Raw genomic sequence first — 288,358 nt, 5'->3', positions numbered from 1 at the left:
TTGCAAGGCATGAAGAGGAAACCAAAGCATTCCTCTCTCCCCTGAGAGAAGGATTAGCTCTAAAGATTTTTAAACTAGCTCTCAGAAGGTTCTCTGGATCATTACTGCTCACAAGTGCATCTAATCACTCAGTAGATAATGAGGTTATTTGAATGAAGATGACTACAACACTATGCTTGTGGGTACGATTGGCCTAGAATAGGAGAAATTTTAAAAATTAACCTTAAACTTAAAATATTTTACAATATCACTTCAAAATGATTTTCTGTATCTAAAATCCTTATTTATTTATTTATCTATTTATTTATTTATTTTTTGGAACAGGGTCTCACTCTGTCACCCAGGCTGGAGTACAGTGGTACGGTCTCGGCTCACTGCAACCTCTGCCTCCTGGGTTCAAGTGATTCTCCTGCCTCAGCCTCCTGAGTAGCTTCGATTACAGGCATGTGCCACCACACCCAGCTAATTTTTGTATTTTTAGTAGAGACAGGGTTTCACCATGTCAGCCAGGCTGGTCTTGAACTCTGACCTCTAATGATCCACCCGCCTCAGCCTCCGAAAGTGCTGGGATTACAGATGTGAGCCACTAGGCCCAGCCTAAAATCCATAATGAAATAATGTTCAGGTGCCCCCTCGCCTGTGGTGCACACAGTTCATTGAAGCTGGGGTCTGTACTTGTGCTCGTGCTTGTGGGAGCAGGGGTTTTGAGTAGACTCCTAGAAACAAAATATCACCTGCTGTGTTGGGTTTTGCTGGAGGCTGCATACACCCCTTCCAAATGGAATTGGGCAGCCCTCTCATATGATGAAGTTATTTCTTCCTCTGTCCCCCGTACATGAGTGTCTTGTGTTGCAATTACCCCCTGCAGGAATGATACTAAAATATTATCAACCAAAAAGACAAATGCATTGGCCAATCAGAATGGACATAGTGCTTGCTGGAGAAGCATCCTGGGGTCTCTCTTCTATGCCAGTTATTACCCATTTCGTAGGGAGATCTGGGGGCTCCAGAGGAGGGACTAGGTGACAAGGTGTTTCTCAGGGGCTCAGGGGCTCCTACGGGGTTCAAATTTGTACAAGTTGAATAATGTTGTGGTTTTGTTTTTTGTTTTGAGACAGGGTCTCACTTTGTTGCCCAGGCTGGAGTGCAGTGGTGTGAACACTGTTCACTGCAGCCTTGACCTCCTGGGCTCAAGCGATCCTCCTGCCTCAGCCTCTTGAGTAGCTGGGACTATAGGTGTGCACCACTATGCGTAATTTTTGATTTTTTGATTTTTCTGTAGAGACAGGGTTTTGCCAATACCTGGGTTTAAGCGATCCACCCACCTCTGCCTCCTGAAGTGCTGGGATTACAGGTGATTAATGTTTTAATGTCTGTCTTCCCCACCAGACCATGAGCAGCTTGAGGGTATGAGCTCTATTTTAGTAGTCTTTAGTATCTCTACTATCTAACACAACGTCAGTCCCTAGTAGGCACTTAGTAAATATTTACTGTGCAAAATGGAAATATCCCTGTTTAAACATTTGGTGTTTGTTGGGGACTCTGCCTTAAGCTAGATACTGCCCTAGACAATTTGGGGGATGTAAACAGAATTAAGAGTTGGCATTTATCTTTGATGAGTTTTCAGTCTAGTTAGCGGACTCTAGTAGAAACTGTCTTGTTCATCTTGGTTGCCCAGTGCCTGATGCAGTGCCTGGCACATAGCAAGCACTCAGTAAACATTTGTTGTAAATTCACGTGTCTGGGCTAGAAGGGTTGCTTCAGACTGGTCATTCTTTGTCTACCCCTCCAAATCTGCCAGCCCAGCAAACTCAGCTCCACAGAATTACTCCCAGTGATCCAGCAAACTATTACGGTTAGCCAGGAACAAAAGCCACTAGGAAAATAATGCATCACTTTTCATCTGGATGTTTCCAAAGGAACTGAAGTATTGAAGTCACAGTTGTCCCAATCAGATCATCTTTTCAAAGGAATTACAGGGTTGTGAGCCAACAGTAACCACATACACCTTTGCAGTAATCAGAACCAGCGTTCTCAATGCTGAAAGCAAAATCAAGTAAACAAGGTTGTGTTGTGGACTTCCTTGACCCAGACTTTCAGGAAGGAGCTGACACACTGCCCAGACTCGCGCTCACCCACATCGCTCAGAAGCCAAACAAACTCGAGAAGCTCGTGTTTTCCCAGCTGTATGATGCACTCACTTCACCAAGTGACTGGCCAGAAAACAAGAAAAAGAAAAAAGAAAAATCCCTCGTTCAGACCAGTCAGGAGAAGAATTGCTTCAGCTGGCCTTTGCTTTTTATTTTCATGAATTATCAAGAAATCTAAAAATGGAGAAAGTTAGATCTATGACTTTTAGTCACTTAAAAGGAAACAAAATATTATTTTTTCTTTTAGAGAGCTGATCGTGTTATTACGCGCCTTCAAACTTCAGTGGCTTTCTATCTTATAATCTTCAAACCCCTTGGTATCACTTCCAGGTCTTTCATAACTTGTTTAAAACAATCTTTCTAGCCACATCTGCCTCCTTTCCTCCTTTCCTCCACATCTGCTCAAGAACTGAAAGCTGTTCTTGAACTTTGCCAGGCTCCTGTGGTCTTAAATACTGCATGTGCTTTCTTCCCTACATGCTTTTTTGTTCATGCTATTCCTTTTGCTTGGAATACCCTTCCTTGTCTTGATCACTAGGAGAACTACAACTCATCCTTCAAGACGAGTTCAAATGGCACTGTTACTCATCCCAACAGCAGATTTAGCTTCTCCTTCATCTGTCTCCTCTTAGGACTACTTTGTATGTACCTCTCACTGCACTTGCTCTCTATATCATTCATCCACTCATTCAACAACATTCATTGTCTTTGTACTTTGTACCAGATACTATGTGAGGTGTTGAGGATCCAAGTGTAGAAGTCCCTATCTAGTAGGGCATGCAGACAAGTAAATTGATGGTTATGAGACAGAATTGTGTTTTTGGTAAAGGTAAGCACAGGTTGCTTTGGAAAATCCGAGGAGGATCACATACGCCAGTCTGATTGGAGGGAGAGAATCCAAAGGGCTTCTTGGAGGAGATGACACCGGAACAGTGTAAAGAACAAGGGGTTTTTGTGTCCATTCTTGGCAGAGCACTCCTGGAGAAAAGAGTTAATCATAGCTCATATCAAATCAAGTCGTTTATTCTATACACGTTCATTGAACTCTTTGCTAGGAGACAAACACTCCCAGGAGCAGCTTAGGAACTAGGCAGAAGCAGTCAGGAGTGAGAGAAGTGGATAAGAAAAATATGAGAGGAAATCAATGATGAGTCTCAGGTTTCTAGTTTAGGTGAATGGGTGGTAGTGGATTAGGGCTGGCACGTGCAGTTGGGCAGGTTGTGGACTCACAGATGCAGAAGGAGAGGCAAGTTCAATGAAGAAGAGCCTTACGCTTGATCCCACAGTACCACCACTTAATATATGATGTTGGAATGGACCACAATTGACACAATTGTTTTGTTTTATTAAAAGCAAGCCTTGGCTAGGCGCAGTGGCTGACGCCTATAATCCCAGAACTTTGGGAGGCCAAGGCAGGTGGATCATTTGAGGTCAGGAGTTTGAGACCAGCGTGGTCAACATGGTGAGACCCTGTCACTACTAAAAATACAAGAATTAGTCAGACGTGGTGGTGCTCACCTGTAATCCCAGCTACTTAGGAGGCTGAGGTTGGAGAATTACTTGAACCTGGGAGGCAGAGGTCCAGTGAGCAGAGATCATGCCATTGCAATCCAGCCTGGGTGCCAAAGTTTAAAACAAAAACAAAAACAAAAAAAAAAAAAACAAAGGCAAGCCTATTCTTTCTTGAGTGAACCAAAAAATCCACTTTCCTGCTATATTCACTTGGCTCCTTAATTTTCACACATAAAAAATCTCTACTGTGAATCACTCATGTCTTCTCCACATCCCTCTGCCTTTAGACCATTTTGACACGTCTGCCAGAGATTTTAGGATTTCCTGCTTAAATGAAGCTTGGAAACTAGGTATAAAACTGAATACTCAGTTATTAATATTGTTAATAATGAGGTTATTAGTATAATAGTATTAAAAACATCCATTATTATTAAATTCATAACCAAAAATTGCCTTTAGTTTTTAGAATTATTTCAAGCTACAATTTGATCATCTCATAATAGGGGTAATGCCTTTTTTTTTTGAGATGGGGTCTTGCTCTGTCTCCAAGGCTGGAGTGCAGTGGCATGATCTCTGCTCACTGCAACATCTGCCTCTCAGGTTCAAGCAATTCTCCTGCCTCAGCCTCCAGAGTAGCTGAGATTACAGGCGTGTACCAGCACACCCCCGCTAATTTTTGTATTTTCAGTAGAGACGGGTTTCACCATATTGGCCAGGCTGGTCTCTAAATCCTGACCTCAAGTGATCTACCCACCTGGGCCTCCCCAAGTGCTGAGATTACAGGCATAAGCAACAGCGTCCAGCCCAATAATGCCATTTTAACCCCAAATTTTATTTTCCTTTTATTGTATTTTTTTCTTTTATATAGTGGAAGAAATCTCAGCAGGAATTTTGATCACCAAAGATCCTTTACTAAAGCTAATCCTTTCAAAATAATTGAAATACATCCTTATGTACCCTCAATAATTTCCTCCTCAAAATTTGGCTCTTTCTAAAACATGCCTTGGGTTGCCATTTGACTTCCTGTTACATTTAGACAAAAACATAAATCTTTTAGTAAATATACTGCTTTAAGATGTATCCAGGCCTCTCAAAATCAGCTCTTTATTATTCTTGATTGCTATTCTTTGCCTTTTCCATCTCTTTCTAGAACTGCAGGGCCCCAACATATGTATCTCACAAAAATAGAAAATATAGTCTACAAAAGACAGCTGGGGTGGAAAATGTAGCGATCATCCCTTTGTCATTGCCTATTTTTTCTCTTCAGCCTCACTGGCAACATATTTAATTTGCTTTTTATTATGAGCCCTATCCTCTTTTTTTTTTCTGTATTTTGTTCTTCAAATGTACTTCTCTTTGAAGCTGTTTGTTATGGACTGTATTTTCTTTTTTAAAAACATTTCAACTTTTATTTTAGATCGGGGGTACATGTGCAGGTTTGTTACATGGTTATATTACATGGTTCTGAGATTTGGGGTGTGATTGACCCCATCACCCAGATAGTGAGCATGGTACCCAATAGGTAGTTTTTCAACCCTTGACCTTCTCTCTCCCTTCCCCCATAGTAGTTCCCAGTGTCTATTGTTGCCATCTTTATGTCCATGAATACCCAGTGTTTAACTCCCACTTATAAGTGAGAACATGCAGTATTTGGTTTTCTATCCTTGCATTAATTTGCTTAGAATAATGGCCTCTAGCAGCATCTATGTTGCTGCAAAGAATATGATTTCATTCTTTTTTATGGCTGCGTGTATTATCTTCTTATTCACACAGTTTAGATGAAATCTGATTAATAGATTAATAACATTGAATTCCAAACATCTACCTTGTGATTGAGAGAGGTTTGTCTTTGCATGGCCTGTGTGTAAAGGTTTGCCAGGTACATGTGTAATACGCAAGGTAGTGTTATAACCAGCCTTTTAAAGAACAAATGATTATTGGTAGAAGCATTATTTCCACAATACCATTCTTGATTACTTGACATTTTTATCTGTTCATGAAAATAGATCCTCTAAGGCACTTATCTCCAAATCTTTGCCTGTATACTCTTCCATAAAATTTAAAAATGATATACCCTCATCCATTTTTTAACTTAAATATCTAAAAAATTTTGTGATAAATTGAGATCATTGCAAAGGAGATAATTTCTTTTTTTTCACTTATTTATCTTTATTATTATACTCTAAGTTCTATGGTATATGTGCACAACGTGCAGGTTTGTTACATATGTATACATGTGCCATGTTGGTGTGCTGCACCCGTTAACTCGTCATATACATTAGGTATATCTCCTAATGCTATCCCTCCCGCCTCCCGCCACCCCACGACAGGCCCCACCGCAACAGGTGTGTGATGTTCCCCACCCTGTGTCCAAGTGTTCTTATTGTTCAATTCCCACCTGTGAGTGAGAACATGCGGTGTCTGGTTTTCTGTCCTTGCGATAGTTTGCTCAGAATGATGGTTTCCAGCTGCATCCACGTCCCTACAAAGGACATGAACTCATCTTTTTCTTATGGTTGCATAGTATTCCATGGTGCATATGTGCCACATTTTCTTAATCCAGTTATCACTGATGGACATTTGGGTTGGTTCCAAGTGTTTGCTAATGTGAATAGTGCCACAGTAAACATACGTGTGCATGTATCTTTATAGCAGCATGATTTATACTCCTTTGGGTATATGCCCAGTATTGGGATGGCTGGGTCAAATGGTATTTCTAGTTCTAGATCCTTGAGGAATCGCCACACTGTCTCCCACAATGATTGAACTAGTTTACAGTCCCACCAACAGTGTAAAAGCATTTCTATTTCTCCACATCCTCTCCAGCACCTGTTGTTTCCTGACTTTTTAATGATCACCATTCTAACTGGTGTGAGATGGTATCTCATTGTGGTTTCGATTTGCATTTCTTTGATGGCAAGTGATGATGAGTATTTTTTCAGGTATCTGTTGGCTGCATAAATGTCTTCTTTTGAGAAGTGTCCATTCATATACTTTGCCCAATTTTGATGTGGTTGTTTGATTTTTTTTCTTGTAAATTTGTTTAAGTTCTTTGTAGATTCTGGATATTTGCCTTTTGTCAGATGGGTAGATTGTAAAAATGTTCTCCCATTTTGTATGTTGCCTGCTCACTCTGATGGTAGTTTCTTTTGCTGTGCAGAAGCTCTTTAGTTTAATTAGATCCCATTTGTCAATTTTGGCTTTTGTTGCCATCGCTTTTGGTGTTTTAGTCATGAAGTCCTTGCCCATGCCTATGTCCTGAATGGTATTGCCTAGGTTTTCTTCTAGGGTTTTTATGGTTTTAGGTCTAACATTTAAGTCTTTAATCCATCCTGAATTAATTTTTGTATATGGTGTAAGGAAGGGATCCAGTTTCAGCTTTCTACATATGGCTAGCCAGTTTTCCCAGCACCATTTATTAAATAGGGAATCCTTTCCCCATTTCGTGTTTTTGTCAGGTTTGTCAAAGATCAGATGGTTGTAGATGTGTGGTATTATTTGTGAGGGCTCTATTCTGTTCCATTGGTCTATATCTCTGTTTTGGTACCTGTACCATGCTATTTTGGTTACTGTAGCCATGAAGTATAGTTTGAAGTCAGGTAGCGTGATGCCTCCAGCTTTGTTCTTTTGGCTTAGGATTGTCTTGGCAATGCAGGCTCTTTTTTGGTTCCATATGAATTTTAAAGTAGTTTTTTCCAATTCTGTGAAGAAAGTCATTGGTAGCTTGATAGGGATGGCATTGAATCTATAAATAACCTTGGGCAGTATGGCCATTTTCACGATATTGATTATTCCTATCCATGAGCATGGTATGTTCTTCCATTTGTTAGTGTCCTCTTTGATTTCACTGAGCAGTGGTTTGTAGTTCTACTTGAAGAGGTCCTTCACATCCCTTGTAAGTTGGATTCCTAGGTATTTTATTCTCTTTGTAGCAATTGTGAATGGGAGTTTACTCATGATTTGACTCTCTGTTTGTCTGTTATTGGTGTATAGGAATGCTTGTGATTTTTGCACATTGCTTTTGTATCCTGAGACTTTGCTGAAGTTGCTTATCAGCTTAAGGAGATTTTGGGCTGAGACGATGGGGTTTTCTAAATATATAATCATGTCATCTGCAAACAGGGACAATTTGACTTCCTCTTTTCCTAATTGAATACCCTTTATTTCTTTCTCTTGCTTGATTGCCCTGGCCAGAACTTCCAACACTATGTTGAATAAGAGTGGTGAGAGAGGGTATCCGTGTCTTGTGTCAGTTTTCAAAGGGAATGCTTCCAGTTTTTGCCCATTCAGCATGATATTAGCTGTGGATTTGTCATAAATAGTTCTTATTATTTTGAGATATGTCCCATCAATACCTAGTTTATTGAGAATTTTTAGCATGAAAGGCTGTTGAATTAAGGAGGTAACTTCTGACATATTATAAATAGTACCATTTAAAAATAAAGCTCTTATATTACTCTCTTGGCCAGGCACGGTGGCTCATGCCTGTAATCCCAGCACTTTGGGAGGCCAAGGTGGGGGGACCATTTGAGGTCAGGAGTTTGAGACCAGCTTGGCCAGTATGGCAAAACTACGTCTCTACTAAAAATACAAAAATTAGCCAGGCATGGTGGTCTTTGCCTGTAATCCCAGCTACTTGGGAGGCTGAAGCAGGAGAATTGCTTGAACCCAGGAGGCGGAGGTTGCAGTGAACTGAGATCACACCACTGCACTCTAGCCTGGGTGGCACAATGAGACTCTGTCTCAAAAAATTAAAAAAAATAAATAAATAAAGCTCTTACATTACTCTTTTAAATGTCGAAGAATTCTGAATACCACAGCAATTTGACACCAGCTATAGTGATTTGATATCCATCATCTAGTTAAAATTATATAAACAAGCTCTTTAATATACATTTTCATCCTTTTTCTCCATTTCACTTCTACACAGAAGTTCATTCTAAAATAATAATGTTCAAAAACCTTTTATTTATCATTCTATTATACTTTTCTACTTCTACAACAAAACAAAAAATATATATAAGTTAAATGCTGCAAGTGTTTTAAATTTTTTCCGAATTTAGTTATGATTAGCACAGAATTAACTAATACAACAGAGAAATATTATAAATTTTTATGCATAATTATTAAACAAAAAAAGTTTTTATTAGAATTACATTTATTGATAAGCTGAGTAGCACTTTTCCTCAACTGCTTCTTGTATCCATGAATGAATTATTTATTGTTAGAATGAGACAGGGTGTAGTATCCATTCTATTTCTATTTGTTATTTTTACAGATGGAAACGTTGAAAACCTGTTTTCACATAAGTAAGTAGGTAGGAATGGATTTCATAGCATTGACACTTAAGTTTAAACTATTTCATAGATATAAGACAAAGATCACATAGTCATTTACCACAAAGATGTTTTAAATGATCTATCAGCTGACAATTCAGTTATGATGTCCTTCAATTCTGTTGAAAGCAAAGAATTGAAAACCACATGACTTGCAAATAGATTTATTTCTCAGTCATTAGAATCGAGTTAAATACTGATATTTGGAAGTGTCCTTTTTTTTCTTTTTCTTTCTGAGACAGGGCACCACTCTGTCACCCATGTTGGAGCGCAGTGGCACCATCACAGCTCAGTGCAACCTCTGCCTCCCAGGCTCAAGCCATCCTTACACCTCAGCCTCTCAAGTAGCTGGGACTACAGGCGCGTGCCACCGTGCCCAGCTAATTTTTGTAATTTTTGTGGAGACGGGGTTTTGCCATATTCCCCAGGCTGGTCTTGAACTCCTAGATTCAAGGGATCTGCCTACCTCAGCCCCCCAAAGTGCTGCGATTACAGACATGAGCCACCATACCCAGCCTGGAGTTGTCCTTTTGTAGCACAGAGATTTCTCCACCTTGGAGCAATGCCCCAGGGTAAGTCTGGTCAGCAGTCAGGTGTGATCTTCTTTTGTAAGGTGGGAGAATGAACCTAATGAGGGAACAGGAAGGAGAGGAGGACCAGAAGAAAGAGTCCTCACACATACTAATTTTTGGAAAGTGTACTTATCATAGTTCAGGATCTGTAATTGATTCTTTAAAATCCTTTGGAAAGTCCTCAAACAGTATACCAATTCAAAAACCACTGTTACAAAGATTTCTGCCGAGTATCGTCATTTATTAACTTTTTTTTATTTATTTTTTTCTCAGAAGACCTATTAATATCTGAAAGAACCAACATTCTTGGAATACTCCCTGGGAAATGCTACTTTAAAGATTTGATTAATAAATCTTAATTGGCTCCCCAATTAGATCATAAAATCTACAGCTGTGAGCCAGAGGTTGTTGAAGTTGTAGGAGAACATATATGATGATGATGATGACAATATTGATAGCTATTACTGATTACGTTAGTTTCGTATAGCAAAGACCAACCCTAACAAACACAAGTGAATACCAGCAATGAGGTACTTGTCTCACGCAACAATAAAGTCCTGGCCAGGTAGCCCTGGAGTAAAACAGTAGCTCAACAAGGTCATCAAGCACCCAGCTCTTTCTCTCCTGCCACTTCATCAACCTTAGCCGTGAACCTTGTGCTTGTTGCCTCATGACATCAAGAGGGCTGCTCTACCTCCAGCCTCATAGTTAAGTTCCAGGCAAGAAGAGAGAGGGGGGCAGAGAGAGAGAAAGGAGCAAGGACTTGTGGCTTAGAAGCTTTGCCTTTTTATTTGGGAAAGTCAAGGGCAGGTACTTACATCTCACTGGCCATAGCTGAGTTTTGTGGCCACCCCCAGCTGCAGGGAAGCTGGGAGTTTGGGTATTTCCTCTTCAACACTTTCTAGTAGAGGAAAGCAAAGAAGAAGGTGTTTGAGAAGGGATTTTGAATGAACCAGTTTACAGGATCTGTCACATCCTTCTATTCTGAGCCAGACATTTTACACATATTACATTTATTATAACAATCCTATGTGATAGGTTTCTTATCCCCATTTTCCAGACAAGGAAATGAAAACTCACTGAGGTAAAGTAACCTCACAAGGTACCATAACTGATTTGTGTGAAAAAACTGGGATTGAAACAGTTCTTCTGACACTAAAGTCTGTGCTTTCCATCTCTGACCACCGCATGGGCTGTTTTGCTCTACATCCTGATACATTCCATGTCCTTCATAGCGCAAGACCTAGAAAGTTCTATGGGAGTGCAGAGACTCCCAAAGCCTGTGCCAAGAGCAGAGGAGTGGGGTGGGCAGAAGAGAATAAGAAAGACTCCCTCTGCCCCTCTTCCCCTCCCCCACATAACTTAATCTTGACAAGAGCGGGTCACAGGAGGGAAGGGCAGGGAAGGAAGCAGCACCTCTCTGCTGGGAACAGGCCACTGGGGCTCCTTTTCTGACCCTGGACTTTTAAGTCACCTGGACTCTGCAGGCCTCAGTCTCTCCACCTTGCTCTTCAGAGTGTATTGCCATAATTTAAGACAAATTCCCAGGACCTATGCTTGGGAGACTGCAGAATTGTGGTCTTGTGGGAAGTGAGTGTGATCTCTCCTGAGGCAGCGTCCCCATGCTCCAGAAGCTGTACCTTAGAATCCACCTGGCGTGAGACACCTTTACGGCCCCTCCCCTCCCCTCCAAGCCCACCATGGACTCAGAGATAAATTCACTTCAGGGGCTCTGGGCTGTTGTGACCTAACAAGTCATGACAGATGAAGCAAGGGAGCCCCAGAAACTCCACGTGAGGGCACAGACCTCCAAAACTTTCTGGAATTCAACTGCTTCTCACAACTGTTAGTCTGGTCCAAGCCAGCATTGTCTTCCACTTAGATGACTGCAATGGCCTTCTATTGGTTCTCCCTGCAGCCACTTTGCCCTATAGCCTGTCTGCCACAGAGCATCCAGGGTGATCATATGAATGCCTCAGAAAGGCCGTGATGTCCTCTGCCTTAACCCAATAGCAGCTCCCTTTTTCTTTCAAAATAAAAGCCAAAGTTTTGACAAAGGCCTTCTAAGGCCATACCCAATCTGCATGCTGTTCCTCACCTTCCCTGCCCCTCCCCCCATACCTTTCTAATCTCACTTTCTACCTTCTTCACCCTCTAAGACATCTTCCTGCCTCAGGGCCTTTGCACAGATTACTCTTTCTGTTGAGATCATTCTTCTCTCAGAGATCCAAATGGCTCTCTCATCTCCTTGAAGGCTTTGCTCAAAATGCCACCTTCTCATTGAGGCCACACCAACTACCCTGATTTAAAAATTCCACCCCCTCCACTTCTTCCCCCAACACGACCAATCCTCCTTACCCTCCTCTGCTTTTTCCATGGCACTCATCCCTTTCTAATACAGTATGTAACTGATTTATTTATTTAGCCTATACACTGCTTCCTGCCATGTGGCAGAGACAGTAACACTCACCAAATATTCCATGTGCTTCCTCACATTTGCTAGTTTTTTTTGTTGTAGGCGAGGCCATGTGATTAGTCCTGAGAGAAAGCATTGTGAGTCACTTCCAAGCTGCAGTACTGACAAGCCCATGGGAAGTTCTTTGGTCTCACTTTCCTCTGCCATCACAACTAAGGAACCTCAGATGAAACCTCTTGGGCCCCTGAGTCACTGCCTGGAAGACAATTGCCTTGTAGAATCACAATGGATTTTGTGCAAAAGAGAAATAAATAAAGAATTGTTTTGTTAAGCCACTGATACTCTGCCCTTATTAATACAGTATAACTTAGACTTCCCTGACAAATAGACCCCATTAGAATATAGGGTCCATGAGACCAGGATTGTTGTCTGTTTTGTTCTCTGATATATTTTGAACACCTGGATCAGTGCCTGGCACATAATAATCCCTCAGTAGATTTGTTGAATAAATGAATAGACTCCTGGACACAGGCCAGCATCCCTGACCCAGTCCAGTTTCTAGCTTCCTCTGGTGTGTAACAAATTCCCAGGACCTATACTTGAAAGCTCCTTATGAGTAGGGAATAAATTGCAATCGTCTTGTATTGTGCCCAGTTTCATAAGGCCTTGTCCGTTGTTACTATTCAGTAAATATGGACTGACTGACTGATAGAAATAATTCAGTGCTAGCCCAACTCTCTCCTGCGGTCATCAGGTGGAAAGCTCTCAGCAGGAGAAGGAAGATGGCCAGTTCTAGTTCACATACTCCTACAGTTTCAGCACAGAATATTGCTTCACCAAGTAAACTAAGGCTGTTTTGCCTGATCTCCTTCAGTGCCTCACTCTCTGGCCTAAAATCTGGCCTCTCTCTGTACCTGTGCTCACGCCTTCACTGCCCTCATCCTGTTCAAGGGCAGTCCTTGTGACTAAGCAGGGTACACTATTCTTTCCAGATTTCTACCTCCCATTCATACCTCAGGCCAATATTTTCTGATCTCTGACACTGCAGTTGTACTGAGCTTCCTCTTGGTGATGGCACCCAGGACCTCCTGATTGCCAAATGCAGTGGGACTTTTTTTTTTTTTTTTTTTTTTTTTGTGTGTGTGTGATGCACTGGAGACCTTCAGCTAATCTCCTTGTCGCCTGCTACTACTTTGGCTCCCATGGCACCATCCTTTCCAGGTTCTGCTTACATCTCCTTGGCCATTCCTGTGCCTCCATGGGCTCTTTTTCCTCTGCTCATTCCTTCAGAGTCCTCCAGGACGCTGTCCTCAGCTCACTGCTATGGGCACTTGACACAATTTCCTCATGGTTTCAACAACCTCCTGGATACTGATGATTGTCAAATCTTTGTCTCCAGTCCCAGTCTCTCTCCAGAACTTGAGATGATTTACGTATCTGCCACCTGGACAGACCCACCTGGAGGTCCCATGACTTGGGTGTCTTTTATGCACCCTCTCTTATCCTCTTGGCCTAATTTCTGAGTCCATTAGTGGCTCTGGCAAGTGGTTCTACCCTGGCTTTGACTCAGTTTACACTGACAGTAACTTTTTTCAACAATTGGCTTGACCACGCTTTGTGCCTTAGGGCTTCTCGGATGCCCCTGGATACCTAGTCATTCTGGTTGCCTGTGGACATGGCTAACACCTGGGCATGTGCAACCCAGGTTGGGGGTGGGGATTGGGGATAACACTTCTTGGGGCATCTGGATTACTGAAGTATAAGAATCAGTGGATAACTGCTTCTCCCTCTTATCTCTCAGGTGGACAGTCCTAAAATGCAGCATAAATGCTTCTTGGAGGCCCCAGGGGCCCAGCATCAGTGTCCTGTGGCAGTGACCAATATGATACACATCCATTACTGGATTTCCATTTTTCCATTTTTCTTTATCCCACCCTCCCTGATCCCTCTCTCTGTTCTTGGGATCACTTCCCAGATAAATGACCCATGCATAAACCTTTGTCCCAGGTCTTCCTTTGAGGGAATTAAGGCTAAAATATCCTTTAGACCCCTCTATCTCAATATGTCTAAAGCAGGACTCTTGGTCTTGCCCTTAATCCAACTCTTCTTCTACTCTTACCCCAATCAGTCATCAAAGCTAAAAACTAGAGACTCACCTTTTCCCTCTTTCTCATCTCAATTTCAAGTCAATCCTGAATCTGCCCCTCCACTCCTTTCCTAAGACCGCCTCACCTAAGCTGCTGCCTCCCCTCAGTTCTCTCTGCCTCTCCTCCAATCCTCTCAAATCCATCCTACACCCAATCGCCAGTGTAAAATATCTCAAGCGCAAATTTTTGCCACAGCATCCTTGACTTAAGCCCCTTCAAAGGCTCTTTGGTAGGATAAAACCAAGCACCTTGTTATGACATGGGGCCTCCTGGGACCTGCCCTTTGCCTAACTCTTCAGAATCATGGCTGAACTGCTTATGCTTTCCAGCACCATTCCCATTGTGCACTCACCAGAGAGGAAGAAAATACTTATTTTGAAGAGACCTTTTATTTTGTCTGCTGCAGAGCATCCCAACAGCATAGCTGCCATGAAGACAATGTTGGAAGAGCTGTTCTCTAGACTTTTACATTCACAGGGCCTTTCTGGAGTCATAGCTTCACAATACACAGATGACAGGACAGTCAGGATGAGGGTTGGAGAAAGTACTGGAGGTACAGTCAGCACACCTGGGTTCCAGGCCTGCTGTGACACTGGCTAGCTGTGAGACTGTGGGTACATTTCCTGGCTTCTGTATTCACAAAGTGGGAAAATGCCATCTAATTGCCACAGGGTGTGTGATGAGCACATAAAAGTAATAATGATGATGATGATGGTGATGGCTAACATTTATTGAGCACTTACCAGCAAGGCAATGGCAATGAAGAAGGTACCTGGTAAGCAGGTCATAGCTCTGCTGCTAACTTAGTAATGTTTTCTCAGTAAGTCATTTCCTGTGTCTTGACTTCAGTCTCACCCTGCAAGCAGTCGAGTTGAACTAGTTCAGGGCTTTTGACTGGGAGGTCACTAATATCTTTGATAAGATAAAGTTCTGAGTTTATGAGCAGCTAGCACACTGAGCTATTGCTTGTCCTAAAGTGGGCTGAGCATACATCCATTTTTAGCTCTGACATGCTCGTTGGGATGCACACAGTGTGTTGAAGGTGACCTCACCAGCCCTTACATCAGCCTCCTTCCCCTGTGAAAAGAAATGATTGTGTCCTGAGCAAGAAAGTTAGAGATGCTGAATCTCTTGCATTTTTTTTTTTTTTTTTTTTGTTCAGCACACAGTAACAATGAGGGTAATTCTGCCAAAAAAACAACTTTTCTTGGCATGCATTGTGCTGTTCAAATCCTTGGAATTTATTGCCACATCACTGCCAACTTGGACAAATTCTTATCAGAGCCCAGTCAAATCCAAGGACAACTCAAGGCCTGCCATCTCTCTGCATGATGTCCAAGCTTCTTGTGTGGCCTCCTCACCCACCGTGGATTCTGCACACCTTCCTGAGGGCCTGGTAACAAGGAAGATGGACACTGGTACTCTGATCCTTCACCACTCAGCTCTAAAATGATGCCTTTGCTATAACTTTAGGGTTTTGTTTTGTTTGTTCATTTGTTTCCTCCCATCCTTCAATGCCTTATTATTTCCCTGTGTGAAGTGAAAATGTGATGGAGTAAATATATTGACTATTTTCTCTGTTCTGTTACTACCAAAGTCGCACTCCCCATTTTGACTCATTTCTTTTCATATTTGATTATTTTCTGACTAGTTTCTGATCATATTTACATGATTTTCAATAACCTGATGCTTCCTACATAATTGAGGTGGTCAGAATAAAAATCCCAAAGTGCGCGTGAATTGGAAGACATTTATCCAGCCATGGTGAGGGGAGTGAAACTGCATCCATGCCAAAGAAGATACAAACTGGGCAGAGTGATTGTCCCTTTATTTCTCCGAAAGCCAGGGGTTTGTATAAGAGCATTCCTGGGTGGGCTTTCCTGACGGGGAGAGCTAAGGGCAGAGAATCTAGGATAACACTTGGCCTTCATCCATTCCATGACACCTTACACCTTTGGCATCTATTTGGCTGTTGGTAGGATGGGGGAAATATGAGATGAAGAAAGAGGAGATTTGCCACCTCTGACTTCCCCTCATGACTCCCAGGTCACATTAGCACTAACACTAGTTATATTTTAAAGTGACTTATTTGTTTATGTCACAAATAATGATTGAGCACACCCTGTGTATATACCAGGCTCTGTACTAGACACTGGAGACACAATGCAAAGCAGCCATACTCCCAGCTCTGTGGAGTACTCACGATGTAGTGCATGCAAAAAGACAATCAGATGTGGAAAGTGTCCAATGAGTTCTGTAGAAGATGACTCATTAGATCTCTTATTTACAGCATTGTGGCTGGTATAATTAAATTATTTGAGCAATTATTTGTTAGTGTTGGTCTTCCATTTTCAACTAAAAATCCCATAAGGACTGTAAGTCCTAGCATAATGCCTAGCCTGTGAGGAAGAGCTCAATAAACATTTATGAAGAAGGAAAGAAGAGGAGAGGAGGGAAGAAAGGATGGAGGGAAGGAGAAGGGATGAAATAGAAAGAAAAGAAAGAGAAATCAGTTGTAGTGGTTCACCCCTGCAATCCCAGTGACTTGGGAGGCTGAGACAGGAGGATTGCTTGAGCCTAGGAGTTTGAGGTTGCAATGAGCCATGATTGCATCACTGCACTCCGGTTTGAGTAACAGAGTGAGACCCTGTGGAGAAAGAAAGAAAGGCAGGAAGAAAGTAAGAAATAAAGGAAAGAAAGAATGAGAAAGAAAACTAAAGAATGAAAGAATGAAAGAGAGAGAAAGAAAGGAAAGAAAAAAGAGAAAGAAAGAAAGGAAAGAAAGAAAGAGAGAGAGAGAAAGAAAGAAGGAAGGAAAGAAAGAAAGAGGAAAGAAAGAAAGAAAGAAGGAAAGAAAGAAAGAAAGAAAGAAAGACAGACAGACAGACAGGAGAGGAGAGGGAAGGGAAGGAGAGGAAAGGAGAAAGGTCGATTAGTGTCCTGGAAGAAGGGTGAAAGGACACTGTGAATAAACTCTGGGCATGTAGAGGGAAGCTGGGTGCCGAGAAGGCAAGGAAATGAATCTAAGTGAGAGGAGGTCAAGGCGGCAGGCACTAGGTGTATAGGAAGGAAGTGGATGTTTCATCTGGGAAAATTCCATGGCAGAAAAAAGGCAGGTGGCTGTGCAGAGCTTGGGGACTTGTCATAAAGTTCACCTTCTGTCTGGCTGGGAGGTGTCCTGACTGCAGAGAGCCACACCTCTGGCTGCACCTGGGAATCCCTGACCTAGGGCTGATGCTGTGCCAGGTGGGGCAGAGAACTCTGGACTCTGGACTCAAGCAGACCTGATTTGCCTCTAGCCTGTGCCGTCAATAACCTAAAGTTAGGTTTCTCTAAAGAGCTGTTGAGGTGATGAGCTGTGCTGGAAGAACCTGGCCAATGCCTTCTGGTGGAGGCAGGCCTGGGCTCTCTTCATAAAGATGCGTTTTGTTTTAGCTAATTGATCCCCATGAACCATTGTTCTGGTTTACTGTTTCTCATCCTTAGCTATATTTGCACTATAATTACACCTTTCTCACTATTTCTTAGAAGCCTTCTATTTCAAATGGAACTGTGGTCTTACCTATAAAAACCACATTTCCCAAACACGGATTGTGATTGATAGTCACAAGGGCACTTATAGGGAAAACTCTGGAAAAATGAACAGCACTGCTGGAGGGTATAATATGTGCACGGCCTTGTGCTGAGTGCTTGCATTGCAATATTCCATCCAGTCTTTGCAGCAGCCCTGTGGGGCAGGGGCTATTGTTATCCCCAGTTGACAGGGAAGGAAATGAGACCCAAGCAGGCTTCAGTCACCTCTCTGCAGTCTCTCAACCACACATGGTGGAAACAGGACCCACAAGCAGGGCTGACTCTCTCCGTCAGGCCTAGACACTCCAGCCCCAAGCCAGGCCAAGGTGATGCAGGCCCCAATGGCAACGAGCTGCGGTTTTAGAAGAAAAGTGGACAAACAGTTTCTATCCTAATTGTTACATCTATTTTTAAAGTTTTTTTCTTTTATCTTGATAAGTGATGGTCATTTTTCATATACTATAAGTATGTAAAGTTTTATTTAATTAAGTTTGAAAGTGAACTTTTAAAAGAGAAGTGTTCTGTAATGGTGTAGTGGATATATGGATACGGGGAGAGTGAAAACGAACACAGGTGATGATCTGGGGAAACTCAGGCCACTCTCAGGGCTGATTTTGATCTTTGCTGTTGGACTCTGTGACACTGTCAGTCTGCCAACCCTCATGGGACATGCCACTGGGGTTTGTTGCATCTTACTGGGCTTTGCCTAATTGGTGTTGCCTGTGTGAGTCTGTCTCATCTCTTGGGTCATGGCCGTGCCCTATGTTGACAGAATAAATATCAGAAACTAGGTAAAAGGTGATTTGGCAAATATCAGGAAACGAAATGTCTTCAGCTACAATTGGCTCAGGACACACAAGGGCTTGCTGGGAAGCGACACAAAAGATGAGGATCCCCTCTGTCCTCTGCACAGGACCTGTGGCAAGTCAGGAGAGGCATGTACACACAGAAAGAGGGTCTCTGCAGGGAAAAGGCTGTTGTGTTTACCAGGAGGCTGCAGCCTCAGAGATTTCCTGCTGTCACAGTGAAGGCGACCTGCTTCAGGCCTGTGTAACTATCATTCTGACCTTTACTCTTTCTGCAGGCATGAAGCCTTATACTTTCTAGGTACTCATTAAAATTGTTCTGAATTCACTCCCCTTGCCACTGCACTTGGGAGAGAACATTCTACGTAGAGGACCACAGTTAGAGTTGACTAGGCACCCAGCTCTGTTCCTCCACTACTGAAAACTAGATATGCAGCAATCTACTTTCTAATGATTACTGGGAGTTTCTTTTGCATGACGCAGTTCTCCCAGGACCACTCCCTGAGTGAATGGATAATCAGGTCCCAGACCTGCAAGGCTTTATCCAGTTCTTGGATAAAACTATATAAACCTATCTCCTAAAGTATCCCTGCTACCTCCTCACTCCCTACCCACCCCATAGCTGACGAGGTGGAAAAACAATTTTTGTGCAGTCCACTCAAAAGCAAAAGTCCTCTTATGTTAAAGAGTGTTAAGTCGTAAGATTTAACAACAGGTCAATAATGCCAAATAACTTGGCTTATTGATATGAAAGTTGTGTGCCCCTTGTGTTTGTGTTCAAGGTAAGGAAAAGTTAATAGTCTGAGCAAATATTTTTGAGCAGATAATTTCTGCTGCTTTAACAAACAATATGTTTAAGGATGGGGGCTTTAGAATGACACTAATTGGGCCAGGCATGGTGGCTCATGCCTGTAATTCCAACATTTTGGGAGGCCAAGGTGGGAGCATTGCTTGAGCCCAGGAGTTCAAGACCAGCCTGGGCAACATAGTGAGAACTCATATCTAAAATAAAATATTGGCACACACCTGTGGTCTCAGCTGCTTGGGACGCCGAGGAGGGAGGATATCTGGAGTCTAGGAGTTTGAGGCTACAGTGAGCTATGACTGCATCACTGCACTACAGCCTGGGCAACAGAGCAAGAACCTGTCTCAAGAAAAGAATCACACTAATTTTAGTTCAAGTTTCTGCTCTGCCAATTAGCTGTGGCAATTTGGGCAAGTTACTTTCCCTCTCTGAATCTGTTTCTTTATCTGGACATGGGAACACTGTCTCTGGGGTCTCATGGAGCAGAGATTCTGTTAGGCTCACTCTGGTAATGAGGTTTTGATAAGGCCTGATGAGGGTAGGCATCCAATGAAACTGAGAGTAGGAACCATTCTGAGGAGCAGGGCAGTCTCTTTCAGAGACTGGAACTGGGCCCCAGGGCAGGAATGTGTGGATCTTTACTCTAGTGCTCACCACCTATGTGGCTATTAATACCACTCTCCAAGTGTTGACCTACCCTTGGTCTGCTTCTCTTTCCTTCATGAAGTAGTTTCTCTCCCTCACTGCAGGTATCCTTTCTCTCCCTCACAGCTTCTGCTTACTCATGTCCATGACTTACTCATGCCCTCCATGCACTCAAGCTCGTCATGGCCTCTCTGGCTTCTTATCTTTCAACTTCAGTTTCTACGGTGAAATAGAGGAAACTAGATTTCCTCTATTTTCTCAACTTGAACTTTCTAAAAGCAAGAATTAATGAGAATAAAGCCTTTTGTTTTTTGATACCCTATGAACTGCTGGCTAGCCAATGGTTGCAATTGGGCCCAGGGCACATCCCTGATGCAGTCAGAGGTGTGTGTGTGTGTGTGCACTAGTGTGTGTGTATGTTTGAGGACAATCATATTGGGCAAATGAAAGCCACTAAGGGCAACCTGTTTGTTGAGTGCAGGTGATTGATGTGTAGTAGCCAAAAAAAAAAAAAAAAAAAAAACAGTCTCCTAAGGTTGTAGTGAAGGTGAAGATGCAACAAGACAAAACTTGTAGAGGACCTAGCACAGAGCTAGGACACATAGGAAGTGCTAAAAAATAAAATAGCTGCTATGTTATTCATCTTCTTATTATGCAATTGTTGTTATTATTATTCTAATCTACAATGAGTGCAGACTTGGTTCCAAAGGCACAGGGTAATTTTCAGGCTGCTAATAGAAGATGCACTAGGAAATTATTTTCTTCACACAACTAGGTCAACTTCACTAAAGACAGGCAGAGAGACGGGAAATAGAACCTCTCTATGTACAACATCAAGGAATTAAAAAAAAGGTCCTCAGAGCAAACAAACATTAAGAGTTCCTCTTTAAGTTACCCTTTAAAACCACAAATACGATCCTGTGAGCCTACCTGACTCTTTTAAGGACTTCTCTTTTTTCTTAAATAAAGGCACAAATTCTTCATAAGACCTTACATATTCTGCACTCTCTCTCTCACCGTGTGCGCCACAGACACACACAGACACACACACACACACACACACACACACATCCCAGCTTCCTTCTGCACCACAAATACCTTGCTTGGGGACCTGCAGTCACGTTGACCCACTGGCACTTCTGGGACACTGGCACACCTTGTTCGTGTTGTACACAGGGCTCGACATGGCGCTGTTCAGCCTAGGACACTCTTCTCCGCCCTTCCCCAGCCCTTTTCTTAGTTAATGTCCACTCACCCTTTGTCTCTGTTCAAACAGCAGAGAAGTTTTCCCTTGCGCATGTTCTTTTATGTAAGATACACACTCACAGAATCAAATGCATTTTCTTCAGCCCATTATTTTACCGTAATTTGTGTCTGCTTCTCTGACCAGACTGTCAACCTACAGTCCCAAGACGTTTCAGGCACTTGGTAAATATCTTTTGATTAAATGAATCAGTGATGGTTTTGCTACCAAATGCAACTGCCTATCTCAGAAGCTAAGACAACACTGGAAGGTAAAAACATTCAATATTACACCATTGTTAAAAGTTAAAAACACACATGCAAAGTTCACCAAATTTGACTCTGTTCTATGCTCAAAGGAAATTACAACACATTTTTAAAAACTGTTATTTTACAGGCCACATTCATTAGCCAGAATGCAATAAATTTAGAAATTAACAGGGAGCCAAAAAAAATCTATATTCTTTAACTACAAAAACACACTTCTAAAGACCTCTTGGTTTAAAGAGGAAAGTAAACCACTTAGAACTAGACCACAGTGAAAGTAGCACACACCAAAACTAATGGAATACAGCCAAAGCAATTTTCAGAAAAAAACTCTAGTCTTACATTTATTTATTAGAAATATGAAAAAGATTGAAAAGCAAAACAAAATAAAGCCAAGTAAATAGCAAGAAATAAATTAATATGGAAGCAGAAATTAATGAAACAGGAAAAAAACTCAGCAAAATTAATCAATAAAACCACAGATTTGCTTTATTTTAAGGTAAAAATTATTTGGCTAGAATAGTTAATAAAAAGAGAAACCAATATTGCCTATTGCTTAATAGACAATATCAGGCATGAAAAGGGATTTGTACAGATATAAAAGATCACTTAAAAGGAGCATTATGCACAATTTTATAACAAGGAATTTGAGACCCAGATGAAAAGGATTTTCTAAGAAAATTCAAATAACCAAACTTTGGGAAGAATAGAAAACATTAATAAACCATTACAGAAACTGAACTATTAGTTAAATGTGTACCTCCTTCTAGTCCATGGAAGGGCATCAGGCTCAAAAGGCTTATAGGCATGTTCTCCTAAAATATAGATCAACAAATAGTATGTTCATGACCTTACATGTATAGAAGGCCTCCTTAAGTCATAAAAACAAAGAAAAAGGTGAACAAATTTGACACATCAAAACTAAAATCTTATCTGTGACAAAAGACATCATTAACAAAAGTTATGGTCTAGGAGAAAATATTTGCATTTGCAGATATATTTGTGTATGTGTATATATACATACATACACATATGTGCATACATACACATACATAATGCAAACACATATAACAGGCAAAAGAATGGTATCCTGGTGTTATTGACTGAATTGTGTTCTCTCTTGAATTCATGTGTTGAAGCACAAACCCCCAATGTGATTATATTTAGAGACAGGGCTTTTAAGAGGTAATTAAGGTTAAATGAGATCATAAGTGTTGGATCCTAATCCAATAGGACTGGTAGCCTTTTTAAAAAAAATTCATTTTTTGTAGAAATGGTGTATCCCTATGTTGCCCAGGCTGGTCTCAAACTCCTGGGCTCAAGCAATACTCCCTCTTTGGCCTCTCAAAATGCTGGGATTACAGGTGTGAGCTACCATGTTCATGCAACCTGATGGCCTTCTAAGAAGAGGAAGAGAGCTTCTCTCTTTCTCTCTCTCTCTGTCTCCCTCCCTCCCTCCTTGCACACACTAAGGAGAGGCCCTATGAGAACACAGCAAGAAGGCATTGTCTGCAACCCAAGTGACAAACCCTCACCAGACACTAACCCTTCTGGCATCTTGATTTTTGATTTCTAGCCTCCAGAACTGTGAGAAATTTTTGTTGTCTAGCTACCCAGTCTATAGTATTTTGTTATGGCAGCCCAGGCTGACTAAGACACCTGGATATATCAACCTATAAGAAGAAGAAGAAGAAAAGACAAAAAAAAAAAAAAAAAAAAAAAAAAAAAAAAAAAAAACCAAACAAACCTGATTTTAAAAAGTCAAAGATACGAACAGGATATTCACAGGATGGTTATGGTCAATAAACATAAGAAAAAATGCTTAGCAATACTAAAATACCTTTTTAACAACCATCAGATTGACAAACTCTGTAAACAATTTGCTAATCTCCAGAATTAGCAAGTGTGAGGAGTGATAGAATGTAAACTGGTAACAGTGACTTTCGAGGTAAATATGGGACTATTTTAAAATATAAAAATGTATGTAACCTAAAATCCCACAATTTTACTTCTCTATATCTATTCCTGGAAAGCAACAGACACATACAATATGCTCACCAAGGCATTATTTCTGAAAGCAAAAGCTTTGAAAGAATGAGGGGCTGGCACTGGCAGCGTGGTCAGACAGAGAGAGGCTGGACCCAGAGAGGCTAAGAGGAGAGCCATGGAGAATGCCAGTGGGTTACTGTATCAGGGTAGGGTTGCCCCAGAGAGAGGGCTCAGCATTGACTGCCTGGGTTAGGATAGCCAGGGAGCCACAGCCAGGCCACAGAGCAGCCATGGCACCCACAAAAGCTAAGCTGAGACTGAATGAGGCAAGAGCAGCACCCTGTCGCCTAAACTCAGAGAGGAAATGACTAGTTACCAGCCTTGGACTTCAGGTTCTCATGCCTGTAGAACAAGCAGCAAGCAGGCAGACAAGGGACATCACCCTGAAAACCAGAGAAGGGACAGGGTCCAAGGATTCTAGCTCTTCCATCTGTCCAGTAAGCAGCAATAGCCATGCCAGCCCCCTTAGACCCAGGAACCATCACAGGGAGGAAACCAGGAGGAAGAAAGGCTGTCAGAGAGACACAGCATCTTATCCAAGAGACATGGTACACCATCTAAAAGGAACTGTTTAAATGATCATGTTAGACTACTCTTTAAATCAGGCTGACTCTTGAGCAGATTTTATTTCCTCCCACTCCCCAGGGTGTGATTTGGTGAGGAAAACCGAATCAGCAAAGAAAGATCATTTTTGTTTGCATATCTTAATTATGAGGTGAGTGCATTATGTCATCCTAATAACCTCTGCTTTTTATTTTTCTTTCATGGAAGAAATTTCAAAGTTCAAAGAGAGAAGGCATTAATATTTCTCAAGATGCAAAATATGATTTTATAAAAACAAATTGCAGAAAGCTGTAGGATTTCAAAAGTGGATCCCAAAGACGGTCATGCCCTTTTAGTCCAAGAGCCACACTTCAAAAAGGAAGTGGGGCACAGGCACAAAGGCTGGAAAACCCTGAGGATTCCTGGGAAGCCAGCCCTGGCTTATGGCGGGGAGGGTAGGTATTCTTATATTGATTGCAATACTCTTTGTGGTGATGATTAGCAGTGTGTCGATCTTACTGAATAGAGAAAGAGGGGAGAATTTCAAAATGAACTTGAAAAACATCAACCTTGGAATAAAATAGAAATAATAATATAATAAGAATAATTTGAATCACGATTAGTGCACATCTTACATGCATTATTACATTTTATCTTCACTGTAACCTTACAAAGATAGCTATTATTATTATCTCCCATTTTACAGATGGGGAAACCGAGGCTTAGAGATGGGTTGTCTGCAAATATGGCCATGAATTCCTCCATCCCAGTATGCAAATGCCCCTCTTCCCACTGAGTGTTGGAGTCTATTTCCCCTCCTGTTGAGCTTTGGCTGGCCTGTGGTGGCTTTCAACAAAAGAATGAATTGGAAGGGATGACATGCTTGTTCTGGCTTACATCTTAAGAACACTGGCAACTTCCATTTCTGCTCTCTTTGAAGCCAGTTGCCATGTCAGGAAGTCTGAATAACCTGTTAAGAGAGAAAGGCCACATGGACAAAGGCCACATGGAGAAAAGGATCCAATTTTTTATAAGAGACTAAGAAGGAAGAGGGAAAGACCCAGGCAGCCCCCAGCAATTTCAGCTACGCAAGACATGAAGTGTCAGACATGTGAGTGAGGCCTTCTTGGTCATTGGAACCCTAGCCAAGCTCACTGATGAACGCAGCCATGTGAGTGACCCCAGCTGACACAATGTGGAATACAAGAATCGACCCAGTACACCCACAGAATTCTAGTAAATAATAAAATAGCCATTGATCAGGCCACTACATTTGGGAGTGTTTCATTATGCAGCAATAAATATCCGAAACAAGAGATTAGAAGCTTGCCCATGGTCATACAACTGGTAAGTGGTAGAGCCAGGCCTTGAGGCCAGGTATTTCTGACCTCAGTGTCCAGGCTCTTAACAGCTGCATGGCCAAAGACTGTAAGTCATTAAAGACATGGAAATTATTAGCAGAGGTCTACTAAATCACGGGATATGAGAGCTGAGGAAAGAACAAGGATGAGAAGAAGGAACACACTGAGAGTGGAGATGAGCTTCCAGGAGCTTGAAACAAACCTTTTATTCCTATATTTATTGAGCATCTATAATGCTTGAGGCAATTTTGTAGGGGCTTTGAAAGATTCAGGGGTGAATCCCATAGGGTAAGTGATCTCAGGAAGATAGCAATCTAATTAGGGAAAACAAAAATGAATAAAAATCATACCATATAAAGTAAAAGGTAGAGCTGCTATGGAACACAGTTGAACAGTTTCTCAAAAAAATTTTGCCTTTAAAAGGAATGGGAAAAGCTGCAATTACTTTTGCTCCAACCTAATATTATATGATCCAGCAATTCTCCTTTGAGCAAAAGAGTTGCTTAAACAAGTATCTCTACATTCATTTTCATAGCAGCATTATTCACAATAGCCAAAAAAGGTGCCAGTAACCCAAAGTCCATGGACAGATGAGTGGACAAACAATACGTTGTATGTGTAGACAATGGAACATTATCGAGTCTTTAAAAGGAAATTTCAGACACATGGGTGAACCTCGAGAACATTATCCTAAGGGAAATAAGTCAGTCACAAAGGACAAATCCTGTATGGTTCCACTTATAAAAAGTACCTAGAGTAGTCAAATTCATAGAGAGAGAAAATAGAATCGCAGTTGCCAGGGGCTGGGAGGAGCGGGGAACGAGGAGTTAGTGTTTAAATGGTACTGACTTGCGGTTCAGGCAGATGAAGGAGTTCTGGAGATGGATGGTGGTGATAGTTGTACAACAATGTGAATACACTTAATGCCACTTAGCTGTACGCTTAAAAATATGTATATTTTACCACGATAAAAAGCAATTGATTTTTAATTTTTTTTTTTTTTTTTTTTTTTTTTTTTTTTTTTTTTGAGACAGAGTTTCACTCTTGTTGCCTGGGCTGGAGTGCAGTGGCGCGATCTTGGCTCACTGCAACCTCCACCTCCTGGGTTCAAGTGATTCTCCTGCCTCAACCTCCTAAGTAGCTGGGATTACAGGTGTCTGTCACCACGCCTGGCTAATTTTTTTGTATTTTTAGTAGAAAGGGGTTTCACCGTGTTGGCCAGGCTGGTCACAAACTCCTGACCTCAGGTGATCCACCCACCTCGGCCTTGTAAAAAGTGCTGGGATTACAGGTGTCAGCCACCGCACCCGGCCTAGATTTTTAATTACATATAAAACACATGCTAGACAAGGCAGAGAGTTGTGAAGAGAAGAAAGTCAGGTAGAAAACAGTAGTGAGGGCTCATCACAGGCTCATCACGGCCTAGGCACTGAACTAGACTTCACACATTCTTCGCTTCATCCAGGCTTCTCAATAACCCAGAAAAGTCAATGGTATTACCCCAGGTGATACAGGAAGTAAGTTTATGGATTTAATTGTCCACACAATGTGTCATAGACAGTTACAAATTGGTTCAAAAGTTTTAGATAAAGTCAAGTGTGATAAATCCAGAATCAGTTATTTAAGAAACTATAGAAATGAGGAGTGAGGGAGGCTAGGTATTTTTAAAAAATTCAAACTAATTCCACAGAGGAAAATAATGACTCTGCACCAATTTTCTTTTAAAAGTTTGTTATGGCTGGGCTCAGTGGCTCATGCCTGTAATCCCAGCATTTTGGGATGCCAAGGCAGGAGGATAGCTTGACACTGGGAGTTCAAGTTCAACCTGGGCAACATGGCAAGACTCCCTCACTAAAATAATAATAATAAATAAAATGAATAAAAATTAAAAGTTTGTTTTTCCATATTTCAGAAGTAGTGAACAATTAAACATTTTAAAACTATAGAATATAAATAGGAAAATAAAGCGATATATAACCTCATCCCCAGAGGTAAATTGCTAATATTTTGGTATATATCCTTCTAATCTTTTCTCTGCATATGTGTATAGATATTTTTTCCAAACTGAAAAACACATGTAATGTGTATTTTTGTATCCTGACTTTTAAATCTCTGCATATAAGGGAAATATTTTCTGACATTACTAAATATTCTTTAAAACATGATTTGTAATGATTTGCTATCATAAGGTCAGGCCCAAATTTTACTAAACCACTCTTACTTAGAGAGTTTTCTTTTCTCTCTTAAATAACACTGCAATGAAATCAATATACATACACCTTTAACCATAATCCCTGATTATTTCCTTAGAGAGGATTCCTAGAATCACACCAAGTGTTTTGGTGTCACTGCCAGAGACAAAAAATTGGTCTAGAGAGATCTCGTTTTTGAACCAGAATGGTGAGTATACTTATGTAAACACGCATCTTTGGGTTATGCTCTTAAAAATTATCTGTGCCTCTTTTTGTCTATGATAGTTCAGATAAATAAACATATAACTTATTTATAGGTCAGCTACATAAGTAATTGTTATATAGTATAGACCAATAAATCAGCATGTATTGTTTTTCTTGGCATATCATATTGCCTGACACATAGCAGGTATCCAATACATATTTGGTGAATGAATGTCATTGAATGAAATCCTGCAAAAATAAAGGCACTTTCAGCTTGAACATGAGGACCAAAAATTGGAAATGTGAAATTGCAGTGCTTTCACTTCAGTGGATGATTCACAGGCCCAGCTGGTTTCGTGCATGTTTTATGAAGAGCAGTGCAAAGCGCAGTTCTGTAATTATTGCAATCTGGGGGAATGGTCTCAGCGGGTTTAGAGCAAATCTTTTGGTGTAGGGTCTAACAAAGCAACTGCTCTCTGAGCCAGGGGACTGCTGGGTTTCTCTGGTGAGCAGCGTGGGTGGCCACTGGTTCTCGGCTTTCCTCCCATTGTGCTCAGACAGCCTATGTTTCTCTTGTCTGCTCTGTGTCACTAGAGCCCTGGGGATAGCAAGAAATCTGTCCAGAAGTGTAAAACCATCCTTTTTATGAAACGAGAACTTGCAGAACAAGAACATTCAATGAGCTGACTGGCGATCTCAGAAAAGACACCCAGCAATGGCAAAATATAAAACAAAAGAGTCATCTGAGATTTGGCATCCTAAATCACTTACTTCTCTCTATCAAAGGGAGTTCCATTTTCTATAAGCTGCGGCCTTTACACACCCTTAACACAGATGTTTCTCCCTCTCCTCAGAGTTTGTAAAACTCACTCCATGAGGAGAGTTTCTGTCCTGCAGGTGAGTATAAGAATGTGACCAGGAAGCACAATATGGGATACAGAAAGCCACAAGGAATGGTGGAAAGGAAGATGACATGGAGAGAAAGGGAACCTGGGACTCAGTCTTGAGTCTTTTTGAGTGACCTTGGTCAAGTCACCAAAGAGTTCATTCAACAAACGTTTGAGTGCTCAGTATATACTCCAGCAGTGCTGAAATATAACAAAAGCCACACATGTAATTTAGAATTTTCTAATAGCCACCTTGAAACACAGTAAAAAGAAATAGGTAAAATTAATTTAAATAGTATATTTTCTTTAACCCAGTATATTTGAAATATTGTCATTTCATGATATAGTCAATATAAGAAATTATTTAAGAGATTTATTTATATAGTTTTTACCACACTACATCTTTAAAATGCAGTATATGTTTTATACTTATGACAGCTCTCAACTCAAATACTACATTTTCATCGGAAATAGTCAAGCTCTTTTAGGTTTCACACAGCTTACAATTGAGAAAGGAGATTCCCATACATGAATTATTCCAAGCATGCTTAAAAGTTTTTCAATAACAAAATCAGACTTAAAATTAAAACTAAAATACAATGAAAAATTCATTTCCTCCATCTCATTAACCACATTTCAAGTACTCAGTAGCCATATGTGGCTAGTGGTTACTATACTGGATCACTCAGTTCTATAGCCCATTGAACCCTGCCCTCTAGATTTCAATCCAATGGGGAATTAAGACCAAAAAAATCTAGTGACTACAATATAAGAAGCCTTTTTTATCTAAAACTTATCTGGATGTGTCTAAAGACTTACCTATTCTTATCTTGAGACCAGAGGTCTGTAGGTTAATTTTTAGCCAGTTTAGTTCAAAGGAGTCATAAAAATGGTACCTAGCTTAAAACATTTTAAAAACTTAACACATAAAGGTATGCCAATTCATCAATCTTATGTGACGTGACCAAGGGATTTTCTCTGAATAAGAATTTACTGATGAAATTTTGAGTTGCCTTCCTGGCATGTGTCAGATCCATTGTGCAGGAGCAATAATTTTCAATAGGGGAAAAATTCCAAGTTGTAAATGAAGGCCAAGGTCAAGGGCTGGCTACAGCCAGTGGAGAAGCCACATGGGCAGGGGTCATTAATGGTAAATGTGGCAAACACCGTTCACTGTCTACTCATCCACCATCCTCACTTTCTTCTCTGCCAAACAGAAGTCTGCTTTTATTCAGTTAGCAAATGGGGATCCCTTGATCTCATCAAAACTGTGCACAGTCTATCCAGCCCAGGGAAGAATCACGATTGAATTAAACTTTGCCAGTAATCGCCTAGGGGTAGGCATATGAGTTAGTTCTGGCCAGTGAGATTTCAGGGTAAATCTTTTGACAAAGACTTTCTCCCTAAGTGGAGAGAGTTCACAAGGAGAACATGTTTGGTCCTTGCCCCTTTCTTTATGTTTGAAATGCAGCTCTGTGAGGAGTTGCAGCTGCAATCTTAGGCCCATGGGGCCGTTAGCCTAAGACTACTGGACACAGCTTTTCTAAAGTTTGTTGTACATAATGAGAATTCAGTAAGTCATCACTAAGCATGAGAATTTGTCTTCCTTTACAGTTTTATTGACTTACCCAGGTCGCTTTGAGGCCCATTTCTTCCATAAACCCTCTGTGATCCCTCCAGCCTGCAAGGGTACTCCCTCTGCGGACCCATAGTACTTACTTAATTGATAATCATATACTATCTGGAAACACTCTTCATTTCTTTATCCTAACTTGACTTTTTATGTGTCTAACCATGTTGAGGGCAGACCCCATGTGTTCTTCTTTGTATCTTCCATGGCATCTAGCACCATCCAGTACTGGGCTGCTGTTCAAAAATATCTATAAAAGAAGTCAGTGAAAGAATGAAAGAGTAAAGACAGACATCCTCACTCTCTTGATCATGGAGCGGTATTTACCTTTTTTTTTTTTTTTTTTTTTTTTTTTGAGACGGAGTCTCGCTCTGTCGCCTGGGTTGGAGTGTAATGGCCGGATCTCAGCTCACTGCAAGCTCCGCCTCCCGGGTTTACGCCATTCTCCTGCCTCAGCCTCCCAAGTAGCTGGGACTACAGGCGCCCGCCAACTCACCCGGCTAGTTTTTTGTATTTTTTAGTAGAGACGGAGTTTCGCCATGTTAGCTAGGTTGGTCTCGATCTCCTGACCTCGTGATCCACCCGTCTCGGCCTCCCAAAGTGCTGGGATTACAGGCTTGAGCCACCGCGCCCGGCCGGTATTTACCTTAAATAGCACTTAAGCCAGTTGCAAATTGATGGTCTAGGTTACAATTATTACATTGCATAGATTCTTAGGTTCTACTTCAATATTTGATCCAATGTTTATCCCTTTTTAAAATTTTGGATTAAATTACCAATTTTGGATTCATGGTATTCTTAACCACTTTATTGATGCTCTAGTTTTTTTCCCCTATATTTATTTTACTCAGATTGCAAAGAACTCATTCTAAATATCTTTCCCCTCCTTCCTTGAAAATTCTCCCTTCTTACATTTCTGCCACCTAGGGACAAATGTACTTCAAATATTCCTTGGAACTCTGTTCTACTATCCTCTCCACTTCCCAAATGTGATAGTCTCTGAAGGCCTGGACAGAGAGGGAAGGCCTGACCACAGTGCCTATAGTTGGTTAGTTCAAAATGGAACCAAAGCTAGAGTGTGGCAGCCAAGAATTGCAGCAGCCTAAGTCCCCAGGGCATGCTGACGTACAAACATGGGAAGCCAAGGGCCTACGCCAGTTTCTAGAGGCAAACAGAAGGGATCAAAGGTCAGCAGCTCTGCAGAAGCTGGAACAAAGTAGAAGCCAACTAGAAATGCAGCAAAAAACATCCCAGGCAGTTCCAAGAAGAGCTTTGGAAGGGCCTCACTCTCCATTATCAATCAGAAGCCACATGGCACACAGAAGTGTTTCCTCTGCACGCACAAAGGGAAGAACGAGAGAATGCTTCCTCATACATCTTCTTTTCCCAGGCTCACATCTTTTGTAGTTAAGTTTGTCTGGCTATTTTATTTATTAAACAAAGTTAATTCCCTCCATATCCTCTGAGGACTGGGCTGCTCCAGAGTCAGCTGGCCCCTTGCCTGGCTGCCTGCACATTTGCAACTGAAGGACACTGTCAGTTTGGACACGTCAAGGATGCCAGTAGGATGGTGGTTTCCCTAGGCTGCTTGCCTGCTGGAGAGCCTCTAACATGCCTGCAAGGAGGAGAAAACAGAGAGAGAGATAAAGGCAATAAAATGTGGACAGCAAAATGCTAGTGTAAGAGGCTACTTAGAAAAATAAACAGATCTGTATCTAGTCCTAGAACAGCAGCAATGTCCAGAGGGCAGCCAAAAGCCCAGTGAAGCAAGTAAAAGATAACAGACCGCAAGCAGCAGGCAGCAACTGACAGATTTCTCAGAGCAGGCAGGAGGTAGTCTGAGCAATTATACAGGGTAAAGCTGAGACCCACAAAGCAATGAAAAGAGATGGAACAATGCCAAAAAAGGCTTGGGGATAAAAGGAGCATCATGGGGAAATAGGAACAAAGCTTCATGTGAGCCATTAGATACCAGATAAAGAAAGTTCCAGATCGATAAGACATATTGGGTCATCTAAGAGGAAGAGAGGACGATGGGAATGGATTTTTCAGGACAAGTGTTTTAAAAACCTTGTTTTATTTAAAAAAAAAATAAAGATGAGCTCAAAATGAGATCACTGGGGACTGTCACTTCAGTCCACAGCTGCCATAGTGCAGGAGGGAGGGCAAGGACTTCTAGAAGTGCAAAGTCACCCCACTGACTCATTGAGGGGACTCCCTGAGGTGTTAGACATCTGTTACTGGTGGCCCTGGATTGGGCTGCTGGCTGCAGTGTAAGGGAACAATGTGGCAGGACAAAGGGAGAATTCTGGTTTCTGAATGCAGCAAGGAAGATCTTGATCTATAAGGAAAGTGGCCAGTGGCTAGGAAGACAGTCCATCCAGGGATAGAGAGGCTCATGGCAAGGGCAGGCTCAGGGGAGGCAATTTGATTGATTTGATGGAACACTTAATGTTATCTATGTAGGTGACAGTGACTCTCCTTGTTTTTACCAGGAAATTTCTATGAGGGCATGGGTTTGTTTAGGTATGCAATACTCAGCACTCATTTGGCACTTAGCCTCCCTCTCCTCCCTTAACCTTCTGCCACATCCTCTGGCCCATTTCCAAACCTGGATCATTTCCATGATCCCTTTTTCCCTTGTCGTGGGGCCCTGAGCCCTGGCCTATCACATGTCCACTATGAGGCCTGAACAGCCCAGGGCCTGCTAATGATTTTTTGCCCATTTCTAAGCCCACTTGCCATAAACTTTTTTAAGTGTCTGCTCTCAAGTGAGCTGGATTTTAATAAAAAGGAGTTCCTTCTATTTCCACCCCCTCTCCTCCAGCACACAAATGCCCCTGGGTCCTTTACTTGTCTTTAAACTTTGATCACCTCTCCTCCCATTATCTCCCAGTTGAATCCCTTTCAGCAAAAGGTGTCAATCTTCTCTTTCTCTTACCCCTGCTCTGGTCAGCAGATGACATCATCTCAGCTTCAGGTATTACATAATCTGACCTTTTCTCCTCTTCATAGTCCTCTGTTTCTCCCCTCTCTTCCTCATGCCTGCCTCCTCCAAGCCTTGCACTGTCGCATAGTCCCCCAAATCCCTCATCATCCCCTTGACTCTCTTCTCCTAGACACAAAAGAGAGGTTTTCCGCTTTAGCTGTGTTTTAGATCACCTGAAGAGCCTTTAAAAAGTATTGAAATCCAAAAAGGATTGAAAAGAGGATCTTGGGGAAATATTTGTCCGTCTGTGTTCACAAGAGCATTATTCACAATAGCCAAAAGATGGAAGCAACCCCAGTGTCCACAATGAATGGACCAACAAAATATGGTACGCCCATACCATGAATATTATTCAGCCTTAAAAGGACAGGAAATTCTGACACATAGTACAACATCGATGAATCTGAGGATGTTATGTTAAGGGAAATAAACTAGTCACAAAAGTACAAATACTGTATGATGCCACTTATGGCAGGTAGCTAGAGTAGTCCAATTCAGAAGCTGAAAGTAGAATGGTGGTTGCCAAGGGTTGTTGGGGAGGGGAGAATGGGGAGTTATTGTTTAATGGGTACAGTTTCAGTTTTGCAACATAAAAAATGTTCTGTGGAGGATAGCGGTGATGTTTGCATAATGTGAGTGTACTTAAGAACTCCACACTTAAAAATAGTTAAAATTAAAAACTAGCCATGTGTGGGGGCACACGCCTGTGGTCCCAGCTTGGGGAACTGAGGCAGTATGATTGCTTGAGCCCAGGAGGTTGAGGCTGCAGTGAGCCATGATCATGCCACTGTACTCCAGCCTGGATAACAGAGCCAGACCACCTCAAAAAAAAAAAAAAAAAGCTAGAATGGTAAATTTTATGTTGTATGTATTTTACAATTTTAAGTAAGTAAATAAGTTTCTTTTAGGTATGGATGCCTGTTCTCCACTCCAGATCCCTTAAATCATAATCTCCAGAGTGGTGAATGTTTTCTATTCATCCAATTGACAGTGACTCTATGCCACGCCCTGTGCTGGGGGTTGGGGGTACAGACACGAAGCACACAGCATCCCCTTGTTGAAGAGTTCACAGCCTAGGGAAGAGAGCAAACACTTTGCATACAGTTGGCAAGATGAGTGATGAGAGAGGAGTTCTCACCCTGGGATCAGAGGCTGGTGGGTGGACAACACCTAAGGATTCCTGGAGGCAGCATTGTTACCTCCACTTCCTGGCAATCCCTCCTGTTTTCCCTCACTCCTTGCAATCTTGCAATCTGTCTGTTAAAATATTTGACTGGTTTAAATGCTCCACCCCATCCCCATGTATATATTAACCTTTATGTGGGTTTATAATGCGTTCCTAATTGCAAAACACTGTGGTGGCATATTCCACGTGGCAGAGATAATGCTATGGGTTTGCCCACTCTTGTGTTATTTTCCTCTTTCCTGGGCACGCAGGCACAGATATTTTCTCCACCCTCCCTCTTAGATTGAGGTTATGTGCCTAGATTTTGACCAATGACGTGTGAGGAGAAGGGATGCAGGCCACTGCTAGGTCAGACCCTTAAAAATCCCCCATCCCCTGTCCTCTCCTCCCCTTCTTTGGCATCAATGCAAACTCTTGCTTTATAAGGACAAGCCTTGAGTTAGAAAAGGGTCTCATGACCAGAACTGATCTTGCTGTGAGTGAAAAACAAACTTTTATTAGGTTAAACCACCTGAGAGTTTAGGGTTTTCTGTTGCAGCTGCTGGCTTTAAACACCCTAATAAGTTCTCCATCTCTGTTCCTTCATTCAATCATAACTTTATTTATGCTTTTTCAAATGTTTAGCCCTGATTGTCTTCCTGGCATGTAGCTGTGGGTATTCTCATTACCCTTATTTTCTCTTCAGAATCCAACTGTGAATTGCCCTCCTGAAATGTGCTCGAAGTCTCGGCCACAGGGCTTCCACTGATTTCCCCTTCCTCCATGATGTGCGGCATTCTCCTCTTTTCCTCACTTGTGAAACAAAGGTATTTCCCAATAGTTTTACTCTGGGTTTCTCTCCCTCTCTAACACTACTGTGTCGGTTGAAGGAGGATCAGGAGGAGGTGGGGAGAGCCTCACACAGCGGGAGGATCCCTTGAAGCCAGGAGTTCGAGACCCATCTGAGCAACATAGTAAGAACTCATCTCTAAAATTATTAGCCAGGCTTGGTGGCGCACCTGGAATGCCACCTGTAGGAGAGAGGAAAGGAGGACTGGCTAGGAAGAGTGCCAGGTTGCTGTGCACCTCTGAGAAAGTGTGGGCCAGGCTGCTGAGCTCCTGAGCAGAGTGCTTGTCAGAGGACTCCCATGTTGAGCAGGAATGACCTGGCTCTAGTACCTTTGCCATGCTCTGACGTTGGCTGGGAGCAGCCTTGGAGAGTGTCACCTCAGTAGGAATGCTGCAGTTGAACCCCAAAAGGGCAGCAGCTACAGGCTGTCAACTACTACACTCCTCCCATTCTGGTTCTCTCTAAGGAGATCTGGGGGTGTACTCCCAGGCTGCCACATGTGTCCACTTGCCCTGCTTCTCTGTTGCACTTCTCCTGTGGGAGGCTCATTAGTTCCAGCGTATCTACTAACACTTGATATCCTGGGAGAGTTAAGTGTGAGATTCAGACCATGAGTAAGAGCGTACTTTGCATACGTGGCTCACTTCAATCTTTGCTTTCTCTGTGAAGCCATCCTCCCCTCACCCACCCATTCCATAACACTTGTGTGCCCACTACCATCTCTGCACTTGCCAAATTCTGGGTTTTGAAAAATATAAACCCCACTTTCCCCAATGATTTGTGAGCATATTTGTAAAATATGTAAACAAGTAAGTTGTGGTGGCCTGCACCTGTAGTCCCAACTACTGGGGAGGCTGAGGTGGGGAGATCCCTTGAACTCAGGAGTTTGAGGATTTGGTGAGCAATATTTACACCGCTGCACTTCAGCCTGGGTGACAGAGCAGACCCTGTCTCTAAATAAATAAATAAATAAATAAATAAATAAATAAATAAAAATTTAAAAAATGAAAAAAAAAGGAGGTCAGGCACGCTGGCTCATGCTTGTAATCCCAGCACTTTGGGAGGCTGAGACGAGGTGATCACTTGGGGTCAGGCAGGAGTTTGAGATCGGCCTGGCCAACATGGTGAAACCCCATCTCTACTAAAAATACAAAAATCTGTGGGGTGTGGTGGCGCATGCCTGTAATCCCAGCTACTTGTGAGGTTGAGGCAGGAGAATCGCTTGAACCCAGGAGGTGGAAGTTGCAGTGAGCCAAGATCGCACCACTGTGCTCAAGCCTGAGCGACAGAGTGAGACTCTGTATGAAAAAAAAAAAAGTAAACATATTTATCTTTGCATCCTTATAGCCTGATACTATGTGAGACATACAGTAGGAGCTCAACTGAATTGTTTGTTGAATACATTTCAGTATTAGAAATAATTACTGGGCTTACCATGGAAAGTGTGGAAAACTGAATCAGCTGAGAGCAGCGGAGTTGCTTTCAAGTCCTAGCTCCAGTGTTTAGAAGTTCTGTGAACTTGGGCAAGTTACTTAACATCTTTGACTCTCATTGTCTTGTCCATGAAAAAGGAAGTGACCTCAATGAAGTCCCCACTCTGAAGCAGGCATTTCACACATAACTCACGTAATAGGAGTGACCTGTCCATCCCAGTGATAAAGCTATTGTGAGGATCAGCAAAACGTCAGATGGGAAAGCATCAGGCAAATGCTAAAGCTCTGTAAGGATGTAAGATAGGACATTTTTACCACCTCTGTACACACAAATCCCAAATCTTCATTTCTAGCTCAGCCTACGTCCTGAGTTCCAGGCTGGAACCCCAGATCAAAGCAAATGTCTTATTCTAGTATTTACTTCTTGCCACATCAGACCCTCACTCATTCTTTTGGGCCCCATCTTATGCTATTTCCCTATAAGACAGACCCTCTGCAGGGTTCAAAAAGGCCTAATTCTGTGAGCAAGCCTGCACCTGCCCAGACTCTGAGATTTTGCTCACAATTGGTCTCTGTTTTGGGGAAATGTCATCTCTCTCTCTGCCTGCAGAAATCTTGCTATATTTAAAAGCCAAATTCAGATCCTACCCCTACCAAAGTGCTGTCTCATTATTCTCACTCCTACAACAGCCACCAATAGTACTATTAATACCACTACAATTACTAACATCTAGTTAAAAGATTGCCTGGGTTTGGATTCCTTAATTCTACCATTTACTAGTTGTCTGACCTTGAGCAAATCGATTAACCTATGTGCATTTTAGTTTCCTCATCTGTAAAATAGGCATAAAAACCCTCCCATCTCACAGGGGTATTATGATGACCAAATGAAATAATACAGATAATATGTACTACAATGGTTTCTATTTGATAGGTGACAAAATGACTGTCTGCATCTCGAATGGAGCACTTAATTAACAAGATATCTCCATGTGACAGCGTTAATTTTGTTAAGCTTTAACTACGGTTGGTTACTATGCTAGTCATTTTACCTGTATTATCTCATTCATGTCTTACCATGATCTAAGTCCCTACTTTTTTTAAAAAAAGAAAACCGGCCAGGTGTGGTGGCTCATATCTGTAATGCTAGCACTTTGGGAGGCCAAGGCAGGAGGATCACTTGAGCTCAGGCATTTGAGACCAGCCTGGGCAACATAATGAGACCTCATCTCTATTTTTTAAAAAATGAATAAATAAAAATAAAAATAAAAAACAAGAAAACCGAGGCACAGAAAGTAAAGCAATTCGCTCAAGGTCATGAATCTAGTTAGTTTCTACAAACTTCAAATTTAACTCCAAATTCTGTACATTGATACTACACCACACTGTCTCTTTATTATATGTATGTCTTAACAACCAGATTGTTGATGGCAGGGCCTGTCTGCACTTCTTGCTACTTGAGCCTGTCTCTCAAGCACCACAATAACTATTTGATAAATACATTTTCATTGATTGATTAGTTCATGCCACATTTATTAAGTATCTCAGTGGCAGGCAGGCAGAAAGGTAAAGCACAAGTTCTATCTATGTAGGAAATACTATTATAGTATATTATATATTATAGTATGTATACACACATATGTATAACATATGTTATAGTACAGGATATCACAGAGAGTGGAAGCACAATAAAATGACCAATCAATTGATCAATTCAGTACACATCAAATAGCACCATGTACATATATGCCCAAAACAAAAACTACCCGAGAAAACACTGCTTAGCGATAGCCTACCTAGAAATATTAAATTAGCCAGCAAAACTTGCAGGTCTCCTGCAAGAAGGGTGAAGTCCTTTCTTACCCTTCTTGAATTGCAAAATGCTCTAAACAGATCTCCAGCAATGTTTTCGATGACCGATCCAGGGTAAGGAGACTGCCAGGAAGACAGCTGCCTCCTCTGCTGACTCTTACTCATTACCTACTGACAGAGCACTTCTCCACTCCAGACCACAGCCACAGGAGTAAATAACCCTCAATCAACAGAGGCATTGAGTTTAGCTGAAGTGGGCACACTAGGTGGAAGGAAGGGGTGTTATTTACCTGGCACTAAGCATGCATTCTATGATGGGATCCTCACTGTACTCTCCTGATGGTCATTTCAAACACTTTCCTCAAACCTCCTACTCCTCCCCACTTCTACTGATGGCTTCAACTATACTTTATTGAGAAAATTAAAATCTTTAGAAGAAAATTGCTTCATGTTCCCACCACTGAGTTCCTAAGTTTAACTGCATCTGGGTCCATTTTCTCCTTCTTCCCGCTTGTTACCATGCAGAAAGGGACCCTCCCACCAGCAAAGGCTGATCCCTTCATTTGTTCTAGAAGCCATCCTCTCTTCTCCTAGGGACTTTGCTCCTTTTTGGTTCCCTTTTTCTTCCATCATTATTCTCTCTCTCCCCCCCCCCCCCCTCTCTTTCTCTCTCTATCTCTCTCCCTGTCTGTCTAGTAAGTCATTCTTATTGGCATAACATGGTCTAGCACCTCCTATATTTAAAAACCAACAAAGCCTTAGCATCACATTCTTTCTTAGCTGCTACCTTGATTTTCTAAGGTTGTCTACATGTGTCCATATTTCTTCTCCCCATTTGCTCATTTCTCCCTATTATTTTACTTTTTAATTGAACACACAGAAAAACTACATAACCATCACCAATATTCAAGGTTCTTACAGGCATCCCTCAGATTCCATCTCTCTACATCCCCTCCAAAGGTAACCACTATCCTAAATTTTGTGTTTTTTTTATCACTCCCTTGATTTTTTTCTTAATCAGATTTGCTATCAAATAACTTATATGCAGTAAATTCACATAATTTAAAAGTACATGCTGGGCATGGTGGCAGATGTCTATAGTCCCAGCTACTTGGGAGGCTGAGGTGTTTGAAGTCATCTGGGGCAACATAGTGAGACCCCATTTCTAAAAAAATACGATGCAATGAATTTTGCTAGATATATGCCATCATGTAATCACCACCATAGTCATAATCCAGAACATTTCTTTCATCCCAAAAAATTTTCTCTTGCTTCTTTGCAGGTCAATTTTCTTTTTTCTTTCTTTCTTTTTTTTTTTTTTTTTTGAGATGGAGTCTCGCTCTGTCACCCAGGCTGGAGTGCAGTGGCATGATCTTGGCTCACTGCAAGCTCCGCCTCCTGGGTTCACACCATTCTCCTGCCTCAGCCTACAAAGTAGCCAGGACTACAGGCACCCGCCACCACGCAGCTGGGACTACAGGCACCCACCACCACGCCCGGCTAATTTTTTGTAGTTTTAGTAGAGACTGGGTTTCACCGTGTTAGCCAGGATGGTCTCGATCTCCTGACCTTGTTATCCGCTTGCCTTGGCCTCCCAAAGTGCTGGGATTACAGGAGTGAGCCACCGCGCCCTCCGCAAGTCAATTTTTATCCGTATCCTTGACCACTAGCAAACACTAATTTCTGCAACTAGTGTCTTACCTTTTTTAGGATTTTATATAAACAGAATCATATAGTATGTAGTCTTTTGTGTTTGACCTCCTTCAGTTAGCATAATGCTTTTGAGATTCATCTATGCTATTGTATGTAGTAATAGTTCATTCCTTGTGCTGAATACTATTACACTATATGGATACACTGCAATGTGTTTATCCATTTGCAGTTGAGAGACATTTGGGTTGTTTGCAGTTTTAGGTTATCACGACTAATGCTGCTTTGACTATTCAAGTACAGGTCTTTATGTGAACATATGTTTTCATGTCTCTTGGGTAAATACCCAGGGATGGGATTGCTGGGTTGTTTGGAAAGTGTATGTTTCACTTTATAAGAAATTATCAAGCTTTTTCCAAAGTGGTTGCACCATTTTTACATCTCCACCAGCAGTGTATGAGAGTTCGGGGTGCTCCTCACTCATCAACATTTAGTATGATCAGTTTTCTTCTTTTTTTTTTTTTTTTAAACTTTAGCCATCTTAGTTAGTATATAGTGATATCTCATTGTGGTTTTAATTTGCATTACTCTACTAACTAATAATGTCGAACATCTTTTTATGTGTTTGTCATCCATATATTTTCTTTGATAAAGTGTCTTTTCATATCTTTTGCTCATTTTTAAAATTAGATTTTTGTCTTCTTGTTATTAAGTTGTAAGAGTTCTTTATATATTCTAGATACAAGTATTTTATCAAATATTTGTTTTGCAAAGTTTTCTCCCAGTCTGTGGTTTGCCTTTCCATTTTCTTAACAATGTCTTTCAAAGAACAAATGTTTTAAAATTTTAAAATACTATTTTTAAATATTTTTAAGTGTTACCAATTTTTTCTTTTATGACTTTTTGTATCCCATCTTAAAAATCTTTGCCTATTTCAAAGTTATTGCAATAATCTGCTAAATTGTTTTTCCTGTAAGTTTAATAGTTTTAGCTCTTATATTTAGGTCTATGATGCATTTCAAGCGAATTTTTGTGTAGGGGATAAATTAAGAGCCTATTGCTTTCACACCATTTATTGAAAAGACTATTATTTCCCCATTGAAATACCTTGGCACTTATGTCGAAAATCAATTGACCATATATGAGCGGGCCCATTTCTGTATCTCTATTCTTTTCAGTTAATCTTTATGTGTTTCTTTATGACAATACCATACCATTTGTAGAGTAAGTCTTGGAGTCATGTAGAGTAAGTTTGTTTTACCTTTTCAAAATTATTTGACTATTTTAGGTCCTTTGCATTTCCATCTGAATAAGCTTGTCAATTTCCACAAAAAAAAAAAAAAAAAAAAAGAAAGAAATTCTGCTTGGAGACTCTACTTTCTATAATAGTGGCATGGAGAAGAGGTAGAGAAGTTTCTTTCCACAGCAAACAAGTATAAAACTGGACAAAATTATTAACAACAACCATTTTGGAGCACTGGTAAATGACCAAAGTCAAGTAACAATTTTAGAAGTTTCACTCATGAAAATTTCACCACACCAAATAAGAAGACTGAGTTTGTGGTCTCCGTTGTTCTGGACACGGCACAGGAGGCATTCCTATGCAAATATCCATGTTGAATAGCAGGAACCTACAGTTTTAATGGCTGGAGGTGGTTGTCTTGTTTTGAGAAGGGTGGCAGAACACCTAATATGGAAGAATTTTGTTAACAGACCTGAGAGAGCCATAGAAAGGCTGATATCATAAAATCTCCACATATCTCTGGATAAATGCTAAGCTATGTGTGCATCCTAAAGAGCCCAGTTAAAATTAAAAGTCTGAAGAGACTTGAGAATCTGCCGTACCTTTAAATGTGCTCCTTGTCCAGGCGCAGTGGCTCGTGCCTGTAATCCCACACTTTGGGAGGCCAAGGCGGGGAGATCACCTGAGGTCAGGAGTTCGAGACCAGCCTGACCAACATGGAGAAACCCCATCTCTACTAAAAAGACAAAATTAACCAGACGTGATGGTGCATGCCTGTAATCCCAGCTACTCGGGCAGCTAAGGCAGGAGAATTGCTTGAACCCGGGAGGCGGAGATTGCTGTGAGCCATCGCACTCTAGCCTGGGCAACAAGAGCAAAATTCCATCTCAAAAAAATAAAAAATAAAAAATAATAATAAATAATAAAAATTTTTAAAAAGTGCTCTTCAATTGATATACTCAGATGGCGGAAAGTGAAAGTCTTACTGGCTTGAGGTGTCTTAGCATAGCCTCCACCCAAAGTATTTGCTTAAGAAGAATAAAAAGAATCCAAAATTACTGAACATGTTATTTACAATTCTACTTTTAACCTCCATCCCCAATATAGAGAAATAGAAAAGTATGACCCCTACTCAAGATATGAAAACCAGTCAGTAAAAACTAATTCCAGGCTGGGTACAGTGGCTCAAACTTGTAATCCCAGGGCTTTAGAAGGCTGATGTAGGGGGACTCCTTAAGGCCAGGAGTTCATAAACACCCTGGGCAACAGAGTGAGACCTCATCTCTACCAAATATATATATATTTGGGCACGGTGGTACATGTTCTAGTAGTTCTATCTACTCAGGAGACTGAGGTGGGAGAATCTCTTCAGTGCAAGAGTTTGATGTTAGAGTGAGCTTGATTATGCCACTGCACTCCAGCCTGGGCAGCAGCGTGAGATTCTATCCCCCACACTGCACCCACATCCCCCACCCAAAAAAAAAACAAAACTGATTCCAAATGTCCTTTGATGTTGCAGCTAGCAAAAAATATTTCAAAGCAGCTGTTATAAATATGTCTTAGGAATTAAAAAATGCATGTGTTCAAATAATTAAGGGAAAATATGCTAATGATGAGTGAACAAATAGGAAATCTCACAAGAGAAACAAATTTGTTTAAAAAAAGATTCTAATGGAAATGCTAGAGCTGAAAAGTACTCTATTGAAATGAAATTTTTTAGATGAGCTCAACAGAAGATTTGATCTGTCAGAAGAAAGTGAGCTTAAAGATAGATTCACAGAAATTACACATCTGAAGAATATAGAAAAGATGGAAGAAAAATGAACAGGATCTCAGACACCTGTATGAGATCACTTGAAACAGTCTATCCTACATGAAACTGAAATCCCAGAAGGAGAGGAAAGCAAAAGAAGCAAAAAAATGTATTTGAATGAATAAAGGCTGAACATAATACAATTAATGGTTGACTTCTTCTTGAAAACAGTGGAAGCTAGAAAACATTGGAACGACATATTCAGGTGCAAAAAAAAAAAAAAAACAACAAAAAAAACCACAACTGTCAACCAAGAATTCTATATCCAGATTATTCTTGAGGATTGAAGACAAAATAAAGACAATTTCAAATAAACAAAAATGAAGGAAACTTATTGCTAGCATATCTGTACCTACAAGAAATGCTAAAAGAGGCCGGGCGTGGTGGCTCAAGCCTGTAATCCCAGCACTTTGGGAGGTGGAGACGGGTGGATCATGAGGTCAGGAGATCGAGACCATCCTGCATAACACGGTGAAACCCCTTCTCTACTAAAAATACAAAAAACTAGCCGGGCGAGGTGGCGGGCTCCTGTAGTCCCTGCTACTCCGGAGGCTGAGGCAGGAGAATGGCCTAAACCCGGGAGGCGGAGCTTGCAGTGAGCTGAGATCCGGCCACTGCACTCCAGCCTGGGCGACAGAGCAAGACTCCGTCTCAAAAAAAAAAAAAAAAAAAAAAAAGAAATGCTAAAAGAAATGCATTAGGCTAAAAGAAAATGACACCAGATGGCAACTCAGAGACTCAAGAGGAAGTATAAAGCACTGGAATTGGTACATATTTGCACAGATATAAAAGATTTTACTGATTTATATATTTTCTCTTTTTATTCTCTTAATTTATTTGAAAGACATGAGTCTTTAAAGCAAACTTTATAACACTGTACTCGAAGGTTCACAACATGTATAGATGTAATATGTATGACAATAATAACACAAAAGACAGAAATGCTGCTATAACTATACTGGCAATAAGTTTCTGTATTTTATCATTATTTATTGTTAGACTGGTATAAGTTAAAGATGCATATTGTATCTTTTTTTTTTTTTGAGATGGAGTCTTGCTCTGTCACCAGGCTGGAGTGCAATGGTGTGATCTTGGCTCACTGCAACCTCCACCTCCCAGGTTTAAGCAATTCCCCTGCCTCAGCCTCCCTAGTAGCCAGGACTACAGGTGCATGCCACCATGCCTGGCTAATATTTTGTATTTTAGTAGAGACAGGGTTCACCATGTTGGCCAGGATGGTCTCGATCTCGTGACTTCATGATCCGCCCGCCTCAGCCTCCCAAAGTGCTGGGATTACAGGCATAAGCCACCGTGCCCAGCCTATCTTTTTATTTTTATTACATATGAGCTATCGCTATGTTGCCCAGGCTGGAGTGCAATGGCTATTTACAGGCACAATCCTGCTGCTAATCAGCATCAGACCTTTGACTTGCTCTATTTTCAACTTGGGCTGATTCATCCCTCCGTAGATAACCTGGTGGTTCCCTCCTTCTAGGAAGTTCCCATATTGATGCCAAGCTTAGTACAGACACCTGATCAACATAGCACACTACAGCCCCAAATTTCTGGGCTTAAACAATCCTCCCATCTCAACCTTCCAAGTAGCTAGGATTACAGGTGCATGCCACCACACCCAGTCTCATATGGTATTTTTAGAGGAATTACTAAAAAATAAAGCGAATAAATATAGCTATCAAGTCAGAAGAGGAATTAAAATAGAATAAAAGAATAAATTTTTCATTATTCAGCTCCCACTATAAGTGAGAACACATGGTATTTAGTTTTCTGTTGCTGGGTGAGTTTGCTGAGGATAATGGCTTCCAGCTCCATCCATGTCCCTGCAAAGGACATGATCTCAATCCTTTTCATGGCTGCATAGTATTCCATGTTGTATATGTACTATATTTTCTCTATCCAGTCTATCATTGACTGGCATTTGGGTTGATTCCATGTCTTTGTTATTGTGAATAGTGCTGCAATGAACATACATGTGCACACAGAGAGGGGAACAACACACACTGAGCCTGTTGGGAGGTGCAGTGTGGGGAGGGAGAGCATTAGGAAAAATAGCTAATGCATGCTGGGCTTAATACTTAGGTGACGGGTTAATAGGTGCAGCACACCACCATGGCACATGTTTACCTGTGTAACAAACCTGCATGTTCTGCACGTGTACCCCAGAATCGAAAATTAAATAAATAAATTTTTAGCACAAAAAAGAGTAAAGGAGGAACACAGGAGCAACAAGAACAAAAAGATGAGGTGAATAGAAAAACATAGCAAAATGGCCTAACTTTTCTAGCACTTGATGGTTATATTTACTGTGAATATTTACTAAATATTCTAATCAAAAGTCTGATATTGTCAGACTGGATAAAAAAGCAAGATTCAATATTTGGTTTTTACTTGAGATGTGCTTTAAATTCAAAGTCACAAATCTCATCCAGTGAATTTCTTACTTTGAATAATATTTAGATGTTCCATTTGGGTCTTTTTCACATTTTCAAATTCTCTTCTCATTATGGCTATGTTTTCTTCTACCTTTTGAACATATGGAATTGTTTTAATATTCTTACGCACTAGTTTCATCATTGATATCATTTTTGCATCAGTTTCTATGGATTGGTTTTTTTCTATGTTTTGGGATATTATTTTCCTGCTTCTTTGCATACCTCATGGTTATTTATTTTTTTCTCAGATACTGGGCCTTGTGAATTTATGTTGCTGGTGGCTAGATTTTCTTACATTCTTTTAATGTTGTACTTCTTTTTTTCTGGTATGCAGTTATTTGGATAACAGTTGGATCCTTTTAAGCTTGCTTTTAAGCTTTGTGGTTTTGGGTCCACAGCAGCCTCTAGTAAGGTTTTACGCTGACTATTAAGATGTTTTACTTCTTAGTTTCCTACTGATGCGCCATATATCATGAGACCTGTTCACTCTGACTTGTGGAAGCAAGAACATTTCCCAGTGCTATATGAGGTCCAGGAATTGTTCTGCCTACTCCCTTCTGGTAGATCTTTCCCTGACCTCAGGTTATTCTCTCTCACTCCCATTTATGCCTAGTGTTCCATTATTGGAACGCTAAGCATGTGGGAGTTATTTATATCCTACTGCTCAATGTCATCGTCAAGGTCTGATTTTTCAAATTCAAAAAATTGCAACCTCAGGTATAAGTGAGTTAAGTAGATCACTCTGCAGATCCCTGGAGCTCTCCTGTATAGTTCCTTCCTCTACAGTACTCTGCTCTGTAAATTGTGGCTGCCTTGTTCTCCCCTAACACCAATCTGCTTTCTTCATTACCACTGGATTTTGTTTGGGGTTTAACTCCCTTCAAGGGGTAAGCTGGTGCAATTACAGAGCTCACCTGGTTTGTTTTCCTTCACTTACACACTATAGTCCTGCTCTGCTTATTGTCCAGTTTCCAAAAAAACATTGTTTCATGTATTTTTCTAGTCATCAAGTTGTTAAGGCAGAAGAGTAAATTTGCTCTCTGTTCTAACATGTTGGCTAGAAGCAGGAGTTTCAGTTCTTTTGCTTTTTAAAAATACTTTTATAATATTTTAAAATTTGGGGTATTTGAAGATTATTTTAAATGCACAGTAAATAATACTGTAAGTTGGGGTTGTTTTTTGATAATTTTTCTCCATTCAAAGTAGTATTTATTTATTTTTCTACAAATTTCTCCTTTAATGAGGGCTTGTTCATTTTGTAGGGAAAATGTCTCAAACATCAGGCTGTTCACAAAAATAACCCACAATATCAACTTTATAAAACAATCTTAAGACTGATTTTTTTTTTAGAGGATGCATTTGACATGCCAACTCTCATTCACAAAAATACACTGCTACATTTGTGCTGCACTGCCCCACACAGCACACTTATGTGGGATATAACCCACATACTTCTAACTCAAAGCCGCCCTCCAGTGCTACTGAACTAAATGAGATTGCCTTTGCAACTAGGGAAGGGAAGGGAAGCAACCACTGAACTCATGTATGAATGAAAAGAACTGTACTCCTGCATAACAAGAGATTATTTTGGAGACAGTTGATAAAAACCATACATCCTTTTTATCAATCAGTCATAAAGAGGTATCAAAATTAAAAGCAAAAATTACAGGGTAAGACTTAACAAAACTACTAGGAGCCTCAAAGGAAGTGATAATGAGACTAGGCTCAGAGCAATATGAATTAATGAACATGGGAAGGACAAGGATGGGGAGAACAGTGAGCATGTGCTGAAGATACTAAGGGAGAGGATCAGGTGAGGAATTTGATCTTAAACAGCCGCCTAGGTAAAGAGATAATGGGATAGGATTTCTAAACCCCATCATGTGCTTAAGAGTCGTTTTCAGACAGGTGTGGTGGCTCACACCTGTAATTCAGCACTTTGGGAGGCCCAGGTGGGTAGATCACCTGAGGTCAGGAGTTCGAGACCAGCCTGGCCAACATGGCAAAAACCCATCTCTACTAAAAAACAAAATACAAAAATTAGCTAGGCATGGTGGCACACGTCTGTAATCCCAGCTACTTGGGAGGCTGAGGCAACAGAATTGCCTGAACCTGGGAGGAGGAGTTTGCAGTGAGCCGACATTGCACCACTGCACTCCAACCTGGGTGACAGAGCAAGACTCTGCCTCAAAAAAAAAAAAAAAAAAAAAGTCATTTCCGCCATTGGCGCTGTCTCTGTCATCCTCCCCTTTCTCAGCCTCTTTTTCATCATCCTTGATTATCTGCAGTGGTCACCCCCACATTCAGTATCATCGTCATTCAGCAGGTCCTTCTCCTCAGCAGAGTCATCTGCAGCCCCTCAGACTCCTTCTTCACGTTAGTCTCATCTTACTTCATGGAGCTGCTGCTCTGCCCGTCATCTGACTTCACATTCTTCAACTCTACTCCTTGTTGACTCTCCTCCTTTTCAAATTTCTGCAGATTTTCCAGTAGAGAATCCACTTTTTGTTTTATCTGGGTCAATTCCTTCTTATAGCCTGAAGGTCATCTCCTTTCAATTTGGAAGATCCCCACTGCCCACTCTTAGAATTGAAACCACTTTTGCCCCTTTGTGAGGTGTTTCCTGATACACGCTGGCATTTTGAGGGCACTACAGCCCAAGCACTAGGAGGAGGAGAAGCATGTGCTGGATCACTGTGCATCCTGTCATAATAATCCCTTTGAAAGTCACAGACCAAGTCAAAAGAGGAGCCGTACATCTCCGCTGCAGATCATCTCATGCCAGCTTTTCCTCAGTTCACTTTCAGCTCTGCAGCCAGATTAGTATCTAAAACTTGGCTGGCAATCATTCTGCATTCCCTCCTACCACAGCAGCCTGGGTATTTCTCTCATGAACATAGTGAATGGAGGCAAAGCCCTTATGAACAGAGCCACCCACAATTTTGCCATACTTTGAAAAGATTGCTTCCACATCAGAATTCCTGACCACAAGCGTGTTGAGATTCCCAACGAATACTCTGGGGTTCATGGAGTGAGGATCTCACTTGTTGGTTACATTGCTAGCCATTGTGTTTGATGGGAAGTTTTCTCACAAAGCCAAAAACAGGAGTGGGAAGGGAGATTCTGTGTCTCCAACTCCAGGGTTCCATGTGGAGAAGTCAATTGCTGCTTGAGGTCAACAACATGGCCACAATCACTCAGTATTCATCTCAAAGTATTACTTATAAGATTCATCTTCGTTGGTCTAACTACAATTCATTCATTTCACTGCTGTATAATCTTCCATTGTGCAAATATACCAAAACTTACTTATCCTTTATTTTGTCCATGTTTGGATTATTTTAATTTTGTGTTATCATGAACAAAGAATAGTGCTATTAGGAGTATTTTATGTATGTCTCCTAGTAGGCATATGTAAGAATTTCTCTAGGTTATATGCCATGAGTGAAATTACTGGGTTTTAGGGTAGACAATGTCCATTTTTTAGCATAATGCCCCCCCCGCCCTGCCCCACCCCTCCGCTTTTCATTTTTCAATCTACTAGGCTAATTTTACTTTCTCAACCTCTTCCTTTACTAGCTCAGGACCTGTGCACAAACAATTTCCTCTACTTGAAACACTTTTCTCACTTGCCATTTACAAGGCTTGTCTTTTGCATTCTTTAGATATCAGCCTAATATCATATCCACAGAGAGGCCTTCTCTGCTTACCCACCTGAAAGCAGATTGCCTCACTTTATTCTTCATCATAGCACCCAGTTCATTTACAGCTTCTGTCTCTCACCAGGCTATTAGGCTTAGGAGTATAGGAACAATGGTTATCTTGTTGAACATTGTTTATCTAGTGCCTAGCTCAATGCCTGGGATGCAGTAGGCATTTAAGAATATGTTTTCTGGATGAATGAATACATAAGCGAACTAATAAAAGACATTATTATCTTCACTTTACAAATAAGGATATTGAGGTTCAGGAAGGGTTGTATAACACAGTGACATGATACAGATAGTAGCTGAAGAAGCCAGGATTTGAATATAGGGTCTGTTTTTCAAGGCTTTGGATAGCATAATTAAAGTAACAGAACTTTTCAATAGTTATAAAGATGATCTCTCTGTTAGTTTCTGGAACCCCTTCAACATCTTGTGTTCCAGGACTTTGGGGAATTTCTTAAGCAGAAACTAACTAGAATTCATCCTTAGGCTATTGGGCATCTCTTATTGTAGCATGCTAAACATAGGTATTTTATAGACTGTTGCCATATTACAGTAGGGTTTCTATGCAAGATGGAGAAGGGGAACACTTGGATATATTCCACAAATTAAACTTGAACTATTCCACAGACTTAGTATCAATCTTATCTGTGCCTTAAACATAAATTAGAATGAGTTTCATGAGTTCCTTGAGTATAGAAACCATGTCCTTACATCTTGGTGTCCCAGATGTCTAGCAGAGTGTCTAGCTTATAGTGGGGACTCAACACCTATCAGATGAGTGAAAAGTAGCAGAAGCTGGATTATGAGGGGTGACACCGTTTCACCTTAAAGATAAAATAATGCAAATGAGATTATATGCACATGTATTTTATGTAATATATAAAATATATACATAGATATATGAATGAAATAAAATGAGATAATAGCATATTCTGAAGACTATTTCAGAAATGAGCATTATAAGTTATAGAAAAATTAAGTTACACAACAAACTAGAATATCCTGGGCATGAAGAGTATTAAAGTCATGGAATTATTGGTAAAATTCTCCTATAAAGTAGAAATAAATACAACCAGCTACTACACACACACACATACACACAAACACACACTCCAAAAAGAATTCCAGCAAATGCAATTGTGGTAGAGAAATGAAAGCACAACTAAAATCTAAGTGATAGTATGTACCATTATGTTAGTTGTTATTATAGAAGGCTATGTGGCATCATCGCTAAAGACAGGGGGATGAGCATCAAACCTCGGTTCAAACCCAGCTCTGTCATTTAGTACCATAAGAACGTGGCAAATTATAACTCTGAGCTTCTGTTTTCTCAGCTGTAAAGTAAGGACGGTAACACCTACTTCATACGTTTACCAGGAAGATCAAATGAGACAATAGGAATGTTTAAAATTGTCGTTGGCACAGGTTAGGTGCTCAGGAAATGAGTGTATTACTATTGTCATCATTTTCATCATCAGTATCATCATCGTATTGGCAATTTGAGCAACACATTCTAATGGTCATCTCATGAAACTAGAGATCTATCATGTCTGTGACAGTACAGAAAGTTTTTATTCTATGTACTTGCCATTGCCTCCTTTTTCTACTCAAACAATAGACCATTGTAAAGTACTTGGCCAACTGGATTGATCTGTTGTGGTAACAGTTAATGCCAGATACACTGGAAATATAAATATTAATCCTATTCCAGGGGAGGAATACTAAGTCTTCATGATTATGGAGCCTAGAAGCTCTTGATCAACAATTAAAACAAACAAACAAACACAAAGGTTTGAGAGTGGGAGAATTACTCTCTTGCGCAGTAGAGGATAGACCTGCAGTTGAATCCTTGAAGCCAGATATCTTTCTGAGCAGCAGTTTCTTGATTTATAAATTGGGAATATACTCACCTGTTAAGGTTTCTGTGAGGACTAAATCGTATAATCTCTGCTAAATTACCTAACAGAGCACCCAGGACAAAGTGATACTAAAAAATAAAAAACTAAACAACAACAACAACAACAACAAAAACAATGGTCTACCCTTTCCTTCCCAAACTTTTTGAGTGTTCTAAAGACTTGGTAAATGGAAACTAAAAAATCCTTTTTGAGAATAAGAGGCAGCTGGATGACAGTGGGAGATCTTGTTGGAGGACTTAGAAAGCTTCCTGTTTTTACAAAAGCATGAATTAAGAGAACAATAAATAATGGAGCAGCAAAGGAAGAGGAATTAATGAGTGCCCTCTCTTTGATTTTTCCTTGATTTCTACATCTTGTCTTCCTAACATACCTTCTTCTTAGGGTTGCATTGTAGCCTCGATGCTTTTAGAACAAAATGTTCAGGTAACACAACTATACAAATTAAGAATTGACTGTCAGAAGTAATGATAAAGATATCATACTGGCATACATCTTTATTGGTTATGCATTTTTGTAAGGACTAATAAGTTTTGTGAAGCTTCATTTTTTTTCTTTCAACTCACAATTATTAAGGATCAACTATCTATTAGGAACTGTGCTAGATGTTAGTAATACAGAAAAAAACACTGTCAGTTCAAGTTGTTTGCATTCCAAATTCTTTCCTGTTACTTCCAACTCCACAAATGTGACTGCAAGAAAGAATTTTTACACAAAGACAAAACTCTTTCATCCTGATGTATGACCATTGTTAGCCTTTTATAATGACAGGAAGTCACAGGGGAATAATGCCAGAATGCTACAAAGACAAAGCAGATAGACCCATAAAGAAGAGGGAAGTAATTAATCGATGGAGAATAAATTTTTAGTTTCAGAATCTCCAGTGATTCTTTTAATTATTTCTAGTAATTATCTGAAAAATCTGTTTTTAGTCTTTTTATTTATAAAAATTAAATCAGAAATATTAATTACTTCAGTTTTGGTTTTGGTACATAATAAGAACACAAGGCTGGGCGTGGTGGTTCATGCCTATAATCCCAGCACTTTGGGAGGCCAAGGTGGGTGGATCACTTGTGGTCAGGAGTTCAAGACCAGCCTGGCCAACATAGTGAAACCCCATCTCTACTAAAAATACAAACAAATTAACTGGGTGTGGTGATGCATGCCTGTAATCCCAGCTACTTTGGAGGCTGAGGTAGGAGAATTGCTTGAACCCAGGAGGTGAAGGTTGCAGCAGTGAGCTGAGATCATGCCACTGCACTCCATCCTGGGCACAGAGTGAGACTTCATTTCAAAAAAAAAAAAAGAGAGAGAGAGAGAGAACTAAACTAAAGTGTTATTTGACTTGAGTATCTTGAGATACAAATTTTCTTACACATTGTTTACTAATCTCATGCATAGATCCCATTGAATTTTCTTACATTAAAATTCTCTTTGTTCCCTCTTTTGTAGTTATTTTAAATTAACTTTTCCTCACTGTATTGTTTGCATTGTTTCATGCTACCCTAAGTCCCTTTGGAATCAAGGAAAAATAAACAGAAATCTATGCCTTTGGCCATTACACTAAATGTGTTGAGGAATCAACCTTGCTTTGTGCGTTCTTTCAGAAGCATAGATTCTCACAAATTCTTTTATCAGTAACAGTTAAAAGATAATGATGGTGATAACAAATGCCAAATTTATGGGGTTTCAATTTATTTTCTTAATAAGGATAAGTCTGGTTATTTATTTGCAATAGTAGCCCACATTTCAGAGCACTTTCCACCTAGTTACAAATAAAAGATTTATTAGTAATATTTACGAAAATATATTAATATATTTATATCTAAAAAACATTGCAATTCATTTATTCCACTGATTTTCTCACTATACGTAACCAGCAGGAGGGTTAAAGGTTCAAAAAGCCCCCTGGAAGTCTTCCTTTTGGGATAGCTCCAGCGCATAGCATGAAACAATATAGCTGCATAAATTATTAACAACACTTTAATCCTCCGATTAAAACTGCAGTGTGAAGCAGACTGTTTTCCTATGTAAGCCACACCACGGGAGCATGTTAAGCACCTTTAGATGTTATTCTAATTCTTCCAGCACTTAGCACAGAGCCTCTGAGCATGATAGGCTCCATTATACATGGTTTATTTGCTGGGTTCAGATCATTTGAATGCTATTTGATACACTAAATCATTAATAGGTAAAGTGGGATTCATAGTCAGTTCAATTCAACAAACATTTATGGAGCACCTACTATGTAATATGATCACATCACTCCCATGCTTAAAATCTTTCAGTAATTCCCTATAGCTTTCAGGATAAAATCCAAGCTTCTTAATACAGAATAAGAGACCCTACCTAATCCATCATAATGGCAGATATATGACATACAGGCTCCCACTCCTTTCTTCTGCTCCCACAACAAAGGGAATCAATGTATCCCATCACTATTTCCCGCTGAGACTGGCCATAGCTTCAGAATCCTTCACAACACAATGTTCTAGACAACCACCACCAACAGACCAGAGTGAAAATCTATTTGCTAGTCCTTTCTGATGATCTAGCATTCCAGAACTTCACCAAACACCATTTGCTCCAGTCACATAGAATGACATGTAGTTCCCTAAACATGCAAGACTTTTCACACTTATGTACCTTTGCATATATTCTCTCTCCCTAGAATAATCTTCCTCCTTTTCCACGTTTAGGTAGCTCCCACTCATCCTGCATAATTCAGATGAAGCTTTAACTTCTCAGTCTGATCCCAATATCTTTCTTCTGTGCTCTTGAAGTACTTGGCACTTAGCATTTTTTTTACTGGACCATGATTATTAGTGGTTCATCCTGTTCCTTGACTAAAGTTAAATTCTTTAAGAGTAAAGGATATGTCTTATTTTACCTTGTATCTCAGGAAGCCATCACAGAGCCTGGCATACAGTAGGTATTTAATAAATGTCTAAGAATAAATGTTCTAGTCACTCTACTAGGTTCCAGGAACACCAAAAAGAATAATGCATAAGAACAGGTAACATTTATTCAACATTTATTATGAGCCAAGCACTGCTCTAAGCATTTTACATGTATTATCTTATTCAAACCTCACAACACCCACCCTTCAAGGTAGATTCTGTGCTTGGAAGGACTATAATAGATGTATGTTCAGTATAAAGTGGTAGCACAGAAGAGAGAGTGATTAATATGGTAGGAGATGGAGGGACAAATGATCAGGGAAGCTTTCACTTAAGAAGTGGTATTTGCCAGGTGCGGTGGCTCAAGCCTGTATTCCCAGCACTTTGGGAGGCCAAGGCAGGCAGATCACGAGGTCAGGAGTTTGAGACCATCCTGGCTAACACAGTGAAACACTGTCTCTACCAAAAATACAAAAAAATTAGCTGGGTGTGGTGGTAAGCACCTGTAGTCCCAGCTACTCGGGAGGCCGAAGCAAGAGAATGGCATCAACCCAGGAGGCAGAGCTTGTAGTGAGCTGAGATAGGCCACTGCACTCCAACCTGGGCAACAGAGCAAGACTCTGTCTCAGAAAACAACAACAACAACAAAAAAGAAGTGGTATTCAAATTAGGTTTGGAAGACAAAGAAGAGCACAGGAAATGGAGTGAAGGGAAAGACAGACTAGGCAGACAGAGGAGTGAAACAACACACATAGGAGTGAACCAATATGATGTTTGGCCAGCAGGACCCAGTGCAAAATGAAGATGTAGGGAGAGGGAACATATGCAAAAGCATCTAAGTAGATGGGGTCCCACTGTGTTGACCAGGCTGTTCTCAAAATCCTGGTCTTAAGCAATCCTTCCATCTCAGCATTCCACAGTGCTGGGATTACAGGCATGAGCCATTGCGCCTGGCCAGCATGAAGACATGGTTTCTTTCATGCAAGAATTAGTTCAAAATAGTTATAGCAGAGCATTAAATGAAACGGATCCCTTCTAAACTCAGTGCCCTGTCAAACAGCATAGGTTGCACACCCATGAAGCCAGACCTGCTGGGTAGCATAAATGCTTCAGTAGTGCTGGAACAAGAAGTACATGGAGAATAAGTACTTTATGAGGCAGGAAGTGACACCAGTGACATCAGCAAAGGCCAGATGCTATGCTATGCTAAATGGCCTGGACTTTGTCCCATAGTTAACAAGAAGCCATAGAAGGGATCTCAGCATTGATGCAACCTGATTGCATTAATTTGTAAAAGGATACTCCTGGCAGCCTTATGGAAAGTAGACTGGAAGGTGAGAGAGGAAAACAAGGGAACAGTATGGTAGCAGTGGCCATCATGTGGGCCAGAGAGGCTCAAGCCTTGACCTTGGTCTTTTCAGTGGGGATATCCAAGAAAAGCAGTCTGAGAAATAAATAGAAGGTATAGCTTGCCGGCATTGATACTCAAGGTGCACATGAGGGAAAAGGAATAAATGAAAGGCGGAACCAAGGGTGTGGCATTCAGGAGAAAACTTTACCATTTTGCTTCAGCCTGCCAGACCAATTTAAAGTAGTGCATGATATAATTATTCAGCATCATTTATGTCAGTGACATTCCTAGCCTAGAGAAGGCTAATGCACAAACAGCAAGGAATGAAGCCGTTGTGCAGATTTCCATTTCTGTAACTTCTATAAGCAAAGATGCACATGAAGAGTCTATTTATTTTTTTCTTGATCTATTTCCAAAGAACAGAGGCTTTGGGTCACTTGAGTTTTTCCTATGAAATAAAAAGAGATGATCCTTACACCCTTCCGATGGAATTTCTCAATTACCCAGCTATTCCCAAAGCTTCTTGAGTTCTCTTTGGTTTACTTGCACGATTTGAATGTGATCTCCAATATAATAAGGATAAAATTAAATAACACGTTAGTTCTTTGGAAGTTCAAACACCAATATTGGCTTCATTTACACAAAAACAGCAAACACCTACGTCCTTGGAGGCTGACAGTAGTTCACACAACTAAATTACCTGTTCTTAACCCTCTAATGGTACATTTTTCTGTTCAGTTGTTGAAGATTCAGTCCATTTGCGGAAAGTGTCCTAATCATGCTAACTTCCCTTTCACCTCTTTGCTCATAAAACTTAGGGAACTAGAATACCAACATACACAAATTTAAATAGTCAAAGTATTGATCTACTTATAACTCATAATCCCCTTCATTAAATAACAATTTTTAAAAATGGGAACATAGTAGATTATTTTTCTGGTTTCAGGAATAACTGACACCTTTCAAACTTTTCTTTACTGTTCTAATTGTTCCTAAAGAAAACAGCAGTCATTTAACAAAATGCTAACAATGGGGTAGCTTGATGTGGCTGAAAGATCATGAGCTTTCAAATCAGTTGGTTTGATTTGAAACCAACTGATTTGATTTGAGAGGGAAAAGTTGGTACAGGTGTGGACAAGTTATTGAACTTCTCTCACCTTCAGTTATCCTGGGTGTAAATTGGGATTTTTATCTACATTGTAAGGTTAACAGAGGACTGAGTGAGCTCAAGGTTGTCCCCAAGCAGATCTTCAATAAAGTCAGGTTCCTGGGTAGCCTGTGCGTGTCTTTGGTAAGCAAAATTAAATGATGCTTAATACCTTTATAACTTTTCCCTCAATTTTAATTGGTTGGTTGGCTTCTGAGGGTGAGTTTCTTCCCTTTGGGTATAACCAAGTGGGAAGATCCTTCATGATCTCAGCTTCAGAACATGAAGTTCCTAAGCTGAAATCAGCTCTCCCAGGGTCAGACCCTGAGATGGCAACACCAGCATTGGGAAATTCAGAATCTTCTTCTTACAAAACAAGTGGGGAGCTCTTACATTTCCTTCTTTCCACAAAATGCTTTTAGCGCTCATATTTAGTTCTTCAGTAATTTCCTCAGAAGTCTCTCCCGATCTCCCTGACCTCCTCACTTGATCATATCCCCTGCTATAAACTCTCATAGCAACCTGTAATTGTTTCTTTGTAGAACTTACCACAATTATAATTGAGCAATTAATTCTGAAATTAGTTGTTTCAAGTACATCTCAATGTTAATTATACTGGAAATCTGTCTTGTTCAATACTGTAGACCTAGTACCTGGTGCACTCCCTCGCACCTACTAGGTGCTTAACAACTATGTATAACAAAATGAATGAATGGATGCTGGGCCCTTGTTAACCAATTTGCATAAACATATATATTATTCATACACATAATGATTTGGGTTACTTTGCTTGAGTCACATGTGTAGTCTTCAAACTAAGGATTAATCTTCATATACAAGGACATTTGTGATTGGTAATCAGTGCAGAGACTTATTGAATTGCTTTGATCACAGTGGGAATGGATTTGTGCAGATCCAGGTACACTCCCCCTTAATAATTATTGTGTCCAATGGTATACACTTACAATTTGGTGAGACAAATGAAACTGGGCAAGTAAGAGGGGAACAGAGCTGAGAGAAACGCCTCTCAAATGCAATGAGGTGGTACCATTAAGCTTGTCTATAAAAGCTGAGTATACTTGAGAGTGATTTCCTGAGTCTAGAACTCTCAGCAATGCAGCCAAGCAGTGGGTGATGGGGAAAAGCAACTAATCCTGAGAAACTGCCATGTGGAAGACACTGAATCCACTGACATTGATGTATCTCCCAATTACAGTTGAAGCAAAGGAGGCTGATAAATGTTAAGTAAACTTTTCAAGGTCACAGAGCTGGGATTCAAAATAAAGGCAACTTAATATGTAGAAAGTACAAAAAAATACTGGAAAAGGGCAAGGTAAAGAATATAGGGAAATAGAGAGCAATAGGATAGGTCTAACTGGTACAGGCATAAGGGCAGCCTCCTTTGCCAAGAAACTACAATTGTAACAACTGGCTCTGTGACCCATCCTTATCCCCCTAATATCCATTCCATTCCTCTTAAAAGGCAAACATGCCAGGTATGTAAGGGTTTGGGAGGTGGGAAAAAGGCATCTCCACCTTAGAGCCACAGTGATCAGTAATCACCTTAGTAGGGATGAGTTATCAGATACCGGAAAAGGACATGAGGGTTGGTGGAATAAAGAGAGGAACATGGGCAAGAGGAAGAAAAGGTAATCAGAAGAACAGGTGATGGGCACCAAATAAAAATCCTTTCAAGTCACCATTTTGCCCTGCACCAGCATTGTAAATCATTACCTTTGCCCCAAGGTATGCAATGGATACATTACAGATCCATAATTTGAACCATGGCCAACAGATGTCTGACCCTCACTATGGTTGATCCATAATCTTGGCCTCTATTGCATAATGATCTGCAAGAAAAAAAATTAAATGGTTCTATCATTAACCAAGTTGCTTATTCCAGGATCTGAAGTCACTTTTGATACCTCTACTCATTTATTTATCACAGCCAATCATTTGCCAAGGCTCAGTTCTACTTCTGAATATGCTTGCAGGTTCACCACGTGCCTTCCTCTTTAATCTCTCACAGTGCCATTCTATCTGTCTCTAATACACTTTTAATACAGTATCAGTCTTCCACAGAGATACAATTGTCCATGAGGTTAGGAACCATGTCTATCATTTTACCATCATATCTCTCGGGCTTAGCACAATCCATGGCACACAGTAGGAGCTTAACAAACATTTACTGGAAGAGTAAATAAATATTTGCTGACTGAGTAACTGAATAAATAATACCCTTTTAATCAGTCCACAAATATTTAGTGAGTCAGTACCCTCTGCCAGGCAATGTGTAAGGCACTTAGGATACAGTGAACAAGATAAACATAGTGCCTGACCTTTTAGAGCTTATAGTCTAGTACACTTTTCACCTTTTCTATTGGAATGAAATAACAGATCTAAGCTCTTATAAAATCTTACCTGATTATCCGGCTCTTCTCTGAGTTTTCTTGAGCTACATAATTTAACCCTTAAATGCTCTGTGCTAAGCTCTCTATTATTTTTCTCATCTCCTCAGCAAAAAGGTAAGGTCCTTGAAGGCAGATAACTGTTTCAATCTTTGTGTGTATGTGTCCTATCTTAGTCTACACAGAAGCTTCTTTTAAGAGACTGAAAGAATGGAACTCTCTGAAGTAATGTAAACTTTATATATCTTGATAGGGGATATCACTAATAGGGTTATGTCCTGTTGGGCTTTATATCTTGATTGGGTTACACAAGAATATACATTTATCAAAACTCATCAGATTGTACATTTATGATCTGTGTGTTTCACTGAAGATAAATGTTACCTCAATTAAAAATATATTTAAAGTAACATACACTTATTATATAAAACATCACCAAATAAAAGTAGGCAAAAATTAGAAAATAAAAATCACCAGTAATCTCATCACTCAAAGAGGAACACAGGCTAGATGCAGTGGCTCATGCCTGTAATCCCAGCACTTTGGGAGGCCAAGGTGGGAGGATTGCTCGAATCCAGGAGTTTGAGACCAGCCTGGGCAACATAATGAGACCCCATCTCTAAAAAACATAATTAGCTAAGTGTATGCCTATAGTCTCAGCTACTCAGGAGGCTGAGGTAGGAGGATTGCTTGATCCTGGGAGGTCAAGGTTGCAGTATGAGCTCATACACATCATGACTGGGCCACTGCACTCCAGCCTGGGTGATAGAGAAAGATCGTGTCGAAAAAGAAAAGAAGGAAGCAAGGAAGGAGAGAAAGAAAGAAAGGAAGGAAGGATGGAAGGAAGGAAGAAAGGAAGGAAGGAAGGAGAATAAAAAGGAACACTGCTTAAATTTTGAGGTATATCCATCCACATTTTTTTTTGCACACACGTACACACACACTATGGATTCATATAGAGTGTAGTGCCTTCTAATTTCTTCATAAACATATATTGAGAACATACATAAAATGTTCTTTATAATTACCTCTTGAAGGATTAATTTGCTAAACTGCATAAAAATCAGAATCCTAAATTTGTTTCCAAAACCTCTGGATCATACGATATTCCATCATCATTACCATCAACACTTGTTGAATATCAAATGTCATCCCTAAAGAGTTTTCTTGACAAAGAATGATCTTTTGCTAATGTTGCTAAATCTTAACTGCTAGGTGATCACTAACAGTAAATTTTTCAGCTGGTACCAGATTTATGATCAGCTTCAACTAACATTCTAGTGTTCTTAGTGACTAAGTACAACAAGCATCACCTCAGAATTTATTCTTCTATTCCCCTCACATTACTAAGCTGTTATAAGATCCAATTTATGGAAAGCTGCTATTATATTCATTGTTTAATTTGAGTAGATTCTAATTTAATACAGGGACCCACATAATTGTACGGCTAGACTGTTGTGATCTACATCCTCATAAAATTTACCACAATATGAGCTCATACACGCAAATCTCACATTTATATCAGCAGTTCAAACCACATCAAACTTAAGACATAATATTTGAAGTCAGCAAAGCCACAGCCCACCTCTAACACTTCCTAAAAAATCCATTGCTAAATCCAGTTCACCAAGAAGATGGCATATGGGTAAATATTCTAGTGAGTCCTTTGCTGGTTTCCTGATGGTGCTACACAGACTCAGACAGAAGGAGAATTACTTGCAACTACCCAGAAAATGAGAATAGCAAGGACCAAAAGCAAAGATTTGTGAGAAAGGGAAATGTCTTTTGCTTCACACTTTTTGGCAAATGATAAAAGGCAGCTTTAGTGACAGCAGCCAGATGGAGATCAAATGACAACTGTGAGTTCATAATGGTCTCCAGCATTCTGGCAAGCACAGGGGCAGTAGGGGAAGTGGGAGGGGTCAGCTTTCCTGGTACTACAAGTCAGTCTGGTGCACATCAGTGTTATCTGACGTCAGCTAAAACCAGTTCTGAGGCACTACATCGGGACCAGCTGTTATATACTGAAAGCACCCCGGCCTGCCTCTGTGCACTCCCTGAACTCCTCCTGCCTATAACATTTACAGGGCGCTACCAGTTAATTTATGTTCCCTACACCAGGGAGGATCCAGATGTCGAGGCTGTAGTTGCTGATTTGAAAGGAGCTCACAAATACAGGAAGCTCTCAGAGGATAAAAGAAAACATAAGAGCATTTTAGAGTGAACTTGAGAAACTCATTGTTCTGTATTAAAAACACACACACACAAGAAGGGTTTGAATAACATCAAGCCTGTTCCTTAGCATGCACAGAAACACGATTCACGTTACCAAAACTGCCTAAAAAGGCTAGTTGTGGTGGCTCACACCTGTAATCCTAGCACTGTGGGAGGCCGAGATGGGTGGATTACTTGAGGCCAGGAGTTCAAGACCAGCCTGGTCAACATGGTGAAATCCTGTCTTCACTGAAAATACAAAAATTAGCCAGGCATGGTGGCTCGGGCCTGTAGTCTTAGCTACTCTGGAGGCTGAGGCACGAGAATCACTTCAGCCCGGGAGGCAGAGGTTGCAGTGAACCAAGGTTGCAGCGAGCCAAGTTCATGCCACTGCAATCTAGTCTGGGCAACAGAGCAAGCCCCTATCTCAAATAAATAAGGAAACAAAAACAAAAAACAGCCTAAAGATCTAAAATGCACTGACAGGGGAACCTCAGTTCATCTGTAGTTAGAAAGGGAACATGTATATGGGATCTACCTGTGACTTGCATCAAAATTCAGGGGAATTTTCACAGCAGTAGGTGAGGACCAGGAAGTCCAGTCAGCACTTTTGCCATTAGCAATGATGCCTCAAGTGTTAGAGAAAATGGAAATAAATACAATATTTTACTTAGATGAAGGAATTAAGAACAAAGAAAACTAGAAAGGACATTGGAAAATGGGTGCCATCTGATTAATATTCATGACGTCCTGCTACATGCTGTGTACTCTAAGTGCTGTGCGTATTTTGCCTCATTTGATTTTCATAATAAATTTAAGAGATAGCTTTTGTCAGAAAAGAGGCAAAAGAGCTTAGGTGGCTTGCCCAAGCCTGATTCCAGAGTCTGCATTCTGAACACTACACTCTGATGCCACGTGAACTACAGCTGTTCTAGAGGAGCATAATATGTGGTTAAGAATGTGAGATTCGCAGTCCCACAGATGTGCATTTGCATCTTGCCTTGGCCATTTAGCTATGGGTCTTTTGAGTTAGTAACTAGTTTAACCTCTCCAGTAGGCTACAGTTTACTTAGCAATAAAATGAAGATAATAGTATCTATCTCATAGATTGTTGTGAGGGCTTAGTGACATCATGTAAATAACAATTTTGCCATACTGCTAAGCATGATAAGCATTTAGCAAATTAGTATTTTTTCTTCTTTTTATATTTTAAAAATTTATTTTAATTTTTTTAGAGATGGAGGTCTCACAGTGTTGCCCAGGCTGGTCTTGAACTCCTGGTTTATATGATGTCATGGTCTCAAGTGATCCTCCCTCCTCAGCCCCCTGAGTAGCTGAGATTATAGTCGCGAGCCACCATCGCAGCACAAATTAATATTCTTATTAATAAATAAGGTCTAGGGGAGGATCACTTGAGCCTGGGAGGTGGAGGCTGCAGTGAACCGAGATTGCGCCACTGCACTCCAGCCTGGGAGACAGAGCAAGACCCTCCTAAAACAAACAAAAACAAATAAACAAACAAAAATAAGGTATAGTGGGGGTAGGGGAGGAAGTGTCTTTAAAGGAGCTGGCAGGCCTTGAATCTATTACAGTGTTGAGGACAGCATAACTTCTGATTTTTCTAAACATCTCTGGAAGCCAACTCACTGCTGCACACGGGTTTCATGAGAAAATCTTCTAAAGGAATGCACATAGGTTGAAGTTTTGACATCTCTGATTTTTGGAAATTATGCTGAGTGTCTTTTCATTAATTTAAACTTGGAGAAGAATGAAGGGAAATGCTCACATCATAGGTGACAACCTGAGAAAAAGTAAATTGCAGAGCACTGTAAAAACCCAGTGTTTAAGGACTCCTCATAGCTAGAACCAAATAAATTAGGATTTCCACTGTGGTTAGATTTAAGGCAAATACAGCTTTAGGATCACAGATGGACTTGTTTTGATAGTTTACATCAAAGATATAAATCCAAACTTATAAAATGGAGTAGAGGGTCCAGTTGCTAGGGATAATTAGGGACACGCCAAATTAACCAAACTTAATTCAGATGGTCATTAAACAATAACCCCACCTGGTTTTTAGTCGTTTTACCATCTGTTGCAGCTCCTTCTTCTCAGATGGGAGAGGTCGCGCTAACTCCCAGGTGCGACCTGTTTATTAAGACGCAGTGCCAAATCATACTCCATAGCATTTGGTGATCAGACAATAAATTCAGGTTAATAAGGCAAGTTGTAACGTAACTTCAACCGACCTATGGAAATAGATGGAAATGTTTGAAAATCGATATCAAAGCAGAGGAGCATGAATGTTTTTTAAATTCTTTAGGCATATTATCTCGTGATTGAATTTTTAAGGCCCAGAAAAATAATATTTTTGTGGTAAGGCAAGGTATTTGAGATTTTTCAGTGACTGTGGAAAAATATAGAGTAATTATAGAATAACAAAATTATTAAGTAAAAAACGTTAGAGCTGGAAGGGTCTTAGAGAACAAGATATCTCCCATTATGATGAGTATGCATGTCTCAGGGGCTATGGGGTGTATTGCAGGAGGGGAGTGAGGGGAAGCCTAAACTTGCCAATCCCTGCCCTTCACCCCCACTGCCATCCGGCTACTGCAGCCACAACACTTCCACTTTTATCTATCTATATGTGGGGATTATGCCTACTATGGATTTTGGGGAAAGGGAGTTCCTTTCAAAATTAAAAAGAGTTCACAAATATTTGTCAAATGAGGAAACTGAGGAATGGAGAAGGTAAACAACCTGCTAAAGATTATATCATTCAAGCCACATTCTCAGAGGGACATCAAATGAGATTTATTATTGTTGACTATGTCTGAAAAGTAGCCACATAGTTCTTAATTTTACAGCTTCATTTCAAAACTTCCCTAAATATAGACCAGATATACAATATAAACAAATAAGCTTATAAACGGGCCTTCTTGTATTTGATGGCGATGCTTTCCTAAAATAGGGAGGATGGCTTGCCAAGAGGGAGTCTCCAGCTGAGAAAGCAAAATCTCTGACACATTTCTGCTTAGTGGACAACGATACTAATAAGATTCCCCCCTCCTATATCTTAAGGGAATGAGCTGGAACATATGGCAAAAATCCGTACAGGTCAACAACAGAATGTTAAACACAATCCATCACTTTGCCACAAACTGATACGGTCCGCAAAGCACAGAAGTGTTCATAATGGATAGCCAGATAGCAGACCATTCACTGCATTCTTTGGTTACTGAAAATGAGGCTACTTTGGACCTTTACAGTACAAAGTCACATGGGAGCCAGAAAGACTACTGTCACACAAACATGGCCGTGGCCCACATCTAAGACCAGCTGTACAGAAATGAGCACTCCAAAAGACCATGTCCTAGACCCTCTTCAAAACATCACAGTCTTACAGAGTTTGATCCTAAATGATCTTGTTTTAATATTTAATATCTTCCAGACTCTGAGACTGACATTTTATTGCCAAAGTACATGAGGATCAAACCAAAATATAAGAATGCATATTATTCACAGAGCAAAAAAAAATCTTATAAGCAATTTCAAAGAATAAGTTTTACTGGCAGAAATTTCCAGTTAATCAGGATTAAATGCTTTCAAGCACTAAAGCCAGAGAGAGAGGTAGAAGTTCAAATAGTAGTAAAGAATGCTCTTATTCTCTTTTATTTCCTTTTCTTTTGTTCTCAGTCTCCTAAATATTACTTTATTTCCTTAATTTCATCTCCAAATTTTTGCATTTTGCTTCTGCAACATAACCCATCTTTGCTTTTAAATCTCCCACTTCAAAACTCACCTTCATAAAACCTTTCAAAGTTGTTTTCCTCATCATTATAATCTCTTTATGCTACATTGAAAGAACAAGACTTGAAGCTTGGCAATTAAGCACCTTTTAATCTATTGGGTTTTATATGTGTATACAGTACAGGTCAAAATCCTTAGCTTACAAAATGGGTCAGTTTATAACCCATGAAAAAATTGTAAGAAAAACAGTTGGATGGGGGTGGAGGGACTATGAGAATAATATGAATGCAGATAAGGGTGCATAACCCTCTGTAACTAAAACAATACAGGCAGTTTTCTGATGTCTTGGAGGATTGAAAGAAAAAGCAGCAAAACAGTATTTGATTAAGACATCTCCCTTTCTAATATACAAAAAAGACCACAAAGTGTATAACTCTTATGCTCTAATTCATCAATTATATATTAAAATCTGTGTACCTTATTCATTTAATAATATCTGATTTAACAAATATTTATTAAGGGTTCACTCTATATAAGGCACTGTTCTAGTCACTTAGAGACCAATCAGTGAACAAAACAAAATTCTACTCCGTATTTTTGGATAGTGGAGTGGGTAGGAGGAGAGTCAGATAACAAACAATATATATAAGTAAAATATATATGTTTGAAGGTGATTGTGACATGATCTTTTAAAAAAACAGGGTTTAAGAGATTAGTAGTGCCAGGGAAGTAGAGGTATTGTAACTCAACTAGAGTGAGCAGGGCATGGCTCATTAGGAAGGGGGCTGGAAGGCAATGAGCAGTGTGGTATCAGGAGAAAAAACATTCCACACTTGTGGCCAGTACAAAGGCCCTGAGGCAAAAGGGAGTTCAATATGGCTAGAGAGAAATGAGCATGGGGGAACAGTATAAGATAAGATTGCTGTAGGGATCAGATTTTTATAACAGCTTTATTGATATAATTCACATTATGTACACACCCTAAATATTTTATTCAATGGGTTTTACTATATTAACTGAGTTGTACAATTGTCACCACTATCAATATTAGGACATTTTCATCATGGGCACAGATTTTATATGGTATTTTAAGCCATAGTAAGGACTTGGGGTTTTTCTCTGAGTAAAAAGAAAAGCCACTGATAACTTTGGGTTAAAGAATTGATTGGGATCTGACTTACTATTTACAGGATCCCTTTGGCTGCTGGAGGTGAAGGGAGGAAGGGCAAAAGCAGGGGGAGACCAGTTGTTATATTTTTCCAGGCGGGAGATGATGCTGGTGGTAGTGGTGATGAGAAATAGTTGAATTATTTTACATTTTGAAGTGGGGCCTATAGGATTTGCCGATGGACTGGATGTGGTTGTGAGAAAAACGAAACAAGAATGACACCAAGGTTTGGGGGCCTGAACAGTGGGAAGAATGGAGTTGCCATTGACCTATTGTAGGCACAGATTTGGCCAGACAATCAGGAGAGCAACAATTGTCATTTTAAGTTTAAGATGCTTACTATATATTGATGTAGATATGATGAATAAGCGCTGAGGTTCAGAAGAGATGACTGACCAGGTTTGAAATATGTTTGGAAGTCATCAGCATATAAATAATTAAGGCCATGAGACCAGATGAGGTCACCAAGAGAGTGAGTACAGAGAAGAGGTATAAGCATGAGCTGTTATGAAGTTAGGAAGAAGAAAACTTTGCAATGAAGTTGATGGGTGAATAGAATTATCTTTTTTACTTCAAAGAGAGAAAACTCACAAATCAGCTGGGAGTAGTGGCTCACACCTGTAATCCTAGTACTTTGGGAGGCCAAGGTGGGAGGATTGCTTAAGCCCAGGAGTTTGAGACCAGCCTGGGCAACAAAGCAAGACCCCATCTCTTTGAAAAATTTAAAAATTAGGCTGGTGTGATGGCATGCGCCTATAGTCCCAGCTACTCAGGAGGCTGAGGTAGGAAGATCGCTTGAGCCTGGGAGTTCAAGGCTGCAGTGAGCTATGACGGTACCACTGCACTGTAGTCTGGATGACAGAGGGTGACCTTGTCTCAAAAAAGAAAAGAAAAAAGCAAACTCACAAATCTGTTCAAGGTGCAAAAACAACCTACCAGTGGCCAATCAACAACTCAGACCGCCTGCTTCCCTCACCAGTGATTAGCCTACAAAGCAGAAACTCTCAGAACATTCCTCCCGTGATAGAAGCCTTCTGATACACACTTACCAACAGAGAGGTGGGGGATTGGGGGGGGGGTGCTGATCTTGAAGAATGTTCTAGTTAGTCTCTTCATCTGACTGCTCCACTGGCTGGGCCTTGATTGACTGGTGAAACGTGAGCAGCTGGTGGCAGCACAAGACGGCCAGCCCAAAGCTCAAATCAACACCATGATTACTACCATGATTCTTAACAGCTGAAGAGAATTTCCAGAGGGTAAGGATTTATTGAACACACAATAAAGATGGCATTAAGAATATTATACTAGTTTTTTTTTTTTTTTTTTGAATCGGAGTTTCATTCTTGTCACCCAGGCTGGAGTGCAATGGCACCATCTCAGCTCACTGCAACCTCCACCTCCGGATTCAAGTGATTCTCCTGCCTCAGCCTCCCAAGTAGCTAAGATTACAGGTGCCCGCCACCACACCTGGCTAATTTTTGTGTTTTGAGTAGAGATGGGGTTTCACCATGTTTGTTTGTTTGTTTGTTTGTTTTTGAGATGGAGTCTCGCTCTGTTGCCCGGGCTGGAGTGCAGTGGCCGGATCTCAGCTCACTGCAAGCTCCGCCTCCCAGGTTTAGGCCATTCTCCTGCCTCAGCCTCCCGAGTAGCTGGGACTACAGGCGCCCGCCACCTCGCCCGGCTAGTTTTTTGTATTTTTTTAGTAGAGACGGGGTTTCACAGTGTTAGCCAGGATGGTCTCGATCTCCTGACCTCGTGATCCGCCCGTCTTGGCCTCCCAAAGTGCTGGGATTACAGGCTTGAGCCACCGCGCCGGTTTCACCATGTTGGCCAGACTGGTCTCGAATTCCTGACCTCAGGTGATCCACCCACCTTGGCCTCCCAAAGTGGTGGGATTACAAGTGTGAGCCACCACACCCGGCCCCAATTAATTTTTGTATTTTTAGTAGCGGTGGGGTTTCACCACGTTGGCCAGGCTGGTTTTGAACTCCTGACCTCAAGTGATCCGACCTCCTCAGCCTCTGAAAGTGCTGGGATTACAGGCGTGAGCTATTGCACTTGGCCAGGAACCTTATGATTTTTAGCAAGAAAAAATAATACAGTACAAATCTAAGTAGGTGGAAAATATATCCGTCACAGTCGAACTGATCTCCTTTAATGTGGACAATGATCGGTCTAATGTTGAAATAACAAGCATTATATTTCTTTCAGATGTTAAAGCATTGATTGTTTTTTGAAAGAAAGAAAGAATAATTCTGCATTATGGAACCAGTAGTAGGAATGTATGTAGGATAAGCATGACTAAAATATCAAAAAGATCTTTAATATGCAAAGCAGGTAGCAGTGCTAAAGTAATTGAACAATTCTTGAGTATATATTTTCATATGATTTCCAAATATAATTATTTGGCATCTTTACAAACATTACTACAAGGGCATTCTACTCCTGTGTACTTGCAGTTCTCAGAGTTACCTGTAGTGGCTGTTAAAATGACATCACATATTGGAGTTATCACACTGATTATAAAGAAATATATATATATAAATACTTATATAGGAAAATTTCTCTGATTTACCATTGACTACCAGTGTCCTCCAGGACTAATAAACAGTTGTGATAAATCATCTCTGGCCATTCTAATGTATAACTACAATCTAACTGTGTAGCTAAATGCAGTTTTTACTTCCAGCCATGAGGCCCAACTTTGAAGATAATCACTGAGAAAACATTCTAGGTATACTCAGCAATCAGGCAAAATGATGTAACATATTTGAGTCAGAAAGTATGACAAATGAATATTTTTGCATACTGGAAGCCCAAGCTTATCTCAGAGAAAATCCCCAAAATACTTGGGCAAATAACTTTCTGATGAAGTCAAATATAGCATTCAGTACAATTTTTGAGTGCAGGACTAAGCCTATAATAAAAAGTAACCATTTGATATCACATTTTTACTGGATATAGTTGACTTGGGTGGGGCACTTTAGGACTGTGGTTCATTTGAATTGGTGTAAACAATACACGGGTTCTACTGTCCTAGCCTCCATTCAGATGAATGAAGTCATGGGACTTTCAGCATAGTTAGCTGATGACAGTGCATAGTATTTTGTCCCAAAATCCAGTTCAAGTGTGGACATACCAATTAGAGCCTAAGCTCTTTAAAGGCAAAGGACCAGGAATTGTACAGTTCTTGGTATAGAGGAGGACAGGAAAAAGTGTTTTTGAACTAACGTTAAATGTGGAATATGTGGGAAGTCATGCAATGCACAGGACTGCAGGATTCTGATATCTTATTTAACTCTCAGATTCTATTCAACTCAATAAATCTTGACTGTGCAGGTATTGTGCTAGGAGCTGAGGACACCAAACTGATGAAGTCCTTGCGGTCAAGAAACTCACATGATTCCCTAATTCTTTGTCAGCTTGCTGTGATCATATTTTCTTCCCAAGAACCTCTAAGAAATGCCTAGTGGATAGAACCTTGGAGTTCCAGAGAACATATTAACAATCGTCAAATGATGACTCAGGTTAGATTGTGTAATTCAGGTTTTGTCTGCAAAACTGAAAATGCTTTGGTAACCTACCTAAATTTCAATGTTGAGGAATTCTTTAAGAAACACGTCAAATGTGGAGATTTAAGGCACAGACACGAGATACATAAGCGTTCTTGGGTGAATTATGCACTGACTATCACCATTTCTTTACTCAAAGGTTGTCCCTGGCTGACAATGCAGTTAAAAAATGAGTGCAAAATGACAACTCAAATACATGAACCAGAAAAACCTATCACTTTTGTTTTCTACCAAATTAAGATCAAGAGATCTGGAGAATATTTTGTCTAGAGTGATAAAAACATAAGGGTGCAAAATTCCCAGGTACCTTTGCAAAAATTACTTCTGTGACCTCTGGCTGTACAGCAACCTTAATAATGCAAGCACTGTTTCGAATGCAAGCATGTAGGAACCATTTTCACCACTTTTGATGACTTCAGTAGGTTTAAGAAATGTTTTTGCATTTATTGCATAAACCATAAAACAAAGGAAGAGACTTTTGAACTACTCAGTGAGAGTCTATATATTAAAGTTTGTTTTTCAAAATGTGTAACTACCATTTGCAGGTTTAAAGGTCTGCTTTCCACCTGCAAGTTGCCATTATCTCAAAGGTGAAATTTTAGCATATGACTAAAAACTTCCTATAGTTACGGCTTCATGATTCAGCATCTAACATCAATAATTCACAGTGAGATCATAGGAGGCTCTCTGAGGAAGGTAGTGACATACATACGTTAGGAAAGGAAGCTTAGGGCATATCAAGAGCATTTTGAATTTAGACTTGTGGGTTGTGTAGGTGTCAGATGGTTGTCTCTCGACTGGTGGGCGTCCAGAAGGATCCTTGTTTGGGCAAGGCTCTTTGAGAAAGGAGAATCTGGGTTGCCAGGGATTCCCACATGTGGTCACCAGCTCCCCACGCAGACCAGCTCACGATTTCCCAGTTACAGCGGGCAGGTGGGAAATCGTTCTGCATTCTGTGGAAAAGATTCCAACTTGGTTCCCTGCCATCCCTGAATACAAACGGGTTGGTTTTCCTTTTCTGAGCTTCCAACCCTTGCAGCTTTCCAAAAATAAATCAAACCAGCCATCAGGGCACCGAAATAATACTACTGCTAATAAGCAGCTTCGCCTAGACTTAGATAAACAACACTTCTGAGGTAAACTTTGCCCCGGAGGTCTGGAGACACTTTTTTAATGTAAACTGCTTACTAATAATTACTAGACTTCGGTGCATTAACCCTGGAAATAGATTTTAATAGCTACCCCTTAAAACAAAAGGCATGAAACGATAATAAGAAAAAAGTGCCGCGACTATTATAGAAAAACACTTGGCAGCCTGCTTCAGCCCAAGCTGAGGCCACCTCCCGCCTCTGCTGAAGCCCTCCACTCCCAATGGTCCCCGCCAACCGGATAAGAGAGCGCGCGGGACCCGCCTTCCCCACTCTGCACCGCCCCCGTCCCCGCCCCCGCCCCCTCGGCTCGCCTCCCGCGTGGCTCCTCCCTTTTCCGCTCCTCTCAACCTGACTCCAGGAGCCGGGGTCAAATTGCCGGAGCAGGCTGATTTGCATAGCCCAATGGCCAAGAGGATGCAAATGAAGCGGAAGGTGGTTGGCTGAGGGTTGGCAGGATAACTCCTACGAGCGGGGCCCTTTGTCCTCCAGTGGCTGGTAGGCAGTGGCTGGGAGGCAGCTGCCCAATTAGTGTCGTGCGGCCGGTGGCGAGGCGAGGGCCGGAGAGCGAGCGAGCGAGCAAGCGGGGCGGGAGGGGTGGCCGGAGCTGCGGCGGCTGGCACAGGAGGAGGAGCCCGGGCGGGCGTGGGGCGGCCGGACAGCGCCGGGGCCTGAGCTCCCGGCGCGGCGCCTGTGAGTGAGTGCAGAAAGCAGGCGCTGGCGCGCTCGCCGTGGCAGGAGCAGCCCGCACGCCGCGCTCTCTCCGTGGGCGACCTGCAGTTTGCAATATGACTTTGGAGGAATTCTCGGCTGGAGAGCAGAAGACCGAAAGGTAAGTCGGCCTGCGGACTCTTCCGGCCCGAACTTCTCTCATCTACCCCGCGCTCCCGGGTGCAGGCGGGCTGTGGAAGGTTTGCAGGGGAGGAAGCAGAAAAGTTTGCACAGGGCACCTCCCGCCCTTCCTCCCTCGGGACTCTCCGTGTAGCGTCCGCGGACTGAAGGAGCATGCCCCGCAACCCGAACAAAACCCGCCGGGGCCTTTGCAAAGGGCAGTAGTGGCCATCGCTGCCCGTGCGGCTCCCGGGGCTGGCAGCCTGTGGCAGGGGCACTCTCGGGACTTCTCACGGGACGCCCGGTCCTTGGGCGTGCACGGGTCATGGGGGGTGACGCGGCCGCGGGAGCGCGGGGTTTTCGGAGAGCCCAGGTGCGCGGTGGTGCTTGCATTCGAGAGGGAGGGGCGTGGTGCCCGGCAATGGGGGCGACGATGGGCCCGAGGGCACCGGGGCTGACGGGACCCCTCGCCCTTGCCCGCGTGTAGGATGGATAAGGTGGGGGATGCCCTGGAGGAAGTGCTCAGCAAAGCCCTGAGTCAGCGGACGATCACTGTCGGGGTGTACGAAGCGGCCAAACTGCTCAACGTGTAAGTGGGGCCCTTGCGCGTCTCCCGTGGCACCCCTTCCCGCCCTAGCCCGGGAGGTCGCCTTGGCTGGGCGCCCCTCGCCCGGCCGCGCCACTTCCTGTCGCTTTTCTTCTGCCCCCGCGGCTGCCTGTCCCGGAGGGGAGGGGGCGAGCGGGCCGGGCGGCGACCCCCGGGGAGCCGGGCAGGGGTTGAGGGCGCCAGCGCTTCTGCGCTCACTGGCCCCGTCCGCTGCCCCCAGCGACCCCGATAACGTGGTGTTGTGCCTGCTGGCGGCGGACGAGGACGACGACAGAGATGTGGCTCTGCAGATCCACTTCACCCTGATCCAGGCGTTCTGCTGCGAGAACGACATCAACATCCTGCGCGTCAGCAACCCGGGCCGGCTGGCGGAGCTCCTGCTCTTGGAGACCGACGCTGGCCCCGCGGCGAGCGAGGGCGCGGAGCAGCCCCCGGACCTGCACTGCGTGCTGGTGACGGTAAGGGGCAGGGGGACTGCAGCCTGCGGGGTAGAGCCCCGGAAGGACGGGAGTCAGGGCTGGGTCGCCTGATTGTGGATCTGGGGTAGGTTTGGGTCAGGAGGGTGGCTGCCTTTGCCCCACGAGAGTGTGGCTGGACTTTCAGCCGAGATGTACTAGTTTCATCATCAGGATTTTCTGTGGTACAGAACATGTCTAAGCATGCTGGGGACTGCCAGCAGCGGAAGAGATCCCTGTGAGTCAGCAGTCAGCCCAGCTACTCCCTACCTACATCTGCACTGCCTCCCGTGACTAATTCCTTTAGCAGGGCAGATTAGATAAAGCCAAATGAATTCCTGGCTCACCCCTCATTAAGGAGTCAGCTTCATTCTCTGCCAGTCAGAGCTAAAAATAGAAATTGTGTAGGAGACAAACCTTGTTAATTCCCTAGAAATACATTAAGAGGATAGAGTGGAATTTTTTTCTCTGCAATCTTGGATTTTTTTTTAATGGGCCCCCTTTTTTTTTTCTCTTCTGATAAAAACCTTTGGTAGAGTAGGGAAGTTATGTTTTCAGGGATAAATGTGCTACTTTTGTCTTCTAAATTTTGCTCTTTTTTGACTGGTCTAGTCAAGTGACAGCCGGATTATTTTGCAACTCCTTAAAATTACTACTCTGTCTCTTGGGAGTAAAGTTGATGGCAATTCCAGTTAACTGCTGTGCAGCTCTCATCTCATTGTGCACACAGCATGGAAATCTTTCTCAAAACTGTTTCACTCAGGTCAGGGTAACAAGTTTGGTAGAGCAAACCCGTGAATGATACTCTCATGCAAAACTGAACAGATATGCAAACATATGTATGTGGTTCAGCTTGGGTTGCATGGGTTCAGACTTTGCAATGTGTAGTTTAATAGGTAATTACCCTTAACGATTTTGCACGGAACCCAACTACTTTGAAGAAACTTTAATTTTTCGTGCTTCTAATTTGTCTCCATGTCACATAGCCAAAATATAGAATGTTCAAGTGTCTTCTCCTCAAAAGTGTAATTACTAGCAAATACCGATTTTTTAAAAATAAGTTTATTTTTCTAAATTTGTTTCCAGAATCCACATTCATCTCAATGGAAGGATCCTGCCTTAAGTCAACTAATTTGTTTTTGCCGGGAAAGTCGCTACATGGATCAGTGGGTTCCGGTGATTAATCTCCCTGAACGGTGATGGCATCTGAATGAAAATAACTGAACCAAATTGCACTGAAGTTTTTGAAATACCTTTGTAGTTACTCAAGCAGTTACTCCCTACACTGATGCAAGGATTACAGAAACTGATGTCAAGGGGCTGAGTGAGTTCAACTACATGTTCTGGGGGCCCGGAGATAGATGACTTTGCAGATGGAAAGAGGTGAAAATGAAGAAGGAAGCTGTGTTGAAACAGAAAAATAAGTCAAAAGGAACAAAAATTACAAAGAACCATGCAGGAAGGAAAACTATGTATTAATTTAGAATGGTTGAGTTACATTAAAATGAACCAAATATGTTAAAGTTTAAAAGTGCAGCCATAGTTTGGGTATTTTTGGTTTATATGCCCTCAAGTAAAAGAAAAGCCTAAAGGGTTAATCATATTTGAAAACCATATTTTATTGTATTTTGATGAGATATTAAATTCTCAAAGTTTTATTATAAATTCTACTAAGTTATTTTATGACATGAAAAGTTATTTATGCTATAAATTTTTTGAAACACAATACCTACAATAAACTGGTATGAATAATTGCATCATTTCTTATTGTGTGCTCTTGTTTCTTTTAACTTGTACTTTTTAAAACACATTTTACTGACTCTCTGCTCTATAGCAGGTCTATAGTCAGAAAGCACGTGACTTAAAGGAGTTGGAGTTAGGAAAAGGATGGTTAGAGATTCAGCTTGCAAAATTTGAATAATTAAAAATCAATGGGCCGGGCGCGGTGGCTCAAGCCTGTAATCCCAGCACTTTGGGAGGCCGAGACGGGCGGATCACGAGGTCAGGAGATCGAGACCATCCTGGCTAACATGGTGAAACCCCGTCTCTACTAAAAAATACAAAAAACTAGCTGGGCGAGGTGGCGGTCGCCTGTAGTCCCAGCTACTCGGGAGGCTGAGGCAGGAGAATGGCATAAACCTGGGAGGCAGAGCTTGCAGTGAGCTGAGATCCGGCCACTGCACTCCAGCCTGGGTGACAGAGCGAGACTCCGTCTCAAAAAAAAAAAAAAAAAAAAAATCAATGATAGTAGTGCCAAAATAAGATTATACATAAAAGGTTGAGGAGGCAGAGAGGACAGAGTGACCAAAGCTACGTACCAGTTTTTACTGAAGAGAGATCATTTTATGTTGGTCTTAGTTTTATTTCCCTAGTTACAGAGGGCAAAGGATATTGCCAGCAGCTGCACTAGTTTGTGCAAAGGTGTGGAGGCCTGAAATATCACAACCAGGTCAGTAAAAACAGAGTGATTCTGTGTGTGCCTCTGGTGTAGAAAGATAAGGGAGCGAGCGACAGGGCTGAGAAAGAAGGTGGGGATTAGGCCCAGGCTGTGAAGGGCATTCCGTGTCACCCTTATGCATTTGGGTTTCCTTCTGTAAACTTCGGGCAGATAGCAGAGCCCTTGAAGGAAGTGGCATGATCAGTGTTCTAGGAAAGTAACACCAGGATCTGTGAAAGATGATAATTGGGATGAGCAGCTGTAGGTGACAAGGCCAATTAGGAAGTGACTAAGAATCCAAGGCTGTGCATTTTGCAGAACCAGTTTTACAGAGCAAACAGGGAAGTGGCCAGGCAACGATTTTGGTGCCCCCAGTCTCTTCCTAAAGCTTTGTGCTTTCCAGCTGACCATTTCTATGGTTCTGAGGGGTCCTGCTTAAATTATATTAGATGGAATAGATGGCAGAGAAGAAAAGCAAAAGAAAAGGCTTCAGTAGAACAATCATTTTTAGTTGGAACAGTCACTTGATAATTAACTCCAACAACCTTGTAGACATAGACCAAAGAAAGCAAAAATGCTTATGGAGGCAAGGCCTAGCCTTGCTTTAGTCCACAGAAATTTTCTTGTCCTATTTCTCAAACCATCCCCTTATGGCTCTCCTGCCATCTGTCTTTCATCCTAGTCATGACTACATACAATCAGGAAAAAGGGTAGGAAAAACCCACTAACAGCAACAAAAAGCTCCAAGTTTCTGCATATATTATGAATACATAGGTCCATGAGCCCTTCACCTTGTAAATGACTCTCTTTTCCCACATCTGCTAGAAAAGTGGGCTTTTAGGCCTCGTTTAGGCTTCTTGTATCTTTTCACAAGTGACTGTTTTTCTACATCTGCTAGAAATGGGGGTTTTTAGGCTTATGTAGGCTTCTTGTATCTTTAAAATCCAATGCCCACTCCAAAACATAACTGGTATTTAATATTTGTTTCTTATATTACCAAAAGATTGAGAGCAGTGAGTTTTAAATAGCAAAGTGTTTTGCCTTCCCATTAAAGTAAGGTTTTTTCAGCCCCTTTTCACAATAATTTGGTAAAAACCCTTTTGCTGGGATGAATGAATTACACTTGGTACACAGAGTGGATAAAGCTGCTTCGCTTAGTGGAACACACACAGTAGCAGCTGGCCTTGATTAGTCCTTCTTCATCCTGTTTTACTCATGTAAAATGGAGATAAGATTACCTATCTTGCAGACTTGTGGCCTCTTCTACAACTCTGCAACCTCCCTCAAGGCAGGTAATATCTGCTTCATTATTGTAGCCTGGTATTTGACACAAGTGCCAGCAAATAGTAGGTGCTGAATTAATATTTACTGAATAAATGAATGATTAAAAATAATGAACACAAATTACCTGGCACATGATAGATGCTCAATGGAGTGTGGCTATTACTAAAATCCAGGTGATAGCAATAGGAAAACTGAAGGCATCAGAGAGATCTGTGTTATGACATGTACATCTATATAACTATGTTTTTCAAAAGGAGTTTTTGAGCTTTATTCTAAATTCACAATGCTTAGATATCTGTAATAGTACTTATACATTCTTCAGCTTGTTTTGAGGAAAATCTCAACAATTACTGCAATGCTGTCTGGTTTCTTCAAACTTTTTAAACTCTTGTTTTTCTTTCCTGATTGAGCATAACAGAAAGTTAACACAGCATTGAAAAACCCAATCATGAAACAGTTAATTTTAAACAAGTATAAAATTACCTGGATGGCTTCTATCTCGAATTGATGCCAATATTCTTCAGTTGTTGCCTTAAAAACCATTAAATCTACTTATTGCAAGCTATGTTACAACAAGAACAAAAATCCCCTCATCTACCTAAGGTGTATCGAACGTTGAAAAGTGGAAAATACCTATTTTTTCCACTGGCAACTTCGCCTCAGTGTCATAAATAGCATTACTTCCTCCTTTCCACACTTAACCTAGGCTCTTAGCAAGTTAAACTTTTATAATGAAAGTAGCTAATCTCCTATAATACATACCTTAGTTCCCAAATAAAGAAAAAAGGGTCATTTTTAGGAAAGAATTATTTGTATACTGTCAGTTGAAAATATTTCCAAAGCATGTTTTGAGATGAGTTACTGGAGCCTTTGTGAAATAATTTCTTAATTCTCAATTACATAGGTTGAATTTTATTTTTTGATATATAGTAAAAGACTGAAATTTGAGAGATAGGTTTTCTTCAAATGAACAAAACTCAGTGGCATGATTTGACACCAAGCAAGTATCCCTCAAAGAAGTGAATACTTTTTTTCTTTTTAACAATACTTTGATAAACGTAAGAACCTCTGTGAAACGGTTTTGTTCATAAAAACCACCAAGAAATATTAAGTGAGTGCTTACTGTGGGCAAGGGACTATATGCTGGTTATATTGAAGTCTAAAAAAAAAAAAAAAAAAAAAAAAAAATCAGACACACACTTTGGCCTCAAGGACTTTGTATTACTACATGAATACAAAGCAGAAAATTACCAGCAACATAAGAAAGGCCCAGAGAACTGTTCCAGAAGTTCAAAGGATAGAAATCTCCAGAAGGCATACAGGAATGGAGAAAAAGGTTGTAAACTCTGTTCATAAGCTAGCATCGTATTTTGCAAACAGCACAAAAATGTGATCGATTGACTGACTGAATGTCGAATATAATTCTGCTATGTGCTACAAAGAATACAAAGATGGAGCCTATTAGAGCATTTGTCCTTAAGTTGACAATCTATAAGGAAATCATTAAGCACATTAAAGATAAGCATGTTCATTTCAATCATGCTGTTTACTGAATGCATATCATTTTCCGGGCACTGTGTTAGGTTCCAAGGCCACAAAGGTGAAAAAGCAGCTGTCTTTAAGGATGTGTACAATTTAGTAGGGATACCTGATACCTGTAATACTAGGTGATAAGTGATAATGAGGTATATTCAAGACCTAAGTGTTCCTGGGGCCAGGGAATGTTTGCCAGGTTCAGTGAGACCTGCAAGATGAAGAGATCTGCCAGGTGAATGTGAAGGGCGTTTACTCCAGGAGGAAGAGCAATAGCTCAGGAAAGTACACGCTGAAGGCGTGTTTGGAGCTAGCTTTAGGGGGACAGCAACAGTCATACAAGACTTATTACATCCTGAGCTCTGATCTAAGCATTTTATAGACAGGAACTCATGAGCATTCTCAACAACCCTGTGGGAGTAGGTGCTATTATTAGCCCTATTTTGAAAGTGAAAATACTGATACACAGAGATCTTAATTTGCCCAGAATCATATTGTAAGTGGCAAGACCAGGATGCAAACATGTCCTCCAGTGATGGGTGATGGAGTAGCAAAGATGGTAGAAACCGGAGCATGATTTTCCTGCAGGCCAAGCTTCTTTTCTACTAGATGATAGAAAGCCATTAAAATTAATTGGCAAAAACTAAGAGAAGAGACAGATGCTGGCACCACCAAGAGACAGACAACAAAAAGATGATGCTATAGCTTACAAAGTCCTAATGTGAGGGTGGAAACTGGTAACCAAAAGAAATTTAGACAATGTTTAAAAATTTTAAAAAATCAGTTGTAAACATTTAAAAATGGGAAAATTTCTTAGCAAAATCCAGACTTCTATTGTCTCTTGAAAATTTGCTATATTGGCAACAGTGGGTCCACACTCCGCATGGCGGCAATTGGCTGGAGCCGAGAGGAGGCCCCTCCCTTTTAGTCTCAGATTTCCAGTTTGCCACAGACCTCACCCCTCCCTGTTATGGCTCTAGTTTGCTGGACTCATGTAAGCTTCCCTCCCTAATCCTATTAGGCATGTGAGGTCCACCCTTCGCCCCCACCCCACCGACTCAGACTGGGGCTTAGAATCTTCCTGTGTAAAATGAAGTATTTTACACTATCGGAATTTCTCAAACTGTTTGGATGATAATAAGGCCCTGGGGTGCTTGTTAAAAATATAACTTTCAAGACGTATTCCCAGAAGCTTTAGATTAAGTGGGGCTGGAATAAGGCTCAGAATTTATTTTTCCTGATTCAAGCCCCAGAAAAAGAAAACATTATATATATATATGTGTGTGTGTGTATATATATATATGTTTTTAACAAGTAATTCAGGTAATTCTTATAAGGGAAGTTTGAGAAACAATGAATGGTCTCTCGGAGCTCTGTTTACAAATCTCAGGGATTAGGGAGGGAGAAGCTTCTACATAATCAGTTTCCAGTTTCCCTTGATGTTAGCCCACCAAAAGGATGCATATTTCTCTGCAAAGATTGCAGGGATTCCCAGGAAGAGGTGTACCAGAATGATTTGCTACCTGGAGACAGAGAATGTACAAGTTAACTCAGGTGATCACTGCAAAGAAGATAGAAGAGTCTGCAAACAGAATGGTTCTTACCTCTCGAACTGACAGATCAACACACCTGTTATGTGCTAGACATGGCGCTAGGCACTTGGAAGACGAGGGAGAAGCTGACAAGCACGATTAAAATCTGTTATTGTTACACAATGAGTACTTCTCAGTATCAGGCACACAGTAGGTGCTGAGAAGTAAGTGGGGTTTCCTGTTTTAGTTTTTCTTTTTTCTTTTTTTTTGAGACCGAGTCTCGCTCTGTTGCCCAGGCTGGAGTGCAGTGGCACGATCTTGGCTCACTGCAACCTCTGCCTCCCGGGTTCAAGCAGTTCTTCTGCCTCAGCCTCCCTAGTAGCTGGGATTACAGGTGTGTGCCACCACACCCGGCTAATTTTTTATATTTTTGGTAGAGCCAGGGTTTCATCATGTTGGCCAGGCTGGTCTTGGACTCCTGACCTGGTGATCCTCCCGCCTCAGCCTCCCAAAGTGCTGGGATTACAGGTGTGAACCACTGCGCCTGGCCACTTCCATTTTTCTTACAACTACTAGTACTTTCTGCCTTTCATGGATTTTCACATTTATTAATGCATTTGATTCTCTGCTAAAGCAACTGAGGCTCAGAGAAATCAAGAGACACCTCCAAGATCCCATGGAAGTGGAAGAATCAGAATTTTCCTGTGAACTCAGTCCTCTTGATGCTAGGTCAGTCTCTCAAAGAGGCCAACCAGACAGCAGAGATTAGGCTGGGGAAGAATGAAACTAATTGAATCGAATCTTTTACTTATCCAATAAGTGGGGCAGAGCTTTGGGAAAGCTAAAGGACACACAAAACAGGCAGGTGAGAATTCTAAGAATTATCTTCTTTCATCTGAGAACTGAGAAAGTTCTAAGCATCATTGGAAAGGTGACCTTTGTGTCCCTGTATGCTTTTATGCTAATATCTTTTCTAGCATTGTCTGAGAAAGAATTTATAAGAAAAGCAGCAAACTTTCTTAGTATCATCACTTAACACATGATTATATCACCATGTTGTAATCATCTTACCATCAAAGAAATAAGCACTCAGCAAGAAATGGGTCATCTCAAGAAGTCTTCTGATTTGATTTTGCGTCTTTATATAACTGTGAAGGACAGGGCTGGTGAAAGATAAGAACAAGAGTACAGCAGTTAAGACAGTGGCCGCCACTCCAGGCCGCTGTCTTAATACCAGCCTGTAATTCCAGCACTTTGGGAAGCCTAGCTGGGAGGCTTGTTTGAGGCTAGGAGTTTGAGATCAGCTTGGGCAACATAGCAAGACCCTATTTTTATAAGAAAGAAAAGAATAAGAAAAATGAAGAAAAAAGACAGTGGACTCTTAGAGGCAGAAAGACTTGAGCTTGAATCTTGGATCCTAGCTAGAACTTGGGAAAGTTAGTGTAACTTCTCTAAGCCTCAGTTACATCTCTTGTAAAATGGGGGAAATAAACAAGGCTTATATCATTGGGTTATGGTGAAAAGGAAAGGAAACAATGCATAGGAAGAACCTAGCTCAGTTCCTAGAAGCAGTCAATATATGTAAGCTTATAATAATTGCATCTTCCATGAACTGGCGATTTTCTATGCATGTTTATATTCCATTAATATTTAATTGTTCTGTTTGCAAATTAGTTATACAAGTAAAAAAGAAACCATCCAGTAAACTACATGGCCCAACATAACTGAATTCGGCAAGACACCATCCAATTAAATTATGTTAATTTTTACTAATCTAGTTTCCCCTCTCCGTTTCCATTAACTCAATTTAGTTCTTTATCTCTCATTTAGGTTATCAGAACAGTTTCTGTTCAAAATCAAGGTTGTGAGAACGTAAGTACTGGGTATCAAGTACTGTGCTAGAGCTTGCTCCATAAAGATGATTATGACACAGTTTCTACCTGCAGTTTACTGTAGGAACTATAGGAAGCTGACAGACACAGATAATTTTCAAGCCAGAGTGGTGTCATGGCAAGCATGGGTATGCACAATGTGTGTGTGTGTGTGTGTGTGTGTGTGTGTGTGTGTGTAGGGGGTGATCAGGAAGCCTTCCAGGAGAAGGTGATGCTTGATGTGAGTCTTAAAGTACATTTAGGAGCTCATTGGGGTGAGGGGTATGGCATGTGTGGGGCTCTGTGGTGTTTGTTAGGGGATTAAGTATTTAAGGAAGGGAGTGGAGAAAGGCAGGCTGAAGAGGTAGACAGAAACAGATCACAGAGGAGGTAAATAGCGGGTGGGGTTGGAGGAGAGTGATACGGATTTGGAATGGAAAGGAGTTGAAGAACTAATAAAAGAATAGTGAATATCACCCCCCACTCCCCACTCCCCACAGAAATTAGAAACACATCCTCCAGCTTTTCTTCACTAGTTTATTATCCTTGTTCATTCTAACTATCTTCATGTCAAGACCCTGCTTAAAAATCTCTTACCAACTACCCTTCTCCCCCATATAATTGAATACAAACTCTTGGCCTGTGATTATTTGACCCAACCTTCCTTCCCAGCGTTGTCCACATTCTCCTTCCCATACTTCTGTTGCAAAGATCTCTGCTACTCTGACACTCCAGGCTTCCTCAGATCCTGGGGCTTTTGCACACACTCTTTTTCACTGCTGAGAATATCCTTTCCCTATTCTTTACCAACAAACTCCTACTCGTTCTTCAAAGTCCAACTAATGTATTATCTCTTCTTTTAAATCTTTTCTGACTCATTCAGGCAGAACAATTTCTTATGATAGCATTTACCATATTGCATAGCAATTTATCTGTTTATTTCCTACTGCCCACGCCCCTCTTACCCCCACTCCCACTATCCTTGTCTTTTCTGGGTTTATCCTAGGACATACCTACCACAGTGCTAGTAGGAGCTCAACAAATAGATACATTTCTCTTTGTTCTGTTTCTATAAACCAAATGCACTGCCATTCATATTTAATGTTTGAATGGACTATTTTTCTTTTTGTAGTTACGTTTTATGAACTCATAAGGTGCTACTGACACTTTAAGTTTGTTGAAGAAGTTTGCTCACTTAATTCTGTTAGTGGTAGGCTGTCAATATTCAAAATGCTCTTCTATAATTCATTTTTCCTTAAAATTCTTTACAGACCTGTTGATGAGCCAGTAGCTGAAGTGTCAGGAGGTGATTCTTTAAATATATTTTTAATACCTATAATTATACACAACCAACCCACATGCCCTCCTCTGACTCCATACGCTAGACTTTGGTTCTTCTCCTTATTTTCAGTTCAAGGAGGAAAATGTAAAATGTCTTGGGGTGGAGATGGCAAGAGGGTTGATCTCCTCTCAGATTTACAGATTTATATAAAATTTAAAGCTAGAGGAAATGTTAAAAATTACCTAGCCTATATCTTTTTTTAAAAAGTGAATGGGGAAACAGAATCAGAGGTCATAAGTGTCCTAAAGTTGCATAGTGAATGAATAGTAATCAGTCCAGAGCACGCATTTGCTGATTCCAAGATACGTATTCTTTCTCTTACGTCACACTGGCTACCCTGAAAAATGGTTTTCTGAAACCATATCCAATATACTTTTGGATCTCTCCAGGCTTCTATTTCCTAGTATGTAAAGTAGGAATAATAAGAGTAGCTGTTTCCTGGATTTGTTGTGAGAATTACATGAATTAACAGATGCAGGCCAGGTGCGGTGGCTCACGCTTGTAATCCCAGCACTTTGGGAGGCCAAGGCGGGTGGATCACCTGAGGTCAGGAGTTCGAGACCAGCCTGGCCAACATGGTGAAACCCCATCTCTACTAAAAATACAAAAATTAGCTGGGCATGGTGGTGCATGTCTGTAATCCTAGCTACTTGGGGGGCTTAGGAGAAGAATCACTTGAACCTGGGACGCAGAGGTTGCAGTGAGCCAAGATCTTGCCACTGCACTCCAGGCTGGGCAACAGAGGAAGATTCTGTCTCAAAACAAAAACAAAAAACAACAACCCCCTCCAAAAAAATAATAAATAAACAGATGCAAGATGCTAAGAACAGTACCTAGTCATAGTAAACGCCTGAAATACAGCACTGTTTATTCTTAAGGCCCAGGGTATTACACCCATGATTAGTAAAGGACCTATTTATTTACCTTACCTTTTATTTAACCTTTTATTTATTTAATCTAACAATTACCAAAGTTACTGTTTTTGTTTGTTTGTTTTTTCCCTTATTCAAACCATGCTACAAATGTTAAGATAGTCCATGGGCTGTAGAATCTGCCTAGGTGTATGTACTTAGGACCCGTCCTTTTATGTTGTAGGATCTAGCACAATTTTAACTTCTCTGAGCCTCAGTTTCCTCATCTGTAAGATGGGCTTAAATCACATCTACTTTCCTTTAAAGAGTCCTTTAAATGGGAGAACACATGCACAATGCCCAGCCTAGTGTCTGGAGTTCAGTGTTCCTCATTGCCTTGCACAGATGTCTACAAATGTTGACAGATGTTGCATGGCCAATGTTGAAATGCTACATCACCAAGGTCGGATCTAAAATGTTTATTTAGAACAAAGCACTTCTAGGGTATTGGCCATGGGAAAATGTTTCAAGGTTAAAAGTAGAAATGTGAACCTTGTCTGCTTTACATAGGTGATTCTTTGTTTTTTTTTTTTTTTTTTTTTTTTTTTTTCTTGAGAACAGTGGTTCTGTCACCGGGCTGGAATGCAGTGGTGAAATCTCGGCTCACTGCAAGCTCCGCCTTCCAGGTTCACGCCATTCTCCTGCCTCAGCTTCTCTAGTAGCTGGGACTACAGGCGCCCGCCACCATGCCCAGCTAATTTTTTGAATTTTTTAGTCGAGATGGGGTTTCACCGTGTTAGCCAGGATGGTCTTGATCTCCTGACCTCATGATCCACCTGCCTCGGCCTCCCAGAGTGCTGGGATTACAGGCGTGAGCCACCGCGCCCGGCCTACATGAGTGATTCTTGGAGTTGATTCCCAAAGGGGATGCTTGGCTTTTTACTTGCTTGTATTGTAGGGCTTCATGACAATTTTTTCCATATCCAGATCAAAGGTATGCTATTATATACTTACATTAAAAAATATATGTTGGCTTACTTTTTATTTAAATCTATTTTAGAAGGAAACTTTCTATCACAACTTGTGCTAGTTCTGGTTTTCCTAATACATATAAAACTACACAATTAATAAAATGTTAAAAAATTAACATGTGCACTACCTAAATCTGACAGGCCAACTTTTAATTAAGGTCAGTGACATTAGTGACCAAGTCTGTCAGTGCCTGGCTTAGAGGAGGTAGCACTGCTCACAGTTGTTCAGGGAGTGACTCCTTTAGGCTTGCCCCAGTACACAAATTTATGGATCCACAGTGCCCTTGTGACATCACATATTTGGCGAATGTCTTCTGTTAAGACCATATGTAAGTTCTTTTAGCGGATGATGCCCTCCTATTCCTGAGCAGGGTGTGTGTGTGGAGGGGTTGGAGGTGGTTGGCTCTAGAGATCAGAAGTAGCAATGTGGGGCCAGGGAGCAGTGACTCACACCTGTAATCCCAGCACTTTGGGAGGCTGAGGAGGGTGGATCTCCTGAGGTTAGGGGTTTGAGACCAGTCTCGCTAACACAGTGAAACCCCGTCTCTACTAAAAATACAAAACAAATTAGGCGGGCGTTGTGGCATATATGCCTGTAATCACAGCTACTTGGGAGACTGAGGCAGGAGAATTGTTTGAATCTGGGAGGGGGAGGTTGCAGTGAGCCAAGATCGCACTACTGCACTCCAGCTTGGGTGACAGAGCGGGACTCCGTTTCAAAAAAAAATAAAAACAAAAATAAGGCCGGGCGCGGTGACTCACGCCTGTAATCCCAGCACTTTGGGAGGCTGAGACGGGGTATCATGAGGTCAGGAGATAGAGACCATCCTGGCTAACACGGTGAAACCCCGTCTCTACTAAAAAAATACAAAAATTAGCCGGGTGCGGTGGTGGGTGCCTGTAGTCCCAGCTACTTGGGAGGCTGAGGCAGGAGAATGGCGTGAACCCGGGAGGCGGAGCTTGCAGTGAGTGGAGATCGCGCCACTGCATTCCAGCCTGGGCGACAGAGTGAGACTCTGTCTCAAAAAAATAAATAAATAAATAAATAAAAATAAAAATAAAAACTATCATTGTGCACACAGATGTCTCAGCTGCAAATTTCTTGGACTTACCTGATATCTTCCCATTATGGATGTCAACCATTCCAATTAATTGCTTTCATCATTCAGTAGATTGTCTAGGAGGATTTAAGGGGTATAGGAATGCTTCATATGTAAAATTAATTCTCAGTGATGCCTAAACTTTACTATGAACTTCCATTTCTTTGTACTAAATATCACTCTCTCCAGAGTTGTATTTGACAGTGCCAGTGGTCATCTACTGACCAATATATTAAGTTATTTGCACATGACAATAAATTTACTGGGACTGCATTTTCCTTCAGGGCAGAAAAATTTTTTGAAAAAAATGGGCAATTGAGGTGAGGGTTCCTTAGACTAACTGCACATTTACCCAGGGTTGGCCTAGAGTCAAACAACCTTCATGGATTTAAATGATTCAGATAAGGAGAAAGTAATTAGAGTAACAGAGGGCTCATCTGAAGGCAAAGGTTATTTGCTACTCACAGTGGTAAAGCGGTACAGCAGCAAGTATGGCCATGCTCTGAAAACAAGCACAAGGCTCTAGCCACGCCAGGTTGTACAAAGACAGCTAGAACTGACAGTGGGACCAGGCTCCACAGACACGGTCAGAGTTTTAAGCCGAGAGATTATAAACCTGGCATATGGAGTGAGGGACAAATACTCAAAAAACGGTTGCCTAGCACCAAATAAGCAGTATAGAGCCCCAAATAAAAAGGTTTAGAGGGAATATCCATGTGTTTATGTGTAACTGACCCTCCTGCCAGGGAAAACCTGATCATGGCACATATCCAGAAGAGGTGGAAAGCCCCGTGACATGCATCTCCACTCTGAGTTCCAATCACTATCCGCAGGCCTGGGTTTCTTGTCCATGTTAACCAAGTATACATCTCACCTGCCTCTTCCAGCTTCATTACTTTCCCTCCTCCCACCTTTTAAAAACTCACCCCTTCCCAATCCCATCCATCATCCCCAACTCTCCTCCACTGAGAATTACAAGAACTTGGCAATTTGGTCAGAAGCGGTAAAAAGTGCTTCTCAGTTGTTATTTTTCAAAACCAATGTATCTTAAATCCTTCAGTCTTTTACTAGAAAGGGCCCAGGGACTGTCTTTTGCCCCTACCTTTCTTGTAAGTGTGGAGTGCTGGCTCTCAGAAGCAGGGGCCATCTCTGTAGCATTCCTGGTTCATAGCCTGGGGCTTGATGGCTGCCTCCTGCCCTTGTTCTTTGATTTTGCCCTCCCCTCATCTCTGTGGGAATCCCAGCCCTGGGGGAAGGAGCAGAAGAGGGGGCAGGGCACTTTCAGCAAACACATGGTGAATATAAGTCACCACCAATCTAATGACCTTTCCATTTGTTATCAGTTTCCATGGCCACAGCTGGTCTCAGGATGGGAAACAGCCCTCCACAGGTCAGAGTTATTACCTCACTCCTTAACAGCCTCTCTAGCCCCCTTGTTGGTTTCAGGATAGGCAAGCAGGATGGGAGGGCAGGATCGGGGGCCATCTGCACACTGGCTTCCAGTCTTCTTTTCTCCTCCTCTCATCTCCTCCCAGGACCTCAATTCCAGCGCATACTGTTCCTCTCTCACTCAGCCCAAACATCACCACCCTTGGAAGCCTTTTCAGAGGGAGGTCTTTGTCAATGTGGAGCTAGTCCCTCTTTCCTCTGGGCTCTCATGGCACTCTGCGATCACCTGAGTTATGGCACTTGCCACATGATACTATGATTAGTTTACATATCTGTCATACCCACCCTCCTTGCTCAGACTGTGACCTTCTCATGGGCTGGTGTGTGTCTTATTCATTTGGGTGTCATGGGAGCCTGACTCTCAGCAGCTTGCTCCCAGGAGGTGCTCAGAAAATGTTAACTGAGTGAAGGAAGGGAAAGGGGAAGAGAAATGGTATTTTATTCATTTATTGAGCAAAACACAGGTAGGATGCTACAATGAGGCACTGACGCAGTAAAGAAAGCAATGGTGCTTTTAATGAAACTTCTTTCAAATCTGTGAACATGTTAGCTGTGAAGTAAATCCTTTCATTCTTTCCATAGGACGTATTTCCAAACAATGATCACAGTGTTATGGTTAATAAGATGCTGGACAGATGAGCAGCCAAAGAATATTATATAACAACAAAATCTCATCAATGATATATCAAATGCAAATTTACTGAGACATCAAGAGAATATGTGTTTGTAATTACATGGCTAAAAACAAGACACTATTACAGTAACCAAGTCCATAAAACTAGAAAAAAAGCACTGTATAACAAAAAGGCCTTTTAGAAGCTATTAAATGAACAAACATCATAGATAAACTAATTTTATATCTGAAGCAGCTTATAGCACCAACACGTTGGCAGGACCAGCAGAGGGGTGGGGGTCTTTGGACCAAGGCATCTGGGAACTGGAAGGGCTCTCAGCCATCATCTCCTGCAGCCCCTTGTTTTACACATGGAGAAACAGAGGCTCAGAGAGATGAAGCGCCTTGTCCAAGGTCACACAGCACAGGACAGACTGGGAAATGATCCAGGGCTATGATCCAGGCCACTGACTTCAGGTAAGTGCTCTATTTTAACACACAGATACAAGATTCTATTTGATGTGATGTATTTTTTTTCCCCATTAACAGGTCTACCATAAAAGAAAGCAATACAACCCATAATGTCCTCTGGTATTGTATTTATTTCACTGAGAAATGACTGGCATGTACTATAATCATTCTGGGGGCCTGTATAGATCTTACATCAAAATTCAGAGGAATTAGTCAGATAACACTATTTTAGTTAGAAACTGGTTAAGAAGGTGGCATCTGAAGAGAGTATTTGGCACATCCTCCACTATGTAAGCTACCCTATGCCTCAAAATTACTAAATCATTGGTATAAAGTTTTGGTTTTTTTCCTGATAAAGATTAGTAAAAGTACAAAAACAGTCTAAATAGAGAAAAAGCAAATCAGGTCTTTCCTTTAAAAGGTAAGTATGGCACTTTTCATTTCAATAAGGTAAGTGATTTTAAAAACCTGACATTTTTTAGAAGGAAAAAAAAAACTAGCTATGACCCATCACTTGTGAACCATCTGATATATAAAATATTTCCCTTATTTAAAAAGTGTTTCTGTAAAATACTTCAGAGTCATGCAATCTTGCCAAGGTCCTGAGGCCTCAAGTGGACAGATTTATGATGAACTAATGAAGATGCAAGAATGAAAAAAAGAAAGAGATCACTGCTAACAGAAGCAGCATTAAGGACAAAGTATACTGAATATATTGAAATAGCTTCATGGAAATGAAGCCAAGAAGTTGCATGTATATACGTGAGAAAGTATATCATTACAGTGGTAGTTGGAAAAAATAACGAACACTGGGCATTTGTCTATCATTAACATAAACCAACTGCTGCAGACAGTTAAACTGTGGCTTTGTAAGGAGAATAAAGCCTGATAAATAAAAGTGACTTCTGCATATCATATATACGTATACATATATTTTCTCACACAGACGTCTAGTTATAAGTAATCAACATTTAGCTACAATTTTCCCCCTCTTGGGTCCAGCATCAAAAGATTTGATATTCATGAACATGTCCTACACCTGGTTAGGAAGTTACATATTTATACTCATAGCCTTTATTGTATCTGACCAGGGCAACTAAAATGAAATCTCCTGGGACCTCAAGTCCATTTCTTACCACTATAAGCATATTAACAGATATATATCAAAACATACTTGTTTACCGTTAGGTAAAAGAGCATGTTTCAGTACTAAATAATAAACTATGCCTGCTACCAATAACGTGCACATAATGGTATAATAAAAGTAATTTTTCATGAAAATATTTTGAAAGAAGCTACATTATAAATATTTAAAGAAACGTTAAAAATCAGAGTGAAAATCAGATTAGTGTTCTGAAACTGAGTAGAAAAATAGACTTATAAAAAAAGAATGTCTCATTAAGTGAAGCATTAAATGTGAAGTTGTCTTTTTAGTGTAAATTTCCAATCTCACCCTTTGAGAGGTAAAATCTTTCTGTCTCCTAAACAGGTAACTATAATTGATTTGGGAACTGGGCATATTGCAGAACGAAAAAGCAGATGACACAAGGCTAAGGGCAGTGCCGTGATTTTCACATGGCCTCAGAAAAGTGAGGGCCATTCACAAGGCTGAAGAGATAGCAACTTGGAGAAATACTGAATAAATGTGGGCAGTTTAAAAACAGTAATGCATTTTGTTCACCCTAAATGAGCTAATACTCAAAGCCCAGACATTAGATTTTAAAAGGGGTTTGCTTTCCAGGACAGATTGTACAAAATTTGGGAAAATCATTGTAAATAATTGCTTCTTGGGGTTGATTCCTTTTTGAGAGGAAGTTTTTAACCTTTCCTTAGTAGTTACTTTTAACGAACTAAAGACGAATTAAAATATCAAAGGCCATGTGTATGATTTGAGTGCGAAGTGACCCTCTCTTCTACTCTGATAAAGTCAAGATACCTTATTGGCCATAGGAGATTCCTCCTTTTGGGGCTACCCCCACACCCGGAAATTCCAAGGGTGTGAGGGCTGTATTTGGGCCCAGACGAAAATCAAGGAACTCCATACCCAGTTGCTGAAGCCCTTGGGCCCAAGGAGTGTACCACTGAATCCAAGGCTCTCTTGGGTAGCCTATATGCCTCTCGGATGGTGTGTGAACAAGGTAGGGATAAAACTGCAGATATCTGAAAAGAGCTTAAGCATCCTGACAACTTTGCTTTTTTTTTTTTTTTAATTTTTTTTTTTCTCACTATGTTCCACACACCTGCGGCTGGGGAAGGTAGTATTACCTCTGCAAACAGATGCTCTGGTAAGATAGGAAAGACACAGGGAAGGCAGAGAGAGCAAGACAGAGGGCTCAATCACAAAGCTGGGACAAGGAGAGCAGCTGGTTTTCACACATTCCTGCTCCTCTCTCAGCTGGGCTCATGTTCACTCCGTTTCATTCCAATCATCAGGGTGGAGATTTCAGAGGTGCCTATCCCTAATCCAGTAGAGAACATGAGCCCTGGGAGCACAGCTACATGGGGTCCTCCCAAGGGTCTCCTCCCCTTTTCAACTCAGCATCATTGAAGCCCAAAAGGGTCCTTGTAAATTAATGTCTCATATTATTGAATGACTGTCAGTTTAGCTTGGTGCAGTTTATTGTAGCCTAAGAGGTCCAGCAAGATTTCAAGAGAGGAGAGATGACTGCATTACTTGATTACAATGAATACAATCTTTAGGATACTCTTTACTTTTTGTACAATAACGATATGAAAGGAATTTTTTTATTCTACCTATACACAGCTCAAAGTAAAGGTATAATTTCTGGAACTGAGAAACTGATGGTATGGAAAGAGGGATGTTTTCATAAGAAAATAGCTTTGATAAGTGTATACACAAAGGCATATATATACACAAAACATCCCTCTCCCTTATATACTATACAGGCTGGCACACGCCTTATAAAGAATATGATATAAAGGCTTTAGGATTTCAATTAATTTTGGCATTTTAATTTGACAGGTGCTTAGGTAATTTAGGTCCTGACATATCAGAATCCATTGTATATCTAAAGTATATAATTATGTAAAAAGGCCCAGATCAACTTTCCTTAAACAGTAACCCAACATAAAGCCATAGTTACCAAGTGGAAAATAAGATTGTTATTCTGTATTAAATCAGTAAAGGGTATTTTAAGAGAAAGGACAACTTGGAAAATAGAGACTTCAGAGTCCGTTATTCCAAGGTGAGAACATTTTAGTTATTAGCAGTGGTTACCAAATAAGCTGAAGGTAAATCTCTTCAAGGAGCTGCTCATAATTTGCTTTGTTGAGAAGAGGCGAGGAGCTGTTTCTCTATTCCACTATAAGATGATGCAAGTTTTTTTATCCTTGAAAGGGTTTTCTGAAGTTGGTATTCCTATCAGCAAAGGGTCACTCCTGGCATGTTCCTCACAGTAGGACATGAGGTCCGCTGATGCCTTCGAAACCTAGCATGGAGATAAATCAAACAAACAAGGAAGAAAACATTTTACGTGCACACTTTCAGAGTGTATTTGAATGCTAGGCTATTGAATGGAAGACTGATTTGAACAAGATCATCAGAGTCTCAAAGCATCACTCTCAGATACTTGTCAGGTAAAAAAAGGAAATGGTGCCTTTAAAATGGTGCAATTTGGCAGGTAAGGTCTTTCTTAACCAGGCAACTTAACAATGATCAAAGTGGTGCCATGTATCCCTTCAGGAGAGTGCTGAGGACACGCCACCAGCTAATGAGCTAGCATTCCTGTCCAACATTTACCTGGAGTCCAGTCAGCAAACGATCACACCTAAAGTGAGGGTGATTCTGCAAAATAAGTGGCCTGGATTTTTCAAAAATGGACTGTGTGTTAGGTATTCTTATTAGATAATCCTGAACTGCAAATAACTTTCGAGGGTTTAAAGACATTATATATGTTTTGTGTGTATGTGTGTATAGACAGAAGGAGGGAGAGAGAGAGTGCAAGCAAGTACATGTGGTCAAATGTTAATAACTGGTGCATCCTGGTAAAGAGTTTATAAACGTTTGTTGTTACAACTCTTCTGCAGGTTTGAAATGTCTCCAAATAAAAAGTTAGGGGTCAGGTGAGAAAAAGCATATGTGAATCAAGGGAAGGTTGTATCTTAATTTCTACCTCCCCCTCAGCAAAAAAAACAAAAAACAAAAAACAAAAAAAAAACAAAAAACAAAAAAACAGATTGGAATGCAGAACAGACTTTAAGAACTGAACGATGGGCTTGGAGCCAAAACTCTGGAGCCAAGTTGTGGAGCTTTAAGATTTACTGTTAGAGATTGGGCTTGCGGAAGTAAAAAGAGAGACGAAACCAGCATAGGCAGAGGCAGTACCTTACTCCGGCATGAATTAAACACGGAAAATATCATGCCCTGTTTCAGAAGTCTGGGAGGGAGATCCTACAGAATAGGATCTCTTTGCCCTAAGCAAAGAGCAATGAGCAGCTGAGCCCTGTCTAGGACAGCCCAGATAGCCTCATGCTGGAAAGACAGGTGACTATCTCCAGGCCCAGAGGAATGGATCAGGTGACTGCTTCAGTTTCTTTCTTTTTTTTTTGAGATGAAGTTTCGTTCTTGTTGCCCAGCTCACCACAACCTCCACCTCCCAGATTCAAGCGATTCTCCTGTCTCAGTCTTCTGAGTAGCTGGGATTATAGGCATGCGTGCTCCACCATGCCTGGCTAATTTTGTAGTTTCAGTAGAGACAGGGGTTTCTCCGCGTTGGTCAGGCTGGTCTTGAATTCCCAACGTCAGGTGATCTGCCTACCTCGGCCTCCCAAAGTGTTGGCATTACAGACATGAGCCACCGCGCCCAGCCCACTGCTTCAGTTTCAAGGAAGAACTAGTCATAACATTCCAGGGCACTCACTGCCTAGTTCTCTCTTGGGATTCAGGGGAAAAGACTTCGAAGTCAGGTGATCTAAGAAATGCATTCCAGTTTCTCTATGCGATCTCAACTAAAGCTGGCATTATTACTCTGGGCACAGAAAGTGGTCACTGAGGGCCAAACACATTTAAAAGCTTCATTTCCCTAAAAAGGAAACCTAGACTGTTGACTTGTTATGCGAAGCTGCCTCAGCTGCACTGATAACTCTAGAACACTACAATTCCAGAGGAATGACGAGGGTGTTGATGAAGTCTACTTGGAACCCGTGTCCCACTTTAGAACACAGGGATCAGCGGACTTGACCGTGTTCATTCAGGGGAGACAGGTCCTCAGGAAATCCTGTCTCCGAGTTTTACAAACAGAGAGGCTAACGCAGACACTTTTGAAGTGAGGCTCATGCTAGATAGGAAAATGAAAGTTAAGATTTTGAGACTCTCAGCCTGTTCTGGAAAAATCCTGGAAGCAAGTGAATGAAATGGTATTATCTTCTCTGACAAGTGGTCCAGCCTCTCAGGAGCAGGGGGAACTGAGTAGAAAGCACACGTTATCCAGTCAGGGCTTCTTACCTTTATTCTTTCAATGGAGGCTTCTAATCTTAACTGCTGCACAGTTCTCCTTGCCTGGGCTATATTGTTGGTACTTGCTGTTTTGCTGGACATCTTCAATTATTGTTTTTACCTGAAATCTGAGGAGAATTTTTTTTTAAAGTAACAGGCATCTTTAAGTCATTTAAACATTCGTAATAATATGTTCCACTTCAAGGGAAATAGATGGATTTTCCCAGTCATCGCAGCTCCTTGGAGGTAATTACTAAAATGCCCCTTAGAAATTTGAGTGGTGACCTAGGTATCTAAGTTTGTCATCCATTTGAGCACCTACATACATCTTTAGTTTGCAGAAACCCACACTAGCAGTTTAATCGATGCACCCCAACATATAACATAAAGCTAGACTTTTCTAGGATTTCCTAAGAGGAAACAAATACACAAACACTTGTAGTAGTTAGGGCACCTGTGGCAAAAGTGAGCATTTGCTATGGGAGGCACATTACACATCAGTTTAATATTACTGCTACCAACTTTCACAGAAGGTTTGATTTCTTTTTTTTTTGGGCTCTTGCACCCAACTATTAGGCTGATCAAAGTCCTGGCAACAGAAAAGGAGAAGAGAGCTCCTCTAGAGAACTTTGAAAAAAGGGCGCTTATTTTTAGGTACTGTCATGATGTGGAATCGTTTTGAAAGTGTTAGGCACATAAGGAAGTCTTTATTCATGAAAGAGTGAAACCTTTCAGTGGAGACTCTCCGTGATAGATACACAGTAAATGTCAAATGGGATATGAGTAGCGTACAGTCTGAAATAATTAATGAAACTTTATTATTGCCTCCTTTGACCTCTCCCTGGTCTCATCATGATGGTCTGGGCACTTGCTAATCCTGTTACTCCATCATATGTTCGTGGATTGATTCTCCTCTCTAGCCTGGGTTGTTGGCCTCTAGGCTGCCCTGCTGCCCTCTCTCCTTAGCCACCTGGTATAAAGCAATGGAAACATCCTGGCCCTTGCTTTACAAACTGGTTGTCCAATAGCACACTGCAAGAGGAAGGCAGGCTGGGGGAAAAGTGCTGCCTGGTGCCCTGACCTATATGGCTAAGTTCATTCTCATCAGGGTGGCAACTGGAGGAAAATGCAGGGCTGGCAGGCCTGGCAGCAGTGTGGCAGTTTTATGACTCACGGGAGCAGGTGGACAGTAGGTGTGCCTCCCCGGCGCTATGTGAGGGCTCAGCAAAGTCTTAGGGCTCCACGGCGCCAGCAGCAAACTCAGGCTGACTCAACCTTTTGGAAAGGCTGCAGCTGAAAAATGTAATTCTGCCATAAAGGCTGAGACCAGACAAAGCTGCAAAAAAACACTAGCAACCCAGACTCCTGGGCATCCATCATGTGGGCATCACGGTGCTCCACAATGAGTTCTACCAGACTTAGAATATTCCCAAAGGCCAAGTTCCAGGACTTGGGTAGGGCTTGTAGCCTCTGTGGTCAGAGGAACTTTTGGGTCAAATGCACAAATAAAATTGCGCTTTTAACTGCATGCAGAATTTTGATTCAGCCTAATAAGCAACCTTCATATTCCAAAGGATTTTTAGGGGGATTCACTTTACCGTTGCACATCAAGTATTTTGCATAGGACCAAGACATTCCACAAACTGCAGCTGCTAGTATTTTTATCCTTGGGGGTCACATACAGCACAGTGAATTGCAATTCCCTGTTTACCTGTTTGTTCTGCACCTCCCCAACAACTGGTCAATGAGCCTCAAGGGTTCTGATTGAGAGGGTCTGGGTGGGGCTATGGGCACCAGCCCTTTTTAGAGTCCCTGGGCAATTTGCGCCACTAGTGTCAGAGCCGAATGCAAAGACTAGTGACAGCCATCACAGGATTTCCCTAGGAATAAGGAAGCTCTAGCAGTACAGAAAACTGGGAGGATGAAGCATGTGGCAGGGCAGGGTGGCCTTGCCTTGTGCTAAGGCTTGGGCAAGCTCATTTCAGCACACTCCCAGAGTAGCTACCTTTTCCTCAGATTCCTCAGTTATCCCTGCCCCACCCAAAAGAGAGGCCTATGGTCTCTTAGATTCTGCTCACACCCAGCGGCCTGGCCTAACCCCTTTCTGTGCTCCCAGGCCAGCACTTACTAACAGAGCCTCTGAAATGCAACTGAGGAAGTGGGCAACCTCACCCTGAACAGTGTGCAGTGCTCTGACTCACAGCAAGTTGGACATATATATATATTTTGTTCCCTGCAGCAAGTTAAACTGGGTTCTCCTTCCAGCTGGCGCTGGTTCTGAGGCCCCCAGACTCCAGAATGCGAACATGACACCCTTTCTCAGTGACCTGTGGTTTCCATGTTGCACCCTAAGGACTTTCTAAATGTTCCCTTTGCATAAGGATAAGGTCAAACATTCTCTTCTTCCCAATCTCCAGGGCATAAAGTTTCCAAGGCCTAAGCAAGTTTTCCGGTAACTGCAGAACAGTTCACACATATCAGGACTGGACCAGTAATTGCTCTCACCCGGCATGGCCATTGGCAAGCAGTCCACAGTCAGACTCTATTAATATTTATAAAATGCTCGGGTAGGTCCCTCTAAAGTTGGCGAGACACTCAGCATTTAGTACATGAAGGTCTTTCTTACTTCCTGACTATATTATAGTCAAGATTAAAAACAGCCAGCAATTCATGATTCACGCTTGCCAGCTCAGGCTTCTAGCAGCTTTCCCGCATTCTGATATCTGTGTTCAGACCTGCTTGTTCAGAGGGCTTTCTCCAACCTTGTCACTCAGAGGCTCCCTGCTCCCTTCCAATGGGGTATTCCTGCTGGTCCCAGGCAAAGTCCATACAACACATTTTTAATTGAGTGCTACTGCTACTAGGTACAGTATATTGAGAATAAATGGCTAGGACAGGCACAGAGCTCCTGCCCTCACAGAGGCAACATTAAACAAGCCATCAGAGACCTCCTTCTGCTTCAGGCGTAGTAGCCCCTCCTCCTACTTTGCTACCCCTCTCAGGCTCCTAACTCGAATACAATTTCTCTTCTCAAAGTCTCTTCCCATCTGCTGGTACAAACATGGGATAGCCTCACCCATAATACAAATTAAAGTTTAGGAGACAGGTAATTTTTACACCTTCATAGATTTATTAAACACAAACAACTTTCTATGAATATCATATAGCAATTGTTTTGGGAAGTCGATTAAATGGGGGTAACCGTGATTGTAGGGGAATAAAAAATGACTTCCCTCCACTTTTCTCAGTTCTATGGCTGGGCTGCAAATTAACCTGACATATAAACAGATTGACAGGAGGAAAACTGTATTTAATTATGAATGTACACATGGGAGTGCCACAAATATGAGACTCAAAGTGGTCAGATGATGAAAGCTCACATAGGATCCTGAGATACAGAAAAGAATGGGGGTTCAGGGTTTCTGGGGGGTGGTGGCGACATGAATTACGGGAGGTAAGGGGAAGAAATAAATGGTGAATAAAGGTGGTTTTGTCAAGCACACAAAAATTCTCCGTTAATACAAGTTGTCTCACAGCAGCCCTTGGAAAAAGAGGTAACAGTCTGTCTGGGTGTGATGTCACCTCCAGCCTCCCTTCTTGGGATCTGAGTTAATCCTTTTCAGTTGATAAGATTTCCGGGAGAAGATTCGTGACAACTGAGTTCCTTTTGGAGGATCTGTCTTTAGGCCGATAAGGAGAGCTCAGAGAATACCTCTGCCTACATCTGCTGTTCCCCAAGTGTCCTCAGTTCAAAGTAATCAGCACACCAAAGTGTTATGTTTTGGGTGGCATTTCCTGAACTCCTTCATGGTCATTCTTAGAAAAAGCTGTACACTGGGCCAGTGGAAAGGAAGATAATTTCTGATCATAACATTCTTCCTATGGAGAAAGCAGATCAAAATTAAACCGTTTCAAGTTAAGGAGCCTCTGGTTCGCTGAGTTGCCACATGGCTGCACAAAGAGGGCCACTGTGTGACCCCTGAGAGGCAGAGGTGTTTACAGGAGCTGGAGGTCTAGCCAAGGACTTTCTTCTGACTTGCAGCTGCTCTGCAGCTCCTCAACAGTTGGGTTGTGCAGAACAAGACAGAAAGGCTGGGGAAACAAACATCTCCAAATATCTCTGTGCCTTTGGAGGGTTTTCTTTGGTCTTCCCTCAATGGTGAGGATGTCTGGCTGTTTCCTCTACTAAGTAGATAAAAAGGTTGCTTTATTCTTACACCGAGAATAGCTTCCAAGGTAAACAATACCTGATATTTGTATGGAACCTATGAGCACACACATTGCTTGCATATGCATTATTCCATGAAGCCTCACTATAATCCTGAAAGGTATCTTATTAGATGAGGCAATCAAAGTTAGAAAATCTTGCTTCAAAAGTTAACCCAGGCTGGGCGTGATGGATGATGCCTGTAATCCCAGCACTTTGGGAGGCCGAGGTGGGAGAATGCTTGAGTCCAGGAATTTGAGACCAGCCTGGGCAACATAGTAAAAACTTGTGTCTACAAATAATAACACAAATATTTGCCAGGAGTGGTGGCACATATCTGTAGTCCCAGCTACTCAGGAGGCAGAAGTGGGAGAATAGAATCTCTTGAGCCCAGGAGGTTGAGGCTGCAGTGAGCTGTGATCATACCATTGCACCCCAGCCTGGGCAACAGAGTGAGATCCCCATTAAAAAAAAAAAGTTCACCTAGTTGGTAAGCCTTTTCACTCCAGAAGCCACCCTTCCCACTGTACCAAGGAAAGGATTAATTCCAATTAGTTTGATTCATACACACTCAGGGCATCACTGAATGCTCCACCATGTGTTTTTTTTTCTTCCTCTTTTTTTGAGATGGAGTCAGGCACCTGCCACCACACCCGGCTAATTTTTGTATTTTTAGTAGAGATGGGGTTTTACCATGTTGACCAGGCTGGTCTCAAACTCCTGACCTCTGGTGATCTGCCCGCCTTGGCCTCCCAAAGTGCTGGGATTACAGGCGTGAATCACCACGCCCGGCCCACCATGTGGTTCTTAATCAGGGGTGACTGACACGTGGTGGCCTAAAGTAGGGGGCTTGCTGATTGCCTTATGTTTGTGTAACACCTCCCTTCTCATGTATGCAAGCTAAACAAGAACATTCTCGCTCCTAGACAAGGACGGAAGTTAGCATCTGCAGATCCTGAGCCACCAAATATTCTATCCCACCCAGAAGGGCCAAAGTCTGTGCATGCCTGTGCAGACTGTCAGTCTGGTAACACTCTGGCTATCGCTTCTGCAGCCTTGCTTTAATTTTTGCATATGGGTAACAGATTTGAATAAACACATGTAGTATCTAGCTATTCAAATACTTCGCATTGGTTTTAATGCTGTGGTTCATCTGAATTCTCAGGTTCCTAGAAATTCCTAGGAACATGATGGTCCATTAGGGAAATAGGGTATTTTCATCTTTGTCAAGAGGGGCCTGAAGCAGGGAGAGCAGGGTGGGGATGGAAAGAGTGTCACAGAGCACACTCTGGGAGGAAGGCACCAGGAAGGCCCAGCGTCTGAATCACAAGTCATTATGGCCTGGCCAGTAATTGAATCACTGGAGTGAAGCCAACTTTCATGAGCAAACACACCCCTGTGGCTGTAATAAAAGAGCAGGCTAAAAGAAAAGAAAAGAAAAAAAAAAAGTCACTGGCTTCCACTTACTCTCTGGTCTTGCCTTCAACTTTCAATGTCTTTCTCTAGTTCTTCATTTGCCTCTTCTTCTATAAAAGAGGGACTACAATGCAGACCTCATAGCGTTGTCAGGGAAGAAACAGAAGCACCTTCCCTTGCACATACAAATGTTTACTAAATGCCGGCCCCTAGGCTCACTAACAAGATGAAAAACATGTGCTTGGTGGGAACTGAGAAAGATTCAGGAAGCAACAGCAGAATTTCAAGGTAATGTGACCAGGTAGCAACAACTTTCTAATGTGGCCTTAGTGAGAAGGCTGAGTTAGGCTCTTAAGAATAGTTCCTCTATTTTCATGAGCACTTCTTATTTATATCAAAGCCTGCAGGCTAAATCCAGGCTGCAGATGTGTTTGGTTGGGCCCCACACAGTGTTAACTCAATTGTGTGTATGTGTTCTAACTTTAAATTGAATGTCAACATTTGAAAAATGGAGAGATTTCACTTTAAAAGGAAGATTTCTGAAAAATCAGAAAATCCTATAAAACTGTGCTGGATCTGAGCAGCAGCTGCCCCTTCAAGCACTTGCTGGTGCGCCTGCCAGGCCCTCTATTTGAACTGTGGCACTGCCTTTACACTATGCCTTGGATATTTTAGTTCCAGGGACACATTCAGGGATTTGCCGGGGGCATCTGGGCTCACTCCCGTCCTGCCACTTCCCAGATCTAAGGCCTTGGGAGAGGACTGATAATCTATTTAAGCCTCAGCTTTCTCATTGGAAAAATGGGGTAACAATACTTTTCTATCTCAAAGAACTGTTAAAGAGCATCAGATAAAATAAGTATGTGAATGTAATAAATACAAAGGATACTTGGTTTCTGAGTGTTTAGTACCTGCATCCTCTTATACACTGTGTGAAGTACACCCAGCACTTTGCATTCCTCAGTGGACTGCAGCCAGGCAGCAGTTCCATCCTCCTCCTAGCATGCCTCACTGGACTGCGGGGCTGGAAAGTGGAAAACTACAACTTCCAGTGTGATGGGCCGAATTGTATCCCCCAAAAGTTATATGTTGAAATCCTAACCCCCAGTAATTCAGAACATGACTGTACTCGGAGACAGGGTCTTTAAGGAGGTAATCAATTTAAAATGAGGTCACAGACACATGAAAAAATGCTCATCATCACTAGCCATCAGAGAAATGCAAATCAAAACCACAATGAGATACCATCTCACACCACTTAGAATGGCGATCATTAAAAAGTCAGGAAACAACAGGTGCTGGAGAGGATGTAGAGAAATAGTAACACTTTTACACTGTTGGTGGGACTGTAAACTAGTTCAACCATTGTGGAAAACAGTGTGGCGATTCCTCCAGGACCTAGAACTAGAAATACCATATGACCCAGCCATCTCATTACTGGGTATATACCCAAAGGAGTATAAATCATGCTGCTATAAAGACACATGCACATGTATGTTTATTGCAGCACTATTCACAATAGCAAAGACTTGGAACCAACCCAAATGTCCATCAATGACAGACTGGATTAAGAAAATGTGGCACATATACACCATGGAACACTATGCAGCCATAAAAAAGGATTAGTTCATGTCCTTTGTAGGGACAGGGATGCAGCTGGAAACCATCATTCTCAGCAAACTATCGCAAGAACAGAAAACCAAACACCACATGTTCTCACTCATAGGTGGGAAATGAACAATGAGAACACTTGGACACAAGAAGGGGAACATCACACATCAGGGCCTGTTGTGGGGTGGGGGGAGGGGGGAGAGATAGCATTAGGAGATATACCCAATGTAAATGACGAGTTAATGGGTGCAGCACACCAACATGGCACATGTATACATATGTAGCAAACCTGCACGTTGTGCACATGTACCCTAGAACATAAAGTATAATAATAATAAAAAAAATGAGGTCATAAGTGAACCTTAATCCAAAATGATTTGCATCCTTGTGAGAAGGAGAAATTTGGACATAGATGGGGACAGAGAGAAGACCATGTGAATGGAGAGGGATAGAACAACCTATTTTTTTTTGTTGAGACGGAGTTTCGTTCTTGTCACCCAGGCTGGAGTGCAGTGGCGTGATCTCAGCTCACTGCAACCTCTGCCTTCCGGTTTCAAGCGATTCTCCTGCCTTAGCCTCCTGAGTAGCTGGGATTACAGATGTCTGCCACCAGGCCCAGCTTATTTTTGTAGTTTTAGTAGAGACGGGGTTTCACCATGTTGGCCAGGTTGGTCTTGAACTCCTGACCTCATGATCCACCTGCTTCAGCCTCTCAAAGTGTTGGGATTACAGGCGTGAGCCACCACGCCTGGCCTCAACCATCTATTAATGAAAGCCAAGAGTGAGGCCTCGGAAGAGGCCAACCCTGCCAATGTCTTGATCTCAGACTTCTAGCTTCCAGAAATGTGAGAAAATTCATTTCTGTTGTTTAAGCCCCTGGTCTGTGGCAGTTTGTTATGGCATTCCTAGCACACTATCACACCCAGGTTATCTTGATGTTAGGGCTCCAGATGACACAGTCTCTGCCAATTCAATGCATTTAGGAGAGATCTGGCAGGTAGAAGTGAGGAGGCCAGTTTCTTGATGCTTGGGTTATTTCTGCTGACAAGCAGGGTGGTGGGCAAGCTGCTTAGGGAAAGTGGAGGCATCACAGTGTCCAGTCACTAGCAACACAGGACTGAGAAGCTGCATGGCTGCAGCAGCTTCTTGAGTCTCTACTCCCCACTGGGCACCTGTGGGCAGTTGTGCAGTGGTGTCTGGGAGTTGTTCCTGGGGACAGTATCATGGGCCTGCTCCTCCAATAGGTGATTATGCAAGCACCTAATTCTCTGTATTGAAGCTCACTCTGCTAACTCTGCCAAGACCACCTTCTGTTTGCTGTAACTGAACCTTGGCTGATTCACAATTGTTAATCTGTTGCTTTGTAAACTGCAAATAACGTATAAATATCAGCTATTATTTGGATTATTACCACGCCATCATTGCTGGACATCCCAAACTCTAAAACTTGAAGTGAGGAAGGAGTTAAGACATAAAATTCTTTCTCTTTCTCTTTCTCTAGCAGAGAACCAATCAAAGTTGCAGGTTATGAGGCCAGGGTGCTTGAACCTGTGGTCAGCTGCAAGTGCTGCCCTGGTCTAGCATAGTTATGAGAGCAAAGAGCAAAAGAGAACATGTTGCTGGCTTACAGGCAAGGCAAATGAGAGGGAGAGATGAGGAGGGGCTGCACATGAGGAGAGGTGCAAAATGTGATTTGGGGTTGGGGAGACAGAGTGTCTAGAGTTTTACAAAGAGAAGTTTATATAGGTTCAGAATCAGCAGAATGAGAAAGAATGAGAACACCTCTCTCTGAAAACCTCAACAGAGCTCATTCTGTAAAAGCAGCAGACTTTCAGATTTGGAAATCCTTTTGAGGTCCCTATCTGGTGCCTTTCATTAGTTGATTTTATCTGCCATCCAGGGTACATGCCCCTGAATAATAACAATAAAGATAATAAGTTATAATGATTAATTCTGACAATTACCACCATTTACTGAGTGCTGAGTCTGTGCCAGGTAAGTAAATTCCATGCAGCATTGCATTTAAGTCTGTCAACAACTCTAAGAGATGAATCCTTCTATCATTTCTGTTTGACAGATGAAGTAGAGAGGCTAAAAAATTCTTGCCCAAGATCACACAGATTTACATGGCAGAGTTGGGACTCGGGGCTACCTGGCTCTCAAGATCATGGTCTTACTCACCACCCTTTGCTGCCTGCCTCTGAACAAGAATACAAGGAAGGGGTTGGGAGAAAGGAGGCAAGTATCAGCCAGAAGCACTGAATAAAGAAGACATGGCCTCCATTCAGGGGTTGCTGTTCATTCAGACAGGTTTTCCCTGTAGCAATGTCAGTAAGAAGTGTGAAGCTAAGTGGCTTTGCCAGAAGACCTAAGCGAAGGAGAATCAATTGTTCTTATTTATAAGAACGACTGCCCCAGATTCTACATAGGGCTATTGCTAAAGACACAAGATGATTCTCCCGTGCCCAAGAGAAGCTGGCAAGGATCCATGAGAATGAGCCAATCCTCAGCAATAAATCCAGAGAGTGAGCTGCAGAGCCTGGGCAGCGAGTTCCTCACTTCACTGTGTGTCTAGAACACCTGGGGTGCTTGTTTAAGAAAATCTGATTCAGTAGGGCTGGGGAAGGGCCCACAGATCCGTATTCAAAGGCATCCTAGATGATTCTGATATAGGTCCTCTGAAGAAATGGCTTATAGTATGATCAGAGTCTCCGTCTCTTGATCCTCCCCATGTTTATTTCTTCCTGGGGATTAAAAAATGTCAATTTAAAAGGACACTACTCTGCCGGGCACGGTGGCTCATGCCTGTAGTCCCAGCACTTTGGGAGGCCGAGGCAGGCAGATCACTTGAGGTCAGGAGTTGAGACATGCCTGCCCAACATGGCCAAACCCTGTCTCTACTAAAAATAGAAAAATCAGCCAGGCGTGGTGGTGCATGCCTGTAGTCCCAGCTACTCGGGAGGCCAAGGCAGGAGAATCCCTTGAACCTGAGAGGCGGAGGTTGCAGTGACCCAAGATTGCAACACTGCACTCTGGCCTGGGCGACAGAGTGAGACCCTGTCTCGAAAAAAAAAAAGACACTACTTTTTTTCTGTGCTTAACTTTTCAAAGCTCTGAATACGTAAAAATTATAACTTCTTTTAATGACCTTAACCTACAGGATTAAGTGTTCTTCAGATTGAAATTTTGCTTACCATTTAACATACTTCTTTGCTACAAAAGCCTGAATCTGTAATAGCCATTGCTTTCTGAAAAGCATCTCCTCCCTGGCATCAGTGATGCTAGACTCCTGTTCCTGCCCTGTCCAGGGATATTCCTTTGGCACAGCTCTCGATCCTTCTCCTGAGTAGGTCTTCTCAGGGGCTGGAATTCTAGCAGAGTGATCATGGGCTTTTAGAGCCAGACAAATTCAAACCCCGGCTCATCACTCACTACGCCAAGTTGCTTTACTTCTCTGGGCCTCATTCGCTCATTTGTAAAATGGGAAGGAATAACAATAGTACCTACCTCAAAGAGTTGTTACCAGGATGAACTGAGAGAGTGCATATGAGTTACTCAGCACGTGCCTGACACGCACTGGTCCTCAGGAAAGGCAGATGATGCTCTCTCCACCCTATGACTTCCGCTATGACCAACCCACTTCACATGCAGCCCCCATCCTTCACCTGAATTCCAGTGGGTAAATACAGCCTGTTTGATTTTACGCTTGAATGGTCCACAGTTGCTTCAAACACAACACAGGTAAAACCCGATGAAACACCACTGTCTACCCCCAACCTGACCACCACTGTCCTGGTCACAGAGGCCTCCTTCTGCTTCTGCCCTCCTTCTAACTCCTCAGACCATCTTTGTCCTATAAAAATGTGAGGCACATATGTGATTTAAAATTCTTTAGTAGCCACATTAAAAAAAAAAGTGAAAATAATTTTAATATATTTAGCCCAATATGAAAAAACCTAAACCTGCACATTATGCACATGTACCCTAGAACTTAAAGTATAATAAAAAAAAAAAAAAAAAAAAAAAAAAAAAAAGAAAAAACCTGACATGTAATCATTGTAAATATTATTGAAATTTTTTTTGTACTATGCCTGTGAGACCTGATAAATATTCTATACTTGCAGCACATCTCAATTTGGACATGATAGTGGCTGCCTTATTAGACAGTGTGACCTGAAACTCTGGACTCTGAAAATCTTGAATTCTCCACTTTGACAACTCCGCCACCCATTTTAACTTTCCCCATTCTCCTGTCTTCTATTTTACCTGAGTCTTGGCTCTCTGCAGCTCAGGTCAGGGCTACTGTCTGAGCCCTGTACCAGCACTCTTGCCCCTAATCCTTCTTCAATCTGATCCACCCTGACCACTATTCTCAGATAGAGTACCCCTTCAGCTTGGTCCTCTCTGGCTTTCCCAGGACCCCCAGGAAAAGTCCAAAGGGCTTGGTTTCATACTCAAGATCCTCTCTAATGTGTTTGCCACCATAATAAAAATCCTAATCATAAAGCAGCTAATTTCTACACAGAGCTTACTATATGCCCATCAATGTCAATACATTACCCTATTGAATCCTCAAATGGCCCTGAGGTAGGCTCTAGTTTCATGCCCATTTTACAAATGAAGAAACTGAGGCACAGTGAGGTTAAATATGTGTCTTGTGTCAAACAGCTAGCAAGCTGCTTGGTTGGGATTTGAGACCAGGCAGGCTGATTCCAAAGGCCCGGCGCAGAACCTCTATTGCCATACTGTCATAGTGTCCGGGGAGTGTCACCCCATTTCCTGGCTTCGTGGGCTGTGTTTAAAGTCTCACCTGCGAGCCTCCACTCAAATTCTCTGTCTTCTTCTCTTGACCTATTTAAATTCTCCTTTTGTAGGCCCTAGTTCACATCACCTCTTCCAAGGAAGGTCTGTCTCCCTTTTTGCTTTTGTTTATAGTAATTAATTCCCTTCATGAATTCCTGCTACATGCTTACATCTTATGGGTTCAAGGACTCCTGAGGGTGGGTCATGAATGCAAAAGGTAGGCAGGGGGAGTTGTGCACTAATGCCCTAGAACTGTATGCAAAATTTGTTGTGTGTGCTTATGTTTTGCTTTTTTTTTTGTTTTCCGGAGGATAAGACTTATAGCTACCGTCAAGCTTTCAAAAAGGTCTATCACACTATTTATTTCAATGGTTAATTGTACGTTATTTAGTGCCTACTATGTATCGATATTGTCTTTCTACTGTTGGCTCGGTAATAATAGAGCAACTACACTTATTCATTACTATGTGCCAGCTACTGTGTCAAGTACTCTATGCAGATATTAGTTCATTTGATATTTTCTGCAACTATAGGAGGTTGGGGTTTATCATACCTATTGAGACCAAAAGCTCAGGACAGTTACATAATTTGTCCAAGATCATCCAGCTATTACATGGCAGAAAGAGGACTTCAACCCAGATATCTGACTTTAAAACCATGCCCTAATCAGGCAGCTGAGTTATCCCATGCCATCTTCTCTCTCATATTGACTAATGTGGAGAATGAGGCCTCAATTAAAACTGGATTAGATTAAGACATGCAATGTAGCAACCAACACATCAGCCAGCCTGAGTCTTGCACCCTGGGTGTTTGCGTGCCCAGTGTTTGTTTTCTTAGCAACAGGATACACCATGCTGCTCCTTCCTACAAGTATCCCGCAAAATACTGACTGTTCTGAGCCCACAGACGCTCACTTGTTTGGTGGCCTACACAACTCTGAGAAGCCTGGGTGGAGCTTCTGACGTTTCCATGCACTTGATTAGGGCCAGTTGCTGGTGCTCTGAACTTTCACCTCCAGCATGAGATAGCCACTCGAGTGGCACCAAGATTCCAAGGGACTATGCACCCTAATCCTGTGCCCCAAATAAGTTTTCAGCTGGTGAAGGCGGGCCCGTGGGGAGTAGCCCTCAGATGCAGACCCATAAAGGAGTGGAACTTGGCCCCTTCTCTGCTCTGCTGGACCAGAATCCAGTAACACACAGACGTGTGTTTACAGTCAACACTAAGAACGATGTTTACAAATGAGTTTTACTCTCTACCTAGTATAGCAAGACGGGCTGACAAAAGATTTGCTGATATCTGCATGGCTGGCTTAGGAGAGTCAGATATCTCATGTGCTTCTCCATAAATGAATGGACAAATTCAGCAATTATTTAATATTGAAAAAAAAAGCTAACATTCAGAGTACTTTTTCTGTGCCAGGCACTGTGTTAAGGGCTTTAGGTAAAGTTATTTTATTTACTCTTCACAACATCCCTGATAAAGGCATTACTATTATTCATTAACTAGTTTTCAAATTTTAAAAGAATATATGCATGAGCAAATAATTTAAACAGTCTAAAAGGTTATATGACAAAAACTAGGTCTCCTGGTACTCCTGGCTTTCCCAGGCAACAACTGTTACCAGCTTTTCATGTTTCCTCCTGACATCCCATGCATATGCAGACATGATTATGCTTATATCTGTCTTTAAAAATAGAAATGGGAGCATATTATATACATTGCTCTGAGCCTTGTCTTTATTTTGATTAATAATATATTCTTGAGACCATGGCAAAGTTAGTATTATTAACCCATTTTCCAAGTGAAGCGCTCAGGGACACCTAGTTAATAAGCTCCAGGGCTGACATGAAGCCTGGTGCTCCTAGCCATCACTCCACACTGCAGGCCTCCTGCGTCCCTCCTGCCTGTGTGAAGGAAGGAGACCCAGAGTGGAGTAACTCCAGCAAGAAGTTGGCTACAGCTGTGGTTCTAAACCCGTGGTCACACCAGTCAGCAGCATGAGTATCGCCTGGGAGCCCTTTAGAAATGCAAATCCACAAACCTCATCCCAGATCTACTGAATCAGAACCTCTGGGAGTGGGCCTGGCAGTCTGTTTTAACAATCCTTATGAGTGATTTTGATGCTCCCTAAAGCTTAAGAACCACCCCACTAGAAGAGGTAATTTCTAGATTACAGCTTTTCAACAGAAGGATGATCCAGCTATCAAGTAAATTAGCATCAGTCTATTTAAGCCAAGATTGATCCATATTCTTAGCATTATCCTAGGACTAAGCTGAGAATGGGGGATACACAGACAGACCCTACATCTTAAGGAGGTTATTCCTGGCAAGGGGCATAATATCAATCTGCCTAAGGAAGGAGGCAAAATATTCCAAATTCCCTGGTTGAGGGCTCTACCTCTTATCTGTGATGAAGTGGTCTGTGGCCCTTTTGATACCTAAACCCAGACAACTTGTAACTCCCTATGTGACCAACTGGGAATCCTTCCCATCAGTATTCCTGCTCCCTGCTCCCCTGGCTGAGCAGGGCTGGAGATTGTCTGAAATGGAACTCTTTACCCTGGATATTGCCCACAATGTAGCTAATCTACCCCCAGTTCTTGGTGGGCTGACAAAGCAGAAGAACAGAGAAAGAAGAACAGAGATATTTATGATTCTAGGCTTAAAGCCCTAGCATCTGACCCACAATAAGAGGAGGGCATGCTTTCTAATATTGCTAAGCAAATAGGAGCTCACCCACTTCCTTAGAATGTACTTTAAAAAAAGAAACTGAAAAACCCAAACACCTTATGGGAGGGTTGAAAATGAGGCAACAGGCACATGCTGCTGCATCCATTTTAGGAGAAGAGAAATTAAATTCCTAGGGAGCCACTCCTCTGTGTTGAGTTGTGTCAGCTTCTTGAAGGGGCAGGAGAAATGGATTCAGGAGAGAAAAAGGCTGAGAAAGGACAGAGAAGAGTGTGTGCAGTTCGCTGACATTTGCAGTCGCCAGCTGGGGCTGGGCTTCACCAACAAACAATGAATGTGGGCGACTGGCCTGGTGGTTAAAGGGCTTACGACTCCAGCATGATGGACTGAGTCCTGCACATAAATAAGGAATGTAAGTGGGTCAGTAAAACACACCAAAGGCAAGCAGTAGGTGCTTAGAGAAAGTATGGTCAGTGAGGACTTGAGCAGCCAGAAGACAGATGGAGGAGAGAGTTCTTAAATCCTTGAAGGGTAGGAACTTGACAGGTGGGGGCAGGGAGAATTTCAAAATCGTTACTGAGGGAAGTGATAGAGAGCAGATTAAAGTTGACTTTCTCATGTGGAATGGGAGCCACCAAAGGTTTCTGAGCAGAAAAAGCAGGCATAAGGGAACACTGTGGGGAAAATGATTGAGCAACCTCCTATGCAGGGTGGAACAGAAATGGGAGACAGTGAAAGATAAAGTAGACTATTTCCACACAAGTTTCAGGAGCAGGCAACACAGTCAGCGCTTGGGGTCAGATGGAACTGGGTTCAATCCAGATTCTGCCACTTAATGTTGTATAACATTGAACAAATCACTCTCCCTGAACCCTCAGATTCTCTATCTGTAAAACAGGGTAACATGAGTACCTATCTCACAGGACTGTAATGATTAAATAATACAGAAAATAATATAGAAAAGAGCCAGCACATAGAAACCATCCACTGTTCATCTATCAATCAAACATCATTATTATTAGGAGTTAGTGCATGAGATTTCAAACAGATGGAAGCAATTACAATGCAAAAAAATTTTTAAAAGCTGGATGTGAGAGCTGTGAAAATGTAAGAATGAATAAGACTCCATTCTTGGGGCTGAACGGGAGTGACAGCCCAGAAATGGCTGTTGATTTCCGAGGGGTGCATGAAGAAAAGTGCAGAGGATGGCTTTGAGCCTTTCTCATTTGGATAGGGATAGTGGGGCAGATTCAAAGGAGTAGAGACGGGCTGGGGGAAGCCACCTGGACAGCGCCACATCCTCACAAAAAGGGAAAGAGAGGGAGTGTTAGGGAGGAAGCACAAGTTAATGCTGTATAGATATGTTTAGTTAAAAACATATTATACCCAGAAAACATATTAGAAGAATGTACTCCAAGATGTAGCTATTGCCAGGTTGTATGAATTTTAGGGGATTTTTAGTGTTGTTTTCTATGTACTCTGGTAGTTGTGAGTTTTTCATTTTTTGGAATTAATAGTTAATAACTTACATAGCACTCACACTTGCCAAGCATTGTTCTAAGGGCTTTACAGATATTAGTTTTCAAAACAATGCTATGAGGTTATTCCTATTGTTCTTCCTAGTTTAGAATTAAGGGAACTGAGGGAGGCAGCCACTTAGAACACAGCCAAGGTCAGAAAGAAGGTTAACAGAGGAGTCAGCACTCTAATCCCGGCAGCCCGGCTCCTGATTCTATGCTCTTTAACCACATGTGATACTTTTATGATTAAGGAAAAAAAAAAAAAAAAAAAAAAACACCTAGTAATTGTTATTCGCAAAACCAGGGGGAGGAGTTATTAGTCACTTTACGGGGTAAGAGGAAGTAGAGGGCAAGAACAGCTCACAGATGACTGGGAGTTACTGGGGACTGCTGAGTAGTTTCCACAGCTTGAAGGGAATGGAGTTCAAATGATAAGAGGTTGAACACAGAATTATTAATTCAGGGACCAGGCAGTGACTATAGAGGAATATTTAGAAAAAATTGGCAGCGTAGTCAAGACAAGGAATTGTATAGAAACTTTTAGGGGCAGGAAGGTTGTTTTAGAGATGGTTGGCACTGGAGCATTTCCAGAAACAGAGGAGGAGTGTTGAGAAACTAGGGAGAGTGATGATGCGCAAAGAGGGCAACTGAGAGGGCAGAAGGGGATGAGCTCGGGACTGCACTCAGAAATTGGTCAAAAGAGGAGCTGATAAACCAGAACTAGTTATAGTGGATACAGTGGTAGACAAGCAGGAAGGAGTGAACTGCTGATACAACACAGGTGAAATCTCTCAGATATTATATTGAACAAAAAGGCAGTTACAGAAGAGCATGCACTGTCAATTCCATTCATTCATTCATTCATTCAAGACGAAGTCTCACTCTGTCGCCCAGGCTGGAGTGCAGTGGCATGATCTCAGCTCGCTGCAACCTCCGCCTCCCAGGTTCAAGTGATTCTCCTGCCTCAGCCTCTTGAGTAGCTGGGACTATGGGCATGTGCTACCAAGCCCGGCTAATTTTTGTATTTTTAGTAGAGATGGGGTTTCACCATGTTTACCAGGCTGGTCTTGAACCCTTGACCTCAGGTGATCCACCCACCTTGGCCCCCCAAAGTGCTGGGATTACAGGTGTGAGCCACCGTGCCCGGCCCAATTCCATTTATATAAAGTTTGGGAACAGGCAAAACGCATCTACAGTGATAGAAATTATAAGAGTACAGAGTGGGTGGGGATATGGATGAAGAAAGACTGGCTATGAGTTAGTTAACTGCTGTAGCCGGGTAACTTCAACAATTAAACTGCATGAGGTTCATTCGACTTTTATATATGTTTGAAAATTAAAAAAAATTAAAAGTCTATAGTCCTAAACATGTCGTAACATATTATACGAGAATTAACATTATCAGTTGAGATTTGTCATGAAAGAATGGAAGACATGTTAATTATTATCCACAATTTCCTTCTTTAGATCATGATGTAACAAGTATGTCCAATGTCCACAGCACAAAGGAAGCAGTTGCCTTTTAAGGGAGCATGGACAGGATTAAAAAAGTCACAATCTGGGCCCTTTGCCCATTTCACACAATGCTCAGGGTCTGGGTCACAGACACCCCATTTTTACCTGCCAGGAAGCATCCTTCCTTGGAGGTACCCATGAAAAAGGAAAGGCCCAACACTGTGGTGCAGATACTCATAACTTTGACATGCCAAAAAATGCAAAATAGGATACTTAATTTTTCTTTCTTCCCTCATTTCACCTTCTCCCATAAAACGATAGCAAGGAAACATGCCCTCACCACCTTTTAAACATGTCTGGACTTGAGGAAACATGTCTATCAAACACGTCTGTACTTTGAAAAAGGTCAAAGTCTGTGGAATTTCTGGGGTGACCAACAAGGTGAACATTTTGTGTTGACCCTCATGGTTAAAGTACTTGTTTTGAGACTCACAGTATCTAAATGTTTATATATTTTCAAAGGGGAAAGGACTGATGATACAAGATGTTCCCAAGTCAACTTCTGACAGTTCTAACTCATTCCCTAAATTGATTAGAATTCTCTGTCTCTAAAAGCAAACTTGATTAACAGCTTCTTTTTAAAAATGTTACTTGAGGGAAAACATGCGCCAGAAATCAAAGCAAGCCATTTTAAGTCCAAACTCAATCAGCAACATCAATACAATTTAAATAACATGGCACTCATACGGTACGCTTATACTTTAGTTCACTGAGTTTTGTATTTCAGAATGTCTCCAGTTCATCTTAAGGAGTGACATAAAATTTCTCAGAAATATTAATTCGAGTTAAAATTTTTCTTTAAATAGGTACAGAACTTGTGGTTGAGTCAAACAAAACATGACAGAGCATCACTTACAACAAATGAAAAGATGACACCAATTTAAACACTCATGTTACTATAAACAACTTGCTTGTTAAGTTTTGTTCACTCAAATTTAAGAATATCACAAAACGAGAGCATGAAGTGGAATGGAGTGGGAGGATTCCTGTCTGTAATCCCCCCAAAAGAACTTTCATGGCTATTTTCAGCCCCAGGTTTCTTGGGCCAGACCTATTTGAAATATTCTGCTTCTTTTTATATATCAGTAACTGATCAGACCATGGGTCCCAAGCATTGACTTTTGAAAACTATAGTCAGCAGACTTTTCACAAATATTGACATCTACTTCACTCATGAGAGTCTTTAAGTCGAATCCTCTATCTGATGGTGGGCACCTCACATTATATAGTGCTTTATATCTTCCATATGCAATAGACAAAGAATAAATATGTGCTGATTTATCATGAGTCACATGGATGGTCTTGGCAGAAGTGACAGCTTTGTCATTCTTTTCCATAATTCAGGAAACACAGGAACAACACATGCCTTGGGTTGGGCACAGAGTGAGAACTCAATAAACACTTCATCCAGTGAAATGATGACACAGAAATCTGTGGCAGTGCTTTAGCTGAGTGATGATAAGGGCTTGAACCCAATGTGTGAAAACCAGAATTTATGAAACAAATGATATGATGTCACATTACAAAAAGATTCCTCCAGAGAAGACGTTCCCAAATGTATTATCTATTGAACAAAAAGGTTAAGTCAGAGAAACTAATTGTTTAGCTTTTTTCTAGTTAAATATCAATTAAGAACTGTAATACACATCTCTAAATCAAAATATAACATTTTTGCACAACATCTTGTGTGTTCTGAGTATAATTCTACTTAAGGTTCCAAAGTACATTACTAGTGCATGTGTTCTCATCATTCTTGTACTTGGGAAAGGGAGGGTGACACAGACTTTGGTTTTAGGCTACCTGCTACTTTTGGTTTCAAAAGCCGCTCCTCTTCTGATCTCTGTTCTTGGTGTATTAAAGACAAATACTGGAAAGTATACGTGTGACCCTGCAAGCTCTGGAAAGAGAGAAGTGCGCCAAGTGCCTCTACTGCTTAAATCTGCCTGTGCAGGTCAATTAAAGTGGAGGGAAACAGGGCTGTGTCCAAGGGTAATTCATCTTATGAGTGGCACTGGGCAATCCTAATAGGTAATACAACAATATTATGCCTTTTATTTATGTACTTAATTGCAAAGTCAATTAAACTTTTCTAGCACTCAATGGGTCCAGGGATTAAACTCCTGGGAGAGATCACAGAAGACCGGTATTTAGTTGTCTGTGACCAAATAAGAGTTTCAGAAAGTTGAAGCAAATTCTATACAAAGTCTGTTCTTGGAATGTTTTCACAAGTGTGTGAGATTCGTTGAAACACTTTTATGCACAATGTAAGTCAAAATAAATGACATGTGTTTATATTATGTGTAGAAACTTAAGATTGATTTTAGTAGATTGAATAAATACATGCATATAATTCTTATAAACAACCATTAACTGTCAGTGTCACCATTTACAAATCAACAGATCTGGCATTCGCATGATCTCTGGATGCATGTGCCTTCATGGGCTGGAGGGCTTTATAACTGAAAACCAATCCCAGCCGAATTCTGGGAAAACATACCTATGTGTCCCATGTAGATGCTGCCACATCTTTGTATGTCCCTTCCGCCTTTACCCAATGTAGAAATCTGGTATTGTATTTCTAATGTGGTAAGCCTGCTATAATGCCATTAAAAGATAATTTACAAGGCGCTTTCTCATACTATCTATATTAGATAGGGCTAATTAATTACTTAATTTTATTTTCATTTCTACTTATGGTCTTGCCTGAACCTGCTGAATTTAGCATGCAAATTTATGTGATTAATAAGATTTTTTGGCAGTTGATTGGAAAAAAACCAGAACCTTTTGCCTCATTAAGAATCCTGTTTCTTAGTGCCCTATCAGTTGCTTCTCCTCTTTTTAGTGTATTTTCACTTCTAATAATTTCCTGGACCTTAAATAGAGGAAAATATTGTTTTTTTCCCTTTAAACAGAACCTATTTAATGATATTTTCTTAGAAGCAGATTATGCCTGTACTTAAGAGGTAGGGCAAAATGAAAGACAGAAATCACAAACAAAGCCACCAGAAGTGGATTCCTACTAGGGCTGCCTTTCACAATCACCTGGGCAGCTCTTTTCATGCACCCAGGTGCAAGCCTCACCCCATACCTCCAGAGTCAGAATATCGGGGTAGGACTTGGCAAAAGTGCACTTTGGAAAAGCTCTGGATGAGTGTGCCTTGCACCCCTAGTTAAAAGCCATGGGACTAGAACACAGCAGAATTGTCAGTCCCAAGGCATGGTGTCTCCCTGATTGCTCTGTCTGGTGCCTTGGTCAAGTCACTTCTTTTTCTGGGCCTCAGCTTCCTCGTCCTCAACAAAGGAGAATAGAGATGCTCTGCACCTCTTCTTTGCTTCTCTCTGAATAGCCCTCCCTTGCTTGCTCTTCAGAACTACTCAAGCCACCAATTTAAGCTTTTGATACTTATATGTTACCATAATGATCAACATGGGGACTGTAAATGTCACTAGGGTGAACCTTAGAGGTGATACAAACAGCTGCATCTAGTGCCTGACAGAAATATGCACATGGGGAGGGGAGACGGGTCAGCACTTCACAGCTTCTGAAGCCCCAGGACACTTCACAATTGGGGACCAGCTTATGGGAGAGACTCAGGGCAGGGCAGCTTTCTTTACCAAGGGGGGTCTAAAGCAGGCAAGCATTCGGGAGAGAAAACAGTGATAATGGATGTTTCAAGAAAACATGCCCCGCCCCCCCCCCCCACAGAAAGCTCTCCTTTAGCCAGAATGGTTTGGGGAAGGGTATGACAGCAAGTTGAAATTTCTGGTTGAGTTACCATGTGCAAGGGCACCACTGTTGCTAGTTCAAACAGAAACAGCACAATACACAGAAAACCTGGAACGTAAGTGACAGTTAAGAGGCACTTCTGTGAAATTTCATGATTCTAGATAATGCTGAAGAACTCTTTGAACAAGTCCATTTTTTGGCACTGATACTGCTACCCTGGCCTGCTCTCATTTCAGATCCTGGCCCTCCCTTGGGCACGTCTTCACATTTCTGACAGACGCTGCCCCATGTCCCGGGCTGACATCTTTCCTGCTCTGAGTGCTCTAAACTCAGTTGTCCTTGAAGATTTTGCCCAAGTGCATGTTTTTTCCTCACTTTGTCATCTCTCCTGTCATCCACCTCCAAGGGCTTGCAGAGGACTCTTAGATCTATCTGTCTATGGTCCTGGGGACCTGTCTATGAGACCCCACCCTTTCATCCAAACGGCCTGCCAGGTCCTGGAACTGAAAAAGTCGAAGTGCTTTTCCTTTACATAGGAGGCCAGTTCTTTGGACTCAGCTTCTCTCTTTCTGCTAATAAAATAGTTTTTATTACAGTTACCTAGACTGAAAACTTTAGTTTTGTTTCTGAGACCTCCATCTTCTCCTGCTCGCAACCAGAGCTGACTAGACTTACTGGTTCTATTTTCTAATCAGCACCTCCCTTCCTAGTCCCCTGTATCAACCTTTCACTCAGGCCCTCCCTTGATACGTGTTGGGAGATGACGGCAACGGCCTTGGTTTTCTTGGTTTCCCTTGTGCTCTATTCTAAGGTTTTTATTCCGTCAGACTGTTGGCAAAAGCAAAGTAAACAGGTATGAGCCAGCCTGCTCTGTTGGAGGTTGTGTGGGAAAGGGGTGGCTCAGAGCACTACTACTAATTGGCTTTCCATTCTCCCTCCCCAGTGGCAGCCTCCAAGGGGACTCTGCAGATCCTCAGGGCTACCTGAGACAATTTGAAATCGCTGCTGCAAGCCACCATAGATACCACAGCCAAATGAATCTTCCTAAAATTCAGCTCTAATGATATCATCCTCCTCAAAAATCATCAACTGGTTGGTGGGAATGTAAATTATGGCAGTACCGACTTAGGTATTGCCATTCTAGTCCATTTTAGTCCTAGGTATATTCCCAACAGTAAACGTGTACCTATTTTCACCAAAAGACAGGTATTGGAATGCTCACAGCAGCACTATTCAAAACACACCCCAAACGGAAACAGCCCAAATGACTAAAATAAGAACACAATGAGTCACTCAATAGAATATTATACAGCAAATGGCAATGAACAACCTTTAAAAACACACAATATGGATGAGTCTCACAAACATAAAATTGAGTGAAAGAAGCCAGACATAAAAGAGTGAAAAGGGAGGCTGGGTGTGGTGGCTCATGCCTGTAATCCCAGCACTGTGGGAGGTCAAGGCGGGTGGATCACATGAAGCCAGGAGTTTGAGACCAGCCTGGCCAACATGGTGAAACTCCGTCTCTACTAAAAATACAAAAAATTAGCTGGGCGCGGTGGTGCACATCTGTAGTTCCAGCTACTTGGGAGGCTGAGGCATGAGAATTGCTTGAGCCCAGGAGGAGGTGGAGGTTGCAGTGAGCTGAGATCATGCCACTGCACTCCAGCCTGGTCAACAGAGCAAGACACCACCACAAGAAAAAAAAAAAAAAAAAAAAAAAGAGGAGTGCATGCCATATAATTCTATTTACATTAGGTACTAAAAACAGGTGAAACTGATCTATGCTGTTAGAAGTTGGGATATTGGTTTCCTTTGAAGGGAAAGGTGGGAAAGGAAATACAAGGCAGCTTCCAAGTGCTGGCTGTGTGTTTCACTTATGGCTAAATCAATATGATTTGGGTACTTTTCTGTATAATATTTTACTTCAATAAAAAGCTTAAAACAAACAAATCATCAAATATTCCCAATTAACTGTTACATTAAACGCAACTTTCACTGGGGCCCAGAAACCCTTTTCAATATGGCTGTAATCTATTGTTTCAGAGTACTTTTTCTTTTTACTGTGGTGATTCTTTTTTTTTTTTTTTTTTTTTTTTATCGAGATGGAGTCTCGTTCTGTTGCCCAGGCTGGAGTGCAGTGGTACAATCTCGGCTCACTGCAAGCTCTGCCTCCTGGGTTCACACCATTCTCCTGCCTCAGCCTCCCGAGTAGCTGGGACTACAGGCGCCCGCAACCATGCCCGGCTAATTTTTTTGCTTTTTTTTTTTTGTAGAGACGGGATTTCACCATGTTAGCCAGGATGGTCTCGATCTCCTGACCTCGTGATCTGCCCTCCTCGGCCTCCCAAAGTGCTGGGGTTACAGGCGTGAGCCACCACGCCCGTCCTACTGTGGTGATTCTTTAACCCTAAGGGGTTCAGATATTCCTACAAAATGTTGTGGGAATATATCTTTTCTGGGGAGAGGCATTCATGGCATTCCATAGCATTCATCCAGAGCATCTGTCAGCTTTTCAAAGGGGTCCCGCAAACCAAAAAAGGAAAGAGCAATCACCCTCTTTGCTGCTCCTCAAATGGTCACTGGAATTTAACTCTGTGATTATTCCTATTTTGTTTTTAGTTTTTCCCCCCAGAAAAGCCCCCCCTCTCTGACTTCTCCCTCTTGAGATTCTACCTGTGCTTCTAGGGCCTGTCAGGTCACCTCTACCACCAAGTCTCTGGATTCCCAAACCAAAAATTACCCCTTCGCTCCCTGTCACAGTTATTTATAAGTGGACTGCTATGATGCTCTGGTAGGCCCTGAGGATGTACAAATACTAATCCCTGTTCTCAAGGAGCTTTTTATCCAGTAGAAGGAAAACAGGTGTAACTTTAAGCACACGTAAAATCCACATGTAACTTTAAGCAGAAAGAACAGAGAGAGAGAGGGAGAGAAGGCCAACGGGAGTTCAGAGAAGAGTGATTGCTTTTGGCTGGGGTTAACTTGAGCAGGCTTCATGAAGGAGGTGGAACCGCCCTGCAGGATTTGGAGCTAGAAGGAAAGTGCATTCTAAGTGAGGGACAAAGGTAAGTGTGGTTAAACCCATGAGCCTGGGCAGGAAAGGGCAGGCGGTTTGGTTAACCCAGAGCAGAGGCACCATGAAGATCTGGAAGGGTGTAGGCTGGAAGCAGAAGGTTAGCTTTCAGACTCTGGATTTTGAATTTTATGCTGGAGGCAACTGAAAGCCACTGAAAAAGTATAAGCAGGGCATGATATGATCAGATATGTGCCTTAGTATCTCAGAGGGATTAAGATGATCTCTTCCTCCTCCGAGGGTCTAAAATGCATTGTTCTGCCTCTGTGGTACTTCACTGCCTTTTCCTTCATAATATGGTTATTTTGTATGCTTATTTTTTTTTTATATTCTCCACCCCAACTTGACTTCGTCTAATGGAAGACAAAAATGGTTTCAGTGCTAGCATGCTGTCTTACATGTGGCGGCACTCAATAGATATTTACTTAATGAATGTGCAATGTCCACTTAAAACCATTTATGAATGAATGAGGAAAGAAGGTGGGAAGGTGCAAAAGAAAAAACACACAGGAGTAATACAAAAAAGCTGGATGAATTCAGGTATTCCGTTCAGCCTTTAGATTCTACGTCTATGCCTAAGTGTTCACTATTCTGAATGACTGACATCTAGAGGAAAAAACTGCAGTCATAAAGGAGAATGTTTAAAGTTACTTAAGATGCTATACGAGGTGTACGTGAGGAATATTGTCCCACATCCTATGTTCTCAAGTAAACTGACTATCAGGGGACCCCCCAGAATAAAGCGACTATTATTATCAAGAGAGGCCTGTTCCATGCTTAGCACCTAGAACATGAAATCAGAAGTCCAGCCTAACCCTTGGCCTTGTTCTCTGACTTTCCGTGGGATCTGGAAGGTGGGGAAAAGAGATCGTTCAACCTTTCAGGCCCTTGGGTTTCTTATTTTAAAAGAGGGGATCAAGTACTTTAAATACTGCAAAGAAAGGGGCTCTGCCTCCAATCAAGAAAGAATAAAACACTCCATTGGGAGAAAAGTCAGCTCAGGAACTGAGTGGCAGGTCCCATAGCTCACTACAGCTAATAATATTCACGGTGCTTGTTTTCTTTGTATAACATTGTCTTTTGCTTTTGAAGCTCTTTCATGTTTATTATCATACCTCATCACTTTGTCTGGCTAGCGTAAGAGGAAACTGAGGCAAAAAGAGACTTAATGACTTGCCCAAGGTTCCCCGGGACTAGGGAAGGGAGGTGGGTTCCTGACCCTCAGATGAGACTCTCTCCACTCATCTCAAGGCCTTTGTAGGGGCAGCAAGTTTCCGCAGGGGTGACCAGTGATAGCTACGGTCCTCCTGGCAGTTGTGCTTGGGGTGGGCCCCTCCATTTGGTCCAGGCCTGGGTGATTAAGCACTTTATCATGGCCAAGGGCAATACACGGGAAGTTGAACCTTGGAGGATCTGAGCAGCTGGTGTGGCTTATCCGAGGGAGGGCGTGGGAAAGGAAAAGCAAAACTTAGCACCACTTGCAAGTGCACAGGCTCCCAAGCCACACACTGCACAGCCCAGTTTAGCGTGCATGGTGCAGAGCTGACTGTGACTGCAATCAGCCCATTTTCTGATCTGAGTTTCCTTCCCTTACTGCAAAGCCCTCCAGTCATTTAGGCAGCAACACCTATCACAAGCCACCAGTATTTAGCCCTATTTTTGGAGCTGGCTTAGGGTGTTTGCCTTTTCTTCTTTTTTTAAATAAAAAAGTGTTGAAAATTCAAACTATATGCATGTCTATAGAGCACAAAGTTAAAACTCTTTCCTTTGAATTTCACTCTAAAGGGGTAACTACTGTCAATACAGTCTTTTTCTTTCCTTCCATACCCTCTTCTGGTCTTCGCAAACATACAATCATATACACATGCATGGTCTTTTAAACAAATGTAATCATATTTGCATATGGTTCTGCAATTGCATTTTTCATTCAATAATAAACATATCACATGTAACCATCCTTGCCCATACAGAGGGTTAGTGTATTTTTCTAATTTTAATTTTTCATTTTGAAATACTTAAAATTTATAGGAAAAAAAAAAAAACAAAACCCAAGGGCAACATGAAACAATACCTAAAGTGAATTTTGAAAATTTGTAAATTTCTGCAATTTCTTTCCTTCTCCCCCATGGACTTCCCCCAAATCTTCCTGGGAGTCATTGCAGGACCAACTTCAGAACACACTGGGGAGGGGAAAGAGAAAAACCCAACCAAATGTTATCTGCCTGTTGCAGGACTTTCCAACAAATAGCCCAGGCAGGCTGTGTACTGAGAGATCAGCCCAGAAGCTGAGCCTGCAGAACTGTAAGGCCCCTTATACAGCACCCATTCTCCTTGGAGGGCAGTCTCAGGTGAAACGGGGCAGTGGCAAGTTCAGTGAGTGTACAATGCTTGAAGATAGTTTCTCCTTCTGGAAATCCAGGGCCAATGGTTTGCAAACGCAGCTGCCTTGCTCAAATGCAGGAAACTTGAGTTCCTTTCTCACCAGAATGTTCTTTTTGCAGATTCTGCTGGGGCCACCCACAGCGTGTGGCTAAACCTGATAGCTGTCCTGTGTCCCAGCGGGAGTGTGTGTTATTCCTGACTCAAGGGCAGGGCAGAGACCTACTGCCTAGACCTGAGCCCAGGTCCGGGCTGCTATCTGGAACAAGCAGATGGTGAGACGCAGAGAGAGCACAGGGCAGCTAGAGAGAGTACCAGAGGAAAGGAGCGTGAGGGCATGCTTCTTCTTTGATAGGTTTTCTGAAGACTGGGGAAACAGCATTTTGGCTGTGATCAGACCTCATGGTGGTAAATGTTTTGATTCCTTCTGCTACATTTAGAACACTGACTACTTCTCTATGTGCACAATGGTATTCCAGGTCCTTTAGATGCACTGACTAATTTACCCCTCACAGTCACCCTATGCAAGAGTGCTGTATTTTCCCCACTACACAGATGGGGGAAGTGAAGCACAGGAAGCTAAATAATTTACCTAGGGAGTAGTAGATATTGGACTTGAACCCACGAACTCTGGCTCCAAAGTCCTTGTACCTAACCATAACATTATGTCACCTTCTTTATGATTTTTAGAGATGGGGCCTTGCTCTGTCACTCAGGCTGGAGTACAGTTGTAGGATCGTAGCTTACTGCAGCCTTGAACTCCTAAGCTCAAGCAATCCTCCAGCTTCAGCCTCCTAAGTAGCTAGGACTACAGGCACACTACAGGGTCTGGCTCTAGCTGCTTTTTTAGACTAGTGTGGTGTTTCTCAAAACGTATTACTATTTTTATTATTTATTTATTTTTTTCTGAGATAGCGTCTCACTTTGTCACTCAGGCTGTAGTGCAATGGCACGATCTCGGCTCACTGTAACCTCTGCCTCCTGGCTTCAAGCAATTCTCCTGCCTCAGCCTCCTGAGTAGCTGGGATTACAGGCATGCACCACCACGCCTCGCTAATTTTGCATTTTGTTTTAGTAGAGACGGGGTTCCATCTTGTTGGTCAGGATGGTCTCGAACTCCTGACCTCAGGTGATCCACCCTCCTTGGCTTTCCAAAATGTTGGGATTATAGGCGTGAGCCACCTTGCCTGGCCTCAAATGTATTATAATTTAATAGGTATATACTGAAATGGGTTCCATGCCATATATTTTGGAAGGCCCTAGTTCACGCAATGATAAGCAGGCTTCTTTCATGCAAGACTTCTCAGGGTCTTTCCTTCACTAAGATACATTTATGATCTGGCAAGAGGCTTGTGGCTTGCAGCATTTCCCCAAACTATTTGCACATAAAAATATTTTCCGAGGACCATCTCATGAGATCTGTGTTCTGCTGATCACACTTTGAGTGAATGCCGGCAAAGGGACTTGTTAGGAACAGGGCTTAAGTTCTGGTTCTTGCCATTTAACTGAGTGACTTTCAAAGTTGCTTAATTGGAGCCTGTGTGCCCATCTGCAAAAATGGGAATAACAACAGTCTCTACATCTCATGGAACTATCCGAGGACGAAATGCATACGCAAAGTGCTTAAAATTGTGCCTGCCTCCAAATATTCAATAAATGGGACCTCTTATAATGATGATAAAGAATACCAAATAATTGAAGAAGAAATTATGAGAATTCAATTAAAAGGGGCAGAGAATCACTGTAAATACTATAATTTCTGAGTGATCTTCACTAACAACAGTGATGCTCCTGTGAGAAAAACATAAAAAATTATTCCATGAAAGAAAATCCTAAACCATCACAGAGTACAATATTATTCTAAAGAAAGAAAAAACAAGGGAAAATATTTTTTAAAAAATAGTTCAGACAGAAAGTATCTTTGGCAAAGAGGATCTTCTGATAACATAACAGATACAAATGAAAGACAAGGGCTGATTTCCTGGGCGCTAAACCAAGTGGAGGAGTTCTCACAAGGGAAAGAGCCAGGTGCTGACTCCCTCTGCACTAGGGAAAGAAGGAAGATACACACACACTTTCTTGCGGGGGGTAGATTCTCATCCCTGAACTGAAAACGGCTTGGCATCAACAGGATGTCTTCCTGTTCCCATCTTATGAAGTGACTCATACATCTGCCATTTCACTTGCAGTCACTGTGGGAGAAGAACTAGGAGTCTGTTCATTAGGAATCCTGGCTCCACAAAGGCACTCCCTCCCAGCCTGACACAACGCCCACCTCTTCTTCCGGTTGTGCCTGCCAAGCGTGAGAGTGTACAAAAACCAAAGCAAAACAAAAATCCCAACCCCTTGAACCAAGCAGCAGGCAGGGAGAATGTTGCAGTAGAGGGCTACTGCTTCCTGATGCAAACGTGGACGCCACATGCACAGCCCACAGTTCCAGAACCCACAGCACCTGAAACAATTTGCTCTCAGTGGGCCAGAGCAGCTCTAAACACTAGACTGCTTCCTGTTGTGCAGCTATGTAAATGAACCCTGTGCTGGGGCCAGTGTCCAGCTGCACTCTATGGCAGGGATGAGTGAGTAATGGAGCCACCAGGGCAGCCTCTCAGTGGAACATACTTGTGTAGCCTGCAGGCTCACAGCCTCATGATGCCAACCCCAGGAGCAGTGACCCCCTCACAGGGCACCACCTCTGCCTGGAAAACCATCCATGTGGTGGGGACAGACAATTCCTTAGAAAGCACCATCTGGATTCAGGAACCTCAGCAGATAGGGACTGAGTTGGAAGATGATTAAAACCTAGGGGAGTGGGCTCCAGACTGAACTCGGAGTGGTTTCCTTGGGTCATTTCTAATCTGCCTCAGTTTCCTCATGTAAGATGAGAGGGACCAACCTCTTAGGACCTCATTTGTGCAAACACCAAATATGTGTGCTTGCTAATGTCCACAGCCACTGGAAAGGAAGTATCTCATTTTGCAGATGTGCAAACTGATGATTGGAGGAGTGAGTGAGTGTGGCCAACATTATGTAGGTACTAAAGTTGTGGAGCCTGAATTTAAACCAAGAATTGTGGATATTCAGAGGTGTCCACTCCTGAAATTCCACATAGGCTGCTAAGCTTCCTTAAAATGATGTTTGCAACTAAAACCAAGTCTTAATTTTCTATATAAGCAGTACTCATTGGGTAAATTATCTACTGCAAATTAAAAATCATACTTTCATCAACCCTTCTTGGGCTACTTACTCTTTTGTATTGCCAAATGGCCTGCGCTTAGGGGATTGTAAATGGATTTTGAAACTAGCTAAAGCAAGTTTAATTCTCATATTAAATCATTATCAAAATAAATCACTAATATAATTCCACAGCCAAATGTAAATTATTTCTGTTCTAAGGCAATACCTCATTTATCGGCCTGAAGAAAGTTGGTTCTGAAAGATAAACAGTCACATGGATGGTAAGAAGAATCTGGGCCCAGGGTCAAGAAATCGAGGGTCTATCTAGGTTCAGGTATTAGTTGGTTAACTGTGTAATTTATGCAAGTTACTCAATCCCCTTCCCTTTCCCTTTCTGCATCAGTAAAACAAAGAGCTTGGATTAGATCAGTGTTTCCTCCTCTTTTCAATATGAAGACTTTTTTTTTTTTTTTTTTTTTTTTTAATGTATAAGCACTAGCTTTTCCCTGCTCCAAAGACAGCTGTGTTTTTGGAGGCTAATGGTTATGAAAATACATAATAACAAGAAATTAACAAAAATGTTCTCTTTATTAATTGCAACAACATCTTCATATACTTTAACAAGAGTGGTGCCATTACGTTTAAGACATTGTTACTCAGTTTATTGTCAATATGTGGCCCCTGTAAACAATGGCTCACCCTTTGCAATAAACTGTCCACTCCCCTTACCATTCTTTGCCTGTACACTTTGAACCTTTGCATTAAATGGCTTCTAAGATTCTTTTCAGTGTCAAGCTTTATTATAAAAACTTTTTTTTTCTTTTTTTTTTTTCTGTCACCCAGGCTGGAGTTCAGTGGCAGGATCATGTCTCACTTCAGCCTCAACCTCCCAGGCTCAGATGATCCTCCCACCTCAGCCTCCTGCGTAGCTGGGACAGGTGTGTGCCACCATGTCAGGCTATTTTTTTGTTTGTTTGTTTTTTGGTAGATATGGGTTTCATCATGTTGCCCAGGCTGGTGCTGAACTCCTGGGTTCAGGTGATCTGCCCACCTCAGCCTCCCAAAGTGCTGGGATTACAGGTGTGCACCACTGTGCCCGGCCCTATAAGCAAATTATTTCTAAGAAACTACATACCACATTTCCATTGTTTTGTTTTGAACAATAAAGCAAATTTTTAGTTAGTGATTTTGTTTTGTGCTAAATCACAATCACTGTGCAACAACAGCCACAGATTTATTCATTAGACATACACAACTGAATGCCTGTGCTAGGTTTATAGAGGTGAATAAATAGACTCAGTCACTGTCCTCACCGAGCTTTGGTCTATATCAACTCTTTCACAACGGTCCTGAGCCCTCCCCTCTGTTTATCTCCAGCCTCAACCTCCCTGTGGAGCTCTGGTCTCTAATTTCTACCTGACTGCTCAACATTCCACTTGGATATCTAAAATGTATCTCAAAGTTTACACGTGTAGGCCAGGCATGGTAGCTCACACCCATAATCCTGGCACTCTGGGAGGTGGGAGGATCACTTGAGACCAGGAGTTTGAGACATGCCTGGGCAACATACACAGAACCTGTCACTACAAAAAATTTAAAAGGTTAGCTGGGCATGGTGGCATATACCTATGGTCTCAGTTACTCCTGAAGCTAGGGCATGAGGATTGCTTGAGCCTAAGAGTTCAAGGTTATAGTAAGCTATGATTTTATCACTGAACTCCATTCTGGGCAACACAGCAAGATCTTGGCTTTTAAACCAACAGAAACGGGACCAGGCATGGTGGCTCATGCCTGTAATTCCAGCACTTTGGGAGGCCAAGGTGGGTGGATCACCTGAGGTCAGGCATTCGAGACCAAACTAGCCAATATGGTAAAACCCCATCTTGACTAAAAATACAAAAATTAGCTAGGCGTGGTGGCAGGCATCTGTAGTCCCAGCTACTTGGGAGGCTGAGGCAGGAGAATCATTTGAACCTGGGAGGCGGAGGTTGTGGTGAGCCAAGATTGCACTATTGCACTCCAGGCTGGGCAACAGAGCGAGACTCCGTCAATTAAAACAAACAAAAACAAAAACAAAACCCAGCAACAACACACTTAATATGTAGAAATCTCTGCATTCCACCCTGCATGCCTGTCAAAATCCTTCTTCCTGTGGCATTCACCATCTCTGAAATGGTAATACCATTCACCCAAATGCTCAGGCCCAAAAGACTCTTTCTATTCTGAAATCCTCTCCCTCAAGGTGATATCCACAAACAGTTGATCACAATGACACAGTTGATCACAATGACCAGTATGATCTTCACTCAACATAAGTTTACTGAATGCCTACTATGTGGTAGGCCCCATATAGACACAGAAGACAGAGGGCAGGCTGACATTACACAACTGATGAGAAGTATTGGGATTGCTATGTTGAAAAATCGTAGAATAGGGGCTTTATCTTGTCCTGAGATCAGGGATAGGTTTTTGAAAGTGGTGTTCATGAGCTACATCTTCAAAGGAAGAGCCTGCGTCAAAGTGGTGTACTTGTAAGTTAGAAATGTACTCATGAATACTCAAAATATCTGACAGATGAACTTCAGGGTTGAGGGAAGAGTTATGTTCTCGCTCCTACAAACTAGAGCAAATCAGAGCTAGGCATAAACCAGACATAGTGAGTTCAGATATTTGAAGACCAAATGACCTGCTTAATTTAAACCTAACCCAGCCAGGAAGCCATTGTGAAACTGGAACTCCGCAATGGGCCGGAAAGCAGTTACAACTGTTTTAAAGCTGCTTTTCAATCCTTTTCAAAAAGCATAAAAATGTTCATATTTTTTGACCCCATAATCTGAACACAGGGAATTTATCCTAAGGAAATAATCCAAAGTATGTGTAGAGATATTCACTACAGTATTATTTACTGAAAAATTAAAAATGAAGAATAAAAATTCACAAAACACAGGCATGGATAAATTATGGCATGCCAGCTGGACAAATGTACCACTGAAGGCATGATTTTTCAAGATTGTATTGGTATATAAAATATGTTTAGGATGTTACATTAAGTAAAAAATACATAGTTTCACCCGTGCTACTCAGAGAGTATATAAGATTATATATAAAATGCATAAAGAATGAGCAGAACATACAAAAATGAATTAATTTGCTATACAGGACTATGAATACTCTTACCCCTGTTGTTTGAACAATTAAAACAATTAAAAATAGAACAAGTCTCCTATATTTCTTTCTGGCTGATCTGGGGCAGGGGTCTGTAAATTACAGCCAGTGGGCCAAACCCAGTAGGCTGATGATTTTTGTAAATAAAGTTGTATGAGAACACAGGCATGCTCACTTGTTTATGTATTACCCATGGCTGCTTTTGCCCTGCAATGGCAGAGTTAAGTAGTTGTGATAAAGACTGCATAGCCCACAAGGCCTAAAATATTTACTATTTGGCCCTTTACAGAACAAGTTTGCCACCCCTGATCTGGAATAAGAAAAGATCATGCTTCATTCTAAAATTTACCACATACATAACTGCTACGGTTTATATGTTTGTGTCTCCCCAAAATTCATATGCTGAAATCCTAACCCCCAAGGTAATGGTATTAGGAGGTGGTGATTAGATCATGAGGGTGGAGCCTCCATGAGTGGGATTAATGCCCTTATAAAGCAGGCTCAAGGTAGCTCATTGGCCATTCCCACCATGTGGGTACATAGCGAGAAGGCACCATGTATGAGGAAGCAGGACCTCGCCAGACACCGAATCTGCTGGAGCCTTGATCTTGGACCTCCACTGCTCCAAAACTGTGAGAAATAAATGTTGTTTATAAGCCATCCAATTTATGGTATTTTTGTTGAAACAACCATGAATGTGAATGAACAAGGAATCATCAATATTTTATATTTTTATCCACTAGTTCTTAAAAAAAAACCCAAACTAAAGAATAAAACCATTCCCCGAAATTATTCTTCCCATTTGTTTCTATTTCAGTGTATATATAAAGCATTAATCAGATAGCTTGCTATTTAATTTGAAGCTCAGTTCATTTTTATAAAATACAGACTGGGGAAACGCAACAGAGAAATGCTTCTTAAGTTAAAGATTAGTGCCAGGAACTGAAAACCATTTTTTATAACTTAAGGTTTTGATTGCTTTTTAAAGCTTCTCTGGCCTTTGGGAAAAATAAACAAGTCAGAGTTCCTGGCCATTCTGACTGCACACCTGGACTTCATGGCCATCACCTTCTTGTGTAAGGTCACTGACACGTGCAGACTACATGGACTTAATTCCTCCAAGCTGTTCCTCCTTGTGCTACAAAAATGCACTGACCCTGGAAGAAAGTTCACCATATTCTATCCAAAGTCCCTCACAAGTTACCAGTGCTGTTAACTGCCTGGCATCTGTTCCCTCTGTTTGCCAAAAGGGGAAAGACTGATGGCTATGTTTAGGGTTAACAGCTCATTCTCAGATTCTGAGGGGGGAGGCTGGGATCACCCCAAACAGAAACTGATCATCAAAGGTCTTTGATTCCACCATCTTTGAGTCTATAACAAACTAGTTGTTTGATACTAGAATAAATTATTTAAAAATACTGTATAACTTGACAAAGCTCTAGAATTGGATCAAGGAAGTAAAGTCTAAGTCAAAAAGTCCTAAACTGGCATTTGGAGGGCTAAATTTGGCTTGCGGACTGTTTTATTTGGCCTACAGAGAATTATTATTTTTTTTTAATGGAGCTAACATTCAGAAATTGGGAGTTTTCACATAAAAATCCAGATTTCTGGCTTCTTTACATAAAGCACATTCCCACGTGGCTGCTCGGTTGGAGCTGAGTAGCAGATGCTCTTGGATACGGCCTGGCCTCACCCGCTGCATTGCTATACTTGCCTGGGCCCACAGGTGGCTGAGGCTGTGACCGTGGGGTAAGTCATCTTTTGGAAAGTTGTTCCAATGTTTCAAGCAGGCAGTGGGACCAACATCAAGTTTAGGAATCAAAACCTTTAAAGTGCTGAGACTGAATTTTAGTTCTTCTGCTTTTCTACCTAGAGGGGGCATCAATTAGGGTGAACCGGCAGAATCTCTAACACCCTTTTAGAAATGACCTAAGTAAATGCTCACAACATTCATAAAAAGACTCATCTACCACAATGTGCATTAATCAATTAATATCAAGAAATGTTTTATTCTCATGACTCAAGTTCTGTTTATTTCCCCTGACCTACTCTAAAACAATCTAATCTTTAATAATTTAATAAATACATGTTGGCATTTTCTAGAAGCAAGCTACTACACTCTACACACACAAAGAATTCAGGAATTCTCTGGCCCCAAGGATTTGGTAATTCAGCTGAGAAGAAAACTCCCACACAGACCAAAGAGAAGCTTATAGCTCTAACTCTGTGGCAGGCACTGTGCTCAGAGCATTCATTCTCACAACTACTCTATGAGATAAGCACGATTATTATCTCAAAAGAGGAATAAATTTGGGGGCCTGAAAGGATAGGTGGGGTCCAAATAAGTTGAAGAAAAGTAGCAAAGATGTGTATAAAGTGATATAAGCTATCTAAGAAAAGAGAAATAAATATTTTTATTATAAATAAAGTCACTAAATTTCAGTGGAAGATCACTGGCAAATTATACCATTTGATTACTTTCTACATCAAAGAACGCAATTTTCCATTCTTGGAAACATATAATGATTTCTGGTGGTATATGGACATACATTTATTTTAACAGAAATAGCTCATGTTTATTTCAAACATGATAAAAAGATAAAGATTTGAAAAAGATAAAGATAATTACACATCAAACTAGTGGTTTTATGGATGATACTGTTTGAGACAAGGATAAGTTAAAAAATGAGTTGATTTAAAATGGATTTAAAGAAAAACACTAAACATCTGATACTAGATGGTATGCAGGTCTGTAAATACTCTGATGGTGGCATGCAAAATACTGGTGTTTAGAATACACTACCTTATTAGAAGAGTAAAGATACAAGCTATCTACTTACTAATCAGGAAGAATAAAGGTTTCTTTTTGACTGCTTAGTAAAAAATTCAGTTACACTGGATTGACTAAGAAAACATTCCTAGAGTGTTACCATGAAGCCACCTTCTGGGATCTGGAGAGTAGGAGTAGGGGCAGCTGGGTGAGAATGAAATGCTATCTATTGTTTTAGGAATTTGAATCTGGAAATCTCAGCGTCAAGATTCAGTATGCACTGAAGCTAGTACCTGAAGCAGAAGCAAGGTTCTTCATGCTACTGTCAGCTGGGTGGGCAAAATAACATAAAAACAACAAATATAACAAAATGCAATACATTTTTGTTAACAATAAAAACTGCATCTAACCTCATGGCATAAATGTCTTCACAGAGCAACTGACAGAGAATTTTTATTTGCTGCTAACGCAGCCAAATTCAACAGAAGTACAGAGTGAAACTCAGAAAAGCCTAGATTAGATAAAGACTGTGACAGGCCAGAATGCCTTTGCATACAGGGATTTTGCAAGGTAAGACCAGGGAAATAAGACAGTTTAGGTTTACTCACACCTGCCTCCATTTGAATTTGCTTCCTGACTGCCCCCTACCTCCCCTGAAAAAGCCCTATTTATGGCATATATTTTTAAAACTTCAGAAACTCAAAGAGCAATTAATTTAGGCTGCTGTAATGCTTAAGACACTTCTATATTTCTATTCATCAATAAACTGAATTCTTTGTGTTTATAAGCAGGAGGTAAGTTATGAGGAAGACCAGTCATCCAGCTTTTTACAAGGATATTGGTCTTTAAGAGATTGAGAACGTTATAGTTGTATGTTAAACAATTTTCTGGAAATATATCACAATAGAGAAAATGGCATTTATTTTGTCACTGAAAATGGTTAGTAGAAATAACATAGTAAGCCACTTGGGTGTGTTCCTTTGAGTGAGTTTTTGTGTGTGTGCGTGGGGAAGAGAATCCTCAAAGGGTATTGCTTGAGTGATGATGACAGTACGAACAATAAACTTAACAGTATTTACTGGATGCTTCCTATGTACCAGGCACTGGTGCTACACAAGAATTACCTCATTTACTCTTCACACTAACCCTATGAGGGAGTACTTCTATCATTCCCACTTTATGTATGGAGAAACAAAGGCATGAAGAAATCAAGTAAACTACAGCTAGCAAGTCACAGAGCTGGGATGTGATCCTAGGTAGAGCAACTCCAAGCTTTTGCTCTTAAATGCTGGTCCCCCAGGTGCCTTCTAAGCAAGATTGTTCTGGGTTAAACATCAGGGTTTTTGTACTGCTAACTGCTGTCTGCAACTCCAGAGCCTGAAATGAAATTCTCAGGTGTCCAAGGAAAGGCAGAGGCTACACCTGGTGTTTCCTCTCCACTGCGCCCTACACTGTGCTCGGGCACTTCTTTAAATAAGTGATTTTCAGATATATGAAGAATGTTTGTAAAAAGGAGCACCAGTTTGTAGTCTGCAGAGAGGGCCCACATGTCTCAGTCCAGCTCTATGGAAAAGAGACAAGGCAGGGTTCCAGAATCATACATATGTGACTGCTACTCATGGGGCAGGAGCTAGGAGGACTCAGGTGTTTTTGTGAAAGGCCATACAGATGCTATTAATATCTCATTTCATCCTCACTAGAACCCTACAAAGTATGTAACATGTCCCATGTTACAGATAGGAAGAGTGGACTTTGGTCATCTGCACCAAATTATACACTTAGCAAGGGGTAGATCCAGCATTTGAATCTCTACCTCCAAATCTTCTGTCCCTCCTAGCATATCTCCTAAGAGAGACTGTGATCCTGTTTAAAACTACAACCAAGAGTAGTGGCTCAGTTCACAGGCTGGAGCCAGAATGTCTGGGTTTGATCAGCTCTGCCACCTACTTGCTATATGACTGAGGGCAAGTCGCTTATTTTCTCTGTACCTCTTTCAGTATCTGTAAGATGCGAATAATAATTGCACCTACCCTACTGGATTGAAGAATGAATGTACTAATATTTGTAAAGTGTTTAGTACAGTGCTTGGCACATGGTAAATATTTACTTAAGTGTGTGAAATAAATAAAAATGTAAAACTTTCTCTTACATGGGCACTTAATACACAGACGACAAATAAACCACGGTAATAGATGTGTCATCATGGAAAACTTATATAAATCAACTCTCGCAGTGGCCAACGTAGCAAGCCCACCACAAACACTGCTGTGGGACCTGATAGCTTTCCATCTGAATTGTTGATGTGAAGAATACATTTGGAAGAGTCCTGGACTTTAGTCTCAGATCTGACATGAATTACTGTGTGACTTGGAGACAGCATTTCACTCTTCTGGGCCCTGCTTCTTCCCAGGTGAAAAGCTGCCCCGGTGACCAGGCAGCATGGCATGGGGAAGGAAGGAGCCGAGAAATGGCGTCCAAGCCCCACAGTGTCTGGTTCTCCCATATACGACTTTTATAACTTTGGACGAAACTGCTTTATTTCTTTGCATCTCTATTTCTTCTAAAATGGAGAAAATGGTGTCTGTCCCCTTATTTCACAGGGTTGAGGGCAAGTAAGAAAGGGAAGGTTAGAGCCCCTTTGCAAACAGGGCTCTCTACAGGCATCTCCTTTGCTGGGCAACAGGTGGATACTTAGTATTTGTGGTTTCCAAGTCACTCTAAAAATCTAAAAAATAAATAAATAAATACATAAATAGATGTTTGTGGAGATGACGTGCAGCATCTACCATTGTCTGATGTAGTTTTCCTTGTTTGTTACTTGTTTCTCCATCTCCCTAGAAGCTAAGGTTTCTGAAAGCAGGGACATCTCTGTCTATATCCCTGCAACTGGTAGAGTCAGTACTTAACAAATACTTATTGACTGCATTTTTGAAAGTATGAATACATGAACCAATGAATAAATGACTCTGAAGTTAATGAGAAGCAAACAAACTTACCTAAAGATACTAATGAAAGTTCAAAGTCTTAAGAAACAAGGTATGTAGGACTAAAGCTCTTGGTGTATTGTATCATCTGACTCCTCTAAATTCTTTTCTTTGGAGAGGTGGTTTGGGCGGAGAAATGGCCGAGTTAAGATACTACAAGGTTGTTAAATTAACATACTCAGCAGGTCCACAGACTTTCTAAAGCTGAATACCAACCGGGATAATTAAAGGCCAGAGCCTCCTTTTTTAATTGACTCTCCAATAAACTACCTGCTGACAAAGGCATAGTTAAGTTGATTCCTGCAAGAATAAAGAAACTTTTCTCTTCCATTCTTAATTTTTTAAAAAGTCCCCACTTTCCCCTCTAGCTCAATGAGCACTTAAATTCAGCAGAATTAAAAGGAAAGTTACCAAATACTTTTTTTTTTTTTTTAAACTAAGCAACATCCTTTCTTCCCAGCAACCAATTCACGAAGGCACGGAAGTGGCTTGTGCTGAGGAAGGCATTTGGAGGGAGCTATGGGGGCAGGGGAGGTGGTTACACCAGCTCTTCCCCAAGGGATGGAGAAGTGCCCAGGAGCGTCCCTCATTACTCTCCATCCCTGTGGTCTAAAATAAAATCTGCCATCGAAAATATACTGTTCTAAAAATAGGGAGTTTGGCTTAAATACACCAGTTGGTGTTTTGATTTTTAAATTATGTGCAAAAAATTATGTTTAAGACCCAGAGAGTATTAGTAAGTAATTCAAGGAGGTTGCCATTTTATTTTGATTCCAAAGTTCTAAAATATTTATTCTCTCAGAATCTGAGGAAAGGTGAAAAGAGACAACAGAAGGCGGGTAATATGCGGTAGAAGGCTTAAATTCCAGTTTGAAAGTGAAAGGCAGCTAAACATTTCTAAAGCAAATAATACACTTTAAAAGTGTGTGTGTGCGTGTGTGTGTGTTTTTCGTTTTTCGTGGCAGGGGCCGTGCTATAATTCACTACAAATAAGTAGAAGAAAAAACTGGCGAGTTTCAACTTAGTTACTCCTATCTTTCCTGATGTCATTTTGGGATCCAACTTCTATGCACACAAAACTGCAAATAATTCCTAACATGCAGTTTTCAAAGCATAAGGAATCTGTTTTTTTTTTTTTTTTTTTTTGAGACAGACTCTCGCTCTGTTGCCCAGGCTGGAGCGCAATGGCACGGTCTTGGCTCACTGCAACCTCCGCTTCCCAGGTTCAAGTGATTGTCCTGCCTCAGCCTCCTGCGTAGCTGGGACTACAGGGGTGTGCCACCATGCCCAGCTAACTTTTGTATTTTTAGTGGAGATGGGGTTTCACCATACTGGCCAGGCTGATCTCGAACTCCTGACCTCAAGTGATCCGCCCACCTCAGCCTCCTGAAGTGCTGGGATTATAGGCGTGAGCCACCGCGCCCAGTCCATAAAAAATACTATTGAGTGTTCGATGGCCTAAGACTGTATTATCTTTGGAATAAGAGTTTTAAAGCCTCCCTCATAGGCATCAATCATAACCAGAATGTATTTTCAGAAAGGTGTGTTATTATAGTACCTTGATTAATGAATATTAATTTCACATGAAATTGGGCCGTTTTAAAAATGCTTTCACTTAATGAGAATGAGGTGAGTGAGTAGTGTTATAAGAAGCAAGTATTAATGCTATCTCCTTCTGGACAGAAAGACTGAAGTACCTAAAAAGTTTGATTTTACACGTGAACTTTAGCAACACAATTTTCAGCTCATCTCTAGACTACAAAGATTTGGACTTGTATGTGGGTGGCATCATGTGTGGACCACAAAAGTCACTATCTCTCCTCCTCTCCCCGGAACAAACACCCACAAACTGATGGGGATGCTCTGAAGGTTAAACTAGATCTTCTAATTGTCCAGGAACGTATGCTATGCAAACAATGTTGGCTCCCTGTGCCAAGGCAGAGCTATTGTGGGACTTGAGGCTGCTGGCTACGAGAAGGATGGTGGGGAATAGTTCTATTCACTGGGGCAAAGTGGGAACCCAAAAGAGGGTGGCTGAAATGTTTTATTATCCTAACCTTCAGAGAACAAATAATTACAGAACATTCTATATCAGAACAAGAGCCTGTTAGTCTGCACTGGTGAGGGGGGGAGCAGGGAGAGAAAAGGCAGAGGGCACAGATAAAGAACTTTCCTTTCTTGGGGGCAGGGAAAGGAGAGAACCTAAAGAGTGGACTACAATTCACTTTTCGAAGGAGTTTTCTATTTGTAGTATGTTTCCTTTGAAGAGTGGAAGTTCTGAGTGTTTGGGAGTTTGGTTATAGATCAAGAAAGAAATTCCTAGCTTTCCAGAGTTTGGTGGCTACCAATCAAAGGTCAATCAGACATGAAAATCAGAGTAGTCCTGAAACCATACCATAGGCTACTGGGAAGATGTAACATGCTTTATATATATAAAAAAACAATAATCTCTTGCATGCATTTTTCTCTTCAGTGAAACAAAAGGGATGTGAGTTCTTTAAAAGAAGTAGCAAGAAGGGCACAAAAAGCAGAAATCAGGGCTTGGGGGAACAAGAAGAAGAGAGGGTGGAGGAAGAAGTGCAGCGTCTCTTGGGATGGCAGCTGTTTTATTTGCACCCTCGAAGAGTTCCTGAAATAATTAATATGCACTGCCATTCTTGTTTTTCCAGTGGTGATTTCATCCAGTCCCTATAGAAACTCAGAATTAAATGTCATGGTTTTGTGTTTTGGAAAGCAAAACTCTCCCCCAAAACAAGGGAGTTCTGAATACTGCTGAGAGCATGTGAGATCTGAAAAGTCTGCAGAGTGCTAATCATTAACATGCTACTTTTGGAGGCAGGACTGCCCCTTTCTTTGCTATCACATTTCCTTCTATTTGATCCTGCCCTGTCCTGGTTTACTTTCTGTTTCTCCCACTCATTACCACGCATTCTTCCGTAACACATGTGAAGTCCAGAGTAGCCTCTCCCTTTCGGTTAGCCAACTCAACACTTCCCTTACAAACTCTCCTTTAAAAAAAATCATCTCTGACTTATTTTCCAAGGCCTTTCCCTCTTCCTGCTTCCCTTTGGGGTGGGGGAAACAACCAAACCCTCCATTTCTTCCTGAATAATGCAGGAGAATAAAGCAGAAGTAAGGTCTATAGACATTACTTACCGTAACTGCAAATAAAATGGTGTCTAAGAAGAACAGTCTGCTAATTTAGTTTGCAGGCAGATAGATTTGGGTTCACATCCTGCCTTTGTCATTTGCTCGTGGTGAGACTATGGATAGGTCGCTTAACCTTCCCCTAAACCTCCGTTTTTTTAACCTGCAAAATGGAACTTTACATCAGGGTAAAATTATTATTTTAAGATAATAGTATTAGGGGTTTTAATGGTAAAGAAAAGCCCTTCCAGGGCTGTAAAGGGAATTAAATGAGAGGAAGCACATGGAGTGAATGGAACACAGTAAGCGCTCAATAAATGTTTGCTGCTACTGATGATGATGTAAATTCTTTGAGGAGAAATATCATCCTTTCCGACACTGCATGTATAGTAACAAGGATTCAGTGCTTCTCAAAGCTAAAAGACAGTACCAGGAGGAAGGGACTGGGTACAATTGTTTGCTGATTGCAGCCCCCAGGAAGCACGTCTCAGAGGCAGCCTGCAGAACAGAGCAAAGGGCTTATTTTAGGAGCCTCCAGTCAGGACAGACTGGTTGATCTAGATGCCTCACCTGGCAAGGCAGCCTCAGCCACAGGCTTCTCTCCACAGGCTACCGGCATTCCTAGTGGGATGCACCACAGCCCCAGACTCCGGGAATTTTACCCACAACTTGTTCCCCTCTCCTGATCTCCCTTCTCCCTTTTGGAGACCTCAAGGCTTGAGAGAAATGAAAAGCAACAGCTCTGCCTGACAAATAAGGTAAGGACTCTGCCTCTCAGGTGCTGAGTCACTGGTTAGGAACTATCCCATCTACAGACTCTCCCAGAAAATTACACAAAAACACAAAGTTGGGCTCCAAACCTTGGGCACTCTGAGAAAGGCTCTGATTCACCAGGGTGTGCTTCAGAACTGAAACTCTGGGATAGAAGGTACCCACTGCCCAGCCCGCCAGCAATCTATCTTCCTTTAAACAACAAAAACGAAGCAGAAAGAGGAAAAAAGCCTGAACCTTTCCTAATAAGGTAATACCACATGCCATTTCCAGTTTCGAATTGCTTGGCACGCCAGGATCATATGACATTCACTGCAGCTACTGCTTCATGCTTGTGTGAGGCTCTCCAGGAAAAATGAGAGAGTCTTTGGTGTGCCTCTGGGGATTACAAACGACTAGGGAACATGCTTTGCCAGTGGAACCCCACATTTTCCTGATTCACCACACTTGCCCCACATTCCTCTTTCACACTGCTGCCTGCAGGCCTCTTGCTTTGTGGGCTCAGGCATTGTAAAAGTTCTCAGGTTGCTTTGTATGCAGGTTTTCTCTCTCCAATGAGGTGCACGCTTTTTAAGGGCAGAAACACTCCTTTATTTCTTTTGTTTTACCCTGCTATGCTTATCACAGCGTAATCCACCCAGCAGTTACTCAATAAATGCTTGATGACAGACTAGTGCTGATAATTTTACAGATCAGTGGGTGATCATTTTATATCATTAGCCCCCAACTTACAGATCGGCAGGGTTTCAAAAGTTGGTTTCAAAGAAGGTATTTATGGAGCATATTTTCCCATAGAAACAGTGTTATAACTGGGGCTTAGGTTTCCAGGCCCGCTTATTTCTCAGAATATCCTATACCTACTTATATGCGGTCTTACTGATCTCTCTCATTTGCCTCAGACTCACATTAGACTGCCAGTACATGGGCAGGATAAACTCTAGTTCTTTCAGTTACAGCAATGCTGACTTGCACAAATTTCCTTTCCCACTTATTAGTCGTATTTTCATATTTCATGACACTATATGTAGCAGCAGGTAATAAATTACTCATCATATACTTTAAAAATAACACTAACCGGTAAGGAGTTATTTTTGTTCCTCATTAAAAAATATGCATGCACTTTTGTTTTTCCTTTTATATTAAAATATTTTTCAACAATTTTTAACCTCAGTTATTATTTGGGCCACTCCAGACTTTCCCAACCATTTATACACACTGACCCCCTCACCCACCCACCCACCCACACATCCACTCATAGTCTACCTATTACCAAAAAAGATTTGTAGTATAAATTATAGCCTCCAGGACTGCCCATTTACATGGATACACACACACACACACACACACACACACACACACACACACACACACACACACTGTAAAATGCATTCTGGGCCACTAAAAATATTTATTATTCATTATAGAAATGAATGACATTAGCTTTCAAAGTAAAAGCTATAGTTGTTCAACAGAGAGGCAGTCTGTGAGCCACTTCTCACCACAGCATAGGGAGAGTGTTTAATGGTCTACCTCTGGGAATAATACAGTATCTGAAGAAAAAAGCTTGCAGTGGCTCAAGGGGCAGGACAATCACCTTCAGTTGCCTGTCCCACAGTGAGGGTCTCTGCCCAGTTTCCTCCAGAGCCTTGAGAGTGGCAGCTCTGGGGGAACACTGTCCCCTGTCCAGGGTGGGGTCTTCAAACAGGTCAGAGTTGCTGTGTTTGGGGTTATGAGTACAAAATAACATGCACACAAATGTTGACTGGTGTATTGGTTCTTGGATACTTAGGTAACCTGAAAAGCCATACCTTGACCCTTATTCCCATTCAATGGCATCCTGAAGAGAAATCTAAGTGATTTTCCAGCATGGCTTGCGAGACATCTCTTGCGTCTCTAAGGCTGGCGGAAAGAGTTATCATGCAGATGCTCTAGAAGAGTCAAACCCAAACAATAAGCAAACAGAAACCTCTCTCAAGCCTAATGTGCTGAACACGTGTACTAAATGAGATGACCCTCTCCCCATTTTCTGGAGTTCACAGCTGTCTTTCTAAGCTAAGTTGGCATTTAAGTGGCACAACAGAGATGCCAGGTTAATGGCTGTGAAGGATGACAAGTATCAGTACGGTTGTATTATATCTGTCTTTCAGAAAGAGTTACTACCAAGACAAGAAACTGCAGTCTCCTCCCTGCCCCATAGCACCTCATAGTTATTCAGTGTGGCTCATCCTCAATTGATTACGCTGACCCTTTAATGAGAAGTTCTGATAACCATATTCTTGTTAGCAGGCCTTTTCTTTGATCAGCTCTTACAGGAAATCTAACATATACTCCTTCACTCTCCCACCATTTGGAGAAATATAACTGACTCAATGCAGTAATTAAGTACCCCGTATTCATCTTTCCTTGGCGTTTCAGGATGTTGTTCTGGTTCCAGGTCTCACTTGAGAGAAGAGGGCAGCTGTCTGTAAGTAGCAACTATAAGAGACTGGTCTGAATGTACCAGGATCACAACAGACATTTTGAAAGTTTACTTTGATTGTTTACTTTGTCTCTGAAAAATGCCAAGCATGTAGGAGTTTGGGGTTAACAAGTCGCATGCAGTCAGATCCCCCTTCTGTTGAGGTATTATTCCAATTTAAGGATTGCAGATATGTGGCATGGAGGTTGCCTCTTTTCCTCTTGCACTCAAGGTAGACATCCCTAATGGATCAGCACTCACAGCAGCTATCACTAATGAGTCATGGTGTTCTTTCCTGTTGGGCCCAGATATGAGTTAATTAATACTTCTTTCCAACACCTCCCTCCAATCACATAAGTTGGAAACAATGAACTATTTTTGTTCTAATTGATTTCATATACTTTAATTTCTTTCCTTGAAGCAACTGACAGTTGACTAAGGTATCATTACCTTATTTTAGCAACATTCTCTCTATACTTCTTAGCTAATTCCTCCACTAATCTGAGCTATAAATAATATGGGCTATCATCCATTGCCAGACACTGTTAGATACTAAGTGCCAATTTATGTCCCTGTGTCCTTACGAAAATCTCAAGGCAGGGAAAGGTGGCTCAAATCTGACCTGTATTATGGCTTCCAGTAACCTTCCCAGGTGACTGCTACCCTGAATTAGCGGCCTCTCTTTGCTTCCTACAGTGTCACCACTGCATTCACTTTGTCGTACTACAATGGTCTGTCCATGTATCCTCTTCCCTACTTAGCTCCACAACATGTCTTATTCACCTAGAACAATGCTGAATACAGAGTGGGTGTTTGGTAATTATGTTGAAAGAATTTTTTTTTAAGTTCTTGTTTTCAAATGTAAGTTGAGCATCCCAAATCTGAAAATCCAAAATCCTTCAAAGTCTGAAACTTTTTGGGCCCTGACATGACACTCAAATGAAATGCTCAGTGAAGCATTTCAAATTTGGGATGCTCAACTGGTAAGTATATAATGTAAATATTCCCAAATCTGAAAAAAACCTGAAATCTGAAACACTACTGGATCCAAGCATTTCAGGTAAGTGATTCTCAATCTGTACTTGCTGAGTTTCAATTCATGCCCTACAGTGAACATGACCTGTGACAAGCCCTGCGACTGGAGGAAATTTTACTTCCTAAAGTAAGGAGTGGTGGGCAGGCCAGGTAGAATTGAGGTGGGGGCCACGGCAGCCCCAACACCTTCCTTGAATCAGCTGTTCGCATGCACCTCCTCTCCAAGCATGGAAAGCATTAGCAGCTCAGCTTCTGCCTCCATGCTTCACTGCTCACTGCTGGGTTTGCTGTTTGCCTTTCTGTGCCTCCCACACTGGACTGTGCGCTGTATCCCTAGCACTTAGTAAAGTGTTTGGTCAGTGGTGAATAAAGATCTTTGAAGGGGTCTGTACTAAAGAGACCACTGGCCTGAGACTGGAGAACCGGGAGCTACTTCTAGAACTGCCCTGATCCCCTTGGGTGGTTTCTGTCTGGGTTGTTTCTGTGGTGTTGGTGAAAGAATGCCTGCCCAGCAGGACAGGTGGTGGGTGTTAAGTATGGCAGTGTATCTGAGCACTCTGCCAGGGTAAAGGTAGGCGCTCCCTTCTCCTCTTCAGGAGGCTGCCCTACACCGGCTGGTGTTGTCATTCCAGCATTCCTGCCCCTTTGCCCACTCTCCTCTGGGCCACTTTGTGCAGTTCAGTGCGACAACTTGGTGTTCCCACTCGTGCCCGGAGGGTTGTGAGCTCCCCACCTCTGTGCACAGTATTTCCTTCATCTCTCCTCACCTCCAACTCTGCACAAATTCCTGGGCAGCTGGAGGGCAAGCTCTTGGCCTGGCCCATAGGCGCCGTGTGCTGTGACTGCCCGGTCACCTCTTCAGCTTGGTCCCAACCACGCCCACCTCCCACACACTAAGCTCTGGTCATACCTGAACTCATCATTCCTGTCACCACCACAAACCTCCGCCTACTGTTGTGGTCTCCAGCTCAGGGAGTGGCACTGTCTTCTGGGCAGCTGCCCAAGCCAGACACCCCAGAGTCATTCTGGACTCCCCACACCTCCACCACATCCCTTCTTCTGTCTCTAAGTCTTGCTTAAGCCACGTCAGTATTTCTCAAATTAGTATATTTTTACCCCACTGCCCCACCCCAGTTGAGACTATAAGCAGCTGGCCACTGGATCACTGTAGCACAGCCATGGTTGTCTAGCTGGTCTCACTATTTCCTCACAGAACCCCCTCAATCCACTCTGCACACCCAGAGTGATGTTTCGGTAAAGAAAAGTTGACATGACTCTCCTCTTTTAAAGCTCTGTCCACAGTTTAGACATTGCTTCCTGCAGGAAGCCACAGCACCTCCGTCTCTCCCATCAGGACACCGAGCACACTTGTGGGTCTTCTGCGTTAGAGGCCACTCCGTGAGGGCTCCCTTGCTCTCCTCTGAGCAGTGGAAGGTTTTTAATCACTCCTTCTGTAGCACGCACTCCAGCCTGCCACTTGACAGCCATCTACTCCCTCATCTCTGCTGGTAGAACAAGTCCACTCTTTCCTCATGTGATGAGGGTAAATCCAGATTGGTCTAGGCCACAGGGATGGCCCCAGACCACTTATGAGTGTTTAGCGGTGGGCATGTGCCCCAGTTCTGACCAGCGAGACATGAGGGGAGGTCAGCTGGGGAGTTTTGAAAGGTCTCTTCATTCATAGAGAGATGCATAAGAAACAGTTCTTTATCCGTCTGCCTTGGCGTTGTTATGAAAGGAGGGGATGCCTACAACCTTTCTGTACCTAGGAGGAGAGCTTGCTGATGCTCTGAGAATAGCAGAATAGGTGGAAAGAGCTTGATGGTGCTGGGCTTCTGAACTGCTGAACTGGAAACAGACTCTATGTGGACTTATTTTTATATCAGATGGTAAGTCCCCTTTGGTTTAGGTCATTTTGAATTGGGTTTTCTGTTACTTGGAGTTCAAACAGATTACAGATTCTCGGGCACTTTTCACTGCCTATTTTGTCTTAGAGGTACTTACTAGGTATAAATCTGTTTCTTTTTTTTTAGACTGTGGTCTTTTTAAGGGCAGCATTTGCATTTTGATAGATCCTTGTATCTCACAAAGGCTGGTGGCTTGTCCTATTCTTGAGCTTGAATGAAGAGCCAGCACCATCTTCTGTCCTCACACTATAAGGTCTCACAACCTGTACATGGGCCTTCTTCAGGGGCTTAATGTGCTTCATTTATTTTTACAAATGTTCAATGTAGGAAGAAACATGAGCAAAATATAAAAGCTCTACGGTCCACTTTAGGAGGCAAACCTATCACATCCATCCTTACATACTTCAGTGTACTCAACACATGCTTTGTGCAAAGTGGATACTCAAAGTGTTTGCTAAATGAATAATTTAATTTGCCTCCGATGAGTCAAGAGCACTTAGGACTTTTATAACATCCTAAGGTCATAACGAACAGTAATTACCAACAAATAGTGCTAAATATATCCTAGTTCTAGGAGATCACTAGTGGTAAGTTTTTGTTTGTTTATACGAGAGCTTTGATCCACCAAGATGCTAAAGCCTTAAAATAGAACAAGGAGAACTAGGCTTTGTACAGTGAAGCAAAAAAAAAAAAACAAAAAAAAAAACTGGAGCAGCAGAGCTGCCCATTGGATGTGGGCTGAAGGCCCATCTTAGTTGGGCCTGGCCTTGCGGCTCAACCAGGTAAGACTGACCCATTGTCCTCAAGGGTTTTAGAGTCTGGGGGTGGGAGGAAGAAAAACAGACTACTTCAGAAGAGTGCAGTAAATGTTATAATAGGTAAGCTAGAGGGTGCAACAGAGATTCCAAGGCCAGACTTGATGCATTGAGAAGGTCTCTCAGAGGACTATCTGAACACAAACGGTGAGTTTATCATTCAGGAAGGGACAAAAATAAACAATAAAAATAAAAAGAAGAGTAGCATGATCAGGTCTGTAGTTTATAAAAAGTGGATACTGACTGTAATACGAAGTAGGAGAGACAAGGCTGAAGTCAGGGAGGCCAGGTGAGGGGCTGCTACAGTAATTCACTGTGGAATACCACAGGTTTCTCAGGCTGGAAACAGGTTAATGACAAATAATGTCAGGCCTGGGTTTTCAAGAGCATGTGGTGCTATGGCTGCTGCTCAAAGGATGCTGGCTCTGGACACCAGCTTCCCGTCTTCCGGGTTCAGGTTGGTGTGTGGGTCTGACTTGGAGGCAACATGGTAGAATGTGATGATTTTAACCTGGTGTAAGCATGAGTTCACGTGTGTGTGCGTATGTGTGTGATGTGATGCTCCCAGTTAGGTGAGCACAGCAATGGCTCTGGTCCCAGCATGGCCACAGATTCCTCTGTCATCTAGTTCAAGGGGTCGTACGTCTTTGACCCCCACTTTTTTCACAGGTCCTATCAAGAGGTTGGGCCACACAATGTCTAAAACCAATCAACTGGTCTGCCTGGGTCATCTGCACTGCAAGGTTTATGATTCTCTGGACTAGGGCTTCTAAGCCGGTGTACCATGCTGAGGTTCAGGTATGCCTCAGCCCCAGGTGGCCAGGCAGGGCCTGGACCATCCAGAGCCTCCAGCTGTGGGCATCTTCCTCCATGCTATAATATGACTTTTCTAAGTGTGCCATTCAGGTTGAGTATCCCTTATTCAAAATGCTTGTCATGTCACCAGAAATCTTTTAAATTTTTGGATTTTTCTCAGATTTTGGAGTATTTGTATATACATAATGAGATATCTTGGGCATAAGACCCAAGTCTAAACTTGAAATTCATTTATGTTTTATATACGCCTTATATACAGAGCCTGACGGTAATTTTATATACTTTAAATATTGTATATGATACAAAGTTTGTATACTGAACCATTAAAAAGCAAAGGTATCAGATGCGGAATTTTCCACTTCTGGTGTCATGTCAGTGCTCAAAAAGTTTTGAATTTTGGAAGATTTCAGATTTCTGGATTAGGAATGATCAACCTAATTAGGAATGAGGAAATTGGCAGGAAGCACCACTCTAGACAAGAGAAAGTAGGCCAGGCGCGGTGGCTCAAGCCTGTAATCCCAGCACTTTGGGAGGCCGAGACGGGCGGATCACGAGGTCAGGAGATCGAGACCATCCTGGCTAACCCGGTGAAACGCTGTCTCTACTAAAAAATACAAAAAAAAAAAAACTAGCTGGGCGAGGTGGCGGGTGCCTGTAGTCCCAGCTACTGGGGAGGCTGAGGCAGGAGAATGGCGTAAACCCGGGAGGTGGAGCTTGCAGTGAGCCAAGATCCAGCCACTGCACTCCAGCCTGGGCGACAGAGTGAGACTCTGTCTCAAACAAAAAAAAAAAAAAAAAAAAAAAAGAGAAAGGAAAACATTTGCATGAGCCCAGAATCCCCTTTGGCTCGTCACTCATCTCCTTCCATCACTCAGGTGTCCACTAGCTCTTTAATGACAAAGCCAACACCAACCTGCTTCCAGCTGCATACTGGCAAGGCAACCAAAGATTGACATGGCTGGAAGGTGCCAAGCAGTAGGGCCAAAGGGACTGTCGCAAATGGGAGCCTTTCCACTAGGGTTTTCTACCTCATGCCCTCCTGCCTTCTGGGGGACCTTTGCACTATATTGACTGTTGCCTTCCCTCCAGAAGCTCCAAACTCCCTCTCCATCTCCTTTGATATCTGTGATTTTGGTCACAGTGGAAAAAAAAATCTTGTATTTAGAGGGAGAAAAATTCAGAAGGAAAAGCACTGCTTTATTTGAGAAGGCTGAACTAGGGGTCCCCAGGGACACTGGGGAGTGTCGAGAAGTTCTGAGAAAGATTTGAGATGGCTCAGCTCACTTTAAAAGAAAATGCAGCAATGTAGAAATGGACAGGGGTTACATAAACAAGTCTCAGGGCTCAGAATTGCAGGTCCGAAAAGGAGGTTTTAGCTTTGGGTTTCCTTTTTTTTTTTTTCTGAGACAGAGTTTTGCTCTTGTCACCTAGTCTGGAGTGCAATGGCACGGTCTTGGCTTACTGCAGTGTCTGCCTCCCGGGTTCAAGCGATTCTCCTGCCTCAGCCTCCCACCACCACACCTGACTAATTTTTGTATTTTTAGTAGAGGTGGGGTTTTACCATGTTGGCCAGGCTAGGCTCAAACTCCTGACCTCAGACAATTTGCCTGCCTAGGCTTCCCAAAGTGCTGGAATTATAGGCATGAGCCACTACGTCCGGCCCTAGCTTTGGGTTTCCTATTGCAGCAACACATTAGAATAAACAACCAACCAAACCCTTGGGACTGAACTATTACACCTAGAGAAGGATTAACGTGGCCTGGGTCCTGCTGTCCCTCCTCAGACTTAGTATTTCACCATGATGATGAACTACCATTGGCTGGTAGCAGCAGCCAGCTCGCTAAGCTGGGCAGCCGACCCTCCTCTGCTTTTCACACAGCTTGGCATTGGCCTGGTGTCAGGATTGGGGAGCATGCTGGACAGGGGCTGAGTGGGTGCCATATGCACACTGGAGCACACATTGATGGTACAGCAGAGAGGGCTGGGCTCATCTCTGGTAACCCGTCAGCTCTGGCTTTTAGATGCTTGAGAGATGAGGCTGGATACAACTACATCAGAACAAACCCACCCAAAAAAGTCCTTGACAGAAAAACACGAAGCAAATAAAATCAGCTAAGATGCTCCCTGTGGAAGTGTGACTTGAAAACATTCGCCTTTTCCTGACTGCTCCAATGGAGGAATACCTTATCACTAACAAAAAGTTAGGAGTGATGTATGGGAGCTAAAAAAGTAGACCTCATGGAGGTAGAGAGTAGAATGATGGTTACCAGAGGCTGGGAAGGGGGGATGAAAAGTTGGTTAAGGGGTACCAAAATACAGTTAGGGAGAAGAAGTAAGTTCTAGTATCTGATAGTACAGTAGGAAAATTAGAGTCAATAACAATTTATTGTATATTTCTTTTTTTTTTTTTTTTTTTTTGAGACGGAGTCTCGCTCTGTCGCCCAGGCTGGAGTGCAGTGGCCAGATCTCAGCTCACTGCAAGCTCCGCCTCCCGGGTTTACGCCATTCTCCTGCCTCAGACTCCCGAGTAGCTGGGACTACAGGCGCCCGCCACCTCGCCCGGCTAGTTTTTTGTATTTTTTTTAGCAGAGACGGGGTTTCACCGTGTTAGCCAGGACGGTCTCGATCTCCTGACCTCGTGATCCGCCCGTCTCGGCCTCCCAAAGTGCTGGGATTACAGGCTTGAGCCACCGCGCCCGGCCTTATTGTATATTTCAAAACAGCTTAAAAAATTGCAATGTTCCCAACACAAACAAAAGATAAATGTCTGAGGTGATTGATAGCCCAGTTACCCTGATTTGATCATTATACAATGTATACATGATCAAAATATCACATGTACCCCCCAAATATGCACATTATACAACAATAAAAAATGTTTTAAGAAATTAGGGGTGAAATCCAGCACATGGAACAGCATATACATCCCACAGTACTAAATGGAGGCCAGAGGGCCTGTGGCTTTCGGAGGGAGGAGCGTCAAGGTCTCTATGGTTCCTGCGTAGACAGTCTTCTCTGTGTTGGCTAACTATAGTCTGATAACTACTCACCTCAGTAAACATTCGTCAAGTGCCTAACGGCATCCAAAGTACTGTGGGAGACAATACGGTGCAGCCATTAAGAAAACGAATTCTGGGCCGGCGCGGTGGCTCACGCCTGTAATCCCAGCACTTTGGGAGGCCGAGACGGGTGGATCACAAGGTCAGGAGATCGAGACTATCCTGGCTAACATGGTGAAACTCCATCTCTACTAAAAAATACAAAAAACTAGCCGGGCGAGGTGGCGGGCGCCTGTAGTCCCAGCTACTCGGGAGTCTGAGGCAGGAGAATGGCGTAAACCCGGGAGGCGGAGCTTGCATACGCCACTGCACTCTAGCCTGGGCGACAGAGAGAGACTCCGTCTCAAAAAAAAAAAAAAAGAAAAAAAAAAACAAAACAAACGAATTCTGGAATCAGGTAGGCCTGGGTTTGTGTTTGGACTCTTTCACCCATTCTCTGTGTGACCTGAGAAGGCTATATAACCTCTCTGTGCCATGGTTTCCTCATCTGTAAAAGGAAGGTAATAATAATACTGACTTTATAGGATTATTGTGAGAATAGTACTTAAAGCTCCTAGAATAATGCATGATCTCTAGTAAGTACTTAGTATCAGTTGGCTGTTATTATTATTATCTTGGTGCACCTCAATTTCCCCACCTACAAAATGGACATAAGAACTGTATGTACCTCACAGAGTTGCTGTGAGGGTTAAATGAAATCATGCAAGTATGATGTTTTGTATAATACCTTATGCATAGTAAGCATTCAATAAATACTAGTCATTGTTATTCCTAGAAGTTTCCCCAAATTATTTTAAAAAGAAGGCACCTAGATCTAAATGACAGTCCATGTAACAAAGAAATCCCTTCCTTGAGCAATCTCAGTGAAGGCCTTTTTTTTTTTTTTTTTTTTTGAGACGAAGTCTCGCTCTGTCGCCCAGGTTGGAGTGCAGTGGCCGGATCTCAGCTCACTGCAAGCTCTGCCTCCCGGGTTTACGCCATTCTCCTGCCTCAGCCTCCTGAGTAGCTGGGACTACAGGCGCCCGCCACCTCGCCTGGCTAGTTTTTTGTATTTTTAGTAGAGACGGGGTTTCACTATGTTAGCCAGGATGGTCTCGAACTCCTGACCTCGTGATCCACCCGTCTCGGCCTCCCAAAGTGCTGGGATTACAGGCTTGAGCCACCGCGCCCGGCCAGTGAAGGCCATTTTTTAACGGCGCTCACTCTCACTTCCCTCCACTCTGGGTCCCAGTCATGTAAAAAACACTCTGCTTTGTGTTGACTAAGCTCCACAGTGACATTCCAAGGAGTTCTGGTGTCCCTCCAAATATTCTAGGCTGCCCTTTTAACCTGATACTGATACCCTGTCCACTCTACTGTTTAAGGGGCTATTTAAAAATTTGGCTTTGTAAAACAGGGAGCAAGGCAGAAAGCCTGCAAAGCTTTAGCAGTTGGCGTGGCAAGGAACAGAAAAGCAGCATTTTACAGCATCGAATACCAGAAGTAGCCCTCATAGCCACTAGCTTTGTAGTGCTCTTCCCTCACTGTGGCAAAGTGCCGAGCATGTTACATGCATTACATTACTGAAACCAAGGCCCTGTGATGTTCCAGTGTGTCCAAGGTGCTAGCTGGTATGAGCACAGCCGTGGGCTCTAATCTATGGCTTCGCTTCAAAGTCCATGCATGCAAATCCTGGGCAACTCCCTGCGTTTCCAAGGCAACCCAGTCAACTCATCCAGAGGTAACTAGCTTCCGATAACTGTATAAGCTCACTCCCATCATTTGGCAGGTTGGTAGGGCAATCAGTTCAATTTATTTTTATTTTTATTTTTTTGCTTTCTCTGATATTTGACCAACCACGACACCTAGTGGCCCAGTGGAGCACAAACATGGGTTGCCCGAAAAGGCTGATGGACGGGTGGGTCCTTTACCTATAGACACACCTTGTTCATGATCAGGAAAAACATGATGGATCATGTTCAAGGTGAAGAAACCAAATGAAGAAATGAAGCAACTTGCCTAAAGTCAAAGCTAATGTAGAACTGCGTGGAAATACTGAACCTTAGCGTTAGAGCTCGTATTCTGATCCAGACTTGGCCTAAATTTGATCCTCAGCAAATACTTTCTTCAGTTATTCAACAAACATTGACTGGGCACCTCCAGAGTCAGGCACTGTGCCAGATGCCAGGTACATGACAGTAAGCAAGGAGGACACATCTCGATCCTTGCAGTCAAATAGGAGGGGGAGGATAAACAGGGAATCCACAAGAACAACACCAGTTAATATGTATTAAGGACTCTGCTTCAAGAGTTTGATGTACACCAACTCGCTTCATCCTTGACTTGAAACGATCCTATAATGGGGGTGCGATTATTATTCTTGCTTTGAAAATGTGCAGGAGAACATTTAAGTTGTGGGTAACGAACAGGGCTCCTATGCCTATCTAGGTCTAAGTTTCTGAAATAAAGTTGTGCTAGATACTGGAAGATTTCTAAGGCCTCTTTCCAGCTCAGTTTCCCTTCACTTCTAGGATTCTGGGGTAAAGCTGGGATTAGACTTTGGATGGGTTTCCCGACCAAGAGTCTAGTATTCTCACTCCATACACTGTGCTGGTCAATATTTATGAATAATAACTGGAAGTTACTGCATGGTTACTCTGTGCCATGCCCTGAATTTCTATCAGTTCATGTAATCTTCTTAAGAACCTATGAGACAGCTTTAAAGTAGAAATAATACCTGAGCAAAAAATCATGCTCTAAAATAGTTTAAAAGATTCCCAAGACAGAGAGGCTTCCAACCTCACCCAGCTGTAGCATCCTGAACCTCTGTTCTGTCTTGATTTTGTTGAATGGTGGATTTAAACCTTATGTCTTGGCGTCCTCAGCTCTCATGATGGGACTGGATAATGGGCCCAGGCAAATGGTTCAATGATGAGTTACTGTCCAGGGAAACAGGAGGCATCCTGTTCAATAACAACATTGCTTTGGGGTAATTCTGGGTCCCTAGAAGTATCTACAAAGCCTGCAAGGTCAAGTGCAGGCCAACTTGGCCCTTTGGTTTTGTGATTCCAAATGAATAAAACACATTTCCAACAGTTCAGCAGGGTATATCCAAGATGGGCAAACTCTCCAACCAGGTATTCCCATTAACCCTTAGTCGCTTACCCTCCCTGAGGGTATGTGCACACCATCTGCTTTCTGTCGGGTGAGGGAGGGGGCAGCGAGAGAGGCAGCAGCAATCAGGAAAACTCTCTCAGTGATCCTGCAAATGGGGACATTGAGTTTAATCAGGGCTCTGCTCCAGGACCAAAGAAAGCAACTACTGCCACCTGCAGTCAGACTACTCCCTCCCAGACCCGGGAAAGCAGACAAAGAGGGACTTCGAGCTTCTCAGGCCTTATAAGACTCTTGGCCTTTGTTCAGGGCCTCCAGAACGATACTCCAGTGGGTCTTGGTGAGAACATACACTAGATATGCTGCAATGTTTAGCTTAGAATGCTCTGCTATCTTTTCCAAATGGCAAGCTCTCACTAAACTTTCTAGGTTTAAAAATCAACACCTTCTCCTTTTGTCTAACCACCACGGCTGCCCCCAACCCAAGCCTGCCCACTGTAGGAACTACTACATTTGCCCAGTACCTAGCACAAGATTGTAATCACTGACTTCTTTATCTGCCTACCCCATGGACTTGAAACATCTCTAAAAGATGAGGTGGGGTGGCTCAACCATCCTTACATACTCAGTACCTAGCTAGCACAGCATCTGGATTAAGGAGGTGCTGACTCCCAAAGAGATGGAAAGGAAGGCAAGGAACTGCAAGGCTAGAAGATGCTTAAGAGGTCATCTCATTTATAATCCTGCCCAATATAGGATTTCCCTCAAAACATATTAAAGAAAAACGAGAAAAGTTTAAAAGAGTATGTATTTATGTACATATATACATTTCTACATGCATGCATACATATACGGCATCCTTCTACTGGAATGGGGTATGTGGTGGTGAAGACACACAGAGTAAGATTCGCTCAGATTTTTGAGCGCTAGCATTTGTCTCTTTTTAAAGTTTTTTTTCCCGTTTTTTCACGAAATACATGCAATTTACTGAAAAATTTGTAAAATATAATTAAAGTGAACAGAATGTAAAAGTTAACGTGCTGTTATATTTCCTTCTAATATCTTCTTGGGCATTTTTTGTTCTTCCTTTTTTAAAAAATCAAAGGAAACCTTGATCAGATTGAGTTTTTAAGGTAGTCTAAATTATACTCTGCTATACAACTTTATATTTTGCTCCATTCTAGCAAAAGCATTTCCCTATGTGATTATAAAGTCTTTATAAGCATCATGTTTTAATTTCTATTTTGATATAAGTTCAGACTTAGAGAATAGTCGCAAAGCACACAGATTTGGGTTCCTCAAATGTCAATATTTTACTATATTTAACACCCTACCCTGGGGGGGGGGAGGGGGAAGAGAAAGAGAAAGAGAGAAAGAGAAAGAGAGAAAGAGAAAGAGAGAAAGAGAGAGAGAGAGAGAGAGAGAGAGAGAGAGAGAGAGAGAGAGAACAAGTATGAATGAATACGAATACCAAGTTTCAATCCTAAATACTTCAGTGTATGTTTCCTATGAATAAGGAGTTCTCATATATAACCACACCAATTAGTCAAATCAGGAAATTAATTCTGATATCTTATTATTATCTGATCTACAACCTTATTCAGATTTTGATGATTATCCCAATAATATCCTTTACAGGAAAAGAAAATACAAAATTATACATTATGTTCAATTGTCATGTCTCTTTAGTCTTCTTTACTCTGGGATACTTCCTGAGTATGTCTTGGTATTTTATGTTACTGATATTTAACAGTAAATGCTGGTTATTTTGTAGAATGTCCCTCAATTTGGGTTTGCACATGTTTCTTCCTGATTTGATGCAGGTTATGCACTTTTGGTAGCAATACCACAGAAATAAATATACATCACTTTTTTTTTTTTTTTTGGTAAGAGACAGGGTCTCACTCTGTCACCCAAGTTAGAGTGCAGTGGTGCAATCACATAGCTCTGCAGCCTCAAACTCCTGGGCTCGAGCAGCCCTCCTGCCTCAGCCTCCAGGGTAGCTGGGAATACAAATTCCATTTTACACAAACATCTCCTTGTTGTAGCATTTTAGGTTGTTTTTATAATTTTGCTATAATTCCAAATCAGCCCCCCTCCCACCCTATGAACTATTGATTGGCTTTCCACTATTAATTTTTATATTAATAGTTTATCTGTTTAAAAGAATATGTTAAGATTGTTACTATATTAACAACTTTTGTCTAAGAAGCTCTGTCAATTTGCAGTCTAACAAAGGATGGAGTGTGAACTCTACGTCAGGCTAACAAGCCTTGCGCATTGACATGCTAGTATTGCATTGCTGTTTTAGTGGCTTTCACCTTAAATTGTGGTTATAAAGGGCATTGCTCTTGTCATGCCTCTGAATATATTCCTTTCTTTGCTTGCTCGTTCTTTCACTCCTTCGCATTCACTCAGTAAATACTGAGTGTATATTCTGGGCCAGTAGTTTAGGTGTGAGATCAAGGTCTCAAGTAAAGAAATAAATTAGAAAATATGGATTGTGTTAAGGGATATGAAATACACAGGCTGGTGCGACAATGAGTACCCGGAGGCAGTGCTCCAGGTAGACAGGGAATAGCCTGGTGCATACAGAACGACAAATGAGCCAGTGAGCTGCAGCTGGGGGACCAGGAGAAAGAGGTGGGGTACCTCTTGGCATTTACCACATTTACCACAAAATTCTATCAAAATGTCTGCAAAACATTGCTCTTACTAAAAATACGAACCCTTATTCTGACCTATCCCAAGTACCCACTTCCAAAGCCTACCCTTCTCCTCTGTCTGTCCTAGTCACCAGGGTCTAAATTTCAGCGTGTTGCAATTTGTGAATAATAATGAAAGCCTGAAAATGCTCTGAAATTAGAGGGAACTTCAATACCATCCTGACGTTGCTCAGCACTGCAATTACCTGACTTTGAGGGACAATTAATGAATGAGACTGTCTCAACATTAGATTAATGGCCACTTTCAACAGCGAAAAGGGGACAGATGTCCAAGAAGACACAAAGGTACTACCAGCTGTATGTATATGCATGTGGGTATATGTGTGTGTGTTTTCCTTCAATAACTGGGGGTGGCCGTTACGGCCACAAGCAAGGAAGATGGGTGTTCACGCAAAAACAATCGACCTGCCTATGCTTTGGAGTTACTCTGGTTTAGCAGAAACTGCAGCTCTCTAGGCCTTACCATCACCTCTGGACTTCGTCAGAGTGAATCAAGTAGCAAGAACACAGAGGAATCCTCCAGGAACTAGACCTGGGAAAAATATATACATCTTTCTCCAAACAAAGCCTGTTTGGTATTTCAGGCAATTGGTTTCCACACACTTGGGGCAAAAAGCAACATATTGTCAAAAAATTATTTCCTCTCATAAAAATTGCATGCGATGAAAAATGAGACAAAATATATAAGAATATATAAAAACGAAAGTAGACAAATATATAAGAATATTATCAAGTCATTAGAAGCTCCTGTCAAGTACTGAAAAAATAACTTATAATAATCTACAAAATGTATGCACACTCTTTTCTTTTCACATCCTTCTGAGGCAAACAGTCCCCAGCAGGCAATTAATCTGACGCATGAGTAACGATCTCTTAACAATGCCATGCCCTCAAATACTGAAGTATAGCTCAGTGTTTCTAAGAGCAGAGAAAGAAAAAAACCCATTAAAACGATTACTAATATCAACACTGTAACTTTATCTTGCACTTGAGGGATGAACATCTAGAACAATGAAGATGATAAACATATTTACCCAGAGACAAAAGACGGTAGATAACATTTTTATTATAAAGGCTTTATTTACAGGGGACACATTAGAAGCCAAGTAATTGGGTCAGATTTGGTAATTAAAAGCACCTGAATAATTAACAAAGGCTTAACAAAGATGTCAGAATAAGATCATATTTTAACAGAAGATGAAATATATAGAAAGGTTTTTATACTTCAACCCTTATCCTTCTGCTTGTTTTGCATTTTTCTTTTAAAAATACACAAAATGTATAGGAAGTAGTAGTGAAATAACTACTACCTAGTTAACCTGTGACTGAATCAGTTGTTAGTAGTAGGTGTAAATGAAATGATGCAAATAAAGTAGCAGGACTAAATCAAAAAGATTTCAATGTGGGTGACATAACTAAAGTCTATAATTTAGGATCTCTAATACATACCTAGTTTGTGGTTGAAAATTCCTGCTTTCGAGTGGGCTTTATGTCTGCCACAACCCCCAGGAGTGAAAGGAAACTCAAGACTAACAATGACTGTCATAATTAGAAGTAGTGGTGAAAATCTGGCCAAAAAAAAGTCCACTATAAATGTAACAGCTGTGAGCCTTAAGTCTGGTGGCATTTAAACTATTTTACTCTTGATAGCTATAAGAGCATTCAACCCCAAGTTTACAATAATATCTCAAGGCAAAATCTCAAGCCAAAAACTCAAAACAAAGCACGCGCGCGCACACACACACACACACACACACCCACACCCACACACCCTAAACTCCTCTTAGACAAGCCCCTTTCACAGTCCCATCTAATTACAGGCTGATAATCTTTCCAGATTATCAATCAGCACAATAAAAATGCCTCGAGGGCTCATTTTAAACAATTCTCTGGTCCTCCTCTAGGGGGCGAAGTTGGCTCGCATTTCACTGAAAGGGGAAATTATTTTCAAACCCTTATTTTCGCACAGTGGTAGATACTCACATATAAAGGGGCCTTTCCGCGCTCCTGTTTCTTCTCAATACATTCCACTTGCGCTGATGAGCAAAGCAGCCCAGCCCTTTGGCGCAGTAACAGGGAGGGAATGTGATTAGGGCTGAGCATGAGCAGGGCTTAATCAGCACAGCCCTGAAGGCTGGCCAGCCCATTCTCCTCAAACTTGAGATCACAGCTATGGTTTTGCCGGCGATGATACACTTTCAAGAATATATGTTGGTTTTTTTTTTTTTTTTTTCCAGGAGAATTTTCCACTGGGGAAATTCTGAAGCCAGTTGAAGCCTCACAAGGGGCTCCCTCCCACCCCGTCTCCTCTGTAGGGCCTCCCTCTGAAAAACCACAAAGCAAGCCGTTGGAGGTCTGAGTGCCTGCCCTCCCTTCCTGTATGAACGGGGCCCTTTCTACCCTGAAGATGGCATCTGGTGGCCAGGAAGGTGCCTGGACAGCAGTTCCTCGCTGGGTCTCGCTTCCCCCTTACAGAAAGGGTTAGGTGTCCTCTTAGGGAACACAGGTCTAGCTACAGAAGGGGCACACACAGGCAATGGCTATTCCCAAGGGAGAATCAAATGTGAGTTTCAGCGCCCTGGCAACCATACAACAGAGCAGAAGGCTCAGAGTGTGTGTGTCCCTGATGCATGGACAGATCCAGTTTTTGTGGGTTCTAAGCCTTATACAATTTTGGCGGTCCTCTTTAGAAATACAATACAAAATTAGGAATACCACATTAGCTACAGGGCGTTGGAAGGGGTGTTGCCAGTGAAAGATCCTGAAACTTAGGGCTCTTAACTGCTGGGCCATGCAGTTGTCTTGTCCAGCCTGCCACCACTGGACTCTCCCCTGTAACAGAAACCCCTGTAATCCTGCAATGAAACCCCATGTCACGTGTGCTGGCTCTGGGTCTCTTCTTGGCCTTTTGAACATGGTGCCATCTCTAACGAGGCTGATACGGGTTCAGCACGACAGCGCCCGAGCTCCACCCGCTGATGACTGTCCATTGCCTGGAGACAGATACCGAGGTGGAGCTATTGAAAGAAACACTTGCGCTGCCCTGTGAAAGGGAACAAACTCCTCTGTCACGGGCCAGCTCTCCACACCTACCTGACCAAGCCTCAGTCACCAGTTTGGGTCATCCTCACTAGTTCAGACTCTGCCTTCTTCTCCTTTTCCACCCATGGAAGGTTATGCACCCCTGCTTCCAGACCTCCTTGGGCTGCACAAAGGTGCCAACTATACTAGTCTTTACTGAAAGAGAGCAAAATCAAGTGACCTGAATTGCGAGCATTTAGCTAAACATAGTTTGTTTGCATATTTTCAGTCCTTGTAAAAATAATACGCAATTTTTTCCTTATCTGATGGCAATATCATTTACCCAAATCTTAATAAAATGAGGCAAGGCCTAAAAAAATGGAAAGTTAGGTTTAGTTAATGTAGCTTGTTTTCACATGTGCTACAGTTTGGAATTTATAAGCAAACCAGATATAAACTTTCTTCTTTTTGAACAAAACAGTAAGAACAACTTCTTACATATAAAAGTGTCTTCATAAAAGCTATTTATCACAAAAAACAGTGTTCTGCAAATTTGATTTAAAAGCTTTTTTTGGAGATGGGCTCTTGCTACATTGAGGAGGCCAGACTCAAACTCCCGGGCTCAAGGGAATCCCTGGCCTCAGCCCACCAGTGAGCTGGGACTACAGGCACATGCCACTGTGCCTGACCTTCTGCAAATTCTTATTTGTAAAATGGAGTCTGATGGGAAAATAATAGCCACCATTATTTGTGTCCTGTGAACCACATGTAGTCTAAACATTTCATATAGACTATTTCACTTAATCACCTCAATAACCCTATGCAGTATTATCCCTATTTTATTGATGCGGAAATTGAGGCTTTAAGAGGTAAGCGACTTGTCCAAGGTTACAAAGGTATTTCGTATAGATTTGAGGCTGGACACGTTGAGCCTTATTCTTAGTCCCCATGCCAAGCTGCCTCTGCAGCCAAAAATCACTTTCGATACTATAAAGAACTAGTGAGTTTCACAAGATAGTTATTTTTTAAAAGCAGATCATTGCACATATTTCTATTTTCCCCCAAATTCCTATTTGATTAAAAAGAAAAAGAAAACAGGCTGAGAAATGGGGCTACTTTTTTCCAAGGCTTTTAAAGTTTTTAGAAATCATCATAATAGTTAAATGCAAACAATGATAATAGCTACCATTTATTGAACATGTATTATGTGATGGGCCACTGGCTAAGTTCACAATGTGTGCTGTTTCCTTTAATATAGCTATCTTGTGAGGCAAATGATATGATGCCCATTTAACAGATGAGGAAACTGAGACTCAGAAAGGTTAACCATAACCACTATGTTCAAAGTGTCTCAATAGCTAAGGAAAGTTTGAACTTTAGTCTATCTGCCCACACTAAGCCACTTCCCTACTATAAAATGTATACAAATAGAAAGCATGCTTTAGCTAAGAGCCTGTTAGTTATTTCAAATATATATCTAGATCTTTGAATGGCCAACGGAAATCACTATATGCTTTCAGGTCAAGAGAGTATAGGTGAGCAGTCCCAGGGGAGTTGAGTTCTGCTATCTGAGTTTCTGTCTCTAATATCACTTCATATGATGGGTCTGGGGGAGGAAAGGAGGGAGCTGTATCTTGCCATCTTTGTAAACAGCCAGTAAAAATGAGGACATAAATCAGGTTCACATCTGGATATATAATGTTCAGTCTTGCCAAGAGACTAGTACACGACGGAACTACCCCAAATGCATTTAATACATTCTTAGGCCACTGCACCCAGAGAGACCCCAACTTTAGCTGACCCAAGCATCTTCCCAGCATGGGTCATTTGCTCATTTGAGATGCTGGCTTCACTACGGGTTGGGGGGCCTATACTCAGCGAGTGACCTAATTGTTACAGGACCCAACATCACAGTGATCCAACTGCACATGACAAAGGAGGGCACGCTGGCAGAGAGGCTGAGTTCACAGCGCTGGTACCAGAGAAGGCAGAAAAATACGCTGACTCCAAATGTCACACGAGCATGAAAGAAAACCTACATAAGTGAGGGTGGGTCTTTGGAGGGAGGTAGGACATTCTGTAAGGCTTGAATTTGCAGAGTTCATAAACCCTGCATGGAGCCCTGATCCATATGCCCCCATGAAGCACAGCAAATCAGTTCTCAGATCAAGAGAAACTATGTTAGGGTCATGAGCATGAGAAATGGCATGAGCACCGTTTCCAAATACTAGCTTTCTGCTGGAGTTATACAGGTGTATGTTGGTATAAGGCAAAGGAAACCCACCCAGACACATAGGTCAAAAGTTTCCCTGTGGGCTTAGAGAACAGGGTGTCTAAGCTTCACTTTGGAATCTGAGGCCCAGGCAAGAATTCCAATTTTCTAAACATTACGCATTTTTCCAATGTTCGATTTTTCCAGACAGGGCATGCACATGCACACACTCATACTCTCACTCTCTCTCTCTCCTGAGATCCCATTAGAGAGAAAGAACATCACAGGAAGCTAGGTTTGGCTTGGAGGGAGCAGCATCTTTCCAACAACTCCAACTTAGCTGAAAATCTGAATGGGATGATATGGGAGGGAGGGAGGGGAGAGGGAGACAGGAAGCTCCTCACCAGATGAAGGACCACTTTTAGAGTGTTAAAAGAAGAGAAGTGTCTCACACTGGGTCTGAGGTTAAGATGCTAAAGTGGAAGTTTCCACCACCTCAAGATGTAACAGATGGGAAATTCCAAAGCAGGGGATCTGATCATTATGTGGAAATTTCTAATAAGCTGGCTCTAAGACCCAGAAGGAGGACACAAACAGGACAGTGGAAAGCAATGGAGGATTCTGGGAGTAAGATTCTTTGGTAATGCTCTGATTCCTACGGTTTCCAAGGTGGGTGGAATGGAGAGGTCTCAGCCTTTTTTCTCCAGCCCAGAGAAAAGGGTTTCAAAAGCTGTATGTGGTGAGTTTGATATGCATCTCCTAGAGTTCCCAGGTTGATAGTGACATCTGCCCTTAGGAACCAAAATGTGAGAGGTGGCTGACGCTGGCTAAGCCAGCAGGGCGGATGCCACATCAGAAAGTGAGTACTGTCCCCTTGTCCCATGGCAGAGGGGAGGGTAAAAGGAATATGAACCCTGGACACCCAGAGTGGCAGCCTGGGTCTCTTCGCAACAGGTTCTCCCCGAGAGGGCTTTGGCATGAGAGTGAGAGGACCCCAAAGAGAGTCCGACTGGAAACCAGAAGGTGCTGAGGGATGGCAACAGTGGCAGGAGGAGAGAACCACCCAAATCCCAGGGGCCCCAGAGCAAGGCCCCTCAGAGGAGTCCTGGAGAAGGCCATGGAGGTGGCCAGGAGAGAAAAAAGTCCCTTTCCCTGTCTGCCAGGCTCAGATAACTCAGCACCAGGTGTGACAGTTGCAGTCAGGTAAAGACTTGCTGCACACTCCCCCTGACCCCACAACCTGGAGACCCGAGCAGTGGGCAGCTGGAGGCCACTGGAACAGGAAGTGGCCCTTGGTGGCTGGATGGAGGGAAGTCCTCCCTTGGAATGAATACTGACTCTTTATAGACCAAAGAGGGCATTTCAAATTTCCAAAATGAACCTGTGTGCATGTGTGTGTGCATGCTGAGAGAGAAAGAGTGAGAGTGAGATGAGAGTGAGAGAGAGAGAGAGAGAGAGAGAGAGAGAGAGAGAGAGAGACAGACAGACAGAGAGAGGGAGAGAGAGAGGCAGGCTGACTTCAAGTGGCCTTAGAACTTCTCATTACCAGAAAAGTAACCAGAGAAGTCATGGGCCTGATGAAGTTATTATCAGGAAATGGGGTACAACACACCTTCCTGAATAAACTTTAAAGGAACAGTGGGAGATAAGAATGAAGCTGAGTCTTAACTATGACCCGTGAGTCACATTGTACCATATATTAATTACATACAGTTAACCTTTGGTAAGTCCTGACTATGTGCCAGGCACTGGGCCATGGACTTCACAGACACTACCTCATTCAGTCCCTCTAACAACTCCTTGAGGCATGTATTTGACAGATAAGAAAACTGTGGCTCAGAGAAGTTAGGCAACTTGCCCAGGGTCACACAGGTAAGTAAGCAAAGTAGTAGGAACCTGTACTCAACCTCAAGCCTGACATCTATCCGTGAGCTCTCATATTGTCCCGGATGAGTGGTTTTCAGCAAATTTGTGATTGAAGCAGGAAAGGGACTTGGGTCCTGCCCATCCTTCCTCCTTGAGAGTCCCTGAGCTAGAAAACCAAAAACCAGAGTTTGAAAGCCACTGACAAATATGATCTTATGGGTCTTGTACAACACTCTGATTTTATGATGCTATCATCTGTGGGTGGGAAGGTAGAGAGAGGTGGACCCACCACAGAGGACATAGGGGAGAGGAAAAACTCAGAATTTATATCCAGTGTTCCAGGAGAGGCAGCTGGAAGGAGCTGGTTCCAGCAGGTGGATCTGAGGTTCCCAGAATTATAATCATGTATATAAATATAGAGTTCAGAGAATGCATGTAAAGCACTTAGCACAGAGCCCGGCATTAGGTAAATGGCAACTATGATTGTGGAAAGTGTACATATGTGCCTAAAAAGCTTAACATATAATTTAACGCAACATGCTCAGCCACTGATGTCACTGTGTCTGTCCCATAAGGAGCTATGTTTATCATGGACACTACACTTTACTAATTGAGCCAAGACAAGAAAGGAACGTGTAAGATTAAGCTAGCCAAGTCTAAAACAATTAGAGTAAGTCTGAAGCAATGGTTTTTAAGCAAGGGGGGCCCAGGGGAGGGGGCAGGCATGGAGTCCTGTGACATAATGATGGAAAACATAATCCTTTCTCTAATAAAAAAAAGTGCATATGTACAATTTTGCAAATAATGACAGAAGGTTCACAGATCTGTTGAAGTATATTCATAATCTCCAGATTAAGAACCACTCCTGAAGATCCTGAGGATTCAACATGAGGTCCTCAGGCCAAGAGCTGCCCACCAGATCTCAAAGTGGTGCTACCCATCCTTGTCCTCTCCACATGTTCCTTATTGGTAGTCTGGATCACGACACCAAACCTGAAGTAGGTAGTCAATGTAACTGTGCAGAATCTAATTTCCAACCAGTTTAATAGACTCCAAATGAAGAATGTCTAAACTAGTGGACTCTGGTACCTAGAAAATTTATCTGCTTGGCATTCTCAATCTTTCCTTCCTTCCTTCTGGTAGCAACACACCTCCTTTTTATCATTTTTTAATTTTTTAAATGTATTAAATAATGTGGGGAGTCTTCCAGTGAAAACAGGAAACCTGCTAGACAAATTCTAAAAGAGCTGTCACACTACCCCTCCTTTTTTTTTATGGGGAACCCATTCTGTGTAATTCTGGTGGGATTTACCGTCTCTCATGGGACACGTGAACAGCCCTTAGCTAAAGTGATGCTGCTTATTGTCGACTGCCTATTTCTGGCCATGCTGGTTCAGGCAGGCAATCCAATTTGGGCCGGTCAAGGTCCCTCCTTGGTACTTACTACTGCTAGAAGTATGGCAAAAGAGGCAACCACAGCTGTGAGAATGACAGAAACCCAGTTACTGATAGCTACCTCTGCCACCATGGTAAGGGAGAGCATGTCTGAGAATGAAGCTGAGAGAGCTAAGTCAAGTCAAGACAGAGTGAAAGATAATGGCCTGATGATATCTTTGGAACTCCTGAATACAGCTGTGCCTGAAGCCCTTACTAGTATGGCCATCCTAATCATATAAGTCAAGAGACTAGTTTGAATTATATTTCTGTTGCTTGCAACCAAAATACTCCTAATAAACTTGATCTAAAGAAAAACAAAGTCCCAAAGGAAATTCCCCTTCATGGGTAGTCCTTGTGGAATTCTGGGCTCCGCTTTGATAACGACCCTAAATGAATTAAAATTTTTTCTTCCTATGACATTCTTGCAAAAAAGTCTAGGCTTAACATTATTCCTTATCATTCTCTGCACCAATAGCATCTTAGCAGTGCCGCCAGTCAGCAAATATTTCATTCTCCCCACCCTTGATCCTGCACTCCTGCTCACCTTCCCTACATTATCAGATACTACCTCTTGTAATAAGTATTAAGGTTACTCATTAGAAGAGGAGGGACCCAGAAAAGGACAGTGGTAGCCTAGTTTATAGTTCGCTACCATCAAATACTTGGAGTCAAGTCTCATGAGCCTCTCAAACTGCCCCCAAAAGGCACTGAATGTTCCAGTATAAGAAATGAACCTAGAATCACGGGGCTCAAAAGAGAAGGAGAGAGACATGGAGCAAGGGAAGAGGATCATGCAGGGTCAATGTAAATTCTGTGTTTCAAAAGCCACAACACAGACTGAGTCACTGTAGAATGACTTGAGAATGGAGAGAAAAAACATTCACAGAGCACTATCAGGAAGTTGTTTGTTTTTCTTTCAGAACAGGGATGGTAAGTAGATTTCAACTCAAGTGTCCAATCTGGTCCATAACTAAAATGCCAAGGCTCAGCATCAAGACAGCTGTGACAATCTGAAGTCCATTACGAGGTGGGGAGGGGAGGAGGGTTGTGAATATATGTATTTGTTATTTCAGTTGAAACAATTACATTTCATCCTTGGACTAAGCAAGACCAACAGAGAAATGCACACCTGAACTAGAGGGGTTTCTCTTGGACTGCACTCAGCTGTCACGTCACTCGCCTGCACAGAGGCAGTCCTCATTGTTTTACCTACAGGGATGTTGTCGGCCACTCTGTGTGGCATTCGCTTTATGAGCACCCTGAAGACATTTCTCTGAGCCTTGAATCATGATCAACCTTGCTTCTTCTGAGTAACTCGTGTGCTTTTATCTTCCAGCCACCATAAGTTGTTAACGGAGCATGTTTTCCTTCTTGTACTGACTGCTCGGAAGCTCAGAGGTAAGACTCTGGGGCCTGACAGCAAATGAACAGCCTCTCTCCCATGAACTGGGGCCTTATTTTATCTCTGACTTCACCCCACTTTTCCTTCTCCACAGATTTCCTCCCTTATTTTTCTTAATCGCGTTATATTATACCTATGTTTAAAGGCCATCTCAAAAATCTTTGAAGACAGGTACATACATCAGATCAACAGTAATCAACATAAGAGGAAACAAACCAGATGGTGAGTGGAGGAAAGTTTTACAAATGCTGCCATGCAGTGGCAGCCACAGGGTGATGGCCTTGAACCAGGAATAGCCCTGGGCCAACTCATCAAGTCAGCAAGTATCTCATTCTCCCTACCCCGGATCCTGTGTTCCTGCTCACCTTCCCTACCCTCCATCCCCCATGGGCAGCCAGTGCCCCTGGGCCATTCCTGAGCATCCACACCTACTCTCTCTTTAGTGCTACTGGTTGCTCTCCCTCCCTCAACTCCTCCCACCAAATCAAAATGCCTTCCACCTCTCTCTAGAACCTTGGGCTTGACTATATGTTGTCAACAGTTGATAAGAGCGTAGTGTCTTTTCTTTCTCAAGGACAGGTACATTTTAACCAGGCATTTTGAAGAGGAAAAAACCCCATAGAAGTAATTCACTAAAGGTGGAATATACTACAAAAGTAGTACAAAAGCAATTGAAAAGGAGATTTTTCTTGTAAATCTCAAGTAATTCTATGTAAGGCAGCACAGTACCTGGCACACAGTGCTCAATACACAGTAGGTACTCATTATTACTATTGTTGCTGTTATTGTTAATTCCACCACTACCATTTGATCACTCACTGTCTATTCCTTTTACCTCTACCAAGCAGGCTACTGCCCTTTTCAGAACACTGGCCGACTGGAGATCCACAATCAATTAATTCATTTTAATTATACTTACAATTTATAATGCACTTAGGGTAACTTGCAGGATGATGAGATACATGGCTTAGCCATCATTAACACTCCACCTGACAGTCAGTGACCCCAAGAAACAAAGCCTAGCTGACATGGACCTGCAGCTACCTGCAGATACATGAATAGTCCCAGGTGACAGGAGAAGGATCACGTAGCTGAGCCCAGCCCAAATCACCAACCCACAGAATGGTGAGATAAATAAAGCATTGTTATTTTGAGCCAGTAAATTTTGACTCAAAATGCTGGCAGTAAATTTTGGGGTGGTTTGTTACGCAGCATAAGATAACTGATACACATTGCAAATAGCCACAATATTAGGGAGTGATGCTATATGAAGCCCCAGAAGCTTTCTCACTTTTAAAAAGTACATTATTTTCCTAGCTCTTAAGGAAGTTTTCTACCATGGCAGAACTATTACCTCGCAATAATCACATTTAGGTGAGATGAGAGATGAGAGAAAAAAATACAGAAATAAAGAGTAGAGCCCCAGTATGTTTTATGTTGTAGCTGTGAGCCAATTTTCATTACAACACACTACAAGGGACTGTCTGAATTCCTTGGCTGAAATAACACTCTGTTGTTTTGGATACTGCCTGAAACAAGCAGACCATCAACAGGGGCCTGGAAATAGTTTCATTACCCAAAAAAGTTTTTATTTTAATAGTATTTGGCATGTAATCATGGATCTTTATCCTGCCCATGGTCTTACAAAGGAACATGGGTTGCTCTGTTTTTTTAAGGCATGGAAACATCATAAATCATTATAGAGATTAAAGAAAAGTACAAATAAATAGACATCTCATCATATCACTGGTAGGGAAGCATCTAACCTAGAAGTGTGAATGTCATCTCAAAAATAAAGTCAAACAGTAACTTTGTTTAAGAAATGAAGAACTTACCAGTAAGACTTTGTGTGGTCCAATGTTTTCAGGTTTTAAGTGGAATGAATCTGAAATAGAATTAAATAAACATTCCTTAAGTAAATCACATTTGGAAAGGGTGTGCTTTCGATCCCAAGTGACTGCCATAACGTTGAGCATTTATTCATGTAGTGAAAGATGAACAAAGCTTTTTCTGGCTCCTGATGGAAGAGGGAACATTTTTTGCCAACATGGTTTAACTTCCTGAATAGAGAGAGCATGCTCTCATCTACTTTGGGGAGTGCTCAAAATCTGAGGCCAGTGTAACTATAAATGGTAGTGTTTTTTCCAAACCTCTCCAAGTCAGGGGAAGCCTCTCTAGCTGTTGCCCTTACCTTGGTCTCTCAATCTCTTTATGCTAGGACCCAGCCATGGCTCCCTCTAAGACACCACCTAAAACACTGGTGGTCCAACATAACTTGAAGGTCAGAGGAAGAGTGTACAAGACATTCTAATAGTGGCTATCTGATCATATACATAAACACAGATTTTTGTCTTAATTGATAATAATGAGCCTAAGGTAGTATTGTTCAATAGAAATATAACCCAAGCCACATACTATTAAAACATAATATTAAATATATTTAATAATTAGATTAATATAAAATTATGTATTATATTATATATTAATTCTAACTATACATAATTATAATGAAATACATTTAATAACTAGAACATAATATTAGGTGTTCTAGTAGCTACATTTAAAAAGCAAAAAATAAATTAATTTTAATATTTAATTTAACCTAATTTATCTAGAGTATTATTGCAACACATAATACAGAAATCATTAATAAGATATTTTACTTTTTTTTAGACTAAATCTTCAAGATTCAGTACCTCTCAACTTGAGCTAGCCACATTTCAAGTAGTCCATGGCCACACATGGCTAGTGGCTACCATACTAGACAGCACGGGTCTAGGCAGGCAACCTATTCTTGGTCTTCAGGTATTGGCAAGGCTTCAAGAAGTCCGACGCATATGAAGATCTTATTCACCTATTTTCCTTCTCTCAGTCATCTATCATTACTCCCATTTCATGATGTCATTTTAACAGAAATCAGACAAAATGACAGCAAATACTTATATACAGCACTTACTATGTGCCAGGAACTGTTCTTGGCATGACCCTGTGTTACCTCAGTTAAACCTCACAATAACTTTATGAGGTAAATATATTATTCTCATTTTGTAACGAGGCAACTGAGGCACAGAGGGGTTACACTATTTACACAAGACCGTGAGACGGTGACAGGGATGAGATTCAAATCTAAGTCGTTTGCCTCCAGAGTCCATGCTTTTACCCACTACCCTCTCAATTAAATTTGAACAGCTCAAAAGAAGATAATTACTTTCAGTTTTAATTATAACCATCAAATGATCCAAGTCTGCTCTCATGATAACATGGTTAGATAATAGCAGTGATGGCAGATGGAACAGTTACTGGATGCACTAGCAAATTAAATTCAAAACAATTTGGGATCTGAGCACAAAAACCAAAGCAGGTGGGGTCGAAAAGGCTGCATCGGGTCTGGAGGTTTGTCTGGATGACTAAGGTGGTGGTGGTCGGGGAGGTTAATGTGAGGTCCACGGAAAATCTTCTTTTGGTGATTTTTCTGAGGGAAGGGCCTAGTGCTTTCATCAGATGCTGAAAGATTCTCAAACGCGTCTTTTAGATAGGTATCCCTATATTTGTCTCAGCAGGGGTAGGAAGTTAGGAAGAATCAAGTAAAAGAATTAAGAAAACACATCCTTTTCACTTTATTAATCCACAGGCCCCAAAAGAATCACACTCAGCGAGCAAAATCAGCCCCCCTCATGCAAGCTTTCTGCCAAATTACAGAGACGGAGGCTGGTCAGTGACATCGTAGAGCTAAGGCCACTCAAAGGGCTGCCACCCAGTCTCCCATGGAGAGCCCTGAGCCTGCTGAAAATCCTTCTGTGGCTTCCTCTAGGTTTTAGGATCAAGGCCAAGCTCCTCAGACTACTCAAAAAAGCCCCCGTGGCCTCATGCCTGGACTCTCCCTCAGGCGTCTCACTGACAGGTCCCAAAATGCACACCCTGCCCCCTTCACTCCTCTATGCCTTTGTGGATTCTGTTCTTTCTGTCAAACATGTCGTTTCCCTACAGTATCAGTGGGTCTTCACATCTCAGTTCAAAAGTCACCACCTCTGGGAAGCCTGTGTGAATACTCTTGACTGGCTTAGCAACAACTTCTCTGCAGTAGTGACAGTAAGGCAGTATTCATTCAATTCAAATGGCAATTATACACTACTATAGTTATGTGTCCCTGAAGGAGGGGGATGTGTTCTGAGAAATGAAGTTTTAGGGGATTTCATCATGTGAATATCGTAGGGTGTACTTACACAAACCTAGACGGTACAGCCTACCACACACCTAGGCTACATGGTAGAGCCTATTGTGTCTAGGCTACAAACCTGGACAGCATGTTACTGTTCTGAATACTGTAGGCAACTATAACACAATGGTAAGTATCTGTGTATCTAAACATAGAAAAGGTATAGTAAAAATACGGTATTATCATCTTTAAAATAGGTTGTTTTGTTTAAAAAAAATCAGTTGGTACCAATGGTATTATATAGTCTTATGGGACCACTGCCACAGATGCAGCCTATAGTTGACTGAAATTTCATTATATGCACATGAGTGTACTATTGGTAATATTAAAAGCTGGTTTTTTAAGGTGCTAGGCACTGTTCAAATGCTTTACATGCTCCTTTAATCCCCTTAGTAATCCTATGAGGAAGGTTCTTTCATTATTCCGTTTAGTAGGACAGCAAATTGAGGCACAGAGGTTAAGCCAGTAGCCTAAGGTTACATGGCTCGTAAGTGGCGGAGTCAAACTGTAAACCCAGACAATTTGGTTCTAGACCTCACACTCCATGCCTGCCTCCAACTAGGGTCCCCTTCCCTCTACCCTCATTGCCCCTGTACTTACTTTACTCTGGTATCTCCTATATTTTAGATTTCCATTTATTGGTCTCTCTCCCCACGTTTGCAGAATCCTGCAATCATGTTTGCAGGTTAATAATGTGTCTAGCTCATTTTTGTCTCTCCAGGACCTAGTGAGGTGCTTGGTATATGGCAGATACTCAATAAAGACACACACAGGAAAACACTGGAATAGCATTGAAAGGATAGGAGCCAAGGCTATCAACCCAGGCCTGATAAAAATGCACTAGGATAAAGAATCTTCAAATAAAGACTTTAACAAAGCAAGTTTTGACTTTATCTTTTAAATCCAGCCAGTACCAAGGAGATGGTCACTTCCCAGGCCTGTTCAGTACCAGAGGGAGGAGAAGCAACTCAGAGCTTGGCAGACTTGCTCACACCTCCAAGTTCATCAGTTTTACTTTACTTTGCATGTAGAACTAAGTAATGACATGCTTAAGCAATAGCATGCCCAAAGTCTTGGCTGGCTATTATCAAGGACTGCCAGAAAAGACACATGCTAAAAAATCTCCTTTGGCTGCCTGGACATGGCTTGGATATTTCTACCATGGAGTTCCAGAATATACTTCTTTCCATTACTAACTAAACTGCCCTCGAATGGCTATGGAATTTGAACTTGTAGAAGAATACTTTCCTCTAACAGTGAGAAAGGCAAAAAGTTTTAAGATCTAGAACATACACAGATCTGTAGGAAGAGAAGGAGCTCTCTCTAGCCTGGTCAGAGATTGCATCAGGATTGTGGCCCAGCCTACCCACTTGCAGATAAATACAGTCAGCCATAACATCCACCCTTTATACTGCACCTGGAATGTAAAAGAATCCACCACCTTCCCATGTACGTAGATGGATGTCAGTATCACTTGTTATTAACAACCAAACCATAAATCTGTATTGACTCTTGCCATATCATCTCCTTACATAAGAAATAATGACATTAATTTAGTTATTATTGAGAGGTATACTGAATGTAAATGCCAGGGATGGTTGTAGGTGCTGGAGATGCAGTGGTGAATGAAGTATAATTACATTCTTGACTTGAGGCCCTTACATTGTAATGGGGGAAAGCAAACAAACATGTATACAAATAAGTAAATGAGATCATTTTAAACAATAAGTTCTACAATTTTTTTCATACATGCAAGGAGTGAAGTGACCTAATGAAGAGTTTAACAAGGTTTCTTCAGCAGCTGTAGGGAGGAGCATTGAAGAGGCAATAGCGAACAAATGGTGACCAAGTGTGAGGCCATTTGATTGTTCAGGTGAGCTATGGTACCTCAGATATAGAGAAGTAGACGAATTCAGTATAGGTTCCAGAGGTAAACAATTAAGACTTGCTGATGAAGTGAATACAGGGGGTCAAGCAACTTGGTCAATGATGGCTTCATTTACTCAGGGAGAAAACAGATTGAGGGAAGAAAAAAAATCAAGAATTCTGACGTGATCTGGTTAACTTTGAGACATTCAAGGGGGGATGTCAAAAAAGCATTAAGAAGTCTAGAACCATGCTGTCCAATATAGGTACATGTGAGTCTTTAAATTTAAATACAAATAAAAACTCACTTCCCCAGTTGTATGAGCCACATTTCAAGTGACCAAGCAGCCACAAAGGCAGCTACTCTATGGAACAGCACAGGTACTATATGGTTTCATTCTGATATGTTATCTCAAAAGGCAAAAACAGATGTAAAAGGGCTTTTGACACACATAAAGGACCCTACTGTAGGGATAAAAGGTAAATGCTCCACAAAGGTGGGGCATAGTTGAGGGAAATAAACCCTATGCTTTAAGTCTATCCTACGAATTTGCCTTTAGTAGATGCTTGGAGGGTTACCAACTTTGTAAAGTAATACTATATGTGTCAAAGAATTACAAATTCATTCCTGAGCTCCAAAGGTTAAAAACAGTGGGTTACAATGCTGGCATTTTGCCCCATTGTAAAGGGCTTCGGTCCCAGAGAATGGCACACCCCAAAAGGTTGAACTGGCCTAATTTAACCAAATGGTACCACCTCATTATCTCCACCTTGGGACTGGCTCTTGGCTGGAAGAGCTGGTCTAGGCTGTTCATCAGGAGAAACTCTTTTTACCTGGCTACTGTCCTAATCTACAGAGAGTTTCTGAAGACAAAGTTTTGTTTTCAAGGAACTGGTGGTATATGTACTCAATTAACTTGTAGATAAGCTGGGGGAAAAGTATTCTGATAATGCCAAAGCAGTATAAATTTTAAAAAATACACATAGATTCCTATTTCATCACACTTTAAGAGAATAAGTGAAAAAGAGTAAACAAGAAATTGAAATGTTATACTCAACATTTTTCCCCATTTTTGTACTGAAAGGACAATCACAGTTTTAAAAGGATGGAAAAGCTTCTTTGGAATTTACCCATATTTCCAGCATCCTAGTGCTGCTATTTATTTTTGCATGTTACCTTTGATAGAAACATGTGCTTTTATGTGACTATGGCCATAGTTTATATGGTATTGGTAGTAAAGGCTTTGGAATTGGGCAGATCGAGGTTTGAATGTCGGATCCTCAACTAATGAGACGCGAGTCCTTGAACAATTTATCTCTAGTTCTCAATTTCCTAACGTGTAAAATGGGGCTAATATTACTTTTTGTATAAACTTGCTGTAAGGATAAAAAAATCTTAGCACAGTGCCACTAGGACAAACTCCATGAATTACGGCTACTATTTCTTTCTAAAATTTCACTTTAAATATTTCAGTATTTCTACACATAGACATAAGTGTTTCATGTTGAAAAGCCACAACTTCCTAAATCAATCCCCTAATGCTGGATAGTTAAGTTACTGCCAGTTTTTATTATCACAAACATGATTACATTGGACATCTTCATGACTTAGCTTTTTCATTCTTTTATCTTATTTCTCTGGCTTCTCTAAATTCCTAACAGTAGAATTACTAGCTTTTGCTTTTAAAAGGATTTTTATTGGCTGGGCGCGGTGGCTCACGCCTGTAATCCCAGCACTTTGGGAGGCCGAGGCGGGTGGATCACGAGGTCAGGAGATTGAGACCATCCTAGCTAATACGGTGAAACCCCGTCTCTACTAAAAATACAAAAAAATTAGCCGGGCGTGGTGGCGGGCGCCTGTAGTCCCAGCTTCTTCGGAGGCTGAGGCAGGAGAATGGCGTGAACCCAGGAGGCGGCGGAGCTTGCAGTGAGAGGAGATCGCGCCACTGCACTCCATCCTGGGCGACAGAGCGAGACTCCGTCTCAAAAAAAAAAAAAAAAAAAAAAAAGGATTTTTATTAGCATACAACAATATCACCAGCAAAATAATGCACAGTTCCTGAGATCTTCATATTTTATACATAAAATAGTATTAAGACCGTTTTGTTTTGTATTTGTAATAGCATTAGGATCAACATTTTTACATGTTTGTTTATTAATGGTGTGTCACCTTGAAAAACAATAATTTTATATTTTTTGGTTATTCATGTATTATGAACCTGATGTTTTTCTTGTAAGTTTGAATAAGTTCTTTGTAGTGCACAGTAATCAACAGGTAAGATATACATTTGCCACAAATAGATTCCCAAAACTTATGCAAGTAAGTATGAAAGTATCTTTTCATTTACATAGCATTTCTTAAATAATGTGTAACAGCTATATTTTGTATAAACCTCAAGAGATATGATATTGCTTCTTGGCGAAATGTTTGGCTTTTGATTGAGTTTCAAAGTCAATTTATATCCACACTGATCGTCATAGCAACCCTGTGAGTGAACTGGGGAGTATAACAGTGTTGCCTGTACAGTAGAGAAAACAGATCCAAACAGGCCAGGTGACTGAGACAGGATCACTGAATCCTGCAGCTGAATCCCTCTTTCACTGAGTCACAGGACCCCTTGTGAAAGGAAGCTTACAAGGTAAAAGTGAAGAGATGTATTTTGTGCAAAATGGATTATTATTCAAAGCACCAATTCTATATTGTTTCCTATTAGAAAGCCTTTACACACAGCATCCAAGAACCATGTTTACTTCACTGGAGGATCTCAAGAAATGTTAGCATTATTTCAGCAAATTTACTGTAACAATGGCTTACAAAATGGATCTACCCTCACACAGTTTTTTATACAGACAAAATAATTTAAATAACTTAAACCTAAATTAAGTTTTATGTTATTATTATTATTATTATTGTCCTGGCGTAAATACCACTTCTTCTCCCAAGTATTCCCTCATTCTTTGGCTCAATGAAACCACTCTTCTCTTAGAATTTCTACAACCTTTTCTACCTCCTACTTTTTATCACAGATATTTGGGAATGTGTTGCACTTCTCTTACTGGGTGGTAAGGTCCCAATGGTCCATATTTTAGTCGTATCTCCTAAATCACCTGGCATCTTTCTCTGCATGGAGGAGCACTCAATCAATGTTTTACAGAGACATGCGGGAAGAATTTTCATAGTTAAGAGAAAACAGTTTTTTAAAAAACGTAATTAAAATAAGAGCATTTTATAAGGTTGCACTAACTGTATTCTCTTTGCTACACCATTCCTTATTTTGGCAAGCATACTATCATGAGACACTTCTAATGCATTCTTAGGCTGGAGGTCTGCATTAGCCAAACAATACTAAACTACATTAAACAGAATGTCTAAGAATGTTTCCAACCATGTACAAATCTGTATAAATATGTAGCTGTATCGGTGATGCTTTTATTTGCAAATTCAGATATAACTTATCTCTCAAAAATTCACTGTGTATACACACAGACACACACACACACAGCACACAAGCACTAAAGTCTTGGTCAGCATTTGGGAAAAACTCAGATAAAAATATGGGACATCTGTTTCCTAATACTAGGAAAATTCACAGGAAATGATTAATGTTCACTAGGGAGAAAGAAATAATCTGGATTGAATTATGAAATGAAAACATCCAAAATTTACAATTTAATACAGTATATCCTGTCAGCCATGAGACCTTCAAAACTGGGGATGATTTAACATTTTATTGAAATACCTGTTACAGTAGAAACATTTTTATTCCGTATATATACCAATAAACAAAACTGAATACCCCAGCCTACACAATACTTTCAGATTCTGTATCTCCCCGCGGATATTTATGTAACCCTTGGCAGTTGAGGTTAGCTGTTTCGTGTGTATTTCCATAATGTGCCCAGTGCCTTGTGGGACAAATTAGTAACTAACACTAAATTGGACGGTGGTCCCCAGATAGAGAGGATTGGGGTCTTTTAAGAAAGATCTAGCATAGCTATGTCTCCCAAGGAGAACTGGAGGGACAATGATGGACAGCCACAGAGCAAGGCCAAAGAAAACTGTAGATGAAGAGGGTCTGTAGCTTGTTGGCTCTTCCACCATCCTGCTGCTTGTAAGTGTCTCTGAACCTACTATGTGTTTGGCAATGTGGAAGGTGGTAGGGACAAAACAGAAAACAAAATATATTCCCCCTATGGGCCAGATGCAGTAGCTCACGCCTGTAATACCAGCACTCTGGGAGGCTAAGGTGGGCAGATCATTTGAGGCCAGGGGTTCGAGACTAGCCTGGCAAACATGGTGAAACCCCATCTCTACTAAAAATACAAAAACAACAAAAAACTAGCCAGGCATGATGGCATGTGCCTGTAATCCCAGCTACTTGGGAGGCTGAGGCAGGAGAACTGCTGGAACCTGGGAGGTGGAGGTTGCAGTGAGCAGAGATTGAGCCACTGCACTCCAGCCTAGGTGACAGAGTGAGACTCTGTCTCTCCCTTCTCTCTCTCTCTCTGTGTATGTATATATATATATGTGCGTGTGTGTCTATATATATATACGTATATATATGTGTGTGTATAAATATGTGTGTGTATATATAGTCCCTCCCCTCAAGGAACCCACAATAAGTCATATAAACAACTCATGAGGCCACCATAGCTCCAGTAGCACATAATCTAATTACAGTAAGGATAGCTAACTCTGAGAACACAAAGGACACTTTTACTGGTCTGGGATGATCACAGAAGGCTTCCAGGAGGAAGCAGGGTGGAAGCTAAACTGTACGGAATGACCAGGGTTTACCACAAGAGGAAAGGAGGGAGGTATAAGTAAGGTAGAGGGAAAAGCTTGTGCCAAAGCCTGAGAGGAAGTGAGTCCCTAAGCATATTGGGGGATGCAAAAAGCTTGGTGCACTGGGGCAAAGAGTTCTCAAGTGGAGAGAGTCCTTATTAACTAACAGGCAATAGCCAGGCAAAACCTAAAGGAGGTAACTATAGTGAAAACCACAGGACCAATGGAAATGACCCAGAATCTCTAGCATCTTCACATCAGAAAGAGTTATCACAGACAAGGGGGGACAGCCCAGGCCCTTTTGAGCGATAGACCTCTAGAGAGAGAGAGCAAGAAGATAAACTGTACCATGGCCACAACCTCATCAGAGTCAATGCCGGTTTCCAATTCCAAGGAAAAACCAATAGCCAGCTACCCAACCCAACAAAAAGGAAGAGTGAGCAGGCCTTCTTCACAACCCTAAGGGGATGGCAGAATTATCTCCATTTTACAGGTAAGCTGCTGGTTTTAGAAGACAGGATTTATTAATATTCCTTTCTGTTGATTGATTCAGCTTCTGACTAGGAAAAACCAACTCATCTTGCTTTAACTGGGACTTCCCAGTTTTTGTACTGAAAGTCTCATGTCCCAGGAATCCCGTCAGTGCTATGCAAGCCAAGATGGTTGGTTAGCCTACTCAGAGTTTGTGACGTACATGAAGTGGACACTGGGATTTATGACACAGCTTTTTGTATAGGAACTGGTGCAAAGTTACACGTGACTGACCTCCCAAGCTAACTTGGATCCTTTGAACGAGGGAACCTTTTGGAATAGCTTAGTGGCTTCTCCAAGGCTCCTATATTATTTGCCATAATTTACACTGAATAATATTTGCAAAGCAAAAGCCTAGCTGAGGGCTTAGTGATTACTATCTGTGTGCTAACGTCAGATAATTGCATACTTCACAGCAATTAGCCAGAAGAGTCCTCTGAAATTAGCTGTTGTTGTTAACTGAAAGTTAACCAAATAATTTTTCAGCTTTAACTTTTTCGATTTGTTTTGTTTTGAGACAGTGTCTGGTTCTGTCACTCAGGCTGGAGTATAGTGGTGTGATCAGGTCACAGCTCCCTGCAGCCCCTACCTCCTGGGCTCACACAATCCTCCTGAGTTTCCCTAGTGGCTGGGACTACAGGGTCACTTTACCACACCCAGCTAGTTTTTGTGTTTTTTTTTTTTTTTTTTTTTTTTAAGAGATAGTGTCTTGCTACGTTTTCCAGGCTGGTCTTAATCTCCTGGCCTCAAGCCATTCTTCTGCCTTGGCCTCCCGAAGCATAAGGATTTAAGGCATGAACCACTGTGCCTGGCCAGCTTTAACTTCTGACATTGAAAATCTTCCTAAAATAAATTAGTTTACTTACACAGGATGAGTAGTATACATATTTTCATATATCTTTGTTAACTAGGAATCCTACCATGCCTTACTTATTGCAATGGCTTACATACTTACTGTTCGACAGATTTAAGAAGGTTTAGAAGACAACAAGAACGCACTATAGTTTCCAATAAATACAGTCACAATAGGATATTACTTTGTGGCAATATCTGGCAGGCAGAGAGTGGCTAACAAATCTTTATAGAATGAATGATGGTGGGAAAGTGGCCCATACAGAACTACAAAAAAGAAAATGATGAGGATAGTGCATGAGATAAAGGCTATACTTGTGCTTCTGCCACAGTGCTGTTGACTAAAGCAGTGGGAGCTCCAAGCTGAGGCACACAGTTCTTATCCAATAAAAGGAAGCAAAAGCTCTTCAAGAGCAGTCCTTTCCTTACAAGGGTGGTAATGAATAAAATAGGCGACGTGGCCTTCGGTCTGCAGAAAATGCAGAAAGACTTCAATGGTAAGACCAAGGGCCCGCTATTAAGTCCTGATTCAAAAGGCAAACCCCTAGGAAGCTCAGGAAATGTCATCCAGGCTAATGCTCTTTGGTGAGAATCCTGACATAGGAATGAAGATACGTGCCTTAGAATCTTTCTCCGACAAAAGCAATGATTTCTAACACATTTTTGGTTAGCTTTCGATGAAAAGATATTTCTAACATCTAATCATGTTTGAATGGAACTATATTAAAAATACTTTTCATTAGCCTCAGAAAACTAACAAAAAAAATTAACAGTGAAATTTAGCAGTACTTTTTACTGGTGATATGTAACTATGAGTCCCTCTAAAAATTCTGGTTTTATTGGAGTAGTCTGGGTAACTGAGATTTTGCTATATATTGAAAATAAACATTTTGCCCATGAGCTTTAGTTCTCTAATGCTATTACTCTTTTTGCCGACACCTTTGCATCAGACATAGACAGAATCACAGCAGACATATTCAGGTTATGTCTGCTGCAGAGTCAGGCAGCACAATCGGGCAGGATGCAGCCAAGGGCACTGCCCTGAGCCTGGATCAGAAAAACAAGAGCCGGAAGGGTTTGTTTCCACTCTGCCAGACTTTTGGTGTAGATGAGCGCACTTCCCCAGGCCTTGGACTCAGAGGAAGAAAATGAGAAGTGCTCCTCAGGTGAGACTGTGAGCCTCCCTCCGAGACCTGCACATTCACAGATGTGTGAGGTGGGTGTGCTATAAAGTATCCCACGCTGGTTTTGGGGCTTTGACTCCACAGAATAGTTTAGTCTTAAACTCTAGCTACCAAAATATGGATTAGCAAAGAAATTTTTCTGTCATTGAAAACCAAAGAAATAAGATATACAGATTCTAAGGACTTGCTCATCTTTTCCTGTATCATCAAGAGATCAACAGCTTATTAAAAAACAGAAACAAAACACTCATCTGTGTTCAACACAGTCCACTGAAAGCCATAACTCAACAGGAGGACTATTCTGAAGAAAATCAGCATATCCAGTACAACCCACCTGTTCTTACACCTACCACCTGCTTCCTGGGTAAAGCCATCTTTGCTGCCTCTATTGTAATATTAGTTTGCACCCCCGCCCTCCACCAGGCATCCTTACAGATCTTTCCATTTTACATACATTCTGAACTACACAGACAATCTATTGCCCATCATTTAGGGAAATATACAAGCATATTATCACTGTACTAGCCAAAAAAACTCAGAGCCAAGAAAAAAAAACCTGTCATCCACTATACCACAGCAGGGAGATTTAAAGGCAGCTTAGGGCATTCAACAATGTTCTATCTGTCAAATCAGCCACTTCTGTGCCCATCCCTTTTCCTCGGATCTCCTGTTGGCCATTTATGTATCTGCATCAACAACTTGATTGTAAAGTCCCCTGACTGCATAGGCCATAGTTTATTCCTTTTTTTTTTTTGAGATGGAGTCTCGCTCTGTTGCTCAGGCTGGAGTGCAGTAGCACTATCTTGGCTCATTGCAACCTCTGCCCCCCAGGTTTAAGCAATTCTCTTGCCTCAGCCTCCTGAGTAGCTGGGATTACAGGTGCGTGCCACCACCACGCCCGGCTAATTTTTGTATTTTTAGTAGAGACAAGGTTTCTCCATGTTTGTCAGGCTGATCTCAAACTCCTGACCTCGTGATCTGCCCGCCTCGGCTTCTCAAAGTGCTGGGATTACAGGTGTGAGGCACCATGCCCAGCCCATACTTTATTCCTATATGTATTTGTTTTCCTTCCCACAAGAATTATCTCTTTACTTGAAGCACCCTAGATTTCTAATAAATGAAAAAAAAAAAACCACTCCGGATGTACTTAATTATATCTAAGTTTCTAAAACTGAAATGTTCACAGTGGCTCAGGGGAAGGGTAACGCAAGAGTTAATTCTGAAATTCAGTTCTATTTATCTTATTTGTCAAAGCCAGCTTTTACTCCTGTGAACATGTCTCTCCTAATTCCAGGAATAACTGTGGATACTGATGATGTAAATACAGTTTTTCTTAATCTTTTAAAATTCGCACTCATTTCTGATAATCTTATCTTCCCTAATCAGATTCTGATATACCCATCCTTAGGTGTCTTAGGAAACTGTGATATGTATTTTCAGTCTCCTTTGCTGAATTCTCTCCTCTTCCTCAAATCTGATGACTCTCAAATCTCTATCTCCAGTCTCAGCTTGCTTTTTGAACTCCACACATACTTGTCTGATTGACTTCTTAATATCTCCCCTAGGATGCTTAATAAGGTATCACAAACAATTGTGCCCTGGCCACAATCACCTCCCACACTGCTCTCCCCTCTTGGGGCTCCCAGGGGACATCAATGGTACCAGAAGGACTCCATCATTCATGCCCTTGTTCAAGCCAACATCTTCATTCATTTTTGGCTCCTTTCTCACCAACTGCATATCCAACCAATCTACCAGCAAATCCTGTCAGCCCTGCCTTCAAAATACCTCTAGAACCCAGTCACGCATTGGCATCTCCTCTGCTCCCATCTGGGCAACCTAGCAGCATCTCTCGCCTGGATGACTTAAAGAGTTCCCTCTGCTGATCTGGGCTTCACACTTGCTTCCCTCCTCAACCCCCCACCTAGTCTCCCTCAGTCATTACTTCCTAGCTCAAAACTCTCCAACAGTTTCTCAGCATACTTAACACACTCACTCACATCCACTCCTTGGCCCATCAGGTGCTATGAGAAATGGCCTTGGCTCACTCTATTCAGCCACACTAGCCCCTCTTCTCCTTAAATCTGCCAAGCAATGCTCTGTCTCGGGGTCCTCACACGGGTTATTCCTTCTGCTTAAACTTCTCACAGACACTGTAGGCCTGCACATCTCACTGCCTCACTTCCTTCAGGTCTCTGGGTCAAGCGTTATCTCCTCAGAAAGGCCCTACTCTCTCTTCCCAGACTCTGCTTTGGTTTTCTTCTTGGTATGTAACCCTTCCCCCTTCCTGGCACTCTATTTTCTATCTATTGAATTATTGGCCCTCTCCTTCACTGGAATGTCAACGCCATGAGAAAAGGATGTTGTTTGTTTACCGTTGTACTCCCAGTGCCTGAGGCAACGCCTGACACAGGCTAGGCATTCAAGAAAAAAATACGCTTTTTTTTGTTACCGAATGAATGAATGCATATTCTCAACTAGGCAGAAATATTTTATTGAACTTGATTTTTCTGTTCATATTATAAAAATAAATATTTCCCCTTTCCCCAGGTGAATCATAAGATAACGCATGATTTTTAAACTACGTATGCCTTACCCCTTAGATTCTGATAACTGCCCACTGGGGTATTTCAATGTATAAAACCTCATGGCTACATTATCTGAATTTTTACTAAGCATCCGGCATGTTCTGTAGTCTTTTACCTCTAACGAAAGCCTTAAGGCTGTATTACCTTTAAAAAATGCTTGCAGAATTAAGCTAATAAAGACATTGTCTGCCTTACTTGTGGCAGTGGCAGCTTTTTTTGTTTTTCCCCCAGTTGTATCTGAATAAGGCTGCTCAGATTTCAATGCCAACTAGTTTGTCCCACAACTTTTGTTGTATGGTTCCATGCAGTTTGGGCCCAGCAGCCACAGAAACACTGTAGAATATTAAGACAACTCCTTGGAAGAGACTAGAAGGAAGTTCAGGCCCCTTCTGCCAGGAGTCTCCAATACATTTGGGTTTTCTGGCTGCCTGGCCAGTATTGGTGCTTTTCAGAAGAGCAGTGTTTCCTTCATGAATGAAGCCCATTTATCATGACACACTCAGTGGACAGAGTTAGCTCCTAGGGGACAGCCACTCTCCCAGTCTCTGACATTTTTCCAGTGTGACAGTGAATACCACCCCACAGAGACCACTATTGCTCTGTGAATTCCACCTTGGACTCTTAGCAAACCTCAGCTTCAGCGAGTTCAGTCAACTGGAAATTGTCTCCTGTGCCTTTTCTTCTTTTCTTAAAGCATAATCTTTCTGGATCTTTTATATGTAAGACTTTGGAATTATTGTGTAAAAACAAGATATTCTTAATCCTGGCTCATTTGAGAAATAAGTCAGACACAGCTTAGTTCAAAGATCTGGTCAAATTCTAACATTAGTGATAACATAAATAGAAAACACAGATGGGTATCAGTTCTGACCTTTTACTTCTTTAATAAATAAAATGCAATAAATCATCTGCAAGTCTTGGTGAACTTTGATTTCCATGTATTTCTTTAAAGCTTAAAAATTTTGATCTTTGTGATGTGAAATCTTATTTAATTGTTTGGGAATTTAAGTTGTTAGGTGGTTTGTCCAAAAGAAGAAAATGGTAGATATCAAATACTAAGTATCTGGTCATTCAAGGCAAAAGCTCCCACTCAAAGCACTTTGATTTTTTTTTTTAAACCACAAAGCTGGCCTCCTAGAATGTTGTGCTTGTGCAGTTTAATTCTGGACTTCATTCCACTGCAGTCTGCATCCCTCTCGGGCCGTGCAAGTGGCTTTCTTCCGCTATTCTCTGAATACTGAACTTGGGAAGAGACAACATAAACCCCAAGCTGGTGACATTCTGAACGACCCCCAAATTCCTGCACTCTTCTGCAAAGCTTCACTGCCAACCCTCTTCCCTGTCCCCTCCTTCCTCAAACACTGTTTCACATGTTTTTCTCTTCACTCACTTTGTTGGGGAAGTATTTTGTTAACAGTTCTTTGACCAGTTTCAGCACACAATTTCTGGCATTAGTCACTGTTGCAGCTTTTTAGAGGCCTACCATTGACTCCAGAAAATATTTCTCTATTTGAATTCGTTTACTCTTTTCTTTTGCCATCCAAAACGGAGCAGGGGGATAAACTCTCACAGAGAGACATAACAGTCACAAAAACCTTTCTACTCTGCATAAACAGAATCTTAAGGCACCAAGTGGGGACTCACAAATCCTGAATCCCTTAACCCAGATAATAAAGTCTTACAAGTAAACCATATCCACTAAACTTTAATGTTTGCTTTTGCTTCCCACTTAATTACTTTTGTGAAAATGTGGCCAACATAAAGTTGTCCATCCACCAACAGTCCTCAACATCTCTTTGCCAACAGAACCTGGGCTTGTTGGAATAGAGACCCTGTGAGCTCAGGAGAGATGGGAGCCGTAGTTTAAGGGTGGCCCTTTGCCCTGCTCACTCCAATGAGGTCTGAGGGGAGATGACGGGAGAATGATGGGGAAGGATTCTGCTTCCTCACAAAAGCCAGGGGTAGCGTGACCCATGCCTCCTTGATTCTCAACTTTGAAACTGGTCATGAGGCACAGAACCGTGACGGCCATTTGATGACCACGAGAAAGCATGTCTCAATTTAAAAAACTTAACACAACAAAGAGGGTGGATCACAGAGATGAAAAGAGCATAAGTCTTTCATGGCAAACAGCAGAAGCAGCTGCCTCCTCCAAGCTTTATGAAGATGTGGAGAAACAACTCCCTACTTGTTAGGGACAAATTAGTCCAGCTTTTCTGTTACTTATAGTCTTGATATATATGAGATGACAAAAGAAAGGCTTCTTAATTTGGTCTCCTCTAATGCAGAATTGAGAAAACTTTTGTTTAGCAAACTTCAAGCTAATAGGGCAAGTATGACTTGCTCCAGCTATATTTATATTATTTAGCACAGAGGCCCTTCGGCTTTCTCAATCCAGAGTGGTCACTCCATCCATCTGTCCAACCAACCAAGCAAAGAACCACCCACCCACCCACCCACCCACCTATCTGCCAACACATTTCTTCTTTTTTTCTAACAACAACCAACTGCTGAGCCAGGCACTTCACTAAGCATTGTGGACACAAACAACCCAAAGGACAGAAAATACGATACCCATTTTAGAGATAAGGACACAGGCATAGAGGGTTTCAATGCTTTTCCTAAAACCTAGTCTACAAGTTTAGAGTTAGGATTCAAATCTAGGATGTGTGAATTTAAAGGCCTTGTGCTTTTTACTATCCCATGCAGCTTCAAATGTTAGCAATCTCCTTGGCCTGATTTAAAAATAACAAAAACTGCACTGCTTTTTAATATTCTGCAATTTCGACTGTTCCCAACTCTGCCATCTGCAGTTAGTTACACTGCACCCTTTCTTGACATTTGATGTACCCAGACCAAAGGTCCACTTTCCACCTAGAAGTCTGACAGACACCATGCCTGCAAGATGGCAGCCCACCACGATGATCTCTTTTTCAACCGCACGCACCTTGCCTCTGCAGGCTGCTGTCTGCGCCATGAGTCAGAGACCTTTTCCACCTTGCTTACCCGTGCTGAGTACACTCTGTGGCACTCACTAGGTTGTCCATACATATCTGCTGATTAAATGTATGAGAAAAAATAAGCCAAAGAATAAGATGCTGTCTCAGGAAATCCTGAATGCCAGTTCTCAGGACTCTTAATTTAATGAGTTGGTATCACTTCAAAAAGCTTGGCAGAGAGTCCCATTCCAGAAGGTGTTTAATAAGCTGCTGACTAAGCTCTCTGGACACCAGGTTTATAGCAAATATGTTCTCATCTGTGAAACACTGGAAACAACCCAAATATCCAGTATTTGGATGAAAAGTTGAACCAATGGCCACTTATCAGTGCAGGAGTTCTTTTATTGCCATTACAAGAAAAAGGATGTGGAGTGTGAGGACACAGGAAAAGGGTAACATGAACCAAGGTCAGATGCAAAGGCAGGCAGACCAACAGAGAATAATACACTGACTCCAGCTATGCAAAAATATGCACATGGAAACCAAATGGCATGAGAATGTGAAGCTTAACTCAAAAGAATACTTTCTCCTACGTGTAAAATAAAAATTCAGAATTTAATAATAGTAAACTGGCTCTTCTTTCTTCTGTTTAATCTCCATACCCTTCTTATGATCGATGTTATTGAATTCTTATGAAATGCAGGCTCACAATTTAACATGTGACCGATTTAGAAAAACATGTCTTCTATATGCCCATGATGAAAATAAATGTCCTACTGACAAAAGACATCCATTTATTTGTCAGGCTAAACATATCTATTTATTTAGATCCATTTATTTGTCAGGCTAAACATATACTACATTATTCTCGGTGTCTGAATGCTATGTGTGTGAAAAGTCCAATACACACATACTCTTTTCACATTGCACATTCAGATAACCCAATCTTTCCTTTTCAAGGACAACCATTCCCTGCTGAGACTGGCACACTCAGAATGCTTTCTGTTTGAGGCCTGCATTTCCATACCTTTCTTTTAGCTAACTCTGGTTCGTTAAAGAATTCCTGAACTTGAGTGTACCTTTCTCAAATAATAACAACAATGAGTACCACTTATTATTTTACTACATACTAGTTATGTCCGTAAGCACTTTCCTATGAGCTCTTGTCAATCATGTTTTCCAGTATGACCTCAAACACAGATTATATGACCGATAGTAGGCCCTCAATAAATACATATTTACTATTCAGATTATGCTTTAGTTCATGTAACTCTCATGTCCACATTATAAAAGAAGTATTATAATTATCCGTGTTTTATAGACGGGGTGCAGATAGGTAAAGTCAATTGCTTAATGGCCAATATTTTGCTAAGGTCAATAGAAATGGGGTAATGTTGTTTTCTGTTGCGATAAAGTAATACCTGAGGCTGGATAATTTATTTTAAAAAGAGGTTTATTGGGCTCACTGTTTTGCAGACTGTATAAGAAGCATAGTGCTGGCATCTGCTTCTGGTTAGGGCCTCAGGAGGCTTCCACTCAAGATGAAAGGCAAAGGGGGAACAGGTGTGTCACTTGGTGAGCCAGAGAGCAAGAGAGATGTCAGGTTCTTTTAAACAACCAGCTCTTGTGTGAAGTAATTAAGGGAGAACTCACTCATTACCATGGGGAGGGCACCAAGTTATTTATGAGGGATCTGCTGCCATGACCCAAACATCTCCCACTAGGCCCCACCTCCAACAGTGGGGATCACATTTTAACTTGAGATTTGGAGGGGATAAACATCCAAACTAAGTCAGGTAGTCAGCTTCCTACCACAGCTAACCACATTTCAATCCCTGGCTCATTTTCAATGGGATTATAGTTTTATGAGTTAAAAATTAAGTGATAAAACACAGAAAATCATGCTCATCAGAATAAATTCCAAAATTATTTTTCTACTCATACCTAACTTGTCCTGCCATTAAGATACAGGTTCTTGAAAGGCAGAGATCCCCTTCCCTTTGTATGTCAATGGAAGGTGGAAATACTCTCCCAAAATGCCTCACCAAGTACCACACTAGACCATTCAGAGGCAAGAAGTCCCATGGCTTGTTGAACACTGAGATTCAAAAGCATAACTGAGTCAGGCAGGACAAAACTATAAATTAAATTACCTGTGAAAGCAAAACAACTCAAGTATGAACTACACAAAAATAAAACGTAACCCTCCACACTCACTCTGTAGAAGCCAACTAGCAGTGTGCAGCTTAGGGAAAACAGTCTCTTGCTGTGATAGTTCTGACTTTAAAAAAATCCCAACTTATTTCACTCAAATGATTTCCAGTTAAACTCTCTACACTTTGCCAGAAGAGGTTCTGACCTAGAAAATAGGATGGGAAATGGGAAAAATAATGATCAGTCCAATTCCAGTCAACCAGGGCGCGACATATCCCTATCATGGCATGTACATAGCATTTAACGACAGAACCATCCCCTCAGAGCCAAGACCTTCCTCAGGTGACAGCGCCGGCCAGGATTACCAAGTTCTACCGTAAACAGGGCTGAGGAGACACGCATCTCCACTGGCACCACTGGATGACCACGGTGGCCTCAAAACCAGCCTCTCAGGCTCAAATGCCCTGTCCTCAGATCCATCCTACTCATTAAACCAGTCCACCATACTCATTAAACCAGTCCCAACTACATTTTTGCTCCTATGTTCAAGAACCTATAGGAGGTTCCTTTCACTTTCTGCCTCAGTCTGCCCTCTCCTGTTTGCTTTCCAATGCCCTACACCAGGGGTCCCCAACTCCCAGGCATGGACTGGTATCAGCTCGTGGCCTGTTAGGAACTGGGCTGCACAGCATGAGGTGAGCGGCAGGGAGCCAGCAGTACCACCCGAGCTCCGCCTCCTGTAGGCTCAGCGGCAGCATCAAATTCTTACAAAGCATGAACCCTGTGGTGAACTGCACATGCAGGGGATCTAGGTTGTACACTTCTTATGAGAATCTAACTTAACGCCTGATGATCTGAGGTGGAACAGTTTCATCCTCAACCCCTCTATGACTGCTGGCCATGGAAAAATTGTCTTCCATGAAATTGGTCCCTGGTGCCAAAAAGGCTGGGGACCACTGCTGTACTGAAATATTATTAGAGAAAAGGAAGAGAAAAAGGTTAGACAGAAATTATGATGTATTTCCATAAAGTTACCCTGAGTCTTCCTCCCTCCCCTTCCCCCTCTACAACCCGAGACAGCAAGACCAACACCTCCCCTTCCTCCTCCTCCTCAGCCTACTCAACGTGAAGATGTTGAGGAGGAAGACCTTTATGATGATCCACTTCCACTTAATAAATAGTAAACCTGGCCGGGCGTGATGACTCACGCCTGTAATCCCAGAACTTTGGGTGGCTGAAGAGGGCAGATCACAAGGTCAGGAGATCGAGGCCATCTTGGCCAACATGGTGAAACCCCATCTCTACTAAAATACAAAAAATTAGCTGGGTGTGGTGGCACGAGCCTGTAGTCCCAGCTACTCGGGAGGCTGAGGCGGGGGAATCGCTTGAACCCGGGAGGTGGAGGTTGCAGTGAGCTGAGATCATGCCACTGCACTCCAGTCTGGTGACAGAGCAAGATTCAGTCTCAATAAATAAATAAATAAATAAATAAACAGTCAATATATTTTCTCCTCATGCTTTTCTTAATACTTTTCTCCAGCTTATTTTATTCTAAGAATGCATTATATAATACACATAACATACAAAATGTGTGTTAAGTGACTGTATATGTTATTAATATGGCTTGTCAGCAGTAGGCTATTGATAGCAATGTTTTTGAAGAGCCAAAAGTTATACGTACGTTTTCGATTGCATGGGGGTTGTAACCCCTAACCTCTGTGTTGTTCGAGGGTCAACTATAGTTAGGAACGTGGCTACCCATTTTTACCAAATAGTCTGAGTCTGCTTCCCTTAGCAGAAACTGGGCCTTTTAAGAAGGGGCTTATAAGGCATGGCAGACATGTTTATTTGTCTCCCCAGGGAACTGCTCTTCTTCACATCTTTACCGTACTTATAAATCCCCAGGCTTGGCCATAAACAGCAGAGCATTGTATAGTATTCTACAATCATTTCATGTTTATTTGTTCTGACTTTGTATCTAGTTAGGTAGTGCCAATGAACCTAGACCACAGTGACGTTCATGAATAAACTTTGCTAGAGGACTTAGTTTTCACACGTATACCAGCAACTAGAACTGTTTACAAATAGTTCTATTATAGTACTTCTCAAACTTTTTGTTCTCAGGACCCTAAAAAATTGATAATCCCAAAAGGCTTTCAATTATTAGCTTAATCTGATATATAGTTAGAAATTGAAACTGAGAAGTTAAAAAATACTTATTAATCCATTAAAATATAATAGTAATAAATTCATTACCTCTTAGCAAAAACATTTATAAAAACAATGTTTTCCAAAACAGAAGAAATTTTAGTGAAAATTGTTTTACAGTTTTGTAACTCTTTAATTTCAACTCTCTTTGCACATCTTTTAACAGGAGACAGCTGGTTTTTTTGGTTTCTGCTTCTAAATCCAATTTTTGTGTTATGTTGTTGTAGTTGTAGTGTATGAACAGTCTGGCCTCACACAGATGTAGATGAAAAGTCTTTTAAGAGATGTGTGGATATTTTTCTTTGAAACTAAACCAAAACTTGATAAGTAGAGGCTTCTTACAGGCTCACTGAAAGCCTTTCAATGAACTTCCCGTATTCTGCTATATTAAAATTGATTAGTCTCTGTTGCATTGGAACAGAACTTTAACCCATGCAGTTTCTGACATCGCACATTGTTCACTGAAAAACATTGGTTCACTAAGTTATACAGGTTTTCCAAATGTTGACACATTACATTATACAATATTGAAAATGTACTCATTAATGTCATCCCTGATCTCATCAGCAAAGCCTAAGTATTGGGAAGTGGTCAAGCTCATGGTGGCAGATACAAGTATTCCAAAAATCCGAGTTTTGCTTGAAAGTATTATATTAGCAATAAATATAATCATTTTTCTTGCAGTGACAGACTATTCTTTTTTGAGAAACTGTCTGCCAAATATCCAAGTCTGAATAATCAGAGCTTGTCAGACATTTTTCCAAGTAAAAGCAGTGTCAGGTGAAAAGGTGGCTAGTTCAACTTGCAATTGAAATAATCACATAAGCATTTTTCTTTGAGACATACTTTATTATCAGCAGAAGAGCTTTAGTTTCCCTATTATGTCACACAGAATTTTTTAAAAGTGCTCTCAAAATTACAAGACTTAATTTTTACTGCTTCAAGGACATTCTTAAGTGAAAATGGCATTTTGGTGTTTTTGAGTATGTGGTGATAAGGGATACGACTAATGCCTTGTTTAATTAGCAGTTTTATCCACCCCTGTTTTTGTAATATCATTCCAAATGTCAACACAAGGAAAACATCACATAATACCTTAATCTGATTTTAAAAGCAAACTTGACCTTGTGAACTCCTTGAAAGAATCGTGGAGACCCCTAGGGTCTATGTACCACACACTGAAAACACTGTTTTAAAAAGTGTTTAATAAATGTTCTTGAATATCTCAATAAACAAATATAACTTCGTATTATGGAGGGAGGTTCTGGGAAGGTCTAGGAGACCTTTTCAGTTGAGCCACCAAGACTACACTGGATGTTTAAAGGTAAAGGAGGTTGGAAGGAGCACAAGACAAAGCAAAGAGCCAGAAATGGGCAGGAAACTTTCCTAGAGCAGAACAGGGAAGCACAACCTCAGTTGAGTAGCACCTTCCACATGGCCAGGTGTACTATGTGCAAATTACCTGTCGCTTCCTCACAACGTTCCCAGAAGACGGGTCTTATCTTCCTCACCTATGCATCCCTGCCAAGGAAGGCAGGGATCATGCCCATTTTCTTCACTCATGAATATGTGGAACTCTCACACAGTGGTCAGCACATGGAAAACACCCAATAAATATTCCCTGAATGAATAAATGAATGAGGCTCAGATAAATGAATTCTCTGTTGAAGGTCATATAGTTAGGAAGTGGTGGCCACGGGATTGAACCCAGGTCTTTGGGCACCAAATCCCATACTGCTTCCCTACATGCTGATTTCTTCAAAGGGATAGAAACTCGGGCCATACAGTGGGAGGCTTGGATGTTGGTGCAGGTAGTCTATGAACCGAGAAGTTTTTATTAAGAGGGCAACGTTTGTGCTGTCGAAAGATTATACCCAGTGAGATCTGGGATGACTTGGAGTGGAGATCAAAAGGAAGACGAGAGAGCAATTTGTGTCCTATTTCAGCATTCTCAGTGAAAAACCGTAACTTGGTGGGGAGTGTCAGACTTCACAGGTTTCCCCAAATTCTCACTTAATGGTGTGAATTTGGAGAAATTACCTTTCCTGTATGATTCTTACGTTCCCTATCTGCAAAATGGGATAATAATCTATAATTTCATAAAGTTGTTGTGAGGTTTAAATGAAAAAATGTATACAAGGCCACCAGCATCGTTCTTCGCTCAATAAATTTTGCCTACAAAAAAGTGGAAGAAAGGGAGGGAGGAAGGGAAGGGGGAAGGAAAAAAGAAGGAAGGGGGATGAGGAAGAAAAAGGAGGGAGGTACAGAGGAGGAAATATGGCTGAGGGAAGGAAATATCTGTGGAATGCCTGGATGAACCTGGGCAGTGCCAGAGGGAGAGCAAATCTATAAGAACGATTATAGATTTCTTATAGATTTCAAATCTATAAGAAAACCACAAGAAACCCTCTTGTGGTTTCTTGACCAGAGAATGGGAAAAAGCCATTAGATCATTCCATGATTTCAAGCCTGGGTGACCAGAGGAATGAACTGATATGAAGGGGCCAAGGAGGCTGGTACTGTAGCTACCAAAGGGCAAAGACCTGAAGGTCCTCTGCAGGGAAGGAATGGATCAGGGAAGAAGGGCACAGGGTGAAGGATCAATATTGTCTGTGGGATAAGTGATATTGTAAATTAGGGCAAATGGAAAAATGAAAGAAAACAGGATCTGAGAGACAAAAAGGACACACCTACTTAAAACCTTTTAACTGGCTCCAAACCCTTGTCGACAAGGCACATATTGGCTCTACTGCCCTATCTCCAGCCAGCCACTCCTGCTGCTCTGCCAAACTTGAGATCTCATGCTTTCAGGCTCCAGACTTCTGCAAGCTCTGCTCTCACTGCCTCTTTCCCAGAAGCAGAGTTTCTCAAAAAGCGGCACTTGTTATTTTTAAAGTCATATATTAAGATTATGGAAAAACAAAACAAAAAATAATTAGGGAGAGCATCATTTAAGGCCCAGGCTCTCTCACCACCCCTGAGGCAGTCGTGTCCCAGGCTACCTCTCTTTGTCCTGCTGCTGCACCCTCTATGCCCCAGCACACACACACTACCCTCTGCCCCTGTCCAGACAGTCTTAGTTCATTCCTTTCTCAGGGCTCCCACTGGACTCTGCTCCTGCCCACCATTCCCTGGTTGGTTTCCGGCTATAGCAAAGCTGGGTGTCTCTCTCTCTCTCTCCCTACACATGACCCTGTCCTGGACATCTCTGCATACAGCACCCACTCAGTCTTTGTTGTATGGTTGATGAAGCCAGGAAAACAGACATGGAGCCATAAGAGAAGCAGCAGCAAGAGGAGCTAAGAGGTGTTAAGAAAGACCAAGGATGATAAAGTCCAGAAGAAGCTAATGTATTTCGCAAAAGAAAACACTGTTGGGGGTCTAATGCGGGCATTCTCCTTGCAAGGGACATTGCCCCAACTAGGGAGTAGAAGCCGGTTCTCAGGGGATGCAAGTAAAAAAATTCTTAGATTACATTGGTCTGTGGCCCTCCAAAGCTCAATCCTACATCCCAAAAATCTTATTCCTTAATATTTATCCCATTAGGGAGAAAATTTTAATTTAAAGTTAATTGGTTGGACACAGTGGCTCATGCCTGTAATCCCAGCACTTTGGAAGCCTGAGGCAGGAGGATTGCTTGAGGCTGGGAGTTCAAGACCAGCCTACACAATGTAGTGAACTCATCTCTATAAATTAAAAAAAAAAATTTAAATTAATTTATCTTAATGTTTCTCCTTATATGGTGACAATGAAAAAAAGGTTGAGAAGCACTGATCTGCACTAGGTCAAAGGGGTGAGAGAACAGCAGCCTGGAAGGACTGACTGCAGAAGCAAATCAGGAGGAAACAGTGGTGACAATGACTTTTCTCCCTTTCTTCATGGGTGAGTCTCCTGTGCCATATCTATAATTAGTGTGTACAAGGTATCAGGCCCTGTGTTAAGTGCTTTGCGAGCATTATTTTACTTTCATCTTCACAACAACCTTATGAAGTTATGTTCCCTTTTTAGAGATGCTTAGAAAATGTAGATAACATATCCAATGTCCCATAACTAGTCAGCGGTAAATGATGCAAGATGAATACTTAGCACAAGTCTGACACAGGGTAAGGGTTTAATTATCATAACCATGAGCAGAGGAGGCAGGCCTGAACACATCTGTTAGACGAGGGAACAATGTTTCTGCTACACAGCAAGTGTACCAACGAAACAACACAAAACAAACCCACATTATTTGAATGAAACAGCAGAGAAGCAAAAAACATGCAACTGGAGAGGAGATGATGATGGGTAAGGAATCTAGGCAACAGGATGGATGGAGTCCAGGCAGAAGGGCTGGCTTTGGCAAACAAGAGAGAAAGAAGAGGGATAGGGAGAAGCTGAGAAAGCAGGTTAAAGGTTGCGGGCAAGAGATGAGAGCAGGGCCTCAATCGAGAGCAGGAGGGAAGAAATCCTATTCCCACTGGGGCACTGCAGCTGAAGTCACATGGCATGAATTCCTGGTGGAATTAATCAACATGACAGTATTACTTTCTCCAGTAACCTCTTCAAATAAAAATCAGTTAATTAATATTATGCCTTCTTACTTCCCACTGCCCCTAGACTTAGAAAAGCAACCAAAGTGCTTTAGTGAAATAATTCCCCATCTTTTCTAATTATGAAGACAACTTCATGCTATTAGAAACAAAAACCAAAAACTTCCCAAGCACTCAGCTGCAGAAGTTGTACTTTCAGTGCGCACTGAGAAAATGCTAGGTGCACATTAACTCTGTTCAGCTGAGACACCTGATATGACTCCATAGTGTCTTTATCATAAAAGTGCATTTGAAAAATAGACATTTAGCCAGTTGGGCACGCAAGGAGTTTAGTTGTTGTCACTCGCTCCTAACAACTAAAAAGCTGAATAAACGGAAAAATCAACAACTTTTCTTGGATGTAGTAAAGAAGTAAGGTGACAAGGAAAAACCACTGCCCCAAAATTTAGAGAGAAAGGCAGGTGGACACAGAAAATCATAGTATACAGGATTAGAAATCTTCAAGCAGAAGCCTCCGTAGGAACCAGCACCAAGGTGGAAAAACCTGAGCTGTAACCAACAAATTGCTAGAGACTTAGTGTGGACAAGCCAGGGAGTTAAAAACTTCAGGGGAATCTAGTAATGGGGGAATGGGAAGACATACGTTTGTGAGTTTTACCTCCAGAAGCTCTCTCAGGTCCTCACTGAATAGGGATGAAAAATCCCTTCATGCTTCCAGCAGGGGGAGGGAGAAAAAAGCATTTTGAAATATACCAGAACATTCTATTCTCAATATGGACTGTCCTCAGAGGAAACTATTTTTCCAGAGCCTAATCTGTTTGGGTTTTAACAGAGCCTAACTTATCTGGGGAAAAGAAATACCCAACTCTAGTACCCTCTTGTTATCCTGTCCCACCTAAGGGAAGAAAAAATACTGGGAAGCACTCATGAGATTCATAGTCCAGGGTGCAAGACTCATCTAAAGCCTCAGATCTAACCATAGAGGTACAGAACACTTCTGCTATCCCACACTTCACCTCCATGTTCCTAAAAGCCTGTTTATCACATTTCCTGTACCTGGTACATCATGTCTGCCTTTCATTCCAATTACAAGGCATACTAAAAGACAAAAAACACTGAAGGAACTGAACAAGCATCAGAACCAGAATCAGAAATTGCAGGAATGCTGAATTATCAGACCAAGAATTTTTAAAATTTAAGATTAATAAGCTAAGGGCTTTAATGGAAAAAGTAGGCAACATGCAAGAACAGATGAATAATGTAAGCAGAAACATGGAAATTCTAAGAATTTTAAAAGACAGAAACAAAGAATGCCTTTGATAAGTTCATTAGTAGACTGAAGAGGGCTGAGGAAAGAATCTCTAAGCTTGAAGATATGATAATAGAAACTCAGAATCTGAAAAGCAAAGAGAAAAAAGATGAAAAGAAGCAAAACAGAATATCTAAGAATTATAGCATGTCTACAAAAGGTGTAACATACATGTAATGAGAATGCCAGAAAAATAAAGAGAAAGAAACAGAAGCACTATCTGAGGCAATAATGACTGAAAATTCCCCCAAATTAATGTCAGACACCAAACCATAGAATTCAGGAAGCTCAGAAACACCAATCAGAATAAATACTTAAAAAAAAAAAAAAAGAAAAAAGAAAAACCTAGGCATAACATATTCCAACTTCAGAAAATCAAAGATAAAAACTTTTGAAAGAAGAAAAAACAAATCTTACCCATCCAGCACCAAGGATAATTACACTGACTTCTCAGAATTGATGTAAGCAAGAGAGTGGAATGAATCATATAAAGTACTGACAGAAAAAAACCAGTAACCTAGAATTATGTACCCTGAAAAATTATACTTCAAAAATAAAAGAGGAATAAAAACATTCTCAGATTAAAAAACAACTGAGGGAATTTGGTGCCAGTAGACCTGCCTTGTAAGAAATATTAAAAGAAGTTCTTCAGAGAGAAGGAAAATGATACAGGTTAGAAACTCAGATCTACATAAAGAAAGAAAGCATCAGAGAATGCGTAAGTGAAGGTAAAATACTAACTTTAATTTTTCTTAATTTTAATTGATTTAACAGATATACTTTGTTAAAAAATAGCAACAATATATCCAATGATATATGCCTATGTTCATACATACAACTGATCCTGGAACAACCCAGGTTTGAATTGAGAAGGTCCACTTCTACTTGGATTTTTTTCAAACAAGGATGGAAAATACAATATTTAATATTTACAGGATGTGAAACCCACATATATGGAGGGCCAACTTTCCATATGTGCGGGTTGCACAGGGCCAACTGTGGGACTTGAGTATGTACAGATTTGGGTTATATGCAGGGCAGAGGGGTGGTCCTGGAACCAATCCCCTGTGTATACCAAGGGATGACTGTAAAGGGATAAAGACATACCCTGCTAAAACTAATAGAGAAAACAGGAGTAGCTATATTAATTTCAGGCAGAGCTGACAAGGAAAGTTACCAGGAATAAAGACAGGCATCACAATGATAAAGGGGTCAATTCACTAACAACATAACAATATTTGTCATGTATGCACCTGAGAACAGTGTCAAAATAAGCTAGGTAAAAAACTAATAGAATTTCAAAGACAAATAGATCAATCCACCATTATAATTGGAGATTTCAATGCCCTTCTATCAGAAATGGACACATCTATAAGGCAGACAAACATTAAAGCCAACAGTTGAACTTAATGGCACTACCAATCAATTGGATATAATTGACTTCTATAGACTACTTTATCCAACAACAACAGAACACACATTCTTTTCAAGTTCACATGGAACAGTCACTAAGACAGACCAAATACTGGGCCATAAAAAAACCTTAACAAATTTAAAAGAATATAAACCATATAATGTCTGCTTTTAGACAACAATGAAATTAAACTAGAATTCAGTAACAGAAAGATAACTAGAAAATCTCAAAATACCTAGTGATTAAACAACACACTTCTATAAAAATACATGAGTCAAGGAAGAAATCTCAAATTTAAAAATATTTTGAACTAATAAAAATGAAAATATACCTAATCAAAATTTATGGGCTGAAGCAAAAGCAGTGCTTAAGAGAGGGAAATTTATAGCATTAAATGTATATATCAGAAAACAAGAAAGATCTAAAATCAGTAATTTAAGTTTCCACCTTAAGAAACTAGAACAAAATTCAAATTAAGCATGGGCAATGATTAATATATAACAAAAAATAAAAATAAAAAATAAAAAATTCAAATTAAAGAAATAATTAAAGCAAAAAAAAAATCAATGAAATTAAACAGAAAAAAAAAATTGAGAAAAATCAATGAAACCAAAAGCTGTTTTCTTTTGACACGGTCAATAAAATTGATAAGCATCTAGTGAGGCTGAGAAAAACACAAAGAAGACAAATTACCAATATTAGGATATAAAGGAGGGGACACTACTACGGATCCCATATACATTAAAAGGCTAATAAAGAAATACATGCACAACTCTATGTCCACAAATTTGATAACCCAGATGAAATGGACACACTCCTTGAAAGATACAATCTGCCAACATCCACAAAACAGATAATCTCAACAGGCCTATTCATATTAGTGAAATTGAATCAATAATTAATAACTGTTCAAAACAGAAAGCGCCAAGCTCTGATGGATTCACTTGTGAATTCTTCCAAACATTTAAGGATGAAATTATAACAATTCTCTAGAATCTCTTGCAGAAGATAGAAGCAGGGAGAATAAATCCTAACTCATTCTATAAGGCTAACATTACCCCAAGACCAAAACCAGATAAAGACATTACAAGAAAACTTAAGAGTATCTCTCATGAAAAGAGATGCAAAAATCCTCAATAAAATACTAACAAATTGAATCCAACAACGTAAAAAAGAATTACACACTGCTACCAAAGGAGATTTACCTCAGGGTAAGTAAGGCTGGTTCAACATCTGAAAATCAATTAATGGAATCCATCCCATCAACAGGCTAAAAAAGAAAAGTCACATGATCGTATCAATAGATGCAGAAAAAACATTTGACAAAATCCACCATCTATTAATGATTTAAAAAAAAAAAAAACTACATAAACTAAAAATAGAGGGGAACTCCCTCAATTTGATAAAGAACATCTACAAAATAGCCCATAATTAATAGTGAGTAACTTGGAGTTTTCCTGCTCTATGATTAGGAAAAAGACCAAGATGTCCCTCTCATCCCTGCTTTTCAACTTTTTACTGCAAGTCCCAGGTAATGCAATAGTAAATAAAAGAAATAAAAGATATACAGATGGGGGAAGAGGAAATAAAACTGCCTTTTTCAAAGATGACATGAACATCTATGTAAAATCTCTGAAAAAACTGACAAAAAAATTCCTGGAACTAATAATAAATAATAGTAGAATACAAGGTTAACATTCTACAAGGTTGTAGAATACAAGTTAACATACAAAAGTCAACTGCTTTCCTATATACCAGTCATGAACAAGTGGAATTTCAAATTAGAAACACATTACCATTTACATTAGCACCCCCAAAAAGAAATGCTTAGGTATAAATCTAACAATATGTACAAGATCTGTATAAGAAAAACTACAAAATGCTGATGAAATACGAAATATATCAGAGAAGAACTAAATGAAGAGATAGTCCACGTTCATAGACAGAAAAACACAATATTGTCAAGATGTCAGTTCTCCCCAACTTGACCTATAGATTCAGTGCAATCACAACCAAAATCCCAGAAAATTATTTTATGGATATAAACAAACTGAATATAAAGTATGGAGAAGCAAAAGGCCTACAATAGCCAACTCAATATTGAAGAACAAAGTTGGAGGACTGACGCCACTTGATTTCAAGACTTACTATAAAAGCTAGAGAAATTACGGCAGTGTGGTATTAGCCAAGAAATAGGATAAGTGGTCAACGGAACACAACAGAGCCTAGAAACAGACCCACATATGCAGCCGATCTTCAACAAAGGAGCAAAGGTAATATAATGGAACAAAAATAGTATTTTCAACAAATAGTGCCAGAACTGGACATCCACATGTCCCCCCGCTCCTCCCCCAAAAAAGAAAGAATCTAGACACAGACCTTATAACATTCATAAGAATTAAGTCAAAAGTGATCACAGAGCTACATGTAAAACACAAAACTAGAAAACTCCTAGAAGAAAACATATGAGAAAATGTAGACCACGGGTATGGCAATGGGCTTTTACATACAACACCAAAGGCATGAACCACAAAAGAGAGAATAAGCTAGACTTCATTAAAATGAAAACCACCTTCTCTGCCAAAGACAATGTCAAGAGAATGAGAAGCCACAGGCTGGGAGAAAATATTTGCAGAAGACACTTTTGATAAAGGACTATTGTCCAAAATATACATAAAGAACTCTTAAAACTCAAGAATAAGAAAATAATTTGATTGAAAAATGATCAAAAGTGACCCGAACATATACCTCACCAAAGAAAACATACAGATGGCAAATAAGCATCTGAAAATAGGTTCAATATTACATCACTGGGGAATTGCAAACTGAGACAACAATGAGATACCACCACACACCTACCAGAATAGCCAAAATCCAAAACACTGATGACACCAAATGCTGGTGAACATGTGGAGCCACAGGAACTCTCACTGTGGGAATGCAAAATGGTACATCCACTTTGGAAGACAGTTTGTCAGTTAAAAAAAATTAGACATACTCTTAACCATATAATCCAGTAATTGTGCAACTTTGTATTTACCTAAATAAACTGAAGACGCATAATGCCCACACAAAAATTTGCACATGGATGTTTACAGCTTTGTACATAATTGCCAAAACTTGAAAGAAACCAAAATGTCCTTTAGTAAGTCAGTGGGTAAATAAACTTTGATACATCCATACAATAGAATATTATTCAGTGCTAAAAAGAAATGAGCTATCAAGCCATTAAAAGACACAGAGGAAGCTTAAATGCATATTACTAAGTGAAAGAAGTCAATATGAAAAGGTTATGTACTATAAGATTCCGACTATTTGACATTCCACTACGGAGACAGTAAAAATATCAGTGGTTGCCAAAGGGTTAGGAGGGAGAGAGGAATGAACAGGCAGAGCACACAGGAATTTTAGGACAGTGAAACTATTTTGTATAATACTACACTGGTGAATATATGTCATCATATATTAGTCAAAACCGATAGAATGTAGAACACCAAAAGTGAATCCTAATGTAAACTATGAACTCTGGCTGATAATGATGTGTCAACTTAGATTCACTGATTGCAATAAATGTACTACTCTGGTGTGGGATGTGGATAGTGGAGGAGGCTATGCATAGGGACAGTGGGTATATGGGAACTCTCTGTACTTTCTGCTCAATTCTGCTGTGAACCTAAAACTGCTATAAAATTTAAAGTTTATTAAGACTAAAAAAAGACTGATTTGTGAGACATTTAGTCTGCCAGCAATGTCTGCTTTACATCTGGATTTGCAAACCAATACAATAAATCTTTCCTCCTCCTCCCCACCTTGGACCACAGGTTGGGAACCATAGGTCTACAAGGAAGGCGAGTGACATTTTGGATATGGAAGGGGTCTGGCCTTACCCAGACCTGGTTCAAACTCCAGTTCTGTGATGACCACAGTGTTATGACTGGTGAGTTACTGAAACTATGTCTCAGTTTTATTATTTGTATATGGGGACAGAAATACTTTAAAAGGTTTCAGGACCAAATGACACGGAATTTATCACATGTAATGCAACAGGCAGTTAATGTTAACGTTTCTGTTTGCTAGAAGCAGTGGTTCAACCCCCTGGACTGGCAGCATCAGCATCACCTGGAAACTGGTTAAAAATGCAAATTTCAAGCTGCAACTCAGGCACATTGAATCCTCTGGTGGTGGGCCCAGCAATCTGTGTATTAACAGCCCTCCAAGTGATTCTGATGCTCATTAAAAATTGAGAACTGCTGCTCTAAAGTCATAGTTTTCAACTTCTTTTCTTATAAGCAGAGGAATCCTTTCTTCAAAAGGAATCTTATTCAGAAAGCTGATCTGTGGAACACATAACTTGAACCGGTTCTGATTGAACTGGGTAGGGGGAGCTCGATGTGTACCACTGAGGTCCCACCTGGTTCCCTGCAGCCATCCCCAAGGGACCTCTGGGGCAGGGAAGTGCTCTTTGATCGTTACAGATACTACAATTTTTGGTGGCACCATTGACAGAATTAAAGGACTAACATAACAGTGATTCGACCATAATTATAAGGCAAACCCTGTGGCGGTAAAATAATACTTCCTGGGGTTTCTAGGGGCATCCACAACTAAGCCACTCCACACTGGGTCACCCTCCAGTACCACATCCCTGGCCTGACTTGGCTACCTTACATGCTTGGAACAAAACTTTTCAGAAGTGCCATCTAGCTCTCTTTGCAACATCCTTTGTAACATCTAGCCTCAACTTGATGTTACACTGTCTGCTGCCCAGAGCAAGCTGTACCCCATTCATATCGGGTCAAAAGACCTCCTTACTGTGTGGTGTCAAAAACACATTTTATGTCTCAATCAATGTTTGGTGATATACTCCTGAAGAAAGCAGAGGCTCAGCAGTGGGCAGTAGATATGCCAGTGGAGAATCACTGTCTAGGAATTAAGTTTGAAAACTACTGATGTAGAGGATATAACCAAGGAAACAATCATGAGAAGGTTTTTGCTGCATTTGTTTACGGAAGAACATGCAGTTCCAAGTATTCAAATGAAACTTACATAAGCTGACAATGAGTAAAGGAGCCAAAGAAGGAAAATCGAGATAGATAGTCACAGTTCTCAGGAAAAGGGATCTGCTTTGGGTTTCCAGATAAACAGCTGACTATGGAGTAATGGCTTAGGGAATGCCAAGTTAAGCAAGTTATTATAAAAGCTAGCACCCACTGATCAAATCAGTCATCTTTCATCAGTACCATGTCTCCCAGCTCATATTTCATATGGGCTGTGGGTTATTATTTTCTCTACTCTTGCAATGAGGATCTGCTGTAGCTTATTGGAAAAAAAAATCTGTATCAAAACCAAAAATATTTCCAGATACCATAGATTATTTAAAAATAAAGGTTATAAACGGAGCTCATCTCATTGATTTTCTACTTTTGAGCTTCTCCTAATCTGAGAGAGGGCAGAACGGGTGTTAATTTCAGCTGACAGATAAGGACACTGAGGTATGGGCAGACTATGTGCCCTGCTAAAGGTCAGTGATGATCACTGGAGAGCCAGGTCTAAAGTCATAATGCTTCACAGTGGAAGAGGCCTCAATGAGCCGTCTACTCCACTCATGTCAATTTTACAGAGGAGCTAACTTTCATCTAGAGAGGTAGGAGGCGAGGAGATGAGACTGAGAGTGACTCTCTTGGTTTGGCACAAAGCAACTGCACTGGAGCCATTTGGTGAGAATGAGGTAGGAGATGAGGATAAGCCCTTTCCTCCTCCTAAATGTCTATAAAAGCTGAGCTACCCAAAACGGTAGCTATATATTAATAAGTTTAATTAAAATTAAATAAAACAAAATTTAACTCCCAAGTTATAGTAGTCATATTTCACATGCTCAAGAGACACAAGTGGCTGGTGGCTACAACACCAGACAAACTTAACCTGTCCTTCATTGCAGAACGTTTTGCACAGAGATACTGTTAAGTACACCGTTTATGACAAGGATATAGTTGCTGGAACAGGCAGCTGGAATCAGGAATCCTGCAGCTGCCACCAATTAGCTATGTGAACTTGGCAAATCTCTGGGCATCCATTTCTTCATCTGCAAAAAGAAGTTAGACTCCATAACGAGAATGGCCCCTTTCTGTTGTAATATCCCATAATTCTGTCCCCAAAGCTCCAGATGGCAGGCTCCCGACTGTAGCCACTCTCCTTTCCAAACTGGGCCCTTTGTCAAATTAGATCAAGAGAACATGCTCTTGGACTTTATTATTTCCCGTAGAAATGCAGTTACTGAATAAGAATAGCATCTTCTCATTATTTCAAGGGTCAACATAAGAAATAGCCACAAGAAAAATTTCTCTAAATATTTACCAGGAAGAACCACTTAACATAGTGAAGAACCTATCCCCAAAGGCCCTCTCATAAGAACTTATACCTACATGATAAATCTGCTACAGTTTAGGACCAGAAAAAAAGTGTATTTCTCCAGAAGAATTGGTATGCTTCCTTTTAACCACAGAATGAAAATGACATTGCTCATTACGATTTTTAGGCATCAGTTAGGGCCTAAGCATGGGAGGCCCCTGTTCCAAGGAAACTGGAACAATTGTGTCTCCAGCACAGAATTTCTGTCTTCCTTGACCCCACTGAAAGTACATTTTCCACAGAGGCCACACTGAACACTTTTTAAAAGTAGAGTTAAAATGTTAACTTTTTAAATATTAAATAGTTCACTGATCTTCCCACTATACCATACTGTAGAATATAAACATGGAATACAATGAGAATAAAAAAAAAACATGAACCTCAAATCACTGAGCTAAACAGAATTAATTATACTGGAAGAATTTGCAGAAGGCTGAATTGTGGTAACTTTTGCATCTTTTCTTCCCCCATTATCTCTATCACCTTCTCCAATTAAATTAATTAAGTTCTAAGTAATTAAAATAATGGCAAGCATTTATTGAGTATCTAGTCTATTCAGTGTCAGGCACAGTTGTAAGCGCATATATATATATATATATATATATATATATATATATAGTAATATATACACACACATACATGTAATTAAAACTTATGCCTCACAATAACCCCAGGAGGAAGATAAGGTAACTTGTTCAACGTCACTAAGGTAGCAAGTGTCAGAGCTGGGATTTAAACCCTGCCAGTCAGGCTCCTGCTCCCTAATACAACATGAGCCCCCTTTTTAATATTGACAATGAATCTTTTCCCACCCTTAGAAGTAAAAATTTAAAATATCATTAGAAAACATTACAGAAACAAAGTAAACAACAACAAAAAAAATTGTGCTTGCTTAGCAAACGGCTTTCAGATTTGTCTCTTAGCACTCCTTCTACCCTGCCAGCCCTAAGCTCTTCCTGTTTAGAAATTTTGGAGAATGCCAACCCTTTAATTCTGTCATTTTTCCACCGTTCACTCTGAACTTCTTCTGCATTGTTTTCTGGTGAAATAACTAAAAATCCCGTATTTAGTGTAACAGTCAACTAAAGGCATAATAACCATCAGCAAAACTGTTCCTACCTATGAGTTCCTTGTTTAACAAGGGTGGGTCACAACAATAAAAAGACAATCGAGCTGGGAACTGACAATTTCAGTCTTTGCAGCTGTTATGAGCCAGTTTAAAAATGAATTTACATAAGTGATTGCTGGGCTTTTTATAAATATAGTACCTGCCAGGAAACAGTTCCACTTTCTCTTCCCCGGACTTTCTGTCCTCTTGTAGATTCTAATTCCGTTAAGCCTCGAGCTTTACAATGCTTTATATGCTTTCATGTTTTATATGCTTATCAGGACAATCTTCTGTGGACAATAAAAGGAAACAAGTCTCTTAAAGCTATTAGAAAATTAACAACTGAGTTATGTGTTTCTTTAGTCCTAGGAGTAGTGTAGTCAAACAGGCACAGGTTTCAATTCTGGCTTTGCAGCCTTGCACAAGTTACTGAAGCTCTCTGAGTTGTACTGCTTCTGTAAAACGAACTAATTATATTGCCCTAATGGAGTTGTAATGCCAGGTCAACAATAGACACACAACAAAGTTACTTCCCATAATCAAAGTTGTAAAAAGTTACTTTCAAAACCAAGCTGCACTTCTGAGATCCCATTTTTCATTTTTATCCAGTTTGTGGCCACAAAAGTTCCCAAAGGACTCCTTTCAGGTGCTTCTGGAAAGTGTTATCATACGAAAGACTTCTAGTTCTCAAGGGGGAATGGAGAAATATATGTGGATTGGAAATTCAATCCAAATAAAACCTCTCTAAAAATTTTTTTTTTTTTTTTTTTTTTGGAGACGGAGTCTCGCTCTGTCGCCCAGGCTGGAGTGCAGTGGTCGGATCTCAGCTCACTGCAAGCTCCGCCTCCCAGGTTTACGCCATTCTCCTGCCTCAGCCTCCCAAGTAGCTGGGACTACAGGCGCCCAACACCTCGCCCAGCTAGTTTTTTGTATTTTTTTTTTTAATAGAGACGGGGTTTCACCGTGTTAGCCAGGATGGTCTCGATCTCCTGACCTTGTGATCCGCCCGTCTCGGCCTCCCAAAGTGCTGGGATTACAGGCTTGAACCACCGCGCCAGGCCAAAAAATTTTTAAATAGTATTTGTATCCAGGAAATCAAGGTCACAAATCATTTCTATGAATGAGAACTTTACGGGTTGCCTTCCCTCACAGCTTTTCCTTCACCTATATCCCTGATAAAAATAAGAAATGCTGCTGGATATAAAGCAAAATTAATGTTGACCACTAAAGCCATCTCTAGTCAAAATTCAATAGCCTACATACGCCTCTTGAAAAAACAATTTGCTCCCAGGCTCCATATGATGAAGCTGGCCATGAGTAACACTCATGTCCCAGAATCCTCAGATTTAGCTTTCTCAAGAAAACTTTCCATGAAACGCGACTTACTGGGGCAAGGACTTGCAGAGGCTCCTTGTGTACCTGTGGCCCTCATCCCTAGAATGCTGTGCTATTACCCTGTGGGTTACTGTGTTGAAATGGAAACGGTGATGTTCTTCCTTCAGGGACATTCCTTTTGTTTTTACCTAGCAGCATACACCAATAATTTTTAAGTAGGAAGAGTTTTCTGTTTTCATTTTTTCCCTAATGGACACATTTAGACAGCCCAAAGGTAGGGCTCGGTATGTGTTGAGGAAGGGGAGCTCAGAGGGCTGGCATGAGGGAGGATTTGTGCCCAAAGGCTTCTCACAGACTCCATAACTGGATGAGGAAATGAGCCAGGATCCACAAGACTCCTCAGCAGCCAAATCCCGAGTTCTCCTCCTGTCAATCATCTGCACTGCAGAGACTTACAGTATACTCTGGCAGCAAGAAGGCTGCTCTCCCAGTACTCCTACCTTGACCACGCCCCAGAGTCACCTAGAAGCTTTATTAGACTGTACTCTCTGGGCCCCAGGCCAGGGCTGGGTGCGGCCGGGGCTCCGCGATTTTCAGTCACTCCTCAGCTGATCCTAACGTGCACATAAGTTTATAAACCACTGCCCTGGTCCCTTCTGCCTTCAGTTAGGCTGCGGAAGGTGCTAGAGCCTATTCTCTTGAAACCTTTTTTTCTTTTCTTCTAATGAAAGAAAAAGATAATGTATGAAATCATACATTTTGAGCTTTCCTCAAGAAAGTTTAGGTCAGAGTCCTTAGTGTGAATTTAGGGCACCCTTTCAAAGAGGGTGGAAGGGAAATGTATTGGAAGTTTATGAAGGAGAGAAAAGAAATTTAAGAAACAGATTCACTGCCCTTTGGATATGCATGCAAGGAGGACTTTCACTACTTTCCAACTCCTGCCTTCATCTGGGCTCCTGTTCCTCCTGGACGCGCTCACCTTCCAGTCTAGTTACAAATTCCTCACTCTTAGGACAGGGCCCTCTTCCTCCAGCTCAAGGCAGCTGGAGTCCTCTGCCCTCATCCCCACCCCAGGTTTCCAGGTGGGCCCTGCCACTTAGGGTGTGACTCCTAAATACCTGTGGGGCAGCAGTGAACCAGAGGGGTGGGGAAGGGTGTAGACGGGGCTCTCTCCAGGACTGACTCCTGCCTACTCAGCCGTCCTCTCAGGACAGGCAGGGCCCAGTGATAAGAGGTCCTGAGCCTGGCCAGCACCCGACAACTCCCAGCTCACTAGAGTTGGATTTAATGAGGCAGCACAAAAGCAGGAAAACAAGAGGTGTGGGGCTCTAACTCCACCTTTGCCCTCTGCTAGCCCATGACCTCGGGCAAGTAACAGAAGCTTTCTAGAAAGTGCCTCAGTGTCCCCATCTGTAAAGTGGAAATTAATGTTTGACTAGACTCCTCAGAAAGCTTTTTGAAAAGTGCAAAGTGCTTAAAGTTATTTTGATACAACTTCTCTAGACATTGAGTCTTCTATGCATGAGACACTGCCTATCACTGACAATATAAAGATGAAAAAAAAAGGCCACTGAATTCAAGGGATACGATACATTCCATGGGGGAAACAGAAATGTGGTAGATAAAGCTACATAATTCAATGTAATAATTAGTATGATGGCTGAATAGCATGCTACTGGGAAGCCAGACAACAGAAAATTTACATATGTCTACAGATGGTGGAGAGAAGAGGACAAGGTGACAGACAGCAGGTAAATATTGATGGTCAGGTACTCATCTGAGCACTTTATGTATACAATCTTGAGTGAGCCTCAAAACAACCTTGTGAGGTAGGTAGGTACTGCTTTCCCCATTTTACAGACGAGGAAAGCAATACCTACCTACCTTGCAAGTTCAGAGAGGCAGTCTCTCAAAGTCATATGGCTAGTGAATGGCAGAGTTGGGCTTTGGCTGTGGGCCCAAAACCTAGATCATAATCTTTCCACACACTGTCTCCACCCTGACTATGACCCCATTCCTGACCTCCCCAGTGCCCTGCCCTGGCCCAGGCATAGCCCAGCACACCCCTCCTCTGTGCTTCCATACTGCTGTATTCACAATGCCATATAACATGCCTATTATTCTGTCATTATTTGTTTTTGTGTCTGTCTTCCTCATTAGCTTACTGGTCCTCAGGGAAGAAAGGCAAGGCAGCAGGTGCCTAGTAAACAGTTGGTGTTTGGTGTTTAATAAATGTTAATAATGTTTTCTTTTGTTTCTTTTCTTTTTTTTTTTTTTTTTTTGAGATGTCTCATTCTGCTGCCCAGGCTGGAGTGCAGTGGTGCAATCATGGCTCACTGCAGCCTCAAACTCCTGGGCCCAATCCTCCCACCTCAGCCTCCTGAGTAGCTAGGACTACAGGCACACGCCACTGCACCCAGCTAATGTTTTTTGTTTTTGTTTTTGTTTTCTGAGACAGAGTCTTGCACTCTCGCCCAGGCTGGAGTGCAGTGGCGCGATCTCGGCTCACTGCAAGCTCCACCTCCTGAGTTCATGGCATTCTCCTGCCTCAGCCTCCCAAGTAGCTGGGACTGTAGGCGCCCACCATCATGCCATGCTAATTTTTTGTATTTTTAGTAGAGACGGGGTTTCACCATGTTAGCCAGGATGGTCTCGATCTCCTGACCTTGTGATCCGCCCGCCTCGGCCTCCCAAAGTGCTGGGATTACAGGCGTGAGCCACTGTGCCCGGCTGCACCCAGCTAATTTTAAAAATTTTGTAGTGATAGGGTTTCACTGGGTTGCCCAGGCTAGTCTCAGACTCCTGGGCTAAAGCAATCCTCTCATCTCAGCCTCCCAAAGTGCTGGGATTACAGATGTGAGCCACCGCACCTGGCCAATAAATGTTTTCTCAATGAATGAAGGAAAAAATGAAATTATGCTAGTCTTCGAGAGACAGGAATTCACTAGGTGGTTTGAGGGAAAAACATTCTCAAAAGTAGAGGCAGAACCTTATTCATCCTTATGTCCCCAGAGTCTTGTACTTATTACAGGTACTTAATAAATATCTAACAAATTCTAGGCAGAGGAAACAGTGTAGGAAATCCAGAGAGACTTAAGGTTACACAGTGAGTTTGGATAACTTGGCCAATGTGAATCACATAGTGGGTATGTGGGGACACAGAAGTGCTTCTCAAACTATTCATGGGGAAAGACCAGGTTTTTTTTTTTTTTTTTTTTTTACTTCCAATTCAATACGGACCAATTCTTTCATAAAAATGCAGCAAAAAGGAACTGCCAAAAATGGGACAAAATGCAAGTCCAGTTCCGAATCAACAGATTCAACAGATGTAAAATGATGGTCAAACTGCTATAAAAATTACCAAACATGTACTTATCTAGCTGCAGACTGCTAACAAAGAGGTCTGTCTGCTGACCAAGCTTTTGGCACTGAGAAAGGTAGAGGTAGGGGCTATTGTGGAGAGCCACAAGAAAGAGGAGCTTGAATTGTTCTACAAAGGAAAGAGAGATCGAGAATAACGTTTACTGAGGATTTCTGTGTGCCCAGCATGGTTATGAGTGCTTCACACCTATTAACTCATTTACATTTTATAACCTATCTGTGAGGTAAGTGCTATTATCACACTCGTTTTAGAGATGAGTAAACTGAGACACAGCCGTGAAAAACATTCCCAAGATTCCAGAGGTGGTAAGAAGCATCACGAGGCCTTGAACCTTGGCAGTGTGAACCTTCATTACTAGACTCCGATGCCTCCGGGGAACTCACAGACAATTTTCAGCCAGGAAGTGACCCACTGAAATTTATGTTTTAGAGAAATCATGCTGGTGGCAGTGTGCAGGGTAAAGGTCAGTTAGGAAGCCACAACAACAATCCAGGTGAGAGGCATGGGGGTAGGGAGGAGCAGACATATGGGCGCTTTAGGAGATGGACCCAGGCTTTGGTTGGGGGCAGGGTGTACGAGCTAGGGAGAGATGAAGAGGAGGGAGGTGTTCCTGATGACTCAAGGGTTCAGAGCTTAGCAACCTGGGTGGGTGGAAATGTCTTACGGAAAACAGGCCGGAAAGCAGGTTTTAAGGGGAAGATGATGAGATCAGTTTTCAGCAAATGTCTACCTGCATTTGAAGAGCCTGAGACAGACAATCTACAGTTGTGTCTTAGGAAAATTCTACAGACTGTGATCTTCGTTTACTGAATTCAGGTAGTCACTATTTTTACCCTAGTTCTGCCAAGCCACTTTCCTCCTCCTCTTTCCCCTTTGCACTGGTTACACTTAAAATAGTTTAAAAAGCAGCAGTTCCACAACCCTAAACTTGCCTCCCTTCAAAAATAACACAGTGTGTATGCAAAATGCCACACTCATTACAGCTTATTTCTGAACAAAAAGCAGATTTCCCTGCAAATTCTTAATTGCATTTTCATTAAATCCAGATTCTTTATAATGGCATATGTGACCTGTTCTCTGTCGACTTCTCCAAACTCATCTCCTACCACGTATTAGTTCATTCATTGTTCTTTACACTCCTACCACAGGAGCCTTCTTTTTGTGCTCAAATACTCAAAGCTTGTTCCCAGCTCAGTGCCTTTGCACTGGCTGCTCCCTCTACCTGGAACGCTCTTCTCCAGATTGAACCTGGTTGCCTCCTGCTCATTCAGCTCTCAGCTCAAATACCAGCAGAGAGATCCCAAGCGTGAGAAGGATTTGTCATAATGTTGCTAGCTCTGATATGGGCACAAGGGCAAGGGACCAGAGGGAGGTCTCTATGAGTTGATGGCTCCCAGCTGAGAGGCAGCAAAGAGCCGGAGGCCCTCATCCTATAATTGCAGGGAACTGGATTCCACCCACAACCTAAATGAGCCTAGAAATGAATTCTTCCTAAAGCCTCCCAAAAAGAGGCCAACACCTTCAATTTGGCCTTGTAAAACCCAGAGGAGAGAAACCAGCCAAGCCCACTCTGTCTTTCAACGTACAGAACTGTGAGATAATTCATATTTGTTGTGTTAGGCTGCTAAATTTGTGGTAATTTGTTATAGTAGCCACAGAAAACTAACACTCTTACAGCTGATGTGCGTTATAGTTTAATCAGCAGCATTTTTTTTTTCTTAGTGGCACAAAGAATAATGGCACACAGAATACTGGCACATCTAATCAATGACATCTTAAATTTGTTGAAATATGGTGGTATTATCTCTGTTTTGCAAACGGGAAAACAGGATCTGAGAGGTCAGGTGATTTGCCCAGGAGACTGAAACTGCAAACTCAAGCTCTAAACCCGGGGTGTCCAATCTTTTGGCTTCCCTGGGCCACACTGGAAGGAGAAGAATTGTCTTGGGCCACACATAAAATACACTAACGATAGCTGATGAGCTGAAAAAAGAAATCGCAAAAAAAACTCATAATGTTTTAAGCAAGTTTATGAATTTGTATTGGGCCATATTCAAAGTCATCCTGGGTCACATGTGCCCCACATTTTGAGATTTTTTTGCAATTTGTTTGTAAGCTCATAAGCTATCGTTAGTATTAGTGTATTTTATGTGTGGCCCAAGACAATTCTCCTTTCACTGTGGCCCAAGGAAGTCAAAAGATTGAACATCCCTGGGCTAGGGTATCTTGTCAAAAGGCCAAGGAATGGCTGACATGACCTCCTTCAGGCTCATGTCTGATACAGGACCACAGAGACCCAATTAGCTCCAGAAGCAGTCAATTCCTTCCTTTCAGGCACCCAAAGGTGCTAGGTACCCTTCTAGGTACTAGACCAAGATCCTGCCCTTATGAAGCTGACACTATAGTGAGGTAGGTTAATATAACAATTGATTGAGATAAGTGCTGGAAGGAAAACAAAACATCCAGAGAAGTTCAAAGCAACCTTCACAAAAGTCAGAAAGTACATATTCAGGAGCTGAAAAGAAACAGAGCACTGGGCCTGGAAAATAAAATTTTTTCTTTGGGATTTTTCATGGGCCACTCATTGCTAGTGTGGGAACTCCCAGAGACAGAGTTTTTTGTTGTGAGTTTAAAAATTTTTTTTTTTTTTTTGATGGAGATATAGGGTAACTTTATACTCAAATTCATAAGACTGCCTCTTGAAAATTTCCAAAAACAAAGCCACAGCCATCTTCCCATCAAATAACAACTTCCCTCTCTTTCAATGGCATTCAGTTTTTAAAAGATGAAAATTAATTTTATATTAAAATAGCATCCCAAGAGCTGACTGAAAGAGCACTTCAAAAAGAAAGATGATTCTATGCAACTCCAATCCCACATCCTTTGTAGAATCTTGAGCTCTGGCTTGACTTCTTACATTGTGCTTTTACTTTCATCTTCTCTTTCACCCTGGAAATAGAGTAGACAAAGCTCTGACGGTGAAATTAAAGGGAGAACAGGAGCCCAATTCAGAGAGTAAACAACAACAACAACAAAATGTGGCATGTATAACCTTCTTTCAGGAGATACTTGTAAGTGGAAAATTCTAGGCTTCTTAAACGGAAGATTTTAGGTTTTGCAGGAAATATTATTGAAATGTATATATTCTCAACCTCTCTCTTTTGTTTTTGTTTGAGAGGGAGAAATTCCAGGCTAGTGGATCATCTTTATCATGTTTTTTGGAGAAGCCCCAGTTTAGTAATACCATTAGCTGAAAACTATTTTTAATTCAGACATTAGCAACTGGCATAAAACCCTACTTTCCACTTCTCTTGATTTTGCACTGACAATTTGGCAGCCCACTCTACCCTTAGGCCCAAAAGAGCCATCACATTCATAAGTCTGTATTTAGGAGATTCTGACAGAGATGTATACAAGAGGAAAGGTCAACAAATGCCCACAGGAGGATCAACATTCTGGAAAAGATGTAAGAACGGCCCCAAACCGCCATCTCACTCATAATCAAAAATATTTCAATGGCTCTAAATTACTGTTGTGCAGAAACCAGGTTAGCAAAAATAAGAGCTGACACTTTATGGCTGGTGGCCGTAAGGAATCAGGACATCCAATACATTCCTAATGGGAGGGCAAAATGGTTCAATCTTTCCGGAGGGGTACTACAGAGCACTGTGATTCAGCAGTCCCACTTCTGGGAATCAATCCTTAGGTACACCTTCACAAAGCAAAATGATTTATTACATCTTTATTCATCACGGCACTGTGTGTAATAGCAAAAGACTGGGAAACAGCCCAAAGGTCCAGCAGTAGGGATTGGTCAAGGGGACCATGGAACATCCGCATGATGGAAAACTTGTTATTCTATGTGTGTGTGAGAGAGATACTTGCAGAGACAGATGTCTAAAACATACTGCTAATTTTAAAAGGCAAGGTAAAGAGTATATATACCATCTTTAATGAGAGAAGGGGGAAGAATTAAAATACCATATATTCTTTTAGATTGTATTTACAAGTTGCTACTTGCAGAGAATATGGGAAAGGTGTGCATGGGGATAAGATGGGAGCAATATTTTTGAATTTCAAAACTTTTGATTTTTTGTGAATTTGCTATTTAAAGAAATCCTGGGGCTGGGCATGGTGGATCAGGCCTGTAATCCTACCACTTTGGGAGGCCGAGGCTGGCAGCCTCAGGAGTTGCTTGAGCCTAGGAGTTCGAGACCAGACTGGGCAACATGGTGAAACTCCATTTTTACAAAAAACACAAAAATTAGCCAGGCGTGGTGGCAGGCACCTATAGTCCGAGCTATTCAGGAGGCAGAGGTGGGAAGATCACCTGAGCCAGGGAAGTCGATGCTGCAGTGAGCCATCATTGTGCCACTGCACTCTAGCCAGGGTGACAGAGTGAGATCCTGTCTCAATGAAAAAGAAAAGAAATCTTGTAGGGAATTCTTACAGGAAATTGTCAAAAATGTTTACCTTTATATATTATAATGTTTCTTGAAGATCATATATTATATATTTTCAAAAATATAGAGGTTGCATAGGCAATTTTCCCAAAAGTGTGAAGAAAGCACAAGATTGGCATGGAAGAGATAAAGCTAAGGTAGAGTTCAGCAGCTCAGGAGGAGGAGTTGGAGAAACCTGGGTTTAGGCAGGTAGGTTCTCATGTGAAAGTCAGTCAGGGAAATCTCAGTCCAGAGTTCAGGAGGTGAGCACAGTGAGCGTGGAGAGGGTAATTTCTGCCCTGTGTTATATTACCCGCTAGATGTGGGTGGCTCTGAGCCCCCTGATATTTATTACAGCCAGAAGAAAGTCAGAGAACTGTAGGTGAATGGGAGGCAAAGACAGGAACACTAGGATTACCTCCCAGGCAGCCTGCCAGGAGCATTGATTTGCTCTTGGAAAAAGCATGCTGCTCATCAAATATTTATGTTAAAAAAGAGGGCAAGGCATGTGCTGGAATATTCTGCTTAATTTGACAGAGATATTCCTTGAAAACTTGAGACTCCTGGAATTTTGTGTAATCAAATCATACTATAAACACAACAAGTGAATTAGCTATTTAAAGAAATTCTGTAAGAAAGTCTTAGGAATTGTCATCTTCTGCTCTTTCTGCTTTGGGAATACGAGTATGTCTGAAGATGGCTGCATTTAACCAGGTTAAATGTGAAAGGCATTCACGTTACTGCATCTTTTGGTTTTTTTCACAAGGTGTATTGTCTCCAGAAAACAGCAGATGGCCTAGGTATGAAGTACGAAGTACGAACCAGCACCTTGATCCTCAGGACCACTACCTTAGCGGTTAGATTCACTAAACATGGCTGATCCTACAGGCTGTGCAAATGCCTCCCAGAAGAGAAGCCAGGAGGAGGAAGCTGATTCTGACTATAGGCTTGTCTAAAGGATCAACTTAAAAAGCATGCAAGTAGTACCAGCAAACCCTCTGAGTTTATGATACCTTTGGCAACAAGGCTCCACACCTCTTAGCCTAAACTAGAAGCCTTTTTCCAGAAGCAGCAGCTACTCACAGGTAAGTTCCAAAGGCTCCTGCAACCAGTTACTTGCATCCTGTCCCCAAGGAAAAAGGCCTATGGCTGATCAATAAATAACACGAATCCCTCTCCACATTCCCAAGAGTTACTGCTACTCCATTCCCTGCACCAGGCCAACAACACAATGGGTGCTGGTGACCCTGGCAAGTGACCCTCAGAAATAATGAACTAAAGAGAAAGAAATTCATCATAGGCAACGTGTACCACTGAATGTTTGTTTCCTAGCATATATAATCAATAATACTTTTTTACATGTACCTTGCTGACACACAACCCAGAAAACATGGTTTTATTCCTTCATTCCACTGGCATTCATGAAGTTTATACGTTTCCCAATAAAGCCCAACATGATAAACCAAATGGTTAAGTGACAGACTCTGCCAGCTGATGGCATCTAGGGGACTACTGTGGCTATAGGGGCTTTGAGAAGCAGAACTGCTGGTAGCCATATTGTGCCTTTGTGTGTGTTAAAAAGGTAATCCCTCCAAGTACACCTAGCCTTTTGCAGGCTTGACAGCATCAGAAAGAAGTTCCCTTTTGTCCTAGCAGAGGCAATCCTACTCGAGGATGCATGTGGTTTTTGCTTGTTTAGCAGATGTGAACCTCCCATTTGCCTCCTTGCCCAGGCACTCTTGTGCAGTGAACAACCTGTACAACAGTTCAAGGCATCCCTGTCAAGAAGTCATAATCCACTCCTTCTGCTTCTTGGCCAGACATCCAACCCTCTCATGACAACTTATCTGCACAGCCAATCATGACCTTATATACCCACATGAAGCCCCATGGTCTAATGTGCAGGCCATGGTCTAATAATTCAGGTTTCATTAGTCTAGGTACAACTCAGGCATCCAGTCTAAAGGTTACACCTTTCTAATTTGCCTGAGATTCTGGTTAAACTTGGTATGATGATGTTATCTCAATAACGTCTTCAATAAGCCTCAATAAAGTCCAGGAGGCTTTTAGATTTTGATTCCTCTTTCTATCCTTAGCTTTAGCTTATGGTGGGATTTAATGGATTTCAGTTTGAGTTTTCACTTGAGAAAAAACCTCATGTTTTTCCTCTGCAATAATTTATCCTCCCCGCCCAAAAACCCACAAAATTTGACATAACTGCAAGCTTGGGGTCTGAGTCAAAGGGTCCCAGTGGGGAGTTAAGGGTTTAGTGTCCAGTGGTCAAGGACGTCTTGGCTAGTGCCATCTGCAGCTAAATAAAAGCCTGATTATTTCACATCAGTGAAGTTAAGATGGGCTCATGTGAGTCTGCACACAGCCATTCTGAAGGAAGACAATTCTCTACACACAAGTACAGAGATGACAACTGATTCAGACTTCACTCCAGTGAGCATGTGTGATCACCCAAACTCAAGTTCAACCAGAGCTTATACTTCTCTATTCTGTCAACCAAAGGGGATCCTATGTGTCAATCACATGACCTTGCCTGCAAGGGGAGTGGTGGCCTACTGTGTCAGAAAGCACACAGAATACAAAGCCTTCTGACTCTCTGGGCCCAATGTCAGCCAGTTATTATACAATCAATGAAACTGAAAATTACAGTAGATTTTAGCAACCAATCTCTTAGAACTTTTAGCTACTAACCCTCTGGCAGAACTGAAAGTATTAAGTTAACAGTCTCCAACACTCCAGTGTTTTTTTTTTTTTTTTTTTGAGATGGAGTCTTGCTCTGTCGCCCAGGCTGGAGTGCAGTGGCGCGATCTCAGCTCACTGCAAGCTCCACCTCCCAGGTTCACGCCATTCTCCTGCCTCAGCTTCCAGAGCAGCTGGGACTACAGGCCTCTGCCACCATGCCCAGCTAATTTTTTGTATTTTTAGTAGAGACGGGTTTCATCATGTTAGCCAGGATGGTCTTGATCTCCTGACCTCGTGATCTGCCCGCCTCAGCCTCCCAAAGTGCTGGGATTACAGGTGTGAGCCACCACGCCCGGCCAACACTCCAGTTTTTAGTATACAGTAATCCTCTGAAAAGCAGACTCATTAAAAGAAGACAAAAACCTTCCTTGTGACAGGATGGCAACCAGACACTTCACAACCAAGCACTTTTACGATACCCAATAAAGCCTGACATGATAAACCAAACATTTCAGTGACACCAGAAATGATTTTCAAGAGAGACTCTCCAATAAACGGAATAATCTAGCTAGAAGTTATCTTAAGTCAAATCACCTCCACCATCTGCCCTGCCTACCTGTTAACTACTTTCCTGTTGTTCCTAAGGGAGGAAAGTGGGGAGATCAGGATCTGTGGGTATCTGCTGGTTCTAGAACAGGACTTAGCAGGTCCGTTCCTTCATCTGTATTATCCAGGACCCCTTTGAGAGTCCAGGGATGAAAGAGGTAGACTTCACAGGGTCACCAAGGACTGGGCCTTTGTGTTCTCTTCAGGCCTGCTGGGTCTCAGCAGCCATTTGGAAGTGTTAACCGCCATGGCTAAAGAGTGGCAAGTCTGATGGAGAGGCACTGATGATTCTCCTCAGGTAGGTCACCTAAAAGGAGTCTCCTCCTCATGTTTCTCTTGATTTGACTTATAGTTTTTAAGCAAAACTGACTCCATAACGCCCTCGTCACTCTCACCTCTGGCTGGATGCACCTCCATCTCTGCGCAGAGGGCATGAGATGTGGAGTTAAGATGCTTCTGGGTCAAATTCTGTTCTTGCAACTTGAACAAGATTCAGACCTTTAGGGAACCTCAGCTTCCTCCTCTGGGCTGTTGTGAGAACTGAGCAAGACTGTATATGGGAAGGGTTTAGAAAGGGCCCAGTATATAGAATACATACAATTGTGCTGTAATTAGTTTTTATCTATCCAACCTTCCTGTTAAACTAAGTGCACCAATATCTGCCTCATTACTGTCTTCCCGGTGTCTGATACACTGAAGGTGCTGTAAAAACGCAGCTCATCAATGCAGGCCTGGATCTGGGAAGTCACAACTTCCATAAAGTCAAGGTTGGTGGACTAGGTCTATATGCAGATCCTAAAAACTCACTGGTAGACTTTTCAAATATTCCTCGTGAAGATCAACCTATAAGCTTCTGGGCCTTCTCTTTTACTGTTAAACAATTCTCACTGCAAAGGTTTTGACATTTAACCGAAGGACATTCAACTGCCATAAAGTTGGTGCTTTTTCCAAAACAACAACAAAATCCTGCTATTTGTAGTTAACAAGCCAGATTTGTTTTTTAGTAACTATTACACAATTTTTTTTTTTAGTATTTGTAGTTAATAAACCACATTTGGTTAGTAACTATTACACAAATGAATTATTTTTTAGTATATATATAGGCGCATTGTGGAAAATAGGGGAAAAGCAGGTTAGGGGTGGGGAGAGCACCATAATCCCATCACCAATTTGTCTGTATTTTCTTCTAGCCTTTTTTTATGGTTTAAAAATAATTTTTAGGCTAGCTGTAATTGTAATAACACAACATAACTGTGCACATTGCTTTTCCCCATTTTAAACTGTAACAGAATTCATGCATTACTGATTTTTAAAAGTCAAATGAAAAAGAAAATGGAATTGAGATTTGGAAGAATTAACTTGTTTAACAAATTACAAACCATTTCACATTTAAAAGACACAATGATGATTGCCTAACTCTCTTACTTTGTAAGTACTATTTGGCAGGACTATTTAAATTACTGAGCTTTTTTTAGATTTGGGGGAAATACTAAAATTTTGTATAGCTGTTTTCCTGTTACAAAAATAATGCATGCTCATTATACAACGTTTAGAGAAAATTTCAATAATTTGATGTTAACATTTATTGAATGTGGACTATGCACCAGGCACTAATCCAAACGCTATATACATAGATTAACTCATTTATTCCTTATAACACTTATGGAAGCATAGATTAAGTAACTTGCTCACTGTCTACTCACCTAGAAGTATCAAATCATTATGCTATGTTCTAGGAGTGAAAAGAGTCAATAATTTACTCAATCAAATGCTTCAATTGTTTCAGAGCATAATGTCATAGGCAAGAAACAATTAATAACAACACTGTACCCTTTATAGTTATTTAAAATTATTATAAACCACATCTCTGTGTCCCAGTGGAGCAATTAGTAAAACAAGAAATCATCTGTGGCATGAGCTAAGCTCCTGGTTCAGCCCAATTCTGTGCAACTGACGTGCATTAAGACAAAAACAAGAAGATTTAAAAGGTTTGTTTTAAAGATGGAGGCTTTTTTTTTTTTTTTTTTGAGACAGAGTTTTGCTCTTGTTGCCCAGGCTGGAGTGCAATGGCCGATCTTGGTTCACCACAACCTCTGCCGCCCAGGTTCAAGTGATTCTCCTGCCTCAGCCTCCCAAGTAGCTGGGACTACAGGCATGCACCACCACACCCAGTTTATTTTGTATTTTTAGTTGGGGGGGGGGCGTTCTCCACGTTTCCATGTTGGTCAGGCTGGTCTCAAACTCCCAACCTCAGGCGATCTGCCCACCTCAGATTCCCAAAGTGTTGGGATTATAGGCGTGAGCCACCGCGCCTGGCAAGATGAAGACATTTTAAAAATCTTTCAGATTTTAGGAAATGAGTCAATAATGTGATGAGTAGAGTCCCTGAATTAACTGAACGCCCAATCTCACGAAAGTTTACAAATAAAACAACCACTCACAATCAGCCTAACACTTCTCATGGCTTATCTGTTGGCCTTGGACATCAGTACATGCAAAAGTAAATAACCGGATACCCTTGGGTCACATTTTTTCATACTTTAATTAAGAATTATACTTGGTTAAAGATGAATACTTCAGTTCCTGGCTTACTTTCCTACCTAGGGCTAATAAACACAACTATTTGAAATATAAATTCTCTTTAAATGTAAAGGATAATGCAATGTTTCTGACTGTCAAAATTACTATGCAACTGTAACTTTGGCACTAAAAGCATATTAAAACTATTAATCCTTTAATCATAACTATTCATATTGCTGTGGTCGAAAACATCACACACACACACACACACACACACACACACACACACCAGTTACTTTCTGTGGAATTTGAAATTGCTCTATCTAGCATTTCCGGAAGGTTCAAGCTACCACCTTGCAATTTATCCAGTAGCCTGCTGCTTGAACAAGCTAGATTAATATCTAATAATTTTGACCATGTACTGTGTGTTAAGTCCAGTTTAAGTGTTTTCCAAAGACTGTTTCACATACTTTAAAGCCCTACAGATAGAGACATTATCCCCATCTTATAAATCAGACTGAAAAGGTCAAATAGCTAATATTTTCATCTAAGTCTGTCTGATTTCAAAGCCAACACCCCAAATCACTGTTAAACAAGCTTCTCTTCCAAGTTACGGCTCAGAAAAATTTACTTGACTTTCACAACTTGCCCTCCTAGGTTAAGCTTAAGCTAACATAAAACTCCAAATCAAAGCAAAACACAATAAATCACTTAATTCTAAATTTGATTTTTTTTCCTGCTAGACAGAAGTTTTCAACAATTAAAAAAAAAACTAATTTGATACTGGCTAACCACTTCCTCCAGTGTTCTGACCATGAAGCCCTTTGCTCTCACACTTCAATAAACCACCGATATTCTCTAACAAATGACAACACAGATCCACAAATCTAATTGTTAGAGAGCTTTCAAGTAAGATTGGAGCTTTCTGGACAGGAAATTTTTACAATACTATTTTTTTCAGGCTCTTGTGAAACACAGATTCACATTTTCATATATTTCTACACAAATCTAAGTGCTGTGTGCCCTGTTGGGTATTCGATATCTAGTAAATTACGTGAGTTAAATACAGCAAAAATAGGACTGCATTATTTATAAGGTCTAACGACGCAGTAGACTTTTCAGCATTTTTTGGACTTAAACCAGGGCTTTACGGCGCTGGTTAACTATTAGAGAAGGCAAAGGGACCGAACATTTTATCTGAAAGTCCTTTTATCACTTAAGACTCTAAAATGTTTGATTACTTTAAAAATTGTGTGTGTGAATCATGTTAGTTTACTAGAAAAGGGGCTTGCTAGTACATATAATTGGGTTAAAAAAACAAAAACAAAACAAAACAGCTCCTTACTTGAATGTGATTGTTTTGGCAATAGTAAAATTCAATCCCGTCGTTCTAGCGCTGCCTGCCTTCCTGGTTCTCCTAGGTGAGGGCCGCCATCCTGCGATAATTTACTTCGAGAGCTGAGAAGCGCTGGCAAGGGTGCAGTCTGGTGACTAGCACTTTTAAAAACAAAGCCAAACTCCGCTTTTAAAATAGAGAAGGCACAGACGCAGACCCTGCCTCTGACGACATCCAAAAGATTCATTATAGACAGCCTATTCAGGCGAAGCTACAACCGCCCCAGGAAATATAAACTATGTCGGCAAAGACAGCAGGGGGGAGAGGAAGTAACTGATGGGAAGGAAGCTAATCATGTGAAGTTTGTTCAACTCCACACGGTCTAATAAATTCCCGTTTGTTTCCGCTGGGAGCAGCCATTAAACGCGCCCTGACACGTGGGCGCAGGAACCTCCCTTCTACCTCGGGTGTTCAGAGATTTCCTTCTCTACCCACTTGTTTGTATACAACCACGCCCGGCAGGATGACCACCAGATGACTGGCCGCGGCAGTGCCTCCACTCAGCCCCAGCTGGGCAAAGTTTCACTCCACCGCGGCGACGTGAACAAGAATCACGGCTTCCTTACCGTGAGTTATGAATGATTTAAGCCAAGTTTACAGGATACACAAAGCGAGGGAGGAGTGAGTGACGGGAGGCGCTGACAGGGTTTTAAAGTTAGTTTTTATTGATACGCCCTAATTACAATGAAAAACAGAAGTCACCCTGACCCACGGGATAACTGTCAGGGCAATAATTTTTTTTAGAAAAAATCACGCAAGACTGAGCCTCAACCTTCCCCTTATCACCTGCAAATACAGTCTGCAGAAGGGCAGCCTAGGGACCCCACTTGGGGGTCCCCCGCAGGGTGCGTCATATGGGCTCTCCGCTCTGCGACCCGCTATTTCCCTGCTAGACCCCCAGCGCCCAGCGGATTCCAAGGCTGCGCTCCCGCCGGCTGGTCCCGGGAGGTAGAAAGTAGGCAGAGGGGCGTGGCGTCCCTGTCGCCCCCAGATTCCAGCCCTCCTCCAACGCCTGGCACCACCACAAGCCAGGGCTGGGAACTCTGGGGGCCTCCCAATCGGGCGCGGGGCGCACGGCCAGAGGCTGGCGAGGAGGCAAGCGAGCTCGCGGGGAGACCTTTCCTTCCACCCCCAGCCTAGCCCCAGCCCCAGCCGTGGGGGCACCGGCTTCCCGCGACCTCGGGTTGCCGCCCGTCGAGGGCGAGCGCGCGGTTTCTGCCTCTGGGTCTGGGTGTCCCTTGCCCCCTTCCTCCCCCTCCCGCCGGTCTCCGGCGCCCAGCGCCCCAACCAGTCCCCGCCCTCCAGGACACTCTTCCCTCCTTCCTTCCTTCCTCCGCTCCCTCCCTCCATCTCGCTTCCCAGCACCCGGGACTCGGAGGCGGCCCCCGAACTCGCTGGCCGACGCCCCGCGCCGCGCCCGGACCCCGCGGGACCCGACTCACCACCCGCGCCCGCCGCTTGGTACTCACCCGCCTGCTGGTGCGCTGCCCCGCCGTCGCCGCCGGGACTCGGTCTCTAAGGGCTCCTGGAGACGGCTCCGACCTCTCCTACTCCTCCTCCTCCTGCTCCTCCGGGCGCCGGCTCCGCCTCGCTGAGGTGGGCGGGGCGGCGGCGGCCCCAGGCTCCTTCCTCCGCGGCGGGCCCTGCCTCCCGCCCAGACACCGTGGCTGTGTTGCCCCGGGCCGCGGAACCCGCGTTGTGGCCCCGCTGGAGGAGGGGAGAGGCCTGGCCTAGGGAAGCTCGGTGGACGTCTGGCCGTCTTTGGCCATCCCCTTTCCCCTAATTCTCATGGAGGACCTGAAGTTCTAGGAGCTGAGGGCTCCCACTCTACGACCCGCTCCTCCGTGGGGCCGCCCTGACTCCTCGCAAGTTTCCTTCGCGTGCGAACGCCTCGCCAGCCCCTGTGCCAGCGGTCCCCAGGGCTGTGAGGATGAGCGCTGCCAAACCCCTACACAAAAGTTTGGCTCTGCCCCAGAAACTATGGAGGAAAACACTCACAGTAACATTTAAAGGGCCCTGGGGCCACGGAGAGACGTTTCACAGAAAGTGGATGTATAACTGCGGATTATTGAATTTGTAGTACATCCACCCACCATGAGCTTCCGGTCCATCTACCCCAACCCCCTGAAATTTGTTTCCGAATGTCTAGTACCTGGCAGAGTTCTGCCCAATGAATTAATCGGATTTGGTTGGTCTTTTCTGGAATGGTTCAAGGTCGGGTAAATGGAGGAGCCATTTTTGCTTCCACAGATTTCGTACTATTCCTTCGGCCATTCGACACACATTACCCAGCACCCGCTATGTACCAAGCGCGATGCTAAAGGTGATGGGAGAGGTACAAAGATGAATCAGACATGGGGCTTGCCTTCTTGGAGTTCAGAAAGAGTAAAGAAGCTGAATGTTCAGAAAACCACTCAGCGGACTTCTGGAGTATTCCTAGGTAACCACTTTCTTGTTTGACAGGGTGGAGAGAAAAGAGGTGAGGCCAAAGTAGGTCACTTAGAACCAGTGTGGGCAGAGTCCGCACTTGAAATGGAGTCTGAAAGCATTGGTGAGGGATATCTGTGTATTGAGTTTCACCAACTGAGGACAAGTGGGCCCTGGGGAATCTGGAAACTAGGGACTGCAGTCAGGGCATTATATTCCCTCTTGCTTTCCTTCTGACCCCTAAGCAAGTATCAGGCTTAGTGAAATCATTTGCACATGTAGAAGAGGTGTCACAGGTGGAGTCGGTGTACGAATGCATGCCTTGCCCCAGGAGTGTGGTCTTAGCAAGCTGCAGATGAAGGTGGTTTTGGGGGTGCAAGTCACAGGCTACCAGAGAGGTCTTTATTTCCTGTTCTCTTCAGCATTAGGAAATGCTTGACTGATTCACAGGTACTAACAGTTCAAATGATACATCTGAAACAGAACAGCATGACACCACAGGGACTGAGAGGGTGGCATACTGGAGTTTGTATTTTTTGGCCACAGACCACAGAATAGACTCCTCTAAGCCATACTACTAATTTCCCTTCCTGGGACACTTTATAGTTTAATAAGTGCTTTCATGTACTTACTCTTACTTTTCTCTCATTAGTCTCTTGCAAAAACCTGGAAACTGGAACACCAGTAACTTAAGTGGCTTGTTGAAAGTTTTCTAGTTGAGTGCTGTTCAAAGTGTGGTTCATAGAATGGTGACAGTCTGCAAACCGTTACCCATCTACAAAGGGATGAGCATAGAAATTGAAGATGAGCATGTTGAAACTTATAGCAGTTTGACAGAGTAATTTTATGTCTGTTGAATTGTTTAAAATGCAGCTTTGTATTTTATGTCTGTTTATTTCATTTTTCTCTTATCATGTAGAAAGGCATCAGCCTGCAACAGATTGAAAATAAAATATCACTGATAGTTTGAGAAGCACTGATGGAGTTAGTATTAGGTTGGTACGAAAGTTATTACCGCAATTACTTTTGCACCAACCTAATAGCAAGACAGGAATGATAGCAGCTAATACTTAACTAGCACTTTCTGCATGGCAGATGTTGCTTTAAGTGCTTTACATATATTAAACCTTTTTACTCTTCCTAACAACCTAAGGATGTCGTCACAGGAAGGTTAGGTCATACAGAGCAAAACTGGCAGAGCCAGGATTCAAACCCTGGCTGGCTGACCCCATACTTTGTTCTTTTATCCATGTCCTCAATCCAGTGTCCTTTCTACTCTGCTGGTGTTTCCCAAACCTAAATGATTCACATTCCATTTTCATGCCACTGTAATTCCTATTTTTTATTTATATTTTTTATTGACTCACTTTTGTTATTTTGTACATGTATTACCCTGGCAGTTAGTAACTCCAAGCATATAATCATGGGTTTGATAAGCAAGCATCAATCTTCTACCCTAGTCCATGTTAAAGTATATGCCTAATTTCAGCAGTTGGTGTCAGTGCTTGGCCATATGCCCTCCAATCCTTTTCCGGTTTTGTGCACACTGGTTCCAGGTGTGCTTTCATTCCCACCTGCCAGCACCTGCATTTTATCCTCAGAGTACCAGCTCCAGCTGCAGGATTTGCTTTGCCTGGGCACAGGGCAGCTGGAAACGCCTAGAATTAATGTCCTCCACCTCCATCCCTAGCCTTTAGCCAGTGTGGAGGATAAATATTTCAGCTCCTTTGCTCATATTTGTGATAATTGGGTGGATCTACATTGTCTACAGAGTTCCCTATGCTGTTGGGCCAAATTTCATGAGCCTATTTGGTTTCCTTTTTTTTTTTTCTCTAGCCTTCTTTTAAACTTTTTTTCTTACTTTTTTTTATGTTCTTGCTATAAAATAGTTAATGAATTATTTTCGACTCCCTCACCCAGTGGCATTCAAAACAAATAAATCAGTTTCCTATGAAAGAGTGTCAGTGGAGTGGAGTGAAATTTATGCTTTATGAGATAAGGTCTTTGAGATTAAGTCCTGGCTTTGGCATTAACAAGTTGTGTAAATTTGGGACAGTCACTTAACTTTGCTAGGTCTCTGCTTGTCTTTAAAATAAAGGGATTGTAAGAGAATGCCTCTAAAGTCCCAATTCTATGGAAATTAAATTTTAGTTTTAAAAAGTGGCTTTCTTGGCCATTTAATCCCTCACGAGACAAGCAAGAGAAGTGGTTTTATAATTCAGGAAAGTTTTTTTTTTTTTTTTAATGAATTGCAATTCATATGTCAATCTACTGTGAATTTCTATTCAATAACAACACCGTAGCTAAAGGATGAGTCAGAAAGAGATGGTGAAGAAATTGAAAAGTGAGGCAAATCAGTCAGTTTCTCGGTGATTAGGTCTCCACAGACTTCAGAACAATTCTTTTTTTTTTTTCTTTGGAGATGGAGATCTCACTTCAGAACAACATTTTTGGGATATTAGCTTTGCTCCCTGTGGATTTTATTGGTCCTGTTGCACATGGCTTCACTTTTTGTCTGGACCTGCCCTGGAAGGCAGGGAGAACTCCCTCCTTTTGAGTAGGTCACCTGGGAATAAGTGTCTTCCAAACTGGTTTTTCTGCTCAGTCAGAGGCTGCCATATTTCCATGTAGAAGTTAGGTCAGGGAGAAGCACCCATAGTCTTGGAAATCCCCACGTAACCTGTTGAAACGTGTATTGCCATAGGCAGGAGCTATGACCAAAACTATGGCTACAGATCAGAAGGCAATTTAGCATAGTTCCACACTCACATGGGTGGAAACCTCCAGAGGCCTGGGTGGGAGTGACCCAAAATGGAGGCACCCATGCAAGTTAGTTGATTACTAACTCTATATGAGCTCTCTGGCTTATTACTGCAATAGGCTCCCTAGCTCTAAGGAGTGGAAGTCCCCAGATACTGTTGTCTAGAAGTCAAAAATATGAGCTCAAGAGTTTATGAATTTCCAATCATTGGAGGAGTTCAACCAGCGGTCACTTAGAAAGTAGAGATGTAGGGGATATCAGAGATGCAACCCAAATGCCCATCACAAGAGATAAGATACCTCCCTCTAAAGCACTCTGAAAAAAAGATACAGATCTAAATATGTTCACATGAAAAGATGCCCTCAATGCATTCTTGAGCATAGATAGCAGATTGTAAACCATTATGTGGAGAATTTTCCATTCATGTATAAAAAAGCATACATACACACGAATCTCTTCTATAAGTGTATCTGCAATTATGTTTGTCAAAATAGTAACAGTGACTTTCTCAGGGTGGTGAGATTTCAGGTAACCTATCTTTTTTTATACTGCATGAATTTTTCCACAGTGAATGTGTAGCTTTTCTATAAATCATGTCTTTTTTTGTATTATAAATGTATCTTTTTTCATAATATAAAACGACAAAAGGCATTGTGCAGACCAGGAGTTGGCAAATTATGACCAGAGGACAAAAGGACCACATCTTTTGTAAATAAAGTTTAATTGGAACACAACCACACTCATTCATTTCCCTATTGTCTATGGCTGCTTTTGTTTTTAGGTAAGGGTAAGAGTTGAATAGCTGTTAAAGAGCTTACGGCTTGCAAAGCCTAAAGTATTATCTGCCCCTTTAGGAAAGAAGTGTGGCAACCTCTGTTGTAGACAATTAAACTAGAAAACGTTTTCAGTATGGCAAATTACAACTTAGATTTTACTTTTTCAGATTTCAATTTATTTGAATTTCTATTAAAAATATGTATAGACTGTATATTTTAAAGTATATCCCAGTTCTGAGTAGTGATTATAACAGAGCAAAGTGACAATATTAGTATTTGGGTAGCTAAGGTCTGTATATTCTCCTTCTTCTTCCTCTTCCTTATTATTTTCCTCCTCCTCTTCCTCTTCCTTCTCATTCTCCTGATAAGATCACCATCTTATTCTACAGTTTGCCCTTAGATGCTGTTCTACTTGAGAAAGTACCAGGAGGAGAACTGAGGTTTCCCTTTCCTGGCTTGGATCTCTCCAAGACAGAATAATTGAGGAAGTCCTTGACAAAATAAATTGTCCTGGCGGAAGAGAGGCAAGGTTCTAAAGAATAAACCTATACCTGGAGGAGAAAAAACAGGGACGCTGAAGGAGCCCAGCTGAGGAGGAGGGGAGGGTGTCCAGCTTCAGAGGAAAGGCTGGGAATTGGATGGAGTAAATCTCTCTCTTTTCCCCTTCCCTCATCAGACCCTTCCCACACGATCCATCTAGCCTCCAGATATATAGAGGAGGTTTGGGGGTTTTTCTCCTTCACAGTCAGCAGTATCCAGCATCAAAGCTCCCATTTGCAGAACTCACATGAGCAAGGCTAACTAATGCCAGTCTGAGCAATGCCAGGCCCTTGCTGATTTCCAGAACTCAGCCGGAAAAGTTGGATATTGGCCTTGATATGGAATGTACTCAGATACCAAGTAATTAAATGGTTCAACAGAAACATGCTCTTTGTCAGCCACTCACCTTAGACCTTCCCTGAAGAAAACATAGGCCCCTGCAGTGTCAGAAAGAAAAGCAGCCTGTGAGATGGTTAGATTATTGGTTCACCTATAGACTATGCTATTGGGTTTTGACTCATACACAGGCAACTCTGTGGACCTGTAAGCTAAGTTAAAAAGGGAATGGAAAGTATTTACTCTGGCACTTTGATAACAAACCTGTTAATTTCATTTAGCTTTGGATACTGGTGAGAATGGAAAGTACCAAGCCTGCAACCTCGGTGACTCCAATTTACATGGTTCCCAAAATAAATAAAATATTTTTTCAGAACATGGGGGAGTCTCAGAAAATGTAATAAAAATGCTATTTTCTTTCAGTATTCCAGTATTACATATTTTAGAGTACTGAAATCCTGGCATTGTTGTTGGTATTACTCATTTATCTCAGTATTTTTTAAGAATAAAAATATGAACCATTTCTGTTTTGAGACTACCCAGAGAATTACATACCACATTAAAAATTTAAAGGTAACAGAAGTGCATTCATTTAAAGAGTGTTCTGACCACATTCCTTGCCTGTTTAAATCCTCCACAGGTGTCTTATTGTTGTTTTATTTTCTATTTCCTGGATTACTAGGGAGATTGAGCACATTTTCTTCTATTTATTAGTCATCTGCAGGCCCAATACCAATTTGGGCATGGATCTACTTGCAGAGGTCTTTGATGGATTGTGCTGGATATTTCTGTATTCCTATAAATATCCTTGAGCTTTATTCTGGAATATAGTTAAGTTATTTGGAAACAGATTTGTCCTTTCAGTTCTTGCTTTTAAGATTTGTTTAGCAGGATTGGAACAGTTACCACTGTAGGATTTTTGCCTCTATTGAAGCAAAAGGGGATTGTGTGTCTATTCAATGTTCCATAAATCTTGAGTTTTTTTTCAGCCTGGATGGTGGGAGGAGGGACTCTTCCTGGCCCCGTGTGAGCATCAGGTACTGTTCCCTCTAATACCTTGCACATGGTTTTTTTCTCAGCCTTGGGTAGTTGCTTCGCCTGCAAGAGCCCATTATCACTCACCATACTCATGCTAGTTTCTGGGTTTTCTTTCTGTACACTCTCTTCTCTCTGGTTCTCTGTCTTAGGAATTCTAGTTGCCTTAATCTCTTCTTGTCTCCATCTCCTTAACTCAAGGAGTCCACCAGATTCTTCCTGAATTCCCCCCTCTCTGCTGTGGCCTGGAAACTCCCTCAGGGGAGGGTGCTGGGGGAGTTGTAGGACACACCTCATCTGTTTCCCATCTCTCAGGGATCACTGTCCTCTTGTCACCTGATGCACAGTGTTTTGCAAACTGTTGTTTCAATTATTTTGCCTGTTTTTAGGTTGCTACGGGTAGGAGGGCAAAACTGGTTCTTTACTTCATCTTGACTAAAAGTAGAAGTTGCCCCCTTTTAACTTAGTGTTATCTAATATTATTGCCTGCCCGCCTCATCATGCTGTAAGCTCTATGAGGGAAAGCACTATGTCTGTTTTGTTTTCTGTTGCCTCCCCAGCACCTGTAACATTGCCTAACACATAGTGGTGCTCATTAAGTATTGAATGACTGGATGAAAGCTAGACCAGGATGGAGATCATGAGAAAACTCAAATGATGAGCAGGAAAATTGAACAGATTTTGCTGAGAGTGGAGGCTCCTATTCTGAAACCAGCAGAATGTAGGCCAAGTTCTATTCAATTGCAAAGTGAGGACCTTGAGCACTGCAATGCTGGTGACTTTACTCAAGCTACTCTGTCTGTAAATCTGCCAAAGTTCTTGGCAGATTAGGTCACATTTTTGGAATCTGCTTGGAATTCAGGAACATGGCGGTAATAATGAATCATGATTTTGACCCTTCCTCTTAATCTGATTGGCTCTAAGCCCTTTACAAATATTAATTGTGTCTCACAACGGAATTGCCACCCTGACCTCTTTTCTTAGACTGCTAACACTGGACCCTGCAGTGTTCAGCCCTCCTGTCCCATGATAATGTGCCTACTCCTCCTTCCTAATAAAGGAAAGGATGAGGTGCTGTTTCTATCAACATCCTTAAATTATTTAGTCAGTATCCTAAAGATGGACTTGACAATTGAACAATTTTCTTAAAAACCTCACTTGACAATTGCAAAAGCCTCTCTACTGTTTTTTCTGACTCTAGTCTCCAAGACAGTCCTCTGAGGTACAGGAAAAAATGTTAGAAATCACAGCTACATTTAATTTTTGTCTTTTCCTTTTGTTATTATGGTAGGTCAGGTATATAATTTACAAAGACACATATGTTAGGACTACATGCTCAAAGTCCTTACTGATGAAGTATACAATCAAAAATGTTTGGACATCACAGATCTCATCTCTGAATTCCCTGTAGTTGAGGCTGGCTTACTCTTCCTATGAGGCACCTCTAATCGTGCCCCTTTCTTCTGCAAAACAAACAAACAAAACCTCAAAACCTCTGAGGCTTAAGTATAAGAAAACAACTTTTACAGCAAGCTGAAGTTGAAAAGAAGGGAGTTTTTCTATGCAGATTCAAAATCCAGTCTGCAATTATTTGTTAGTCCCCACATTTATGTAGTACATTATAATTGTATACTGCACTGAATGTGGCTATAGGGCTTCTGATTTCAGAAGAACGTGAGTCTTCTCTCAGCAAAGATTTGTATGTATTTAGGTCTCTGTGAAGCCTCTCAGGTCCACTAAACTATGGACCCAGAACAAGTACAAGGCTGTGAATATTTCCTAGGTGCCATGTTAACAGACTGAATTGCTAAAGAGATGATAGAAATAACAAATTTTAAATATATGAGGTTATTTACCATAAAAGTAGTTTGCAGAAGTAGCAATAGAGTAAAAACAAATCTGCAGTACACTGTGGGGTGTGTGTGTGTAGGGGTCAGAGCAGGGAACATCAAAGTGCCAGACACATGAATGAAGAAGATATTTTGGAAGAGGAACCTCTGGCCTGGACTCCCCATCTGACACCAAGTAGACTAGAAATGAACTGCTCAGTTGAGCCTTTACTGAATTCCTAACACACACACACACACACACACACACACACACACACACACGCTACACACACTCATGAACAAAGTAAAAAGGTTATTTTACTTCTGTAAGTTTTGGGATAGCAGACCTGAGAGTTGTACACATCATCTGAATACCTGGTTCCAACTCTGCCTGCAGCAAGACTACCCTTGGGTTTTTCAGTAAACTAGTCCATTGCTTTCAGTGTGCTCAAGCTAGCACAAGTAGAATTTCTGTCCTTTGCATCCAAAAGAATTTGGAATAATGCAGTAGCACTGTTTCTTTTAACTCAGATGCAAAAGCTTCAGCTAATCATATTTCTCAGTTGGTGACTTATGCTCATTTTTGATCTGTGCAATGGCCATCTCTTAGTTGATTGATTGATTGATTGATGGTTTTCATTCCTATACTTTTTACACTGTTCCTACCCCATTTCTTTCCTGTTCGTAGACATTCTAAGTCTGATGTGTATCTTAATTCTTACATGCCTCTTTTTATTTGCATGTGTCCTTATAAAACATATAAAATTTATTTTTGTGTTATTTTAATGGTACTGTATACTCTATATAGGAAGAATACTTATGAATTATTCAAATTAAATGTCATGGTAGTCTATAATTTTCTTCAAAAGTTATAGATTTCTTCTGTAAGAGATATACATTTTAATACTGTCTATTTTTCTTGACAATTGTTTTGTCTTCTTGGCATTTTAAAAAAGAACTTTCATTCTCTGAATACCTACTTCTTCAGCCCCACTGATTGATTCCACATATATATTTTTTAATAGTAAGTATTCTGGTTATATTAATACTTTCTCATCTCTTTGAAAATATTAATTATATATATTGGACATTTTTCTGTTCTTTTAATTGACTTTATTGTTTCTTTTGCCTTTCTTTTCTTTTGTGTGTTTTAAAACATTTCTTCTTTTTATCTGTGTCTTTCATGTTAGCAGCTTTCCTTGAATGTTGACTGATTCTTGGCTGATTCTAATTGGAATCCTTGTGTGTGTCTAGAACTTACGGAGTGGTGACAATAGGTAACAGAACAGAGATTTGGCTATTTTGTCTTCAGAACTCTATTGGTTTCTATAGATTTCTTCTCTAGGGCTAGTCAGATATCCCCAAAAGGAGATCAGATACCCCACTTGGGGTTAAGGGGAGGATTTAAGCCTGGCTGCCAGCATTCCAGGAGCCTGGATATCTCATCATGGTTTTTGTTTGTTTTTAATCTAGATATTCACTTAATCATCTTGTTTCAGTACAGTACTCTGTATTCAACTGTTTGATCGTTCATTTATTCGTTAAATATATATTGAGTGTCCTCTTAATACTTTGGGCCAGGCACAGTTCTAGGTGCTTGGGGATACACTAGCAATCAAAACAGATGAAAATCCTGTGCCCATGGAGCTTACATTCTAATAGGATACATATCCAGTGTTCTGCCAGGGTAAGAGAGGGATGGGTGGCTGACTGCAAAAGGAAGTAGCAGAAATCTGGAGTTCCAAGGGGCCATAATGAAGACTTTCAGTCTTCCTGCTATGGTTTGGATATTTGACCCTTCCAAACCTCATGCTGAAATTGGATCCTCAATGTTGGAGGTGGGGCCTAATGGGAGGTGTTTGGATCTTGGGGGTGGATTCCTCATGAATAGATTAATACCCTCCTTGGGTAACTTACCAATGAGTAAGTTCCCTCTCTATTAGTTTCCGTGAGACCTGGTTGTCAAAAAGAGCCTGGCACCTCTCCCAGCTTGTCTTGCCTCCTGTCTCATTATGGGATCTCTGTATTCAGCCTGAGGTCCTCACCAGAAGCAGATCCCCAATCTTGAACCTTCTAGCCATCAGAATTGTGAGCAACTAAACTTTTTTTCTTTATAAGTTACCCAACCCCAGGTATTCCTTTATAGCAACATAAAACAGACTAAGACACCTCCTGTTTTCAGCTTTAACCCACATTCCTATTTTCAAAAGTGCTTGGTGCTTCCAATCTCTGAGCTTTTCTAGGTTTTAGTGGAATAAGCTAGCTTGCTTTTGTTGGCATTCCCCCAACAGACTGAATTACTAAAGAGACATTTAGTAATTCAAATATTCTAGATATTTGGATTTCAACTTTCCTTATTCTGCTAAGCCAGTTGCCTTGTCACTTGGATGTTCATCTACTTTCCGTCTCTTATCTGTTCTGGTCTTCTCTCATTTTCCTCCTTCTATGGACTTATACTCTTTTTTTTTTTTTATTTAATGTTATTTTAATGGGATTTGTTTGAAAGGAGGAATAGAGATAATCCTATTTTCTATTATTTTGTGTTCAATTATATTGAATTATTATTTTATCAAAGTAATTATTTTATCAAAATTATTATTTTGTGTTCAATAGAATTTCTATTCTATCTGTGTTCAATCAACTGTGTTTAACCATGTGCCAGCAACTTTCTATACAGGCACAAAGTTATTTGCTTGACAGGTAAAAAGCGGGGGCAGCCTGGATAATGGTAGTATCAGATTCTGATTTCTGATAGTCACATCTTTGTCAAGCTGTATTGCTTGAATTTGGGATGAGATCACAGAAAGGTACATAAGCATCAATGTTTCTAGGCCTCCCATTATTATGGCTCGTTTTCTTCCTTTCTTTTTCTTTCTCTCTCTTATTTTCTTGCTTTCTCTTTGTTCTTAGGACATGTTTTATTTAACTTTCTTCTCCCTCAAATTACATTTTTATTTTCTCTTCTATTACTGACCTTCATGTTATCTCTTATTTTAAATCAATGTAGAGAGAATGTTTTTGACTAAATTTCTAGTCATTGCATGCATGTATTGTGATTTACAGAATAAAAGAGTGTTTTTTAAAGAATTGAAAGAAATGATAGGAACACTAGCAGCAAACATTAAACACTTACTGTGTGCAAGGCACTATCCTAAGAGTTTTATATGTATTGCCTTATGAAATCTCTGTTATCACCTTATGAGGTATCATTTCCACTTTATGGATGAGATATCAAGTCTTACTACCTTATTTTATAAAATCTAAGCTAAGAGAGAGTAAAAACTTGCCTAAATTCTTACAGCAAATGAGTGAAATAATAATATTCATGAAATGAATATGTTTTATTTATTATTAGAATTATATGTATTCCTCATTAGGAGTTTGAAGTGGGGTTTGGTACCCCAAACCTCTAAGGCTCCCTGCTGAGGGAGCCACATATCTAAAGATCAATAGCTAATGACAAGACAAAGAACCAGATGTATTGGATAGAATAGCAGAGATTGTCTTATTAGCTGTGCTGGAGGGTTGAGTCTAGAAGCCAACATGGAGTTTTCTACTCCCTTGAGTGGGGACTGGCCGAGTCTAGAATGGTTAGGCCTGCACAGCAGGTTCTAATCCACTGACCTAACCAGCTGTGCAGTAGAGAAAGGCTGGCTTGCCTCACCCACACCACTGCAGACCAGAAAGCTGGGCAGAGAGCACAAGTATTGCTAGGCTTCCCTCAAGGAGACAGCTTGTGTCCAGGTGAGATTCTCATGGGGAACAGGATGTAGAGATGGGCCCACTACACATGGGCACATGTTGTAGGAGAGGACACAGGACACAGACAAGGCAGCCATCAGGAAGTGATCCAATGTGAACCAGGCACCATCCACTGGGATTGGCATCCTCTTGCTTCCTTCTTGGGGATCTGTGAGGTGGTCTCTAGAAGTATGGGCAGGAATGTTCTCTCTCCTAGAAGCTGGGTGGAAGTGTTCTTTTTTCTATGGGTTAAGGTGGAAGTGTGAGAAGAAAAAATAGGTTCCCTTCTTAACATTTCTGTTTAGATAAAAATTTAAACATTGCTTATGGCTAGTTCTGTATTCTAAATTCAAAACAACTTTTTTTTTTTTTTTTTTTTTTTTTACTATTGAGTTATTTTTTCTATTTATTTATTTATTTATTTATTTATTTATTTATTTTTGAGATGGAGTCTTGCTCTTTTGCCAGGCTGGAGTGCAGTGGCGCAATCTCAGCTCACTGCAACCTCCACCTCCCGGGTTCAAGCAGTTCCCCTGCCTCAGCCTCCCGAGCAGCTGGGATTACAGGCACGTGCCACCACGTCTGGCTAATTTTTTGTATTTCAGTAGAGAAAGGGTTTCACTGTGTTTGCCAGGATGGTCTCAATCTCCTGACCTTGTTATCCACCCACCTCAGCCTCCCAAAGTGTTGGAATTACAGGAGTGAGCCACCGCACACAGCCTATTTTTTTCTGTTTAAAATGCAGTCTGATGTTTTTTCTTCTATTTTATCTTTTAAATCAATGCTGATTGCAACCCACTCAGGGTTACTTGACCCACTAGTGAGTCAGGACCCTCAGTTTGAAAAACACTCGTCTAGGAGAATTGTTGACATGATTTTGGAGCAAAAAACTGTTCTTATTTGTAAAACATATAAGTGGTCTTTTGTTTTTACATAGAGCAAGAATTAGGGCCTAGATTAGAGAGGACTGCTTGAGACAAGATGCCCAGTTTAGTAAAACTGCAAAGGATGGTAAAATGTAAAAGATACTCTTCTTGGGTAGAGAGATTATTCTGAAGTTAACTGAGTCTTATTTTCCTGTGAGTGGTATGAAGGTAGTGCCAAAGATGCAATGTTAGGGAAGGACAAAGACTCTGAGGAGAGAGGGAATTGAAGGGAACACTTTGATCTTAGGGAAGTGGGTCCAGTACTGAGGTCCAAATCAGTGACAGCTAAGGAGGCCCTGACTGTTACCAGGGATTGGTCTATGGATACCAGGAGCAGAAATGTCTAACACTGGGTTTTGAGTGGTATTCATGCACTGCATCATAATTACCTCAGGATATCCTCATGTCTTTAGTGAGGCTGGCTAATCACTACAGTCCAGCATCAGGCTAGTGACTAAGGGAAGGAAAGGAAAAGTTGAGTCTGTAGTTGAGATACCAATACAGTGTACCAGTACAAGACAGTACAAGACAAGACAAGACAGTGCAAGTCAAGACAGTAACTAATAGCCTATAGCAGCAGTTATGAGACGGTAAGAAGAGACCAGCAAACCTGGATGGAGAAGCTATCTTGAGTGCAACGTGGCAAGAGCTAACAAAAGATGTGTATCTTTATCAGGAAGGCTGTCTTCTTCAGGAATCCTTTTTTTTGGAAGGAAGTACTTTTTTAGAAGGGTGGTTGGATTTCTTGCTGTCACAGAGGTTTAGGGATTTGAGTTATTTATTTAGTTATTTCTAGATTTTAAAGAAATTGTGCTCTATATCTTGTTTTCCCCACTAGATCCTGTTCTGTGCCCCAGCAGCCTGACCAGCATGGACTTCACCAATGGGCTCCCTTGTCCTCTAGCTTCTGGCAGGGTTTGGCCAGTGGAGGGAAATCAAAGAAAGAATAAGAGATTGGGATATTTATTGCCCTAATTTCTTCCCAGCTGAGTGTCAGTGGGTTCACTGCATCTCCCCAGTGAAATCCATAGCTCCTGTCAGATGGCCATCTCCACACAGCTAAAATCCCCCTCTTCTGGTAACCTGTTACACCCCTTACCTCTTTAGGCCTAGGGTGGTAATGGTTCCCCTTCTTGCTAGCTTCTAGATACTACGTTATTATTTGCTGGTTTCCCTCAACACTGCCCAATCTTTGTAAATAGCCACTATTAAACTTTCATCAAATTAATGATCTGTTTCCTCCCAGATAGTACTGAGCTTAGACTCAGGAAAAAGAGGTCTTCTCTATCATGGCTCTTTAGCGTGGGCCATATGCATTACAGAGCCCACTAATCAAGATGAATGAGTGGAGAAACCTTTTGTAAAGGTCTTAAGGAATGTACAAGGACCTCTTTCACTTGAATCTAATGCTCAGTCCTGGCCTAGTACAACCTGCATTCATAAACATGTGCTTTCATGACTAACACTGCTCACACTTTAGGGGAAATGTTTTTCCACATCTCTTTCCTGTGTCCTCAATAGAAAAGGCCACTATGTCTGGATGTTGTGAGGGTGTATGGCTCATGCTACTGCCAATGTTGGAGATGGACACTGTTTTAGCATGTGGAGATATGAGTGATAGAAGCACGTAAGTAAGAAAAAAGACAGTTTGTCAAATCATTCCTCTCATTAATACAGTGAATTTCTGTAGGAAGTGCAAATAACTTAAGCTCTTTTGATACAATAGAGAGGGCCAGAAGGTGGGAAATAAACTCCAAAAAACTTCAGGAGCTTGCTATTGCAGTGAAATTTCTAGGGACTGGAGTGTGCTATGGTACCCCTCACAGAGAGGACAAGATGCCACAAATGGCACCTCATACCGCTAAGACAGGGACACCATGTATGGAAGCCTCTTTGAAATTTTTTTTTTTTTTAAATGGCGACAAGTTCTCACTGTGTTGCCCAGGTTGATCTTGAACTCCTGGCTTCAAGCTATCCTCCCACCTTGGCCTCCCAAAGTGCTGGAATTACAGTCATGAGCCACTTGGCTCTTTTTTCTTTTTGTCACCACCAAAGCATTAAAAGATTTTTTAATTGAAATTTTTATTGAGTTAAAAAAATTTTATCTTATAGCACACAATTGTGAGAAATAATATTAAAAGATCTCATGTGCTCTTTTCCTGGTTTTCCCCAATGGTGACTTTTGCAAAGCTATAGTATAATATTATGAACAGGACATTGATGTTAATATAGTCAATATATAAAACATTTACATCATTACAAGTATTCCTAATGTTTCCTTTTATAATCACACTCCTTTCCACCATGTCATGAACCTCTGGCGATCAGTAATCTGTTCTTCATTTCTATAATTTTGTCTCTTCAAAAGTTGTTATAAAAATGGAGTCATACATTATGTAACCTTTGGGAAACAGGCTTTTTTTTTTCACTCTACACAATTCTCTGGAGATTTATCCAAGTTGTTGTGTGTATCAACAGTTGATTCCTTTTTTATTGTTGAGTAGTATTCCATGGGATGGATGCACTAAAGTTTGTTTAACCATTCACTCACTGAATGATATATGGACTATTTCTGTTTTTTGACTGTTATCAACAGAGCTGCCATAAACATTTGTGTACAGGTTTTTGTATGAATGTAAGTCTTAATTTCTCTGGGATAAATGTATATGAGTACATTACTAGGTATGGTAGTTGCATGTTGAGTTTCAAAGAAATTGCCAACAGTTTTGCAGCATTGCTGAAACATTTTACATTCCCATCAGTAATTTGTGAATGATGTAGTTTCTCTGCATCCTCATCAGCATGTGTTGTTGTCATTATTTTTTATTTTAGCCATTCTGACAGAAGTGCAATAGTTTCTCATCATGTTTTAAATTTGTATTTCCCTAATAATGTTGAACATCTTCTCATGTGCATTTTCTGTCTGTATATCTCTGGTGAAATGCCAACAAGGATTTTTAATAAACCGCGTGTTAAAAGAGTGTAGAGGGTAGTAGTAGTATTATTCATAATAGTAGTAATATTGTTCATAGCATGATTTCTAGGACTTTCTACCTTAAAAAAAAAAAAAAAAAAAAAAAAAACCCTGTATATAACACTCTGTGCTAGGCACCAGGGATACAAAGGTAAATTGAACAGATATGGCTCTTTTCCTCATGGAACTTAATAATCTTGAAGTGGGTCAGGAGTTAGAAAACTTAGAAAAAATAGATACATGTATGTATATAAAACAAATACAAAAAGTATGTGCCCTGAAAGAAAAAGCAACCAAACGGAAAACCAAATGTCATAAAAAAAGAATAATGGAGACTCAATTTACTTTGAGAGTCAAGAATTTTCAAATTGTACCTGAAAAATGAGTAGTTAATATTCAAGTGCAGTGGGAGCAAGAGGAACTAACTCAGCCCAAGAGAGTAGCACGTGTGAAGGTCCTGGGGCAGGAAAGAGCCTGGGATGTTGTAGAAACCCAAAGAAGGGTAGTGTAGCTGGAATGTAGAGTAGCAGTGGAAGAGTGAGATGAGGTGAGTTTAGCCATGTGGGTAGGGCCCAGACCAGAAACAGAGAAATTGTATTAGTCCAAGCAAGAGATGGTACCGGGGGATGGACAGAGAAGTGGATAGTTCTGAGGTGTATTTTGGAGATAGAATTGACGGGACATGATGAGAAGCTGTACAGGAGAGGAGGGAGAGGAAGATGAAAGTATCAAGAATGACTCCCAGGTTCCTTGATTGAAAAACCTGGTTGATGGAGGTGACTTTAGCAAGATGGTGGAAACAAGAGGAGGACTTGGTTTGTATGGAGAGGTTGGAAGTGGATGACAGTCATATTTTTAGGTGAACATAAATTCTGAAGCCTGATGCATGTCTACAATACAAATAAACCCTATTTAATTACATAGTACAAACAAGAGTCCTACAGCTGAGGCTGAAATAGCTGAGGCTAAGAGAGACAACTCAAGTTCAACATACATCACCCTTTCCTTTATTTTTAAAATTGCTCATGAATATTTGTTAAAAGTACTGGCTGGGTGTCCACCAGATGGCAACATTTCTTTAAAAAAGCCCAGATTTAGAAGTCATACCTTCTTAGCTACATTGAGGTGGATTCTTGAGGGGCACGCAACCAGAGTCTAGTCAAAATCACTGAAAGTGCAGCCCATCCTGCTGAGTTCTTCTATTAATGTGCATAGGTGGAGGCAGTTTTATGAGAAAGATCCTTCTGTGGCCTCTTACAAGAAGGCTCATGTGTTTCAGTGTGCATGTACTATCTAGGACTTATGCTTCATATCATGAAAAGCCCCTTAATCCTAAAGGTTCTTAGTGCAAGCACCTGAGTTGGAAGCCTTAGATAACCTCTCTGAGCCTCTTTCTTCATCTATAGAATGTTGTATATGTATTAGTACCAACTTCATTGGGGTGTGAGTGTGAACTTAGATAATGCATGCCTATAATGTGTCTAGCAGTCCTGGGACAAAGTAAGCACTTAATACACGGTAGCTCTTATTATTATTTCCACAGTGACCCTTATCCCCACTTTCCCTGCTCCAAGACTCTATTCTTTGCCAGCCTTAGTTGTGGGCAGCCTGCCAGGCATGATCTAATAAGTGAAGCACATGAGTCATGGCAAGATGACTGACTCCCTTTCAGGTTCTCTTAGTACTTGGCTCCTGGAAGGTGCTCCTCCTTGGTAATCCTTCCTCCCAACTGCATTGACACAAGATGGAGTCTTTCTGCAATTGACTTGTCTGATTGGACAGGCAAGCCATGAAGATGGAGAGCGAGGAAGCTCCTGAATGGAATATGGATGCTGGAAAATCACCCCCTCCTAATACACTGCAGTGAATTAAATTACTCTCTATTGAGTAGCTTTTCCTCATCTATTGGAACATGTACAGTTGCTATCTGTTAGGATCATATATTCCCAGCCTTCCAGGTAGGATAGGTCCAAGTGCTGTTTTGTTTGGAGCTTCACACAGTATGAATATAACACAAATTTACCTAGGGAAGAAGTTGACTTGATGCTAGTGCCTGTGATTCAGCCACAGGGACTATTTATACAGCAAAGCCAGCCAGCTATCCCCACTGTATTTATCTTCTTCCCTGTTTCCTACTAGCTCAGGCCACCAGATACTTCACTTTCTTTTATAAAAGTCTAAAATATTTGGTTGCTTTGAAAATAGGTTTTCAGAAATGTTACCAATTAACACTATATCTATATATATGTGTTTGTGTGTGTGTGTGTGTGTGTGTGTATGTGTGCGTGTGTGTGTGTATATATATATATATATATAGTGACAGGGTCTGCTCTGTCACCCAGGCTCAAGTGCAGTGGCACAGTCATGGCCCAGTGCTGCCTTGACCTACCTGGTCTGAAGTGATCCTCCTGTCTCAGTCTCTCGTGTAGCTGGAACTACAGGTACATGCCACCATACCTGGCTAATTTTTTCTTTTCTTTTCTTTTCTTTTTTTTTTTTTTTTTTTTTTAGAGACAAGATCTCCCTGCATTGCCCAGGCTGGTGTCCAACTCCTGGGCTTAAGGATCCTCATGCCTTGGCCTCCCAAAGTGCTGGGATTACAGGCATGAGCCACCATGTATGGCCTAATTAATACTGTTATTATCTAATAGCGTTGCTTTTCAGTGGGGGCTTTCTATTTCATGTGGGGGCTTGTGAGGGGAGGGTAATAAGGGTGTGGTGAGAAATGGATGGGAAATGTACCTTTATCATAGAGGGAAGGAAACAGTTTTTTTGGTCTTTCACCTGTATTGCAAGTAGCAAAACAAATGTTCATGTTTTCAGTCTATGTGAGAGATTGCTAAGAGAGCAGGGTGCTAAAATGTGGTCATGTGAAAAGCAGGTTGTCATTCTTCCTCACGTGTGCACAGCGTAGCGCAGTTTATAAGGCACACTATTTCATTGGCCTTTTATGTAAATTTTATATTGTAGGCAGCGTTGTTTCCCACATTTTCTTCGACTGATGCTCAGAAATGTCGGGCAACTTGGCTCATTCAATAAATTTGTACTGAGAGCATACTATTAATATGTGCAAGGCAGTGTTGTAAGTAGTGAAGGAAATCCCTGCCCTCATGCAGTTTATGTTTTAGTGGGGAACACACACATAGATAAAATATGTAATATACCAGATAGTGATGAGTGGCATGGAGAAAATAAAACGGGAACTGGAAAGGGGATTGTGTGTGAGTGTGTGTTTGGAGGTGGTATTGTTGCTAATTTAAATATAGTAGTGAGGGATTGCCTGATTGAGATGATGGTATTTTGGTAAAGACCTGAAAAAGGTGAGAGAGGAAGCTCTGTGGATAGCTTGATGAAAGAGCATTCTGGGAACAGGCAAGGACAGTTGCAAAAACTTAGAGGAAGAAACATACTTGAGCAGAGCGAATGAATGAGACAGCCAGGAAATAAGATTTGGAGAGGTTAGGAGGAAGGTTGAGGTCTTTGGGGCCATCATAGATTTTGAGGAGGGGTACATGATCTGATCTAGATATCTAAGCATCACTCAAGGTGTTGTGTTGAAGTTAGAATATAGAGGGCAAGGGTAGAAGCAGGGATATCAATTAGGAGGCTATTGCACTAGTCCAGAAGAGATGAGGATGGCTTGGAACAGTGGGACAGTGGTGGAGGTGTGAGAGGTGATTACATCTCGAGCCCACAGGGTTTGCTGGTGGATTAGCTGAAAGAGGTGAGAGAAAGACAGGAGTGAAAGGTGACACCAAGGTTTCTGGAAGGATGGAGTTGCTGTTTCCTGAATGAGTAGACTATGGGTCAGGCAGGTTTGGTAGAGGAAAGTGGAGGAGTAGATTTAGACATAAGTTTGAACTTTAAGTTAGACATCTCCATGGAGATGTTGAGACTTCAGTTGGATACACGAGTCTGGGGTTCAGTGTAGGGGTTCTGGCTAGATAAATAAAGTTGGCCATCTCCAGTATGCCGACATTATTTAAAACCTTGAGATTGGAGGTACTCACCAAGGGAACGAGTATAGATAAAGTGGGAGTCTGAGGGCTGAGCCCTGGGGTCCTCTGGGACTTAAGGGTGGGGAAATGAAGGGAGGATGCATCAAAGAGAAGCAACAACTGGTGAAGGAGGAGAAACCACGAGGACTTGATTTCCCCAGAGCTGCGTGAAGAGAGTGTTTCTCAGAGAGGGAGTGATCAACTGTGTCAAAAGCTGTTGGTGGTTTATGTAAAATGAGGACTGAAAATGAGCAACTGGATTTAGCCAAGCAGCCCCAGTTATTCTATCCCATAGCAGTCTTTTCTCCATTGACAGTATCTGAATTTTTCCCTTCCCTTCCCTTCCCTCTTCCCTTCCCTCTTCCCTTCCCTCTTCCCTTCCCTCTTCCCTTCCCTGTTCCCTTCTCTCTTCCCTTCCCTCTTCCCTTCCCTTCCCCCTTCCCTTCCCTTCCCTTCCCTCCCCTCCCCTCTTCCCTTCCCTCCCCTCCCCTCTTCCCTTCCCTCCCCTCCCCTCTTCCCTTCCCTCCCCTCCCCTCCCCTCCCGTCTCCTCTCCTTCCCTTCTTTTCTCTTTCTTTCTTGTTTGCCTCTTTCACTGGATAGTAACAGTAACCCCTATGAGAACAGGGACCATGACTGTTTGGGGGCATAGTGGCTGGCACATATTAGGAATATGTTATGCAATTTATCTCTTTTGGTTTCTGTTTTGACCACATGTTGTCCATTTCCCTTTCTCACCTTTCTAATGTTCCAAATCACTTTGGGGAATTTCCACTCTTCTGTTGTGTGTGGTCTTGAAGGGATGGCAAATTCTGTGTTTGCCTCCTACTGTGGAAGCCAAAGCGAGCAGATGCCGCCCCAGACCCCTACACCAGGGGGCAGGCTGTGTCCATCAGAGGCTCCTGAGTTACCCATGGACAAGAGGACGAGTTGAATCCCAGCATCTCTGTCCTCACCAGAGCTCTCCTGGTGAGAGCTGTTGCCATGGTTTCCGTTTCCCAGGCCTCGGTGCTCCCCTGCTTCCTGCCATCACCAAGCGTGCTGCTCCAGCCCCTGTTTCTCTGAGCTCCCAATATCCTTCCAGTAAATCCTCTTTTGCTTACATTAACCAGAGCCAGTTCCTATTCCTTTCAACTTAAAAAGTTCCCAACACCTAAGCACTCAATACACATTTGCTGAATGAATGAAAAAGTATGGTTTTCATTTCATGAATGGCGAGTCTAAAGTTCAGAGAGGCTTACCACGTGTCTAAGGCCACATGTCTTCCATCAATTCTTCTATGCTCACTTTTCATGTTCTCAGATCTCTGAAATCAGGATGCTTTTTACAATTGGCAGTGTCTTACAATCAAGTGGAAGTATTTTTCTGTTTTTAGTGGTATATAAAATAATGTGTCTTATATTAGCTTAGATTCCATGAAATATGGTAGTCAGTATTGAAGTCAAAATTTAAACGTATTTCAAAAGTCTGTACATCTTTGCTTTTCAAGGAGTTTACTATTTAGTTGGATAAAAAAATAAGTAGGAAAACCCCACAAACCTTTCTCAAATACAGAGTAGGGTTTCCTAAACACTGAGTGGAGGCCCTCACTAAAGCTGCATGGGTACATGACTCTGAAGGGCTGAATGGGGAAGCCACAGGGTAGGCATTTATGTTGATCTTGGTAAGAAAGGTTTGGATGGATGGAAATGTGAGAAGAAAGGAGAGGAGGGAGGACTAGGTTCTAGATGATGGCGACCCTGCAGACTCTGAAATGCAGGTCTGGGCCACAAGGCTGAGTTTGGTGGAGATGGTTGCTTGGTGTCTCCCCTGTGACTCTTTCCCTTCTCCTTCTCCATGGTAAATTATTCTTCCACTTCTCCCTGTGTTCACCATTATAACTGTTTTCTGCTGCAATCTTTGTCTGGAAAGTTCCCCCCTTCCTACCTCCTGTCCATTCCTCCCAATCAGTTCAGCTCTTGTGTGTGCTGGACAGAAATCCCTCTTGGCAGCCTGGGCAACGTAGCAAGACCCCCAACTCTACATTTTTTTAAATTAGCCAGCATGGTAATGCACACCTGTAGTCTTATCTACTCTGGAGGCTGAGGTGGGAGGATCGCTTGAGCTCAGAAGTTAAAGGCTGAAGTAAGCTATGATGGCACCATTCCATTCCAGCCTGGGTGACAGAGCAAGACCCTGTCTCAAAACAAACAAACAAATAAAAGAGAAATTACTCTGGGATCCAGAAATAAGGGAAAAAGTATTTCAGGGGGAGGAACAGCAGTGAGCATGGAGGTGCAATGCATGATGTATGTGAGGAAGAGTGCCTGAATACCATGAAAGGGTAGGCTGGGAAGAGGGGTTAGCTCATCCATTCAATGAATATTTGAGTATACACCAGGTACTGCTCGAGGCACTGGGGATAGAGTAGTGAAATAAAAACGATGTTTCTACCTTACAAGGCTTACATTCTAATAAGAGGAGATAAGCCATAAGCAAATAAATGTTTAAATACATATGTATATATGCCTATGGAAAAAATATCAGATGGTATAAAAGCAAAGAAGAAAAATGTTAAAAGGGTTAAAGAACCAAGAGTGTTGGGGTGTGAGCTTCTCATTCAAATGGAAGGGCCAAGAAAGTCCTTTTTGCTAAGTTAACACGTCAACAGGGATCTGAAAGAAGTGAGTCAGAGTCTTTTGAATCTTCCAGTGGAAAGTGTTCCAGGGCCAGGGCACGGCAGATGCAAGGGTCTGGATGGAGTGTTGTGTTTGGCAGGTTTAAAGAATAGTATTTCTACAGTGGAGTGAATGGGGGCAACACAGTAGCAAATGTGTATGTGGTGGGGAGGCTAGCCAGGCCAGAACAGGTAGGCCTTGTCAGCATTGCAAGGCTTTTAGATTTTATTCCAAGAGGATACAAAGGCTGTGGTGAAATTTGAGTGAAAGAAAAGGAATGAGAGATAGATGGGGCCTGATCCTTGCAAAGCTGCAATGCTATCCCAAATAGTTTGAATCCGATTTTCCTATGTTCCCAGAATTTTCATTTCTGAGTCATTTAAATTGAGCAGGAAATCCATTCTAATGAATAAATAAGTGTTTTTTTTTTTTTTTTTTTTTTTTATCGAACACAGAGAGGCCTCCGCTTAGAACAGATGTAATGAAGTCATAGTTTGTTTTGACAGAAAGAGGCTACGGAAGGTTACACTTCCTCCACTCTGCCTTTGGTTGTCAAGGAGATACCCCTGGAAACCTCTTCTTTTGTAGCTAAATGTCACTGTATAGCACTTAGATTTTTCATGTTCTCCTTTTATTATGTTATTGTAAAGTTCGCTGTGTAATTTTGCTCAGGAGTTAACAATTTCATCACTGATGAGTCTATTCATTGCAAACTACCTTTTCTGGCATTCTGATTGTCTTTCTCCACCCTGATGCTGGCTTCCAGGAGGGGGCTGCACCTGAAAACTCATCAAACCTGTCTTTAGAAAGGTCCTGAGGGTCAGACAGGCTGAAAAAGGCAGATTAATTCTGAGAAGCTGATGGCAAAATGTGAACTGATGGATCAAACTCCAGAAAGATACGTGGTGCTGGGTTGCTTTTTGTGGAGAACATTATTTCAGCTGCTGACCAATCAGCTGAGGTGGATGTTGCTGTATTGTTTACAGAGGGGAAAACTGAGATGCAGTGGTAGGAGACTTCCTCATGTAGTTACGGTAGCCCTGGAACAAGCGTCTTCTAGTTTTTAGTGTGCTTTCTACAACACTGTGCTTTTTCAAAGATATAAGCTGGAGATGATAGGGTAATTCATTCATTCAACATGCCTTTTTACAGAGTGCCTTCTGTGGGCTGAGCACTGTTCGAAGCCCTGGGTATACTGAAGCAAAAGAGCAGAGCTCCTCATCCTGTTCATACTCCTCCCATGCCCAAGTAGACATTACTTTTGACTGTCAGCTGAATATAGATGTAGAATTTATTATAGATCAAGGTTGGCCCTTTAGATGAAAATCTGCTATCCCTGGCTTAGGCATACATGGTTCAGAGATCAAAAAAGCTAAATCTGAATCAGTTCTCTCTCTGAAAGGAAGTTGAGATTTTTCAATAAGCTCCAGACTAAAAGACCCACGAAGACCGATATATACATTAAGTTGGCCATGGATATTGTTGGCCAGGGATCAGCCTCTTTCCAAAGTGTTGTTTCACAACTGATTAAATAACTCTGATGAGCGAAATGTGTTTCTCCCAGCTTTTGAAATCATGTGCTTTAAATTATTACATCTCTATGCTGTTGTGCACAATTAAGAGTAAACAGTGCATCCTGCTATCACCTCTTTTCAGCACAAGGGAGGAAACAGGTTGATTTCTTTGGACTTTGTGGATTGCTTTCCCACAGTAGCAGTACTCTCTTCTTATGATGGGCGATCTTTAGGGTTCTATCTGCTAGCAATGTGCATTAATAAACATTTTTATTTATTTGTTTATTTTGAGACGGAGTCTTGCTCTGTCGCCCAGGCTGGAGTGCAGTGGCACAATCTCGGCTCACTGCAAGCTTCGCCTCCCGGTTCAAGCCATTCTCCTGCCTTAGCCTCCCGAGTAGCTGGGACTACTGGCGTCCTCCACCACGTCTGGCTAATTTTTTATCTTTAGTAGAGATGGGGTTTCACTGTATTCGGATGATCTCGATCTCCTCACCGCGTGATCCACCTGCCTTGGCCTCCCAAAGTGCTGGGATTACAGGCATGAGCCACTGCGCCTGGCCAATAAACATTTTTAACTGAGGAGAGAGTGATGGAGTTTTTATATCTAAATGTCTTTCTGAAAGCTCTGTTGGTAACCACTATATTTAAAGAGAGTTATACTATTGGTTCTACTGTCTGCACATCTTAATTATTCAAGCCTTCGAGGGCTTACCTAAATTAGACAAAGAGGAAATTAATGAGATATAATGTTTAGACAGATCAAATGAAAATGTGTCAGATACAAATAGCTCACACTGCATTATCTGATTTTGTCCACAGCCTTTGCTTTTCAGTTAGGAATGTCTGGATATGTGTGTAATCAAGAGAGGCTTGTCTTCTCTCTGCTGTGCTGTTTCTTGAGTGGTCTTTAGTTATTTAGTACAGGGCTATAGGTACCCATTATTCTGGCTTTGGGGCATGTCTGACTTTTGTGGATTAGGGGAACTTGGGAAACTGATCTGCAGGAAGATGGCAGTTGATTTGCATAAGACCCCCAGGCATTTTGAGACAAGTGACCAACATTCCAAACTGTTTCCTGAGGTCTGGTTAGGTAAAGCTTCTGAGAAAGGTTGAAGGGCTCCGTTTAAAACCAGGGCAAGGAAGGCCTATGAGGTTCCTAAAGTAAAAATCAACCTCAAGATACGGATATCTAGGCTGATGACATGGGATCAAAACCTTAAAATGTGTGAGGGAGGGCTGGTTCCGACACAATTCTTCATTCATATCAGTATCCCTTCCGGATACAGTGAAAAGAACGAAGGGAAGAATTTCTGAGAACAAGAGTATCATCTGAAAGACTTGCAACTTCAGAGTCCAGGTGAAGAGGTGAGCGGACACAACTAGTCCCCCACAGTCCACAAGGACACCAGGCAAAAGACATGCAGCCCTGGATCCATCGAACTTCTTCTCTTTCAGCTTGGTGTTGAGGGACAGGTCTGAACATCGTTGCCTTGTGTAAGCTCCAGGGGGATGGTTGGACTCGTTAGAGTTGAAGATAACCCAAGATGCCACTTTTGCTAATAGGGCATGAGGATATTTGAGTACTCAAGTAAAAAATAAACGAGATATGGCCATATCTGTGCTCTGAATTCATACAACAGTACCTACTGGTTACAATGTGTGTGCATGTACGTGTGTGTGTGTGTGTAAGAAAAGGGTTCAGCTGGAATTTTACAACTCAGTGGGTACCAAATATCTGCCTCGTAGATTCATCACCCCCTAGAATTGTAGCCCCTTAGTGATCGAGATAAGGGCCATCATCCTTCTTCCTCTTAGTGAGCCTTCTCTGATTGCCTTATTTAAACTTGACGTTTATGCTTCCCCTCCCCTGATTGATTTTTCTACATAGCCCTTATTACCCTCTTTATTGTTCACTGTCTGTTTCTCTACCAGGATCCAAAAGGGATTTTCACCTGTCTCTTTTTCACTGCTGCATTCGCGGGTCATATGAAAACACATTGAACAGTTCTATTGCACGGGTGCTATAGATGCAGGCAGTAGCACTGGGACAGGCTTCCTGAGAGCCCCTGCTGAACCAGGCACCCTGCCTTTGGTTGCTAGATTGTGGGAAGTCCAGAGTCCTGGGGCAAAGGTTGGGGCAGACGTGAAGTAAGGGGTGAGGATGAGGGGTTTCTTAACAACCAGTGATTTTGTACTTGTGAGTCCTGACTGAATCCTCAGTGCTTAGAATGATACTCCCACATAGTAAGTGCTCAGTAACTATTGGTTGTGTGAATTAACTCCCATTTTATGGATGAGGAGTCAGAGTCACAGAGAAATTAGGTAACGTGTGCAAAGACACAGCTAGTAGGTGACAGAGCCAAGCATGGGTCGTTCCCTGCACCAGAGCCTGCGCTGTGAACCATTAGGCTCTGTAGTTGGAAGACAGTCCAGATGAAAAGAAAAAAAGAGGAGGAAGCTGCTATCCCTGTACCAGACATATCATCCTTATCAAATTCTTAAGGACCTTTAAGGGTTCTTAAATTTTTTCTAGGACAAGGTGGAGGTCTACACAAATGAACTAAAATATCTTTCTGAAAAATTGGAAATGAAATTGATCAAGATTTTCATTTGCCTCTTCCTCTCATGTGGGTAGCTACTAGAGAATCCAGCTGTATGACACAGGATCAGACAACATTGAAAAAATTACTTCTTATAGATAAAACAATAACTATATGATAACAAATGTGGCAGGCAGAATAATGGCCTTCCAAAGATGTCCTTGCCCCAACGACCAGAACCTATGAATGTGTTACCTTATGTGGCCCAAAGGGACTTTGCCAGTATTATTAAGTTAGGAATCTTGAGATGGGAGATTAACCTGGATTCTCTGGGTGGGTCCAATCTAATTATAATTATAAGTGTCCTCCAAAGTTGCTGGCTCTGAAGATGGAGGAAGGGGCCAGGAGCCGTGGAATGTAGGTGACCTCTAGAAGCTGGAAAAAGCCAGGAGATGAATTCTCCCCTCGAGCTTCCAGCAAGGAAAGCAGCCCTGCCTACACCTTGGTGCTAGCCCAGAAGACATGGGCCAGACTTCTCACCTGCAGAACTGTGTTTAAGCTGCTAAGTTTGTGGTAATGTTACAGCCGCAATAGAAAATGAACGCACCACACCAAGTAAAGGTAAAGTGAGAAATTCAGTCAAGTTATCAAAGTGTTAAAAGAACTAAAAAGACCAAACTGTTGTTTTTCGTTGAATTCATTCAAAATAATTGTATTCATATAGTATATGGATATAATTACTTAAACATTTTTAAGTGATATGTTTATTGATAGCAAATAAATCTTCCCAGTCTTTAAAATAATGCACGATTTTCATAAGTATTACGTAAGGAAAATAAAGAGGAACATACTGCTATCTCAGTTAATGAATCTGTATTCCTTTATTAAATCACTCAGGGTGTCATTTATAGGAAGCAGACTTCATATAAGTAGGAGAAGATCATTGCCAGGTTTTGAGCTCCCAGAGCTCCTTCACTCTTGTGGCTTCCGGGTAAATCTAATCAGCCTCTAACCCTATTATTTCTTCCATCACAATGATCCTTGCATCTGTTCCTTCATTTTCCTGCCACTAATTCAGGCTTCATCACTTTCCACCTGGATAGATAAAACAGGACTCTAACTGACCACTTGGCTGTTGCTTGTCCCCCTCTGATCTGTTCTGTACACACCCTCTAGATTCACCTCTGTTGAAGCCCTTCTCCATCATGCTGCCCTCCTGGGAGAAAACACTCACACCTCTTGTCATCGGGCATAGTAGAGGTTCTCAGCCATCAGTAGGACCTGACTAGTGATGAGGGGGCTGCACATGCACATTATTATGTGCATTCAGTCATAATGGTTAAGGTTTGAAGGTTATTTGTTTTTTTAAAAAACAAATTGAGGCAGATTTATTCATTTATATCATTTCACAAATATTTATTAAGTATTTATTAGGTGCCTTGCACTATTCTAGGTACTGGGAACACAAGGGCAAATGAGAGAGACAAGACCACATTCCAGTATGGGAGAGAGATCATGCTCAATGAAATAAACAGGAAATATCTGGGGAGTGTTAGATGTTATCCAAAACATCAGACCAGGCGAAGTGATAGAAGGATGGGGCAGCTACTTTGGACTGGGTGATCAGAGAGACCTGTGGGAGGAGGTGACATTTGATCTGGTGTCTGTGAAGATCCGGAGGAAGAACATGCCAGGAAGAGAGAAGAACAAATGCAGAGAGTCTCCGGCAGCTGTGATCTTGGCATATTCAGGGAACAGAGAGGAGAGTGTGGCTGGATGGAGGAGTGCATAAACATCCAGGAAAGCAGTTGTTTGATCATACAGGTCTCGATTTCCCTCTTGAGATGGTAGAAAGCTCCTAGAGCTTTAAATCAGGGAATTGACATATACAGTGTTTGTCTCTAAAAGCTTACTTTGGCTTCTGCAAGGTGAATGGATTATTGAGGAGGCCAGCTAGGAGGTTATTGCTGTGATCTGGGCAAGTGACTACAGTGGCTTGGGCTATGACAATGATGGTGGCAAGAAGTGTACAGACAGATCCAGAACATATTTTAGCTTTATGACCATCAAGACTAGCTGATGGATTAGATACGTAGGATAAGGCAAAGATAGTGACTTCTGGATGTTTGGCTTGATCCGCTGGTGATTGGTGATACTATTTATTAAGATGAAAAGACTCAAAACTATCATTATGAACATCTAGTATTATAATGTACTTTCTTGGTTTATGAGGCATCTAAAACAATTTGCCCTTGCATGAAATGGCACAAGACCACTATGCTTTATAAGACTTGTTTCTATGTTTTAATAATTTTATAGTGTTTGCCTTGTTGACCAGATTCCTGCCACTAGAAGTTTTTCATTTCTCCCTAAATCTGTCCTGGGCTAGGAAACCAGATACAAATGCTCATTGAAATTGTAAGTAAAATACCAGTAAACAGGAGCTGAATGAAGAGATGAAAAACTACTTTTGAGTAAAAGATGTGCATTTTGTTTCGTGGGCTTTATGACAAAGATTGTTCAGAAACCCTTTTTGTTTACTTACTCTGTGAGAGAGACTACTGAATAAATGACCTCTGCATACATAAGGAGTTATCGTGCCTTTTCTGTGCTTATGAGGTGCCTGTCTGCCTTTCCCAGAGTGCTCTACCAACAGCTGAGCCACCTTGCTCTCTATGTCAGCAAGTTTAGCCCAACTGCATTATGTCATACTTGATGCTAGTTAAAACCTGATTACGTGTCCCAGTTTGAGTTGCTGTGTTTCTACCCTGCTATTATCACTTGGTCTCCCCCAGGTACCTTGCTTCTGTCTGTATCTTGGCCTTGTCCTGAGTGGCTGCCTGGCTAACCCAAGCTATATAGAATAACTCTTATTTTCCTTTTTAACCATTAATCATGTTGAGACAGGCATTTTATTCCTGAACCAAAGCCTGGAAACTCCACTACTATTATCAATACTGCTAGTCCTACTAGTAATAGGATTACTAGCTAGCATTGGCTGAGCATTTATGTACCATGCATTGAGATAAACACACAACACGTTTGACCACACTTGATTCAGCTATCCAGTGAGATAGACTGTATTATGCAACTTTAAAAAATGATGAAACTGAAGCAAAGAGAGGATAGGTACCTTTTCTTAGATCACAAAGCTAGTTAGTGGGTGACGGACTGATGATGAGAACCCAAAGCAACTGAAAAGTTTCTTCTTTTCATCATGATCCTATAACTGCCTATATAGACTGATACACAAACTTGAGGCCTGTGACTTGCTCAGTTATTTCCGTTTCTATGCCTCCCTGCCTCTAAGTTGATGTCCCTCTGTGGTGGACCCAGATCCATGCCCCTTTACTGTCACACACTCATTTCATTAGCTATGCTAGATGGCGAGGAGGCTATGCTAAGGGGACAATTTGTATTTTTAATTTGCTCCAAACTTTATAAATAGTAAGACAGTAGTGAATAATTGAAGAGTGCACTGGTTAGCCAGCCTCTAAAGTAGGTGTCACTGTTCTTATTTTAGAAATAAGATAACAGAAGAGAGCTTGTAATTTGCTCAAGATCACATAGCTACTTTAGCATGGGTCCTGGATTTCAACCCATGTCTGGTTGATTTCAGTGTATCCTCTTAATTAATTTCTGGGAACTCTTTCCCAAATGGCTCTAGCTTTGGGGCTAACAGACTACCTATTTTACATGCAGCATTCTGTTATTTTACTTCCTATAAATAAATGTCTCTCTATGAGTTTTTATGGTAATAGAAATTTTTAAATGCATTTTAATGCTCTTGTCCAATCACTTGAAACAGTAAAATTGATAAATTGTTTGTATTCATCTCATTTTGGAACACAGTTCACCTTTTTCTTATTTTATAATTGCGCTTTTGAATGCTTGTTTTGTCTGATCCACGCCTTGAAATATTTTGTAAATCTGGATATATTACTATCTTAGGAAAAGGGAGCTTTTTCTTAACAAAATTGAATAGTGCAATTTCTATGATAAAATTGCTCGATTATACTGAAAGAAACATAATATATCGTAAGTTATGCATCATTGAACAACTTAACCACACAAATGCTCAAAACCAAGAGAAAAAGTTGTAAAGGCCGATTCAGTGGAAAACCGAAAAGGATTTAATTTTCCTAAAAGTGTTTTTTGGGAAACTCATTAGCTTCTTTAAATACTCTGTCAAAAAATGGTTTCTTGTAATATAATTGAGACATGCTTTATATTTGATCTCCTATGAAGGATTCAGAAAATAAGATTTGCTAATTGAAGGCTCTGAGAAGTCTTACTCCTACAGTAAAGAAAATCTGATCCCTAATTAATTTTTTTGTGTTGGCCATCTGTTGTTATTGCCTGCTCAGTATGTGTTCTCTTTTCTGGGAATAGCACCATAATTTTGTTCTGGGAAACTGTGCCTCTTGATTTGACACAGTGTGAAGTGGGTGTTAATCAAGGGGCCTTGAAATGCCCTGGCCAAAGTATGGGCATGTGACCCAAGATGGACCAATCAAATGCTTTCTCTCTGGAATTTGTATCTTGAATGGAACAATGCAGTGATTCAATATGGTTGAAATTCATTTATCATGGTGATGGTGCTCCACTTACTGGATCTTTGGAGCTACCCTTCTTCTTGAGCTTTTAACATTCTGGTTTTCCAGCCTTCCTTTGTGTAATTGTACAGGCTGTGTGCTGCTTAAGGGCACCATGTCTAAAAAGGAAGACAACATTCACGCTGTAGATCTATATTAACTCCTGTGAGAATGGGGGTGGGGGGGCAGTGGATAATGGAGAGTCTGGGATTTCTGGCTGCATCTGGAAGTAGTAGAGGAGAGTTCCTGATGAAGTTAGGCTGCACCAGCATTCAGGAATATACATTCACTTCGGAGACCTGCATGCACACTTGTTGATGACCATGCTGCCACAACCTGGTTTTGTTCTTGTGTAACCCCAATAATTCCATGAGGTTGTTTCTGTCATCCTTCCACTGCTCTCAGATACTGTCAGAAACCTATCTAGACACAGTCCCTTTGCCTAGGGAATAGGACTGGGGGCATGGAGTGTGCCTCTGTCAACAGTGTGTATGTTCCAGTGTAGGATGTGGATAAGCAGCCAGGAATGTGGGCACAAGTGTGTATAACAAGACCTCATTTCTACAGAGCACCTGTAACTCTGCCTGGCAGGGCCCTTGCAGACTTTCTTTGTATGGCCTAGAAAACTAAGAGTGTGTGTCCAGGCAAGAGGCTTTAGTTTTACTTTCTTATGAGTGGGACACATATATTTGGGATGCCAATTTTAAAGATACATTTGATTTATGAAATAACAGCCATCATTCTCTTGCCCCTCCTTTAATCCATTAACTTCTTTTCCCTCCCCTTCTCTTCGTTTACAGGTAAGGTAGCTACCTGCCTGGTGTCTACTTTTCCTGGGTGGCCTGAGTATGGTGCTTGGTTGTGCAATAATATACTAATGGAACCATCTTTCATTTGAGGGAGGAACATCCTTTTAAATTTGTGCTAGTGGCAGTCTTGTCTCTGAACTGCCTTGTGTCCTTCCAATATGCTTCAGCTAGAGTCAGGTTAGGCTGCACTTTCCCAAAGCTTAGGTAATACATTCCTGTCATCTTTTATACTCCTCAAGTTCCTCAAAACCTTTGGAAACCCTGATCCGGTGGAAATAGCACAGGACTAGGGTCCTGTGCAATAAAATTAGGTTTTATTTTATTGATGAGAAACCCAAAGCCCTTTAAAGTGAATTTCATTCAGGGCTTTCAGTAATGCAGAGTGGAGAAGATAACAAATCCTTTTTCCCAAAACCAACTGGAGAAAACTGTCTGAACCAGCCATTTTAGTCTTCTGGAAATGGACAGAGGTCAACAAGAAATTGGGAAACATTTGTTCATGGAACCCTGCTGAACTTTGGGTAAGGAAAATGGGAGTCTGTGGTGTTCTTGCTTGGGGATGCCTCATAACCCTAGATCTGTTGTCACAATAGTGTTGCCAGGGTACATCTGCTTGTGCCAGAAAGCACTGACTTGATTTAGAGTGAAGGACATCATCAGTAAAATCAGAAAATTGGAAGCACACAAGAAGAGCCTACAGCTTTGCTAACCTCGGATTGTGGCCAGAAATTCAACAGGTAGACCTTGGGAATTAGATCAGCTCTCCACGCATCACTGGTTGACTGAGAGGATATGCGTGCACAAGAAGTCCATGTGGGGCCTAACAGAAAGTAAAAGCTGGGGCTGACCTGAAACCCGCCTGAAACTTGTATGCACAAAGTTTGACCCACACTCAGGTCCATCAAGATTAGCTAGAAATCTTACTGGCTGAAGGCATCTGAGCATTTTCTGACCAATTACTGACTACTAAGCTATGCAGACACAGGAGCAACTTCTAGAAAACTAGACTAAAAAGTAAAAGTAAGAATTAAAAAATGCTTCCAGTGCTTTGGGAGGCTGAGGCAGTAGGATTGCTTGAGGCCAGCAGTTCCAGACCAGCCTGGGCAACATAGCAAGATTCTATGTCTACAAAAATAAAATAAAACAATTATCTGGGCATAGTGCCATTCATCTGTGGTCCTAGCTACTTGGTATACTTTTTTTTTTTTTTTTTTTTTTTTTTTAAATACAGTATTTTACTCTTGTCGCCCAGGCTGGAGTGCAATGGCATGATCTTGGCTCACTGCAACCTCTGTCTCCTGGGTTCAAGTGATTCTCCTGCCTCAACCTCCTGAGTAGCTGGGATTATAGGCACATGCCACCATGTCTGGCTAATTTTTGTATTGTTAGTGGAGATAGGGTTCCGCCATGTTGGCCAGGCTGGTCTTGAACTCTCCTGATCCCAGGTGAGCCACCTGCCTCAGGCTCCCAGAGTGCTGGGATTACAGGTGTGAGCCACTGTGCCCAGCCCCCCAGCCACTTGGGAGGCTAAAGTGGGAGGATAGCTTCAGCCCAGGAGTTCAAGGCTGCAGTGAGCTATGATCATGCTATTGCACTACAGCCTGGATGGCAGAGTGAGACCCTATCTCTGAAAAAAAAAAAAAGCTGAGCAGAGACAACTATGGCTGCATACTGCAGAGGAGACAGATTCCGCAGATTAAGTACAGGTAAGTTACTAAATAAAGAAAAACAAAAAATCAACAATAAGAGTTTAGAGAAATAAACCAGAAAACAAAGTTACTACAATATATTTTGATAATTTTTGATTAATGTCCAGTTGAAAAAAATTGTGAGATGTACAAATACCAGAAAGTGTGGCCCTTAGGAAAAACATAGCCAATATACATAATATGTAAGTGAACCCAGATGATGGATTCAGCAGATGAAGACTTCAAAATAGCTATTATAAACATGTCCAAGGAATTAAAGGAAACTACCTGTAAAGTATTTAAGGAAAATGTGATGAAAATGATTCAAAAAATGGGGAATCTCAATAAATACATAAATAGGTACTATAAAAATGGAAATCGAGAGTTGAAAAACAGAATAACATAAATGAAAAATTTGCTAGATGGGATAAATAGCAAATTTGGTATCATGGAATAAGGAACCTGGTAACTTGAAGACAGATAGAAATTATCCCATCTGGAAAACATAGAGAAGAAATATTGAAGAAAAATGTCCCTCAAAGATCTGTCAGACAACATTAACTGTCAATATGCATGTAATGAAAATCCCAGAAGTCAGGGAGAGAGGAAGAAGGCAGCACAATTATTTGAAGACATAATGGCTGACAGTTTTGCAAATTTGATAAAAAAACATTAATCTGGCCAGGCGTGGTGGCTCACGCCTGCAATCCCAGCACTTTGGGAAGCTGAGGCGGGAGGATCACGAGGTCAGGAGATTGAGACCATCTTGGCTAACACGGTGAAACTCCGTCTCTACTAAAAATACAAAAACTTAGCCAGGCATGGTGGCGTGCACCTGCGGTCCCAGCTACTCAGGAGGTGGAGGCAGGACAATGGCATGAACCTGGGAGGCGGAGCTTGCGGTGAGCTGAGATCATGCCACTACACTCCAGCCTGGGCAACAGAGTGAGACTCCAACTCAAAAAAAAAAATTAGTCTACAGATTCAAGAAATGCAACCATCACCAAGTAGGGTGAATGCAAAGAGATTTCCATTTAGATACATCAAAGAGAAACTGTTGAAAACCAAAGAAAACCTTGAAAACAAGAAAAATGCCTTATGTACAGGGAAACAATTATATGGTTAACTAACTGACAATGGAGTCAGAAGGTCATGGAATACATATTCAAAGTGTTGAAATAAAAAAAGGTCAATCAAAAATCTATACTCATCAAAACTATCTGGGAGAAATAAAGGTGAATTTATTTCACCTTTATTTCCTAAATAAAGATGGAGACATTCCTAAATAAAGACGGAGACATTCCTAAATAAAGATGGAGAATTTGATGCTAGCAGACCTGCCTTGCAGGAAGTATTAAGGAAGTCCTTCAGGCTGAAAGGTAATGATACCAGACAGTAACTGGAATCCACAGAAAGAAATGAAGGACATTAGAAATGGCAAATATAAATGGCAGTATAAATACATAATTTTTTAATAAAAATTTGCTTAGAAGACAGATTGTTAAAAGCAATGATTGTGATACTGTATGGCTGGGTTTATAAATTATGTAAGATGCCATATAGATGACAATAATAGGACAAAGGAAGAACACAGAAATAGAGCTATATTGGAGCAAAGTTCGCTATATTTTAACAGGAGTAAGTCACTGTTAACCTGAAATAGATTGTAATAAAATGGATATTGTAATCTCTAGAGCAGCCAATAAGAAAATAACTAAAAATATATAGTTAACAGGTGAGTTGATTTGCACAGGGTCATTACACCAAGCTAGTGCAAGTAAGACACTTTATCTACCTACGTCAGTTTCTCCATATGTCATTTCAGGACATTAATACCAGCCACACATCCTCACTGTCAGGCTCTGTCCTCCCATAGTGGATTTTTGTTAAATCTTTGAAGTAAGCACCCAGCATGCTGCAGACTGCTTGGCCTCTGGTCAAAGTTTAAAAAGATCTGACATGGCTGGCCAGTGAACTCTCAGTTCTTTCCTTCTCTAAGCAGGACATGGGCTTGGCTGTGCCTTCTGAAGTTGAAGGGCTCAGCGGTGACATCAGGGAAGCTAGGTTTCTCTGGGGACAATGTGAGTATCCCAGGTTTTCCATCCCCTTTCAGGGCAATGAAACCTAGTGGAGACCTTGCATTATACTTCAATCAGCTGATTGTAGCCACTTGAATTTCCTGTGGGTTCTAGTTACCCATGAAATGAATTTTAGTACTATCCCATTTACCCCATACACATAACACACTGTTCCCTGTCCCCACAGACTTCACCCTCTACCTCCAGATCTTACTCTCTGTAGTCCAACATATCAAAATCTGTACCTCAGCGTCTTAGACTTCTCCACTAGCAAGATACTATTTGAAGTTTATTACTCTGTGTAGACTAAGAGTCTCATGCCAGAAGTCAAGGCTTCTGGACTAGCCTACTTCTCACTCATTATTGTCTAGAATATAGACCAGTGTTTCTGAGACTTTAATGTGTATAACAGTCACCTGGGAAACTTGTTAAATACAGATCCTGATTCAGTAGGTCTAGGGAAGAGCCTGAGATTCTGCGTTTCTAACATGGTCTCAGGAGATGGGGATGCTCTAGTGGACCATACTTTGCGTAGCTAGTTTCTAGACTAGAGCATAACTATGTTCTAACGCCCTTCCTGGAGCTAATATTAACACAGCATTATTTTGAGATAAAAGATAAGAATGGAAAAGAGGATTCTAAACTATAAAAAGAAAAACATTTAACTAGGGTTCTGGACTTCAAAATGTAAAGTTTTTAAAAACCTTTAATATTAATTTGTTTTGTTCTGTTGTGTCTGAGTTTGACTATAACCCATGTTTACTCCTACCTCTCTTTCAGCAGAATTAAATATTACACAGATTCATCTTGAAGCCCTTCCAAAGGAGTGTGTTGAGATAACAAAAATAACATATTTATCCATCCAACCATCTGTGCAGCCATCTGTTTTTTTTTTTTTTTTTTTTTTGTTTTTTTTTTTTTTTTTTGAGGCGAAGTCTCGCTCTGTCGCCCGGACTGGAGTGCAGTGGCCGGATCTCAGCTCACTGCAAGCTCCGCCTCCCGGGTTTGCGCCATTCTCCCGCCTCAGCCTCCCGAGTAGCTGGGACTACAGGCGCCCGCCACCTCGCCCGGCTAGTTTTTTTTTTTTGTATTTTTAGTAGAGACGGGGTTTCACTGTGTTAGTCAGGATGGTCTCGATCTCCTGACCTCGTGATCCGCCCGTCTCGGCCTCCCAAAGTGCTGGGATTACAGGCTTGAGCCACCGCGCCCGGCCTCAGCCATCTGTTTAACCATCAATTTCACCATCTCTCCATTCATCTATATTTCTAGGGTCCACTGTGTTACAACTATGCTGTGAAGGATGTAGGTGTTAATGAGACGCAGTTCTTGCTCCCAAGGAGTTCCATCTCTTACAGAAATGACACAATTCTTGGGATATATTCCCAAGGACAGTATTAATGTAAGGCCCTACATATTGTTAGAGTGCTAGTTAAGTACTTGGCTGTAAACTTGAGTCCATAAGGTCATTCAACAATACAAACAGTACTGTCAATAAGATAAACAAAATAGAATTTTATTTCCTGGATAATGAACTTACTCCTGTCTATTTTAATACAGGGTCAACTTGATTTTTAAAAAAATGTTGAAAGTGTAGCTTCTTCACTTTCAGGAAGATATATTCTTTTCTTTAGTGCGGGCAAAAATAAAGAGAATATGCAGAGGTGTCTTAAGGAGGTAGGTATTACCAGCGTAGAGGCTAGTGTTGATTTATTTGGGTCAGGAAGCTCTTTAGAGATGGCAAAAACTCCGAGGTGTTTCCAGAGTACAGAGTAGAGTCAGAAATTTTTAAGGTTCATGTCACTCATTTTCTTCCGAGAGGTTAAGTCAAATAACCTATTGAAAGTACATTCAGGATTTCTGCTCTCAGTCTCTTCCTCCCAGAAAAATCTGTGTAGTTTAGCAGCATTTCTACTAGTATTTTTTTTAAGACTAGTCAAGTGCAGTAGTGAGAAGGGGGTCTACTAGTATTTTCATTAAGGCCAATTAATCCTAAAAATTCACACCGTAGGAAGGATATGGAATCAACCTAAGTGTGCATCAGTGGATAAATGGATAAAGAAAATGTGGTATATATATACAATGGAATACTATTTGGCCACAAAAAAGAATGAAATTTTGTAGTTTGAAGCAACATGGATGAACTGGAGAGCACTGTGTTAGTGAAATAAGGCAGAAAACAGACTAATATCACATGTTCTCACTCATATGCGGGAGCTATAAAAGTGGATCTCATGGAGGTAGAGAGTAGAATGATAGTTCAAAGAGGCTGGAAAGAGTGTGGATATGTGGGGTCATAAAGAGAGGTTGGTTAATGGGTAAAAACATAGAATTAGGTAGAAGGAATACATTCTAATATTTGATAGCAGAGTAGGGTGACTATAGTTAGCAATAATTCAAAATGGCTGGAAGCGAGGACTTGAAATGTTCCTAACACACAGATATGATAAATGCTCAAGATGATGGAGATACTAAACTCTGATCATTACACATTCTGTACACGTAAATAAAATATCACATGTACCTCATGATATGGTTTGGCTGTGTCCCCACCCAGATCTCATATTGAACTGTAGTTTATGTAATCCCCACATGTCATGAGAGGGACCCAGTGGGAGGTAATTAAATCATGGGTGTGGTTACCTCCATGCTGTTCTCGTGATAGTGAGTTCTCACATGATCTGATGGTTTTATAAGGGACTTTCCCCCAACTTCACTCTGCAGTTTTCCTTGCTGCCACTATGTGAAGAAGTATGTGTTTGCTTCCCCTTCCACCATGATTGTAAGTTTCCTGAGGACTCCCAAGCCCTGCGGAACTGTGAGAGTCAATTAAACCTCTTTCCTTTATAAATTACCCAGTCTCAGGTATGTCTTTATTAGCAGCATGAGAATGGACTAATACACCCTGTATGTACAAATGTGTATTAATAAAAAATGAAAAGTTAATACACATTTGATGATATTGATCAACACCTTCTGACTTATCAATACTGCCCCCACAGGTCAACTTCCCCATCACCATTCCTTCCTTTTCCTTCACACACACACACACTTTTACCTATTATAGGTTTGCACAAATTGGAAAGTCTTAGCTCTGCAAGTAACTTCAAAGGGACAGACAAAAATGTAAATAAATATACACTTCATCAAAGCACTCATGATGGGCCAGAAGAAGAGACTAACACGTACTGAAGGATATTCAATAGTTCTTACCTCTCTGCTCCGCCTGGCCAGCCCCTTCTCATGTATCCTGTGATTTCTTTCCATGCTCAACCCCCTTCTCTCAACTCCTTGTTTGTTCCCACCATAGGGAGAGAAGTTAGTTTGAGTGGTCAGATTTTGGGACTGTTGGTTGAGCCATGTGGACTAGTGAGCAAGGTTACTATACCTTAAAATGCATAGACTTCTTTTTCCCTTCTCCTTCTCACAGGTGGCTGAATTAGCAGATTCTAGAATTAGGGTTCATTCAGTAGGGTTCTTTCAATACTATTCTTTCTTGGGAATGTTTAATTCTCTGTTGTCTTACCTTCTCTTCAACTGCCTATACCAATTCTTCCTGCCTATCCCAGCCAAAGCAATAAGATGTTCAGATGGACATTTGGGGTCAAAGAGCCCATTACCAGGCATTGCAATTGGTGTTAAGCTGTGTAAACCTAGTAATAAGTGGCATTTTGATTTTTATTTATTACTCCTTTCATGGCCAGCTCCCTTAGGAACTCCAATGGAAGGGAAGATAAGCAGAACAGGATTTGGGCATTCCTGGGTCTCTGGCCATGAAAACGATTCTTATATTATTCTAACCTTGTTAATTCTGGTGGTAGAAAATACAATAGTATATCAGTTAGGGTTCAGTGCAGGAAAGAGAGCCACTTTAGAAATTTTATGCAAGAAGTGATTTAATGCAGGAAATTAACTGCTAGTAAAAATCATTGGAAAGTTGGGAGGAGAAAAATCCTTGCTCCAAGAATAACACAGCAACTCCTAACCCCTGTGGAAGTTACCATCTCTGAAGCTATCCCTGGAAATTTTGAGTAGAAGAACTCACCACCCCATAGTCAAGGACCTGCATTGCATGATCTGAATGACATCTTCAAGGATCAGAAAGCCAGATTAAGAGGCTACAGTCCCCACTGCCTCTATTGCAACTACTTTCTACACCAATGAAACTGGATAATAGACACTGCAACTTTGCTATAGAAATAGCTTCTGTCCCCAAGATAATGTTGGCCAGAAGAAAACCAGTCTAAAAGGGGCAGGGAAAAGGCCTCTACCTCGTTTCTGCTTTCCATATTTTGCACAAGTGCATCTATTTGGTGGGACAAAATTTGTATCTACACCCTAGGTGCAAAAACGTCTGGAAATGCAGCTTTTAAGCTTTCCAGATTCTGCAGTGTGGACAGGCAATCTGAAGGAGAGAAAAAAAGGAAGCAAATGCAGGATAACGTGGATATGTTATTTTATACTTAAAAACATGTGCTTTATTTGTTTCATGCTCAAGAACAACCTAGAAAGTAATCAGAAGTATAAAGCATGTGATAAACATCAGATGATGGTTGTCAGTAATACAAATCTTCTAAAGCAACCTGAAGTCAAAAGGGAGTACTTATGAGAAGGGCATGGGAATATCTCCTGGAATAATGAGAAAATTTAGGAGACAAGAACAGATACCTGGGTTCTTAATGGTCTTCCAGTTCTTGTTTCAGGCTGCTGTGAGGTTCTGCCATTCATCTTGCCCTCTTCCTGGGACTGAGTGGATGCTTGTGCCATTTTTCAAAATCAAGAATACAGAAAAAATGACTCCTTAGCTCTTCCTATCCCCTAGATTCCTCAACTTTGTAATCTATTAATTACACAATTCTCCAATGTTTAATAATTTTGAGCCTCAAGAAAGATATATATAGCTTCAAAATCATGCTTACATAAAGCTCAATGTTTTAAAACCAGCCAAACAAAAAATAATACAGCAGAAGTCTGGGATGGGTGAAGAGGACAGCCAGACGGTCAGTTGAAAATATAATAATTCAGGACCAGAGAGATGGGCCTGGGAGCAGTTGGCACAGATGTGGTTTTGGGGGCCCACTGGGGCTTAAGGGAGTATTAGACCATATTTCTCTCTCTCTCTCTCTCTCAGTTAAGGACCAGTACAGAAATAAATACAGATGCCAATAGATGGAGATCAATATATCTGTTTCAATAGTAACAAGACTGGCTTAGATCTGTTGCCACAGGGGTTTCCTGAAGCTCTCTTCTGATTTGAAATTACTAAAGTTATTCCTCAGACCTGCAGTTCAGTGTAGTACATAGAGGAGAGCAGAGTTTGTGATTTCCACAGGCAAGCTGGTACAAAAAGAGAGAGAACAGGCGACATGGGAACCATGGACTTTAACATTTTAACCTCTCCCCTATAAGGGACTATGTAAAAATAGGAGTCAGATAAATTAATTCTCTCATGGGAGAAAGGAGGGGTTCATTCAGTAGGGTTCTTTCAATACTATTCTTTCTTGGGAATGTAAGTTCTTTATCCTGAAACATGAGGACAGGAGCATAACATTTCCTCTAATAGAACTGTAATAATTGATGTGAATATCTGGGAAGCCAAGAATAGAAAAGGACAAAATAAAGAGTCTGGAGAAGTCTCCAAAATACACTAATACAGAACATTGACAGAACAAATGTGGTCACAGAAGCAGGTGGAGAACCAAAAAGGAAAACAAAAACAAACAAAAAACAATGCTCAAGAAATGAAGGGAAGAAAGAATTGAAGGAATGGAAGGAGTAGATGGTGGAAAGTGTGAGTTTCTATGGAAAACAGATGGTAAAGGATTAAGAAGTTTATGAGTTTAAAATCTTTAAATTTTAAAAAGAGCTGTATTGATGTATACGTGACATATAATAAACTGCACATGTTAACAGCACAAGTTTTAGCCTTGAGCAGGAGGAGTAGGGACAATTCTTCCTCTGACATAGAAATGGAGGAAATGAGGGCTAGTTCTATAAACGAGTAAGTTGAAAGTCAAGAGGAGCAGTATTAGAAGATTTGAGACTTGATGGTTTCTTTCCTAGTAAAAAGGTTGAATCATCAGATTGAAATGAGAAGCATAAGTGTGGGAATAGAGGGGCTGAGGATATGTGGTAGAGATTTTTAGAGGCTTAACCCAAATACGTTATCTTCTTCATCCCTTGTAAGAGCCTTGATTTTGTTTAGGTTGGCAACAAGCATGGTTAAAAGACTGCATTTCCCATCTTTTCTTACAACAAAATGTCATGTGATTAAGTTACAGCCAGTGAGATGTCAACAGAAGTGTTGTATGGGACTTACACGAAGGCTTCTTCAGTGGAGATAACTCAGCTTTCAGTGTGCCCTAATTGGTCTGTTATTATTTCACCTTCTTGCTCTCTAGAATGTGAAAATGATGACTGGTGCACCGGCAGCCATTTTGGATCATGTGATCATCTTGAGGATAGAAGCCATCTGCTGAGAATGACAGAGCAAAAATATACTAGGTTCTGATGATTTTGTGGTATCTGCATAGCACGCTTGAATCCGAGTATCCAAGAAATTCAGCCTCTGAATTTCTTTCAACCTGATTGAGAAATAAACTTTTAGCATATCTGGGCCACTGTTATTTGGGTTTCAGTGATGTGTACTCAAATACAATCCTAACTGAAATAGGACCATGTTAAAGCTATGGTGAGTGGAAAAGGGAATGTACTAGGGTCCAGTGAAGGGATTCATGAGCTGAGGCTTCAGCTGACAAAGTCATGAGTCTGCAAGGTATGTGCCTTTCTCTACTCTTGACAGTCAGGGATCAGAGGCAGAGGCACAGGCTTGCTGGATTTCCCAAGGGTTCAGAGCCATTCAAGCAGATGGAGCAGAGTGATAGTTGAGAGAGGAACTGCGGAAACAGTTGTCATTGGGTTTGAAGAATTTGATCTTGGGATCCAGGCTGGACAGGAAAGTGAAGCCAGATGAGGAATGAGGTCCAGAGAATACTGAATCTTTGAAGAGGGTTTTGGGACAGTTTTATGGTCTACAGGTAAAATTTCAGGAAATTGTGATGAGGCGGGGAGATTTTGAAGTCTAATATTTTTGTGATGAAATCAAGGTAATGGTAATGTTGAGGCCTGGGTGTGGCCATGGGAGTGAGGAGATGGCTGCAGTGGAATGGAGATGAAGCTATTGGCAGAAAGGAGGGCCAGAAGATGCGGGCCTTGTCTGAATGGAGGATGACTGTTCATAAAAATGACCCAGTGGGATATCAATTTGACATCTGTTAAGTTAACTGATATCAAGAGGAACAATAGGTTCAGCTCTAATCTCAAAGCAGGCAGGTCTCATGGAAAGATTTTGAGAGGAAGTTAAAAATAAACTGATAGGTGATTTAAACAGGGCAGCTAGAGGGCATGGTAAGCTGAAGGCATTAACCACCCCATCAACCAAAATCCAATGACTGAATCTCCAATTAAGCAAACGGAGCCGAAGGATGTCTAGCCAAACATCCCTGAGGTGGGCAGCGACTTTGGGAAAGGCACCGGCAAATTACATTTGACATTTTCTGTTCAGCCATTTTCTGAAACACAAACAATATTTCAATTAGTGTCATAAAGAAAGGATCATTCCTGTTAAAATAAGTGATTCTTCTATAGCTTTCAGGGATATGATGCTGAAGAAGAAAAGTACAGACCTGGAACAGTAATGCTGTGTATGTTTTTGGAGAAATCATCATTGGTTTTGTATTGATTTGTGCAAAATAAAGTGTAATTTAATGAAATACATAATGTTCTCAGCCAGGGTAACACATCAGCCTGGAAATGGGGAAAAAATAGCTAGTAGATTAAATTCTACAAATGATGGCTAAATAAGTGAGCTGTGCTTCTAGAGTGGCGGCCATTAACCTTTCCATCGTGAGGACACCATGTCTCAGTGTAACATGGGGATAACAGTGAGTTCTATAACCAGACTACCTGACTTTGAATCCCTGTCCTTTTGGATATTAACTAGGGGTCCAAGGGCAAGTTATCTAATTTCTACATGTCTCAGTTTCCTTATCTATAGAAGGAGAATAATAAGTCACCTTAGTGAATTGTAGAGAGTAAGTGCTCAGCTACACATCACCTATATCTATAGATCTATATCTATCTAAACATTTTATAGATTCTAAGGTGAGACTAGCTGTATATTAGGATCTCTAGACTGAGAAAATATATATAATATCTACTTCTGGTTAGATGTAAAAATAGGAAACTTCTATACCTATGGTAACTCCAGGATCAAACAGAGATCATATGTATGAACAGGACAACCAAAGAGTAGATGTAAGGAAGACTTGATGAACTGACTTCTACAGAGAAGCATTCTTCCCTGGCAAGCAGGGAGCTGCATCAGTTTCCTCGTGGTGAACTCTGGATCTGGGTATGAGTGAGAAGAGAGAAAGTTTACAAAGATCAAAAGACTTTGCTGGGGAGAAGAGACACCCATCAAGCTACTGATAATGGTGGGGCAAGTATGACACTGGACTCTGAAAGTGCCCTGAATGATCAGCTGGATACTTCTCCTCAACCCCTACTTGAATTGCTACTAATATGGCGCTGGGAGAACTGGAAACCAGAAGGAATTCATGGATGATTTCCATGGTTCCTGCAACCAGGAGACTGCAGTCATTGAATCTAAGGATGAAACTGAAACCCAGCCACCCTGGCTCAAATGCTAATAAGAGCAAAGAAGTTAGGTAGCTGCTGCTGCAGCTATAGCACAACTAGGCACTGGGCTAACTATCTTAGTAAAGCCGAGGCCTATCCCAGTGAAATGTGACACTTAGTGAATACTGAATGCTCACTTCCTCATCTTAGCTACCAGACATCGGAAAGAGCTTGCACACACTAGAAAAAAAAAAAAAATCAAATCTTACAATCTCCTCTATATTTTTATATACAATACAAAATAAGACATGTGGAAAAAAAAAACCAAAATGGTCAGTAGAAGACCCATAGATGATCCACATATTGAAACTAGCAGAGAAGAATTTCAGACAACTTTTATGAATATGTTTAAAGAACTACAGGAAAAAGAAGGAAAGAATGGGTGAACAGCTGGGTAGTCTCAGCAGAAAGTGGACACTATGAAGAAAACCAAATGAAAATTCTAGAACTAGAGATATAGTCTTTGAGAGAAAAAATAAATTGGATTTGTTGCACAGCAGAATCAAAACTGCAAAAGAAAGGATCGGTGAACTTAAAAATAGGCAAGTAAGCAGAAAATATTAAAAATGAATAATGGCCAAAACTTTTTCCATCTTTTATTATGGAAGACATTAATCATCAAATCCAAGGATCTCACCCTATGCAGGATAAATACAGAGAAAATCGTACCTACATGCACCATAGTCAAACTGTTAAAATATAAGCATAAAGAGAAAATTCAAAATGAATTCAGAGAACATTCCAGGGAGCAATAAGAATGAGAGCAGACTTATTAAAAACAATGCCCACCAGAATGACATATTTAAAGCATTACAAATACAATAAAGTAAGGAAAAAAGTCAAAAGATTAGAAAAAAAAAATAAAACTGTATTCACAAATGACATGATTGTGTACATAGAATATACAAAGGAATCTACAAAACACTATTGAATCTATTAAGTCAATTCAGCAAGGTATCAGAATACAAGGTTAACATACAAAATTAAATGAATCTCACACAATTAGAAATAAAATATGCCATTTATAATATATGTTTATAATAATACGAAATATTAAAAGAAACATGTACAAGACTAAATACTAAATCCTAAGTAATACTAAACATAAGAAACGTGTGCAAGACCTGTATAATAAAAACTATAAAACATTACCAAGGGAAATTAAAGAAGACCTAAATAAATGGCAGTAAAATAGTAGATGGGTAATCAAAGAGGGAGATTCTGGGTGAAGGAATTTTCCAATTAGAGTCAGTATCTATCCTAGGGACATGTCAGAAATTCTTCATGAATTGTGAAATTTTCAATAGAGTGCATCAGAGCTGGGGAACGCAGACAGGGACCCTCAGTGACTCATAAGACCATGAATTCTGTTACACTTCTAGCCTCAGTCCCATATTCTCATTTCAGAGTAAAGACTAGAACTAATGGGTTTTGAATTTACAAGCCTTTGAGAGTGGATGATCCATCCATTCATCCAACCAACTATCCAACATGTACTTCCTGTTTCCTTTGGAGTCATTTGAAGAAGGGAGCTGAAAAGAGCTTAGCTTGTATCTACCCCAGCATCATCACTGGCCATGACTTCTAGTAGTGTAAAAGTTAAGGTTTCTTAAAGGGCTGTGACCAAAAATCTGTCTCCTTGCTCTATGCCATTTCTGAAAGCTGACACTGTACCACTGAGATTTGACTCTGTTGGGTCAAGATATTTTTCCCTGCTAGTAAATAAGTTTTCCTGTCATGATTAATATATTGATTTTAAAGTCTACTTATATAATTTTGCAGTATACTGAGAGCACTGGTCTTCACAGAGAAACTCAGCATATTAAGAACATGTGTTTTAATATTTAAATCTATTTAAAACTAAATATTATTTTTGAATAGTTAATGACTTCCTATGGTTCATAATTTGGAAGTTCAAAATGATAGATGGTAAAAATTCGCTCTCATTGTTATAGACCACGCACACTGTAGCCTTTCTCAGGGATTAGTAATGTGTTACTGTTTTTTTGTGTTTACTTCCAAACATATTCTATGCATTTAACAGTACAACAGTACATAGATGTTCCTTTCTCCTTTTCTTTCCTTCCTTCCTTCCTTCCTTCCTTCCTTCCTTCCTTCCTTCCTTCCTTCCTTCCTTCCTTCCTTCCTTCCTTTCTTCCTTCCTTCCTTCCTTCCTTCCTCTTTCTCCTTCCTTCCTTCCTTTCTTCCTTCCTTCCGTCTTTCTTTCTCTCTCTTTCTCTTTCTTTCTTTCTTTCTTTTTTCTTTCTTTCTCCTTCCTTCCTTCTTTCCTTCCTCCCTTCCTTCCGTCTCTCCTTCCTTCCTTCCTTCTTTCCTTCCTTCCTTCCTTTTCTCTTTCTTTTCTTTCTTTCCCTTTCTTTCTCTCTCCTTCCTTCCTTCCTTCCTTTCTCTCTCTCTCTCTCTCTTTCTTTCTTTCCCTTCCTTCCTTTCTTTCTCTCTCTTTTCTTCCCTTCCTTCCTTCCTCTTTCTCTTTCTTTCTTTCTCTTTCTTTCTTTTTCTTTTCCTTCCTTCCTTCCTTCCTTCCTTCCTTCCTTCCTTCCTTCCTTCCTTCCTTCCTCCCTTCCTCCCTCCCTTTCTTCCTTCGTTCCTTCTTCCTTCCTTCCTTCCTTCCTCCCTCCCTCTTTCTCTCTCTCTTTCTTTCTCTCTCTTCTTTCTTTCTTTTTCCTTCCTTCCTTCCTCTCTTTCTCTCTTTCTCTTTCTTTCTCTTTCTTTCTCTCTCTCTTTCTTTTTCTTTCCTTCCTTCCTTCCTTCCTCCCTCCCTCCCTCCCTCCCTCCCTCCCTCCCTTCGTTCCTTCCTTCCTTCCCTTCCTTCCTTCCTTTTCCCTCCCTTTCTTCCTTTTTCTTGCTTTCTTCCTTTCTCTCTCTCTCTCTCTCTTTTTTTTTTTTAACAAAAATTGAGCATTTTTTCTGTACCCTTTCCTGAAAAGTTAATAATACTTTCTTGGAGATCATGTCATAATGTTACACAGAGAACCTCCGCAACTCTCTGCAACTGTACTAAAACAGCTTTCACATGCATTATCTCGCTGAAAATGGCTGGACATAGATTAGACATGATTTACTCTTTTTTCCCTTGTGTGACAAACTTAACCTGCTGATGCACAGTGAAGAAGTGCCAGAGCTAGGACTAGGACACAGACCTTCCAATTCCGTGTCCATTGTTCATGTCTTATCTGTGATATCAGCCTGTGTCTGAAATTGATGTGAGGATTCAATGCTTTCTCTATAATGAGCCATCTGGATGTTTACATTTAGTGGCACCGTTGCCCTAGCCCAGTGTCTAACTAAATATAATTGCTCTGTAAATGTTTGTTGTGTGGAATAGCATTGGCTAATTCATAACCCTGGGTGATGATTCACTTTTTATCATCAATCTCTCGTGTTTCCTAGGAGATATATCCTTAGCATATGTGGTGACAGAAATGCCGGGCACGGATGCAAATACAAAATGTCCTGGTCCCAGCCAAGTGCAAATTGGAAAAATTTAAACAGTCCTCCAGCTAGCACACTGGTGAGTCAGATAGCACCTTTCTGCCCTGCACGGTCTCCAGTCTGTAAATCTGAGAAGCAGAAATAGCATCTTTAGTCTCCTGATTTTTCCTTCTTGTGATTCCCATATTTATTGGACAGAAAAGGATGAACTGGCTAAACTGTGCCCTGTTTATAAACCCTCATTTTTAGGAATCTGCAAAACGTGCTTGTTTCCTTGGAAAGTGATTATACAAATTCACTCCCTAGTTGTGAACTTGTGCAAATGTGTGTAGTAAGAGGGGTGACTCTCATGTTTAGTGTGAACATATGCTTTTATATGATTGAAGTAGCCCAAGCAATGATTGTCAGTATCCTATTTCACTCAGTCTGCATGTGATGGGTAAGGGAGCCTTCTCACTCAGATTACACTTGATTAGGTTCCCTATTTGGGCAACTCATTTTTTGCCCTTCATCAGTTTTTACTGATAATTGAGGGGTATAAGTGCATATTAGAAAACCAAGTGGGGAGGCTGGCCCGGTGGCTCATGCTTGTAATCCCAGCACTTTGGGAGGCTGAGGAGGGTAGATCACTTGAGGTCAGGGGTTTGAGACCAGTCTGCCTAATATGGCAAAACCCTGTCTCTACTAAAAATATAAAAATTAGCTGGGCATGGTGGCACACACCTGTCATCCTGGCTACTGGGGAGGTTGAGGCACGAGAATCACTTGAACCCTGAAGGTGGAGGTTGCAGTGAGCTGAGATCACACCACTGTACTCCAGCCTGAGTGACAGAGTGAGACTCTATCTCAAAACAAAAACAAAAACAAAAAACAAGCGGGGAAAACCCGAGTACCCTATTTGAGCCATGGGTTACCTAATTTCCAAGCAAGTAATTTTATATTACTAATTTTTAACTTAATTCCAGAGGACACACTTTGAATAATTCAGTACTTCCAAATTATTTGAGGCTTGGTTTATGATACAGTTTACAAACAATTTTGATCATCCTCAAAACAACATTATGAGATATATATTATTAAAGACCCATTTTAAACATGAGGAAACTACCACTAGAAGGATAAGAAACTTGTTCAAGGTTGAGTTGAAATTTGAATGCAGGCATTCTGGATCTTAAGTTCATCCTCTCAAACACTATGCCGTAATGCCTCCACCCACAAGAGGGGAAAACGGGCAGATTCTTAAAAAGGCACTGTGTCTAAAACCTTATGAAATCTGCTCTGAATAAAGGCCTTTACTTAGCACAGTTGAAACATACTGAACCCATTTTCAATGTTGTGTAATGGGAGGGAGGTATACACATACGTTGGTGCTTGTTGGGATAGTGAGAAGGTTAGGTCCATGTGGGGTATGTCCACTGGTCCAGGGATCTTCATGTGAAGAAACTTAATTTAAGAAAAGAAGCCATTGAAAGAGGCAGGCTTGGGTTGAAAAAGGCGGGCTTGGGTATGGACAAACGATCCCTATTGGGGGATACTTACAATAGCAGATATCTTACTCACACTCCTATGGGTTCTTACCTTTGCTCCAGGAATTTTTGCCCAAGACCTGGAGAGGGGAGTGAAAACAAGAATAGAGTTGCCTCACAGGTAAGGAGTATTTTTCCACCTGGCTTGAAGTGGCCACATTTCAGAAGGATAGAATCATGGAAGACTAGGCAGTGAGCCAGACCTGGGTTACCTCCCAGGAGCTGCAAAATAGATCCTACTGATCCTGGGAGTCACTGGCAGGTGTGAAAGAGATGCACCCATTTGGACTTACGTTGTGCACCCCAGGAGGAGAAGGGTGCCAAGCCAGCAATGGCAGAAAAGCACAGTGGCCCAGAGACCTAGGATCTGAGCAGGAGGGAGTATCTGCTTAAGTCCCCTAAAAGTCCTCTAAGCTTGGAAATCACAGGTAGAGCCAGAGAACTACTGCTTGGTTACATGTCCCTACTTCCTCTTTAGGCTGATAAGGCCCGGGAGATAGGACATGCTTGTTTTTCTTTCTGTGAGAAGCAAAGCATCAAACTCTTGCCAAGGAGGAAGGAGAAGAGCAATACAGTGTTTGTAAAACACAATTTATGCCTTTCAACACAAATTTGTGATGTAAGATATTGTAATCTGTTTGTAATATAAGTTAACAATATTATAAACTTACCTAATTCTCAAAATTCATTCTTAGTTGCTACTGGGAGTACAATTTATAAGGGTGGTTTATGGTAATGTACTTAATTGTCTTCGTATTTTCAGTCTTCAGCTTAAAGATTGTGAGTATTTAACACAATGCTTAGGATCATGGTGTTCTTGTGATGGTACCAGAACATTCATTCAGTGTTGTGTAATGGGAGGGAAGTATACACATACAAATTAAGAAATAATCTAGATGCCTTTAAATACCTTATGTATAATTCACATGAAAAGGCTGCAAATCACCACTTGATTCTTTGTATTTCTCTTAAGATTCTTTATAGTTCATAAGGTACTTTCATATAAATTTCCCAATTTGATCTTCAGAACAACCTGAGGTATGGCAGGTCTCAATATCTTCATTTTTCTTATGGAGAAATTGAAATCCAAAGAGGTAAAATGGCATATCCAAGGTCACATAGAGGGGAGTAGAACTGGATCTGAACTCTGTTTTTCTGAATTTAATTCCAAAGGTTTTTCATTTTACCTCACGTTGCCTGACCATCCATCCATCCATCCATCCATCCATCCATCCATCCATCCATCCATCCTTCCTTCCTTCCATCCATCCATCCATCCATCCATCCATCCATCCATCCATCCATCTGTCTTTTCATTATCAATTCATTCAACAAAAATTTTTGAGTGCCTATTATTAGTCAGGCATTGCAGTGGGTGCTGACTCATAGAAATATGAGTCAGTCATAGATCCTGTTCCCAGGGACTTTTTAATATACTAGGGATATCAGCTACAGGGCTGAGTAATTCTAAATGGAGACAGAAAGTGGTGAGTACTATGAGTGAATCAGAATAACCCAAAGGAATTGTGGTGCAAGAAGGATAACTTAGAACTGGAGACAAAGGAGTAAGGGCTGGAACAGGAGGGATTTACATGGGAGGGGGCCATCTGATAGGGGTGCTATGTGTAGAGACAAATCCTTTGAAATTAATTGGCTGGGAGAATGACCCAAGCTTAACCTGAAATGACTCTTAAGAACAAGTAAAGAAGAAAAGAAGAAAAGAGACTGAACATATCTAAGATGGAACGGAAAAGGAAGACTTTTAGCCAGTGACACGACCTTTTAAAAGAATATACACAGACTTTAAAGTTCTGAACCAAAGGGAGAAAATCTGAAAAGTGGAGGAAGAGACTTAAAAGTAGGATGATCCAGAGGCACAGTGTTTCCAGACGTAGTGGGGTATTTTCTGCTCAGCCTGAATACTTGGAGCATCTTGTGGGTAAGAGCAACATAAAATCTTGATATAGCTGCTTCCACAACAGGTTGAAGAGAATCAAAATCAACACATATACAGCAGAGTTAGAACAACTAAGAAACTTGGAAACCCGAGCTTTTGGAAGTGGGTCCAACTGTTATGAGTGTTAAGGTAGCAGTTGCGGTGAGCAGAGTGAATGAGTTTTAGAAACAGATCACCCAGGGATTCTCAGTGTTTAGGTGTGGTTTGCATATTTAATGTGAAATATATATCTTATAAAGCATTTTCTGTTAATCTATGTTTTAGTATGATGTTGTGATGGTTGTTTGCTCTGTATGTGTGATTTTTTTTTGAGACATGGTCTCACTCTGTCGCCCAGGCTGAAGTGCAGTGCCGAGATCATACCTCACTGCAGCCTCAACCTCCTGGGCTCAAGTGATCCTCCCACCTCGGCCTCCTGAGTAGTTGGGACCACAGGCATGTGCCACCACCCCCAGCTCCTTTTTAAATTTTTTTGTAGAGATGAGGTCTCACTTTGTTGCTCACACTGGTCTTCCAGCTTCTGGGCTCAAACAGTCCTTTGGCCTCAGCTTCCCAAAGTGTTACAGACATGAGCTACCATTCCCAGCTGATATTTTGTATTGTGGTGAGAAAAGAAAGTAGGGAATATACCCAGGAGGAATTATCCCATGAAACTAATTGTCTCAAGGAATTAATCTAAAAACTGCCCTGACTTAGGGTAACGTGTACCTGATTGAAGGTCCCAAGTCACACCTAGTAGTTCAGGAGTTAGGTGAGATCAACCCCAAAAGGACCAAATGATAATATTTCCACTCTTTAATTCAACCAGGGGGGTTTGTATACAGAGAAAAAATGTGGCTAAATTTGTGTATTCCTTCCTAGATTATAAAAACCTACAAAGGGAGGGACCATTTCTTGATCATCTTTGCATTGCCTATACTTAGCATTATAACCAGAAGGTCGAGTTCTGATCACATGCATACAGCTTCGTCTGCGAGCAGCTCTGAGAGTCATCACAGTTCTTCACAGACTACAGAGATGGTGGGCCGTTTAAGTGATATAGACATTAAGTGCCACAGGAACTCACAGTAGGGGAAATCACTTCCAGCTGGGGCGGTCCTGAAAGCCTTAGGAAAGGTAGGACTGAATTAGACCTGGTGAGATTTATACTGCCAAAGGGAAATGGGGAAAATGGTGTGTTCCCTCAACCTTCAGCATCCACAGGATAGCTGGGACTTCAGAGGGTGCCCACGAAGGAGATGGAGCTGGAGAAAGAGAGCTTTGCAAGTCACAGCTATCTGCCAGAATCGTGGAGTCTGTGACATATCTCTAAGGCTGTGCATCTTCAAATAGAAATGAAAATTTGGACATGGGGAAAGATGAAAGGGAGGAAAAGAGGACCAGGTCTCTGGATTAAACCTCTTGAAAGGAATGGTTAGAGAGAAGAAGTCAACTCAATCAAATTCAGAAAGAGACGAAAGAGGATAAAAGTCCCATCCAGGCCAGAAGCAGTGCTCTGGGTGAAAGATGTTTTCAGTGAGATGGTGTCAGGGAGGAAAAGCTGATAGGGTTTACTTAGAATGTATGGTCTTCTTAGTTCCAAGGCTAAAGTAAAAAAAGACAAAAGAGAGCATGTGAGAGGAAGCAACTAGAGAGAGAGAAAAAAAGTCAGCAGACCTCCAGTAAGGCGCTGCACACGTCGTCGAGTTTGTCTCTGCACTTCTTCCACGTTTCCCTGAGCAACGATTCTCCACTGGGCCATTCAGTGGAATTCCCTTCTTGAGGTGGCACCAATTCCCCAAGCTCTAAAATAAGCTCTTCTGCCACCCTCTGCCATTGCCTCATCAGTACTGTGGGGAAAAATTATTTTATTAAAATCCATTTTCTTTTTGGTTGTCTGTTAAATTCTTGCAGGGCTAAATGTACATGTATTTTAAAGGAGAAGCTGAATTGTTGTCCCTTAAGCCTAAGAATTTGTCTGAAACAAGAATGTGATGCCCCTTCAACTCTTTTCTCCTCCTCTTCCGTGTCCCCATCCCAAATCCAATAGGGCTTGAGGTTTTCCCTGAAGAAGGGGAAAAAAGGTTTCTTTGAGAAGTGATCTGGTGGTCGGCAAGCACCATTACTAAGTATGATGACCTGTGTTTGCTTCTTCCCTGCAGTGACTGTGGCACTCCCCATCTCAGAGGCTTGAGAAAGCACAGGGCCTCTATAGTGTTGATACAGAAAAGCCAAAATCAGGGCTCACTGCCTGGTTGAATGGAGGAGGCATGGACTTAAAAGCAGAACTATTCATAGGCCAAGGTGGGTGACTTGAGGCCTTCCACAGCAGTGTCAGAGAAGAGGGAAGATGCTATTCTTGAGTAACAGGAAGTTACTGTAACACCACTTTTTATTGCTAAAGATGACAAAAATACTACCAATGATACTTATTTGAGTACTTACTATGGGACAGGCCCTGAATAGTTTATGTATATTCATTCATCTAATACACCAACTTTATGAGTAGGCACTATCATTAAGACAGTGTACAAAAAAATGAATTAAATAATACAGATAAAGCAGTCCACTTTGACCACCATATACCAGCCCCCCAAAAGGTTCAGATGTTTCTCTTTTGGCATTCGATGGCTATTTAGATGTTACCCAGGTTTTCTCCATTATAAGCAGCATGGCATTGACCATACTGGTAGCTGCCTTCCTGGGAACTTGCAAGTCATTCTGCAGGATAAAGACCAAGAAATACAATTGCTAGGTGGGAGGCAATGTGAATTTACAAGTTTTTTTAGATACTCCAAATTGTCCTCCAAAAAAAGGCTTTTTCAATTCATATCCTCACCAACAGTGCTCAAGGTATATACCTTTTGCTACTCCTCAGGAAAACCTGCTGTTATTAATCTTCTTACATTTTGTGCTAATCTCCTGTGTGAAAAATGTCTTGCAATTATTTTAGTTTGTTTTTCTCTAATTGCTAGTGAGGCTGTGCATCTTTTCACATCTTTTAACACTGGCTCTTTGTCTTTCTTCTGTGAATTACCTTCTCATATCTTCGTTTATTTCTATTGGGGGCTATTTGTCTTTGTCTTGTTGATTTATAGGACTTCTTTACATATTCCACGTTTGTTATTTGTTACATGTGCTGCAGGTATTTCCTCTCAGTATATAATTTTTTTTTTTGTTTTTAGTTTATGGAGCCTTCTACCATTTAAAAGCTTGATGTATCCAAATTTATTTTCCTTTCCTTTCTTGCTTCTGCATTTTGTACCTTGATGTATTTTGCTGTACTTTATACTTTCACGGGTTTGCTTTCATGTTTGGGTCTTTAAAACATCTGAAACACATTAAACATACATAAAATGTCCTCTTTTCTTATCCCTAGACACAGAATATAACAAAGAAGATGCTATAATTATAGAACTGAATCCCAAAACAAGAGTTAAGTAGAAATGGCCATCATCCCATCTGGATGTGCTGGGAGGTGCTGGCAATTTGCCAGAGAGAGCTTCCTAAGGCATGCATCTCCAGTGCTCCAAACTGCTTAGAGAATCAAACTCTTCCAAAGGGATTTCTCAAGGTAAACCCTACATGGAGTATTTTCCAGAATATTCTGGGATATTAGTAAAGTATTAACAATTATCACATGAGGAAAGGCTTTTGTGGTCATATGGCTGGGAACGACTTGGTTAAACAACATTAACTGGGTTTCTTTGAAGGCAACTCAATTAATGAACATCTATTTTGGTCAGAGGCTGCAAGTTGTCTTCTGGTAGAAGTTTACAGTGTGTTTAAAAACCCAAGGGATCATTTAGTTCAGAGCCAAGTTTCTCAACTTTAACTACCTTTTGGAATAGCCAGGGAGCATTTAAAAAAAAATGCGGAAATTCAAGTCTCTTAGCTTCAGGGACTGTATTTAATAGGTCTATGGTGTGGTTTGGGTATGGGAATTTTAAAAGTTCCCCTGATTATGACAATGGCCAACCCAAGTGAAGAACTACTGATTAGCTTCATGGCTTCATTTAGTAGACAGGGAACACAAGCCAGTTTGGGGAATAGCTGGGGCCAGATATAGATGTTTGGAACCCTAGACCTGGCCTTTCCCTCTATACTGTGCTGCCTTCCTACAACAGTTCGTTAATTTGTAGGTTTCAACCTGGAACACACATTACAGGCTCTGGCTTTGGCATATATCAGATGCTACCTTGCATTGCTTGTTGGTTCTGAATAGCCGCAGTTTTCTGTAAAAGGGGCCTAATACCCCATCTTCCTCATGTCATCATTATTCTTTGAATTGAATGAGCGAATGCATATGAAAGTTCTGAAAAATGTACATTATGCAAATAGAAATTAGAGTGGGCAAATAAGGTCAGGTAACCCAGTGCCAACACAGTGCTCCATTCATAAACAGGTTTGGGAGATGTTTATTGACAGTAATTGCTTGTGGGAATAAGAAGCAGCTGCTCTTACGGAACAACTTCCTCACAAACACACCTGGAATCTCTCGCATCCCAGCAAGCTGTCAGCATCACCTCCCTCAGGGAAGTCTTGATTAAGGTTACCATATTTTCAGCTCCAGGCATTCAGAAAATAAATTCTACGTAATTAAAATGCACATGCATATGCATGAACGTGTATATAATTTTGCATGCTGTGTTGAATAGTCTCCAACTTAATAAAGTAGTACACCCTGCAGTTGTCATACTGCGAATGTCTCTTTCCCTGGGCTATCCCCTAATACGGAGGACAATTGTTCAGGGACCAGGGAGACTTAACTAATGGAAGGAGCTGAAAGAAGCTGCAGGCGAAGGAAGAGGCATCCAGGGACTGGAATGGGAGGCCTCCCTCCTGCTGACAGCAAAGGAGCAATATGGCTTTCCCAAAGCATGGAGCAATGCTTTCCTGCAGAGGCTTTGGAAGCCTTTAGGACTCTGTAGGAATCTGGAAATCCAACCTGCTCTGTGCTTGGGAGACCACCTCCTCCTTAGCCACAAAAGGAATTTAGAGCAGCCTGAAAGCGGCCGCCACGGACTTTCCCTTCAGCGGTAGGGAGGAAACAGCCTCACTGACAACCCAGGCAGTCTGTGTCATTTGTAATTAATTCAGAGTATGTATGTGGTAGGTCCTGTGTGTCCTGGAGACACACAGTGGGTGTTCAGACCCCACCCCTGTACTTGTGGAGAATGCAGTTGTATGGAGGATACTGACAAAAAGTCAATGGAAAAATCAAAGAATGACATTTTGTTGTGTTATGAAGGAAGCAGACGAGGGGCTGGCAAGGGTGGGGTGGGAGGGGATTTGCTTTAGTGATGATGGTCAGAGGGAGACCAGTGTGACTGGAGAGTGAGGAGGAACCTGGCAGAAAAGCAGAGGAGACCTGGGCAGGGAGCAGATTATGCCAGCGTGTGTGGGTATGCTGCATCTATTAGACACCCACGTTCACTGCATGGGTGATAGTCAGGGGCAATATTTAAAATAGTCAATACCTGGCAGGGGTGGACCTGGTTTTGCTTAAACATTTTGGGGAGAGGGCCTTCTTTAAAAAAAGAAATTTTAAAATGTCTGCTCAATGACTTTTTGCTTTTAAAACAAAACAAAACTGATATGGCCTTGTAAACACATGGGTAGGGTCTTTGAAAGGTGTTTTGCATATGGAGGCCCTGAAACTTAGGCTTTGACAGATTCACAGTAAATCCACCTTTGAAAATCATTCAGAGCAGATGCCAGCAGTAAGCACTGGTACAGCTGTTCTGAGGCATTCCAGCTAAATGTCAGATGCAGATGCAGAGGTTCTTTCAGGGCTAAGGAGAAAACCTTGAAACAAGTGGGGCAAGGGTGTTAGGGATATTTGCATGGGAGTGGGGGTAATGATGCCCTCTGAATCTAAGCTGCAAAGTTATAGAAGTTATAATATATATTATCGTAATATAATATGTAATAACAATGTATGCAGACAGAGGAAAATAATGGAGTCAATGGGTTAGAGATCTTATAGAAGTCCTAGAATTGTACTAGTGGGGTGCCAGAGAAAGTGAGCTAAAATGACAATGAAAATGAGTCCTTGGAATCTAGAGGTTAGAAGTGGCCCATTTTCTGGTGATGACAAAGGACAGGAAATGACCATGCAGTGGGTGGCTGGGGTGGTGTGGAGGAAATGTCATTGAAATTGAGGGTCGGAGTGTGGGATGGCTCACCCATGTGGAACTTTCAGCTACAAATGATGTCATGAGTTGGGTAGAGGGGAAGACAATGAGACTTTTTTTTAAAAATTAAACTTGAGAACTCTTCATTGTGTAAGAAACAGCTATAACTCTCATTTCCTTGGTTGCTAGATGTGCTGTCCAGGATCTGGAAAGAAAAGTGCACACAACATCTAAATTTTTCTCCCAGTGGGAGATTCTACTGCTGGTATTAGAATCACAGGCAGACGTGACTGCACTTGTTTGGGCTTGGCTGAATCCATGATCAGTTACATAGTTATAGATGGCTGCACTTTCCCTTTCCTTGCTGGAGGTGAGTGCCTTTCGAATGGTCATAATCTCTATAGAGAAGTGTGTTATTAAAAAGGAAAAAAAAAAACAGCAACAGATATTTTATAATATATAATCGTTGTTGTTTTGCAAAAGCCTTTCACATTTATCTCATTTGATCCTCAGAACAAACCCATTAAACACTGAGCATATTCCCATAAAAGACAGAAAGAAACAGTCTCAAAGAAGTTAAGCAAACCACACAGCTTCCACATGTTACAGAAGCCAGAGCTGAGGCTTGAATCCAGGCATTCTGCCTCCCTATCCAGTGCTCTTTCCACCACAGCATGGCCTCATATCTTTGTGGTGATGTTGCCATCTCAGCTGCTTCTTCCAGATTGTTCCTAATGTTGCAAGCCTGTTGGTCTCAGAGAAAAGGGGCAAATGAGAGAATCCTGGGCCTGAGCCTTCAGACCCATGAGATATTTGCTTCCTCCAAGCTGGAGTTTGCTTGCTAAATGAACCGTGCTGATTGTAAAGATCATGAAGCCACCTGAAAAAGATTTATAAGCTGTTGGGTGATCATCATTAATGGGAATACATAGGAGCGTGGGCAATCTTTAATGTACCACCCTGATTTGTGAGAGTGTGTACACTGGTATGGATACACGTACAACCCAGGCAGCCTGCTACACCAGTTTCCAAGCTGGCTTGCTTCAGTGCATTTACACACATAAATCCTGTCATTGGGAATATCCTTCTTGGCATCACTGCATGTCTCATTCAATCTCATGTCCTACCTTAAATATTCAGCTCTTTGGACCAATCTTGATTTTCCTAGATAAATGCAAAGTTTTCCTCCTCTGAACTCTCTTTCACCCTCCTGGGACCTCACTTATGGTACTTTTCATCTTGAATTAGTGGGAAGTGAAAAACTACTAGTCTTTCCTACTCTATTGTAAATGCAATACTTTAAGGCCAGGGAACATGTGTCATTTATAGTTGTGTATCTGCCAGTGTTACCTTGCACCCTGACATAAAGGAGCTTTGTTTGCAGTCTGCAATGAGGGACTGCTCATTGGGCCCCCAGTCTGCACAGCAAATCTTGATTCGAGGCACCCAGAAGAGTTGACTGGGGGTGTGTCTGGAGCTCATGAGAGAAAGAAGGTTGAATTGTGGTCCTAGAGAGGGAAGGTAAAGTCACAGAGCGAATGAGATCACCCCAGGAAACTGTGAGGACTAGTAAGAAGTGATGCAGCCCAAGGACTGAACCTTAGGCAAACACATAAAGCGAGAAAAGAAAAAGAGGAGCCTCTGGGAAGGAATCACTGGGATGCAGGATAAAGTGAAGTCGTAGGAGCCAGGAAGGAATGGTGAACAGTGGAAACATTCAGAGAGATAAAATAAGATGCTTTTAAAAGTGTCCGTTGGATTGAATGACAGAGAGGCCATGATGTTCTTTGCCATGATAGCTTCTGTGAGGTGGTGGCTAAGGCGATCAGATGTCCCCCACTGCCTGGGACTGAGGGGGTTTCCAGGATGTGGGACTTGCAGTGCTAAAACCAAAAAAATTCTGGGCAAACTGATGAGCTGGTTACTGTGAGAAAAATAAAAATCAAACTCCAGGGCTGAAGAGCGAGTGTGAGGGAAGAAGCAGCAACTGGAAGTGAAGAGCAGTTTTTGGTTCACAGCAAAATTGAACAGAAAGCCCAGAGTTCCCATAGACCCCTGTTCCTGCACACACACAGCCTCCTGCCACTATCCACATCCCACACCAGAGTGGACATTTGTTCCAATCAGTGAACCTGCACTGACACATCATTATCACCCAAAGTCCATAGTGTACATTAGGGTTCACTCTTGATGTTGTATGCTATATGAGTTTTGACAAATGTGCAATGCAGTTTAGAATGTCAATATGGGAGGAAATTATTAGGTGTAAACAGATTGGAAGGGAAAGGAGACATGGATACATGAAACTGCGTTTGTCTGCACTTTATTAAGGTTGGAAAAGTACCAGTTGTCCACATCAAAGAATAAAGGGCTGATGGAGATTTGGGAGGAAGTTAAACCCTGCCTCAAACTCAACTCCCGTGTAGATCTCTAAGGAAAGCCCTATTCCTTATGCTACCTATATGAAGCTGAGATGCCAGAAACACATTGTAGCAAAAGAAACCCCATCAAAAAGTGGGCAAAGGATATGAACAGACACTTCTCAAAAGAAGACATTTGTGCAGCCTGAAAAAATGCTCGTCATCACTCGCCATCAGAGAAATGCAAATCAAAACCACAATGAGATACCATCTCACACCAGTTAGAATGGCGATCATTAAAAAGTCAGGAAACAACAGGTGCTGGAGAGGATGTGGAGAAATAGGAACACTTTTACACTGTTGGTGGGACTGTAAACTAGTTCAACCATTGTGGAAGACAGTGTGGCGATTCCTCAAGGATCTAGCAGTAGAAATACCATTTGACCCAGCCATCCCATTACTGGGTATATACCCAAAGGATTATAAATCATGCTGCTATAAAGACACATGCACACTTATGTTTATTGTGGCACTATTCACAATAGCAAAGACTTGGAACCAACCCAGATGTCCATCAACGACAGACTGGATTAAGAAAATGTGGCACATATACACCATGGAATACTATGCAGCCATAAAAAAGGATGAGTTCATGTCCTTTGTAGGGACATGGATGAAGCTGGAAACCATCATTCTCAGCAAACTATCGCAAGAACAGAAAATCAAATACCGCATGTTCTCACTCCTAAGTGGGAATTGAACAATGAGATCACTTGGACACAGGAAGGGGAACATCACACACCAGGGCCTGTTGTGGGGTGAGGGGAGGGGGGAGGGATAGCATTAGGAGATATACCTAATGTAAATGACGAGTTAATGGGTGCAGCACACCAACATGACACATGTATACATATGTAAAAAACCTATATGTTGTGCACTTGTATCCTAGAACTTAAAGTATAATAAAAAATAAATAAATAAAAATTCTCAAGGATATATGGATTCTGGACTAGGTCTTTTACTCCTGACTCATTTATTCCTTCAACAATGCCTCTCAAGAGGTCTTGTAAGACATTTCTTTAAGCAGAATATTAAGATGAAATTTCTGTTTCTGGAAGCATGGTATGGAAAACTAGATGCTCTGTCTGGCTCTCTTACCAAAAAACAATTTAAAAGTCTGGTTAAAATATTTTTTAAGAAATTAAGTGCAAGCAGGAGCCAGGATGCAGTGAGAGTTTAGAGTCCTAAACCAAAGTGAATAAAAAGGAACAAACTGTTAATACATGCAACAGTATGGAGTAACTCAACACCATTGTGCTGAGTGAAGGAAGCCAGACAAAAGAGAATACATACTTTATGATTGCATTTACGTAAAATTCCTGAAACTGCAAACCAATCTGTAGTGGTAGGCACTAGGTCAGTGGTTTCATGAGAGTAGGAGTAGTTGGAGGAATTGTTATAAAGGAGCAGGGGGAAGCTTTTGAAGTAATGGAAATGTTCAGTCTCTTGATTATAAGGATGATTTCATCAATGTGTATTGCCAAAATTGATCAAATATGTGCAGTTTATGGTACTTCAGTTATGCAATAACAAAGATCCTAGTAAAAATCCCAGACTACCTCAGGAAAAAAAAAAAAAAAGTCACAGTAGGAACTCAAACTTGAACATTGCTTTGAGTGATTTTTACCCTGAGGGCATATGCCAAACGCTACTGATCCTAAGCTTCCGTCTCACATCCTGTGAGGGCAAGGGGAAAGGAGAAAAAGCCTGGAGAGTTTAATAGGAGAGCCCCTGTAGGAAACTGGTACCTCCATGTGCTGTACTTTTAATGTAAGGATGACCAAAACATAAGCCAGTCCCTCAGTCCCTGCCCGCCCAGGGGATAAGTTTTATGTTTATCTATAATTATTTTATCTTTATTTTATTTTTTTTTTGAGGCAGGGTCTCAGTCTGTGGCCCAGGCTGGAGTACAGTGGCACGATCTCTGCTCACTGCAACCTCCGCTTCCTGGGTTCAAGTGATTATCCTGCCTCAGCCTCAGCTGGGATTACAGGCACCTGTCACCATGCCTAGTGAATTTTTGTATTTTTTTTTTTTTTTTAGACAGATGCAGTTGTATCATGTTGGTCAGACTAGTCTTGAACTCCTGACCTCAAGTGATCCACCTGCCTCAGTCTCCCAAAGTGCTGGGATTACAGGCGTGAGCCACCATGGCAGGCCCCTATACTTATTTTATCTTAATAGCAAACACAAGGTTTCTAGATTAGCGATCAGACCAGTTATTTACTTATAGCAGTAACATTAATGGTTCTCCATGCTCCATTTACCCCTTTGTGGTGATATGATGAGGGCAGATATTCCCCTTGCATGTACACAGGGAGTCAGTCCTTTGGGAGGAACCCCAGAAATTATGAACCTCAGAGTTTATGAAGGAACTGCTGCCCTTTCCTCTGCAGAGAGGAAGAGAAACCTTTGCTCTCTAATGTAAACCAGTCCTCTATAGGAAGAGAAGGGGAAAGTCCCTAGGTGTCCACAATCCTTTGAAAGTAAATAAATAATAGTTTCAGGGAAAATAAACCTTTAGATCTCTCTGGGGTAATAAACTATCTCTAAATTCTAAGGCTTGTTTACCATTCACTCATACTTTGCCAGGAATTTTTGCTCATGCACAAACAGGAAAATAGTCACACTGTTTCTTGACAGAGGATACATGGGAACACTGCCTATCTCGAGCTTAAATACTTATTGGAGAAGTGAAATACTCAGTTGAGCATTAGTAAACATAATATGGCCTCATGTAGACTGAATTCATGTTATCTGGATTGTAATAATAAATTAAAATAGACACTTAATTGATTATTTAACAGCGGATTAGATATAGCTCAAAATAGACCTGAGAAGTAAATCTAAAGAGATCAACCAGTATGCTGCAAAGAAAGACAAAAAGATGGAAAATTTGAAAAAGTGGTTAATAGGTATGGGAAAGAGAATGAAAAGATCTATTATGAGTCTAAATGGAGTCTCAAAGGGAGAAAAGAGAATGGTGAACAGGCAATTTTTGAAAAGATAATGACTGCAGAATTGATGAAAGACTCTGATCCTCAAATTCAGACAGAACAATGAATTCTGAGCAGGTTAAATTAAAATAAATACATTCTTAGGTACATCATGGTGTATATTAAAAGCAGCAAGAGCACTTACTCTCAAAGAACACCTAGATCACTGACCAGGAAGTCATCAGATTTTTAAAAAATTGAGATGTAATTTGCATACCATTAAATTCGCTCTTTTTAAAGTGTACAATTTAGCTATTTTAAGTATCTTCACAAGGGTGGAACCACCACCACTACCTACTTCCAGAATATTTTCATTACCCTCAAAAGAAACTTGCACCATTTAAACAATCATTCTGCATTCCACTCCCTTCCCCCAACCCCTGTCAGCCAATACTCTACTTTCTGTTTCTATGGATTTACCTACTTTTGACATTTCATACAAAGGGACTCATATAATGTGGCCTTTTGTGCCTGCTTTCTTTCACTTAGCGTAATGTTTTTAAGGTTCATTCATGTTGTAACATGTATCAGTCAGTACTTCCTTTTTGTGGCTGAGTAATATAATAATATTCTGTTGTATGGATATACTTTTTCTTTATTCCTTTATCAGTTGATAAACATTTGGGTTATTTCCACTTTTTGGCTATTATTAATCATACTGTTATGAACATTCATATATCAATTTTTGTGTGAACATATGTTTTCAATTCTCCTGGAATATACCTAGAAGTGGAATTTTTGGGTTATGTGGTAACTCTATGTTTGGTTTCTAATAAAGTGCCAAACAGTTTTCCAAAAGTAGCTGCACCATTTTACATTCCCATCAGCAATGTACAAGGGTTCCGGTCTCCCCCCATGTTTGCCAATGCTTGTTTTTGTCCACGTTTTTGATGATAGCCATTGTAGTGGATGTGGTGTGGTATTTCACTGTGGTCTTGATTTGCATTTCCCTAATGACTAATGATATTGAGTGTCTATTCATGTGCTTATTGGCCATTTATATGACTTCCTTGGAGAAATGTCCCTTCAAATCCTTTGCCCATTAAAAAAAATTGATTGTCTTTTTATTTTTGACGTATAAGGGTTCTTTATATATTCTGCATTCTTGATCCTTATTAGATATATGATTTGTAAATATTTTCTCCCATTCTGTGGGTTGTCTTTCACTTTCTTAACAGTGCCTATTTTTTTAAAAAAATGAACCATTGAACACCAAATTCAAAAAATTTAAAGACTATTATAGTGTTCTCCTGATTTGCTGGTTACCTCTTTTTAGTCTTCACTGGGTAACTTTGGCAAACCCAAACGTAAGCTTACCTTGGATGCCTGCCTTTCTCTGCTGTCTCTCACAGTTGCTTACTACTCCCCAGAAATATATTTTCTGTGGAGTGGACACACCGTAATGTTTGTAAATTCTGAGCTACTCATTTATTCCTCAATGTCAGATATTGCCTTGTGGAATACAGAATGACTGCCCCTAGACAACAACAATTTAAGGGTCATCAGTAAGAGGAAGTAGCAATTCAAAGATATTTGCCTCATGCATGGGCACATTTGTATGTGAGTGTGTGCATATATGTGCCTTGCAGATCCAGAGCTATTGGGATAGGTTGGTAAAATGATTGATGGTCTTCCCCAGGAGGATGATCAATATTAACTATATATGGATGGTTTTTCTCAGATTCCTTGTGCTTTTTTTTTTTTTTTTTTTCCAATTTACTTTATTGGGCAAGTAGGAGAGACATGGAGTTGATCCTGTCATTTCCCTCCAAACAGGTTGAGGAATTCACCTTGCATACCTCCTATTTACTCATACAGCCCCTCCTCACAATCCCTCTGCATCCCCTCCCTCTGCATCCCCACCCTATGGGTCACTGAGTTGCATTGATTCAGCTAACTCAGTGTCTTGCTACCTAACCATGTCTTCCTTCTGTTTCCATCCACACCCATGAAGTTTAGGGCTTCGTGGCTGGCAGCCTCCTAACTCACCTCCTTGTTGCAGTCCCTCAAATTCCACTATGACCTCTGCACCACTGCCCTAGCATCCTTCTAAAAGCTTGTCCCTTGTCATTTACACTCTGCAAACCTACCAAGAGGGACCAGGTCTTCTTATCTTTAGAAAGAAAACATAAATAAGCATGTCACTTTTGTGTTAAAAATCTTCTCTGACTCCTCTACCTTTCACCTGCATCTGACCAACTTGGCATGGCATCCAAAGCAGCTTCCAGGTGCTGCCATCATCACCCTTCCTGCCCGACTGCCCACCCTTCTCCTTTCCTCTCATACCCTGTCCTTGTCTATACCAAGGCTGCCCTGCTCTACTCTGCCCCCTGTCATCGAAGCCATCCCCATGTCTCTGGTGCAGTTCCAGCGCCACCTCTTCTGTGCAGACTGCCCTGGATGCTTGACCAGGATTCTCCCTTCGCTCCCACTATGCTTTGCCTGTGTCTCCCAGACAACAGTTATCGCATGCCTCCTGTCTCCTTCCTGGAAGGTGGGGATTTTGTGAATTCATACATAACCTCTCAGGGCCTGGCTAATCATTGATGCTCAATAAACATTTGTTGAATTGAGCTAAATTTTTAAGTGTGAACTTAAGTTTAGAAAGAAAAGCTCAGGGAGAAAAATCAGGAGAGGAGGTGGGTGTGGGTTTCATGGGATAGCAGTCTGTTGATTCCCCAGAATTTCTAGATGTTTCAGATGCCACCAAGCTGAAACCCCTGCCTCATGTGGCCCTTGTTGCTGTCACTCTCTTTCTCCTCTTCCCTCAGTCTCTAGCTTGCCTGCTACGCCTCCTACATATGGCCATTGGTTGTGGTATCTGCCTGCTTTTCCTCTGGCTTGTCTGATGGTCCCACGAAGAGCGAGGAAGGCGAACTTTTCTGGGACTGTCTCCATGGGGACTTGGAATGTAATAAACAGTCTTCCTGCTGCAGGCAGGCAGGCAGGAGGGGCAGGAGAGGGAGGCAAGGTTTTAGGTCCCTTTGCTCTCTTGCCCTGGAGTGAAATGCATGCCCCATATTCTGGGAGGAGAGAATTCAGAGCAGGTGTTTCCTCCTCTGAGAGGCAGAACATTCCTCTAGCATTTCATCTTTTCTCTGCCGTCTCCGACAGTTGCTCACCAACCCCCAGAAATGTATTTCCTGTGGAGTAAAATCTAGGGTTCAGCTGAAAGACAGGAAGCAAAATCATAAAACCCTTATGTATCAAACTGTCTGACCTGCTGATGTAATTCATTTGCAAGGACGCTATAAGGATGTTATACTTAGGGCTTGCGTTTGGCACCAGCTTTTGGGAATTGCTTTCTCTTTCTCTGCACATAGCAAGGACCATCCCTGTCCTTATCCTGGGGTGTGGGACCTACCCTCCTTAACCTCTGTTACCCAGTTTCTTGGCCACCTGGGGCTTCCTTCTTATAACTTCTTGTAATGACTGTACTCAAACTCACATAACTTTTCTGTATAGCTTTGAAAACAGATCTCCCCATCCATCCCTCCTGCCCCTTCATGCCTTTCCTAAGCTCTCCCCACCAAAACACACACTTATAGGGCTAGCCCAGTGCATAGCATCTACCTCCACAGTCCAGCATGGTATCTATTCATTCTTGTGTCAGACCCCTATTGACTTCAATAGGGATGGCACTGTGTTCAAGAGGCTGAAGAGACCCAGAGCCAGTGAATGAGACATAGGGTTTATTGAAGGAACTTACACACAGGGAGATCTGGTGGCAGTGGGTTAGAGAGGAGAACTGCCACCACTTTTAAAAAATATGCAATATATAGCATTTTCACTTAGTATCCTTTCCTTAGCAGCCTGCACCTGGTAACCTTCATTCAACCAAAAACAAAAGACCTTGAGCCCCTGTATGAGCTGCATTCCACAGGATGGGCAGAGGGCGTGTGTCGGTGGTGGTGGGGGTTTAGATGTTCCTGATAGATAAGGAATGAATCTCTGGGTTGGTCACTCCCGGATTCCTTATCTTGGAACTCTAAACACATTCTTCTTAGACCATAGGGTCATTCTCAGGATATGCTTACATTAAGGTATTGCTGTCACTTATGTCTGCCATACATTGGTGTATGTCTGCCATACACCAATATGTTGCTACTTAAATGTAAATGAAGGAAAATTTTCCTGGCCAGAGCAATCAGACAAAAGAAAGAAATAAAGGGCATCCAAATCAGTAAAGAGGAAATTAAACTATTGCTGTTGGCTGATGATATGATCATATACCAAGAAAACCCTAAAGATTCATCCAAAAAGCTCCTAAATCTGATAAATAAATTCAGGAAAATTTCAGGTTACAAAATCAGTGTACACAAATCAATAACACTGCTATATACCAACAATGACCAAGCTGATAATGAAACAAAAAACTCAATCCTTTTTACAACAGCTGCAAAATAATAATAATAATAATAGTAAAGTACTTAGGAATATACCTAACCAAGGAGGTGAAAGATCTCTACAGTGAAACTACAAAACACTGCTGAAAGTAATCCTAGATGACAAAAATAAATGGAATCACATCTCATGCTCATGGATGGCTAGAATCAATATTGTGAAAATGATGATGCTACCAAAAACAATCTACAGATTCAATGCAATTCCCACTAAAATACCATCATCATTCTTCACAGAACTAGAAAAAACAATCCTAAAATTCACATGGAAGCAAAAAAGAGCCCGCATAGCCAAAGCGAGACTAAACAATCAAAAACAACAACAAAACAAATCTAGAGGCATCACATTACCTGACTTCAAATTATACTATAAGGCCATAGTCACCAAAACAGCATGGTACTGGAATAAAAATAGGCACATAGACCAATGGAACAGAATAAAGAATGCAGAAATAAACCCAAACACTTATAGCCAACTGATCTTTGACAAAGCAAACAGAAACATAAAGTGGGGAAAGGACTGCCTATTCAATAAATGGCAGTGGGATAACTGGCAAGACACACGTAGAAGAATAAAACTAGATCCTCATCTCTCACCTTATACAAAAATCAACTCAAGATGGATCAAAGACTTAAGACCTGAAACCGTAAGAATTCTAGAAGATAACATCAGAAAAATCCTTCTAGAAATTGGCTTAGGCAAAGACTTCACGACCAAGAACCCAAAAGCAAATGCAGTGAAAACAGAGATAAATAAATGGGACCTAGTTAAACTAAAAAGCTTCTGCACAGCAAAAGAGATAATCAATAGAGTAAACAGACAACCCACAGAGGAGGAGAAAATATTTGCAAACTATGGATCTGACAAAGGACTAATATCCAGAATCTACAATGAACTTAAACAAATCCTCAAGAAAAGGGCAAATAATCCCATCAAAATGTGGGCTAAGGACATGAATAGACAATTCTCAAAAGAAGATATACAAATGGCCAACAAACATATGAAATAATGCTCAACATCACTAATGATCAGGGAAACGCAAATCGAAACCACAATTTGATATCACCTTACTCCTGCAAGAACAGTCATAATCAAAAAATCAAAAAAATAGATGTTGGTGTGAATGTGGTAAAAAGGAAACATTTTTACACTGGTGGTGGGAATGTAAACTAGTACAACCCATATGGAAAACAGTATGGAAATTTCTTGAAGAACTAAAAGTAAACTACCATTTGATCCAGCAATCCCACTACTGGGTATCTATCTACACAGAGGAAAATAAGTCATATGAAAAACATGCTTGCACATATTTATAGCAGCACAGTTCGCAATTGCAAAAATGTGGAACCAGCCTAAATGCCCATGAATCAATGAGTGCATAAAGAAAATGTAGTATATATATATATATATATACTGCTCAGAGATAAAAAGGAATGAAATAATGGCATTTGCAGGAACCTGGATAAAGTTGGAGACCATTATTCTAAGTGAAGTAACTCGGGAGTGGAAAGCCAAACATTTTATGTTCTCACTCATAAGTGGGAGCTAAGTTACGAGGATGCAAAGACATAAGAATTACACAATGGACTGTAGTGACTTAGAGTAAAGGATGGAAGAGGGGTGAGGGATAAAAGACTACACATTGGGTACAGTGTACACTGCTTGGGTGACAGGTGCACCAAAATCTCAGAAATCACTACTACAGAACTTGTCCACGTAACCAAAACCCATCTGTTCCCCCAAAACGATTGAAATTTTTAAAAAAGGAAAACAATGAAAAAAATTAAAATTAAAAATTTATACTACTCACATCTTTAGAACTCTGGAGCCACATGTGGCCACATATTCATCACTGTGGATTTAGAACATTTTCATTTTCATCATTGCAGAACATTCTATTTGAATATAATGTCACTATGAGGAGCATGTCTGGCTTTCTGGGACATGTTCATTGAATTTTATCTGAGAAAAATGATTTTTTAATTGAAGGTTATTTTTTTTTTTTTTTTTTTGAGACGGAGTCTCACTCTGTCGCCCAGGCTGGAGTGCAGTGGCCGGATCTCAGCTCACTGCAAGCTCCGCCCCCCGGGTTTACGCCTTCTCCTGCCTCAGCCTCCCGAGTAGCTGGGACTACAGGCGCCCGCCACCTCGCCCGGCTAGTTTTTTTGTAATTTTTAGTAGAGACGGGGTTTCACCGTATTAGCCAGGATGGTCTCGATCTCCTGACCTCGTGCTCCGCCCGTCTCGGCCTCCCAAAGTGCTGGGATTACAGGCTTGAGCCACCGCGCCCGGCCTAATTGAAGCTTTTATTACTCATCTATTAGTTTCTTCAGAGTATCATTTTCTTTCTTTCTTTCTTTCTTTCTTTTTTACTTTTTAATTTCCACAGATTATTGGGGAACAGGT

General features: G+C 41.4%; 2 protein-coding genes, 1 non-coding gene and 1 pseudogene across 4 annotated transcripts; 1 reads left to right on the top strand and 3 right to left on the bottom strand.

Annotated features, from left to right (window-relative positions):
• Positions 1-28,156: 28,156 nt before the first annotated feature.
• Positions 28,157-48,809, bottom strand: LOC104657324 (annotated as a pseudogene).
• Positions 48,810-71,377: 22,568 nt separating this feature from the next.
• On the top strand, positions 71,378-74,681 carry GADD45A (growth arrest and DNA damage inducible alpha). Its single transcript, XM_010357070.2, has 4 exons — positions 71,378-71,858; positions 72,345-72,446; positions 72,685-72,922; positions 74,006-74,681. The coding sequence occupies exons 1-4, from the start codon at positions 71,815-71,817 to the stop codon at positions 74,117-74,119; spliced, it is 498 nt and encodes a 165-aa protein (XP_010355372.1). The 5' UTR covers positions 71,378-71,814; the 3' UTR covers positions 74,120-74,681.
• Positions 74,682-87,782: 13,101 nt separating this feature from the next.
• Positions 87,783-219,061, bottom strand: GNG12 (G protein subunit gamma 12). 2 transcript variants are annotated; one of them, XM_010357068.2, is made up of 4 exons: positions 218,631-219,061; positions 164,527-164,576; positions 93,898-94,016; positions 87,783-91,882 (listed from the first exon to the last, which is right to left on the bottom strand). In XM_010357068.2, the coding sequence occupies exons 3-4, from the start codon at positions 93,988-93,990 to the stop codon at positions 91,757-91,759; spliced, it is 219 nt and encodes a 72-aa protein (XP_010355370.1). In that variant the 5' UTR covers positions 93,991-94,016; positions 164,527-164,576; positions 218,631-219,061; the 3' UTR covers positions 87,783-91,756. The 2 variants fall into 2 exon arrangements, with proteins under 2 accessions (XP_010355370.1, XP_010355371.1); XM_010357069.2 differs by lacking the exon at positions 218,631-219,061 and adding an exon at positions 217,111-217,405.
• LOC115892527 lies at positions 161,050-161,110 on the bottom strand. Its single transcript, XR_004052399.1, has one exon. It is a non-coding gene; the product is annotated as a U7 small nuclear RNA (small nuclear RNA).
• Positions 219,062-288,358: the final 69,297 nt, after the last annotated feature.

This window comes from Rhinopithecus roxellana, chromosome 12, assembly GCF_007565055.1.
Source record: "Rhinopithecus roxellana isolate Shanxi Qingling chromosome 12, ASM756505v1, whole genome shotgun sequence".
NCBI classification, from domain to species: domain Eukaryota; kingdom Metazoa; phylum Chordata; class Mammalia; order Primates; family Cercopithecidae; genus Rhinopithecus; species Rhinopithecus roxellana.
The sequence above is the reverse complement of the archived record's forward strand: the minus strand, read 5'-3'. Positions and strand labels throughout refer to the sequence as shown.

Bases quoted from the DNA above. Each gene is read 5' to 3' on its own strand.
- GADD45A (XM_010357070.2), top strand. From the start codon at position 71,815: ATGACTTTGGAGGAATTCTCGGCTGGAGAGCAGAAGACCGAAAG. The intron at 72,447-72,684 runs GTAAGTGGGGCC...CGCTGCCCCCAG, and splicing joins GCGGCCAAACTGCTCAACGT to CGACCCCGATAACGTGGTGT. The intron at 72,923-74,005 runs GTAAGGGGCAGG...ATTTGTTTCCAG, and splicing joins TGCACTGCGTGCTGGTGACG to AATCCACATTCATCTCAATG.
- GNG12 (XM_010357068.2), bottom strand. From the start codon at position 93,990: ATGTCCAGCAAAACAGCAAGTACCAACAATATAGCCCAGGCAAGGAGA. The intron at 91,883-93,897 runs GTAAGAAGCCCT...TCTCCATGCTAG, and splicing joins CCTCCATTGAAAGAATAAAG to GTTTCGAAGGCATCAGCGGA.